The sequence below is a fragment of the Capricornis sumatraensis genome, chromosome 23 (assembly GCF_032405125.1).
Source record: "Capricornis sumatraensis isolate serow.1 chromosome 23, serow.2, whole genome shotgun sequence".
Classification (NCBI taxonomy): Eukaryota; Metazoa; Chordata; class Mammalia; order Artiodactyla; family Bovidae; genus Capricornis; species Capricornis sumatraensis.
In genome coordinates this window covers 18,120,066-18,323,690 of record NC_091091.1, presented here as the reverse complement: position 1 = coordinate 18,323,690, position 203,625 = coordinate 18,120,066, and the positions used below count along the sequence as shown (strand labels likewise).

The following is a 203,625-nucleotide window of genomic DNA, read 5'->3' as shown; positions in this document are numbered from 1 at the left end:
GCTCGCAGTTTAAATGGAAAAAAGATTCTACTGGGTGTGATGCTGACTACACATTGATGTATTTTACTTCTTAATGGGGCAATTTTGCTTTTGTAGAAAGGTCTTTGAAAAGCCTCTTGGTAATAGCATTTTTATGTCTATAAATCAAATTGGCTCAGTTCTAACAATTTTTACATTTAAGGTACAGCATAGGAGGGGGTTTCAAATATCTCTTGATTATTCTCTTACACTATTTGGGCATATGTTTTTAATTAGCAAAAAATTAACCAGACTTCAGAAGTTTGTTGTTTTTATTTTATCAAGTTAATGGTGAATGGCTTATTTAATAAAACATGCCTGTAATTTAACACAAATAGTAGGTATAGCCGTTCGTTTGTCAGTCTTGCCTGTATGAAGCGTCTTGCACTGTTTTCCTAAAGGATAGGGTCACGTAGAGGGGAAATCCGTCATTTTAAATCATTATTTTCTAAGCCACTCAATATCACCAGCCATACGTTAGGTTAGGTGGTTACTGCAGCAAGCGCCGGTCACGGCTGGAAGAGGGAATGTGGAGAAAGCTGAGAGGATCGTAATCGTCGGTTTTTTCCTGCGCCAAAAGCGACCCAAAGAGAAGATTCGCTTCATCCCTGCAAGGAAATGATTCTCCGAAAAGCACAGAGCGATCTGGTGGTAATGGGGATCGCTCGCATTAGGTTTGCCGACCGACGCTCACAGCTCTAGCCACTGCCTCCTGCCTTCCCACGTGTGCACCGGGGAGTTGTGAAGTGAATTTTGAGAATAAAGCAAGGCGGGAAGTCCAGCCTTGATCTTCAGGAGCAGCGTAGAAGGGAGGGTGGGCCAGAGGCGCTGTAACACCCAGAAAAGGGCGCCCTTTGCTCGGTGGGAGCTCGGCAGGCCCCGGGTCCTTGCCTTCAGCTTCTGCACCTCGCTCCCCTTCCTCCGAAGTTGCGGAGGTGCCGGGAAGAGGAGGGGCCTCGCTTCGGGCGCCCGAGTGATTGGCTGCCCGGGGCCCCTGGCGAAGGCTGTGCGGTCCAGCCCGGGTGGAGAGGGGCGGAGCGGCCACTGTTCCAACCACTGCCACAGTCGCAGCCGCCGCAGCCTCGGCCGACGAGCAAGTAGCTCCGAGCAGCGGCTTCCCAGGCGCGCGGACGCGGACCGGGACGCCGCGCTCTGGGGGTTCCGCGCCCGAGCCATGCCCGGCAGGCGCGCGTAATTGCCGTGCCGGGTTGCCGCCGACCCGACTCTACGCGGTCGCTCGCCCAAGAGTCCAGCTTTCGGTGCACTCAACTCCCTCGGTCTTGCCGGCCGCTCGCAACCATGCCCCGTGTGACTGCGCTCGGGGCCCTTGTGCCATTGCTGCTGCCTCTCCTGGTACTGCTGCTGCCGCTGCCCCGCGACGCCGGGGGGCTCGGGGAGCGCTCGGACGCCACCTGGGACTCCTCGGCGCTGGAAGGCGAGGAGAGCGCGGAGCAGCAGCTGGAGCATTACCATGACCCGTGCAAAGCCGGTAGGTGCCGCCGCCGGGGAAGTCCGGCAGAAGTTTGCCTTTGAAATGCAAACGAGGTAGTGGGCAAGCCAGCGCGGCAGTCTGTGGGGGCGGGTCACCCTTCCCCTCCGCTGAGATCCCCCGGACTCCCCGGGAAAACAATGCCCCAGAGGGACTGCCTAAATACCTCTCCGGCTGGGACGTCCTGGCCCCTGGTGTGCGGCGCGCACCGAGTGGCGGCCGCGGGAATGTTCCCAAAGTGTCCGAGGCCGAGAGGGCGCCCAGGGGCTGGGGCGGGCCCCCGGGTCGCCTGACAGCCAGGTGGTCAGCACGGCCCACCGCCGGACGCGCTGAGCTGGAGCAGAGGGGCGGGAACCGGGCTGGGCGCGGCGTTCCCAGGTTTAGACGGAGTCTCTGGTTCCGATTTCATGGCGTTTGTAAGTTTCACGCAAAGTTTCCCAAGATCTTGTGGTTACTCTTGGGAAGAGAGTTTAAAAGGGGAAAGCTTCACTGCGGGCAAAAGGAAAGCGGTAGCCGATGGATGGAGAATGAACATGACTCGAGTTGCTGCAGACTTCCGCGTAGCCTGCTCTGTGGTCGAAGGTGGGGGTCGTGCTGGGCGGGCAGAGATGGAAGCCGTCAGGTGCTCTAATCCGGACAGGAAGCCGCGCCCCGGGACGCGCGGGTGTTTCTGGCGCTAATCGCGGCCCGGGCGCTGCAGCTCCAGTTCCCACTAGGGGCTCGTGTGTCCCAAGGGTAGCAGCTTCAGCCGCTGCAAAACCCGAGCGCATGTTCCAAAGAAAGCCGTGGGTCTGGGGCAGTTCCCAGCTGGAATCGTGCTCACACTCGCCAAGGGGTGCTCACACTCCCGAGAGGATTGGTCTGAAGCCCGCCGAGCAGCTCCTGGCCCGGGGCCGCGGGTAGAGGTGTTTATGTCTGGGCAGGGTCCGGCTGGTTCTGTGGGCGGCCCTCTGAGACGAGCGGACAGAAGGAAGCTCGCATCCTCCATGCGCAGAAGGGCAAGGTGTTTTACTTCTGTTGAATGAGGGCGTGCCGTGGGCCAGTGTGGGCCCCGTTCCTCACTCCCTGGAGAGGCTCCGTCTCCCCTCTAGTAGGCTCAGTTTGCTCTTCTGCACTGGGGAAGTAATTGTCGGAGGTCTCAGATAATTTATGGGGAAATTCTGTGCACATGGAATAGTGATGAAGACACGGCTTGTGGTGGTGTTGCTGCAGCCAGTGTAGTCTAGGCTCTGGTTGGACAGATCAGAAGTCTTGAAATCTAGGGCAGACCAGGTTACTCCGAGGCCAGAGAACCTAGGAGAGCGTCTAAGACTTGAGAATCTTGCGGAGGGTGCCGATCAAACCAGGCTTGAGGGCCTGGTCTTACCCTGAAGGAAGATTTCTCCAGAGTAACAGTCCACTGCTGTACCTTGTGGGGTTTCTGAGTTAGGAAGGAGGACAAAGAGTTGATCCCTGGGTAATTTGAGAGAATATCCACAGGTAGCATGTCCTGACTGAGGTGTCTTGGTTCCTCACTGGACGTAGGTCCCAACCAGGCCTGAAGAGCCTCTGGAGCAATGAATGGTGGCCTTGCCTGAGAAGAAGGACACTGAGGATACCAAACTGGGATGGGGGCTACATGGAGTAGATCTGCCATTGGCCATCACCTGCACCTGTCAGAGCCTGGATTTTACTGGATGTGAACCAGGGGCCTGTGAGAGGCAGAGTGGGCCTGGACGGGGGTAGCAGTCAGTGTACTTGGCACCTCTAGGACGCTGAGTGCTCATCTGGGTCCTGTGAAGAGATATAGGTCTTGTCTGGGAGCTCTCCAGCTGCTGGTCTCAGCTTTGTGCAATAACACTAAGGCAGCTTGGGGCCTCGTTTTTCTCCAGTAATTTTGGAGAAATTGCTAGATAACCAGGGCTTGCATGTTCTGCGACTCTTCCCAGATGGGATGGGATGGGACGGGACAGGACGGGACGGGACGGGATGGGATGGGATGGGCGGGCAGGGCTGGGAAAGTAGGTGTAGGGTTTCAGCCAGCTCTGAGCATCCTCCACAGTCATCCTCCATCCTCCCAACCCCCTGACCTCTCCCTCATCCATGCCAATGCTTAGAGTGTCCAGAAGAGGGCGATGGCAAGAGAGACATCAATAGGCTCAGGCTTCTGGAAATTCCCTGAGCAAGGGAACAGCCTTCTAAGGACAATAAGCAGTTCACCAAGGACTGGCATCTCAGTGAAAGGATGTGCCTCTCGGCTTGAGAAGAGCACTGCCTTTGCTGGTTCTATATTCAAACCAAACCTTAAAGGGTAGCCTGTCCTCCTATCCCAGTCACATGCTAGTCCCTGACTCCTCTTGGCTAGAGCCCCTTGTCTAGGACCTGCCTTGGGTCTTCAAATCTAAAACACCTCCCACTTGCCCTTCTTGAGCCAGGGGTCTCCATTCTGTGGAGAATGCAGAGTGCAGACAGAGAGTCTGGGGTCTGTTCCTAGCCTCTCAGGAGCTGTGTTCCTTGGCATGTTCCTCTCTGAGTCTTAGTTCCTCATCCCTAGAGTGAAACTGTTGGACTAGTTAGGGGGGCAGACCGCCAGGTCCAGGGAGCTGGCTCCCTTAGTCCACATCAGCCCCCTTCACACCTTGCGAGCCCTGAAGTTTGTGCCCCTGGCTCCTTCCTTCTGTGTGGCTCTATGACCTTTGCTTCCAGCTCAGGCTCTCAGAGGCTGACCAAACTGATCAGTGTCCTGTCATTTACGCTTTTACTGTTTGCTTATTTTACTATTTACTCTGTCATCTACAAGCTGTGTGACCCTGGGCAAGTCACTTGACTTCTCGGGGCCTTAGTTTCCTCATTTGTAAATAAGGATGATTCCTAATAGGTTAGTGTGCTTAGGACAGTACCTGACTTACAGTTAGGTACTGTAATAAACATTAATAAGCTGTTAATAAACAGATTTCCTAGAAACTTGTTGAAAGAACATCTTCATGCTGATCTTTGGAGGAAGATTTGACTTGTGAAATTTAAATTTACTAATAGACAGTCTAATTGAGGAACTTCACTGGTGGTCCAGTGGTTAAGAATCCATCTTCCAATGTAGGAAACTCAGGTTCAATCCCTGGTCAGGGAACTAAAATCCCACATACCTTGGGACACCTAAGCCCACGTGTTGCAACAAAGATTCCAGCTGCTGCAACTAAGACCTGATTCAGTCGAACAAATAAATAAATATATATTTTAAAAACCAATCTATTTAATGCTGTAAAAAGGAATGCTTTCGAATCATATGATCTTGAAATGGGAGTGGACCTGAAAAGTGCTCCTGACCTGGGGCTGGTAAGATGCGTGGGGCTTCCTGGGTGTGGTCTCTGTCTGGTGGCCCATGGATCTGCTGTTTGCTTTTCATCTGACACTGCAAATGAGGTCAAGCATTTGACTGAGTAAATTGCAAGACATCCTTTCAACCACCATGTCCTTGAGAACAACTTTTGCAAAGCTTCTGAGAGCTTCTCCAGCCTGCTTGCCCTCACTCGTAATTCCTTAGCTGCACCCAGAGCCAGAGGCTTGGATCCTTATCCTGATCCTGCCTCTTACTCTTCGTATGGCCTGGAGCAAGTCCTTCACCTCTCTGTGCCTCGGTTTTGTCATCTGCAAAATGGGGATGGGGACAAAACTGCTTCTAGGGCAGACATAAGGCTAGTTGTAGCTGTATTTCTGAGAGGGCAGGGTCTTAGACAGGACTTCTGTGTAGATTGTTTAGAAGGTGATCCCAGGCAGCAGGGTGAGGGAGCAGGGCAAGTATGACCTGGAAAGAGGAAATCCCGTGAAGGGAGAGGAATCCAGGTAACTGCCTTAAGTTAATAGGACCGTGTTCCCACCTAGCCCTTCCATAAGTCCTCCCAGAATGATCTGCCCAGGAAACAGGAGGCTGGAACATTTATACAAAAGCTACTGTTCTTCGTTGTTTGCTCCCTTTTCCAGCTTCTATCCCTGTGTAAAAACCACCCGAACTCTGTGGTATTGAACAAGCGCCATTTGACCCCGTAGGTGAGTCTGTAGACACGGAACTTGGACAGGGCACAGCAGAAATGACCTGCCTCTGCTCCGCAGTGTCTGAGCCTCTGCTGGGTAGGCATGCAGGCTGAGGGTGACTGACAGCTGGGAGCTGGCATCATTGGAGGCTCACTGGTTCTCTCACATCTGGCAGCTGAGGCTGGCTATTGCCCAGGGCCTCAGTTGAACTGTTGGCCAGAACCTACAGGTGGCCTCTCTGTGTGGTCTCTCCATGTGGACTGGTTAGGCTTCCTCACAGCATGGCAACTGGATTCTAGGTGCACGCATCCCAAGGGAACCAGATGGCCGCTGTAGTTTCTCATGATCTTGCCTCGGGACCTACATAACATCTCTTCTGCCATGGTTACAAGCTCTCCCCGATTCAAGGGACATGAACACAGCCCACCCATCCAAGGGAGGAGTGTTAAAGTCACATTGTTAAAAGAGCATGTGGAGTGACTTCCCTGGTGGTCCAGTGGCTAAGACCCCGTGCTCCCAAAGCAGGGGGCCCGAGTTCAATCCCTGATTGGTGAGCTAGGATCCCACATACTGCAATTAAGCACATACTCCGCAAATACTGAGCCCAGGTGTGCTCTAGAGCCTGCGTGTAGCAACTAGAGAAGCTGGTGCACTGCAGAGAAGAACCCCACACAGCCTACAGAGATAAATAAATATGTAAAACCCCTTAAAAAAAAAAGAGCATGTGGAATGGGGGATGTTGGTGCCGCCAGTTTGGAAGAATGTGACGCTCCTTGAGGCGTGAACTTCCCTGCCCCTCTCTGTGTGGTTGCCATGGGCTCTAGATTCAGAAAAGGTTCTCAAGTAGAAAAGTGGGAAGCCATGCAGTGGACGCATGGAACTGACGATCTGGGACTCAGGTCACCAGCAGTGTCTACCTAAGGCTGAAACAATATGCGAATACCTTGTAAACTGTAATGTGCTACATAGCCTTTTGGGTTCATAAAAGTAAAGTTGACAGCCAGCTTTACTTTTCAGTTGGTGGGTCAATAAATGCCAGGCCTTCACATATGGTAAGCATATATATTCGTCCATGAATAAATACAGTCAGCAGTCCCTGACGGCTAATGGCAGCAGAGCTGGGGTAAGGAGGCTGGCCTGGGAACTAGTCCATTTCCCGGGACCAAGTTTGCAGGCCTTCCTCACGCTTTGAGACTTGACTTCTGCCTGGAATTTGGGGCCCCACTCCGTCTTGTCATTCTCTCCCAGAGACAGTGACCTTACAATCAGTTCCTCATTTGGGGGTCACCAGAGCCCTCTTTACGATGGCGCTCTCTAGGGCAGCTCCTACCTGCAAGCCCTCACGTTGCTGATGTGAGGCTAGAATGTCAGACTGTGTGAGGCCAGTGATGGTTGTCCACCTCGGTCACTGCTGTAAACCCGGTGCCCCACAGCACATCGCAAAACGTGTCAATGTTCGCTGAATGAAGGAAGGATGATTCTGCCTGGCCCTGTGTGGCCTGGGTCCGTGTCTGAAGGACCCTCCAAGCTTGCTGTCAGCCTGGAAAGGGAAGCAGAGCCAGCCGGATGGGCAGCAGCCCCTCCTGAGAGAGCTCCCGGTGGAGAGTGGGGACGTGGAGTCCTGGGCAGCACTCCCAGGATTTCCTTCCTTCGTGGCACAGATTCTTCAGCACAAATGTGAGGCTCCCGTGGTGCCTCCTAGAAGCCTGTCTCCCTGGCATAGCCTGTCCCTAGCGTGGGAGCCACCATCTCCCTGGCACCTTGTCTTTCCCCAGGTGGCCACACCCAGGTGAGGGCGGCTAGCAGTTTTACAACTTTGTTTTTATCCCTGCTTGTCTTCGTGTCCTTGCCAATTCAGGCAGGTGCTGATTTGATGGAGTCAAAATATTCCAGAGCTGCATGGAAATGAAATGTTGATCTTTCCCTCTTCTCCAGACAGGAGCTGCATCTAGTCCACCTTGGTTTCCAATTTTTCACCCCTGAAGTGCCCCAGGGCAGGGCATGAGGTGGTTAAGAGCCCGGGCTTTGACAGTTGACAGACTGGGGTCCAAAATCTGCTGCTGGTGCAAGGCTTTGTGACCTTTAGAAAGTTACTTAACCTCTCTGAGCCTCAATTTCCTCCCTTGAGCAGACTCCAGATATTCACTTCTCAGGGTTGCCAAGATTGAGTGATGCAATATTTGTCACGTGCTCAGCACTGTTTCCGGACAAGGCGAGAGTTCAGTGATGGGTATGTATGTCCCTAGAGCACAGAGCAGGTGCTCCCAAGTACTCCCGGAACTTGTGGTGAAACACTCCAGAGGAATTTGAATTTTTGTGATACATGAACAAGTGATTTCATGTAGTAGAGTTAGTTAGAGATTCTTAAGTTCAGATCTGATAATTATTGGCAAACAGCGTCTCAAAAGTAAGTGAAGGGTGAACTTTAGGAAAAAGTTGAGGATGGGCCAAGGCAGAGCTAGGGGAGGAAACACATTGTCTTGGCTTCTGCAGAGACACACGGCTGCCCAGGCTGAGGATTCAGCTAACCGAGCCGGTAGAGAACAGGTGGCCTTCAGGTGCCCGACAGAGCCAAGAGGTCCCAGCCAGGCTAGGGCCCAGCATCTGTGGGAGGGGAGGTCAGAAGGGGAAGGCATAAGCCCCTTTTGGGTGAGGATGTTCCGAGAGCTGAAAGATAGCAAGGACACCACCCCGTTGGCCTTCAGTCCAGGCCCCAGAGCAGACAAACAGCTGGAATCATTTCCATTTTGCATCTGGAGACACACCCTCAGGCCCAGACCTTCTGCCCAACATTGGTGCTCCTCTGACTTATGATGCTGGCTCTGTAGGCGGAGCTCAACAGTGGAGGCAGAAAACAGCAAGAGGGTCCCCAACTCTGACGTCAGTGGGACCCGTGTTTCCCTCTTTCTCCTGCCCAGTGATGCTGCAGTCAGCATCTTGCAGCCTCTGCTGGGGGTGGCATGTGTGTGGAGGAGTGTCCTTTATTCCTCTGTCCAGCACAGAGAGAGGAGAGGAGGAGCCATCACAACAGCCTTCCGTCTACAGGGTGCCGGGCAACTGCAGGGCCAGGTCCTGGGTGCTAAGGAGCTGAGTGCCAATCAGACCTCAGCCCTGTCCCGGGAGCTCCTGGGCATGGCCTCCTCAGCGGGAAGATGCTCCTGATGGAAGCCGAGTGCAGATGGGCAGCAGCCCTCCCACCCGGCAGCGCCTCCCGTCAGACCTGGCCCTCCCTTACCACTGCTTCTCCGGCCACTCTCGGGGTTCTCCCTGGCCCGGTTGTGGGTGTTTGAGCACCTGGCTCCTCGCCTGATGTTTGACCACCTAGCCTGTTGCTTTGGAACCCAAGCTTTGGAGTCAGGCTGACTTGTATTTCCCTTTTCAGCTCTGTCACTTACTAGCCGTGAGAGCTTGAGCGAGTCCTGCAGCTGTAAAGCCTCAGTTTCCTCTTCTACATCATGCAGTTAATAGAAACTCCTATTTCACAGCAGTTGTTGAATGAAAGGCAGTTGATACTGTGCTTAGCAAATAGAAGCACTCAATATTTGTGAAATATTGCTATCATTTTGTGGCCTCCGAAACACTTGTCATGCGCATTAAATTGAATTACATGAATGGTATCACTTTCTCTTCCTCTGAGAGCTCTGAGGAGTGAGCCGACTCTGGAGACAAATTGCCCAGATTCAGATCCCAGCTCTTGGACTAAATGACTTTGGGACCATAAGTGAGCTGCTTAAGGTTTCTGGATCTCCATTTCTTCACCCATAAAATGTGGTTACTAATATCTACCACAGAGGGTGATTATAAGGGTTAGATGAGTTAATATAGGTAAAGCACTTAGAATAGTACTTGGAACATGGTAAACTGAATATTTAATATTCAATAAATATTATTTTTATTATTATCATTCCGTAGAAATCCAGCAAGGTTTCAAAGAGCAAGAAACAACTGGAGCAGATGATGATTTCAGAGTTTTATGTTTCCTAGTGATGCTGATGGCAGTGGTTCTGCTATATCCAGACCTTGCCCTATCAACAAACCTTCGATGGCTCTCATTGGCTTCCTTGATGTTTGGCTGGGTTGGGGGGTAGTTCCCTGTGCTGCAAGCCAAACAGATGTCCAGGTCTCACTCTAGAAGCCAGCCCTTGACTTTAGATATGTGATTGGTGTTAATCTGAGCCTCCGTTCAGTCTGTGGTTCTCCCAGACACTCATCTTTCCAAAAGCATTCCTCCAGGGTCCAAATAGCCAAGATGCAAGCAGGATTTGAGCTCACATTGCATTCGATGGCAGTGCACATCCTTCTGGCACACATGGTCGAGCAATCTAAATAGAGGCTGTAACTCCATTGGTCTCCAAACCTTTGCCTTCTCACCCCTCACTATGTTTTTCAAGAGGAAGAATAATGGCATTAAACCCCACAGTGGTTACAGCATTGCCTTAGCATTGTTTATAAAGCTCTTTTCCTTCCATTCTCTCCACTGGTCTTTCAAAGAGCCAGGACATGATCTGGGCACTCATGAGAGGTGTTCCGAGATCTTATGATCTTGTGGGTATTGCAGGATAGGTGTCTACCCAGGGAGTGCTGGGCCAGGACCCACGCAGGACACTGAACTTGTAATCTGTGAGACAAACACCTCAAACACCTGTTCTCCCCTTGAAACCATGGTCTTTCCAACCCTGGAATAGCTTCCCTTCTCCTGTCTCCCCCACCCCAAATCAACAAGCATCTCTCACTGCTCATTCTGATGGTCATATTTTCCACTTGTTCCCCAGAGCACCATAACCCTCCACCTTCTCCCTCCCCTCTTCTCTGTCCTTGGCTAACAACCCAACAAGGATGAGACAGTTCTGGCCTTCAAAGTATTCTTAGTCCCAAAGCAGAGGGAAGAATAAATGAATAATACAGGGTGTTGAAATGCATCTTTCATCCTCTCTGTTGCCCCATCCCTTTCCTACCAGGCCCAGATAAGTGCCTGGGGGTCAGGTCAGTTGAGGACAATGGGTCCAGCCACTCTCCCCTCCCCAGAAGGAGAGGACTTCGATGGCCCATGATTTCCAAAGAGGCTCTGGTTGAGTGGCAGCCTGGGTGGCAGAGCAAAGCAATGAAATATCCCATATAAGAGACTACTTTTGGCATCAGGCAGCCCATGGCCTAAAGCCCACCTATGTCCTCGTTGCTTGTGTGGCTTTGATTAAGTTTCTTAACCTCTCTGAGCTTCGGTTTCCTTATTGGGAAAATGATATGAAAACCCATCAACTAGATTTGTTTGCAGATTGAATGAGGTAGTGAACAAAAAGTTTTTAGCAAGTGGTCATTAATTGTTAGCTCTTCCCCTTGCTATTATGATTACACCTGTTATTGTTCCCAGTTTAAGAATTTCCCTATAAGTGATAATCTCTCTGTGGCCTGTGCAGGCTTATCTCTCCCTCTGCAGAGAGTTCTCTTGGGATCCAGAGTGTGCGGCAAGTGGTAATTTATTGCTCCACAGCTCGCTTGCTCTCATCCATGAAGCAGGGAGAGGATAACAGATAAACCAAATGCATAGAAGCAGGTTTCTCATGGTATCCTCTTAGCCCGCTCATAATACAGTTCTGCCTGGATGCAAACATAGCAACAGGAACTGAGCTTTCCTGCTGATTGGTTACAGACCTATCTGTGATCACGCCACTCTCTAACCACTTCTGTCAATTACCAATAAATATTCTCAAGCTCGCCTGCGCGGGCACTTGAGTGTTGATGTTCAGCCCCGAGTCTTTGCCCGCTCCGCCAGCTGGGCCACTTATCTCGTGGCTCATCCTGCAATTTGCACCGAGCCTCCTTTCCTTCCTCCCACCTGGGTTACTGGCCTTGAGTTGATATGAGTCCTGCCTGAGCCAGTTTCCCACAGGAGCAGGCTACCTTCCTCCCTGACGCTTTATTATCCCATGCCTGGGTCAATTCTCCTTCCCGCTGAGCTGGCACTGGTTCACCGTCCTCTCCCCCTGGGCTCAACCATGGCTTGCTGGGGTCTGGGCCCCATGGTGGCAGATGCCAAGTGGCACCTGGTGGGGATGCCAGGTGCTTCAACTAGGAACGGGGCACTATCCTAGATACAGGTCTCTCCCTCCTTCTCTCAGGCGGTCCAAACCAAGTCCTGCCAATTCTGTTTCCAAATTTCAGCCCATCCACTTCTCTCCCTCTTTACTGCCCCCGTTTGATCTGAACCCCACCGACTCCCACGTGGGCTACTGTGATGGTATCTGCACCCATCTCCCTGCTGCCCCCTGGTCTCCCAATCTGTTTAGGACCCTGAGTTTAGGTGTCCTTTCCCCCTAAGGCCTTCCCAGGCCTGATCTCAATCATGTCCCTTCTCTTAAATCTCTCACCACCTTTTTTTCCTTGTACCACAGGTTTTACAATCAGTAACTAGGTATGGTCATTGGAGTGACTTTATCTGCTCGGTGTCTGTTTCCATATCAGACAATGAACTTCAAGGGGCAGAAAATTAGACTCGTTTGGTTTCCCACTCACCAGTGCAGTGCTTGGCACATGATGAGTGCTCAACCAATAATTGCCAAATGAAAAACTGAGCAAATGAGATTCCATAGAGATTTGGAAAAGGTAGCAGTCACTGTAAGGCAATCAAGGAAGGCTTCCTGGTAAGGGAGGTGATGAGCCCTGAGTTTGGCCTGGAAGGATGGATGAGATTTTTTTTTAAAAAAGGGATTCAGGGGAAAGCATTTCAGGTAAAATAAACATTATGAGTCAAGACAGGGTAGCAGGAATGCTTTGCAGTTTTCTGGAGCTGTGGCATTACCTGGCTTACTCTGCTGAATACTAGTGACAAGATTGAAAGAGGTTTGAAACAGTGAATGTCAAGCTGAGACATTTAAAACATACTCCTTAAGCAAGGGGGAGCTATTGATGTGTTTTGAGCAGACAGCCGTTGTAAGACAAGTGATGTTTAGGATCTGTAGAAGCAGGAAATAGGAGGACCACCAGGAGTTCTAGGCTTGGGAGCATGGAGTCCAGACTTGGGCCTCAGGAATGGAAAGGAAGGGAAGATGGGGGAGAGATCATGGCTCTGTGTGTAGGACAGGTCCCAAACTGAGTTCTGCCTCAAAGACTAGAGAAACATAAATGAGTTCATCCAGAGATGCTCGGCAAGCTTTGGGGTGCCCTTGAGATGGGCAGGAAAGGGAAATTATACATTTTTTAACATAAAACAGTTTTCTTAATTATACAGCAAATACACATCCACTGGAGAACATTTAGAAAATACAGACAGAGCCAGCAAGAGTAAAACCTTCAGGCAATTCCATTGCCTAGGAGTCACTGTTTTTAATATTTGTTGCGTAGTCTCCCAGAGTTTTTCCATGCATGCTACATATATTGTTTTGAACTGCTTGTATTTCACTTCACTTAGTACCATGAACCTTTTTCCATGACAATAAAGATGCTTAGGTAATAAATATACTTGTATAGCATCTATTTTAAGTTGTTTGGTATAGATGCACTTAGCAGCAGCAGCAGCACCATATTTAATTTAATCAATCCCATATTGTTGGACATACAGATTTTTTTTTCCCAGTCTTTTCTTTTGCTTTTGTAAATAATCATGCTGGAGTTATCCTTATTGCCTGATTTATGTGTATGTTTTAAATTATTTTCTCAGAAAAATATTCTACCCATTGAATTGCTGGGTCAAAAGTACAGATCTTTTAGGACTTCTGATTGTTATTTTCAAACTGCCCTTCAAATTATAAATATATATTTTTTACTCTTCGTACTCTCATTAAGATTAACATTAACATTTTTATATTCTAGTTTTTAACGTCTTTGTAGGTTTGATAAGAGAAAAATCATTTACATTTGTTTCAATTTGCATTTATATTATAATTGTACTTTTTCAAATAATTTTAAGATTTTGAAAATATATTTTGGTCATTTGTATTTATTTTGCTGTGTGCATTTCCTATTTATGGGCTTTCCCCCTCCTTATTTATGGACTTTCTTTTTTCTTTCTGTTTATGCTCATTTTTCTAATTAGACGGTCATTTTTTAAACATTTTTCAGGAACCATGAAAGACGAAGACTTCAACCTTTTATCTATCATGTTTGTCACAAATAAGTTTGGGAGAGAAGATTTTCGAAAAGCAGAAAGCTTCTCCCGTCTTTATCACTCACTTGCTCCGTGGCGATGACTGCATGGCTCAGTTAAGATTAGGTTGAACTGCTAGTAATGAACCCATGTTAATTGGCTGTGGCCTTCAGGATCCAGATGGGAGACTGAAACCACATCAGTAATTTCAGAAGTAATTCAAAAATTTAATATAAGGATTATTAACTAGCAAAAAGGGATGACTACTAAAAGAGGCAGAGAGAACTTTAAAGAAAACAGGGATGGTAGATATAGGGAGCAATTATTCGGGAAGGAATATATTTGAAAGAGGTCCCTCCGCCCCCACAACCCTCCCAGGCTGTGACTTAACAGGAAAGGATGTGGCTGTGGCCCCCTGACAGCTGGAGAAGTTTGTTGAGATGCTGCAGGAACAGGCTGAGAAGTGGGGAATTGCCCTTTGGAGTTTGGTCAGAACTCTGAAGGTTGGGTGCCAGTGGGTCTCCTGAGCATTGCTGGTGACCACTCTACAGGAGCAAGAAAGATGAGACCCCCCCCCCCCCCCCCCCCCGAACGAGGAAGTCCCTTCCTCTTGCCATGTCCCTCTAGTGCCCTCTACTGACAAGAAACGTTTTCAGGGTTCGGATCTAGCACAAAACAAAGCGCAAAACATGACAAACAAGGGTGGATCTAGAGCTGATAAGCAATATAGTGATAGCCGGACCACTGCCCTAAACGAGCCAGAACTGCTTTCTCACTTCAAAGTCGGGAGTTCTGCTATCTATGACCAGGATGGTGGTTCTGCTCCAGGAAGCCCCCCAGGGTCCAATCTGCTTCCAGCCTGCTCCTCCGCTCTCCCTAGGCTGACGCCCTTGTCTTCGTGGTCCACGACAGTAGCCCAAGCTCAAACCATCACAAACATAGTCTGGAGATGGAAGGCATGGAAAAGAAAAAGGACAAAGAATGAGAGATAAGGTTCCCAGGAGATACCATCTGTTTTTATCTCGTTGGTTGAAAGTTAGTCACATGACCACAGATAGCTATATGGGATTCTGGGAAATATTTCTTCTGGAAGGCCTGGGACTGAACATCAGAGGTTGTGTTATTTAGGGGAGAAGGGAGAAAATTGGTAGATAATAAACAGCCTCTGCCACAAGAGCCCACACTTGCTGAACCTTTATGAAGAAATTTAGGCAAAATCATGATATGCTTATGACCATTAGTGAACATTAACTAGACACACAAGGTGAGATCTTAGGGTAAAATCTTTTAGAATGTTTGAGTTGGAAGTTACCATTGAAATTATTTATTCTGTCTTATGAGAACCCTTAGGGCCTAGAAGGGCAGTAATGTGTCCACGGTCACATGGATAGCTCCTGGCATGCCTGGAGGTGGACCCCAGGTCTCCTTTACTTTCCACCTAGTGTATCAGTCCACTCTCTGCACTGCTTGGCTCTCCAGTGGGCCTTTGTCTTCAGAATGAGTCCTGCTTAATTGCACTGGTAACTTAGAGCTCGGCAAGAGATCATTCCACAGTGGAGAGATCAGGGCTTAGGAGAGACGCCTGGTCCTGGAATCAGGCACATAAGATGCAAAATTGGAGTCCAGGAACCCTCTGGCTTTTAGAACCTAAACTGCACCCTTTTCTCCATGACTTACTGGAGGCCATGTGAGCTCAGGCTATGGGACCACAGCAGGTGTGAGACAGCAAAGTCCTTTGCTGCTGGAATTAAGCAATGAGAATGTTACCTTAGGCCACAGTGGCCATGCACCTTACCAGTCAGAATGCCGTCTTCCTGTTTAGCTATGGAGATAATGGGAGGACTTTCTTAGGACAGGATATAAGATGGCAGCAGGAGCCAGACTTTACCCCAGATGTCTCAAATGAAGAGATTTTCGGGAAGGGGCTACTGTCAGGCAGGGTCAGGGAACAGAGAAGAGCACAAGGCACCCAGAGACTACCAAGTCTCCCCGGGGGCTGAAGAAACGGGAGCTGAGCTGTGTTACAGGAGCTCCAGCTCCTGTGCAGGAGGGTAGGTGGCTGAGTCACTTGAAGTATAGTTGATTTCACTTATTGTGTTAGCTTCACGTATACAGCATAATGATTCAGGGTTGGTTTTTTTTTTTCTTTTGCAGGTTATATTCCACTATAGGTAGCTATCAGACAATGGGTAAAATTCCTTCTGCTATAAGTGTATCCTCCTTGCCTGTCTATTTTATATATGGTAGTTTGAATCTGGCACCAAAGTAGGGAGAAAGCAGGGAAGAAATGCCTACAGCTCTCTCCTCTCTTCACTCTGATCAACCAGGGTGTCCTCCTGATTGAAGGCAACCAGAAGCCAGACAGCAGGGAGATGGGGAGGAAGCAGTCCCCAGGCTCTGCCTTCCTGTGCACAGAGCAGGGCAGAGAGGGTGGAAAGTAAGTATGAAAAGAAGAGCTTGAGTCAGAGCTCAGGCCTTCCTGCAAGTGTTCTTTTCTGTGGATGGAACTGATTTCAGTATCTTTACAATATACATTTGTAAATGGCCAGGTGTGGCACCTCCAATGCCACTCCTTCTTCTAGGCCAGTGGCAGACATGACTAACTGATCACGGCTCCTTTTCCTGTGGGTCCAAGAAGTTACCTGTGGGCATGTGAGGGGCTTCCCAGGTGGTGCTAGTGGTAAAGAGCCCAGCTGCCAGTGCAGACCTAAGACACTGGGGTTTGATCCCTGTGTTGGGAAGATCCTCTGGAGGAGGAAGTGGCAACCCACTCCAGTTTTCTTGCCTGGAGAATCCCACGGACAGAGGAGCCTGGTACGCTGTAGTCTATACGGTCGCAAAGAGCCAGACACAGCTGAAGTGACAGCATGCACGCACACACACGTGCACAGACATGTGAGATGAAATAGATTTGGAGCTGTAAAACTTGACTAGCCTTGCAGATATGGCCTATCAGCTCATGCCAGACTGGTAGAGAATCTTTTTTTTCTGGAGAATTAGCTGAGCAGGTATTTCTTAAGCCAAGTGAGTCCTGCTTGGAACATGGATCTAAAGTGCATTGGTGCAAACTTACTGTAATATAGATGAAGAGGCAAGACAGAAGGTAATGTCTACCTTGAGCAAGGTAGCCTCTTGGCTCCTCTGGAAAGTAGGATGATGCCAACCAAGGCAGAAAGCAAAACTGGGTGTTCTCTTGAGATGGGATCAGCTTTCAGAGCTGAGTTGCTCTGTGGTACCCGTCTGTTTGTGGTGCTCTCCTAGGTCCTGACTGACGTTAAAAAGATTTTTGTTAAGTATAGTTGATTTATAGTATTGTGTTGGTTTCAGGTTTAGAGCACAATGATTCAGTTTTTTTGCATATTATATTAATTATAGGTTATTACAAGATAATAGGTAAATTTCCATATCCTATACAGTATATCCTTGTTGCCTATTTTATATATAGTAGTTTGTATCTGTTATTCCTCAGAGAAGGCAATGGCATCCCACTCCAGTACTCTTGCCTGGAAAATCCCATGGACGGAGGAGACTCTGGTGGGCTGCAGTCCATGGGGTCGCTAAGAGTCAGACACAACTGAGTGACTTCATTTTCACTTTTCACTTTCATGCATTGGAGAAGGAAATGGCAACCCACTCCAGTGTTCTTGCCTGGAGAATCCCAGGGACAGGGGAGCCTGGTGGGCTGCTGTCTATGGGGTCACACAGAGTCGGACACAACTGAAGCGACTTAGCAGCAGCAGCAGCATCTGTTATTCCTAGACCTGTAATTTGTCTTTCCCTCTCCCCTGTTTGTTTTGTAACAATCTTGTTTGTAACCACAAGTTTGTTTTCTCTGTCTGTGAGTCTGTTTCTGTTTTGTACATACATTCATTTCTACTATTTTTTCGATTCCAAATATAAGTGATACCATGTAGTATCTGTCTTTGACTTATTTCACTAAGCATAATATCGTCTAGGGCTACCTACATGGCTGCAAATGGCAGTATTTTATTCTTTTTATGGCTGAGTAATATTCCATTGTATTTGTATAAAATGAAGTATCTTCTTAACCCACTCATCTGTTGATAGGCACTTGGGTTGCTCCCATATCTTGGCTATTGTAAATCAGCACTGCTACAGACGTTTTTCTGTATCCACCTTTGTGAATCAGGGTTTTCACTTCCACCCAGAAGCGGAATTGTTGGATCATATGGTAGTTCTGAGCTTCCCAGGTTGCGCTAGTGGTAAAGAACCCCCCTGCCAATGCAGGAGACCTAAGAGACGTAGGTTTGATCCCTGGGTCAGGAAGACCCTCTGGAGGAGGGCATGACAACCCACTCCAGTGTTCTTGCCTAGAGAATCCCACGGACAAAGGAGCTTGGCAGGCTGTGAGCCATAGGGTCACACAGAGTCGGACACACTGAAGCAACTTAGCATGCATGGATCCATGATAGTTCTATTTTTGTTTTTATAAGGAACCTGCATACCATTTTCCATAGAGGCTGCACCAATTAACGTTCCCAGCAATGGTCAAGGGTTCCCCTTTCTCGAACATTTCTTATTTGTAGATTTTTTGATGATAGCCATTCTGACAAGTGTGAAGGGATGCCTTATTGTGATTTTTGATGTGCGTTTCTCTGATAATTAGTGATGCTAAGCATTTTTTCATGATTGACCTTTAACACAGGAAGTCCTATGGATTCTCAGGTCCTGCTGCTTTTCTGGTGTGCACGCTCAGACCCCTGAGTTCAGACTGTAAGTGGCTTCGAATAGAAAACTCTTAGCTGGAACAAATGGCCAATGGGTTATGGACGTTGCCAGCATGATTTAGGGCCTAGATGGCAAATAGGTCCCAAATCACCTGGCATCTCCATCCTTTTGTGCTAGCTCTCTGTAGACTGTGTTGAGATAGATATGAAGGCTGTGGCCTCCTGTCCAGGGCAGTAGGGCTGTGATTAGCTAAGGATAATTGCCCTGGGATAGAGGGGCTAAGAGGGATGCATGTTTGTCTCATATTTGCCATCACTGGTTGATAGTCAGCAGATGTGGCTTCTAGATGTGATATTTTAAGCAAGTCAATTAACCTTCCTGGATTTTAGTTTCCTCATATGGAAAACAAGGGCATTGCTTGAGTGACTTTTAAACTCTCTCCATCTTAGAAATGCCATGATTCAAACTTGTTTGTGTGTGTGTGTGTGTTCATGTAGAACCTGCAGCAACTCTGTTTGATCCAATTAAACTATTTCCTTTTCCCCACCCATCTCTGCCATATGCTTGAGTAACTAAGTCCTCCATGCCTGTGAAGGCCATTTCCCCAGGCTAGAGCAGCTGGAGACCCTGGAGACAAGAGGCCTCCCATACTAAACAGATTCTCCTCTTTAATCTCAACCAGAAGATTCAGGAGGCATGATTCACAGGTCCTCCCGTTTCCTCTCCTCTGTCCTCTGCCAGCCTGAACCTCTCCCCTCCTGCTCTGCAAACATGCCTGAATGCAGAGTCCTGAAATTTAGGTTCATGGTTTCAAAGTTCATGGTCCTGAGAATAGACAAGAAAACTATTGTGGTTGCATAGAGCTGCGGACCCCATTAACACCACCCCATGAATATTTATGGCGTGGAACTACAAAAGAACATAGAGGCCATATTGTATTTCCTAGAACTTTCTTTCCATCAGGTCCTTTCTCTGTGGGTCACTTTCATGTAAGCTTTGCTTATTTAGTTGCACACTTTAAGCCGATTAACTTTTTACTAAAAAAAAAAAAACCCTCCCTGTTTGTTTGTACATACACTCCCTTGACAAAGATTCACAGAAAACTGCTTTAAACCTGGTAAATCCCTCTGCTGGAAACTTGACGTGAACTAAATGTGTCTCTGGGTAGGATTTCCCTGTTACCCTCCCCGCCTCTGGCCCCTCCAGCCCACCTCAGCCTGTTCCCTGAGAGGAATTCCAATGGTCTGAAGACTCTTCCAGGAGTCTCTGCTCCCCTCTAGGTGACCGTCTTGTGGAGCATTAGAGAGGTCCTTCCTGAGTGGCTGGTTATTGGGATGGACCTATCTATAAATGGTAGGTCCTAGGTAGATGCCCTATGCTTCTCTAAAAGAAATTGGACTGAAATCAACATGAGAGCCAGAGGGACCTGGAGACATCACCTCCACTGCTCTCCAAACTTCAGTGAGTGAGTGAGTCACCTGTGGGGCTGGGCAGGATATGAACTTGACACGCATATTCCTGCACCCTGTCCCTAGAGATTCTGAATCCGTAAATGTGGGCAGGGCCTGGGAATCATTTGTGATTAGGACCGTGAGTGGATAATTGAAAAATAAACTTCCTGCAAGGCCAGGCCGTAGGTGTAGAAATGAAAATCAAGGACTGGCCTGGTTGATGGAGGTGAAGTGAGATGAGGTCAGGTGAGTACTTGCTGGAGGTCACTCCTATGGGATAAATCCAGGACTCTGTTGATTTTGGAGTGAACCCTGGGAGGGGGCAGGTCTGTGGTCAGGATGGGCAGGAAGGTTGTGGGGAGCCGGGCAGGGAGGGGGTATTGCCCAGCTGTGGCAGCCCTCCCCGGGCCTCCTGCTCTCTGGGTGGTGGGAAGCAGTCCTGGGGAGGGTGTGTTGGGGACAGAAGGCAACAGCAGAGTTGAAGGGGTCTCCCTCTGACTGGCTGGGCTTCTGCCTGGCTCACAGACTCCCCAGCTCTGTAGGCTCCAAGCCAAGGGCCACTTAACATCCCCAGAATCCTCCCTCGAGATTCTCTGGATTTCAGGGGGACCACTGGGGAGAGGGTTGTGAAGGACCCTCTGGCTAGCCTCTTCTGCTCTCTGTCCCCTCCACTCACCCCCACTAGACTGTCCAGTCCAGGCCGGCCAGCAGCTCCTCTGGGAACAGAGCTCTTACTGCTGACCATGAGATCAGCTCCCACCTTGCATCCCAGTTCTAGAAACAAGTCCCATATGAGGCAGTGAACCGGGCTCCAAGTTCAGAGCTGAGAGGTCTGCGTTCCCCCTTTCTCACCGTTGTAAGCTAACAGGCTGGTCGGGAACTCCCCTGATCCTGGCTTTCCCTGTGAAATGGAGCGGATGGTCTGTGCCCTGCCTTCTCCTAGGACTCGGGCGAGGGGCGTTCATTCACTCACTGGTTCCATATTTACGACCGCGGAAGGTCCTAGGACTGAAGGTCCCTGCCCCCAGCAGGGTGCTGGGGTGGGGAAGAATGTGCGGGCGGAGGGCATGCAGACTGTGAGGTGCTGGGAGGCCCAGCGCGGGGCTCCTGGGCCCAGCTCCACGGCGGGGATTCTGTCGCTGGAGCGCCACCGCCTGTGCTGAGCTTCCTTCCCCGCGCCCCGGCCGCAGCTCCTGCAGCCTTATCTCCTGCCTCGCTGTCGTCGACGGTCCACATGCCTGGTCCTCACTTCAGCCAGGCCCTCTTACCGGGATCCTTCTGCTCCTGCCCTGACAGTGCCTCGCTGTTTCTTCCCTCGGGGTCTTTGCACACGCTGACTCTTTGACCAGCGTGCTCTTTTCCCCTTGTTATCCACTTGCCAGACTTCTGCCTACGTGTCAACCTCCTATTCAAGTGTCTGTGAGGCCTGTCACAGACTCAGCCCACCCCCGAGGCTGAATTAGTCCCTGTTCCTGTCCACACTTCCATCCCTGCCTGGGCAGCAGGGGTCACTTCAAGGCAGAGATGGGAGTTGGAACTGAGATGAGGCCTGGAACACGTTGCCTAATCTCTCTCAGCCAACTTTCCTCATCTGGAAAAAGAGCACGGGGATGCTGATGGCAAGGAGTTGCAGTTGTGAGGGTTAGAAGAGTGTGCAGAACTTGGTGTGTTGGCTGGTGCTCAGGGAGTGTCAGTCCTGGGACTCTCTTGGCAGTCAATGGCTCAGACTCCATGCTTTCACTGCCGGGAGTGCAGGCTCAATCCCTGGTCAGGGAATTAAGATCCTACATGCCACACAGCAAGACCAAAAAAAAAAAAAAAAGTTGTCAGCCCCTGTCCTTTCTTTTGGTCCAGAGAGAACAATTAGAACACTAAATTTGGAAGAAACAGACCCTGAGCTCCCTGTCACAGGAGGAGAGGTGTGAGGAGAGGCCACTCAGGCATCACATGGTGGGTTGGACCCAGTAGCCCCTTCTGGTCCTAGGATGATTGCTGAGCAGTGCAGCAGTCTCCTGGAGAAGGCAGTGGCACCCCGCTCCAGTACTCTTGCCTGGAAAACCCCATGGATGGAGGAGCCTGGTGGGCTGCAGTCCATGGGGTCGCTAAGAGTCGGACACGACTGAGTGACTTCACTTTCACTTTTATGCATTGGAGAAGGAAATGGCAACCCACTCCAGTGTTCTTGCCTGGAGAATCCCAGGGACGGGGGGAGCCTGGTGGGCTGCCGTCTATGGGGTTGCACAGAGTTGGACACGACTGAAGCGACTTAGCAGCAGCAGCAGCAGCAGTCTCCACAGGTGTTTGTTCCTTAGGATGGAAGATTCGGTGGGAAGGAATGCCAGGGCAACCGCATTGGCAAATGTTGCATTCTCTTTCTCTTGGAGGGCTGTGATAATTTTGGGGAGCTTGGTCCTTGGAAGAAAAGCTATGACAAACCTAGACCGTGTACTAAAAAGCAGAGAACAAAGGTCTAATATAGTGCTGCAGCCAGTATAGTCAAACAAAGGTATAGTCAAAGCTATGGTTTTCCCAGTAGTCATATATGGATGTGAGAGCTGGACCATAAAGAAGGCTGAGCACTGAAGAACTGATGCTTTCGAACTGTGGTGTTGGAGAAGACTCTTGAGAGTCCCTTGAACAGCAAGGAGATCTAACCAGTTAATCCTAAAGGAAATCAACCTTGAATATTCATTGGAAGAACTGATGCCGAAGCTGAAGCTCCAATACTTTGGCAACCTGATGCGAAGGACTGACTCATTGGAAAAGACCCCGATGCTGGGAAAGACTGAAGGCAAGGGGAGAAGGGGACAACAGAGGACGAGATGGTTGGATGACATCACCAACTCAATGGACATGAGTTTGAGCAAGCTCCAGGAGATGTGAAGGACAGAGAAGCCTGGTGTGCTGCAGTCCACGGGGTAGCAGAGTCAGACATGACTGAGAGGCTGAACAACAACGACAGCTCTGAGAAGTACTGCAGTAAAGAAAGCTATTCATCTTCTTCTGTTTTACTTTTTTCTTTATTGAGGTATAGTTGATTTACAATATTATGTTTCAGGTGCACAGCATAGTGATTGACAATTTTTGAAGCTCATACTCCATTTATATTTATTATAAAATTGGACTGTATTCCCTGTGCTGCACAATATGTCCTTGCAGCTTCTTTATACATTGTAGTTTGTGCCTGTTAATTCCCTACCCCTATCTTGCCTTCCCCCATTCTCTCTCTCCGCTGGTAACCACCAGTCTGTTCTCTCTGTCTATCTGTTTTGTGATATCTACATATTAAGAAAGCAGTTTAAATAGCGTTGCTGAAATTTGACCAGTGCTGGCTTAAATCTCGGGGATGAATTTTGGGTGAAGTCGAAAGAAATAGTTTGAAATTTCAGTGGTGAGGACTTAGTGCTTTCACTGCCAGGGATCTGGGTGTGATTCCTGATCAGAGAACTAAGATGCTGCTAGCCACGCAGTGTGGCCAAAAACCGTAAAAGAACCTAGCGATGAAACAGAACCAGAATCAGGGACGTAGAGAATAGGCTGCTGGTTGTCAAGGAGGAAGCCGGTGGGAGAGGGTTGGATGCACACTGGTGTATATAGAATGGATAAACAATAAGGTCCTACTGTATAGTGCAGGGAACTATATTCAATTTCCTGTGATAAACCATAATGGAAAAGCAGTGATTAATACAAAATTGCAACTTAACGATACTTCAATAAAAATAAATTTTAAAAAGTTTTATTGTTCTGCCAGGCAAAGACGGCCATACCTGGCTAATACCTTCAAGACTGTGCGTCTCACCCTGGAGGGGTCTCACAGTGTTCAAGGAGCGGGGCGTGATCAGCTCATGGACATTCTTCTGATTGGTTGGTGGTGATGTAATTGGGAGTCAGCATCATCAACCTTCTGGTTCTAACTGGTCTGGGATCTATGTGCTTGTGGGCAGCATACAGTGAACGTCTTCCTCCTAGTGGGGGTTTCAGTATCTGCAAAACAGCTCAAAGGACATGGCTCAGAATATTATCTATAGTCCTTGAGGAAGAACTGAAGGTCCTTGACTTTGTTTAATGGCTAAAGTATTATTATTTTGTCTTGCTTGACTGTTTTCCTTTCTTTCTGCCTTTTCTCACGTCTCTGATGAAATTTATACGTTGACTAAAGTTTTTCTACAGACAAAAAGCAGGTGGAGGACATGGGTAGGGGTCTATTCTGAGAAAGCCTCGTAGGCTCTGCTTGTTTACAATAGTGTTTCTTATTAACGTCTTAGAATGTGAAACTTTGGGAGAACTTGACTTGGTGGAGGGGGCTGTGATTTGGGGATCAGGGAGGCATTTTTTACTTAAAACACCCATGAAGCCTCATCCTGCCCACATGACCTTGGCCAATTCCTACCTCCTCTCTGGGCCTTCCTTTGAAGGTAATGTATAAGGGGCATTTATCTTGATCCCTGGGACAGAGTGCTGTGTGCTTCAGTCAAAATGCTGTGCTATGGGGACCCTGAGATGGGACCTTCTGGGATGGGCCTTTCCCTGCAAGGATTAGGTCATGATCATCTTATGCAGCCTTGAGTTCAGGCTCGTGGAATCAGATGGGGAACATGACAACTGTAGAAGTGAGGGACTTTACAGTTATTTATTGTTACTGCAGAAGTGTGCTGAAGCTGGCTGAATGTACGTATGTCCTCTGTCTCCATGTTCTGTGACCTTGAAGTCAGCCTCGGTGGGTGTGTTTATACCAGAGAAATAAGACTGTTCTCCCCCAGCCAGTTGTTAAACATCGGCACATCCTTGATTATATATCATTAGAAAGTATTTCCTTAAAATGTCTCCTTTTTTATTTTCAAACTTATTATATAATAGCTTAAAATTTTTATTTGACTACTTTCAAGGTTTCTATTTTTGATTTCTGAAAAGCAGTTTTCCAGTTGAATTTCATAATCTTTTCCTGATAGTCAGTGTCCAGAGCTTCATAACCAAACTCCACCACCAGGTGACAACTCCCTGAATTGAAGGTTGGAGATCCATTGGGGTCGGCCAGGACTGGAAAAGATGGCATTTTCTTTTTTAAAAAATTAATTAATTTATTTTAATTGGAGGATAATTACTTAACAATATTGTAGTGGTTTCTGCCTTACATTGACATGAATCAGCCATGGGTGTACATGTGTCCCCCATCCTGAACCCCCTTCCCACATCCTTCCCCATCCCATCCTTCAGGGTTGTCCCAGTGCACCAGCCCTCAGTGCCCTGTCTCATGCATAGAACCTGGACTGGCGATCTATTTCACATATGGTAATATACATCTTTCGATGTTATTCTCTCAAATCATCCCACACTCACCTTCTCCCACAAAGTCCAAAATCTGTTTTTTATCTCTGTGTCTCTTTTGCTATCTCACATATAAGGTCATCATTACCATCTTTCTAAATTCCATATATATGTGTTCCAGTTCCAGTTCAGTTGCTCAGTCGTGTCCAACTCTTTGCGACCCCATGAATCGCAGCACGCCAAGCCTCCCTGTCCATCACCAACTCTCGGAGTTCACTCAGACTCACGTCCATCGAGTCGGTGATGCCATCCAGCCATCTCATCCTCTGTCGTCCCCTTCTCCTCCTGCCCCCAGTCCCTCCCAGCATCAGGGTCTTTTCCAATGAGTCAACTCTTCACATGAGGTGGCCAAAGTACTGGAGCTTCAGCTTTAGCATCAGTCCTTCCAATGAACACCCAGGACTGATCTCCTTTAGAATGGACTGGTTGGATCTCCCTGCAGTCCAAGGGACTCTCAAGAGTCTTCTCCAACACCACAGTTCAAAAGCATCAATTCTTCGGCGCTCAGCTTTCTTTATAGTCCAAATCTCATATCCATACATGACCACTGGAAAAACCATAGCCTTGACTAGATGGACCTTTGTTGGCAAAGTAATGTCTCTGCTTTTGAATATGCTATCTAGGTTGGTCATAACTTTCCTTCCAAGGAGTAAGAGTCTTTTAATTTCATGGCTGCAGTCACCATCTGCAGTGATTTTCGAGCCCAGAAAAATAAAGTCTGACACTGTTTCCACTGTTTCCCTATCTATTTGCCATGAAGTGATGGGACCAGATGCCATGATCTTAGTTTTTCTTTCTGACTTACTTCACTCTGTGTAATAGGCTCCAGTTTCATCAACCTCATTAGAACTGATTCAAATGCATTCTTTTTAATATCTGAGTAATATTCCATTGTGTATATGTACCACGGCTTTCTTATCCATTCATCTGCTGATGGACATCTAGGTTGCTTCCAAGTCCTAGTTATTGTAAACAGTGCTGCAATGAACACTGGGGTACACGTGTCTCTTTCAGTTCTGGTTTCCTCAGTGTGTATGCCCAGCAGTGGGATTGCTGGGTCATGTGGCAGTTCTATTTCCAGTTTTTTAGGGACTCTCCACACTGTTCTCCATAGTGGCTTGTACTAGTTTGCATTCCCACCAACAGTGTTAAGAGGGTTCCCTTTTCTCCACACCCTCTCCAGCATTTATTGCTTGTAGACTTTTTGATAGCAGCCATTCTGACCGGCGTGAGATGGTACCTCATTGTGGTTTTGATTTGCATTTCTCTGATAATGAGTGATGTTGAGCATCTTTTCATGTGTTTGTTAGCCAAAAAGATAGCATTTTTGTTGGTGTACATTTTAGATCTTTCCTATGGCCTATACACCCATGTTCTACATTTCTGTGAAGAATTACCCTGCTTGACCTTTTCCTTAGAGCCATGACAGGCACAGAGGGGTAGAGGAGAGTCCGTGACCCCAGGGGCATGGTTGCTGGAGGCAAAGCCTCTGGTGCCTTGAGTCAGTACTTCTCAGACTTCACTGTGTACACGTTCCACCTGGGGATCCTGTTAACACGCAACTTCTGATTCGGCAGCTTTGGGACAGGCCCTGGGAGTGGGTGTTTCTATCACGTTTCAAGATGAGGTCAGTGCTACCCACCTAGCATGTGTGTGCTCAGCTGCTCAGTCATGTCCAACTCTTTGTGACTCCTTGGACTGTAGCCTGCCAGGATCCTCTGACTGTGGGGATCTCCAGGCAAGAATACTGGAGTGGGTTGCCAGTAGCCAGGGGTCGGTGGTGGAGGAAGAAAGTTACCCAAGTGGTAGGAATCCTTCCTTCAAAGAGTCTTCTCTTAGGAGGCTGACAGGTCTTGCCTTTTGGTAACCATTCAATAGCTGTGTGTTTTGAATGTGTAGACTTAGCTCATTAGACTCTAAATACTGAGTTTTGCCAAGAAAATGCACTGGTCATAGCAAACACCCTCTTCCAACAACACAAGAGAAGACTCTACACAGGGACATCACCAGATGGTCAACACTGAAATCAGATTGATTATATTCTTTGCAGCCAAAGATGGAGAAGCTCTATACAGTCAACAAAAACAAGACCAGGAGCTGACTGTGGCTCAAATCATGAACTCCTTATTGCCAAATTCAAACTAAAATTGAAGAAAGTAGGGAAAACTGCTAGACCATTCAGGTATGACCTAAATCAAATCCCTTATGATTATATAGTGGAAGTGAGAAGTAGATTTAAGGGCCTAGATCTGATGGATAGAGTGCCTGATGAACTATGGAATGAGGTTCGTAACATTGTACAGGAGATAGGGATCAAGACCATCCCCATGGAAAAGAAATGCAAAAAAGGAAAATGGCTGTCTGGGGAGGCCTTACAAATAGCTGTGAAAGGAAGAGAGGTGAAAAGCAAAGGAGAAAAGCAAAGATATAAGCATCTGAATGCAGAGTTCCAAAGAATAACAAGAAGAGATAAGAAAGCCTTCTTCAGCAATCAATGCAAAGAAATAGAGGAAAAGAACAGAATGGGAAAAACTAGTGATGCGTTCAAGAAAATTAGAGATACTAAGGGAACATTTCATGCCAAGATGGGCTCGATAAAGGACAGAAATGGTATGGACCTAACAGAAGCAGAAGATATTAAGAAGAGGTGGCAAGAATACACAGAAGAACTGTACAAAAAAGATCCTCATGACCAAGATAATCATGATGATGTGATCGCTAATCTAGAGCAGACATTTTGGAATGTGAAGTCAAGTGGGCCTTAGAAAGCATCACTACGAACAAAGCTAGTGGAGGTGATGGAATTCCAGTTGAGCTGTTTCAAATCCTGAAAGAATGCTGTGAAAGTGCTGCACTCAATATGCCAGCACATTTGGAAAACTCAGCAGTGGCCACAGAACTGGAAAAGGTCAGTTTTCATTCCAATCCCAAAGAAAGGCAGTGCCAAAGAATGCTCAAACTACCGCACAATTGCACTCATCTCACATGCTAGTAAAGTAATGCTCAAAATTCTCCAAGCCAGGCTTCAGCAATACGTGAACCGTGAACTCCCTGATGTTCAAGGTGGTTTTAGAAAAGGCAGAGGAACAAGAGATCAAATTGCCAACATCCGCTGGATCATGGAAAAAGCAAGAGAGTTCCAGAAAAACATCTATTTCTGCTTCATTGACTATGCCAAAGCCTTTGACTGTGGATCACAATAAACTGTGGAAAATTCTGAAAGAGATGGGAATACCAGACCACCTGACCTGCCTCTTGAGAAGCCTATATGCAGGTTAGGAAGCAACAGTTAGAACTGGACATGGAACAACAGACTGGTTCCAAATAGGAAAAGGAGTACGTCAAGGCTGTATATTGTCACCCTGCTTATTTAACTTCTATGCAGAGTACATCATGAGAAATGCTGGGCTGGAAGAAGCACAAGCTGGAATCAAGATTTCCGGGAGAAATATCAATCACCTCAGATATGCAGATGACACCACCCTTATGGCAGAAAGTGAAGAGGAGCTAAAAAGCCTCTTGATGAAAGTGAAAGAGGAGAGTGAAAAAGTTGGCTTAAAGCTCAACATTCAGAAAACGAAGATCATGGCATCCGGTCCCATCACTTCATGGGAAATAGATGGGGAAACAGTGGAAACAGTGTCAGACTTTATTTCTGGGGGGCTCCAAAATCACTGCAGATGGTGACTGCAGCCATGAAATTAAAAGACGCTTACTCCTTGGAAGAAAAATTATGACCAACCTAGATAGTATATTCAAAAGCAGAGACATTACTTTGCCGACTTAGGTCCGTCTAGTCAAGGCTATGGTTTTTCCTGTGGTCATGTATGGATGTGAGAGTTGGACTGTGAAGAAGGCTGAGCGCCGAAGAATTGATGCGTTTGAACTGTGGTGTTGGAGAAGACTCTTGAGAGTCCCTTGAACTGCAAGGAGATCCAACCAGTCCATTCGGAAGGAGATCATCCCTGGGTGTTCTTTGGAAGGAATGATGCTGAAGCTGAAGCTCCAGTACTTTGGCCACCCCATGTGAAGAGTTGACTCATTGGAAAAGACTGTGATGCTGGGAGGGATTCGGGTCAGGAGGAGAAGGGGACGACCGAGAATGAGATGGCTGGATGGCATCACTGACTCGATGGACGTGAGTCTGAGTGAACTCCAGGAGATGGTGATAGACAGGGAGGCCTGGCATGCTGCGATTCATGGGGTCACAAAGGGTCGGACGCGACTGAGCGACTGAACTGAACTGAACTGAACTGTTCAGCTGATATGTTGATTTCAATTATTTATTTGTGATTTATTTTGATGAAAGGTTCAAAACCAACTTGACTTTTCCTCAAAGAGCTAAGCCATTGTCTCCATGGAATTCACTGATTTTGATTAATCCCCCTCTTTCCACAAATTTGTGAGACCTCTTTTGTCATATAGACATTTTTTTATATAGACTAGGGTTTGCTTCCAGACTATTCCATGTTGCAGGTTTGTCTAAGATTTATAACATATTTTCGTGTTTGATGAGGCCAGTCATCCTCTGATACTTTTCTCCTTGACTTTTATCACCTAATTATGCAGATGAACTTTAATATTCTTTTGTAAATAATAGGAAAAAATTTATTGGACTTTTGAGTAAAATATGTTAAACCTACACATTAGTTCAGAAAGAATATTTCAGAAACAGAGTATGTCTTTCCTTTCATATCACTTTTTATAGGTTTTAGTAGAATTTTACAATGTCAGCATGGTACTACTTTTTTTTTTTTGGCTTCACCCTTCAGCCTGTAGGGTCTTAGTTCCCTGACCAAGGATTGAACCTGTGACCCCTGCACTGGAAGTTTGGAGTCCTAACCTCTGAACCATGGAAATCCCAGCACAGGACTACTATTTGTGTCAAGGTTTTTCCTAGATATACGATCCTTTTTTGCTGCTGTTTTAAACAGAATTTATTATTTTATATTACTATATTGTATGTTATACAATATTTTATTTTATATTATTTACATTGTATGCTTGGGCTTCCTCGGTGGCTCAGTGGTGAAGGCGCTTCCTCCAATGCAAGAGACACAGGAGATGTGGGTTCAGTCTCTGGGTCGGGCAGATCCCCTGGAGGAGGGCATGGCAACCCACTGCAGTATTCTTGCCTAGAGAACCCCATGGACAGAGAAACCTGGAGGGCTACAGTCCATAGGGTCGCAAAGAGTCAGACACAACTGGGGCAACTGAACATGCGTGTAGGCATGCACATATTGTATACTTATAGCAATTGGCCACATGTGGCAATTTAAATTAATTAAAACATTATAAAATACCGAGGGGTATCTGCTTAGCTCTAGCATGCCAGCCTGACATGCTGATCTCACTGGTGAAGGCTCTACTCTTGATCCTTTGGCTTTGGCTATCAATCATCCTCAATGGCCTGTCATGTTGGCCTCAGGCCTCTGCTGTTCCGCTGGCCCTCTTGACACCCCTGCATCCTCCCTAGGCGTATGGGAGCACCCAGAGTCCCAGACACCAGTTTCTGGGACCAGATTGGAAGCACCCTTTGCCCACGTCTCTGGACATTGCTCTCCATTCCCACTGTCCCATTGCCCCTGTGTGTGGTGGGTGGGCGGCTTCTTCTAGACTTGCAGCCGCCCTGGGCTATACCTTGGGGAACTTCCTAAGAGCCTTGTGTGCACAGGCTCCCTCACACCACACGGCCCATTCATATCCTCTGACGTGGAAGGCTTCTTCCTACTCACCCTTCAGCTGATGGGGCCTCCCCAGGTCATATCCAACTCCTTCCCTGAAGTAGCCTTCATCTTCTTCCCTCCCAGGGGCCACAACGGCAGAATAGATGCAGGAAACAAGACTCACTACCTATTGAAAATTTAATGTTTTCAGATATGCCTGTCATTTCAAAAGGAAGGAAACCTGGTTACTTCCTAGGCAGGTGGCTGAGGAATAATTTAGCCTGGCTTTGGGCATTGAGCTTACATAAATAGAATTTGGAACACACTTTCCTTTCATTAATTTATCAATAAATATTTTGTGAGCATATTTTCGATATCAGACATTGTTCTGGGCACTAGGGATATTTGTAGCAAAAAAAGTAGACAAAAATCTTTGCCCTCATTAACAGACCTTCTTGTGGTACCTTGGGTCCTGGTTTTATGGTGGGTAGTTATTCAACCTGAGTTTTATGTATAATACCTTTTGCTCATCTTGAGAGTGGCTTGGTGACTATCTCCTATGGGGTTAAGAGCTAATGGCCTGTCCTCATTTTCTGACAAGCCTTAGTCTGTTGGATAGAGACATAGTGACCATCCCTATAGGAGAATGTGCACTTCTTTCTATTTCACACATTAAAAAAACCCTTAAAGGAGGGTCAAGAAGCTCTTTCTGGGTCTTAGATTTCATCTTTGGGTATAGAGACTCAGGCCAGAAGACAGCCTTCTGAAGTTCCTCAAGGCTTTCATTCAACAGATGTTTCCTGCTCTCTGTGCTGAGGATGGACCTACAGGACAGGCAGACAGTCCTCGCCTTCATGAAACTTCGAAGATAGAAGTTAATTAAATTCTGTTGTGATGAGACCCCTGGTGGCTCAGATGGTAAAGAATCTGCCAATGCAGAAAATGAGGGTTCAATCCCTGAGTCAGGAAGATCCCATGGAGAAGGAAATGGCAACCCACTCCAGTATTCTTGCCTGGGAAATCCCATGGACAGAGGAGCCTGGAGAGCTACTCCATGGGGTCACAAAGAGTTGGACATGACTGAGCAACTGAACGTGATGAGACTGTAGAGGAGAAGTTCTTGTAGAATGGCCTGGCCTTAGGACTCAGAGCAGCTCAGGTGTGGTAGAACATCCTGCGACTCTTCTGGAACAAGAGGACTCTCCAGTCCATTCAAGAGAGACCTGCAACTTGTCTTGGGAAAAAACAGGAGACAAAGGCTTTGTCTAGTTGAGAGGAGAGGCTATTTCAGCAATGGACTTCCTCTGAAACTCCATGGATGCAGCCGTCAGAGTCCCTGCAGTCAGATGGAGCCCGCCTCTGAGGATGGGAGCCTGGCAGGAGGCTCCGGTGGCATCCTTCTCTTGCAAGCAGAGCCCGTCCTGTGTGCTTGGCTCAGTAAATGTTTCCATCCTGCCTTCCTCAGGCTGCTCTTTATCATGCCTTTCTGCTGGAGGAGGAGCCATAAAGCCACAGTAGATACTGTATTGACATGAAGGTGTGACCTCTGCGGAATCCCAGAGTGCCAACACCTGCCTCCAAGCTGACTCCCGAGCATTCTTATGTTCTCCTATGGGGCGCTGGTTGAGATCGTTGAAGGAACTAGGTGCAGAAGAGCATGCACGTTGCTGTTGGAGTCTGGGGTGATGGCTCCCCACTGTTGCCTCAGGCTTATTTTGAATATCCAGAGCCCATGCCTTCCCCCTTTGGCACTGGGATTTTCACTCTTGGCTCCCAGATGCATGTGGACAGATTCTGCTGAACTAGTTCAGATGATAGCATGATGAGAAGCGTCCTGGACTGGAGCCTTGGCTCTGCGAAAAGCCTTGCTCAGGGACCTTGAACAAATCACTCAGGCTCTCTCCACAACATGCTCGTGTCTATGGAATGGGATCAGAGTAGGGGAGATGACAACCTGATTCTGGACCTCTGTTCTGGGGTACCAGTTACTCTGGTCTGAAGCCTGATGTTGGGGAGCTTCCAGAGCCCAGTGCAGTGCTGGTGAATCATTCTAGGAGAGGCATCTAGGTGACAGGCAGCAGCCTTCTCAAACTGTGTCTCTGAGGGACAAGTTTCAGTCGCTCAGTCGTGTCTGACTCTTTGCGACCCAATGGGCTGCAGCATGCCAGGCTTCCCTGTCCATCATCAACTCCTGGAGCTTGCTCAAATTCAAGACCGTCGAATTGGTGATGCCATCCAACCATCTCATCCTCTGTTGTCCCCTTCTCCTTCTGCCCTCAATCCTTCTCAGCATCAGGTCTTTTCTAAGGAGTCAGTTCTTCACATCAGGTGGCCAAAGTATTGGAGTTTCAGCTTCAGCATCAGTCCTTCCAGTGAATATTCATGACTGATTTCCTTCAGGATGGACTGGCTTGATCTCCTTGAGGGACAAAGGAGCTGCCTTTAGGATTCCAAGACAGCATCCGTTAGACAGAAGGGCAGTGTGTGAGATCAGACGTGGTGTCTGGGACCCTCCAGGACCACAGGAGAGGAGGCTAGGCTGGTGTGAGAGGGGGCTCTCTGGGTCCTGAGATGGACAGTCCAGTGGCAGACCCTGTGGCCTTCCCAGTGTGTGCTCCCAGGGGCAGGCTGGGCCAGCCCCTTCTGCGGGGCTGTAGGTAAGGGCTGCCCTGGGCTGGGTGCTAGCGGTAAGTCAATGACCCCCTTGCTGGCGTGGGAGAGGTCATACCTGTTACAGCCTCTCTTGATCTCACTGTCCATCACCATTAATGGGAACCATTGCTGAGGATCTCCATGTCTGGGAGGTGCAGCTCAGCTGAGCATCTGATATTTATCCAGTGGTGCCTGGTGCCAGCTTTACTCACAGTATCTCACTTGATGCTCACAACAACCTTGTGGGGAAGCTATTATAATTATTTATTCTCATGTGACAGATGAGAAAACTGAGATTCAAGAGAGGTTATTTGTTCGCCGTTACACAGGCACAGCTTGGACAGTTTGTCTCATTCAGTACTTCCACTCTTAGCCAGAGCATCTGTATGATGACTTCTCTCAGTGTATATAAAATGAGATTTGCTATATGAAATATGTGTACAACTGGAGTCTGTCCTCAAGGCACTTGGAATCTGGTAGAACAGGAAGCTGAGGAAGGAAACGTGGGAACTGAAAAAAGGCCGGGTTTAGGTGTTCTGGCTCTGCCACTCACTGGCTGTGTGACCCCAAACAAGTCATTCTCTTCTGGGAATTTCAGTTTCTTCATCTATAAAATGGGAAGGAGCAAGGTCAAGAATTACTGCGTATGGACAATCCAATATTAATTGTAAAGCATTATAGAACATACTATTCTTCCCCACACCCCCAGCTTCACTTCCTCTACCCCCACCCTTCCATTTGTGCGCTCAGTAAATATTTGTTAGGTAGATGCCCAGACAAAATTTAGCTCCTGTGGTCTGGTTGATGTGGTCTGGTTGGGACTGTTTTTCCTAAAGGAACACAGAGAGAGGCTGGCATGTTTCAGGACTGGGAGGAATACATTCAAGCAGAGATATGGCTGTTGGGAGCTGAGTGAGCTTCACAGGGCAGGGGCTTCTGGATGAAGACAGAGCAGAGTAGGAGAAAGACAGGGAACCGAGTGAAAATTACAGTGACATGACTCTTCACTGAATGCTTCCTCAGGGCCAGGACCTGTCGTACTGAGTGTTTAAATTAACACACTTCATTTAGTTCTTGCCAACTCTGCAAGGTAGGTAATTCTGTTTCAAGATGAGGAAACCGAGGCTCAGCGAGGTCAAATGATTTGTTGAAGGTCACACAGCTATCAGATGGCCATAACAGGATTCGAACCCAGGATTCCTCTGGCTTAAAATTACATGTTTTTAATCAACCTACCTCCCCAGGTGAACAATATAACACATGCAGGCTGAAAGTGCTTTCAGGAAGAATTCCTTATGTGGGAAGCAGCCTGGGACTCCTTCCCTTTGAAGCAGGAGGACTCCTGAGTGCTGGACATTGAAGGGCTGGAAACCAGATGGAGACCAAGGTGGGCTGAGGAAGCCCAGGAGGCGTTTCTCAGCAGCCCTCCGACTTAGGAAGCTCCCTTGCCCTGACCTCTGTTACCCTCTGGTTTGCAAACTGGTGTGTGCAGGGGTACCAGAGACTTAGCAAGGGGTGCACTGTGCAGAGAATTTAAGGGAATGAATATCCAGATTCTAAAGCTTCCACACAAGATTCTGTATTAAAACTGCTGGAGGATGCCCTGGTCATGGTGGTCCCTCCCCAGCTTTACCGAAGAAAGCGTCACTTGTCACTCATCCTGGAATACAAAAGCCTCTGAGCACTAAAGGGAAAATGAGAAATGACTGGTCACAGAGCAGCCTTCTCTGATGATGAGTCAAGGTATCTTGGAAAAGGAAATGGCAGCCCACTCCAGTATTCTAGCCTGGAGAGTCCCACGGACAGAGGAGCCCGACAGGCTACCATCCAGGGGTCGCAAAGAGGTGAACACAACTAAAAACAACAGGCACTTTCGACCTGGCATTCTCCTGTCTTTTCCTATCTGTATGAATTTCTGTTTAGGGGGATGCATGGTGCTTAGTGGAATGTTTTGAATTCAAAACAACTGAAATAGAGTTAAGTTAACTACAGTGATTCTTTTAAGTATAACTGAAATGGTTTCTGGACTTTCACTATTTCAAGATATGTGGATAAAACCCAAGATGAATATTTCCTTGTTTCCTTTCTGATGTAGCTTGTTCTATTCAATAAGATGGCACATTCTGAAACATTTATTATAGTTATAGTCAATCTTCATCATATCAAATGTTCACTATTTTTTTTTACTTCTTGTGAACAAAATTAAAAATGTATTTAAACTCATGGGGGAAAATCTTAAATGTTAGGCTCACAATATACATAAGGATATGTGGCTTTTAAAAATTGTTTTAGGGACTTCCGTCTGGTCCAGCGGCGAAGACTACATGCTCCCAAGGCAAGGGGCCTGGATTTGATACCTGGTCAGGGAATTAGATCCCACATGCCCCAACCAAGACCTAGCACAGTCAAAAAATAATAAATAAATAAAATATTTGAAAAATTATTTGGGGGATATGTGGGCACAAAAGCTTGAACATTGTTGAGCTGCTTCCTTGGGTTGTTGAACTCTTCCCAGGTCCTGTTAATTTCCTCCCTTTGCCTTCTGCCCTCTTGCTTCTCTGTCCGCTCTCAGAATGTGACAAGTGGTCCTGACTACACACTGAATGCATCATTGACAAGGATGTTTTTCCTTTGAGGAAAAGATGGCCCTGTATTGTGGACTTGGGCTAAATCTTCAGAAAGGTGGGGGGGCTCAGGACCCTCAGCTGCAAGCCATCTTTGGCTGAGCCAACTTTGTTACACCTTTCAACAAGATGAAAAGAAGTGTAAATTTCAAAGAGTTAAGCAAATCGGTAGTTGTGCAAACCATCACCACAGTCCAATTTTAGAACATTTCTACTACCTGGAAAAATTCCTTCATGACAGCTTATAGTCTGATCTCATCCACCCCCCCAGCCGTAAGCAATCACTGTTCTTTCTAGCTGTATAAACTTGCCTTTCTAGATGCTTCATATAAATGGAATCGTATAAGATGTAGTCTTCTGCATCTGGTTTCTTTCACTTCGCATGATTTTTTTAGAATCACGTATTGTAGCGTGTGTCAAGACTTCTTTTTTTTTTAAGTTTGTTCTTTTCAATTGCTAGATATTTTTCCATCATATAGATAGAGCACATTTTGTTTATCCATTCAACAGTTGATAGACACTTAGGTTGTGTTCAAGTTTGGGGCAATTATTAATAAGGCTCCTAGTGCCTGGCGGGCTGCAGTCCGTGAGGTTGCAAAGAGTTGGGCGCAGCTGAGCAACTAAGCACAGCACAGCACATGAATAAGCTGCTGTCAGCATTTAAGCACATGTCTTTATGTGGACTATATTTTCATTTCCTTTGTGGGCATCTCTAGGAGTGAAATTGCTAGGTCTTGTGATAAATTTAACTTTGTAGGAAAATGCCAAAAACCTTCCATAGGGAGTATACCATTTTATATCCCTGCTGGCATTGAATGAGGGGTCCCAATTCTCTACACCATGAGCCTGAGTTTTAATCAGTCTTTGTTACTCAAAGGCCTTCTCAGTTTTTCTTTTACTGCTTAGTGATAAGAACAGGTTGGCTCTTCCAACTCCCCAAGTTCCTAATTTTCCAGATTCTCTCCATTCCTTTTCATTCCCACTACGGACTTCTAGATTCTTTTTTTAATTCAACTTATTTACACAACAACAAAATAAAAACAATAAAAATAATTTACCTATTTCTCCCACACCTACCCCACTCCCTGCCTCTGGCAACCATGTTTGTGTATATATACATATAAGCTTTCATGTGGAATATATATATTCTGCATGTAAATGAGATCATGTGATCTCATGTGATGTTTGTCTTTCTCTGACTTATTTCACTTAGCCTAATGCCCTCCACATCCATCCATGTTGTTGCAGCTGGCAAGATTTTGTTCTTTTTTCATGGCTGACACTTATACGTTGTTTCCGTATCTTGCCAATTGTAAATGGTGCTGCAGTGAACATGGAGATACAGATATTGTTTCAAATCAGTGTTTTCATTTTCTTTAGATAAGTGGAACCGTTCCACTTCCACTCAGAAGTGGAACCACTAGGTCACATAGTAGTTCTATTTTTCATTTTTGGGGGAAACCGCCAGATTGTTTTCCATAGTTTTTGTTGTTTAGTCACTAAGTCATGTCTGATTCTTTTGCAACCCCATAGACTGTAGCCTGCCAGGCTCCTTTTTCAGTGGGATTTCCCAGGCAAGCATCCTGGAGTGGGTTGGCATTTCTTTCTCCAGAGAATCTTCCTGACCCAGGGATTGAACCTGTGTCCTCAGCATTGGAAGGTGGGTTCTTTACCACTGAGCCACCAGGAAAGCTTGTTTTCCATAGGAGCTGTACCAATTTACATTCCCACCAACAGTGCACAAATGTTTCTTTTTTTAAAAAATATTTATTTATTTGGCTGTGCTGGGTCTTACTGGTAGCATGTGGGATCTAGCTCCCTTACCAGGGATCAAACCCCTGCACTGGGAGCTCAGAGTCTTAGCCACTGGACCATCAGGGAAGTCCCCACAAATCTTTTCCAACACTTCCTTTTCTAGTGTTTTTGACAACAGCCATTCTACCCGATGTGAGACAATATTTCACTCTGGTTTTGCATTTTCCTGACCTAGGCCTTTAATCTTCAGTGCAGTTGGCCCCAGCCCTGTGGCTTTCGTGCACAGATCTGTTGTTTTCTCTCTACCAGTCCTATCTCTTAGGAGAAATTTGATTGGATGGACTGTCTTTTCTAGAGTTTGCTACTTAGCTTCCAATACCCTCTGGGCCACTAGTAAATTCATTCTTTGATCTCCAGCTTAAATTGATACACTTCTATTTTTCCTTCCCAGCTGTCTTTTGGGGAGACATTGCCTTAGATGAAGAGGACCTGAAGTTATTTCACATTGACAAAGCCCATGACTGGGTCAAGCAGTCAGCAGAGGACATGGGGCACAGCACAGGTAAGTACAGTGTCCCCTCCGCCCCTGCCCTGGAGGGAAGGGCCAGGGGCTCGGACACGGGTAGGTGTCCCCTCCACCCCTGCCTCGGAGAGAAGGGCCAGGGCCTCGGACACAGGTAGGTGTCCCCTCTGCCTCGGACACAGGTAGGTGTCCCCTCCGCCCCGTGCTGGAGGGAAGGGCCGGGGGCTCGGACACGGGTAGGTGTCCCCTCCGCCCCTGCCCCGGAGGGAAAGGCCGGGGGTTCGGACACGGGTAGGTGTCCCCTCCGCCCCTGACCCGGAGGGAAGGGCCGGGGGCTCGGACACGGGTAGGCGTGGACCACAAATCATTGGTATTTGGCCTGTTGGTCCAGGGCCCACCTGTCAATGGAAAACCAGAGGGACCACACCTTCTCCATTGCAGGCTGGGAAGCTGAAGTTTTCCTGTCCCTCTAAGAAAACCTCCATTTGCCTCTCTATCCAAAGGTTCAACCCTGAGCTCAGAGACCTGAACTCAACATAGGTTCTCAGGACTCTGGCCTCAGGGTCTAGCGCTTCACAAATGGACAGAATTCCTGGAGAGGTTCCACTGAAGGCATGTGGTGGTGCTGCTGATGCTGATTAGTAGTGGGAAGATGCTTGTGGGGGGAGATGGCGAGGGAGCAGGGGTCTTGTGTACTTGCTTGGCCTACAAACCAGGTGGAAATCCCCCCCCGGGCCAGGAAACACTGACGAGGCATATAACGCTTCGACAACACCTCTTCCACCCTCCTTCCATGCCTTCACCTTGGGGTAAGCAGTAATGAGACTGGTTTCTGAGTTCTCCTCACCTCCCTGCCCACTGTACTCAGACGCCTCCCCTCTGTGGAATCTCCAGTCTCAGAAAGAAGCCCAGGGGGCTGCGTTGTGAAAGATGATAGCCTGTGTGGCTGACAGTGAGCAAGGCTCCTGTGTGCCAGATGCTACACTTTCTCTCCCACCTGTGACCCCTCTACCCACCCTCCCTTCCTTTCTTTTGAGGCTTTAAAAAATTGTGGTAAGAACACTTAACTTGAGATCTATGGTCTTAACGAAATGTCAAATGTACAACGCAATACTGGAAACTACAAGCACGATGTGATACAGCAGGTCTCCGGAGCGTTCCTCTTGCATAACCGATGATACTCTACTGGGTTATAAGACTGGATGCTTGCCTTTTTAGCACCTCTCCTGGGTCTAATGCAGTGCTGGTAAGAGAAAGAGGAAGGGCATGTGGCCTCCGCCTTCAAGGAGAGCTTTCATGCCAGGCAGACAGAGTTTAGACCTGGCTGAGCCCACTAACATCTCAAAGTTCAGTCTTCCTGTCTCTAAAATGAGGATGAAATCAGCATACCTGTCAGTAGAGGTTGGGAGGATTTACTCTGAAAGGACGGAGAAGGCAATGGCCCCCCACTCCAGTACTCTTGCCTGGAAAATCCCATGGATGGAGGAGCCTGGTAGGCTGCGGTCCGTGGGGTCGCTGAGGGTCGGACACGACTGAGCGACTTCACTTTCACTTTCATGCATTGGAGAAGGAAATGGCACCCCACTCCAGTGTTCTTGCCTGGAGAATCCCAGGGACGGGGGAGCCTAATGGGGCTGCCGTCTAGTGGGTTGCACAGAGTCAGACATGACTGAAGTGCCTTAGCAGCAGCAGCAGTAGCACTCTGAAAGGAATGGGCTAACCTGGTGCCTGGAACGTGGCATGTTCTTAGGCAATGACAGATGTAATCACTAAGACACCCAGTCCAGCGGAATGAAACTGAAGCATAGATAGATAAACTGTCATTCCTCAGGGCAAGGGTTACAACGAATCAAGAGCAGTGGGGCCAAGAAAGTCATCATGGGAATGGTCTTGTGTCTTGAAGGATGCATAGGAGTTCCTTAGGTGAAGAATCAAGAAGAGACATTTCAGCCAGAGGAGAGACTGTGTGCAGAGACAGGGGCTGACTTCAGGAACAGAGGGAGCGGTGGGTCCCTGGAGGGCGGCTCTTTGGGGAACTATTGAGGGTAGAGGCACCGGGAGAAGTTGGGGTAGATGATCAAGGTGCCTGTTGACCGGGTGGGTGGCAATGTGCCCAGAGTGGAGGCAACTCCCTTGGTGCCCAGTGTCTATGACCCCAGAGGGCTGGGGCTTTCCTCTGTGGGCTGCAGGGGCCCTGCCCAATGTTTCTGAATGGAAATGTAACTTGCTCATCTGTGGCTCAGGGAGCTTGATGGAGTCCCCTCTCCCACTGCTCTCAGCATCCCATCTGCAGCCCTGAGGTTGCTGGGTTCCTGACTGGATGCTTGGGCAGCCTTACCGTGCTGCTCGCTGGTGGTGACGGTGGAAGAGGGGTTGTCAGGGCCACCCCTTCCCCTCTGCTGATGAACTTGGTGGCATTCAAGAACACCCCCAAAACCCCCACCCCGGAATGCCTTGCACAGCTCAAAGATTCCACTAGAACTAATTTACCAATTCTCCATTTCAGCATCTCCTGGCACAAAAGGCCCTGGGATCTGTATTCATCTGGGAGGGAAGGAGAATACACTATTCATATTGCTGGGTGTGGTCCCAATTCACTCATTCGCTCACTTACTCAATTATTAACTGAGTGTTCATTTTGTGCCAGGTCTAGTGCCAGATCCTGAGAAGGTATAGGCTGGGGTGTCTCTTAAGGGTTCACCAGCTCGAGGAAATAGATGCAAAACGGATGAAGAGTTAGAGGGAGAGGTCCCAGCAAGCACAGCGGGAGTAGGGGCACCGAGAAGGGCTGGTACCATTGCTAGCGTGGGGGAGTCAGAGAGGCTTCCCAGAGGAGGGGGTCCTGGGGAGGTGGACGGGATTCCCAGACTGGAGAAGGAGTCGAAGCGTAGAGAAGGACATTCCACACTGAGGGAGGGGTGGTTCTTGGGGTGGGAAACGGGATGGCAGCCTCTGCTGAACTGGTGGTGAGCTCCCTTCTTGTCCAAGGTCTGCTCCTTCTTTATGTGGGGGTGGGGTGGGACTGTGCTCAGCAGAGTGGGGGGCAACTGCCATGGCTCATGGGGAACATGAGCAGCTACAAGAACTAGGCTAAGCTCCACATAGGACGTAGGGCTGAGAGGAAGGCAAGAGGGCAAAGGTTGTCAGGTCAGAGGTCCTCATTGCCAGTGGCCAGGAGAAGGGAAGAATGAGCTTCTTTTGGTGTCCGGCTTTATGATTATCACTTCTTTGGATCTGAAGGACCTCTCCTGTATAGTTTGAAAAGTCCATTTGAATTTTAAATGGGATTTCGGAATCCAAATTATTTCTCACACCATTATTTACATGGTATGTAAATTGCATCATAATTGAGCTCCAACCAAAGGAAGAATCTCTTCATAATTCTATCATTCCAGCTCATCATATATGCCCCCATCCCTGCCCCCCACCCCCACCAGATTCTCTCTGGTGTCCTAGAGAAGTTGATCAGGTTGTAAGTTTTGTGTGATTAATTTTTAAAATTTTCTTTTTTGCTATATTGGGCTTCCCTGGTAGCTCAGCTTGTAAAGAATCCACCTGCAATGCAGGAGACCCTGGTTCAATTCCTGGGTCGGGAAGATCTGCTGGAGAAGGGATAGGTTACCCACTCCAGTATTCTTTGGGTTCCCTTGTGGCTCAGCTGGTAAAGAATCCATCTGCAATATGGGAGACCTGGGTTTGATCCCTGGGTTGGGAAGATCCCCTGGAGTAGGGAACGGCTACCTACTCCAGTATTCTGGTCTGGAGAATTCCACGGACTGTATAGTCCATGGGGTTGCAAAGACTTGGACACAACTGAGCGACTTACACTCACTTCACTTTTGTTATATTATTTTAGTACTTAAAACTAGTGAACCTTGCTATGGCCTGGGTTCAGTCCCTGGTCAGGGAGCCATGCAACACAAAAAAAAAATTAGTGAACTTCACATAGCTCAGACATGCAGTATGATGTACTTTTCTGTGTCCAGTCCACATGGCCACCACCCAGACCAAGGGATGGAATATTTCCAGAACCCTGAGACTCCCTCTCACACCCCCTCCCAGCCAGCACCCACCCCACGGCAGCCATTTGTCTGACCTCTCTCCACACAGATGCATTTTACCGACATGAATGGACCCATGCAGTGTGTGTTGCTTATGTCTCCTCCTCCTCAGTTTTGTGACTGTGGAATTTCCCCCATGTTGTGTGTGAAACTCTGGTTTGTCCTCTTTGGTTCTTGTGTTGTGTTCTCCTGCATGAAAATACCCTAGTTTATTCATTATTCCATTGAGAGCCATTTGGACATTTGACAGTTTAGGGATATGATAACTGAAACTACTACTCACAGTCTTATATCTACCTTTCGGTGGACATAAGCACTCATTTCTGTTTATGTACCCAGGAGTGGAATTGCTGGGTCGCAGGGTATTTGTAAGTTATTAGTGGATGCAGTCAGGTTTCCCAAGTGGTTGCACCAATTTACAGCTGTGTGGGTACATGTTGGTTTGGAAAGCAGGTGGAGGTAATCAAGCAGGACCCAGGGAGACCTCTGGGTCTTGGTCTTTCCAGCTTGGGGACCCCACTCATCCCTCCAGACCTGCCCAGCAGCAGCGTCACGAATGCTCAGGGTGGCTCCTATCGGCAGTCCTCCTGCTGTCCTTGGGGCACCTGCCATGGCACAGCATGGGACCCAGGCTTGCAAATGTAAGTAAAAGACCTCAAAGAGAGGCTGGGCCGTGGCCAGCCACCATGCCAGCTGAATGAGCAGCTGCCGAGAGCTGCCTGTCTGGGAGGTTGCCTCAAGGATGTGCAGGGAAGGGCAGCCTAGCAGCCCTGCTGGTGACTCCTTCATGGTGCTCTCCTAAGGCTACCATGGTGTGCCTCATGCTCTAAAACCCTGAGTATCTGTCTTCTCGTTCCTTCTCCCCTGTGAGCTGAGAGGGAACAGAGTCCACATAGATTCAACTTTGGATCCCCCAGAGGTGGCCCAGCACTTTTGTATCTAGAAGGTTGGAGAAAGGAGAAGGAAGAGGTGGTTGGAGACTGGCAGGCCCTGAATGATCTCCCAGCGGCCTTAGGGGTGAAAAGCTCCCACAAGACATTGCTCTCAGGAGTGTAGTCAAAGCACTGGTCACCATCACCAGCTTTGACCTCAGACTGTCTGGGCTTGAATCCATGAGCTGGGCCTCAGTATCTTCATCTGTTAAATGGGTAGAGTAATAATCCTTACCTTGGAGTGATGTTGTGAAGACCAAAGGAAAGAATACAAGTGCTGAGCACAGTGCCTGGCACATAAGAAATGCTCAATAAATATCAACCCTTCCTGTTCTTCCTCATTGTTAGTAGTAGTATTTGTAGAAAGAACACTGACCTAGGTGGGTTCAAGGTCAAAGTAGAGGATGATGGACATTTGTTATGTGCAGGAGGGAACTTTGGGGGCTCGGGCATGAGGCCTTTGAAGCATAAACCTTCCTGATATTTCCTCCTTCCCGAGCTAGAGATATATAGTTTTTTCTGGTGTGTTTTTGTGCAAGGTTATTTTTATCTTGATTACTTTTCTCTGAGGGCCTATAGGACTTTGCATCTATCTAAAACAGTTATTTTATTTTCATAATGGGAATATTTTAAATTGTTTTTGCTGATTAAACTAATACCACTGGTTGTTAAAAAAAAAAAAAAGTCCAATAGCTCAAAACTGTAAAAAGTATAAAGTGAAAATCCCTTTTTATCCCAGCCCCAGGGGTCCCCATCATGATCTGTTTGCTGGATCCCTTCCAGCCTTACTGCACTCAGGTCATGTGTGGATATTTTTTAAACATAAAAGGAATTTCTCTGAACACCCTCTTGTGTAACCTGCATCTTTAACACCATACCATGGACATCTTTTAATGTGGTATTTTGAGGCTGATCACATTTCATGTACAACTCTGCCACCATTTATCGAATTAATCTATACAGAAGGACATGATGGTTGTTTTTCTTCTTTTCTGTAATATTTTGTTGTTGTTGTTTTCTATTAGAGACATTGCTACTGTGAACAACACTGTGCATAGATCTTTAAACGTTTGCTTTGGTTAAAAAAAATTTTTTTAAAGGAACCACACCTTTATCCGCTCTTTGTACTTCCAAATGTGTGAAAGGATGTATTCTTAGATATCGGTTATCTCATTTCCAAGTTTGGGTAATTACCCCTGAGTTTTTGGGAGGGTGTGGTGGGAACAGGGCTAAATCCCTGGAGGGGGATGGGATGCATTGTGGCCCCAGATACCTCCTTTCCCTGCTCTCTCCTTTGATCTTGGAGCTGCTTTCCTGGTTGCTGAATGAAACAGTGTCCTTGTTCTAGAAATTATCTGGTCTGCCTCATTTTCTAGATGTGCTCTGTGTCCCAAATTCAGCCAGTTGCAGTGTCAGAACTAGAACCCAAGGCTTCCACTCTCCCAGGCTGTGTCCTCCGTGGTACCAACCTGTCTGCCGTGTTGCCAGAAGGAAGGAATGGAAACCAACAGGGGCACATGCAGCCATGCCTTTGCTAGCTCTGGGAAAGGAGCTGGAGTCTTTCTGGACCAGGAAGTGAGCCAAGACCTTGTACCTAGGTGGGTTTGAGACTCCACTCAGTGTGCTGGGCTGGCCACAAAAATAGCCGCTGAGGGCTCTGGGTCCCCAGAAGGGAGCCCCCTTGCAGGTCACTTAGGATCCTAGGCTACTGGTAATTATTTCTGATCAGATCCATCTCCCTGCCTCCAGTTTCTGCTTCCCCATCCTGCTTCCAAGAGATCTTCCTGGACCTGACCTTGCAACCAATGTGCTAGATTGAATAGTGTTCCCCTAGATTTGTGTCTGTCCAAACCCCAGAATACAACCTTATTTGAAAAGAGTCTCTGCAGATCTAATTAGTTAAGCATCTTGAGATCATCCTTGATGTGGGGGGCCCTGAGTCCAGTGACTAGAATCTTTATAAGAAGAGGAGAGGACACAGAAGGACACAGAGAGGAAGAACACATGAAGAGGGATGTGGCTACAAGCCAGTGGACACCAAGGACTGCGGAGAGGTAGCTCAACTGGTAAAGAATCCGCCTGCAAGGCAGGAGACCCCGGTTCGATTCCTGGGTTGGGAAAATCTGCTGGAGAAGGGATAGGCTACCCACTTCAGAATTCTTGGGCTTCCCTGGTGGCTCAGCTGGTAAAGAATCCGCCTGCAATGTGGGAGACCTGGGTTTGATCCCTGGGTTGGGAAGATCCCCTGGGGAAGGGAAAGGCTACCCACTCCAGTATTCTGGCCTGGAGAATTCCATGGACTGTGTAGTCCATGGGGTCGCAAAGAGTGGGACACGACTGAGCAACTTTCACTTAATCACTTAACCACGAGCTAGGATGAGGCGAGGAGGGATTCTCCCCTAGAGCCTAGAGCAGAGGGAGCATAGCCCTGCCAACCCTGTGATTTCAGACTGCTGTCCTTTGGAACTGGGAAAGAATAGATACCTGTTCGTAAGCCGCCGACTCTGTGGTAACTTGTCATGGCAGCCCGAGAAAACTGATGCACTGCTTTTTAAAATCCTTCCGTGGCTCCCCATCCCTTATCAGAAACATTCCTTATCTGGTGCCACAGGTCCTCGATGCTTTATCCACAGCCCACACACTCATTCCCTTCCCTCTCTTCATCCTCCAGCGAAACACTACGGCATCGAAACACTACGGCATCGTGTCTGTACAGACCCCCACTGTCCTTCCTTCCGGTCTCCTGTCCCAGCTACGCCCTCTGCTCCAAGTCCCCACGCTACAAAGAACTGAAAGTCCACAGACAACCACCGGCTTACCCAGGGCCCTACGACTGGGGAGATTCATGACACCCTTTACTCAGCACAGATGCTGGCTTCAGAAGCCACCTGGGTTGACAGTGCTGTTAATATCAGCCTGATTTTGTGCCTGAGACGGAGAGAGTACTGTTCTGCCCATTTTCAGACAGTCCCATTCCCCCCGCCATGAGAAGTGGCAGCAGCCTCTCGGATGTGTGTGGGGGTAAGGAGGCGAGAGTGCATTCTTCAGGGAGAGAACGTCCTTCTGTGAGCATTTTATGTGCAGTGAGAAGAATGGGAGTTCTGGGCAGGCATGGGCCAAGCTGTTCTATGAATGGGGCCCTTGAATTAACATTGCAGAGTTTCCTAAAGCTGCTAATCGGATTAGCTGTGTAGTGAAGGAAGTACTTAGCGGGACACACACACAGTCACACACGCAGGCACACACACATTCTCCCATCCTTTTGCATCCTCTCTGATGTGGGGGTGCAGAGCCTGACACCCCATTTCTGAATTCTGGGATACCTCTTCCCCTAACCACACAAGATGTGGAGAGAAGGCCTGTGCTCTTGACTTTTTGGGATTTTGGTTGTTTGTTTCTGTCCTAAAGCGTCCAGGAAGTGAAGCTGAACATTCTCATCTTTGCAAATGTTTAGAAACTTGGCGAGGAAATCTCATCTTGCAGTTCTCTCCATCCGGGTAATGGATCTGATTTCTTGCTCTTTGTAATGAAGACTCTGGAAGGGGAAATGGCTTTAATTACTTACTGGCTCTGATGGAAGCTGACGTTTCCCGCCTTGTCTATTTTTGAGCCCCTGGGCTATGTCCATCTCTTTTGAAGGAACCAACCTTACTCTTAACTCCTGCCATCTGTGTAGGATGTCCACATAAGCCCAACAGTTTGGGCATTTGAGTTCAAAATAATAAATCAGCTGGAGAGAGTCGAAGACGTAAGTTGGGGTAACTTGCCTCCTCTCCTTAGGCCTTATCACTCACAGACGGACCCCGCAGAGCCTTTGACTCCTTGAGTTCCTTCTCCTACTTTGCCTGTGATTCATAGGGGTATGTGCTACTATCACCTGGTCTCAGTCTCCTCCGAATAGGGGGTCTCATGAAACCACATCCTGACTTCTTTCGAGCCATTTTGAACTCTGTATTTGAGCTCTGGTGCTTCAAGCTGGAGAAAAGAGAGGAAGCAGAGGCCATTGAGCATTGAGGGGTTAAATTCAGGCACAAAAGGCTAAAGCATACTCATGAGAGACCCACACATACCACACGGGTTCCTGGGCCCTGCCTTCCAAGGGACCCAACATGTCTCTGTTCCTGGACACATTTTTAGCCATGAGGCCCTTGAGAGAACTTGTGAGTGGGGGTTGCTTTGAGCAGTCCCATCAACAGGCTGTGGTTTTTCTGACTGTCCTCCCATGGAGACATTTCCCATGCTGGATAGACGTGGCTTCAGCTTTTCATTAATCTTTATTGGTGGTGGGCATGCTACTAACTAAACAGCGTCCAGGAAAGAAATAGGGGCAGTGGTGGCTCCCTGTGACATCCTGTAGAAAGGACAGTGTCCTGAGCTTATGGATGAATGGCAGGTTAGGCTTGCTGAGATGGAGACAGCTGGGTTCAAAACTGTCTTCTTTCACATCAGAAAACATCATCTGGGTGAGACCTGGTGATCACTCTTGCCGGGGCCACTGGCTTAGAGGAACAAGAAGCTGTCGGGAGCAATCTTACTCATCCTTTCCACTGTCTCCTCCAGAGCTTGGGAATAAGGTCTTGGGGACTTCTTTTTCTCTCCTTACACTGGACTTGATATTTTGTGCTTCACAAATCCCTCTGAGAGTCTGATGAGTATTTTCAGCACTTCTTACATACACAGTTTTGCTTGCAGTTTTAAGAAGTTTACTCTGTGAATTCCAAGTTAGAAAACTCAGGTCCACGGTCCCCCTTTCCTGTCTGTTTCCACTCTATCAGAGATGTTCTCACGTGGACATACTGGATCCTAGAGCTGCAGGATAGAAAGGCATGGATGCTGGTGTCAAGCAGGCCTCCCTGGCTCTGTACTGATTAACTGGGGGAGTTAGGGGATTCCTTCCTTATTTGGAAAGTGGAAATGTGGGGGGAATGGGAAAGTGTGGGAGGTAAAGCACTCAGCCTGGAGTCTGAGGAATGGTGGGTGCCCAAGGAATAATACCCATATGACTGTATGCTGGCTCCTGCCTTCTCATCTCCCAGCCCACCTCTGTGTCCCAGACTCCACACTCCCTACGTGCCTGGAAGTCGCTTCCTTTGCAGTACCCTGCCTGCATGCAGCTGGGGTTTCTGGAGCTGGGCCTGCACCAGTGTTATCTGATCAGATCCTTAGATTTAGATCCCACCAGTCATGGGGAATCTCTATCAATCCCCAGCATAAACCTTCCCTAGTCCACCTGAGTCAAACTCTAGGTCATGAAGTTGGGCAAACAAAGATCTGAGAATGGATGAGATGTTGGTTCTTCTTTGATGGCGACAGCCAAAAGAATAACTACTGTTTGTGGTGCGCTAATTGTGTCTTGCTGTTTACTCGCTTAGTCACGTCCAACTCTTTGTGACCCCATGGACTGTAACCTGCCAGGCTCCTCTGTCCACAGGATTTTCCAGGCAAGAATACTGGAGTGGGCTGCTATTTCCTTCTCCAAATAGTGTTTTAAATGATCTCATTTAATCTTCATACAACAGCTCTATGTGGCAGGTACTGTTGATACCGACAGATATGTAAGCTAATGTTCAGAGAAGTGTGTAACCTTTCTTTGATCACACAACTAACTATTGGTAGAGCCAAGATTAGGACTTAACTTTGTCTAATGTCAAAAGTGGCTTTTAGCCTCTACACTGCATTGCTTCTAGAAATTGCTGCTGGCTTCACCACTAACCCTGTTGCCGTGAGCTGTGAAGGCTTGGTTTCCCCACCACTACCTTTGAGAGGTGAAGATAGAAGACAAGGGCCAGTTCTAGGCACTTATGGAGGTGCTCTTCATCCTGCCCCCGCCATCTCAGGTTGCTGTGTTCATGTTCAGTGTGTGCCTTGCTTTGCCCACCAAACTGTCAACAGCTGTGACTTCTCTTTGGTTTTGGCGTTCTCTCTTTAGTTGCAGCATCAGCCTGGGCACAGGGACCACAGCAGACAAACCCTTGTGAGTTGAAGATGGAGCCTCAGGATTGTATGGTGGCCCCCTTGCTCCTCTGCTCCCCCAGGCCACTTGGGGTTAGGACTGTAGGTTTGAATGTGGGTGCCTGGCATGGGATCCAGCAATGAAGAAAGGCGCATGCTCAGGGGTGGTGCTCTCGGGCTGGGCAAGCCCAGATCACCTTGCAAGAGTAGCTGAAGAGGGTATCCTTTGGCCACATGGTCAATAGCTAATCTTTACTGATACCTTTGTACGGAGCCCTAGGTGTGGTCCTTGGGTCTTTTCCAAGCCGGAGACAAAGTGCCAGCCTTTCTTCCCACTCCTCCAGAGCTCCTCTCAGCTCTTTTCTTTGCGGATCTGAGCCCACCCCTCGCTGATGGCTCTATTTCACCCCTCCCCTTCCAGAGAGAATTTGCCTTGGCTCCCACAGTCTAGAACTTGATCTTTATAGCGGCACTGTGACTTAGGCATGTCTTACACTCCCCTTGTGTCTGCCCACAGCTCTGCTGAACGCTGTCTTCTTGGTAAGAGTCCCTTTCCCTCTCTCTCCCTCCACTCCCTCTCTTCTTCCTTTAAGGACCAGATGCTAATTGGGAACCTCTTCTGTGCGCAGCACCAAGGGTACAGCTGTATCCACTTTTTATTCTGCCATTAAGGAGATGGAATTTTAATGATGGGCGTGATTAGGGACCTGCTTTGGCAGTACTGCGGGAATGGGGCAGGCTGAGGTGGGGGAGGGTCTAGAACCAGAAGACCCCAGGGTTTGGGGGCCCTACTGACTTCCCAGAGGAGGTAAGGTCCAGTGGGCAGAACTCACACCTGGAGAGAAGGCCCAGGGTGACAGCTGTCATCAGGCAGAAGTCGGTATTGGGCATCCAGCCTGGGACCCAAGACCTGATGGAAGGCAGGAATGTTCATGTGAGGCCAGAGAGCCAGGCAGACAGCATCAGAGAGGCCTGTAATAGAACTCACAGAGGGTTCCAGTGCCATGCTGAGAGCTGGGAAGGAAAGGCAAGGACCCTGGTTCTTCTGCGAAGTGGGTGCTAAGGAGGACAAGAAGTCAGAGCCTTGGCCTGAGAGAATAAGGAGGGGATGAGGGTCAGAGGTTAAGCAGAATTCCTTAGATCAAAATCGGAGCCAAAGGTGATGTGCCGCTGTGACCCTCAAGTGTGGAGCGCAAACTCCCTAAATACCCCCGCCTGAGGACAGGGCTGGCTCCGCGTGCAGTCAGCAACTGGAGAGGAGGACTGGGGTGAGCAACCCGGCGAGGCCTGGCAGTTATTCCGCCCATAAAGTTTTCAATTTAGTGAGATGATTTGAGATAAAAAAGAGGCATCTGATAAAGTGCACATCTGCTCTTTGGGAAGGAAAAAAGAATGTAACATAAGGATTCTATCATCTTTCTCCCTGAGGCCTCGTTCAGAGGCTGACTTATACCTTGGACTGAAGCCAGAGTTCTCTGTGAATTTGAAATGTTGGGAAAAGTTAATTCACCTTTGGATTGATTTTTATTATGACTTGTGTTTGTCAGAATTTGGAGAAACTGGGCTGGAAGGCTACTTGGAGTCACAACAGGGTGCAGAACCAGGTGGGGGAGGGGCAGGGACCACCCTTGGGCATCCATGCAGGGAGCCGCTTTCCCAGCCCGGCCACCCCACCTCCCCGCCCCGCCCCCCCGCCAGCAAAGGACCTTGAATTTGGGAGCCCGAGTCAAAACTCAGAGATATAGCTTGAGAAACCAGGGCGAAGAAGAGTTTACTGCCTGACCTTCTAGGCAAGGTCCTTTCAGTTTAGAGATACAGAATCCTACTCGATACAGCTCGATAGAAGAATCTATTTAGGAATATATTTTCTTGGCCATCTAAGGACAGAAGCAGAAGAGCCGGCCCCCGGGGACTCGACTAGAGACTAGAGAGAAAAGAAGGCTGGCTTCTCTCGGGGCCACAGAGAATCTCCTTCCTGCTTGTTCTCTGCTCCTTGCGCCTGGCCATCATGGCCGCCGTGCCCGCGTCTGCACCGCGCTGCCTCTGCTTGAGCGTCCCCCACTGAATGCCTGCGGTACCCATCTATGTAGGGGTACTGGGGAAGCCCTCAGAGAGGAAGAAATCACCAGGGGAAGGAGTGAGAAGTGAACTGATCAGTGCCCCGGGGAGGCAGGGGGAAGAAACAACGTGATGAAAGAAGCAGGTGGTGGGTGTGTCTCTGTGGCTTCAGAGAGGAGCGAAGGCTGGAGCCGCCTCTGGGCAGTGGAGGGGATGGATGAGCGAGCTGACCCCCAGTGTGTGGGGATGTGGAAGGAGCTCCCTTTGCAGTTAGCTTGGTCTTGGGGTCAAGCCCTATTAACCTCACACCCTCTTTGCCATTTATATTATGTTCATGGGAAAATACGAGTTCCCATCAGTCATCTTAATACCTGGAATTCGGGAACACGACCTCATGAGAGCTGGGGATGGCTAGTCTTGGGTGAGGCTCTAGCCTTTGCCACTCAGTTTTGGCCAACAGAAAGATTGTGCCTCACCTGTCCAAGCATCACTCTTTTCTTCTTCTTAATCTGATTCTATTTTCATGCTCTGGTAACTGTGTATTTTTTTTTTAATTTATTGAATAGAAATCTGTTTTCTGTTAGTTTAAACAGTAGGTGATCCCTAAAGCAACATGAAATGAAACAAATGTACTCTAAGGCTTTTTATTTACGCAGCTCTCCGATTGATTGTTCTAGCATCAGTGGCCTCAGTATAAACAATACTCCCCGCCCTGACCTAAGAGCACACTGTCGTGAATCCTTTTTGACAAAATAAAGGATGCGTTTATCCAATAATTAACCACCCTTAAAATCTTTTAGCGTAGCATTTTTAGTTTCTTGCACTCTTGCTTTTGTTTTTCTTGACCTCTTTTGGATGTGTACATTTTGTTACAGCTGAAACTGACCTTTGTTTCAGATGCATTTACTACTCAAATATTTTCTTGTTGGGCATGATAATGAACTAAATTGTTTTCCAACAAAACCAGTGCCACACCCCTTCAGTTATCCATTGCATGGCAGACCTTGACATGTCAATTCGCCTCATGGGACCTCCTTGTCTGTAGAACTGAGGGTTGGACTTTAAGCTTCCTGAGGGCCAAGAATGATTCTCTCAGTTCTTTTGACAAAATAATCCATGAATGTATGTGGGCTCAGTGATGGTGTCAGCAGCATTCATGGCTGATCAGTATCTGTATGTCTGCAGCTCTTCCGTCGTGGGTTGCCTCGTGGGACTTTAGAACGGTCTGCTCAAATTGCATCTAACATGAGACCTTCTAGAGACCCTCCAGTGGGCTTCCTGGAATCTCATCCTGCATTCAGGTCGACATATTTCTCTTTGGTATCCTTTACTGACCCTGTTTGCCCACAGTGAGAGAAAAGCACCTCCTGACCCGGACACTGAGCCTCTGAACTTTGTTAGTCCCCATCCTGCTCCTTGCCTCTACTTCAGAGATTCTCCATGACTCTCCTGCATCCCTGGACCCTGCTGCCGTGGCCTGAGGAATTCCCGTCTTGCCTGACGCGGGCACCCCCTAGAGGCGTTCCCATTTGCTCCACAGCCCAGAGGTCCTAAGCGGTCAGCCCACCAGCCAAATCTGGTCTGCAGATGTGCTTTGTTTGTTTTGTAGAGCTTACATTTTTTTAAAATTTACTGCCAAAATTTAAAAATCAAATTTCTCATTAAAAACCCAGAACTCTGGCTTCTCATGACAAGCTGGAAGTTCTGGCCCCACTGGTCCAGCAGTCCCACATAGCGACAAGCAACAGGGTTGCGTAACGATGGACCGGACTGTGGAGCAGCAGGTGCTCTGCGGTTTGCCGCAGACCTCACTGCTCCCCAAGCATCTTTCACACCCTGGTGTTTTACTTGCCTTAGCCCCTAACTCTGGGCATTGGAGTTGGCACTTCGGGCCAGTGGGGAAGGGTCAACATCCTAATTCAGGTCCCATGACAACAGCCAGGGCTGCGCCTCTCTGCTCCATCAAGGGAGGAGGTCCTAAGTGTTAACTATTGCCTGGTAGTCTGGAAGACCAACCTTCTCCTGGAGTCTCTTTTCTTCCTTTCTTGGAACTTTCGATCAAAGTCCTCATCCTAGTCCTCATCCCGTCCCCTGTTTACCCCCACAGCACAGCATGCCGTATCCCAGGCTCTGGTTGGCATTAGGGTCCCAACAGGACAGTGTCCCACAGCAGGTGGTTTATGGCCCAGCAAGTGCTGCTTGGCATCAGAACACATTCTTTCTGGCCCAGGAAATCAGAGGAATGGGACCATTAGGTATTAATCTTTCTGAAACAAAGGGCTCGTTCCACATCACTGACATACACCATCACCCAGAAGAAGACTAGTCACCCTAATCTCTATTCACCTAGGTTATCTCTTAAAGATGAAGTCATTGCTCTATGCTTCTTCTTGAACTACGTTGACTTCTGCCCCAAAAGGTCAAAGACAGGCTGTGGAGCTCCATGGTTCTCTTTCTGCTTCTCTCCTCTAGTTTCCTGAAGAGGGCTTGGGCTGGTCTTCCTTTCCATGATTCCTGAGTTCCTTGCCACTCTTCCTGTGACCCATTTTATGGGGTTTGTCCTTTGAGACATCTATAGATTGTAAATCTTTATCAGTCATTTGGTCACCTGTGCAAAGATCACGTGCTAAAATTCTTCTAAGATGTTCAATGAGGACAAATGTGTGTCTCTTCCAAGGAACGTTATACCAGGTAGTGAGAAAGACTTAACCCTTGGGTATCAATTACCTTTTCTTTATTGTCAGGGGTTTTCCCTTCCTTTTCTGTTCCCGTCAGACACCAAGGGACAGAGCAGTGAGGCCAAGAGTAAGGGTGCAGAGTTGGACCCTCCCAGCTCTGCTACATACCAGGTGGTGACCACAGATTGAGGACTTTAACCTCCTTGAGCCTCAGTTTCCTTATCTGTAAAATGGGGGTAGCCATAATAATTTACCCCACTCAGGTGCAGCGAGAATACACACAATTGAGATAATACATGCAAGCATCAGTCAGTCCTCTTCAGTCCAGTTCAAATGGACATACTTGTTAAGCCTCCACTATGAAACCACACAATGGAAATAGACAAGATATTGTCTCGGTCCTCAGGAATTAAGTGTCTCATATTGAACAACAGACTTGGTCTGCAAATTGTTATACTCCGGAGATGGTATGATCAGAGCTGGGAGCTCCTTGAGAGGAGGGACTGTGTCTGACATCTGGTACAGTGCCTGGCACTGAGAGGTGCCCCTTAGAAGCTTGCTGAAAGAATGAATGAATGGGTAAGTGAGTAAAGGGCCACTAGGGGTTGGTAGGTGAAACACAGAGATAAGAGATGGCTTCACAGAGCAGGCTGAGCTGAGCTGTGGAGATTTTGATTAGGGTTGAGGTGGGGAGGGCATTGCAGGTGGAAGGCAGAGCCTGAACACAGTCATGGAGTGGGGAGCTTGGGGTGAGAACTGAGCGGCTCAGGATGGTGGGTGGGTGGGTGAGGAGGTAGGGCTCGGGGGAGAAGGGAAGCTGGAAAGGCTTGTTGGGACCAGACTCCAGTGGAACTTGGGCTGAGAACTTAAACTCCCCTCCCTTTTCTGCCTCAGTGCCCAGAAAGCTGTGTGACTGTGGGTGAATTATTTAAAGTTTTCTATGCCTCAGTTCTTTCATTTGTAAGTAAAGTCAGTAATAGTCCTTACCTCAACTGGACTATGCTGAGAATTAAATGAGAAAATACACGTAAGGCAGCAAGCATAGTCCTTGGAAAACAAGGTCCCCAATAAATAATCTCTCTCAGCAAAGCTCTAACTTGTAATTTGGGACCCACTATTCAGTGAATGAGTAGATGGGGAAAAAAAGGATAGATGGGGAAAAAATAGAAACAGTGGCAGATTTTGTTTTCTTGGGCTCCATAATCACTGCAGATGGTGACTGCAGCCATGAAATTAGAAGACGCTTGCTCCTTGGGAAAAAAAGCTATGACCAACCTAGACAGCATATTAAAAAGCAGAGACATCATTTTGCCCACAAAAGTCTGTGTAGTCAAAGCTATGGTTTTTCCATTAGTCATGTACAGATGTGAGTGCTGGACCATAAAGAAGGCTGAGTGCTGAAGAATTGATGCTTTCAAACTGTGGTGCTGGAGAAGACTCTTGAGAGTCCCTTAGAGAGTAAAGAGATCAAATCAGTCAATCCTAAAGAGAATCAACCATGAATATTCATTAGAAGGACTGATGCTTAAGCTGAAGTTCCAGTATTTTGGCCACCTGCTGTCAAGAGCCAACTCATTGGAAAAGACTCTAGTGCTGGGAAAGATTGAGGGCAGGAGGAGAAGGGGACAACAGAGGATGAGATGGTTGGATGGCATCACTGACTAAATGGATATGAGTTTGAGCAAACTCCAGGGAAGTCTGACATGCTGCAGTCTATGGGATTGCAAAGAGTCGAACACAACTTAGCAACTGCACAACAACAACTCAGTGAATGACACTTACTTATCTTGGCCAATCCATTCTACTCTCCCAGGAATAACAGGATGACAACACACAAGCTAGTCACCTGAGTGTTTTCTTAATATATGTATGCATCCTAAGTTGCCTGAGTCGTATCCGACTCTGCAACCCAATGGACAGCAGCCTGCCAGGCTCCTCTGTCCACGGGATTCTCCACGCAAGAATACTGGAGTGGGTTGCCATGCCAGGGGTCAAACTCAAGTCTCTTCCATCTCCCACATTGTCAGGCAGGTTCTTTACCACCAGCGCTACCTGGGAAGCCCACTCCAGTATTCCCATGGGCAGAGTGGCCGAGTGGACTATAGTCCATGGGGTAACAGGATGTGTATCTTCTTAATGTATTTCTTTAGTTAATGTTTTAGTTATTTGATGTCTCAAGTTGATATGGAGCAATGTCTAAAGAAATACTATGCTTGGGTGTGGAGAAGGTCTGGTTTTCACTGACTCCCATTGACTATCAATGGATCCTCAACCTAAACTTGGTTCTCTTAAGTGCATTTTAAGGAGAACTTGAACTTTTTACTTCATTTGTGGTATTTCTGATATAAAATGTCTTGTCTCCATGGCTTATTGTTTCACCCCATTTCAGACTTCAGAATAGTTTTAGAACCAATAGTAATAATAGCTAACTTTCAGTTCAGTTCAGTTCAGTCGCTCAGTCATGTCCGACTCTTTGCAACCCCATGAATCACAGCACGCCAGACCTCCCTGTCCATCACCAACTCTTGGAGTTCACCCAAACTCGTGTCCATCAAGTCGGTGATGCCATCCAGCCATCTCATCCCTCTGTCGTCCCCTTCTCCTCCTGCTCCCAATCCCTCCCAGCATCAGAATCTTTTCCAATGAGTCAACTCTTCACATGAGGTGGCCAAAGCACTGGAGTTTCAGCTTTAGCATCAGTCCTTCCAAAGAACACCCAGGACTGATCTCCTTTAGAATGGACTGGTTGGATCTCCTTGCAGTCCAAGGGACTCTCAAGAGTCTTCTCCAACACCACAGTTCAAAAGCATCAATTCTTCGGCGCTCAGCCTTCTTCACAGTCCAACTCTCACATCCATACATGACTACTGGGAAAACCATAGCCTTGACTAGATGGACCTTTGTTGGCAAAGTAATGTCTCTGCTTTTGAATATGCTGTCTAGGTTGGTCATAACTTTCCTTCCAAGGAATAAGCGTCTTTTAATTTCATGGCTGCAGTCACCATCTGCAGTGATTTTGGAGCCCCCCAAAATAAAGTCTGACACTGTTTCCAGTGTTTCCCCATCTATTTCCCATGAAGTGATGGGACCAGATGCCATGATCTTCGTTTTCTGAATGTTGAGCTTTGAGCCAACTTTTTCACTCTCCTCTTTCACTTTCATCAAGAGGCTTTTCAGTTCCTCTTCACTTTCTGCCATAAGGGTGGTGTCATCTGCATATCTGAGGTTATTGATATTTTTCCTGGCAATCTTGATTCCAGCTTGTGCTTCTTCCAGCCCAGCGTTTCTCATGATGTACTCTGCATATAAGTTAAATAAGCAGGGTGACAATATACAGCCTTGATGTATTCCTTTTCCTATTTGAAAGCAGTCTGTTGTTCTTAGTGAGTGCTGACTCTGAACCAGGCATTGCTCTATGGCTTACACGCATCATCTCTTTTAATCTGGATGATGCCCCTATGAGGTGAATACTCTCATCCTTATTTTATGGATGAGGAGACTGAAACATAGAGACATTAAATGAGTTAAGATCACATGGCTAGTAAGTGACAGAGTAAAGGTTTATCCTTGGACAGTCTGACTCCAGAGCTAGTCCTCTAGGTCCATCTTGCAAACCACCTGACTTGCTAGAACTTTAAGCAACTAGAGATCAGTCTAGGGGTAAGCTGTTTCATTTGTGGTCCCTGACAAACCTCATCTGGCATAGTCATTCTTCATGACTCTAGGCTTGGTTTTGACTGGCTTTGGCCAGCAGGACATTAGGAAGATTTTTAAGCAGAAGCTGAAAAAACGCTGCACAGTGGGGCTCATCCTTTTGGAATGCTGCCTCCACATAAGCCATCTCCACCATCCCTCAACCTTTTCATTCCAGCTCAGGTCACAGAGCGGAGACCAGTCAGCCCCATTTATTCCTTACCCCAACTCTTGGCCCTCAGAAGCAAGGATAGAATGGTGGTTGTTTTAACCCATTCTGTTTAGAGGAATAGTTTGTTGCGCAGTAATAAATGATGGAAATGGCCAAGAATCCAAGGCCAGGCTTGTGTGAAAGATGTGGGCCAAGTGTACAAGAATACCTAGAGTCCAGGGCTCAGGAGAGCAATGGAGGTTTGAATCCAGGTGAGCAACAAGTACTCCAAGAGCATCTTTAAGCAGAAGGCCTGAGGTAGCTCAACCCACATTCAGGGACTAGGAAAAATGCAGTCACAGGCACTCACAATGGGTGAAGGGCCCAATACCAGGCAAGATGGACATCTGGCTGGAGGCTCTGGGCTAGAGTACTCAAATTTGCATGATAAGAAGGCTCTCTTGAGCTTCTGCCTGTGGTCAGAGCAAATTCCAAGGCCTCTTCAGCCAATGCAAGGACACAGGTGGGAGTCAGTTAACAGAGTGGGGAAGGGCAGACTGGGTCTCCCAGGAGCCAGCCAACACTGTCTGAAAGAAGGTTTCAACAAGCCTTCTCTCATTCTCACCAATGAGCTTTCCTCTCTTCCATCTTGCCAAGGTGTGGGCTCATTATTTTCTCTTTCCATGATCAGAGCAGAAAATCAGAAAAAAAAAAAAAGGCTGGACCACAACTTTTCCATCTGCATAAACACAAATATGTTTCTTTCTCATCAGAAAAGGTTTCCCAGCAACTGTGTGTTTGTATGTGTGTGTGTGTGTGTGTGTGTGTGTGCAGACATACACCACGAAGTGCAGAACACATGTTCTTAGGCAAAATATGTGATGTAATCTAGTTCTTCATTTGAAAATCTTTTTATTTCCTGATTATAAAAGTAATATGTTGAAGAAGATTTAGAAATTACAGAAAGGACATAAAAAAATTAATATTTGTCCAAAAATCACCCATCAGAGATCATCACAATGGACACTGTGGTTATTTCCTTCCAGTATTTTTTCCACATTGTTTTGTATTTCCTTTATATCATAATTCCTTTACTGCCCCCTGTGGGGGGTGTGATTGACACAGTCTGTCTTTAAAATGTTGGGGATGAACATCTGTTGTTTTTCATTGTCATTTCCTTTGTACTGATATCTAGAAGTCATTATTATTGCTTGTTTTAAAAGATGTTGATACATCTTGCTAAATTACCTCAAAACATGTTACTAATTTATATTTCTACTCCAACAGCAGTATCTAAGAATTCCTATTTTATTATACACTGGCCAATAATAAATCATTTCATTAACAAAAACTGGCAGTGATCTTTTAACTTATTCTCCCTTCCCCTTCTGTAGCATTTGAAATTTGGCATAGATATAAAATTACTTGGCACCGAATTACTTGGGATTACACATTGATTACTGTAGTGGTTGCCTAGTGCATTCCTAAATCAACCTGTTAAAGGGACTTTGCCTTGCTTTTTTTTTTTTCCCCTAATAAATAAATAAAAGCTCTGGTGAGTAGGTGTGTCTTGCTTTTCTGACAGAGGTATGTGGATGCTTCATCCATTGGCCTTGCCTGGGATGCTTGCTCGGACCTACCTATGCAGGTGCAGAGCAGGGTTAGAAGCATGGATTCTGGAATCAGAAGGGCCTGCTTTGCAAGGCAAATTCCGTCACTTGCCAGCTGGGTGACCTTGGACAACTTATTCACGAATCTCAGTTGTCTCTTCTGTAGAAGAGGAATGATGTTACTTATTTATGGCATTGCCGTGTGCATTACATATGACCAGAGGGCAAGGCAGATTGACTGTAAGGGTAAGAGTCTAATACCCTGCATGAACTAGCCTTGCATCTCTCAGGTGTTAGCCTCAGTTCCAGCTCCATCAGACACTTATTTTCCTCCCTCTGGACTTTTTTAACTTGCTGGCATTTTTTTTTTCCTTCTAGAATACTCTCCCCAGATAGATGTCTACCTCATCATTTAGGTGTCAGCTCAGATGTCACCAACTCAGATTTTCCCTGGGATCCCATCCCCCATTGTTCTTTGAAAAACTTTTAATTTCTTGAAAGTGCTTAATCCTTCCACAGAATGGTCTTTTTTGCTTTGTTTTGTTATTTGTTTTTTGGCCATGCCATTCAGCTTGCGGGATCTTATTTCCCTGACCAGGGATCAAACCCATGGCACTGAAAATGTCAGTCCTAACCACTGGACCGCCGGGGGAGTCCCATGATCTCATTGTTTACTGTGGATTTTCTTCCCTCCACTGGCACCAGGAAGGCACCATGAAGAGAGACACTGCCTGTCTCTGCCTTAGGAACCCAGCACGGTGCTGCCTAAAGGCGGCACTCAGTCAGTACTTATGGAGTGGACTGGCAATAAAGTGATTTTTAAGATCTTGTGCTAGAGATTTTATTTTTTTTCCTTAGAGTAAGCAAAGTAGTTTTCTGCTAGATTTACTCTAATGGGTCAGAGCTGGAAATACAGGTATTAAAAAGTCAGTAAAAATGTGAGAGCTAAGGTTGTCCTGGCAGGGTTACTTGTGTTGTATCTTAAAAGTTTTGACTTTAGACTGATCTGGGAGACTCTCAGCCTCTTCATCCAGTGGCTGTGTCCACAGTGATGTCTTAACTGCCCTAAACCTCAGTTACCCTGCATGTAAAATGAGAATAACACCCACCTCAGAGGGTTAACTTGAGGATTAAGTACAGGTGACATGTGAGTACTTGAAAATAATCAAGGACTTTTTTTTTTTTTGGCCCCATTGGCGTGTGGCAGCTTAGTTCCCCAACCAGGGATTGAACCCACGCCCCCCTGCACTGGTTGGCAGTCTTAATCACTGGGCCTCCAGCAAAGTCCTGCTGCTTCTAAGTCACTTCAGTTGTGTCCGACTCTGTGCGACCCCATAGACGGCAGTCCACCAGGCTCCCCTGTCCCTGGGATTCTCCAGGCAAGAACGCTGGAGTGGGTCCAGCAAAGTCCTAGTTAACATTTTAAAAATGGTAGTTATTTTTGTGTTTAAGAAAAGCAAGAACCAAGTAACATTGGGCTCTAAGAATGATACAGAAGGAATAATTACTATGAGGTTCTGTTTATTAATTACCATATTCATGAATACTAATTCACAGTCCCAATGAGTGATCATATATTTGAATAAACAATACTGGTCTATGACTCCGTCCTCTTGGTCTTTGGAAAAGCCCATCCCTTTCTACCTAGATGTCTTTGGATGTATATGGTTAATATTTCATTAATTATGGTGGAGGGGCGTTGTGTGTACATCAGTGTCTCATATGATGCATATAATTAAGCCACTTTTTGTTGGGAGCGGAAGAAAATTGGGCTTTCCAAAAGAAAAGCAGCTTGCTCCCGAAGTTGCTAACAGATTGCTTCTTAATTGAATTTGGGAGGTGAATTATATGGTGAATTAGAAAAAAGAACAACTCTGAATTTAGTGAATTGTTCCATAAAGGAAACTGTGGGATTGAATTGCAAATGCTGGATGGAAACATTTCAGCCTGGCCCCATGCATCACGGGCCGCTGACCTCTGCTGTGTTTCAGTGAGAGCAGTGAACAGGCCTGGAGCTCTCTTTTCAAGGCCTGGAGGGCATTCTTTCCCAGAGACCAGCTGTAAGCCTGGGTTTCTTATGCAAAGGAGACGTTTGAATAAACCACTGTGACTAATGAAATCTACAAGGTCTTTGCATAGCCTCTTACTGAAGAGGTAATTAACCAAAGATTAAATATGGGCACATATATGTATTTTTTCAAGTTTTTTTTGTCTTGCAGTCACACGTAAGGAAAATATATCCGCAGTCTCTGAATACTCCCTGTCCCCATCGCCCCCAATCTTTGTCTGCATCAGGCTGTATTTCTCTCTGCCTTGTTCTGTGTGCTTGTGGCTACAGTTATAGCCACAACCACACCTGTCTCACTCATTTGATTGGTTTTACTGAAATAGATGTGAGAAATGACTTTCTAAGTACTCAATGTCTGTCTCCAGCTCCACATTTTCCATTCCTGGTGAGCTTGGGAGGGAAAGAGGTTGGCTATAAGAATGCATCATGAGATGAGGCTACCTTTTACAGGGTTCTCTCAGTAGAGAATCTCAATTTGGGCTGCACCTTAGAATCACCTGGGGAGCTTTTTAAACTCCCAAGGCCTAGGCCATGCCTCAAACCAATCAAATAAGAATCTCTGGAGAGGGATGCATACATTGGTATTTTTCTAAAAGGCTTCCCAAGATGATCCCAAAGTGCAGCTAAGGTTGAAAGCCATTGTTCCAAGAATATCTATTCCCCTCTCTCTGTAAGCTGAAAAAGACAATATTTTTCCATCGGTGATGCTGAGTTAGAAATGATTGGGGTTTTCTTTTTAAGCACTGTCTTCCCGATTCATCCATCTACCTATGCATCCATCCATCAATCCATCCCTCAGTCATATATTTTATTGGGTGTCTGCTATGATGTGCCAAGTGCAGTACTGGGTGTTTATTATTGGGCAAGACAAGGTCCCTCTCTTCAGGATGCTAAAATCTAGACAAGGGGATCAGCCAAATAGACAGGACTTGTGGTAAGGGATGTAACTAAGCCCAGGGCGCTGGAGACAGAGAAGAGGGGGCTTCTATCTCAAGAGGAGCAACAGGGCTTCCCAGAGGAAGTGGTGTTCAAGCTGAGCCTTGAAGATCCAGAAGGATTTGGCCAGGTGAAGAGGTGGGTGTGACAGAGGAAGAAGCATCAGCAAGAAGAGAATGGAAATCCGAGCTACCATGAGTAGCTGAGGTGACTTAGCACAGAGCAGGAAGCCCTGAGGTACCAGGTGGAAGAGGCCAGCAGGGCCACATCACAGGGGCCTCAGGGGTCCCGTCGGGGTCTGGAACTTATCCCAGGGGCAGTGGGAAACCTTGGAAGAGTTTTCCTCAGGGGAGTAGTCAAACCATATTCACTCCAAATTGACCGCCAGGCTTAGCTGTAGTGGAAGCAGGAGTTTGGCTGCCCTTCTGAGAAAAGACTAGACCCGCCAACCTCTTGCTGGTAAGGGTGACAGAGAAAGGATGTGTGTTCTTAACTGCTGTGACCCCCGTCTCAGTGGTGACCTTGGATGTACCCTCAAGGCCTCCTGGAAAATGCCCTAGGTCCCTTGGGAGCCGGCAGCCACCCCCACTAGATAACCCGACTTGTGCTCCTTGTTCTTTCTGGGTCTGAGGCAGAGGGGAAGGAGCTCAAATCTGGGGGCTCCGTCAGGACCCACCTTCAGCTTCTCCATTACTAACCATCTCCGTACCATCAGGGCAGACAAGTCACTTCACCGTTTGGAGCCTTGTTTCCTCATCTGTGAGATGGAGATGTTCGTGGCTTTTTTGCCACTGAGTCTTTGTGAGGCTGGACTTCCCAGGTGGCGCTCGTGGTAAAGAACCCGCCTGCCAATGCAAGAGATGTAAGAGACACAGTTTTGATCCCTAGGTCTGGAAGATCACCTGGCGGAGGGCATGACAACTCATTCTGGTATTCTTGCCTGGAGAATCTCATGTACAGAGGAGCCTGGTGAGGTCGCAAAGAGTCGGACACGACTGAAGCAACTCAGCGTACACACGTGCAAAGAGTGATGCTCCCCCCACCGCCATCTGCTAGGGGCACCTGGTCACCTCCTCCTCAACTCCAGGGCTTTGCTTCTATTGGGACACCAAGGACCGAGGGGCCAAAGGAATCAGAAGTCCTCAACCTCCACCTCCGTGGCCTCCTGCAAAATGGAATAGCAATCTCTCCCAGCCATCGCTTCCTCAGCCACAGCCTCCAGCTAACCTTGAACCAGGCTGTGCCCAGCTATCCTTAAAGGACTATATATATATTGTATACACATATATAGTATGCTATATATATATAGTGTGTGTGTGTATATATATATGTATGTTTGTAGGAGCCAAGCAGGTCTAATTATTCCAACTCTCCATGCTAGACTGGAACTACATGGAAATCTTTCAAATCCCAGCTTCTGTGCCCCCTACTGCCCACTGCCCACTACTAATACCCCTGATTATATTCAGAGCCAGTGCAGTTGCAGAATCCTTTCATGTCCTCTGGCTCCCATTTAGATCTCTCAGAATAAAAGCCCTCATTTTGAAAATGGCCTGCAAGGTCCCCCACAGCTCCAGACCCTCCACTGCTCACTGACCTCAGCACATGCTATTCTTTGCCTAGCTCATTCCATTCCAGTCACACCCACCTCCCTACTGCCAAGCACACTCTCACCCCAGGGCCTTTGCACCTGCTGTTCCTTCAGTTGGAATGCTTTTCCCCAAATATCTGCAGACCCTTTCCTTCACTTTCTTCAGGGTTCTGCTTTTCTACCTGTGTGAAATGGCAACCCCTCATCCCTGTTCGCCTCCACTCTTTTCTTCATAGAGCTCATCAACAACCGACATATACTGAGTCTTCTATTTGTTATCTCCTCTCCTATCCACCAGAATATAATTTCCATGAGGTCAGAGTAGAGATTGTTCAGTCATATCCTGAGCAGCAGAAACAGCATCCGGCATGTAGCAGGTGTCAGACAAATATTTGTTGAATGAGCGAATGCCTAAACAAACCATTACCTCATTCAAAACTTGCAATGACCCATTTGACAGATGAAAAGTCCTAACACCCAAAGTCCCATCCATGCTCACATAGGGAGTAAAGATGAAGTTAGCCTTGGCCTCAGGCTCTCCTTCAGTCTGCTCACCGGCATATTCCTCTGCTGGCCAGAGATTTTCATACCATCAGGATTTCCCCTGACCTTTAGCCCAAGAGGAAATGATATTGCAACTGAAAGAATACCCAGAGGGCTGGGAGCTGGCAGCAAAGTCCCCAGCAGCTGCAGGGAGCGTGTGAGTGGATTCGGAGTTGGCCAGAAAGGCAGTGGACAGCAAGATGAAGGCATGCAAAAATATCCTCGCGCGCCTGGGCCACCGCCCGCATCAGTCACCAGAGGGAAAGAGGTGGTCTGTGAGTCAAGAGTTGGGATTCTGGAACAGCAGAGCAGTCTATCAGGGTTGTCCGGGGCCAGGGCATTAGGTTCCATGTTTAGGACCCTTCTTTGGGCAGCACTGGAAGCCTGTGACCTCTGGGACCCAGGAAACATCATTGAGCTTCTGACCAGGAAACTGTCTTGAGCCCTCAGCTTCCCGTATGGGCTGGCAACGCTGGGCTGATCATTTTGTGTCTATTTTCTCTCTGTAAAAATGGGGTTACACTTCTGCCATAGAGTTTTTTAAGCCAAGTCAACGGGGAGATGGGGAAACTGCTTTGTAAGCTGCGCTTTTCTAAACAAACGCAAGAAGAAATCATTTTGCCCCAGTAGCCTGTTCTGTAGATGTTCTGATGTGGTTTCATAGTCTCCCGGATACAGGATTTATCCTTAAATCTGACCCACCCAACTGCTTAACCACTGAATGCAGGAGACACTGGGGGCCCTTCTCAGTCCCTCTTGTCTAAGCCATCAGCCTCTCCTGTTGCTCTGCCTCCAACTGTTAATGTATTCCTGATATCCCTGCGGATCCAGCCTCCCTGCCTGCCTACTGCGGTCAGCACCTCGACAACACACGCCCATTCCCGAACTAGTTTCTTTTCCAGATCCTCCTGCTGGCATGCACTGGCCCGGATCTCCATGTGGCCGGCTCCTTATCTTCCAAGTCTCAACCCAAATGTCATCTCCCTGCAGGGCCTTCTCTGACAACTTTCTAAGAGGCTGCTCCAGTCCACTTTATTGCATGCTGCATTTGGTCTTCAGAGCATCTTCTGAACCTGCAGTCATATCATTCCTTTATTTTCTTACCTACCATGTATCGTCCAGCCGCCCATTTGGAACTGATGCACCATCTGTCTTGTTCACTGGTGGATCCCTGCTCCCTGTGGCTGTACCTGGTTCACAGTAGGTCTAATAGTGGACAGTGAAAAACCATCTTCCTGGTGGGTCAGGTGGGAACCTGGTTTCTAGATGATACTAGCAAATGAGATTGTGCATCACTGCTCTTGATTGAGGCTGTGTCTGCAGAGTCTGATTTATAAAGTAAACAGGGAAGTCTCTAAAAGGAGACTCATCCCAAAGAGGAAGCCAGGTTACCTAAGTTTAAGCCGAGGCAGCAGCCACTATCATATCACACAATCAGGAGCAGCACTAGTGACGTTTCCCTGCGTCCCACACCAGGCGCTTTAGAACCAGAGAGCATCCTTTGTGTACTGGGCTTTCTCAGGGAGGCGAGGGTGAAGAAGCTGACGATAGTATTCCTCTGTTCACTTTGTATATTTCACTCCAAGTACCCTGAACTGATTGAGGAAAGGCTACTTTATTGATAATTTGTGAACTATGTGCCTGATTACAAGAAAGCAAGTTTTTTTTAGCTTCAGCATTGAGAACAGCCCCCCGCACGTGGTAGGAGCCTGGATATCCTTTGTTAAACAAATCTTTGGGGACGTCCCTGGTGGTCTTGTGGTTAAGAATTTGCCTTGTAATGCGTGAGTCAGGGAACTAAGATCCCCACATGCCACGCGGCAACTAAGCCTAAGCACTCCGGAGCCCTTGCACCACACCTAGAGAGTCCATGCTCCACAATGAAAGATCCCACACGACTCGAAGAAGACCAGAAGCATCTGAATGAATAAATATTTAAAAGAAAAACAAACCAAAAAAAACCCCACAAACCTTTACTGATCCACTGGTGATTCTGCTCATTACCCAGGTGACCAGGTTTGTCCCCTCACTTCATGGTGCTGATGCGAAGAAGGCTAGTATGTCCTCACGTGTCTCTTCTTTGTTCCTTTAGGTGGGCTTGGAGAGCAGCCATCTGGGAGCTGGCCAAATGCTACAGCCACGAATGCCAGCAGCGAGGAAGCCAGAGAGGGTAATGTGAGACCCCACCAGGCCTGGGGGTACTTTTTTCTTTCAGTTGTTGTAAATTTCATATAAGATTTTTAAGCATTTGAGTGTGTCCCATTTCGTGGCATTAGTTACCTATGCAGTGTTGTGCCACCGTCACCACTCTCGAGCTCCTGTCACTCCCTGTATCTCTCCTGCCTCCCTGATGCCAGCTTTGGGAGCCTCATGTGTGTTGGTAGCTCTGCCATGTCTGACCCTTTGTGACCCCATGGACTGTAGCCTGCCAGCCTCCTCTGTCCATGGAATTCTCCAGGCCAGAATACTGGAGTGGGTAGCCATTCCCTTCTCCAGGGGATCTTCCTAACCCAGGGATCGAACCCGGGTCTCCTGCATTGTAAGTGGATTCTTTACCATCTGAGCCACCAGGGAAGCCCTTTGGGAACCTCATCTTGTACCTTTTACTTTCAACCTTAGTGGACTAGAAGCAGCAAAGACTGTGGGTGAGAGAGTGAGTCCTCTGGTTGAGTGAGGTGGGCCAGTTGCCAGAGAAAGGTACAACCATGGGGTTTGGTTGCTCGGGGACTGGATGACCTCCAGTTAAACCCTACAGTCTGGACTTGATTTTTCTCTCTGGTGCTTGGCTGGTGGGCTGAGGGCCCCAAGAATCAAGAGGTGGCATGATGAGGCTATGGGCACTGGGGGTCTTACAGAATGAGTGGGCCGGAGAGGCAAGGAAGGGAAATAAAGCTGGAGTGGGGGCTGGGGGGCAGGTGTAGAGTAGAGACCCCCGTGGGCTTCTCGGGGCGGGGGTGCTGTGGGAGTGGCTGGCTGTGGTCAGGGCCACCATCAGCAGGGGTCTGCCTGGAGGCACCACCTCCGCCTGTCTGCACAGCAGCGCCCAGATGTGTGTGCGCTCTAGGAGATTCTAGCCTGGAGATTACAGGAGGCGCCTCACTGCAAGCATCTCACTTTGGACGAAGGTTTTCCTGTTCAGAAAGTGTGCTGGAGGAGAAAGGCTACTGGGCTTGTGTCTGGCCTGCATCCTGCAGGAATCAGGGCTGTTGTTGAGAGTAGCATGTCTTCTATATAAAATCAACACAGAGCAAAGGGAATCGTTTAAAATGCTAGAATCCTGTGTTTTAGGGATGCCTCTGCAGAGATGAAATACAAATCACTGTTTGCTTTATTTTATGTTTTTTCTTTAATGTCATTTTAGTTTACACATACACATATATATGTATAATTTCACACTAATGTATATTGTGGATTTTTTCTTTTCCCTTCCATTTGACTACCTTCTTCACTTCTTTTTTTCCCACATATTACCACTCTCTCTTCCCCAGGTAATACATGCTAATAACTTTGCATGCACCCTTCCATGTGTTTCTCCATGCACATATATTCACATATACATTGATACAGAGATACACACATATATAAATATACATATAACCCATAAACATATAAACAGATATATTTTATCACTTTGAAAAAATGGGATCATATTTGATACTTTTTTTATGCATTATGTTTTTCTCACTCATCAATACTTCAAGGCAAAGCTGTCTAAGGCCCTTATTACGATTTCAGTTTATTCGTTTTTTAAATGTTATTTATTCGCTTATTTATTTTTGCCACCGCTGGACCTTCATTGCTGCTCTCAGGTCTTCTCGAGTTGCATCAAGCGGGGGCTACTCTCCGGTTGTGCTGCACGGGCTTCTCATTGTGATGGCTTTTCTTGTTGCAGAGCATGGGCTCTAGAGCAAGTGGGCATCAACTGCTGTGGCCCAGGGGCTTAGTGGCCCTGTCACAAGTGAAATTTTCTGGGAGCAGGGCACAAACCCACGCCCCTTGCACCAACAGGTGGATTCCCAACTACTGGACCACCAAGGAAGTCCTCAACTTATTTTTGTTGTTGTTATTGTTCAGTCACTCAGTTGTGTCTGACTCTTTACGACCTCATGGTGTGCAGCACTCCAGGCTTCCCTGTCCTTCACCATCTCCGGAGCTTGCTCAAGCTCATGTCCATTGAGTCGGTGATGCCATCCAACCATCTCATCCTCTGTCATCCCCTTCTCCTCCCATCTTCAAATCTTTCCCCAGCATCAGTGTCTTTTCTAATAAGCTGGCTCTTTGCATCAGGTGGCCAATGTATTAAAGCTTCAGCTTCAACATCATTCCTTCTAATGAATATTCAGGATTGATTTCCTTTAGGGTTGACTGGTTTGATTCCTTGCAGTCCAAGGGACTCTTTATTCTTTAAATAGTTGCAAAATATTCCTGGCATGTATGGACCATGATTTGTTCAATCTTTCCTGTATCAGTTAATACTCACTTCAAGTTTTTGCCATCATATACAGTGCTGCAGTACAGTTCCTGAATACAGATCCTTACAGAGTACGTCTTTAACAGATGTTGCTAGAATGCGTTTCAAAAGGTGTAATCACATTTCCATAGCAGTTCATAAGTGTGTTCCTTTCATCATATCCTCCCTGGCACTAGGTATTATCAGTGTTTTCAATAATACAAACAGTAGTTAGTATTCAGTTCAGTTCAGTCGCTCAGTTGTGTCCAACTCTTTGCAACCCATGAACCACAGCATGCCAGGCCTCCCTGTCCATCACCAACTCCCGGAGTTTACCCAAACTCATGTCCATTGAGTCAGTGATGCCATCCAACCATCTCATCCTCTGTTGTCCCCTTCTCCTCCTGCCTTCAATCTTTTCCAACATCAGGGTCTTTGCAAATGAGTCAGCTCTTTGCCTCAGGTGGCCAAACTATTGGAGTTTCAGCTTCAACATCTGTCCTTCCAATGAACACCCAGGACTGATTTCCTTTAGGATGGACTGGTTGGATCTCCTTGCAGTCCAAGGGACCCTCAAGAGTCTTCTCCAACACCACAGTTCAAAAGCATAGTAGTTATTATTATTTAATTTGTTTTTCTCTTATTCCTGGTGACTTTCAGTGTCTTTTGTCTTCACCAGTGACTGGGATGTGCACTTCTGTGAATCACCTCTTGCTGTCCTTGGGTCATTTCTCTCTTGGCTTGCTGACTCCCTCTTATCCGTCTGACCTCAGTTAGAGAGAGGCAGGTTCTTCTCCCACTGTCCACCACCACCATTTAACAAATGTGCCTCTTATTCTTAGTCACATGGAAAATCTGTAGTTTTCTGCTTTGCTTGCTTGAAGGTATTTTGACTTAGGGATTTTCAGGCTCCTAGACACCTGATAAACTCAGTGTCACTTCATTTTGGCCACAGATGGCCAGCCCTTAATGGTGAAAATGATGCACAGGGTATGAGGCTGAAACCAGAGGGACTCTCCATTACTCTTTGCTGATAGCGTGGATGGTTAAGAATCTGCCTGTAATGTAGGAGACCTAGGTTTGATCTCTGGTTTGGGAAGATCCCCTGGAGAAGGGAATGGCTTACCCGCTCCAGTATTCTTATCTGGAGGATTCTGTGGACCGAGGAGCCTGGCGGGCTATAGTCCTGGGGTCACAAAGGACATGACTGAGCAACTAACACTTTCACTTTTCACTTTCAGTGATGTAGACACCATACCTAATTTAAGTGATTTATTTTCGCATTAAAAACTACCCCTAAACTTAGTGACTTCAAACTGTGATTCATTATCTTGCATGATTCTGTGTGCTGACTAGGCTTTGTGGGGTGGGTCTTCGGCTGACATCATTCAGCCAAAGTCGTTCACTTGACCACATTCATCTAGTAGCTGAGTTGGGTTGAGAGGTCTGGAAAAAGCTTTAGTCACATATTTAGCACCCCAGCATGCCTCCACATGGCTCCTGTCTCTGAGTGGACCTTTGGCACGGAGTTGTATGTGCTGTGCTTAGCCTCTAAATCATGTCCCACTCTTTGGGACCCCATGGACTATAGCCCGTCAGGCTCCTCTGTCCGTGGGCTTCTCCAGGCAAGAATACTGGAATGGTTGCCATGGCCTCCTCCAGAGGATCTTCTCACCCTGGGATTGAACCCAGGCCTGCCGCATTGCAGGCAGATTCTTTACCATCTGAGCCACCAGGGAAGCCCAAGAATATTGGAGTGGGTAGCCTATCCCTTCTCCAAGGGAACTTCCCAATCCAGGGATTGAGCTGGGATCTTCCGCATTGTAGACAGATTCTTTACCAGCTGAGCTACTAGGGAAGCCCTGACTTAGGTGGTCTAACTAAGTTGTTAACTTAGTTGTCTAACTAAGAGTTTTTACAGATGGCAGCTGGCTTCCCAGAGAAAGGAAGCGGAAGCCACCAGTCCACTTAAGGCTGGGACTCAGAACTCTCAGAAAGCTACTTCTGCCACATTGTATTGGTCAAAAAAAGCCGAAGAGCCATCTCAGCCTCAAGAAGAAGAAAATAGGTTCCAGTCCTTAGTGTGAGAAATGGTGTGAGCTTACAGAAATGAGAGCTATGGCCGTATTTAGAGACCATCTACTGTCTTCCCTCACTGTATCTTGTCTGCTCACCAGCAATAGTTATTGTCAGGATATTTAGTATTTGCTAGTTTGTTAGGTATAAAATGACCCAACCAAATAAACTTGAACAGTCAGGCACACTTGGGTTTGCATCCCAGCTCAGCCGCTTTGTAGCTACGACCTTGGATAAGTTATCCAGTTAACCTCATCTAAGGTTTGGCAAGGATTAGAAACAATATTTATGCAAAGCACATAGCCATGTGTCTGGAACATAAGAGGGACTCAATGAGCGTAGCCCTTCCACTTCTTTCTCTCCACCTTCACTTCCAAGAATTATATGATTCAACACTGGAAGTGCGTCGTCCACCTCTGGACTGGGATTTCACAGCTGTTCAGCAGCTGCACAGAAACACAATTAAAGGGGACAGGAAGGAATAAAGCTGCCGCAACCCATTAAAATTCTGCCTCTGGTTGGGTTGTACGCGGTATTCACATTGTGATGAGAGATCTTCTTGGGTGCTTTAAGGAGGATGACAGCACTGCCCCACCCATGCCCCACGCCCCTGCAGCTGGCTACATCCACAGTCTGCAGCCCCTCAGATGACCCTGGTGTGTTTGGAGAGGACAATGTCAAGGTTAGGCCAGTCCTTCCAGTCTGAATCCCTCCAATATTACCACAGCAGACGAGTAAGTCTTTGAGCATCCAGGGCGAGCCGGAGGAGGAAGGAGACCCCCAGGGTGAGGTGAGGATGGTCCCTTCTAGCTTGTTCCTCTAGCCCTCCCATCTGTCCCTCCAGGACACTGTCAGGCGCCAAACTGGGTGGACGACGTACCTCTTGTTTCGTTTGAATTGAAGATAAGATAAGTTGTGTCAATCTCAGATTCCCCTTTAATCACAACCGGCCCCCTCTTCTGCCACCCCCCAGAAAAAGAGACCGCCCAAGCAGGATAAAGGATCTGAAGGGAGCCTCTGGCTGGCCAGCTACAGCAGCAGGTTTATTTCCTGGCATTATGTGGCTCCCCTCAGCCTTGACGGCGGGGATTTGTGCTTCCAGCCTTGGGGAGTGCTGGGGGTCTTGGGGAACTACTCACTCGGCACCCCCCTGGCAGACCCTTTGGTCTGAGAGCCTTCCTTCTCTGGAGATGAGAGCTCAGCATGCATTTGGGGGCTGATAATAGGATTAATGAAATGAAGTGTGTAACTGTTCCTCAAATGAAGCTGTGACTATTTTGATAGAGGCTGATTTCCAGAACCATGTTCATAAAAGAGAAGGGACTTTTCCCTTTCTGTAGCAGTCCCTTAAGGGCTTTGGTCTGAACAACCTGATTCGGTTGTCCCAGAGAATAAGGATCCCTCAAACTTGGGCACAGAGCATCCAGACCCCTGAATGTCACTCGGGTCAGCATATCTGGGTGTAAACTGAACCTGACTTTGGACATTCTTTCTAGCCTATCCCCAGGTGCAAACATGATGGTGATGATTGCAGCTCATGTTGAGCTCTTACTGTAGCAGGCGTTTTTTATTCACCGCCTGGCTCCACGCCCATGACACCAGCACACAGCAGGCAGGAGGGCTCAGGGGACGGTGTGGCTCTTCTAAAGTAACACAGGTAGTGAATGGCAGCATTTATCTTCAGCCTATTGGACCCCAGGCCTCTTGCTCTTAATCTCTGGGCTACCTCATTGATTCTCAAGCTTCTTTTTGTGTCCGAATCACCTGGGGAGCTTGAAAAAGCACAGACATCTTGACAGTCCTCTAGGTTAATTGAGTCCCAGTTTCCCAATCTCAAGGCAGGGGTGCAGACACCAGAATTTTAAAAAAGCTCCTTGATCAAACCATTGTGCAGAATAAGCCACAGTCTCCGCTTTCACCCAGCCTTTCAGAATCACCGCAGGCAAGTTATGAGTTTGCCCATTACCCACGAGGTGAGGGTTATGCAGATGGCTGGACCATCAGGGTGTTTACTTCCAGTGTGGGAGGGACCGGTTGACTAATCGAAAATCTACAGTTCCTCAGTTGAGAAGTCTGGGTCAGGCCTGGTTCTGTTTGTGACGTGACTGTGCCTTCAGCTGGAAATGGAGCATTGAATAGCTAGAGCCGCTCTGCTTTTTCAGAGAGGAGAGGGTACACTCCCAGAGCCAGAGAATTTAAATGGACTTTATCCCCCAGCCCACCCCACCCTCAGCGTGTTAAATCCTTTCAGACACCCCTGTGCTCCTCTTCAAATGCAGGATTCTTGGACCATAATAAATAATTACATTCTTCTATTTGGACTCCGATTCCAGATAGTAGTAATCCAAGAAAATCCAATAATGACAGTTGCATTAAGATCCTTCTTCCAGGCTAAGCAGAACATCTGTTTAGACATATTTTTAATCGGCAAATGCTTCCTGTGTTGAGTCCTCAGCAAATTAAATTTCTCACTGGACCGAGGGGGAAGCTGTCATTCAATAACCCATCTCTGGAAATTACACTCCAGCCTCTTTCCAGGTGCACTTAAGATTTTCCCATGCTGACTCGGCTGCACACAGGCCCTTATAACACCAGGTCACAAGTATGGATAAGCGCAGCTTCTCTTGAGAAACATTGGATTCCTTAGTGTTAGTCCCTCAAACAGAAAAGTATTTTTGCCCATTCTCCAAGGGGGAGTTGGCGGCAGAGGAAAATTTAAGAGACTTGTTGAAAACCATATGGGAAATGAATAACAAACTTCCACTTGCTACAGCACTGCCTGTGATTACTTAAGACAGGATGATTCTCAGGATTTAAACATTAAGGACTTCAGGGCTGCCAACATTTTGGAGAGGTTTCCGCCGCAGAATTGTTTGGCCTGTTGGTTGTTTATTTTTAGAATAACTCATCTATTCTTTAATTAATTAATTGAAAACCTAAAAGCACCCCATGCTTACCACCAGCCAGACACTGTGCTGGGTGTGAATAGAGTGGTAAATGAGCCAGCCACAGTCCCTGCCCCCACAGAGCTTCCAGTCTATGGGGGCAACTCACATTTGAAGCTTTCCCAATGGCTCAGCGGGAAAGAATCAGCCTGAAATGCAGGAGACGTGGGTCTGATCCCTGGGTCTGGAAGATCTCCTAAGGAGGAAAGGGCCATCACTCCAGTATTCTTGCTGGGAAAATCCCATTGACAGAGGAGCCTGGTGGGCTGTAGTCCACAGGGTTGCAAAGAGTCAGACACAGCTGAGCACACAAACATTTGGAATCTGGATGCAATCTGTAGTCCTGGGCTGGGATAGCAAGTTAAAATGTCTGTAGAGGCCTAGCAGGTAATGTCAGTGGGTGAAGTGGCCGGATGGAACCGTGTGAAGTGGGAGATGGATTCTAGCAACCAGGAAAACATGTGCCTTGACTGTGAGGAGCAGATGCTACTTAACTGCTGTGGCTGCAGATGATAGAAGATGAGCCACTGTTGCCACATCTTTTCATTTTTGAAGAAAAACTAGAAAATTGGGATTTTTATGTGAAAGTCCTTGATTTTTAAAAGTTGGCTTCTCAAGTGAGATTTAAGAAAAAACAAAACAAAGTTTGGTCCAAAAGCATCCAGGCCAAACAAAACACATCTGTGGGTTGGGTTTATACCAAGAGCTGCAAGTGTGTGACTCCCGATCTAGAAATTCTAGCAGTAAAACAATTATGTTCAGGCTGAAAAATGTGTTACACGCCAACTTTCTGATCCTAGTGACTGAACTGGCATGGACCTCTTTTACAAACAGAGAACTACTAGGAAAAAAAATAAAATCTTCCTCTTACCCCAAATTAAAAATACAGAGTTACACTCAAAGAAAAGAAAGGGAAATTGTCATGATCAGGAAGTAATAGCTATTTGCTTTTAATGATGGATACCTAAGGCTAACTACACTTAGATACAGAGGGCTGATGGTATATAATTACAGTACTAAGACAGTGTTATATCAGCAGAGGGATAAGCAATGGACCAGAATAGAGAATGCGGCAATAAACCCAACTGCTGTATGACCCAGAAGTTCCGCTCTTCAGTATTTATTACAGAGAAGTAAAAATCTTCGTGCAAATACCTGTACATTAATGTTCATAACAGCTTTCTTTGTAAGAGCTGGAAACAACTCATGCGTCCTTCAGTAAGTGAATGATTAAACAAAGCGTGGTGCATACATACCATGAAGTACTGCTACTCAGCAATAAAAAGGAACTGTTGATACAGGCAACAACTTGAATGAATCTCCAGGGAATGGCGCTGAGTGAGAAAAGCCAATTTGCAAAGGTTATACGCTGTAAGATTCCATTTAAATAATGCTCTTCCAATGAAAACATTTTTTAAATGGAGAACAGATTAGTGCTTGAGAGTTTAGGCATGGGTTGGGAGGGAGGGGGAAGGAAGTTGGATGTGACTGTAAAATGGCAGCATGAGAGATCCTTATGGTGATAGTACTATTTAGTATCATGAATGTGATGGTGGATACACAAACCTGTACCCGTAATAAATTGTGTAGAACTGTACACACACACACATGAGTATGTATAACGCTGGGGAAATCTGAATGAGATCCCCTGAGTAGATGTCCATATCCCAGTTGTGATATTGTACTATAGTTTTATAAAATGTTGGGGGAAACCGTCAGTTCAGTTCAGTTCAGTCACTCAGTCGTGTCCGACTCTTTGCGACCCCATGAATCGCAGCACAGCAGGCCTCCCTGTCCATCACCAACTCCCGGAGTTCACTCAGATTCACATCCATCGAGTCAGTGATGCCATCCAGCCATCTCATCCTCTGCTGTCCCCTTCTCCTCCTGCCCCCAATCCTTCCCAGCATCAAAGTCTTTTCCAATAAGGCAACTCTTCGCATGAGGTGGCCACAGTACTGGAGTTTCAGCTTTAGCATCATTCCTTCCAAAGAAATCCCAAGGCTGAGCTCCTTCAGAATGGACTGGTTGGATCTCCTTGCAGTCCAAGGGAAACCGTCAAAGGTACACAAAATCTGTCTGTATTATTTCTTGCAACTGCATATGGATCTAAAATTATTTCCAAAAAATTTTCAATTTACAAAAACTATTTCATAGACTTCACGGTAAAGAAACTTCTGGCAATGCAGGAGATGTAAGAGATGTGGGTTTGATCCCTAGGTCAGGAAGATTCCCTTCTTGCCTGGAGAATCCCATGGACAGAGGAGCCTGGTGGGCTACAGTCCATAGGGTAACAAAGAATCGGACATGACTGGAGTGGTTTAGCACACATTTCATATGCAACAAAAAGAATATTGAACCTCAATAGTATGACCATTGCAAAGCTTGTTTCATTGTTTGTGGTGGAAAATGTATTGCTCACAGAAAACACCTGTTGAATGACTCATTTAAAGCAAAAAACATAATTACACAAAAAGATTGAAAGCAAGTGATGAAGGAAAACTATATGAGGCAAACACTAATCAAAATAAAACTAACATAGCAATATTAATATCAGTCAAAATAACCTTTATTATGGATGAACATTATTACAGATAAAGAGGATATTTATTGATAAAAGACACAGTTTAGCCGGAACATTTAACAATCCTTACTTTGTATTACTTAACCAACATAGCCTTGAAAAATATAAAGGAAAAATTAAAAATAAAGATGACATTCACAATCTTCGTTCTCAAGGTTGTTTAAAGCACTTTTCTTGATAGCAGATATACCAAGAGGTCAAAAATATTTGTAAGGAGAATATTTGAACAACATATGTAGCACTCTTCAACCATCAGTTTTGGAAACTGACGCACTTTATTTCAAGGATATATGAAACATTTTTAAAAAGCGATCACGTTGTTGTTCAGTCATTCAGTCATGTCCGACTCTTTGCAACCCCAACTGCAGCACGCCAGGCTTCCCTGTCCATTACCAACTCTCGGAGCTTGCTCAAACTCTTGTCCATTGAGTCAGTGATGCCATCCAACTATCTCATCCTCTGTCATCCCTTCCCCTTCTCCTTCTGCCCTCAATCTTTCCCAGCATCTGTCTTTTCCAATGAGTCAGTTCTTTGCATCAGGTGGCCAAAGTATTGGATCTTCAACTTTAGCATCAGTCCTTCAAATGGATATTTAGGATTGATTTCCTTTAGGATTGACTGGTTTGATCTCCTTGCAGTTCAAGGGACCCTCAAGAGTTTTCTCCAGCACCACAGTTCAAAAGCATTTGGTATTCAGCCTTCTTTATGGTTCAACTCTCACATTCATACATGACTACTGGAAAAACCATAGCTTTGACTATGTGGACCTTTGTTGGTGAAGTAATGTCTCTGCTTTTTAATATGCTGTCTAGGTTTATCATAGCTTTTCTTCCAAGAAGCAAGCATATTTTAATTTCATGGCTGCAGTCACCATCTGCAGTGATTTTGGAGCCCAAGAAAATAAAGTCTGTCACTGTTTCCATAAAGCAAGGCTCAAGACACCAAAGAATTGATATGTTGAAGCACAGGCCAGCATCCATGGCCAGAAGGCCAAATCTAGCCTGCCATCTGTTTTTGGAAATTCAGCGTTATTGGAACACAGCCATACCCACTCATTTACATCTATGGCTGATTTCACACTACAGTAGCAGAGTTAGGTAGTTGCAACAGAGAATATATTAACCTCAAAATGTAAAAATATTTATTATATGGCTTTTTACAGAAAAAGTTTACTGACCCCTGCCTTGAAGAATAAGTCGTTGGAACACAAAGCAATGTTGGATATCAATAACACACTCACACACACACAGACAAATATTTTAGATAGTAACAATCACACCTCTAAATAATTCAAGAATCAAAGAAGAAAGTCCAAATGGAACTTACAAAATGTATCAAGGTCTAACATTGAAAGGTACATGTCAGACTTCCCTGGTAGTCCACTGGTTGAGACTTCACCCTCCAATGCAGGGAGTGCAGGTTTGATCCCTGGTCAGGGGGTTAAGATACCACATACCTCTAGGCCAAAAAAACCAAAACATAAAACAGAAGCAATATTGTAACAAATTCAGTGAAAAAGATTTTTTAAAGAATTGTACATGTCAAAAGACAGCATGTAGATAAAAAGGAGCTCAGTGAAATTTCAGTGTTAAAATGGTAATATTAGAATAGAAGAACAATTGAAAATTAATGTGCCAAACATTTAACTCAAGAAGCTGGAAAAGCATAGCCAGTTGATTTTTTACAGGTTGTCAAGACAATCCTGTGGGGGGAAAACTAGTCTTTTCATCAAATGGTGCTAGTACAACCAGATATTGCATCCAGAAGAATGAAATTAGACCCCTACCTCACACTATACACAAAAATCAATTAAAAATGTTTGAAGATCTAAATACAAGGGATAAAACTATAGAACTTTAAACAAAAATATGGATGTGAGTTGTTATGAGGCTGGATTATGCTGCACCTTGGAATATCATGGCCTCAATGTCTCATGGCTCCAGACTACTGCAATAAAGTGAGTTGCACACATTTTTTGGTTTCCTGCTGCATATAAAAGTTATGCCTATACTATAGTCTATTAAGTTTGCAGAAGCATTACCTCTGAAAATAATTTTACATAATTTTAAAATACTGCTAAAAAATGCTAACCATCATCTGACAACTCAGGGCTATCACAAACCTTCCATTTGTAAAACACACTCAATAAAGTGAAGCACAATTAAACAAGGTATGTTTGTAATTGATTATGTATGACATAAAAAGCAACAAAAGAACAAAAATGAATAAATTGTATTGCATCAAAGTTAAAAACTGATGTGCTTCAAAGGATACTATCATAAAAATGAGAAGACAATCTACAAAATAGGAAAAAATATTCGAATTTATCTGATAAGGATATGGTCTCCAGAATATACAAAGAGTAACTGTAATGCCAACAATGACAGAAGACAACCCAGTTGAGAAATGGACAAAAGATTTGAATAGACATTTCTCCAGAGAAGATATGTTGTTGTTGTTTAGTTGGTAAGTCATGTCTGACTTTTTTGACCCCATGGACTGTAGCCTGCCAGGCTCCTCAGTCCATGGGATTTCCCAGGCAAGAATACTAAAGTGGGTTACCGTTTCCTTTTCCAGGGGATCTTCCCAACCTAGGGATTGAACACGAGTCTCCTGCATTAGAAAGTGGATTCTTTACCACTGAGCCACCAGGGAAGACCCCAGAGAGGATATACAAATAACTAATGAGTACACAAAAATATATTCAACATCATTAGTCATCCAGTTCAGTTCAGTTGTTCAGTCGTGTCCGACTCTTTGTGACCCCATGAATCACAGCATGCCAGGCCTCCCTGTCCATCACGAACTCCCGGAATTCACTCAGACTCACGTCCATCGAGTCAGTGGTGCCATCCAGCTATCTCATCCTCTGTTGTCCCCTTTTCCTCCTGCCCCCAATCCCTCCCAGCATCAGAGTCTTTTCCAATGAGTCAACTCTTCGCATGAGGTAGCCAAAGTACTGGAGTTTCAGCTTTAGCATCATTCCTTCCAAAGAAATCCCAGGGAAATGTAAATCAGAACTACACTGAGATGCCACTGCACAGCCTGAGGATAGCTATAATAAAAAAGATTGATGTTGACAAGGATATGGAGATACTGGAACCCTGATACTTTGCTGGTGGAAATATAAATAGTGCAGCTCCTTTGGAAAACAGTCTGGTAGTTCTCTAAAAGGTTAAACATAGAGTTATTATGTGCATTGGGATGCTTCCACTCTTTGGCATATAACAAAAAGAACTGAAAAATATATGTCCACACAAAAATGTGTACATTAATGTTCACACCAGCATTATTCATAATAGCCAAAAAAGTGGAAACAACTCAAATATCCACCAACTAAAGGACAGGTAAATAAAATGTGGTGTACCTACACAGCGGATTATTATTTAGCCATAAAATGTAGTGAAGTACTAACACATGCTACAACACGAATGAACCTTGAAAACATGCTAAGTGAAAAAGGCTAGACACAAAAGGCCACATATTGCATGATTCCATTTATATGAAATGTCTAGAACAAGCAAATCCATAGAAACAGAAAGTAGATTACTGGTTGCCAAGGGCTGGAGGGATTGACTCATAATGGATACAGGGTTTCTTTTGGTGGTGATCAAAATGTGGAAAAGCTAGTGGAGGTGATGGAATTCCAGTTGAGCTCTTTCAAATCCTGAAAGATGATGCTGTGAAAGTGCTGCACTCAATATGCCAGCACATTTGGAAAACTCAGCAGTGGCCACAGGACTGGAAAAGGTCAGTTTTCATTCCAATCCTAAAGAAAGGCAATGGCAAAGAATGCTCAAACTACTGCACAATTGCACTCATCTCACACGCTAGTAAAGTAATGCTCAAAATTCTCCAAGCCAGGCTTCAGCAATACGTGAACTGTGAACTTCCAGATGTTCAAGCTGGTTTTAGAAAAGGCAGAGGAACAAGAGATCAAATTGCCAACATCCGCTGGATCATGGAAAAAGCAAGAGAGTTTCAGAAAAACATCTATTTCTGCTTTATTGACTATGCCAAAGCCTTTGACTGTGTGGATCACAATAAACTGTGGAAAATTCTGAAAGAGATGGGAATACCAGATCTCCTGACCTGCCTCTTGGGAAATCTGTATGCAGGTCAGGAAGCAACAGTTAGAACTGGACATGGAACAACAGACTGGTTCCAAATAGGAAAAGGAGTACGTCAAGGCTGTATATTGTCACCCTGCTTATTTAACTTCTATGCAGAGTACATCATGAGAAATGCTGGGCTGGAAGAAGCACAAGCTGGAATCAAGATTGCCGGGAGAAATATCAATAACCTCAGATATGCAGATGACACCACCCTTATGGCAGAAAGTGAAGAGGAGCTAAAAAGCCTCTTGATGAAAGTGAAAGAGGAGAGTGAAAAAGTTGGCTTAAAGCTCAACATTCAGAAAATGAAGATCATGGCATCTGGTCCCATCACTTCATGGGAAATAGATGGGGAAACAGTGGAAACAGTGTCAGACTTTATTTTTGGGGGGCTCCAAAATCACTGCAGATGGTGAGTGCAGCCATGAAATTAAAAGACGCTTACTCCTTGGAAGAAAAGTTATGACCAACCTAGATAGTATATTCAAAAGCAGAGACATTACTTTGCCGACTAAGGTCCGTCTAGTCAAGGCTATGGTTTTTCCAGTAGTCATGTATGGATGTGAGAGTTGGACTGTGAAGAAAGCTGAGCACTGAAGAATTGATGCTTTTGAGCTGTGGTGTTGGAGAGGACTCTTGATAGTCCCTTGGACTGCAGGGTAATCCAACCAGTCCATTCGGAAGGAGATCAACCCTGGTATTTCTTGGGAAGGACTGATGCTAAAGCTGAAACTCCAGTACTTTGGCCACCTCATGCGAAGAGTTGACTCATTGGAAAAGACTCTGATGCTGGGAGGGATTGGGGGCAGGAGAAGAAGGGGTCGACAGAGGATGAGATGGCTGGATGGCATCACTGACTCGATGGACGTGCGTCTGAGTGAACTCCGGGAGTTGGTGATGGACAGGGAGGCCTGGCGTGCTGTGATTCATGGGGTCGCAAAGAGTCAGACACGACTGAGCAACTGAACTGAGCTGAACTGATAGAGGTGATGGTTGCACAAGTTTGTGAATATACAAAACCAGTAAATTGTACACTTTAAAGTGGTGGTTATTATGATGTATGAACTGTATCTCAATTTTTTAAAAAAAGAGAGAAAAGAAGCTAGAAAGGAAACATCAGAATAAAATAAGTGAAAATAGATGTATGTAAATAAATAAAATTAATGAAATAATGAAAATGAAAAGAATAAACAAAACCAAATCTAATTTTTAGGGGAAAAAATATAAAAACGAAAGAGAAAATGCCCCAAAGTGAGCTTAGTGAGTATAAGCAAGTAGATTGAAAACAAAACCTTAAACTGTCTGAATGATGAATGAGACAAATGTGGATTCAATTATTCAGTTGCCTCAAGGTTAAGCGATTCTACCCACCCATCTGTCTCTACTGTTCCTAGGGATCATAACTTGAACTCAGAGCCTTAAATAGAGTCCCGGTTTCTTTCCCATCATCTTCCCTCAAAGGTCCAGATGTACAGACAGACCCAGAAGAGCTGGAGGATTCTGTGGGGCGCTGCATTTTACAGGGGTTTATCTTGCAAATAATTTATTTTCCCAGCATCACAGACTGGTTCACTTTATTTGTCATGCTGGCCAAATTATTTCCAGTATTTGCAGCATTGACAATATTTGGTCAAGACAGGGGACCGATGCAGCTTGTTCTCCCCAATGTCTGTGGCTCTGAGAAGAGAGTACTTGGCTCCTCTTTAAAGGGCTGTGAGTTGTCCTAGTCGCTTAATTCTGTGGCTCACCGGCTGCCCTTGAGTCCCATGGGGCTTCTTTCAAGACCTCCTACAAGCCAGACCCGCTTCCATCCTAGGCCTGGGACACTCACTACACTTACTGTTGAACAAATGATGATAATTTTCTCCTTCATTTCTGCTGTGCAAGGTCTTCACTGCTGTGCGGGCTTTCCTCGGGCTTGTCTCTAGTTGCAGCAAGTGGGGTCTACTCTGCACTGCAGTGGACGGGCTTCTCATTGCAGTGGCTTCGCTCTCGTGGAGCATGCGCTCTTGGGCACGTGGGCTTCAGGAGTTTGCAGCTCCCCGGCTCTAGAGCACAGGTTCGACAGGCCATGGGTTTCCTTGCTCCAAGGCACGTGGCATCTTCCTGGATCAGGGATCGAACCAGTCAGGGTCTCCGGCACCGGCAGGTGAATTCTTTACCACTGAGCCCCGGGGAAGCCCTGCGCTTTCTCTTGCTCCACTCAGGTTTAAAACCCTGAACAGATCCAATATCCCCTTGAGAATACATGTTCTGAATTTCTCCTTTTGTGGATTCATGGGTGATATAATCTTTACTATATGCCCAGGAGGAATTAAAAGCAAAGTAAATGGCAGCCCAACTCTCTTGCAGATGGAAAGGAGAACGCCCTGCTTCCACAGAGCCCCGGGATCTTGCATGCTGGAGCTGAGACCTTCTCTCCCCGGGTCCGAAGAGCCACAACCTCAAGGACAGAGAGGATATGGCCGGGAGGGGTCATCCCGTACGTCATTGGCGGGAACTTCACTGGTCAGTAGCTCCAGATGAGGCTTGCTTGGGGATGGGGGCTTTGTCTTCCCTGGTGGGCAAAGTCCTCCCTGCAAGGACTCAGTTGGGATGGAACAGATGCTGGGGTCATAGCAGTCGCCGTGCTTCAAGCTTCCTCATGACCACTGGGTCTCATGCAGTCAGCCTGGGGAAACTGCAGTCTCATTTGGGGCTATGTCCTCAGAGGTGGTCACCTGGTCCCTAAGGCATTATCCCAGAGCCTCCAGTAAGATGCCACTCTGCCCCTCAAGGAGTCCCCAGTTCTAATAGGAGAGAGAAAGAGATGTGTTTTCTTAAAGAACTAAAATGTAGGAGTTGTAATCAGCTACTAACTTTTGTTCCTTGGTATCTTTTTTGTTTTTGTTTTCTTTTTTTTTTTTTGGCCTTGCCACGCGGCTCGTGGGGTCTTAGTTCCCTGACCAGGGATCAAACCCATATCCAGTGCTGTGACCGCCCAGAGTCTTAACCATTGGACTGCCAGGGAAGGCCCTGTTTCTTGGCATCTTAACCATGTTCTTTCAGATCCAGTGTGCTTATCTTGCCAAAGCTTTATATAACTTTCATCAGAAATTAACTAATTTTATAGAGAAAACTTTCTTTACAAAGAGATTTTTTATTCTATAATTAGTAGGATTGCTGTTTTGGTGAATCATTGTTGTATAAACAATTTTAACTTAAAGTGTCAAATGGCTCCCCCAAAATGGACAGCTAAGTTACTCTTTATTCTGTATATATGTTTTGGGGGCCAATGAAATGACACTACACCCACGTCTTCTAGATCATCATGGGAACCTTCTAGTGGTTTGTTGGTTTTCTGCAACAAAGTCATTCCAGAATTCAGATCCCATCCGCAACCTTCCTGTGTACTTCCCAAAGAACTCTTTTTTTCTAGATCCTTCTCATTCTTTCTACCAAAATCAAAATACAGTTGTCTTATTTATTGCAGACTGATAGATTTTGAAAAGAATACTTATTGACTGGATGAAACTATCAGCCTAGAGTTTGCAATTACTTTATTCTTGCTCCCAATTTACTTGTTGCTTTATTTTCAATGTCTAATCAAGGAAATATGAAGAAAAGTTCAGAGGAAGTATGAAATTCATCTGTTCTTAGACTCAAGGATCCCCCAGCAAACACTGAACCCTGATGCAAAAACATCATGAGTGTACCTACAAATAGAATTTTTAGAGCATATGGGAATATACTCTCCTATAGGTAGAAAGTAAAACGAAAGGGTGAAATGCAGTGCTGGTTATTTACTTGAAAGGCCAAAACTTTTCAAACTGAATGACCTAAGTAACATTTTTTTAAAGTTTAGGAAAGTACTTTCAATGCAAAGGAAAAGTTGGGAGGCTGGGGACATTTGAAAATCTATTTTTACCCTCTCTTCCAATTCACAAACTCCTACTCTCTAAGTTTTTGGTTATTTGGGAGAGTTATATTGTATTCTTAGCCAGGGAAATCCTTAGTCCTAGTTCATTTTAATTCTGGGCCACTGAAACAAGCTTTTTTTTGATCATTGGAACAAACTTTGTTAATGAACCAGCATGCTCTAGAACATCTAAGGAAGCTATGGACCCACGAGTGAATTGATGAGCACCTGTCCTGTCGTTTCAGGAAGCCAGAGGGCCATTTTTAAGCAGGCCATGAGACACTGGGAGAAGCACACCTGCGTGACCTTCATCGAGAGGACAGATGAAGAAAGCTTCATCGTGTTCAGTTACAGAACGTGTGGGTAAGTGCAAGTGAGTTCACCTCAGTGGAGATTGAGGCAGACAAGTCAGATGGCCCAGGAGCCTTGAATTTTTTCTCTAAAACAATATGTGTTATAATATGCTGTAATTATAGGAGTCCAGAATTTGTCAGAAACTCTTCTTGCCCTCAACAAACTCACAGTCCAGGGACAAAGTAGGTAGGTCAAGAGGAAGACTCCAGAATGGCAAGGTGTCTGTATTTCCTGTCATGGGAGCAAGCTGAAGGAATTGGGAATGTTTCATATGGAGAAGTGATTCTGAACCGACTTGAGGCCGGTGATTCCACTGGGAATCTGATGGAGCTATGGGCTCCCTCTGGACGGATGTACATTTATGCAAAATTCTGCATGTAATTTTGTGAGCTCCATGGGCTTACAGACTTCCTCCAGAAAACATGATAAATAATAAGATGATTGGATTATAACTAAACTTATCTGTTATGCCAATAAATATAAGGGTGGTGTATTTTCCTGAAAGGAAAACGTTCTCATATTAGTTCAAAATCTTAAATCCAACTACATGCTATATATGTGAGAGGACTACTGAAGAAAATGATCCAGAAATGTTTAAAAGTAAAAGGTAAGAAGGCACACAGGCAAATACTAACAAAAAGAAAGCTGAGATCACAATTCTAGTTGTAGACAACACTTTTTCGTTGTTTCTTCAATTCATTTTCAAAGTCAGAAAGTGCTAAAAAAAAAAAGTGAGACACTTCATAAAGAAAAAGAGTACAAGCTACAGTGAGAATATAACAGTCATAAATCTTTATGCACAAAATAGCATAGCATTAAGAGTCATAAAACAGGCCCCGAGGGTTTCAAGGGGAAATCAACAGAAACACCAACGGCAGAAGACTTTATTTCATTGCTGTCAACCCAAGTAGATCAATGTCAAGTTAACCAAAAAATAAGTAGAGATTTGTAGCGGACTGGAAAAATGTAATTAATAGAGTTGAGCCTGCGGGTCTACCAGATTCCATAACCTGTAACACATGTTTAAAATGCCTCTTAAACATTTATAAACATGGTTCATCTATTAACTATTAAAAACACCTCAATGTATTCTAGAAGTTCAAAATAAAATTAAAATTTCTCTGATTGTAAAGCAATGAAACCGGACATAATAACAACAAAAATAGAATAAATACTCCTGCATTACCTGTTAAGTTAAGACCTCCCCTCCCCCCCCGCTTTTTTTACAACTCTTAGATTTTAAAGAAATCAAGATTAAAATCACAAGACATCTAGATAGCAAAAGCCTCACAGTTCAAAACTGAAGAGATCTGGGTAAAGCTATACGCTCAGATATCCACAAATCTGAGAATTAAGAATGACAGTGAAATACTCAATTTGAAGAAGTTAGCAAAACAAATGAATACATAAAAACCCTCCACCGCAACAAAATAAACCTCATGAGAGCAAGAAAATGGACAAGGTAACACATTATAGAAATGATAAATTGGAGAGTGACTTCTTTGAATAAACAAACAAAAAACTGTAGATAAACTAATTACTTGTTCAGTTCAGTCCAGTTCAGTCACTCAGTCGTGTCTGACTCTTTGCAACCCCATGAATCGCAGCACGCCAGGCCTCCCTGTCCATCACCATCTCATCCTCTGTCGTCCCCTTCTCCTCCTGCCCCCAATCCCTCCCAGCATCAGAGTCTTTTCCAATGAGTCAACTCTTCGCATGAGGTGGCCAAAGTACTGGAGTTTCAGCTTTAGCATCATTCCTTCCAAAGAACACCCCAGGGCTGATCTCCTTCAGAATGGACTGGTTGGATCTCCTTGCAGTCCAAGGGACTCCCAAGAGTCTTCTCCAACACCACAGCTCAAAAGCATCAATTCTTCAGTGCTCAGCTTTCTTCACAGTCCAACTCTCACATCCATACATGACCACTGGAAAAACCATAGCCTTGACTAGATGGACCTTAGTCGGCAAAGTAACGTCTCTGCTTTTGAATATGCTGTCTAGGTTGGTCATAACTTTTCTTCCAAGGAGTAAGCGTCTTTTAATTTCATGGCTGCAGTCACCATCTGCAGTGATTTTGGAGCCCCCAAAAATAAAGTCTGACACTATTTCCACTGTTTCCCCATCTATTTCCCATGAAGTGATGGGACCAGATGCCATGATCTTCATTTTCTGAATGCTGAGCTTTAAGCCAACTTTTTCACTCTCCTCTTTCACTTTCATCAAGAGGCTTTTTAGCTCCTCTTCACTTTCTGCCATAAGGGTGGTGTCATCTGCATATCTGAGGTGATTGATATTTCTCCCGGCAATCTTGATTCCAGCTTGTGCTTCTTCCAGCCCAGCGTTTCTCATGATGTACTCTGCATAGAAGTTAAATAAGCAGGGTGACAATATACAGCCTTGACGTACTCCTTTTCCTATTTGGAACCAGTCTGTTGTTCCATGTCCAGTTCTAACTGTTGCTTCCTGACCTGCATACAGATTTCTCAAGAGGCAGGTCAGGAGATCTGGTATTCCCATCTGTTTCAGGATTTTCCACAGTTTATTGTGATCCACACAGTCAAAGGCTTTGGCGTAGTCAATGAAGCAGAAATAGATGTTTTTCTGAACTCTCTTGCTTTTTCCATGATCCAGCGGATGTTGGCAGTTTGATCTCTGGTTCCTCTGCCTTTTCTAAAACCAGTTCGAACCTCTGGAAGTTCACGGTTCACATATTGTTAGTCTAAGACAAAAAAGTGACAGTGCAGAAACATACAAAATCAGACATACAAAAGTGAGAAATAACCACAGATTCAGCAGAATCATAAAAAAGAACTTTATAAACTCTAGGGAAAGAAATGTTGAAACCTGGATGATGTGATTGACTTCAAGGTAGATATAAAGGACTGACTGGCACAGACCAGTAACTTTGAAAGAAATTGGAAAACTGTCAGAAAAACTTTCTCCTCCATACCACCAACTTAGAGTTGCACAGATGAATTCTTTCAAAACTTCAAGAAACAGATTATCCTGGTACTATTTAAGTATTTTAGAGCATAGAAGAACACGTTCTTCCAATTTACTTTTAATAAACTGTCATGGTGTTGCTACCTCAAAATGAAAAAGATGGCACTAAAAAAGAGAAAATTATAAACTCATCTAACTTATGAATAGCCATGCAAAATCCTAAGTAAAATGTTGGCACATAGAACACAGCAGTAAAAGAATAGAAGAGTAGCCTGCCAAAAAGGTTTATCTACGAAATACAGGGCTAGTTCAACATTAAGAAATCTATTTGCATCATTCAACATATTGATAGCTCAAAGGAGAGAAGCCATATTCATGTCTCAATAGATGCTAAAAAGGCATCTGCACATTTCAACATACCTTCATGATAGATCCTTGACTTAACACACACATATACACATTAACATAACACACACAAATCAAATATATATCTATGTCCCAAAAGCCCACATCATGTTTATCAATAATAATTCTAGAAACATTTCTATTAGAATCAGGAACAAAAGATGTTTATGATCACCATAGTTATTTCTTTTTTTTTTCTGGAAATACTAGCTAATATTTAGCTACCCAAGATAAACACAGTGAATATTGGCAAGAACAAATATTGTTTGAAGTTAATGTGACATGTGGTGAAAAAACCCAGAAAATCAATTGGAAAACTATCAGAAACAAAAGGAGACTCTATTAAGGTAACTGACTACAAAATTAATCAACAGTAAATAACTTCTGCCTTAATTAAATAATTTGATAAAGTAATACTTTCATAATGGGGGAAATCACAGCTTTAGTAGAAACAGAGTAGATAATATACCTAAGAATAAATCATAACAAAAATGCAAAAATATGCCAGCCATATAGGAAGAAAACAACAAAATTCTAAGGAAACTTTTAAAAAAGAAGTAAAAATGGAAATACATCCTGTTTCCTCATATGGAAATGCCCTACATAGTAAAGATGTCAGGACTTCCTAAAATAACCTATAAATTCATGCCATTCTGATTTAAACAGCATCTTCATATATGTATTTGTGGGTGTGTATGTACATATATTTTAAGAGCGTGAACAAACGATATTAGAGTTTTTCGTGTAGAAATAACAGAGAGAACAAACAGCAGGGACAGGGACAGAGGTAGGGGAGGAGAGGTCTGATGTTCTATCCCAACATACGTGATATCAAAATGCAAATGAAGGGCTTTCCTGCTGGCTCAGCGGTAAAGCATCTGTCTGCCAATGCAGGAGACATGGGTTCGATCCCTGACAAGATCGCACATGCCACAGAGCGACTAAGCCAGTGTACAACTATTGAGCCTGTGCCCTAGAGCCTGGGAACCACAACAAGAGAAGCGACCACAGTGAGAAGCCCACATACCACAGCTAGAAAGAAGCCTGCGCAGCAACATAGACCCAGCAGAGCCAAAAATAAATAAGATTATTTTTAAAATGCAAATGAAGATAATAATTAAAACCATTTGGAACTCAAGAAAAAAATAGATATATGGAACGAAAGAGCTTAAAATGAATATGTTTATATACTAATTTAGGTAGCATTTTAAATGAAAGATAGATGGATTAGTCAGGGATATGTGAATATTGGAATAATTCAGTAGCTCATTTTTAAGAAAATAAAGCTGGGATACTACCACACTTCATATACCAAAAATGATTTTGGCCAGATCAAAGATGTAGGCATTTAAAAATTTTTATTTACGTATTTATTCTTGGCTGTGCTGGGTCTTCATTGCTGTGCGGCCTTTTCTTGAGTTGCAGCAAGCAGGGGTCACTCTATAGTTGCGGTGCACCGGCTTCTCACTGCACCGGCTCTAGCGCATGTAGGCTCGGTAGTTACAGCTCGCAGTCTCTAAAGCGCAAGCTCAATAGTTGTGGTGCACGGGCTTAGTTGCTCCACGGCATGTGGGATCTTCCCAGACCAGGGATTGAATCCATGTCTCCTGATTCTTCACTACTGAGCCACCAGGGAAGTCCAAAGATGTAAGGATTTTTAAAAGAAAAAAAAAGAAAAATGTGAAACGTACTAGAAGGAAGCAAAATTGCATATTAATTATAATCTTGCAGTGTAGATGGCCTTTCTAAATAGCACATAAGAAAAGAAAGATATTGCATGAAAATTTTAAACCTTTATACAGCTAAAACAAAAAGAAATAAAGGGAGAAAAACATTTGCAATGCATTTAATAGTCAAAGATTTAATCCCCTAATTTTCAAAAGGTTCTTACAAATCAGTAATAAAAAGATGGACAACCCTCCCCCTTCCCCAACTGGGGAAAGATGTGATCTCACAGTTCACAAGAAAAAATATAAATATCACATAAAACATGGAAAACTATCCAACTTTGGTGAAATACCACTTTTCATCTATCAAATTGGCAAAAGTAGTTTGGCAAAACCAGGGCTGGCCCAGTTGTGGGGAAATAGGGCTATTTAACATACTATTAAAGGACATATAAAAAGACCCAACATTTGGGGATTGAAATGTGATAGTATGTATCGAAATATCAAATGCCCATACCCTTTTATCCATTGATTCCATTGCTTGGAATTTACCCTACCAAAAGCAAGTAAGACCTCAATGGTTTCTTTGTTTTGTATTTTGTTGTTTGTTTTTCCTCTCTCTTCCCTGAGGCTTCGGTTAAATAGAAAAAACTGAAGTCAGTCTAAATGTGTGTTGATAAGAGACTGATTAAATAAATTTTAATACTATGTTGCTTTGAAAAAAATTAGGTTAACACTTACTGTTATGAAAATATCTATGTATTAAGGAGGGAAAAAGGCAAGATGAAGGACAATGTACATGATGTATTTTGTAATTAAAAATATTATATGTGTATATACAGATGTATTACATTTTTTGGACTGGAATTCAAGAAGCTGTCAGCAATAGTTATCTTTGGAACCTTAATACTGTACTTAAATCTTTTGTGACATGGGCATGTATTTTTAAAACATTTTATAGAAGTTATCTGCGTGGTGGGATTATGGGCCATTTTAATTTACTTTTTACAGCTTTCTATATTAGGAACAATGAATATATATTTTAAAAAATAATTGTGCCCAGAAGGGAAGTCATCTCTAAGGCTCCTCTGATAATAGCAAAAAGACTCATGCTTTACAGAAAGTCAGGGGCTCCTTCCTTTGTCTCTTCCTTGTCATCAGAGACTCAGGGGTAGAAGGGTGGGGGAAGGTATTTACTTTTTTCCTGGAGGAGAGGCTGTATCTTTCTAAGGTTTCTCCAGGCCACCAAAAAGGTCAAGAGCCATTTTTGGAGGGAATTCCTGCCTTGGGAGGGAAGTTGGACAATGAGATTGTTTTCAAGCTTCATTCCCTGATCTGCTGACCTGGGTATTTCTGCAATTGTCCAGCTGTTGTTCCTATGTTGGGCGCCGAGGTGGAGGCCCACAGGCCATATCCATTGGAAAAAACTGTGACAAGTTTGGCATTGTGGCCCACGAGCTGGGCCATGTGGTTGGGTTCTGGCATGAACACACCCGGCCAGACAGAGACCAGCATGTAACCATCATCAGAGAAAACATCCAGCCAGGTAAGGAGTCTGTATGGAGCCTAGAAGCGAGCGGTCAGGCAGGTAGCACCATGGGGTCAGGAGGGAGGAGAGAGACAGGTAGCTGGGGGCAGACCGACACTCATTGGTAAGTATGGAGGCCTTTGTCACCAGCACTTTATCCTTCCATGTTTTGTCTTTCTGGGGAGGTCATCTGCTAGAGCTTTCAGGTTAGAGCAGAAGCAAAATGATTCCATGTTGTAAAGGACAGTGAAATCTAACTCCATTTAACAGGAACAGAATCGACCAGAACACTGTTGCAGCATCAAAGCTACTCATCCAAAAAAAGAATTCTCCCAGTTGCTTTTCGAAGACTCATTTTTGCTGATGTAGGCAACACATATTTTTGAAACTGAAATCTAATTAGGACACAAGTACATGAAAAGCAGTATTTCTGCCTATCCCAAGGCAGATAAAGTGTCTAGATTTCTTAAAAATACCTCCCCGTATTAAAGTTTTATACAGAAATTCATATTGAACATGAAAGTCACTGATTGAATAATATATTTGCCTTAAAAATGCTTTCAAGAGTGTGAATAGTGAATTTGAGATTGAACTTAAATATTGGATTTCTTTTCTTTGTTCCTTCAATAACAAGACTAGAGATTTAAAGGCAATTTTTTTTTTCATAACTAATCTATTAACTTACTTTAAGTGTTTTGAGAGGCATTTTGGGAGGGGTGTTGGGTGGTGGGGTTGGGACCACATAGAGCTGTTCTAAGTTTCAAATTTCTAATCTGTCAAAAACAACAAGAAGAACCACCACCAAGCCTGTCATTTGACTGACTAACAGAGCTCCCGGAAGTTGCTATGGGCCCTCCTTCTCCCCTCCTCTGCCTCCTTTCAGGTGCCTACCTTGGTTTTCAAAGACGTTAACAGAGTGTTGTGTCACAGGTCAGGAGTATAATTTCTTAAAAATGGAAGCTGGGGAAGTGAGCTCTCTGGGAGAAATGTACGACTTTGACAGCATCATGCACTACGCCCGGAACACCTTCTCAAGGTCGGAATCTATGGTTACGCCTCATCCGTGTTGTACTGTGCCTGCCGCAGGCGGGGGTCGGATTCCAGGAGGTCTGCGGAGAGCAGGTCTCCGCATGTTCCTGGCACAGTTGGCATGTCTGTCCTTGAAATACGGTGGCCTCTGGGCTGCAGTGAAATATAATCTAATCAGGTTCCTGCTAATAAGATTGAATCCCATTGTGAAGCTGGTGTTTCATCATGCCCTCATGTCACAAGCAGCAAACTGGAAAAGGGAAATTATTGAGGGGTTGGCTGGAATCATAACTTAGAGGCTCTGCGTAAAATTTCCAGCGGGTGGGGCCCTCTTCTAAAGTACATCCAACCAGGTCTCCTAGAAGAGGTGTGGTTTATTGGAAGCTAGACCGTGTCAGAGTTGGGAGGGTGGTAAATCAGGGGCTCATTTTAGAAGAAAGTGGGGCTCCAGCCAGTTGGAGGGCTCACAGGTAGCGGAGGTTGGAATGAGAACAAAAATCTGGGTCTCCTGCCTGCTGGCCACACGTGATGGTAGCTGGTATCCTCAAGCCTGGGCAGGCCGGTTCTTTGTGGCTGGCCTCAGCAGGATCGGTTTTGATGAGCTCATGCTGTGCTGGACCCAGTGTTAGGTATTTTGCATATTACCCTTGCTTCTGCATTACTGTATTACCCTACCCTTATCATGTAAGTATTTTGTATAGAGAAGTGTTTCACTGCTTGTCCCAGTTTTGTAGATCTTTCCACTCGAGTTATTTTTCTCTCTTGGCATTTTCCCCCCCCTAGTTTCAGCCTAAAATCAGCTTTTTATTTATTTAATCATTAAATAAGATTTAGGGTGATTCCCAATATATACAAGAAAAAAAAATTAGGTGAGGAGACTTGGAGATGTGAAGAGGGAAAAAATAAGGGTAGATAGCTAAGTTGAAGCTTGGAATCTATTTGGCATTCAGAATATATGCCACAAAGTCATGTACCCTTTGTTAGGGTTGGCAGCAAATCCTCCCCCATGCCTCCTAGCAGGTCATAGCAAAGAGGGAAACAGTCTGTTTCATGAATCTCTATGTCCATCAAGATCAAAGGAAACCATTAGTTCAAGAGACAGACAGCTCTTGGGAGTGGAAAGGACACTGTTTACCCAGGCTGCTTGGCTCTTGGGTACAGCTTCTGAAAGCATCCTGTCAATAAGGTCATACTACCATGGGCGACATCCTGTACATCTCAGCATCCCAAGTTCCAAGGGGGCACTGGTCCTCTGGCCACACAACTGAGTTAGTTTTGATCGCCATCCTGCACCCAGGCAGGAGCTCTCCAGTACTTTAAGGGGTGGAGTTTGGCCCAAAGTCAGCATCTTGGAACACCTGGGGTGGGAGTGACCTACCCAGTTCTCTTTACTCTTCTTCTGGCTCTTTATAAAAAGATACAAAAGGGAATATGATGTAATGAAGAGACCACTGACCTGAGAGTCGAAGGCTGAATTCTAGCCCTCGTTCACCCATGCACCTTGCTGATGAAGGAGGTATAGATAGTAATTAGGGGCAGCTTTGTGTGGGATCGGATCTCCACCTTCCTGGGCCTCAGTTCCCTCATGAGAGAGTTGGAACAGATGTTTTCGGATCCCTTCCAGCTCCAACATTTCATGTTATAATTTATTAACCTGACTGTGAAGGATTGACAGATATGATCTCACACATTGCCATATGGGAATCTGAGGCTTCCTCTTCCACACTGGGAAATGGAGACTTTGAAGGACCTAACCCGGGGGTCTGAGAGGCAGGATGAGTGCCCCCTCTGCAGATGTTGGAGGTGGGATGCTTGGATGTGGGTGTGGGACTGACTCACAGGGTTGGGAAGTGGTGCAGGGAATAGCCAACTTGCACCGCGTTAGCTCTGGGGGTGGCTAAGTGGAGCCAAAGTATTGATTTTTTCCGGGAATCAAGGTCAAGTTGGTCCAAGTGAGAAGCTTGTACCTTGTTGAGTTGCTCAGTCGTGTCCTACTCTTTGCAGCCCCATGGACTGAAGCACGCTAGGCTTCCCTGTCCTTCACCATCTCCTGGAGCTTGCTCAAACTCATGTCCATTGAGTCAGTGATGCCATCCAACCATCTTGTCCCCTGTCATGCCTTTCTCCTCCTGCCTTCAATCTTCCCCAGCATCAGGGTCTTTCCCAATGAGTCAGCTCTTGGCATCAAGTATTGAAGCTTCAGCATCAGTCCTTCCAATGAATATTCAGGGTTGATTTCCTTTAGGATTGACTGGTTTGTTCTTCTTGCAGTCCAAGGGACTCGCAAGAGTCTTCTCCAACACCACAGTTCAAAAGCATCAGTTCTTCGGCATTCAGCTTTCTTTATGGTTCAACTTTCACATCCATACATGACTACTGGAAAAATGATTACTTTGAATAGATGCACCTTTGTTGGCAAAGTAATGTCTCTACCTTTTAATACACTGTCTAGGTTGGGCATAACTTTTCTTCCAAGGAGCAAGCATCTTTTAATTTCATGGCTGCAGTCACCATCTGCAGTGATTTTGGAGCCCCCCCCAAAATAAAGTATCTCACTGTTTCCATTGTTTCCCCATCTATTTGCCATGAAATGATTGGACTGGATGCCATGATCTTCAGTTTTTGAATGTTGAGTTTTAAGCCAGCTTTTTCACTCTCCTCTTTCACCTTCATCAAGAGGTTCTTTAGTTCCTCTTCACTTTCTGCCATAAAGGTGGTGTCATCTGCATGTCTGAGGTTACTGGTATTTCTCCTGGCAATCTTGACTCCAGCTTGTGCTTCATCCAGCCCAGCATTTCACATGATGTACTCTGCATATAAGTTAAACAAGCAGGGTGACAATATACAGCCTTGATTTTCTCCTTTCCCAATTTGGAACCAATTCATTGTTCCATGTCCTTGTACCTTGGATCTTGTTTTTATAGATGCCCAAACTCTTCATATTGCCTTATGACTTACCTATTAATTATTCATATAAATTTGTTTATTATTATTTATCTGTTGGGACTTCCCTGGTGGTCCACTGGTTAAGACTTCACCTTCCAGTTCAGAGGGTGCAGATTTGATCCTCGGTTGGGAAACTAGGATCCCACATGCCTCATGGCTAGAAAACCAAAGCATAAAACAGAAATAGCATCAAAACAAATTCAATAAAGACTTTCAAAATAATCCACATCAAAAAAATATTTATCTGTTGTATTCCTCTCTCCCTCACTGAACTGAGGTCTTTATGGATAGAGACCACCTCGTTCTCTTCTACTCCCCAGCACTCAAGACAGTGCCTGGCACAGAGTTCAGTAAATATTTGTCAAATGAACAAATTAATGAATGAGTCCAAGGAGACAGGAAATCGGTAGTGCTGGGGACTAGGTGAGGGAATAAAGTCCATCATCTCACTACAATTCTTCCCATATGCAGATACCGCGGTCACTTCATTAAGCAGAATCTACACGTTTCTATTATGTAGGAAATTTCAGATAGATTACTACTAATGGGTTGTAGAAGCTTAATTGCCTTCTCCATGCCTGCAATGTACCAGTTACTATGCAAAGTTCTGTAACTAGAGCCCATGGCAAGAATGCAGACAAATCTTCTCTTCTGACACCAACATTTCTTTTCTTGTCTTTTCAGAAAAAAACAATTCTTTTTTTTCTTATTTCTAACCCACCAGGGAAGCCCACCCCCTCCTGCTACCATGATGCTACCTATTGTCACCGTACTTTGCGTGTATGCTAAGTCCCTTCAGTTGTGTCCAACTTCTTGCGAACCTATGCACCATAGCCTGCCAGGCTCCTCTGTCCATGGGATTCTTCAGGCAAGAATATTGGAGTGAGTTGCCATGCCCTCCTCCAGGGACTCTTCCCGACCCAGGGACTGAACCCGTCTCTTTCCTTCTTCTGCATTGGCAGACAGGTTCTTTACCCCTAGTGCCACCTGGGAAACCCTGTCACAGCACCATCTACCCCAAAACTTGGCAGTTTATAATAGCTTTTTTTTTTTTTTATGACACTGTGTAAATCATCCTGATTCATTCCTTGCTGGTCTTGCCTGGGATTGCTGCCACAGCAATAACCATTAAACCTCCCAAGACCCAGGCTTTAAAATGTGCATGCCATTATCTCTGTCACATTTTATTGACCAGAGCAAGGCACAAGTCTAGCCCAGATTCAAGTGATGATGAAAGACATCCTACCTCTTAATGGGAGTACTTGCAACTTCACACTGCCGAGAGATATGGCTGTTAGGAGGCACAATTTGTTATTTTAACAATCCACCGTAGTTACCTTCACACCCTGACTCAGAACTGAGAATGGTCCCAGCAAATCTATTTTGTCTCCGTGTTCTCTCTGCTAATTTTCTTTATGGATTTTCAGAAAACTACTTTGTTCAATGGGGATATTTATCAATGGAGTCTTTAACTAGGGGTCTTTCCTGGTCTACTTTTTGTTAAATTTCCCCCCCTTCTTAACCCTCTGTCATTACTCTTGGTCAGGTGTCCCCTGGATCTAGCCTGCCCATCATCTTTGATTCTGCCAAAGAGCAGAAAATGCCTACAGAGCGTTCAGTCATCTCTGAGGCAAATGCTATTCTTGCTGTTGGGAAACCCAGTCTGTGTGTGTCTTTACAACTGAGCTGTCTGCTTCCAACTTCATTCCCTCTAGTTTGTTGCAGTTCTTGCCTCCTCCCCTTGCTTGGACCCAGGCTGTGGGGAGTGATATCTTTGGAGGTTTCGTGGGCAAGAGTCCAGGAGATGAGGAGACAGTTCTCTGGTATAGGAGCGTCTTTGTTTGGAGAACTCTGAGCTGACAGTTTTATTCCCTAAGGGCATCTGCCAAAGCTGTTCTTAGTTTAGCAGAGTGTCAATGCTAAGGGTTGTCCCATATAAAAGGGGGGATGTGACTGCAGCAGTTTACACAGGGACGTCTCTTGTGGTAAACATCTTCCGGAGCCCACCACAGCGCTGCCCGCCCCAGGATGTGCTTGGGGGGAGGTGGGAAGGGGCCCCCAGCCTGCAGAGCCATCTGACTGTGAGCCGTGGTTGCTCCTGCTGCTTTGGTTTTTGAAGTCTCCACACTTCCTAACTCTATCGGGGATCTAACGCACCTTAAGATCTCTTTCTTGGGTGGTGGGAAACACTGGCTGGAGAGAGGACGATGTCAGGAGGGTGTGTCCAGGCCTGCCTGCGTTCGGGTCCAGGGTTGGCTCCCCATCACTAGCTTTGTACTCAAGTGAGTCTCTGAGGCTCTGCAGGTTGGTATTCTCACCTTAGAGAGGACCCCACATAACAACAGCACCTGCTTCTTCGGGTGTTATGAGGATTAAATGAGATGGTGCATTTAAAGGGTTCAGCCGGGTCCTGGCTCGTAGGCAGTTCCCATGAATGGACAGCGTGTGTGAGCACACACTGCCCTCACAGCAGGCTGCTGGCCGAGTCGCCTCCACCGTGTGAGTTTCCACAGCGTCAGTTAGTCTGAGTTGCCAAGAGATTATACAGGGCCCTGCATTTTGTGCAGCAAAATGTCTTTCTCCAGGGGAATCAAGACAACAATTACAAGTAAAAACGTTTTGTATTGGAGCAGAAGCACCCATGTTTAGATTCATAGGATTTAGACTTTGATGCAGTCATCCTCTGTGGTTTCACTCTTGGTGAAACCGGTGAGGTCAGTGAGGGAGACCAGGGATTCCACAAAAGTGTCTCTAAAGGACCCAGAGACGAGGCAATAGTGAGAGACAGGCCAGGTGGTGAAATGTTGGGGCAAGCGGTCCTGAAACAGACATCGGCAGACAGTCCGGTTAACAATGAAAAGAAAGTGAGCTTGAAATCTGATTTAGAAAAAAAAAAAAAAAGACGTATATACAAAAACAAAAAGGAAGAAACAGGGACTAATATATATTTTCGAAGGTAATGCTGACCTTAGGGAAAAGGAAACATTTGAAAGTGAGAGAGAAGAGAAAGGAGAGAACAGCTAATAACTAGGTAACAAGGATTTTTTGCGTTCCCTTTTGAGTCTAAATAGCTATTTTGCAAAACCTTTTGATGCCAGTGTCCTGTCTTGGCTGTGGGATTTAATTCAAGAAGCCTTTGTTGAGGTCTGCTCTGCTGTAGTTCCCCTGAGGGCAGAGATGAAGGACCTGGTCTCTCTGCTGGAGGAACTTACTGTTTAGTACCGAAGATAATTATCATCAATCCCAAAAGATAATACAGTTTGATAAGAAGAATCATATCGAATTAGACAAGAAAGGCCCAGAGGAGGGAACGACTCACTCAGGATGGGAGGGATAGAACCTCTAAAAGGGATAGCCATCTGATGGAGTTTTGAAGATATGAACAAGAGTTTGGTAGTGGTCAAGAAGATGGGTGGTGGGCAGCCTTGGCAGAGGACAGCTTGCTTAAGGGCATGTTTAGGGCAAGAAGGAGGATGAAGTTGTTTATGGTAAAGGTGGAAGAGTCAGAAGAGGAAGGCTGAAGCCAGCGAGCCCAGGCCTGGAGCTTCAGGTGATGGTTGCAAGTGGGTGAAGGCCTCCAAGCGGAGTGGGCACATGCATGCCCTTATATTCAGGATGATCACATTGCTACATTGGGTGGGGAGAGAAGAGTGCCTGAGCCTACAGTGGGGTGACTACTAAAAAGAGTTCAGGAACGGAATCCTGATAGCTAAGGCAGTGGTCTGGAATGAGGAGAAGGGCATAGATTCAAGAAATGGATAAAGGGTGCTACAGACAGGCCCTGGTTCCTGGTTTCAACAAGGGAGTGAGAGGGAGAAGACAAAGCCAAGGGCACCTTCAAATTCAGTCTCAGGTTCATGGAAAGAGCAGAAAAATGGAGTGCATTAGGTTTTGAATGAATTGGATTTAAGAACTCCATAGGACAGTGCAGTGGAGGGGTCACTAGACATGTCTCTTAGCAGATGGTTCTAGAACTGGAATCAGAGAATTAGCTGTCAGCCTATAGGTGTTCCCTGGTGGCTGAGACAGTAAAGAATCTGCCTGCGTTGTGAGAGACCTGGGTTCGATCCCTGGGTCGGGAAGATCCCCTGGAAAAGGAAATGGCAACCCACTCCGGTATTCTTGCCTGGAAAATTCCATGGACAGAGGAGACTGGTGGGCTACAATCCACGGAGTTGCAAAAAGTCAGACACAACTGAGCGACACTATAGGTATTGGTTAAAACCCAGATAGCAGGTGGAGCAGGAGAGAGGAGAGAAGAGGGAGAGTGCAGGATTCTAGAAACAGCATTTGCAGGAGGCAGGAGAAGAAGATCCTAACTTGAGAGAGCGGTGTCTGGGGAACCAGGGGGAGGAGAGTCTGAGAGGGGAGGGCCCGGCAGAGGGGACCATGCTGCAGGGAGAGCCGCTGAGCGCTGACAAGTGTTCACCCAACTTCTTGGTCACTGGCTGGTGACTGGTGACCATCGCTTGTGTAGTCAGACTGCAGCTGGATTGAGGAGTAAAGGGTCAGTAGGCAGCCAGACGATTCTTTCCAGATTCTTGGTTAAGAAGGGATGGAAAGGAACAGGGTGGTAACTGGAGAAGGCCCTGCCCTCCAGGAGAGGTCCCTGATGGGGTCTGGAAGCAGAGTGGGAGGGTCAAGCAAGGGGTTAACCACGCCCATGACAGGGAGACGTGAAGAGGGCCAGTGTCAGCCAGGCAGCCCAGTGGGCCTTTGTCTGCTTTGCTCCTCTTAGATTTCATTCCCACTGGAGCAGAGCGAGATGGTCAGGCTCAAAGAGGCTGCCATGACCATCTAAACCAATCTCTCACCGACCAAAGGGGCGAACTGAGGCTCAGAGAGGGAAGGGACTTGTCTGAGCTCACCAGGTGGCAGTCAGGCCTTAGACAGAGATCTCTAGGCCAGAACTCTGCTGTTACCTCCTGTCCTCTGTATTCAGCCCATTTTCCATCTGATTATCCCTCCTGCCAGCAAAGACCCCAAACCCTGAACGCCTTCTTTCACCAACCCATCAACCAGCTCTTGCTGACCAGCCCCTCCCTGAGAACCTCTCACTGTACTGGTTCCCAGACTCTCTCTGGAGCCTCTCCAAGACCTGTCCACGTTGGGAGCTGCCCGTTGCACAACTCCAGAGGGCGCCACTCACACGATCATCTCTGAATGGTGCTCCCTGCAACTGTGCAGTAGGGGCGGTGGTGAGGGGGACCCTGAGGCCCGGACCTGTCAGGGAATTTGTGGAGATGCTCGGGACACTTCAGTAAGGAAGCCCTCAGGGCCACTGGGCTAGGGCATATTTTTAAACTTGGCAGAGTCATTTTCCCATTGGAAAGGGAGCTGGCAGCTGAGGAAATGGAATGCTAACATGCCAGTGCCAGGCCAGGCAGCCCCGTGAGTCACACCACCAGGGGTGGGCAGGCCAGGGGGTAGGAATGTGGATGGGGTGTGGACAAGGACAGGAAGACTCTCAACCCCTACATGGATGGCCTGACAGCCTTGACTTTTCATTCTCCTTTCTCCCTCTCTCCTTTCTTCCTGTAGAGGAGTTTTCTTGGACACCATCCTCCCCCGACGAGATGACAATGGTGTCAGGCCAACCATCGGCCAGCGTGTGCGGCTCAGTCAGGGAGACATAGCTCAAGCCAGGAAGCTGTACAAATGCCCAGGTAACTGTAAATCACGGGGTTCCAGGGCCTCCAGAGCACCACAGAGACCTCTCAACCACTGTTTGCAAGCATCCCTGGGGCTGGGAAGATACCTCGGGGAGTGTGCCGCTGTTAGGAGGTGGTAGACAGTGTGGAAAGTCCAACCAGTGGAGTGGTTGCAGGCAATGAAGCCAGTGAGGACTCTTAGAGGCCACAGCTTAACTTGTGGGAAGCTTTGGAATTCTCTGGCAAAGCCCTGATGGTCAGAAGAGGAAGAAGTCATAGTGGAACGACAGTGAACGGGGGTCCAACGCAGTGTGCGTGCCACAGGGGTGAAAGTGCTCTCCTTGCTAAGGGAGTAGGGGAGGTGGGTTTGGTAAAACAATAACCCAGGGTTTTGCAGAAAGGCAGAGTGGGGGAGCATGCTTTTGGAAGGGTGGAAGCCGGCTTTCCAAACACGGGAAGGCAGAGGGTATCTCAGTGCCGTAAATGAAGTCACTTCTGTGATCTCGGGCTCTCCTAACCATCCAAGGTGCTGGACAGTGGCCAATATTCTGCCCTTGGAGGCTGGACAGGACACTGGATCCCAGCAGATGTCTGTTTCTCTTCCAGTTCAGAAGCCCCGGCCCTTGAGTTTGCCCTCTTTGCTTCCATCTCATCGGCTTCAGCATCATCACCTCCCCCTCCCCCCGACCTGCTTGCCACCCTAGGAGAAACTCACTTCAGCCCCTTTAAGTTGCTGAGCTTCAGTGGAAAGCACTACTTTACAGCAGGCACATTTTTACCAGTGATAGGAGAAAAGGCAATTTGGTGGCTTGGAGAGGAAAAAGGAACTTCTACTACCAAAAGATCTGGTTATCTTTTCCAAACTCTTAGACCAGACCTGCATATGATCATAGGACAGAATATTTGAAATAGGGGTAATCTTAGAAAATTGGCCTATCACTTTTTTTTTAAACCACACTGCCGGCAGGATGCACTTACTCATAAAGCCACAACCGTATTTGGTCCCCATAGGATGGCAGTGCTGGCGCTGCTCCCCTCCCAGGCCACCGTTCTGGGAGACTCACTTCCTCCTACAACCCACTTCCCGACCATCTGTGTTCTGGACCTGCCCAGGAAAGCCCTCTGGCTGCCCCAGCTTGTGTGCAGAGGACCGTGTGGGACTGCTCCATCATGAAACTCTAGGAAATGTGTCCATCCAGCTATTAGTCGTCTGGGGGTATGTTAGGGCTGAAATACAGGACACATGTATCATATAACCCTGCTGCATTGAAAGAGAAATCTTATAGCATTCCCTGGGAAATGCCATAGTATTTATTTAGTTATAATGTATATATGTATGCCTCTTGCTTCCCCCCGAAGGATTGGAAGCAGCTGGTAAATACCATGGAGCCATACAGTAATGTGTCTGTCCCTGCAGAATGTTGATGATTATTCTAAAATGATTTCCACAGAACCCTCGGGGGTGTTGACTGCTGGGCGTAATCCTCACGATGCCTGGCAGTTGTTCAGTAACATGATATTGAAGCCCCGATGTACAGGATTTCCTGAGGTCAAGGATGGGCCGTTCTCCAGCCATCCCTTCCTACAGCTCCCCAAACTGCATCTTGAAGCAGTTTCAAGCAGTCACTGAAAGCAAAGGTGGTTGCCACGTGGAGGCCACACTGAATGGAGGAAAAGAAGGAAGTGTGTGTCCCACACTTTGGAGGTGGCCCCATGAGTCGAGGGGCACTCAGCAAATCATCACTCTTGTCTTTGAGTTCTGAATCCCTAGAGGTGAGGGAATACGAAACCCACAGCTTCCAAGCTTATGCCTACAGACATTGTTTCTTTTGAGAACAGATTAGGGGAAATACCGCTCACATACATAGGACTAGGTTCCAGACTCCAGGCAACCCTCAAACATTCAAGGGAAGAATATCCCACTGTAGAATGTGCCAGCTTCCTGTGCTGCTGGTCATTTTCCTTCTTTTTCTTGACTATTCCATGCTCTTTCACAGGTGGGTAGCAGAAAAAGAAGAGACAAGATCTCACTTAGCAGCTGATGTACATTTCAAAGTATTTTGTTTTCTCTTTCTTTTTGCTCCACATGCTTGCCCTTTCATATTCTCTCTGCCACAGATGTTATTAGCAGTAATTATAATGGCTGCTATGTAGGGGGTACTCATGGTGTGTTAAGCACTGTGCTGGGCTGTTTCATGTAAAGCAGATGGTTTCATTAACCCTCTAAGCAGGTCCCACCCATTTCACAGATAAAGAAAACTGAGGCCCAGCAAAGCTGGGACATGTGCCCACCACCCAACCGCCAGCTGGAGAGCTGAATTCAAAGCCAGCTCTAGGCTGTGCTCAATCCTGACAGCCTCAGAGGAAACCCTTAGGGTGTTACTTTTTGGCCCCCAGGCCTAGTTTTTGCTTTTATCGGTCAGATGTCAGTCTGCCTGCCATGCTTTTCAGCAAGGTGTTCCTGGGGCTTTGGCTGGTTAACTGAATTTGCTTGGCAGCCCCGTCCATGGGCGGGAAGCGTGTGCAGATGCCTGAATCACATGTCTTGTTTTGCTTGTGCAGCATGTGGGGAGACCCTGCAGGACACAATGGGGAACTTTTCTGCACCTGGTTTCCCGAACGGCTACCCTTCTTACTCCCACTGTGTCTGGAGGATATCAGTCACTCCAGGAGAAAAGGTAGGTATGAAACCACCTCGGGAAATGACATTGTATTCTTTGAATTGGGTGAGGCATGAGGAATTAGTGTTATTATTCATAGTAGTAATGGTATCTGTTATGTTATGTTATGAGCACCTACTATGTGCCAGTTACAGGGCAAGCTTGCTGAACATTCATGATTTCTGGACTTTCCCACCCGCCTTCCCCATACAAATGGAGGCCTGTGTACTACATGTCCACTGGAGTTCTAAATCAAGCTCACGTCTGGTCAAACAAAGTAGGCGCTATCCTCCTACCTTGATAAAGACACCAGCAGGATGCTCTGGAAGGCAAGGGACCAACTTAGAATTTCCTGACACCTCAGATTCTGTGTATCAAAGTGGTACTATAAGAAGAGTTAGCCCCCAACCATGGCTGTCCCTCTTCCTCTTCCCAGCCCCAGTTCCATCTAGGAGCAACCAGGGCACACCCCAGCCCACAGTCCCAAGCATTCTCTACACCTACCTTGTAAACAGCTGTTGCTGGGCTTCCCTTCTTGTGGAAGTGGACGGGTCATCTGTGTTGTCCACCTTTGGGAGGATGGATCCAAGGCAGAGATCTTTGCACACCCTGGATTCCTGTCCTGGGTGCAGTTTAAGGTGTAGGATCTGGGAAAATCCTGGTAGGCACATTCCTTTGGTTCTGAAGATTCCACAGCCCTCTAAAGTTAAGCCCAGGGCAGGGGTCTCTTTTGCCCTGGTGCAGGGGTGGTATATTCTTAACCTTTCTGCAGGGTTCATCTTCTTGTCTCCATTATATGAACAAAGAATCTGAGTCTCAGACATTTAAAAAATTGCCCCCGTCCACTACAGGATATAGAACTGGGAACTGGGGCTTCTGCACCTCCAAGTTTGTTTTTTTCCCCTACACCTCTCTACAAAACCAAAGGTCCTTCAGGTTCTCTTGTTGCAGGAAGGAGGACCCCTTCCAGGGCCCGAAACTGGGCTCTTGTCTAACACTCGGAAATGAATTGTCCGAGGAGACACATGTGCTGACAAAGCAAGGGATTTTATTGGGAAAGGGCACCCAGATGGAGAGCAGTACGGTAAGGGAACCCAGGAGAACTGCTCTGCCGCGTGCCTTGCAGTCTCAGGTTTTATGGTTATGGGATTAGTTTCCGGGTGGACTTTGGCCAATCACTCTAATTTAGAGTTTTTCCTGGTGGCACACGCATCGCTCAGCCAAGATGGATGCTAGTGAGAGGGATTCTGGGAAGTGGACGGACACACGGTGTCTCCAGGAAAGACTGAGTGATGGCTAGGAGCCACTGTAAGCACTTTCTAGGGGCTAGGCATTGTTCTCCGCATAGCATGTGGAGCCTCTCACGTAGTCCTCACTTCCTGTGACTATTACCACACTCCTTTTGCAGGTGAGGAAATGAACTTGCCTAAGGCCACTTGTTTGTTGTAGAGCTGGGATTCGACCCCAGGCAATTTGATTTGGAGAGCCTGGATAGTTAATCATCCTAAATTATTCCACAAAGCAGACAGGCTAGACGTTTAAACATGCATTCATACACACAGACTCACATGCACACACACACAACAGCCACATGCTCACATCCTTCCTTTGGCTCTAGGCATTTGTAACACTGTGGTTGTCATCTTGAACCTAAGAGACTTCAGAGCAGTCTGCCTTGAGCAGGTTTGCTGTCCTTGTGCCTGCAGGAGGCTCCAGTGGAGGGAGGCAGGAAGGAGGAGGAGGAGGAAGAGGAAGGGATGTGGTAATCCCTAAATTGTTGAATTGCCCTGAATAGCAGAGGCTATGTGATATGTGTGAACAGCAGAAGATTCACCAAGCCCTAATTATAAATGCTGACTGGGGCAGGGAGAATATATCACTGAAATTCCAGCCCCAGTTATTTCGACTTTGGCTTCATCCAGCCTACTCCAGAGGTGTTAGTAATCAGCAGACTTGATTGATTTGAGTTTCGCCTCCTGTGCATCAGCCTCTTCCCCTGTGGTCTTCATGGCTCACTAATATACCTAAATAATTAGCCTGAATAATTATCCATTCATTTACATTGTGAACATGTTACTGAGGAAGTTGTAATAACATTTCCGTTCTGAAAATTTTCAAAGCAAAGGCTAAAGAATTATATTGCAACCAGTTAGCAAGGATTACCGAGCCCTTCCTTCCTGAATTCCAGCATTGTGAGAGAGATGAAAGAAATCTAAGGTATAACCTCTGTCTTCAAGAGACTTAGAGTTGAGAGTCCTTTCTTCACCCCTAGGGAGTCTGATTTAATTGAAGGAGGGGCATTTGCTCAGCACCAGTACTGTTTTTAACTTCTGAAGTGAGTTCAATCCACAGGCAGGTTGAAAGAAGAGTAACATCTCTCACACACACACACACACACGCGTGCGCGTGCACACACACACACACACACACACACACTACAGCACAGGAGGTGAGCTGGCCGGTTATTTTCCGGTACTGACTTCACTTCCTAGGAGATTATAGGGCTCTGTCGAAGATGGTGCTGCCTGTCCTGAGACCTGAACTGTGGAGCTGTGGGCACTCTCAAGATAGGCTATGCAAAGAGCCCTTACTGCTCCATGTCCACGCAGTGTGGCTTGATTTTTTTAAATCGCCCTTTATCGAGTGTCTGTTATGTCCGGGCATGGCACTATACATGCCATATGCAGTTTCTCATGCAGTCCTGTCAAAAACCCAGTGGTGGACATGTTGTTTTACAGGTGAGAAAGCTAAAAGTCCAAGGGGAAGTATTTTCCCAAGATTTCAGAGCTGGAAAGAAATCCAGATCTTCCTGCTTCTAAAAACACCTGCTCTAGAATCACTCTAAGAGAGAGGGAAGAGTTCACCTACTCTAGAATCACTCTAAGAGAGGGGGAAAGTTCCAAAAAGGGAAAGTCAAGTTTATCTGGGTAATCAGGGAAGGCCTCAGGGAGGAGGGAGGGGCCCCCCCGATCTGGGTCTGGGAAGGACCCATTTGTACAGATACATCAGGGTGTACCTGGAAAACAAGGTCAGGTAGGCTGGGTGCTGGAGGCTCTGAAAAGTAAGCCAAATTTAGTTTATGAGACAGGTATATAGGTAGCCACTGAGGTTTTCTGAGCACAGGAGGGATCTGGTAAACATGAGCTGTAAGTGCAGGATTGATCCAGAAGACCTGGTGTGCAGAATGGTCGGGGGTGCAGCAGGCCTGGTGAGGTGGAGCAAGACTGGCTCATAGCAGGGACTCCGACATCTCAAAGGAAGAAAGTCCATCAGCGCTGGCATAAACAATGGAGGCCAGGGAGAACTAACCCCAAGGTAGAGCACCTCAGTGACTGGGGTGAAGGTGTCCCCTACAGACAGGGAAGCTGGGAGGACGGTGTTTTTCTTTTGAGGTGCCCTCCAGTTAATGGCATCACCGATTCAATGGATATGAGTCTGAGCAAACTCTGGGAGATGGTGAGGGACAGGGAAGCCTGTGTGCTGTAGCCCATGGGGTCGCGAAGAGTCAGACACGACTTGGTGACTGAACAACACAGTTGATGGGCCAGCAGAAGAGAGAGAACAGCGGACAGGGCACAGGCTGCCACGGCAAAAACCAGAGAGGAGAGACTCCAAGCAGAGAGGCCAGGGAATGAGGACAAGACCCAAGTCCTTTCCATGTGGCCAGGAGCGCTGCAGAGCCTCCAGCCCAAAGGTTTAGTAGAGATGTAAGACCCGGGGCTATAAGAACAGAAAAGGAAGCGGTCTTTGGAAGCAGGAGAGTGAAGATGCTAAAAAAAGGTGAACTGACTGTGAGCAAACCCCCCACCGCCCCGGGTGGGAAAACGTCAGGGGTGCAGGGGCTGGGGCATTGCCCTTATGCAGGACTCTGGAGAGAAGAAGAGCTGAGAGGTGACAGGTGAGGACACGCCAAGCACAGACAAGGAGCCCACCGGAGAGCTGCAGCCAGACAGTCCTGGGCACCATGCGTGGTGAGCTCCAAGCAGGGGTGAGGGGGGAGGGCAAACTTGACCTCCGTCTGGGCTGGCTGGGCTGGAAGGGGCGCAGGGCCCATGTGCTGAGCCTGCAGGGCCACCCAGCCCCTTCCATCGCTTGTGGACTAAGGCACCGACTGAATGGCCTCCAGGGGGTCTCAAGATTGTCCAAAGGAACTGAAGCGTCCTTCCCAGTCCCTCAAAACCCACCTCCCTCCTCACCTCTCCTGCCCCCTCGCTCCAGACAGGCACACAATGACCTCTACTGATGGCTCAGCACAGTTCCCGAAGCGTCTCCTTGGTCTGCTCGTGTCAAGCCCTCGCACCACAATTCTGTCTGGCCCTCCTCTACCCATGCATCCCGTTCCCCTTAGGTTAAATGCCACCTCCTCCAAGAAACCTTCTTGTCCCCGGGGCAGAATCTGGTTCTCCTTCCTCGAGGCTCCAGAATGCCTTTCTGTCCATCCCTGTCTTTTCAGCATATCTTCCGTAGTGTTCTAATTGATTTGGCACATCTGTCCTCCTCTCCTTCTCTGAGTTTTGGCAGAGAACTTACAGGCAAGAACTCTTTCTTACTGACCTTTCTATCTTGGTTGGCCGACACAGACTGGCACACAGTAGGTGGTCAATGAACAATGGTGGAATGAATGAATGAATGAACAAAATTGCAGGAAGGTTATTAACACACCACACCTCAGAAGAGTGAGGTCACGGACCAGGGAAACATTGATCACAGAGAAGCTCGGATGCACTCAGGCTCACCCCGGGCCCTTTAGAATGATTGATGATGTTTTAAGATCTTTTCGTATCTCTAAACTTCACTGACCCCTTACCTCCTCCCAAATCCCCAGTCTCAACGCATCCTGGCCTGTGTTTTTAATGCGTCTTGCCTTCTGTAAACCACTAAGTGACTTCAAAAGCTCAAGTTATTCCCCAGACAGAACCATAGAACCCATCTCCTCTGTTTACTCCTCATCCTGTTTAAGGTTTATTATTTAATGTCATGAGGTTTCCTGTGAATGCGTTTTTGAGAGGACACTCCTACTGTGGTCTGAGAGCTCTGTATGCTAAAGGGTAACGTGAGAACACCGCTATGCAAGATGTATTTTCAAAACTCCTCAGACTGGGCTGCCAAAACTCACTTTACGGTAACTCTTTACAGATCGTCTTAAACTTCACATCCATGGATTTGTTTAAAAGCCGCCTGTGCTGGTACGACTACGTGGAGGTCCGGGATGGTTACTGGAGGAAAGCCCCCCTGTTGGGTGAGTTGACTTCAGAGAGCCTTAAAAGAGATGTGCTCAGATGCTCTCTGTGATGCTCTTAAATGTTTGGAAGGGGCCATCCACCAGTCACAGGAAGCTCTCACGGGTTGTGTCGTTGTAAAACTCTGAACACTCCATTTGGCCGCACATGTTAAAAGCTTTTAAAACTGCGAATACTCTTTGACCCAGCCGTTCCACTTCTTGGAATTTATCCTAGGGAACTAATTAAGGAACTGTGCAAAGCTCTCGCTACAGGGACATTCACTGAAGCAGGAAACATTGAAAACAATTTAAATATTCAACAGTAGGGGTTAGATGAATAAATTATAATACATCTTTTCCATGGAAAACTATCCAGCCATTAAAAACAAAGTTGGACTATTTATTGATACAGAAAGATGTTTGTTGTACATTGCTATGCAAAAGGTGTTGCAAAATGGATATGCAGTAAGATTCTATTTTAACAAAAGCATATGTATTATGAAGCATTGCAAAATCAGACACCCTCAGGGCTGCTTTCCATAGGGTCGCACAGAGCTGGACACGACTGAAGTGACTTAGCATGCATGCATGCGTTGGAGAAGGAAATGGCAACCCACTCCAGTATTCTTTCCTGGAGAATCCCAGGGACAGAGGAGCTTGGTGGGCTGCTGTCTACGGGGTTGCACAGTTGGACACGACTGAAGCGACTTAGCAGCAGCAGCAGGAATAAGGTATAAATGAGAGAGATGGCGTTGGTATAATAAAGTAAAGAGTGGTGGGGAGTGTGGCAAGCTAAACAGTAAATATCCTGACTCAAATTACCCAAAGCAAAATTACTTAAAACAATCATGCAGGCTGGATTCAACTGGAAGGAACCATTTTATGACCTACAATATAAATATTAAGTAAACTTAGAAATGTAAATAAATAGCTGTGGTTATTTCAGGATGATGGATATAAACATTTATTCTCTTGTTGTTCCTGGTTTAGCTGTATTTTCTAATTCTTCTCTGATAAACCTGTATTCTTTTGGGAAGATGAACAGCACATGAACTCATCGATGAAAAGGCAGGTGGGCCTTTGAGTGAGAGGCAGTGGACAGGTGGCATAAAGAGAAAGGTCAGTTCACTCAGGATTGATCACCAGGAAAGGGGTCTCTAGGGTGACCAGGGAAAGTTAAGGCCACATAGAGGCTTGGTGGCATCGGTGTCAGGACAACGGACACGGGGACTCGTTTGGCCCAGGAATGTCAGCCATGGTGGAGCCAGAAAGAGGAGCCGAGTGTAAGGAGTCAGTTGGGAGGGTCTCCGCTGAGAGTGGGTTGTTTATAGACGGCTGTTCAGGCTGGGCTTCTGAGGTGGACCACTCTAAGTTCTCTGTGCAAACTTTTGTCCCTTTCATCTTCACGTGGGCAAGAAGCCATACTTGTGACGCTTCCAGTGACTGGGCCGAGTATGACAGCTGACTAAAGATGGAAGCAGGAAAGAGTGGACAGCGCTAAGGTGGGCAGTTTCCCTGCCAGACCAAGCCCAGCTGCCTGTCAGATTCCAGAATAGCTCGGGAGAGACAGGGATGGAAGGTCTGGCTGGCCCCAGGGGCCCTGGCAGGTCCTAAGCTTCCATATGGCCAAAGGGTCTCAGCCAGGTCAGCTACTCCTGGGAAGGGCACACAAGTCCTCTCAGTCCAGAGGGCCATGAGCTTAACTTCCTAGAGGTACCAATAGGTAGGTATTTGTGTCCTCTGGGGTGGGAACATAGCCAGAGCTGGCTTCGAGTGGAGGATGCCAGGTTATCACTGGTAGGGGGTTCAGTCAGGTAGCTGGTGGTCCAGGAAAGCAGGGCAAGAAACTGACTCCCAGGCCAGGCACAGACAGACAGGAGTGTGTGCTGTTCGGGACAGATGGGTTATGCCACCCGATGGCAGGGTGGAGGCTGTCTGCCCTGGGTTTCTGCTTCCTGTCCAACATGAGCAGACGCAGTGTGTATGGGGAGGCATGGCTTTGTAGGTAGCACCGACTGGGTGCAACAAAATAAAAACAGAGGGCTGCCCTCCTGGTCGCAGAGGTTCCAAAACCTGGCTGCACCCCAGCATCAGTGGGGAAGATTTCTATGAGGTTCCTGGGAAACTGTTGAATCAGGATCTCCATGTGGTGGATCAGGGAACAATCCCACTTACTGATAAATATTTGTGCGTGTGTACCTGTCTAATACCAAATACACGGAAACAGGGCTGCAAGGGCTCTCAGCAAACTAAAGAAGATGGTTGCCTCGGAGAAGGAAAGCGTGGGGAGGGGGCAACCTCATGGTTTGGTTTGTGTACTTCTGGATTATTTGGCTTTTTTATAAGAATGCATCCAAATATTTCATAATTGAATTTTAAGAAACGCTGTGTGGGAGGAGTTTCTTGAGAACATGGAATCGTGTGGACCTTTGAGTCACTTCATCACACACCTTCATGAGAAACCCACACTCCCCAGAGCAGGCCGACTCACCAGGGCCACACAGCCTGCTAGGGGCTTGAGATCAGTTCAGAACTTAGAAGTCCTGCTGATGGGGTGAAGGGGACTGTGAATCTAGAAGGCACTCCCCATAGGACTGCCAGATAAAAATGCATGATTCGTTGTTTATCTGAAATTCAAATTGAACTGGGCTTCCTGTATTTTTGTTTGCTAAATCTGGCACCCCATACCCCCCTAGGGAACGTGAGAGACTTGAAAAGCTCTGGAGGGGGGACTCTCTCTGTTCCCAAAGTTCCCTGGAGAGGGCCAAGGCACGCTCCTGAAAATGGGCACCAACAGAGGGATTTCCAGCCACCCCTTGAACTTGAAACAAGAATTTTCTCACTACAGATCCTGGGAACTCTGACCACACGTTCATTGATTCGATGGGGCTTTTGCTGTTCGTCATTGTCAGTGAGGGTTTTTGTGTGTGGGTTTTTTGTTTTGCTCAGGTTTTACACTTTTGCTGTGAGTGTGTGTAGGTATTTGTGTGTGTGTGTGCCGAGTGTGTTGCAGCCAATGCCCAGCGCCTGTAACCGTCATTCTTCATTTGCAGTTTTCCTTTGCCAACTATTTGGCCTGCTCTGATGTTTCCAAATGCAGTTGTTAGTGAACTTTTGTGTTTGGAACAAGTGCATTGTGTAGGCCGAGCTGGTCCCTGGGAGGGGTCAGTGCCATGAAATCTGCCGGGAGGAGGCAGGTCAATGCCCCTTTGGCAGGAGGGAGAGCGGATTAGAGCGGATTGTGAAAGTATGCATCTTGCTCTGAAAAACTGTGCATTGCATATTTTCCCAGGGCAGTGTGTGAAACTCCAGGCATAATGGACGCATAACTTTTTATGAATGAACCCTTTATGGCTCCCCATGGAGTCCTCTTGTAGTATCCTCATCTGCATTTCCTCTTCTTGATATCCTTATTAAACTCCTCCTCCAAAGGCGGGAACCAGAGTTCAGTTTAGGAATTTGACACCTTTTCTCTCGTCCAGTTTCTCTCCAGCCTGTTCGTCTCCCTGGGAGGAGGCTGTTTGGGACTCAGGTTTTCACATCCTGATTAAAGGGAAATGTAAGTAGATTGAGAACATTTCACGCCTGCTTAAAGGTAGCAGATTCATTTTTTCAGTTTCAAGGGTCACTGATGAGTTTGCACCTAGAGAGGGGAGAAAGGTGGCTGCACAGAACTCATCCACTAACCTGAAATGCTGGCCTATTAATTGGATTCTCCTCCCTTCTTTCTGCTAGAGGAATTACTCTAACAATGCACTTTTGTATGCAGAACCATCCTTGGGCATTCTGTACCACCACAATGTGCACAAAAGCCTTTTTTCTCCCCTTTCCCTGAAGTGGGGAGGGAAGTTCAGAAAGGCCAGGCCGGCCAATCAGTGTCGCGTGGCCCCACTACTGGGGGCTCCCTGGGCCAGGGCAGCCTCCCAAATGAGCAGAACCCATGGCATGGGGCAAATTGGCATGCCTGGCATTGCCACAGCCTTGCTCTATGGTTTGAGTCTTTGATCATCATTCCAATGTGTCTGTTTCCAAATTGGGAAATGAGAATACTGATTACATTCCCAGAGAACAGATTTGATGTCTATTGATCCAAAAATGTACAGTATTTAGAACCGAGTCCTAAACAGAGACGTTCCTTTGGATGGTGGGTGGGTGGGTGGCAGTAATGGTGAGCATGATGAAGAAGGTTAGACTGGGGATGAAGGTCAAGATCTCAGGCTGCTTAGGTTCAAATCCTGCTGCACTTACAATCTTGAATGTGTGCCAGTGTGCTCAGTTGCTCAGTCGTGCCTGACTCTTTGTGACCCCTTGGACTGCAGCCTGCAAGGTCCTCTGTCCATGTAATTTTCCAGGCAAGAGTACTGGAGTGGGTTGCCACTTCCTACTCCAGGGTTACAGTCTTGAGCATAACTTAAGTTGAGAATGATGGTAGTGGTTTAGTCGCTAAGTCATGTCTGACTCTTGTGACCCCATGGACTGTAGCCTTCCAGGCTCCTCTGTCCATGGGATTCTCCAGGCAAGAATACTGGAGTGGGTTGCCATTTCCTCCTCTATAAATTGAATATCAGTTCAGTTCAGTTGCTCAGTCGTGTCCGACTCTTTGCGACCCCATGAATCGCAGCATGCCAGGCCTCCCTGTCCATCACCAACTCCCGGAGTTCACTCAGACTCACATCTATCGAGTCAGTGATGCCATCCAGCCATCTCATCCTCTGTCGTCCCCTTCTCCTCCTGCCCCCAATCCCTCCCAGCCTCAGAGTCTTTTCCAATGAATCAACTCTTCACATGAGGTGGCCAAAGTACTGGAGTTTCAGCTTTAGCATTTCAAATTCTCTCCAAGGCTCAGTTTTTTCAGAAACGAGATTAATAATAGCACCTACTTCAAAAGGTAGTAAGGAGACAAATAGATAATCTATATAAAGTGCATAGGACAGTGTCTGGTATAGACTGGCTCAGTTTAAAAGGGGGCTTTTATTAGAACCATTACTGTGAAGGTAAGAGTCTGGTGACATCAGTCTAGGGACAGTGCAGGAGGTTCAAGGTGATTTGGGGAGATTTTGCTTAGAAATAATTTGTGATTTATTCTACCAAGTCTAGCTCTGCCAAGGCAGTAAAGGGGCTTCCCTGGTGGCTCAGACAGTAAAGAATCTGCAATGCAGGAGACTTGGGTTCAGTCTCTGGTTTGGGAAGATCCTTTGGAGGAGGGCATGGCAACCCACTCCAGTATTCTTGCCTGGAGAATCCCCATGGACAGAGGAGCCTGGTGGGCTATCGTCCATGGAGTTGCGAAGAGCCGGACGTGACTGTGCGACTAAGCACACAAGCACAGGGCGGTAAAATCCAGCTGAGCCTGTAATTTCTACCTCTTCCCAGATAATGGAGCAGAGGCAGGTTGTCCTGGCCCCAGGGTGGGTGGTTCAATCTCATCTGGTTGGGTTCTTAGGCACAAGGCGGTGGAAGTCTCTCTCTCTTTTGGAAACATCCCCAGCAGCTGTGACAGCTGGGATTTTAAAAGGAGGAATTTGGACTTGGAACTGGGTTTGGCTGAGAAACCGTTCCTTTTGTGAACCAGCATTCAGCAGCTCTGTCTCCTCACTAGTGAGAAATACCTCCCCAGGTTTACATATTGTTTTCCAAAAACTAACTGATACTAATCGGTGATGCTGAAGGAGCCGTTACTGGAAGCGTAGCAGCGTCTGATGGATTTTTCCCTGCTCAATTCTCAGTAACAGTTTCAGCTCATCTTATTAAGCTCCCCAGATCCAAAAGGCTACAGACGGCCAGAATTGGAAGGTTAGGAGCCTTCCAAGACACTTGCTCCTTGGAAGAAAAGCTATGACCAACCTAGACAGCATATTAAAAAGCAGAGACATTACTTTGCCAACAAAGGTCCGTCTAGTCAAAGCTATGATTTTCCCAGTAGTCATGTATGGATGTGAGAGTTGGACTATAAAGAAAGCTGAGCACTGAAGAATTGATGCTTTTGAACTGTGGTGTTGGAGAAGACTCTTAAAAGTCCCTTAGACTGCAAGGAGATCCAACCAGTCCATCCTAAAGGAAATCAATCCTGAATATTTATTGGAAGGACTGATGCTGAAACTCCAATACTTTGGCCACCCGTTGTGAAGAACTGACTCATTGGAAAAGACCCCAATGCTGGGAAAGATTGAAAGCAGGAGGAGAAGGTGGACGGAGGATGAGATGGTTGGATGGCATCACTGACTCGATGGACATGAGTTTGAGCAAGCTCCAGGAGTTGGTGATGGACAGGGAAGCCTGGCGTGCTGCAGTCCATGGGTTCACAAAGAGTTGGACATGACTGAGCGACTGAACTGAACTGAACTAGGAGCCTTTACCCTCTGTGTTACCCTTAAGGAATGTTGACCCCCGTTGGCCAATAGCAAGTATCTTTTATTATATAGTGGCTTTTATTCCTCCCCGTCTCACTCCTGCATTTCTCAGAAGGGCAATAAAAGGATACCCATTAAATACCTGTCAAATGAACCTTAAAATGGATTTTGGATATGAAATTCACGCAGCATACAACTCTGCATTTAAAGCATCCATGTCAGCAGTGTTAGCATGCTCACAGATTTGTATAGCCATCACCACAGATTTAGAACTTCATCAGCCCTCAAAGAAGACCCATACCCATTCACAGTCATTCCCCACTCCCCCACAATGTTAAATGGGTTTTTGAGTGACTCAGACTGTTAGCACTTGGCAGAACCATGGACTTTCCATCCAAATAGACCTTGGCTAGTCTGTGTTGTGAGCTGATCAGTGTGACTCAGCCCACTCCCACCCCACCCCCAACTCTGTTCTTGCTGTGCTGCTACCCTTATGTGGCGCTGGAAGTGACAGGATGACCGTGCTCTGGGAAGGCCTGACCTTCCCCCTTTTCCTCTGTAAAAGGTCCAGATTTCATCGAATGCATTCATAAGCTTAAGAAATACACATTTATTTGTATTTTCAATAATGCAAGTTCAATAGCAATTATAAGCCCCTTTGCATCAGATAGTGGGAACTTAATTGAGGTCAATTTGTGTGCCCCCCCCCCCCCCAGAGAGCCAGTAGGGGGCACACATTGTGCCAGAGCTTGGTGTCCCAGGGGCATCTGCATTGCCATCCCAACTGGCATTCCTGGTTCGGCCTCCTCCCCCTCTGGTCTCCAGTCCTCTGGCATCTAAGTGGCTATTGTGCCTTATCCTCAACTTCCCCAGGCCCATGTAGATCAGTGCCGAGTCCATATCTCCCTAGAAGATGTTCTATGGGAGACATTCAGTGACTGTCCAGGCCCTCTGGGCCATGGGAAAGTTCCTTCTATCCCCTTCCCAGGAGTCCTGTTGCTGCCATCCTGTCCTGCTTTTCCTGAAGAACTCTGCCCGCCTGTCTCCTGCCCTAATGTCTTAAGAAACTATATAGACACTCCTGTTCTGAGCCCAGGTGGGGACATGGGGAATCCAGGGTCTTGCTGCCCCTCAAGCCTCTGCCAGGAACTGCTCCCGGGGGCACAGCTCTCTGCTTCTCCCAACTCCTTAAGCCTCCCTGGGACATCTATCATCCTCATCCACCTGGGGCACCAAGTCCTTTCAGAGGTCCCATGGTGCCCTCTCCAATTCTCTGCCCCCTAGCCCCTTGCTTCTCCATCCCAGGAATCTTTCGAAGACAACAAGGGGAAGGGAATGTGCTCTTATTCACGGTGTACATTCCTAAATTTTTGGTGTTGTGACCAGACTTGTGGAATTCAAAAGCCAAGATCTGATCACGTCATCTTGTGTCCTCTGGCAACCCTTCCTGGGGCAAGGAAGGTATAAGGCATGTCCCTCAAACAGAAGGCTATGTATGTAGTAGAAATACCATGGGGGACCCTCATCACTCGCTCAGACCACCACCCCACCCCTGGCCTTGTTAAGATGTTCTCCTAACCCCTCAGCACTCATCATGACCCCCTGGCCGGGGAGGGACCACATTCTGGGTATTCGGTTGATTGGCGTCTGAGACTCTCCAGAAGGAGGCACACCAGCAGTCACTGTTTCCATTCCAGCTTTTCATCCTTCAGTGCTACAGGATGAGCCCCCGGTGAGGACTGCTCGCCTTGAACCTCATCTGAAGCAGCACGGCCCTCTCTCTCTCTGCTTGTGCTGAGCCCCTCCTTGCCGTCTGCCAGCAGCCTGACAGTTCTTTTCCCTTTCCCAGGTAGGTTTTGTGGCGACAAAGTCCCAGAGGCCCTCGTCTCCACGGACAGCCGGCTCTGGGTGGAATTCCGAAGCAGCAGCAACATCCTGGGCAAGGGCTTCTTCGCAGTATATGAAGGTTTGTTCAGGAGGGGAGAGGCCGCCGGTATGGCTCCTGACGTACCTCTGTTCTTCCCATGCAGCATGTGCCCCTTCCCACCCTGGCCCGGGCAGCAGCTGCCAGCGCCAGGAGGGTGGGGTAGCCGCCGTCCCCTTCCCCCATGTCTGGAAGCAGAGAGGCCAGCTGGGCTCCCTTCAGCACAGGCAGTCTACCTGTCACGACCCTGCTCAACCCCCATTAGAGTCCAGCGGGGACGGTGTTGGGGGCTTAGAGAACCCTGTGGAAATGCAAGCCACCTCTGAGTAGCTGTGTGAGCCTGGGCAAGGAATCCAGCCTCTCTGAGTTTCATTTGTGAAACAAGGACTTTGGACAACGTCCAGGAATTTCCAACTAATTTCTTGGAAGGGCCTGTGAGGCCACCATGGTGACTGAGGAAACCAAGAGGTCTGGGCTCTAGGCGGCTGCCACCAGGGCAATTCTGCTTCTGTCTATTCTACATATTGGGTCTCTCTGGCTACATAACCCTGTGCCCTCCCTCCCCCAGAGGAAAAGTCCCTTGGGGACTTAGATTGTAATTTTGGAGAGGCCCGAGTTTTTGGTTTTTGATATTTACTTATTTGGATGCACCGGGTCTTAGTTACAGCATGTGGGACATTTTTAGTTGGGGCGTGTAGGATCTACTTCTCCGACTAGGGTATCAAACCTGAGCCCCTTGCATTAGGAGCTCAGAGTCTTAGCCACTGGGCCACCAAGGAAGTCCCAAGTTTTGTTTTTATAAAGGAAATAGTATGGGTGTGCGTATGTACACATCAGTCTCTACCGGTGGCCCTCCTTCCTCTGCATCAGGGTCACGGCGCGTGGGGGGCGGGGCGCGGAGAGTCAGGTGTCACTGCTGCTGGGACCCCTCCCTCAACACCCCCCAACCCCATACCTGCATACTTGATCGGAACTTCTGGAGGTGTGACTCCTGTTCCCAGAGCTTGAAAAAATCTCCCAGGTGATTGTGATGCCCAGCAAAGGCAGAGAGCCACTGCTCTCCATGGTTATTTTCTTTATAGGAGAAAAATTCAGAGTTGCAAACGCAGGGAACTCTTGGCTTTCCAGAGGCTTCAGGCCACTGGAAATGAAAACGTTGGCACGTGGAGCCACCTAGCGGTGTACTTGCTTAGTAAGCTCTGACGGGGGACCCCTTTCCTCCTGGCTCTTTTTTCTAAAGCAACCTGTGGGGGAGACATTAACAAAGACGCCGGTCAGATTCAATCTCCTAACTACCCGGATGATTACAGACCTTCCAAGGAATGTGTTTGGAGGATTACCGTTTCGGAGGGGTATCACGTGGGGCTTACCTTCCAAGCTTTTGAGGTGAGTACTGCTGGTCTTAGGCACTGCTCTATAAAGACGAGTTTCCAGTTCGGGGTTGAAAACAGGAACCCAAGAGGCTATTTCAAGTCCAAGGCGCATTTTGCCAGGACATCTGGTATCAAATCCTCTGCAGGTTTTGAAATTGCATCTGCCTCCGTTCTGAAGGCTGCTGGGGAGGGTGGGGGAATCACTGAAGCAAAAGTCTAGAATGTGATCCCAGGGCGTTTTACTGACTCTTTCTTCCCAGTTTATCATGACTTAATGTTTTTGCAGCTTGATTCATCCTTGCCTTATGCAAGTAGGAGACAGCTTGGAAAAGTTCCAGGACACACTTGGGCCCTTTGGCCTCCTGGTTAGGTTTTTGAGAGTGATATTTAGTTTCTTTTCTTAGATTGAAAACCTTGCGGCCGAGCTGCTATCTTCCACGTTGCCTCTGCTTCTCCATTTAGATCGAAAGGCATGACAGCTGTGCATATGACTACCTGGAAATCCGTGATGGCTTCACGGAAGACAGCGCCCTGATCGGCCACTTCTGTGGCTACGAGAAGCCCGACGATGTGAAGTCCAGCTCCAATAGAATGTGGATGAAGTTCGTGTCTGACGGCTCTATCAATAAAGCTGGCTTTGCAGCCAATTTTTTCAAGGGTATGAATTAGCAGTTGTTTCCATTTTAGACACAGGAAGAGGTATTGCCCCCCGGCCTAAGAATCACTAAACCCACAAACCTTAGCACCAAACAAGGCTCCCTGCAGTGGGGAGGCAGCGAGCCGTTTATTCAAAGAGCTGTGCAGAGATTCCCCAGTAGAGAGAGTTCTCCAGTGACTCAGGAACAGGCTTAGCCTTGGCTTCTGTCTTTGTGGCAGAAAGTTTTGCTGCTGTGCTTGGAAATTAGGTTTATCACTTTACAAGGTCAGCTTCATGAACCTTAGTGAAACTGAGCATTGATAACAATTTTTGCTTGTGTAGTCACTATCGTTGATTGAGCACCTATTGCGTCAGGAACTGTGCAAGGTGCTTGATTTACACTATGTCATTTAATGCCCTCGATCAAGGTTAAAAAAGGCAGGCTCAGGGTTGCTCAGATACTTAAGCGGCAGACCAAGAATCCAGTCACAGTCTGACTCCTAAACCAACTCTCTCCAGAACACTGCCTTGCATTCCCTGATATGGGGTAGAGAGGCAGCCCAGGTCTTTAGCTCCTGAAGCATCAGCTCCCAGCCTGCAAGTCTATGCTCAAGTGGGCAGGGCTTGTGGGGGAGACTGAGAAGGTCTGGTGCTCAGGAAATGAATATCTGGGCTGCATTAGGGACTGACTGCTCTGCAAGCTCTTGATAAAATCAGACCCAGAGTGGTATGGGAAGACCATCATTCCTGGTCCCAGTAGAACAGCTTCCAAAGACTCTTTTGAATGGACAGGTCTGCCTTCTCCATTCTCAGCACCCTGGAATTCCTCAGACCATTTGCTAAGAAGGAATATAGGCTATTCTGCAATGCATTTGGGTTGGGCGCCCACCAGCACAACAGCAGCCACTGAACAGATATATCCAGTCTGTAACTGGAGTGACTGGTCAGTAACTCCTTCCCTCTTCCCTCCTTTCCCGGGCTCCTGGCTATGCTGACCCAGAAATCCTGGCCCCTTCCTTACTCCATCTCCCCATCTGCCCCCTTTATATCCCATTCTCTCAGGTTTTAGGTGAGCAGATGGTGTCAGAAGAGCCCATTTCCAGCTGTGGGACCTGAGCCAGCATCCCTTTGTCCTTGCTGAAGCCCCAGTGTTCCTCTCCATAAAGCAAGGAGAAGGAAGTCTGCCCATTTTCCCCAACCAGCTGTGAAGCCCCAGTGAACTGGCTGTGGAGACACTTAAGCTGAGAAGTGCCACACGAGTGTGTGGGAATGTTATTTTTTCCTGCTTTGAGGCGTCTGACGACAGCAAACCGAAACAGAGCAAAAGCATAGCATTCTGAGTAACTGAAGACAAAGTCTAATACTTTGCCAAGCAAAAACAAAGCAAAAAACACAGGAAAACAAGCCACAGCACATGTATCGCAAATGCAGTTAGGTTAGTGATCATAGTGGAAAGAAGAATGTGGGGGTCTTAGTAGAGATCCCAGGAAAGTCACAGCCCCCGCCCCACCCTAGCCCAGACTGCACGTGCGGTCTCCCAGCCTGGGGACACACCCATCTGACTTAGCAGCCACAGTGGTCTTCAGCAAGTTACAAATCCTCTGTGAGTCCCAGTCTCTCCACCTGTAGAAATGACACTACTAGTTTATCTCAGAGTTGTTGTCAGGAAGAAATGAGATAGCATTACACGAGTAGACATGGTATCCTGTCTAGTCCTGTTAATTTCTTTGCTAAGGAAGGGATCTCTGAAGTAGTTGTTTTCTTCTCTGGAAAAAATGCTGTGACAGTTTCTGCTTGCTGTCACCATGTATCAGCTTTTTATCGATGCTGTAACAAATCACCACAAATGTGATCGCCTTCCAGCTCTCCAGGTCATACTTCCTTGCCTTTTCCAGCTTTTGGGAGGAGGCGCCTGCACTTCTTGACGGGTGGTGTTTTTGGTCTTCAAGCCAGCAAGGGTGGCGGAGACCTTCTCAGGCTGCATCACAGACCTCGGTCTCCATCATTATGCTTCCTTTTCTGACCCTGATTCTCCTCCTGCTGCTCTCAGTTGGAAGGATCCTTGTAGTACTGTGGGCCCACCAAGCTGATCCAGCATAATCTCCCATTTCAAGAACCTGAATCGAATCACATCTGCAAAGTCCTTTTTGCCATGTAAGGATAAGGTGACAGATTCTAGGTTCCAGGACTGTGATATAAATGACTTTGGGAAACCTCATTTTAGTTAACCTGTCACTCATAACCATGAGGTTTTATTCCAATTCTCTCTGTCCTAATTCTCCTGTCCTTCTTCTTCCCGGATTTCCACCCCCAGGTCTTAGGTGTTGGGACTTCTTTGCAGTAAGATAACTGGTAACCCACCCACATCTCATTCCTGGTTCTACTCATGATCAGCATTATAATTTTTGAGAGGACCAGCTAAAATTGAAGGGTTTCCAAATTGAACAAGTTAAAATAGTTTGCCCAGTTAAATTCAAAATTCCGATAAGAATGAACTTTTTAGTATGTGTCCCAAATATTGCATACTGTACTAAGAAATGAGTGTTCATCTGAAATTCAACTTTAACTGAACCTTCTGCTTTTTGTGTGGCAGCCCTAGTGGAGATAACAGGCATTGCAGTGGGGTGGGGGGAGTTTCTCTCTGTGATGCTAAACTGGTTTATAAAGGACTGAGTCGAGAGCCTTGACCTGCTCTGACCAGCCGTGATAACTGACTCTGTTTTGCTTGTTAGAAAATGCCATCTTCTCCCCACTCCACACTTAACGTTTATTCAGCAGTCATCAAACTGTGTGTCAGGGGCTGTGGGACAGAGGAGAACATGGTCATTGTCTTCAAGAGCTCAAGCTGACCAAGGGGACCTGTAAGCCAATGGGCAGTGATGTTGTGTGAAGTGTGGACATCGGAGGAGGGTCTCACTCAGTGTCGGGGTGGGGTGAGTGAGTACCCAGACGAGGTACTTCAAAGACATTTCAGTTGGCAGACACCCTTTAGATGCCCGTTAAGGTGTTGAGGCCCATGTATACTAACTTAGTGCACAGTTAAGACATCTTTTTTGAGCTCGTCTTTATGTCAAGAAGGGCTGCACAGAACCACGTTTAGAAAAGGAGAACTATATAGCATTGACCTTGACCCTGAGTCTTTAAAGAGGAGCCAGGTCTGGTGGAAGCCTCTTTGGGACCTATCTATTAAAGGAGGAAGAAAAGACATTTATGGAGTGCCAGAAGCTGCATTAGTTACCTCCCTTTGTCTTCAGGAAAAATCCTTGCTTGGTGTTATTACCCCCATTTTAAAACAGAAGAAACGGAAGCTCTCAGGAGGCTGAGCTAGAACTAGACCCCAGACATGTAGGATTTCCCAGCTCACTGTCTTTCCTCTACAGAGGCCTGAAAGCCACGGGAAAGTACAGTGAAGGGATTCGAATTTTTCATTTGATTCTGACGTTCATCACCTTTCTGCCTTCTCTACACATGAGAGTATAGGGGAGAGGGCCCTGGCTTCGGCCTCTGCAGTGTGGAGTCTAGCCCTGCCCACACCCCTTTACCAGCTCCCTGCTCTCAGGCAGGTCAGTTTTCCTTTCTGAGACTCAATCCTGCCTGCTTTGTCCTCCACCGTATTCCCAGTGCCAGACAGTGAGTTCAGTAAACACTTATGGGGCAAAGGATGAATGAATAAGGCTCAGATTCTCATCTGTGGATTGGGCTCCTTGCTCCCTGCTCTGCCTACCTTGCAGGGTTCCCACGAGGATGAATGAAGCCAGAGAACACAGTGCTGTCCAACAGAAATAGGAGGCGAGTCACAAACGCAAGCCGTGCGCGTAACTTTAAACTTTCTGGCAGCTACCGTACAAAACAGAAGAGGAAGGAAAGAGGCAAAATTAGTTTTAATACCATGTTTTATTTAACCCAACGTGTCAAAACTACTGTCGTGTTAATATGTGATCAATACACACAGTATTATTTAAATTTGTTTAATGGTTTTACTCATTTGTTTCTGGCTGCACTGGGTCTTTGTTGCTGAGCACAGGCTCTGATGAGTGAGAGCTGCTCTCTAGTTGCGCTGCACAAGCTCCTCGTTGCAGCGGCTCCTCCGGTTTCGGAGCACAGGCTCTGGGTGCACGGGCTCAGCAGTGGTGGTTACACAGGCGTAGTTGCCCCGTGGCATGTGGAGTCATCCCAGACCAGGGATCAAACCCTTGTCCACTGCATTGGCAGCCAGTTCCTAACCACTGGACCGGACCACCGGGTAGGATCCAATATACAAATATTGGGAGAGATTTTATGGCTTTATTCCCCACACTAAGTGGACATCCAGTGTGTCTTACCCTCACAGCAGGTCTGAACTCAGACTAGCTGTGTTTCAAGGGCTCTGCAGGTATGTGGGGTCTAGCACAGGTTAGCAGAGGTCTGGACACAGCCAGCTCCTTTGCCAGCCTTCTTCCTACAAGGCCATCAGTAGGATGTCCTGTGAGCACACAGGGGCCAGTGTGTGTGTCAGGAATTCTCCAGTAAAAGAAATAAGAAGAGCAACTACAAAGGCCGTGCGGAGGAGTTGGACCAACCACTGAAGCTCTGGCCTTGGTGCCAGTTGGCAGGAATCTCTGCCCAGGGCCCAGCTGGCACATGGCTCTGTCCAGAGTGCCAGTTGGCCTCTGCATCCCTCCTCTGGTGCCAAATGGCTTTCCCGCTCAAGCCTGCTGGCTGGGCAGCAGGCAGAGCACCTCACGTCCCTGCTTACTTGGGGAGATAGTGAGTGCATTTGTAGGTGGGCAGGGTCAGTTTGGTGATACATTCCCCACATCAAAGGTAGGAGGATCTCCCACCTTGATCCCCACATCCCCAGGCCCAGTGTTGTGGGCCCACCGCAGAGTGTTTGATGTGGTGGGGGGTGACTGGCCTTCTTCAAGGTGCCTTAGAAGCTTAGGGATGTGCCCTGCCTTCCCTTTCCTTAACTCTGAAATAGCTTTGGGATCCTGCCTGAGTCATCTCATTATCTAACCTTCTGTCTACTGGTACCACTTGGAGAAGGCAAAGAAGAGTGAGAACCCCACTCTGCGAAGCTGGCCCCTATCTCAGCCTCTTCTCCCACCACCCTTCCCTAGCCCCCCAAATGTTCCTGGGGTACCTGGTCTTGACCACCATAGCCTAGAGCAAGCACGAGCCTGTTGACTTCAAGTAGGTGCTACTTCAGTACAGTGGGAGGTGGGGCCGAGTACACCCAGGCCCACCCCTTCAAGGGCAGGGCCCTCGTACACCTCCATGCCACCCACCCGAGTTGGAGGAGGGAGGGAAATGGCCAAACGTCCCGTCACCTTTCTAGTCTTCAGGGGAACCATACTCCCTCCACTTAAGGACAAACCCAGCCCACCAGCCTCTTGCCCTCCGCATGGCTGAGGATGCCAGGGGACTTACCAGTGGTCCTCCTTTCTTGCCTGTGACATTTGTGTCCATGGCCACAGCATATTCTGGCATAGGTCTCCCCCAACCCTGGCCACCCCTCTGGGCCCTTCAACTTGTTCTAGGTTGATGGGCTCTTTCCAGGGTTCCTTTCTTCCCTCCTCCTATGCCCTCCAGCCAGTTTCTTGACTCTGCTCTGCTGCCTTCTTGCCCATCTAGTCTTCCTTCACTGGCCCATCCTTGCTGCCTTTTTCTTCTTTCTGTTCCTATCTCCCTCCCTTCCCCAGGCCCACACTGCTCCACTCGGCCCTGACTCACGGATGTCTGGTGACCTTATCCTTTTCACTACTCCCATCATTGTGTCTCCACCCACTGAGATTTCGAAAGCAACCCTGCTCTTGTCTAGAGCAATAACTACTGTGTACTTAGAGTCTATATGCTGGGTGATTTACAGGCCTCATTTTCAATTACCACAACCCTGAAAGCAGGTATTATCCTCATGTTAAAGCTGGAGGAAGGCTCAGAGAGGTCAAATCACCCAGTTTATTGAAGGATGATTCACCTGGTGAATCCAACCCGGGTCTGTTTGGCTCATGCTAAAGACTGGACTTTTTCTATTTCTCATTATCAATGCTTCTCCTCATTTTATACTTTTTAGCAAATGTCTAGGAAAGTGCTTTGCCTATTATAAAGTAGTAAATAATTGTAGGATTGTTACTACTTTAGCATACTTAGTACTTATATTTGTTTGTGGCTATGGGGCTTCCCTGATAGCTCAGTTAGTAAACAATCCGCCTGCCAGGCAGGAGACCCTGGTTGGATTCCTGGGTCGGGAGGATCCGCTAAAGGAGGGATAGGCTCCTCCAGCCCATCCTGGGGGAGGGGTAGGCTACCCACTCCAGTATTCTTGGGTTTCCCTTGTGGCTCAGCTGGTAAAGAATCCGCCTGCAATGCGGGAGACCTGGGTTTGATCCCTGGGTTGGGAAGATCCCCTGGAGAAGGGAAAGGCTACCCACTTGTGTTCTCTCCTGGAGAATTCCGTGGACTGTATAGTCCGTGGGGTTGCAAAGAGTCAAACACAACTGAGCCACTCTCACTTCACAAGGACAACTTCCACCCCTTGCCTACAGGGTGTTCCCTAAACCCAGTCCTCCCTACTAACTTATTTGAGCTTTTGTTGAACCCAAGGACACATCACTCTTAGAGCCACCACCTAAATCTGCTTCCCACTATAGGAAATGATAGGGGGTTTACAATCTGTCCTTTACCCAGTGATGAGCCACCAGGTTGATGAGTGTTTTGTGCATCGTGGATCAGGGAGATTGGATGGAAGTGAGTTTATTTGAGTTGGAATTTTTGAATGGAAAAAAGGAGAATTGACGGTGGAAAGTTTTGCATTTTCTGCAGGACCACTGTGTTAGAAGTTGCCAGGAGTCAGAGTTTCTAACAATTCAAATTTCAAAGAACAAGAAATACTTTTAAAAACAGTGAGAGTTCTATCTCTGGGTGTTTTCCAGCAGGGTCTGAAAAGCTCTTAACCAGAAATCTTATTAAGTGGATCCGTGCTGAGGTGGCAGGACTGGGAATCTTTTCAAGTTTTTATCAACTTGAAAATGTCCTCATTCCTTTTATTTTATGTAAGATGTGAGGTCTTGTGAGATTTTGTGAACTCCGTCCTTGCTCTGTTCTTACCTTCCCTGGTATTAGGAAACCAACACTTCTACCCACCCCCAACCCTTTCTCTCCTAGAGTGAGCTCTTGTTGTTTGAAGATCTCTCTGTGTCTCATCATCCTTTCACTAGACTGTAGCTCTGTTAGGCCACAATCTGCATGCCTTTTTTTTTTTTTTAATCTGCATGCTCTTTAGGGATAAATGTACCACAAATTGATTACAGAAAATAATGGCTTTTTCCTTTTATGTCTGACACTCTTTTTGGAGACATCCAGTGCCTGAGTTTTTTCTTTCCTCAGAGGTGCAGGGCTGACAGTGTGGGGTGATTCTCCAATGAGTTGTGTTCTCTCTCTGCACAGCATCCTGCTTGCTGCTCTTTAATCGCCCCAGACACATCAATGGACCCTTGACAGTGCTGAACCCCATCTAACTCCCCTGCTAACTCAGTCTCACTGCGGCCTCTTCCTGCAGTTTCTCCTGGGAGCATCGGCTCACCTAAGAGCCAGTGTTTTCTGTAAACTTAACGATCACCCAGGACACATCTTCAAATTAGTAATAAAAATTTAACTCATAGCTTCCAGCTCTCTCCCTAGAGAATAATTATATCTTAATCTAGGAGTGTGTCTCTTTGCGTGTGTGTGTGTATGTATGTGTGTATGTGTGCATGCTCATGCCCACATTCGTGTATGGTCAGTTGTGTCTAACTATTTGTGACCCCATGAACTGTAGTCCTCTGTCCACGGAATTCTCCAGGCAAGAATACCGGAGTGGTTTGCCATTTCCTTCTCCAGGGGATCTTCCCAACCCAAGGTTTGAACTCGTGTCTCTTGCATTGGCAGGTGGGTTCTTTACCACTGCCCCGCCTTGCTCTTGGTCCTTACCCTTTGCTTAATGTCCTGAGACGTTCCACGTTTATGGAGGGAGCCCCAGTTTTATGGCATTGAAGTCGATCATCTTTGGTATGGAAGCTTTGAGATTCTTTAAGGTCACAAACGAACGCTGCTGATTAAACTCTTCCAAGAGCACAGTTACCCAAGTTATCCAGGCCCGATCATCTCTCAGAGGAGTCCTGTTTCCTGCCAGCAGGGTACTCGCATGTGCTCTCAAGACTCACTCGCTGCTCTGGCAGCTGCCAGTTTCTGTGGAAGGGGGCTCCTTGGAAGGCGGGCACCAGGAGTTGTTCTTGTTCTTAGAGGGAATCCTGGGATGTGGACCACAATGGGGAACGGCCCCCACAGCTGTTTGATGACTTAACCAGGGTCACCTTCCTCCCCAACAGAGGTGGATGAGTGTTCCTGGCCAGATCACGGCGGGTGTGAGCAGCGCTGCCTGAACACTCTGGGCAGCTACAAGTGCATGTGTGATCCTGGCTATGAGCTGGCTGCTGACAAGAAGGCCTGTGAAGGTTAGTACTGGGCCTGCTGAGCTGGAATGAGAGGGGATGGGGGACAAGTCTTAGGAGAAGGGGAACAGATGGAGATGGGGCAGCTGGTCGGCTGTGAAGAAACAATTGTGAGGGATGATTCACCTCCTTCCTAGAGGGAAAAACAACTCAATAAGGCCACAAACACGAGATGACTTTATCGGACTCCACCCCAGCAACTGAGCAAATGGAATCATGGAATTTCATTTTCTTCTGTGACCATGTGAAATTCACATGATTATAAAGATGGAAAATGGAAACAAAGAATCAATGTGAGCACTTCGGTGTGACACGATAAGTAGCGCATTTCATTCATTTCATGCCAACCTGGCTGGCGGTGTTTCCCTGCCCACCTGCGTGACTCTGCCTGTTCATGGAAGCCAGGGACATCACATAGCTCGGTGCAAACATTTCTTGGCCTAAAGTCACGTGAAGTCCCCAGCTATGCCCATGAGTGAGAGGTAAGCACAAACACCTCGTCTTCTTTTTAAAAAAGCAGTGAAGACTTGTCCTCAACTCCATCCCTCCAAAGCCTCAGTTGAAACAGACCAGAAGAAAGGACGTGAATTAATCAGTTCAGATTGTCTATTTTTTGTTGTTGTTGATGTTATTAAAGAACAGCAGGGCTTATTGCTGCTTGGGGGAAATCGCAGTCACTTGGAACTAAAACCAAATGAATCTTGCTTCTTTTCCTCCCGTGCAGTGGCCTGTGGCGGTTTCATTACCAAGCTGAATGGAACCATCACCAGTCCCGGGTGGCCGAAGGAGTACCCTACGAACAAAAACTGTGTCTGGCAAGTGGTGGCCCCCGCCCAGTACCGGATCTCCCTTCAGTTTGAAGTGTTTGAACTGGAAGGCAATGATGTATGTGTCCAGGCTCTGATTGACTGGGATGCTATTGGGATGTGACCCAGGGCTGGGAACTGGGGAGGGGATCAGTAGGCATGGAGGTGGCCTCCAACGGTCACAGGGTTGTAGCTGGGTGGAATCTGGGGTGTTTGTCAAGGTGATTTCAACTGCACACCCTTGGCGGATCCAAGGAGAAGCAGGACAAGAGAGGAGGAGGCGGGTCTTGGGAGTGGGAGGTGGTCAGGACAGGTACGTCCCCTGGGGTTAGAATCTGGGGCTTAGTGTCCAGATGGGAAGAATGGAGGGGGTGAGATAAATCTGGGGACCAGGGTGGCATAAACAGCCCATTCCCTCCCATGGGGAGTGGTCATGGGATGACTGTATCAGCCAGCCAAGGCCCAGGCAGAGCCCACTGCTGGACAGCAGGTCCAACGTGCCCCCTGTCTGCACCTTGGGCTGGAGGGATCCCAGTGAGAGTCGAAAGGACCCTCCTGCCAGACCCAGTCAAACCCATCTGCTCACCTGCAGGGTGCAGCTCTTAGGAAGGGGGTCCTGCAGGGTGCCGGGATCTGGGGGAGGGAAGTGGGAGTGCCCGACGGCTCCCCACGGTGCTCCCTTGCAGGTGTGTAAGTATGACTTCGTGGAGGTGCGCAGCGGCCTGTCCCCTGATGCCAGGCTGCACGGCAAGTTCTGCGGCTCTGAGACGCCCGAGGTCATTACCTCGCAGAGCAACAACATGCGCGTGGAGTTCAAGTCCGACAACACGGTCTCCAAACGCGGCTTCAGGGCGCACTTCTTCTCAGGTGTGCGGGTTTGGGGACAAGACCACAGACTGAGGGAGACAGGGTTTTGCAGGCTCCCAGCCTCAGGGCAGCCACCTACCCATCTCTGTCCACGGCCCCGCTCTCACAGTGTCTCTGCCTCGGTCCGGGTTTTATATAGTGGTAGCTATGTTATTATAGGACTGCCGAAACAAATGACCACACACTGGGTGGCTTAAAACAACAGAAATGTTGTCTCACAGCTCTGGGGACCAGCGGTCTGAAATTGAGGTGTGGGAAAGGCTGGACTCCCCCAAAGGACTTGAAGAAGAGCCTGGCTTGTCTCTTTGGGGCCCCTGGTTCCAGTAGTGAAGTGCTGGGTGGTCTTCAGTTCTTTATTTGTTAAGGATCCTTGAAGGATTCTTAGTTGTCCTCATGGAATCAGAGTTTAAAACTGAGTGTTTGGTGACCCATTACAGGCAGTAGGCAGAGGGTACAGGGCGAAGGGAGACATCTGAGCCCCGAGGTTATCCTTGTCGGGGGTGGGGGTGCTGGGAGTGGAGGCCGACCCTCGGTTAGTAGGGGAGGAAGCTGGCTTAGGCAAGGGCTGCACACTGCTGGCTTGAGGCACAGGAAACGCAGTGATGACAGCGGCTAACGCTTGAGTCCATCCGTGATAACAAACAGAAACTAACAGTGACATGGGGGCTGGACACTGTTCCAAGTGTTTGTTTCTTATACTAATTCATTTTCTCCTCTCAACAACCCTATGACGTAAGGACATCATGACTGACTCCATTTTACAGGTGAGGTAACTGAGGCACAGAGGTCAAGGACTCCCCAAGGTCACAATAGCTGGAAGCAGAGGAGCAGGGCTGGCACTGGGCTGTCTGGTTCACGGCTCACATGCTTATCTGCTCTGCAGGCAAGAGGAGGCATGGAGTCGTGGAGTAAGAGCCCAGGCCTCCAGGTCACACCGGCTGCTTGCTCACTGAGTAACCCTGGGCACGTTAGCGGTCTCAACCTCAGTTTCCCTACCTGTAAAATGGGGACACAGGCACCTCCTTCCTACGGTTGTCTGATAATTAAGTTAGGTAATATAGAGAGTATGTGCTAAGTTGCTTTAGTTGTGTCCAGCTGTTTGCAATCCTATGGACTGTAGTCCACCAGGCTCCTCTGTCCAAGGGGTTCTCCAGGCAAGAATACTGGAGTGGGTTGCCACGCCCTTCTCCAGGGGATCTTTCCTACCCAGGGATCGAACCCACATCTCATGTCTCCTGCACTGGATGCAGATTCTTTACCACTAGCGCCACCTCAAAAGCCCAGAGAGTACAGTATAGAGTGATTAGTGTCCACCACCTAGTAAACAATTCATGGTAGCTGCTTTTTTATTGTTGATATTATTACTAATATTAGCCTCTCCTGTAGGGAGCTCCTTGGTTTGGTGGAGAGCAGGGGTGGAGACGCATGTGTACATAAAGCGCTTTAGGAGCATGGGGAATTCAGAATACATAGGCCAGGTCATGCCCAAGGAATCCTGCCCCCCCCCCCCCACCCCACCTCGGAGAGGAAGAATCAGCATTGGCGATGATCGCAAGGCCCCCTGGCAGAGGCTCCTTTTGAGCGGGGTCCTGGGCTGTGAGGAGCCCTCCCATGTTGGTGGTTCCCCTTAGCATAGTCCGTTGATCTCCACAGACAAGGACGAGTGCGCCAAGGACAACGGCGGCTGCCAGCACGAGTGTGTCAACACCTTTGGGAGCTACCTGTGCAGATGCAGGAATGGCTACCGGCTCCATGAGAACGGGCAGGACTGCAAAGAGGGTGAGGCTGGACCGTGGCCGGGGTCAAGGGTAGGGGGTCACCTTGGCTGCCCGAGTATACCCATGCTCAAGAGCCAGGGGCGCTTCTTCCCCGGTTGGCCAAGCCCGGAAATGAGGCTCAGCCTGCCTTCCCTTCTCCCAGCCTCCTGCTCATGAGTGATTTCCCCCAGGGTCGTCACTCCTTCAGGGGGCTTGTAGGGGCCCTCAAGTGCTCTTCTACACTTATTATTGCAAAGAAGTTAAACCCCAGGTTCCAGAATCAGACCCCCAAAGTTTAAATCTTGGCTCCGCCACCTACTAGCTGTGTGACCTTGGGCGAATGACTTAACCTCTCTGAGCCTCAGTTTCCTCTTCTGTTTAAAAAAGACTAAACATACCTCCTTCTTAAAGTTTTTGTGAGGGTTAAATGAGAGCATGCTTAGCAAGTATTTCATATAGGCTGACACATAGCAAGCGCTTGAAATGTCAATAGATATCAGCTATCTCTGTTGTAATCTTATCTACCATGCATGAGTCTAGTGAAACGGATTGGGGAAGACTTTGTTCCCTACTCCATTTGCTCCTGAGAGTCCTTCAGAGCCAGATGACTTTTGATGTCCAGTCACTCTGTGAAAGGCCTTCCCTGTGTTCCCACTCCACCCTGAAAAGGGTGTTTGAGCATCTAGATAAACACACAAGCCTGCTGGCCTTGGCCCCACCACAAAGCCCTGCACACACAGAAGGGAAGGGAAGAGGTGAAGACTTCACGCCCCACCTGGGACAAGCCCTTCAGACTTAGGGGATTCGGGCTGGCCAGGGCCTCCCTGGAAAATGAGCTAAATAAAGAATTAAAGAATGAGCTCAGACGTCTTCCGAAGCCCACCCTCAAGGCCAGCGTTCTGACCTGGACACAGCCAGTCACAGGTTGGGTTGAAAGGTGGGCTGGAAGAACTTGGAAGGAACTGTCATTCTGAAGCTTAAAAAAACTAAAAAACAACAACAACAACCTTCGTCTAGCTCCTGTGGTGCAGGGGAGGCCAGGAAGATTATAAAGTCAGCTAAGGTTCCATCTGGTGAACGGGATGGGTCCCCATTGGGGGGTGGGTGTCCAGGAGCAGACACCCCATGTCTGAACTGTTGCCCTGTTGGCACCTGTTCTCTTCATGCCAGAGCAGAGGCAGCGAGGAGGTGGAAGCTCCACACAGCTGCCCCCAACCCTGACCTGCCCTCAACTGCCCCCCTCCAGCTGCCTCAGCCTGAAGCACCACCCCCAGAAACACACCTCCCCACAACCTGCAGCCTAGGAGCAGCAGCGGTACCTCCTCGGGGTCCTCTCCTTCCTAATCAGCAATAGCAAAGGCAATCCTGGCTCCACCCCTGACCAACAGGTTGCTTGCCTTCTCTCAGCTTATCTTTTCAATTAGAAGGTGGACAGGATTAAATGAGAGGATGCAATCAAAGTGCTTACCGCAGCGCTCAACTCAGAGGGAGACACATTCTAGCTATTGGCCAAAACGCCACTTACTGAGCAAGTCGTGGCACCACTCTTTGCAAATAGCACGGTAACCAGGGCAACATCTGTAGCCTCCAATTGAAACTACTTTGGAAACTAAAAGAAGGCATGGTGATGGAGACCTTTGTTAGCACTCGCTGCGCCTTTCACATGCATTATCTCATTTAATCCATGCACTCACCCCCCTCCAAAGATTGGCACTCCTTTTACAAACAAGGACACCAAGGCTTACAGAAGCTCCCAAAGTCCCCCAGCGCGTACGCAGTGGAACCAGGACTTGAGATGAGGCCCATCTGACCCCAGGGCCTGTGGTCTTAACCAACTGTACCATATTTCCAAGGACAACTGCAAAGCAAATAGCAATAGTTGGAAAGATGACCTGACTCCAGGAAGGCAGCAAAGAAAAACCCATCAGCAGATTTCTGAGCCGGGGAACCCTTGATTCAGGCCAGCCTCTGCCCCCATGTTCAATGACCATGTGACAAGAGCTCAGGGAGGGGACTCTTCCAGAACACCTCTTCTGCTGCCCACCAGTGAGCTACCTCTCTCTCTCACTCTGTCTCTCTCTGCCTGTCCCCAGCCGGCTGTGTACACAAGATCAGCAGTGCAGAGGGGTCCCTGGTGAGCCCCAACTGGCCTGACAAATACCCGAGCCGGAGGGAGTGCACCTGGAACATCTCTTCAACCGCGGGTCACAGGGTGAAACTCGTGAGTTATTTTCAAAGTCTATGAACAACACAGATTTCAGTATCAGACTGACATGGGTCTGGGTCTCTGCTCTGCCTCTTCCCAGCTCCGAAACCTGGTGATGTTAATCAACATTTCCAGGACTCAGTTTTGTGTTCCGGAAAATGGGGCTGCTAGTAAAACCTACCTCAAGTAGCCTTTGTGCAGATTCAAAAAGAGGATGTACCTGAAGCCATCAGCACAGGGTGGTGGGTGAGCAACACTGTGTAAACAGCACCTGTTCATGGTGGTGTCACTCTGAACTGGCACCCTTTACACAGACTTGAAGTGTTGCTTGTGATTCCATTGTTTGCAGTTATAACATTTTACCAAATGATACATTCTCAAGATATAAAAAAAATATAGTCAGTCAGAGGGTTGGAAAGTGAAAACCAAATTATGCTCACTCTAGAAATTACTTTTCTGAACATTTTTTGGTGAACTCTTCCAGAAATTTATGTTTGTATGCAAAAGTACTCTATTATTCATATTCCTCTACAACTTACATTTTTCCCATTAACTAAGAGTTGGACATGGCTGAGCAACTAAGCACTTAGCACCTCACTGTTGTTAGCTAATTAACAATAGGAGATTAAGTTATGTATGCTAATTCTCTCTTGCATTAAACGTATATATCTTCCAAGCCTTTCTTTGAGCTTCCCTGGTGGCTCAGATGGTAAAGAGTCTGCCTGCAATGCAGGAGACTGGGTTTGATCCTTGGGTTGGGAAGATCCCTTGGAGAAGAGAATGGCAACCCACTCCAGTATTCTCGCCTAGAGAATTCCATGAATAGAGCAGCCTGGTAGGCTACAGTCCATGGGGTTGGCAAGAATCAGACACAGCTGAGCGACTAATACGCTAGTCCTATCCGTGCATATGATTGTGGTAGTCTGTATACTATGCTCGGTTATTGCAAAAGAGAAATGAGTTTTTCCTACAAGTCTTGCTTCTCAGCCACCAGGGACTCCCAGATCCTGGAGTGTAAGACAAACCTTCTTGCTTTCTGGAGAAACTGTATTCCAGCAGACAAACAGTTTTTAAACGGGTCATTCTAACTCTGGAGATTGCTAAACTCTTCAGAATATACATGGATGTCCCCTTGAATTATGCTAAACTCTTCAAATATATATGGATGTCCCCTTGAAACATATGTGGATGTCCCCTTGAATTATGGACCGCTTGGATTAACATATATGAGTGTCCCCTTGAATTATGGACCTTATCTCCAGGGAGAAGGAGAGATAACATAGGAGAAGGTGATGATAGACAATCACCTGTTTACTTACGTGGGTGTTTATTGGCAAGAGCAGTGAGGAGGACAGGTGGGTGAATGTGCTCCCAAGTTGGGCGGCAGGTCCTGGTGTCTCCCTGTGCCAGGCCTGCAGCACCGGGGGTAAAGGCAGGCTCCCTGACCAAGGGTGCTCATGTGGGCACCTCCTATGCGTGGCTGTCTCTGTAGTAAGCACTTTCATTTGCTCTCCGGGGTCAGTCAGAAGCCTTGAATCTGGGCGAGGGCGAATTAAAGCGAGGGCATTGGAGAAAGGCTGCCATCTGCTGGAGGATGTTCGTCATGGCAACAGGAATCTCTGAAGCGGCGGGGGAATGGCGGCCCCCGGGGTTGGGAACGCGCAATATGCCCTCTTGGAACCGGTGCTTCGGTGGAAGGGTCACAAGATTTCAGTAACTGCCCGCAAAGTCTTTTCCTGTTCTGTGCAGTGCTGAAGAACTAAAGCAACCGACCACAGTGGCCAGAGTGAGCCCCGACCTCCAGTTTATCTGAGGCTCATACATACGCGCTAGTTCTTAAATATTTCCTTGGGAAGTGGATCGTGGGTATTAATCACGCTCTATCACGTTTTGCTGCCACAGAGTGTGAGCTGAATGCTTACCAGGAAGCTAGTGTCTGACTGCATGGGGACAGCCACAGGGCATCCCATGAACTTTGGGGAGCTCGGTGGCCCGCCATCCACCTCCCATTGCCCTGCCTGCCCTGTTACCACCGGCCTCCCTTTCTTTCTCCTGCCCACATCCCTATGCCCACTCTCTGGCCCCACCTCCCTGTCTGTAAGTGTGAAGAATCTTTCCCATTTCAAGTGTGTTTAACATCCTTACAAAAGCCAGTGGCCCTCTGTTTCTCCCTCTCTACCTCCATCCCTGACCTGTTGCCCCAGCTCCCTTCATGCGAACTGAGACTCCTTCCCAACCCCTCCTGGTAAGGTTCTCTCTCCCTCTCTGTCATTTGGTCCAGGTCTTCATTTAAAGTGTCCCCTCTCACCTTGTCCCATGCCCCTGATAGCCATGGGCAGGCCATCAGCCAGTCCTCTGCCCAGAGCCTGAGAAGTCCTACGTGTGGAGCTGCAGAGCCTGGCGTACAGCCTGAAGTTATGAGGTTGCCCTGGCCTGCTTTGGGGGACAGACTGGGGGGGACAAGAAGAAGAGAGGCAGTACAGGCTAGTGATGGTTCGAGTGTGGTCTGGAGTCAGGCTGCCTGGGAATCAAGTTCAGCCCCATCCTCTAGCTGTGTGAGCGTGGGCAGATCCCTTAACTTCCCTAAGCCTCATTTTTCCCTCTGCACACTGGGGATAATCATAGCCCTTCCCTGACAGCATCATCAGAATTAAGTAACAAAATGCAGGGGTCTGCATGGAAAGAAAACACTCAACTCAGGCCAGCCTCTCTAGTCATGAGCACGTGGAGCAGCGTGCACTTCATAAAGCGCCGTTCACGTCATCTGCGCTCAGGGGGCTGCACGGTGCAGTGCAGAAGTTGAGGGCTGGGGCTCCTGACCTCCTGGTCCTGGCCCAGCTCTGCCAGTGGGTGACCCCTGGGCAAGTTATGCGACAGCTCTGTGCCTCAGTTTCCTCATCTGTAAAGTGGTGGTTATCACGGCAGATGCCTCACAAGGGCGTGAGGACTACTGCTCACAAAACACTGAGAACAGTGCCTGGCTCAGAGGAAGCACCTTGGTCTCATGTTAAGCAACAGAGACGCCGTGAGACCCGACAGAAGCACAGACACCAACACGCGCCGACAGTCTCTGACCCCGGCTGTCTTATCCGCCCAGGGGTCATGGTGGCAGTAGCTCACAGGGTTGCTCTGGAGACCAAAAGAGGCCAGGTGGTGGCCCTCACCACAAGCGTGACCATCATCGCGATGGGTGCCACGCCCCCCGCACAGCTGGCTGGGCAGACGCGTGTCCTTGTGTCCCCAGAGAGGGGGCCTGCACCCACCCCGGCTGAAAGGACCTGGCCTCACTCGCTGCTCTTTCACCCCCAGACGTTTAATGAATTCGAGATCGAGCAGCACCAGGAATGTGCCTACGACCATCTGGAACTGTACGACGGGCCTGACAGCCAGGCCCCCATCCTCGGCCGTTTCTGCGGCAGCAAGAAGCCGGACCCCGTGGTGGCCTCGGGCAGCAGCCTGTTTCTCCGGTTTTATTCGGACGCCTCGGTGCAGAGGAGAGGATTCCAGGCTGTGCACAGCACAGGTGCGTGGGCTGGGGCCCTGGCCTTCAGCTAATCCCCATGTGGACCTGAGATAGATGAGTGATGAAGGCAGGGAAAGGACCACCTTTAATTCTGATTATTGTGGGGACGGGAGTTGTGCAATGATGTGTCCCTTTTAAAATGAAACATGAACAGCCATGGGGGAGGGTTGTTTTACTGTTTTGACAACCTATTAAGTGAGCAACCCTTTTTTGGTGCCAAACTTCTTACATCTCTTCCTTTCTTCCTCCTGCCCTCCTTTTAAACTTTTATTTGTAATTTTGCTGTTTTGTGAAGCCCTGGGTCTGGGTGCTGAATGGTGGAAAGAAGTCCTCTGTACCCCTCCAAGAAGCAGTTCCAAAAAAACGAGAAGTGTTTCTGTCTCCCGTTATTTTTCTCACTTGAAATAAACAGCCTTAATCAGACCTTTGGAGGAAAATGTTTATGCTTATAACTTACATTATTTACCGTGCTAAACAGAAGAAAGTCAGTAAGAACATTGGCGCTGCTCTTTAGCCACTTAAAGGATACAGCCTGGGACTTGTTGTTCAGTCGCTAAGTTGTGTCCGACTCTTGGCGACTCCTCTTTGCAGCACGACAGGCTTCCCTGTCCTTCACCATCTCTGGGAGCTTGCTCAAACTCATGTCCATGGAGTCGGTGATGCCATCCAACCATCTCATCCTCTGTCACCCCCTTCTCCTGCCCTCATACCGCCTGGGACTAGAATCCATGAAGCAACCTTGACTTTCTGATCCTCGCCCTCTGACAAAGCAGCATCAGTGAGGCTCACTCAGAGCCTGCGATCATGATCATGATCTCTGTGAGGTTTTCTGATCCCTTTAACAGCCCCTCCTCCCAGTTTTCTCCTCGAGCCAGAAAATATGAATCAGATGAGACAAAGCAACAGCCAGCATCTTCGAAGCCTGGCTGACCCTGGCCGCGAACTCCCCAATGTTCACGGCTGCATCACCACTTCCCTGGTGACGTTCAAAAGCCACTGACTAGTGACTTCACCCTCTTGTCCCTGCAGACTGAGTGTGGGTGCTCAGGGTGGGTCAGGGTCCTGCAGGAAACAGGGGCACACTCAGGTGGAGTCATTATTTGAGAAGCTACTGAGGGACTGTTTACAGAGGGGTGGACAGGACGTGGGGACTCCACAGGGGCTGTGCAGCAACCATGGCTGAGATGCAAGGCTGTCACTCCCATCGGTCTCAATGACAGAGGCAGGGGATCCGTTCCTGAAGCCTAGAGACAAAAGCAGGCGAGCAGAGGGCCCCCAAACAGGAGCTGTGACTTGCAGTCAAAGGACACAGCCTGTGGTGACCAGGCAAGGAGGGGCCTGGGACTAGTGCCCTGACCTCTTCTTCCCTGATCTGCTAGCGCTGGCTGTGGCCGGATCAGGGAGCCATGGGGCTCGTCCATGTAGACCCAGAGGTCTGCCCCCAGGGGCCAGGGCAGGTGGGAAGAGGAGAGGAGATCTGGCAGGATGGGTGGGAGGCATCCTACCTGGCTCAGCCCTCATTTCATTGCCAGCCACATCTCAAGAATTTGAAATTTTCCAAAGACAGCTCAGACCTGGAAGAAAATCTAAGCCAGAGCACACTCGGGGCTGAGGGTTGGCAGTCGGACAGGACTGGGGCCAGGCTGGATGTGGAGCTCCAGCTGGGTGAGGGACAGCAGGGGGGCGGGGAAGGGGGGCAGGGGACCTCAGGGCAAGGTGAACGTTACCGCACAGTGTGGAAGCCACGCCATGGGGAGGAGGCATGGAGCACACTGAGAGCTGCAGTGGGGGGATTTACCTGCAAAATTCCATTGCTGTCTAATGGCCCATCACTCTCAGGTACATATTTTTATCATGGGTTATGTAGGATGGGCTCAGGCCAACCAGAGTTACCATCCTAGTAAAAAAACAGCTAAAGCTACAGAATACAAGTCCAAAGTTTGAGGCATAGCTCACCTGTAACACCCACAGAGGGTTTTTGAAAGCTAGCCTGTGGTCAGGCTCTCAAATGCTGGTGCTGCTGCTGCTGCTTAGCCGCATCCAACTCTTCGGGACCCCATGGGCTGTAGCGCACCAGGTTCCTCTGTCCATGGTGATTCTCCAGGCAGGAACACTGGAGAAGGTTGCCCTCCTCCACCGTCTGGACCATCAGGGAAGCCCAGCGGTACTGGAGTGGGTAGACTACCCCTTCTCCAGGGGATGGGGATCTTCCAGGAATTGACCCAGGAATCCAACCGGGGTCTCCTGCTTTGGGGGCAGGTACTTCACCAGCGAAACTATCAGGGAAGCCCAGATGCAGGTGCAATCCAGATCTATTCTGAGGTTTCAGGTTTGAGCCCTCCCCAGCAGTTTTGAACCCACTCCAGTGTTCTTGCCTGGAGAATCCCAGGGACAGCGCGCGGAGCTTGGTGGGCTGCCGTCTATGGGGTCGCACAGAGTCGGACACGACTGAAGTGATTTAGCAGCAGCAGCAGCACTTTTGATGCGCTTTTGGCGCCCTCTGCTGGCAAAAATAACAGATTACGGTGAGTCTGTCGGCAGGAGTGAGCCCTTTTCAGATGCTTCCAGACAACAAAGTGGTAAAGATCCAAGCACATCCTGGCGACCAGTAGGGCAAACCATCCCTTGGCCCCATATATCCATAACTGGAGAGAAGGAAAGGCTTTTATCATGGCATCTCTGGTGTTCCCCGAGGCTCCCTGTAGCCCAATCTGGGAACATCGGTCCTGGTGTGTATGTAAGGGCTAATTTGGATTCCCCAGCGAACCCTGGAAACTCCTGGATCTCTTTTAGTTCTCTGTAAAATGGGGTTTTTTGGAGGAGGAAATGGCAACCCACTCCAGTATTCTTGCCTGGAAAATTCCATGGACAGAGGAACCTGACAGGCTACAGTCCATGGGTTGCAAAGTCGGACTGACTAACAAAATGGGGCGATGAAACTTGCCTGGCCTTTCGCACAGAGCAAACACTAGGCTTTGTAGAGAAAACGGGCCTGTACAGAGGGTGTGAAGAGAGAAGGGGTTGCTGGGGGAGCGGTGCGCGGCGCGGAGCGTGTTCTCTCTGTGCCGAGGGGGCATCGCGCTTCTCTCTCTGCTCCAGAGTGTGGGGGCAGACTGAACGCCGAAGTGCAGAGCAAAGAGCTCTATTCCCATGCCCAGTTTGGGGACAACAACTACCCGAGCCAGGCCCGCTGCGACTGGGTGATCGTGGCGGAGGACGGCTACGGCGTGGAGCTGATCTTCCGCACGTTTGAGGTCGAGGAGGAAGCTGACTGCGGCTACGACTACATGGAGGCGTTCGACGGCTACGACAGCACGGCGCCCAGGCTCGGCCGCTTCTGCGGCTCCGGGGTGAGTCCTGGGGATGCTGGGATGGTGGTGGGCGGTCACCGCGAGGACCCAGAGCATGAACTGAGCGGTCAGACACACGCGGGTCACAGCCCTGGCGGCCAGCTGCTTAGGGGACCAGCCAGGAGGCCCGTCCTGCTGGAGCAAAGAGGGAAACCCGGAGGGTAGCTGGAGAGGAGGTTGGGAGGTAACGGGGACCAGGTCAGGAAAGCCTGATGCAGAGGCCAGCTGGGGAAGAGAGTCTTCCTTTTAGGGCTGCCTTTTTGCAGACTGGGCTTCCCTGGTAGCTCAGCTGGTAAAGAATCCGCGTGTAGTGCAGGAGACCCCGGTTTGATTCCTGGGCGGGAAGGATCCCCTGGAGAAGAGATAGGTTACCCATTCCAGTATTCTGGTGGCTCAGCTACCCACTCCAGTATTCTGGCCTGGAGAATTTCATGGATTGTATAGTCCATGGGGTCACAAAGAGTCCGATGCAACTTTCACTTTTGCAGAGGGTTTGTCCCCCCACACCCCCATTTTTATTTAGCCTTCAGGCCTCTTTTTAAAAAATATATATTTTAATTATCCTCTCGTGTATTCCATGTATTCCCAGTTCTCTCTCCCAGTAGAAACCAAATGCTTATACAAATTACAAATCACTTTTAACTATAAACATTAGTTATGTTCAAGGTCATTATGATTGTTTTCATTATCATCTTCTTCCTGGGCCACCTTCTCAGGACAGGGCAGGCCTGTTTTCATCACTGTTTCCCCAGCACCTGCCATAGGGCTGGCACTGAGCTCACTCTCAGTGAGGGCGTAGACCAGTTCAGGGTCCTGGTCCTCCATCTGCGTCACGCTGCCCACATGGGGCTCCCAGCTCTGTCTTCTCCTTCACCTGCAGAGCTGATCACGCAAGCCTCTTTGCAACTGGCCGAACTTACAGTAAATCATTTTGGAGTCACTAGTGCATGTGGTAAACAGAACCTCAAACTGGTCTTTGTATGGATCTTTGAATAATTTCCCTTCATCTTCTCTCACCCTCCAAAAAAGAAAGGACGACACAGTGTGGCTTAGCTGATGCAGTGCCTTTGAGAGGTAAAGGCTTTCAAACTGTGGGGTCCACATGCGGAGGAGAACTTTGAAGGGTCCTGAGCAGTGAAATATACAGGAAGCCCAGTTTGGTTCCATTAGAATCTGGCAGATGGCAGCCTGGGATCCTGGCTCCCTTTCACCTACCACCTGGTGAAACCTTTCTGTCAAACGTAGCAACTCCATCCCATGTTTTGTCCTTGGACGAGGCAGAGGCCTCAACAATGGTCTTTGTCTTAGATCTCCTGGGAGAACATCACAGCGGTGGCCCTAGTGCTGGGTGATTCATGATATACACTTTATAGTCAGAAGACCTGAGGTTGGGGACTATTGAGCTGTGAACTAGATTTTCAACTAGATTTTCAAGCATAGAATGGAGATAGTGCCTGCCTTATAAAGCAGCTGTAACTTTACATGAGATGAAATCAGTCTGTGTGTGTGTTAGTCACTCAGTCATGTCCAACTCTTTGCTACCCATGGACTGTAGCCCGCCAGGCTCCTCTGTCCATGGGATTCTCCAGGCAAGAATACAGTAGTGGGTTGCCATTCCCTTCTCCAGGGGATCTTGGAGGGATCAAACCCAGGTCTCCTGCATTGCAGGAGATTCCTTACCATCTGAGCCACCACGGAAGCCCTGGAATTAAGTGCTTAGGTGCACTTAATCAACCGATGCACTTAACATTAATAGATTCTATAAGAGCTGTGCGCTTAGAATTGTCTTTAGAAAAGGAGAGCTGGGGCGGGGGGTGGGGGTGCTCTTGGGAGCAGAATTTGAAAAGCTTTTCTTTGAAAACACAGCTTGTTTTGATGCCCTACAGCGTCTCTCCTGTGTCTTTGTTTCATCCTCCTTATTTTAATACTCCAACCACAGCCAACTGCCTTAAAGTCCCCCTGGTTTTCCTTTCTCCCCACCTCAGCCATTGGAAGAAATCTACTCTGCAGGGGATTCTCTGATGATTCGATTCCACACTGATGACACCATTAACAAGAAAGGCTTTCATGCCCGGTATACCAGTACCAAGTTCCAGGATGCCCTACACATGAAGAAATAATGTTGTTCTTGAAAAACAGGAACTGAGAATGTTTTTATAACAATAGCACCTTGTGAATCTGCCCTAAAGCAGTGTACAGTATTATTCTCAAACAAAAACTCAAAATCTAGCCTTGGAAGTGTGTGTATCTGATGAATTTGCCCAGAACAAGGAGGGGAGAAGGTATTTCTTTGATTCCGGCCTTGGTGTTACCAATCATGCAGTTTTAAAGATTAATATTTGATGTCACTGGCTATTTAAGCTTTGCCTGTTTGTCTCCTTGCCCTTTGCTCCTATGAGGCAGAAGCCTACCCTTAGGTGGCTCTGTTTCTGGATGTGCTTCCATAGGTGCAAGGCAGGCTGACCGTGTCTTGGAGACTCGGGGCATCTTCTATCAGCGCTAGGCAATGAGGATAAAAGACTGGCCATGGCTCACGTGTTCCTCACAGCTTTGGCTGGAGACATTAACTCTCTGCCAGGGACACGTCACCCAAGAAGCCCAAGAATATGGGCGTTGGGACTAAAACAGTCATCGCAGTAAGCATCAAAGAGAGGAAGCTGGTGTCTGAGGATCACTGTCACATAGCAAGGAGACCCCCAACTTGTCCTCTGTGTCTTCAGCTCTCCTTGCCCGTGCTGGGTTTTCCCCATCCTTAATTGCATTAAGGGTCCAAGGCATCTGCTGTGACTTCAGCAGAACAGTTGCTGGTGAGAGTCCCTAGTCTTCCAAAAAGAAGACATCCTGACTTGTCCTCCTGCCCTTGCTGACTTGGAGAAGACTCCACGTGGCCTTGGGATTTCATGGGCCAATAATCTCTTTCTCCAGCTTTGGAGGCCCTTGCTGTGGTTGACTTTCACTCTTGACAACCAATTCAAACTGTATTTGCAAAACGTGCAAAGACATCTTATGGGGGACCATTCAGGTCCCTCATGAACATCACTGAAAACTGGTTAATTATAAGTTATGTAAGAATCAACACTTTGTGGAACAAGTCTACCTGTGACTAACTTCCTGAAACTGGTTGGGTTAAAGAGTGCATTGGTGACTTACTCAGACTAACTAGCTTTCAGTCACCAACTTTCAATTAGAATTCATCATATTTGGCATTCGCTTTGGAGAAGTGGAGAGGATGTTGTTTACATAATTTTAGAACCTCCAGGTGTACTTTAAACAGTGAGGTAGTTTTGAATGGCATTTCATTAAGGCATCTATGGGCATTATGAGCTAAAAGCTGTGGTATGTTAGCTTTAAAAAAGAGTATTTATGTTGGAATAATTTTAAAATAATGTTTACATAGCCGTAAGTCCTGTGTGGTTGGTATTGAACACAGGATCGCACACAAGAAGGTTTTTGGTGAGAGTTGAAATTGCTCCCAAGCACCAGAATTCTTTGGGGATGAATCAACATCATTTGAAACAAAATATTTGCAAAACATTTAAAGGTGATATTTTTGAAAATCAGAATATGGCCCCAGAGGACTATGTCTAGTTAAACAGATTGCTGGGAGTTAAAATAAAAAGACATTAAAAAATAAGAATACAAAGAAAGGTAGAAAAAAATGCATGGGAATATTTTTTCCTTAAAACAGAAAAAAATCAAAGTATTATTATTAATAATAATATATGTCTGTATATATGTATGTATGTAAAGGATTAACTGTCAGAGCCTTAATCAGTGCCGTGTGATAAACGCTGACCCACAGGCTTGACTAATAGGCCCTCCTGGACCAGCCTCGTGTTCTTGGGTTTACTTTCACCAAGCCTCTCTTGGCCTTTCTTGGCCCTGGAGGGAAGTTCAACCTACATTCTTATATTGTGATCTTTCACAGCCCCTGTCCCGGAATTTCTTTGATTCAGCACATGGAACAGCTTGTTGTGTGGTTCAGGTCTTACCCGCCTCATAGGGTGGATTCCATTTCTCTGATGTTTTGTTTGGGGGCTTTTATTTTGTCCCATCTGATCTTCAAAGTTGACACCGAAATCAGGATTAAGAAGGTGGCTGTGAAGGGCCTCTTCCCGAGGACTTGAAAATTCTGTAGTTTCAGCCTTTAGAAGTCTGAATACGATTGATGAATTCCCTGGAAAAGTGAGAGGGAGTCAGAAACAGAGCCAGCTCTGCCTCTGTCTTTGCTGCTCTCGTGAAACAATGGTACTTGTTTTTCTCTCTCTAGTATGATTTTCAAAAACACACAGCTTCAACCATTATCAACCTGTGGCCAACTGGAAACAATGAGACGCTTATGAAAACCTTTCTTTAGGCCTTCTGTGAGTGATGTATTCTCAGAAAAGACAAGCTCTGATTCAGCTGGGGCTGGCCAGACAGCTCCCCTGGAAGCTCAGACTCACGGGACATATACACAGCGCAGGTTCTGCAAAGAACTGAACAGATGGCTTCACGAGAGAAAGTCCACTCAGCAGAAAGACCCAGGCCCCTGCCTTGGCTCTTCCAAATGCTCCGTGACCTTTCTGTACACATCCCACGGGACGTTACCCCTGCCTGCTTTGTCCTTGGGGCTGTTGCAAAGCTCCAAGCAGGCTGACTTCAGCTCAGAGAATTCTCTTGATGACCTGGTGAAACTTTTGGGGTCCAGGTCTTCAGCCTGGTCCAATTCTACTGTCATCTGGTCTAGCAAATGCTAGAACCTGGATCCCAGGGCAGGGTGAGGATCTGAAATTAACTTCAGCCTGTGGAACTTCTCCAACCAGAGAAGGAGGCTGTGCATTGATTCACCATTAGACGGCTTTCCTCTAAAGTTAAGTTTTATGTTATTCATGAAATGCTCAACCTGGTTACATCGTTTGTAAAATCTTGTTAACTAGCAAGTCACCCTGGGGTTTGCCGTCAATCTGGTCCATTTGATAAATCTCAGATAATTCGTGGTGTTGTCATTGTTCAACGTGTGAACAAGTGTTCCCTAGGCTCTGGCAGATGGTTTTCAAGTTTCCTTTGTAGACTGAACTTCTGAAAAATAATCTCAAATGCCTAGAAGATTTCTTTAAAAAAAAAAAGAAAGAAAAACCGTTTAGAGCATTATCTATAAATATACTGTATTTTTTATTGTGTGTAATTGTACGTTTCATGAAATGTCAGTTTCAAAAAGAAAGTGGAAAGGAGCTAACACATGTCTAGAAAGAATTGTTTCATTAAAGAATGTGGATTTATCGACATGTTCTGGGTTTGTATGACAAGTTCAGGCCTCTTGGTGATCTTTTTCTCCAATATCACAGGAACTTGGGAAGCATGTACAAAAGGGGGGCCTTCTCTTTGGCCTTCTATGATCTGGTGAATACCCAGAACCTGGCTCCAGAACAGGGCTCCTATTGGACCCAGAAAGTCACGAGCAAAGCTGAAGAGAGCTTCAAAGTTGCCCCCCTTCTTGGACACAGACAGGCTGGAAATCTAACAACATGAACATTGAGGAGATGGTTGCTACTATAACAGCTTAGGCCTGGTAGCCATCTTCCCTTTGTCCCCCAGCAATCCTCTCCATCTGGTTTTGAGCCTGAGGACCGCATGTGGCCTCTAAAACTGAAGGTCACAGTTCTTATGAGGGGGCTCTCTTACAAGTGGCAATTGAGTTTCTGGTCCTTTGGGATCTTGTTGCTCATGATTTGCCCCAGCTGCCCGTGCACACAGTCATTTTTAGTTCCTTATGGTTTCTTTGTGTTTGGTTGCTCAAGGAGACATTTGTCCAGGTGCAAGCAAGCACTGGAACAAGAGGCCCCAGGTCCCAGACCCCAGCCTGTCTCAAGACGCATCAGATTCTCCTCCTGAAACTAGAGTCTTGCTCAAGGGGCGAGAGGGCTGAGCTGCTTCAGGGCTGGTTTTCCCTGGGAGGATGTCCTGAGAGCGCCATCTAGGAGTTCTTGCTGCTGAAGCCTCAGGAGCAACCCAGAGCCGGGGTCCCCGACCGCTCTTCATTCTGTTGGCATCCCTACAGCCACCCAACCAATTTCATTTCTTCTTAAAGATTAGGCATCTGAAAAAATTAGACTTCTCTTTTGATGCTATGACTGGAAAACCATGACTGACCCAGACTCTTAGGCCAGAGCACCCGTTTACTGACTTTCTTAGCAATTCTTCGAAAGGAGTAACATGTCCATTGGAGGACGAGTTGGTGATCAGTGGATGCAAAGCAAAGACAGAGTTAAAAAGGCCCTCGCTGGCTTTGTCCATCTGCAGACAGCTTAGCCAGAGGGGGCAGGGCCGACAACGCCAGTTCCTTGGTCCAGATCTCTGGTGCAGGTATGATTTCATGCCTACCAAGCAAAGACAGAAGCACAGTGTGTAGCAGCTGCGCTGATTTAAATAGTCTAGTAACCTGTATTGTAAACATGTTGTCTCTACTTTATAGACTGAGACAGAGGTTGGAAGAAGTTACTTCACTTGCCTAAGACCACACAGGGTCCAGAGTGTGGTCAAGGCATTCCCAACAGGTGTCTCTGAGCTGTGTTGTCTCCCTGACTTCTGGGCACCAGTGGATTCAGCTTAAGCCTCACTGAGTCTTGGGGACCTGAAGCCCCATGAGGCAAAGGCCACGCTGGTCTTGTTAAGCAAGGCATCCAGTGCCTGGATCCTCACACCCCATTTTCCAGGATCATCTGCCTGAACAGATGGTGTCTCCACCCCTGTTAGTTATATCCCAAGCCCAGGCATTGGCTTTTTTCCCATCTCCCCCTCCCTCTCTTCGCTCCCCACCTCATGTTTCTGCCTCTGCTTCCTCAGTAAGCCACAACCCCCTTCACTGCTCTCCATTGCCACTGCTCTCATCCCAGGGCAGCCAGTGTCACTGCTCGCGTGGACTCTGCTAACCAGAGTCTGGGTTAACCCTTGTGCCCCTTGGAATCCAGGCAGTGCAGGTAGTCATTGTCAGCCCCACTTAGATCATCCTCTCCTCAAAGCCCCGAAAGTCTTCCCTTTGCTGCACTGTAGAAATCTCACCATGCCCTGCTGCTCAGATCACAGGCCCCAGACTCACTCTGCTTCTAACCTCCAGGTTTTCCAGGTCCCTCCCACCAGGTTCACTGGCCTCCCTCCTATCCCAGCACGCCAAGCCTGCTTTAGAACCGGGCCTTTGAATTTCCTGTTTCCTCTGCCTGGAACCCTCTTCTTATTTTTCATGTGCATCTTAAATGTCATGTCTCAGAGACAGCTGCCTCCCCATCACTCCAAGCCCTTTTCTCTTATACACCCCACTTGCTCCTCCATAATGATTTTCCCTGTCCTGTTCTGACTGGTGTCCATCTGCCTCACTGGAACATACATTCCCTTAGAGTTGGAGTCTCATTTGTCTTTATCACCAAGGCCAGAACAGAGCCCAGAATAATGCTTGACACAGAGAAGTTAAAGATTTGTTGAGTGAATGAATGAATGCACCCATTGCAATGAGCAAATTATTGGTTTTAATTTTGCTGTTTTGTTGACATGAGAGTCCAACCCCTTCATTGTTTTAAAGAAGCAAACTTCTAACAGAGAACTCACAAGAAATCGAAGGCAGTCCATGTCAACGGCTTGGACTCCAGCTCTGTGAGGCTCTGCATCAAACTGTGAGAAGAGAATGAGGGTGAGGCTCAACTCATGCTCACCACCTAAAGCAGGTACAGCCCTGCCCCCAGCACAGCAGGCACCAGCCCCCAGCGCCCAGGCACCCCCTCCGTCGATGCTGGTGATGGGCTGACTGCCTCATTGCTGGCACGGTGATCAGTGCCACTGCCTGGCCCCTGGGGGTGGAGTGGCCAGCCTCACTCAGCCTGTGTGTAACCCATTGTTTCTAAAGAGCTGCTGGCTGCAGGAGCCACCGAGGTCTCGGGCCAGCTCTGAGTTCTTGGCTGAGATGAAGATGTAACCAAGGAAGGAGCTTGAAAGTAAAAAGGACAGAAAACGAAAGCAGAGAGAGCATAGGTCACCCGGGCCATACACGGTGGCCACAGAGCGGGAGAGCATCTCCCCTGAGGGATGGGCCAGCGACTCGGCTACTCCCCTGACCATAAATGGCTTGGCCAGAGCTCTGGTGGAGCCACCTCTTCTCTTGGCACCCTTGCTCTCCCAGTTGGATGTTCCTACAAATGCAAGACACAAGCCAATAACACCAGCAAAAAGTTGAGATTGCCGAGGGCAGCGTTTGGAGAAGGCTCTTGGGAAGCTGTTGGAAATGGTGAGTGAGACTGAGCATCCTTCCTCTGCCTAGCCTTCATTTCTTTCTATAAACAACAATACCCAGGCTTTTAAAGCTCACATCTAATTCAAATATAACTACCTTCAGTGAAAGGAAGTTAAGGAGCTTGGCTTTTAATTATTTTCCTATTAGTATGAAATTATTTTCCTGTTAGTCTGAAATACTAATCATTAAAATATGAAATTATTTTCCTACTAGTACAAAATACTAATCATTAAAAATTCTCATCTGATATTTGCTGATGCCTCTTATATTTTAAGATTAAGGTTTTGTTTTTAAAACCCCACCTACAAGGGTGCAAAATAACTGTTTCAGCTAAACTCATTTCCCAGTTGGAGCCATGAGTCCTTTATGCTTATTTGTTTAGTCTGCCTTTTGCTGTGTGATCCACAACAGAGAGATTCATAAGTTGCATCAGAAACTGTCCACCTTTCTTACTGACTTGTGGTACATGTTTGGTTGTGACTCAATCAAATGAAGTTTGCTGAGTTAGAAGGGGCTTCTGTGATTCCTTTATTAAAGAGATTAGTAAAAGGGGCTGTTCAGGTTTGGAGTTAGGAAGATCTGTGAAATAAGAGTTTTTATGTAAACGATCCAGCCTCTTCTTATCCAGCCTCTCCCACTGACCAGCTGGGGACCTTGAGAAGCCTGCCTTGGTCTCTTAGTTCCCTCACCCATGATGTAGGGGTGAGAGTGTGCCCCTTGTGGGGACGAGTACAGTGTGTGACACATGAGGTATCCTCAGTCACCGTGAGTAGTTAGCCCATCTCCCCTCATTCCCATCACACACAGCAGACTCATAACGACACTTAACTACTGAGATCCTGGTGTCCCTTTGGAACCACTATGTAGATATCAACACAGTGCTTAGACTGGCAATGAGTGTCTTGTACCAAATTCCTGTACTTTGAATATTGTAAATTCATGCAGACAATTCCATCCAACAAGATTGTTCTAGTGGCTTCCCTGTACCTTGCTCCATGCTGGTCAGGCTATGAAGAATATGACACCATGGGATCCCCCACCTGGAGTAATTCATAGTTTTGAAGGAGCTGCCATAGACATTAGTTCCTTTGAGTTTATCCCATGAGACAGGCAGGGCAAGACAATAGTATCCCAGTTTTGTGGATGGAATAACTGTGCCTGGGAGAATAGATTTGTTATGAAGAAATGGAGACCAGAGAGCCTGAGTCACTTTCCCCAGGCCACACAGCTACTAAGTGGCTAAGTGGACTAGAATCCAGATCAGGGGACTCCAAGGCCAGAGTTGCCTCGCCCCACTCAGCTTTCTCTCTAAAGGACACTGAGTCAGATTCTTCTCCACCCACATTTACGTGATGTTGTTTTTGCCATGAGAGTACTATAGTGTGTTTCTACAAAATATAAATGTCTTTCTGAAGTTGGCCAAAATCTTCGTCATCCAAATGTTGATAAACAGCACGTGCAGTGGCCCACTTGTTGCTGCTCCTCCCTTCTGTCGTCCCCCAAAGAAAGCTTTGTCCTGGGCCTGCTGACATCAGTAGCTAGTGTTTGCTGATGAGATAAGGCTCTGGGCAGCTGCATTTGATGCTGTGACCAGCCAGCATCCTCTGTGGGCTTGGTTGATATTAGCATGAAGGTAGGTCCCTTGAGCAAAAAGACCTAAGTAGCTCAGATGTCTTTCTGATACTGTCTTAGAAGAGGAGGTGCAAAGTGCTGCGAGCCTGGGGGCTCCAATTATTCTGAAGAAACTCCAGGAGTCCTGGGAGAAAGAGGCTACTGGGACTTCCCTGGTGGTCCATTGGCTAAGACTCTGCACTCCCAAAGCAGGGGTCCTGGGTTCTATCCCTGGTCAGGAAATTAGATCCCACATACCGCAACCAAGAGTTTGAATGCCCCAACTAAAGATCCTACATGATATAACTAAGACCCAGCACAGCCAAATAAGTAAATAATTTTTTTTTCTAAAAAAAGAAAGAAATAGGCTGTCACTAAAAGACCCAAGTCCCAGTGACAGCCAACTAATCATGTGAACTTGGGCAATCCATTCAAATTCTCGCCTCAATTTTCTTTTCTATAAAGTAAGGGTTTCCTCTTGCTAAGAGACAGGGAAATGAACAGTTGCCACTGAAGGGTGCTGGCCTGCTGGGGCCATCCTAATTGAAAGACAATCTCTGGGGCAGGCAGCAGTGGGAACTATACCTTGTAGGTGCTTGAAACATTTTTAGTTCACAAAAGATTTTCTCATTCATTGACCTCTCTGAATTCCAACCTACCTGAAAGCTAGCTAGAATAGGTGTTTCATCAGTTTTGCATATATTGGTACTATGGCCTCTAGACCCATCTTCCAGGTTGGATTTGAGTCACATGGACCAATCTCATTTGTCTGTTTTAAGAGATAAGCCCTAACTGTTCTCATTTATCCATGAGGGAATTTCTGAGAAGTCCCTGGGCCTCAGCTGCCTCTTCTATAAAATGAGGGTCTGAGGTAGACAATTTTGGAGGCACTTCAGCTCTGAAATCTTAGGATTCTCTAATCCATCCCAGTCTCCTCATTATTGGCTAACATTTCATTTTAAATCTTAGTACGCACATTGCTTCTAGAATGACAAAACCAGGTTTCAGAGGCTTCAGGAAGATCAGGAGCTGGAGTTTAAGCCTAGTTGTCAGGCACTGGGGAGGCTGGGGCTGAATGAGAGAGAGCCCGGCCAGGGGGCATGATTCAAGGGTGACTGGACACGGCGGGGGGCCAAGCAGGTAGAAAGAAGACCACTCCAGCCCCTTGAGCCAGGGGCAGAAACTGTCACCATCTGAGCTGGAGCAGAGCCCTCCTGTTTTTCACATCCAGGCAGGAAAGGCCCCGGGTAAAGAGCAGCTGGAAGAAATTGACATGAAAGAGCCCAAACTGGAAGGATGGAAGATGGGAACAGGGAGGAGAAAAGAGCCACCAGAGGCCCTGGGCAGGACCTGATCCTGGAGAGTGGACACCTGGGTAGGCTAACAAGTTGGTGGCCCATTGAGTCCATGATTTTTTTTTTAATTTTTATTGGAGTATAGTTGCTTTACAATGTTGGTTAGTTTCTGGAAAAGTGAGTCAATTATATATATATCCCCTCTTTTTGTATTTCCTTCCCGTTTAGGTCACCACAGAGCATTGAGTAGAGTTCTCTGTGCCGTACAGCAGGTTCTTATTAATTACCCATTTTATACATGCACTCAGTCGCTGAGTCATGTCCAGCTCTTTGCAAGCCCATGGACTGTAGCCTGCCAGGCTCCTCAGTTGCCATTTCCTACTTCTGGGGATCTTCCCAATCCAGGGATCGAACCCATGTCTCTTGCATCTCCTGCATTGGCAGGTGGATTCTTTACCACTAGCACCACCTGCAAAGGTCATTTTATACTTGGTAGTGTGTATAAAGCCCATGATCTTTAAATATTGACCCCATATTTGAGGGAGACGTGAGGCTGGGCTCTACATGAGGGGAGGTCCCAGAGCATTGGCCTCTTTCCTCTGTCATCCCAACCAGCTCAGCTCCAGCCTGAAACCCCTGCCTTGGACTCAGTAAAAAGGGAAACTTGTCTTTCTCAGATTCTCCTCCTGTGAGGGAGTTGAAGTGGGGGCCCTGGGGTCTTACTTCCCACCCCAAGAAGAAAGTGCCATCAGTCTACACAGTTTGCTTCCTGAGAGGAGTTCCAGGGAGGGAAAGAAAAAAACAAAACAACCTTCTGCACTCTGCTGAATGTTTCTATTAATGTTTTTGCTGCCCTTTTGAGTCAGGACCTCTCAGCAAGTAGCCTAAACTGGCCCTGGTGAGGGCCTGCGAGGGGAGGAAGGGGAGGACTGCGTTGCTGCTGAGGGGGGATCTCATGACCCCTGACTCACCTGCTCCCCTGCCTCTTCGGCGGCCAGGATTGGGAGGGCAGGCTGGAGCTGACTGAGCCTGTGGGGTCAGCAAATTCTCCTGGAGTCCGCCAGGGTCTACGACACTTGATGGAGGGGTCAGACAATGGCCTGGCTGACCATTACTGGAACCTTTAAGGTTTCCTTCTCTCTTGCAGAGTTTTTCACTGAACTTCACACTGCCGGCCAACACGGTGAGTACAGCGGCCCCCGCTTACCAGGTAGGTGAGCAGAGAACAATGCAGAGTTGACACTGGGCCTCCAGGACACCATCACACAAACCTCATGTAAAGCTGTAATGTTACGCAGGTTTCAAAGCACTATGAAGAGCTGGGGGTGCTGAGAGACATGTTCTCAATGATAAGAATTATAAATACACATTTTGAAAAGGAAAATAGCAAGAAACCAAAAACCACTTAAATTGCCATCAGCAGAAAACCCTGGGGTCACTCCTCCCAGTCCTGTTTGGCCCTACGTGAATTTTGACTTCTGTTGTCTTCATACCATGGTCTTCTCACCTGTAATTGTGTGTAACAAATGTTTTCCCTCAGCCTTTATAAAAGTAACTGAGGGTGGTCTCATGACATTTCTTCAAGCGAATTATTTAGCTAAATGACCAATCACAATTAGGAATTCTTTTGTGATAAGCATAGGTATAAATAAACCCTTGTTGGCGCTTAACCTGATTTCCTTAGAATGAAGTCTAGAAGGGAAATCACTGGGTCAAGATGAATGAACATCTTATGGCTCTGGATTATGACAATTGCTAGTCCACATGGAGATTTTCAATTGATGATGGCAGACAGTTTCAATCCAGAATTGACCCTCCGTCTTTTGTTCTCCTGTTGTCTAGAAGATAACACACCAGGATTGTTTTCTGACCAGGGTTGCTGCTCTGATGGAGCTAGGCATTTTCCTGGCCCAGGTTTTTAGTGGTTTGGGCTATGCCAAGTTTTTCTAATAAGTCATATGGTTATTCAAAGAAAATAGACTGAGACTGCCAGGGAAGAAGACGCCTAAGCTGGTGCTCACGTTTACTGTAACATGAGGGCAGCGTCCTGGAGAGCAGTGGAAGTGCAGACCCTAGTGACCCACTGCCACCTTTGTGGCCCACCTAGTGACCCACCAGTGGGGCCTAGGGACCCAGGCCCCACTGTTGACCCTGGCCCTGTCCCTGACTTCCCGGCACCTGCCCCACCCTCCTGGTGAGGGCCCTGTCTTCTGAACCTCCCTGACTCACTCAGCTCCCTGCTTCAGCCTCTGCCTATTGCCTGCAGAGGCTGACAATAGCCTATTGTCAATAGTGTCAATAGCCTATTCCCCTATCCTTCTCCTTCCCTGTCCAAATCTCTCAATATGTGACTGGCGGCACTTCCTACCTGGCTACTCGAAGCCAGCTGGTCTGTAGAGATCCCAGGTTCTGTCCTATCCTGGCTTGGCTCAGCCTGGGAAGGTAACTCCGAGAAGCAAGGAGCCGTTGCTTAGGGCCGTGAGGGTGAGGGGGTTGGAGGGAGGCACTAATGCTGCCAGTCATCACCTTTTGGAGCGTCTTCTTGGTTAACAGCCTATTTCTCTGAGAACTGTCCCTCCTCCCTTTGAATCTATATAGGACAACAGCCACCCCAGTCTGCCTGGGGCTGTCTGGTTTTAGCACTGAATGTGTTGCAACCTAGGCAACTTTTTGGAATAACCAGGCCATCTGGCCACCCTATCTGTGATTATATTTCTGCCACATAATCCTTCCCTTTTGGTGTAGCTGGATGCCCTGGAAAGTGGGGGGGAGGTGGATGCCAGGTGCATCAGAGCCTCTCTGCAGGGAGTGGGGAACAGGACCACGTATGCAAGTCAGCCCCTGCTGAGCCACACTGTCAAGTATGAAAATTAGGGATGGGGTGCTGCATTTGTCATGGAAGGCAGAGCAGCACCACGGCTAAGAGCCTGGACCCTGAAGTCAGACCGCTTGGCATCTACCACTGAGGGCTGCGTGACCTCACACAAGCTGCTTCACTTCTTCGTGCCTCACTCTTCTCTACTGTAAAATGGGGATCATTTTAGTCCTGCTTCACTGGCTGCTGTGAAGAATCAATGAGCTGATAGAGGGAAAGTATTTGAACAGCCTGGCACATAATTAGTGTTTCATACGCATTAGCTGGTACAGGTAGCAGGTGTTCATGAGGGCAGAAAAATCCATCCAGAGAGAGAAAGAAGGAGGCAAACAGGCGGAGAAGAGCACAAGTGAAAGGCCATGCTATCCAGGAGTGATGGAGCAATCCCAGGAGGAAGGGATCTTTGGTCATGACAGAGTCTCAGGCCCCAGCTCCAGTGCCTGGAGAAGCCAGACTCCCCCCACCTGTGGGATCCACAAGGAACCCCTGAATCTTTAGAGTTAACTCCTCCTGGGGGTGGGGGGCCAAAGCCAGCTCAAATGAATTTCTGTAACCTGAAGGCAGAACATCTTACCTGAAACAATATCTAACTCTCCCCATCACCCTGAGAAACAGAACACTTTAGGCAAACAGCATTAAGGTCATATTGTGGGGTGGTGGTGAGATTGTGTTTCAGTAAAACTAAAACCATTTAAGTACCAAGTGTAAATACCAAGTTAAGCAAATATTTCTTTGATCGGAGCTCTCTGGGAAAGAGGTCTAGGCTTGGAATGCAAACATCCAAGTTCAGGTTAAATTTATCTGTGAAATTTGGGAGAAGACCCATAACTTCTCTTGAGATCTGGATCTTTTTTTTTTTTTTCTTTTTTTGTAAAATAGAGGAAACTATCAAAAAGACAAAGCCACTGGGATTCTAATGTACTCACTGAGGTTGATGAGTGAGAGTGAAAGTGAAGTCCGTCTGTCGTGTCCTACTCTTTGTGACCCCACGGACTGTAGCCAGCCAGGCTCCTCTGTCTATGGGATTTTCCAGGCAAGAGTACTAGACTAGTTTGCCATTTCTTTCTGCAGGAGATCTTCCCAACCCAGGGGTCGAACTTGGGCCTACTGCAGAGCAGGCAGACTTTTCACTGTCTGAGCCACCAGGGAAGCCCATGGTTGATGAGAATATTCAATAAATAACAGGTCTGGCCAGAGCTTTGCCAAGTTTAAAGGAATGATCAAAGCTTCTACTCCTGGTCCACATTTGATCCTCCAAACAACCCTAGAGGTAGGTGCTCACAGCCCTATTTTATGAATGAAGAAATGAGGCCCATGAGCTTGTGAGTGGAGAAATCAACACCCCATTCCAGAAGGAGACTAGGACCCATGCTCTTAACCCCACACTACGCCACCTAGCATAGCTTGCATGAGTTGCTCACGTGGAACTTTGTGCCCTGAGATTTATGCATCCAGGTAAGACTCTCATCTGAAATATCTCATAAATGGGTGAAATTCAGTGCCCCTCTTTGAGTGGAGCTGTGAACTAGAAGCATGTATTCATTCAACATGGAATTGTGCCGGGAATATGGATAATTCACAGCTTCAGAGACCTGCCCAAGCCATCTGCTTCACTGCGGTAAGGGAACAAGTAAGGCCTTCTTAGAAACAAGTAGTCTTCCCTTGTGGCTCAGATGGTAAAGAATCTGCCTGCAATGCAGGAGACCTGGGTTTAGTTCCTGGGTTGGGAAGATACTCTGGAGGAGGAAGTGGCAACCCACTCCACTATTCTTGCCTGGACAGAGGAGCCTAGTGAGCTACAGTCCATGGGATCACAAAGAGTTGGACACGACGGAGCGACTCACACTTCCTTCCTCCAAGGTCTTCTTAAAGAGCCTGGCTCCACTGGTATTTATATTTTTTCCTTTCTAGCAATGGGGACAAGTGGGCCCAAAGTGTGCTGGGAAGGGTGTGGGAACTTGGGACAGGATAAAGCCTTTTTGAGTTGTAAAATGTATTATGGCAAATCCGCAGGGTGAATAACGAAGCTCTCACCTGAATTTTTGATTTCTTGTGCCTTGTAACCAGTCTTATTCCTTCTCACCTGGGAAGGATTGAGGAAGGTTCTATTCCACCGTTGTTGTCATCTGTTGTTTTTAATAGAAAGTTTAGCAAAGGGATATACTTTAGGCATTTACAGCTTAACCCTGGGCAGGCCATCTTATATAATGTGCATTCTATAGATTTTGTTATCTTAAGATGTGTGTTCTTTTTCTATGCAGACTTCCTCTCCAGTTGTGACTGATGGAAAAGGAACCGTAAGTATACCACTTAAATTACGGAGCCTTGGTTCAGCCACTGAGAAACGGGATAATGCTGTACCCATCTTGTGCATTCATTTTGAAGATTAGATGACGTTTGCTATGTGACCTGTCACCAAGCACATAATCTGCTCAACTGTTTTTCTTACAACCAACTCAGTTCAAAAGGGAAGGAGAACATGAACAATCACAGGTGATTCCACAAAGTCTGGAACAAAAGAAGCTAGATGTGAGAGAGTACATACTTTGTACTTTCATCAAGATAACACTGAAAAATAGACAAAGCTGAACTACAGTGATGGATTGCAGGATACACATGCAGTGGCTGGATGGGAGCCCAAGGGGGCTTTTCAGGGGTTGGCAAGGTCCTGTTCCTCATCCAGGGGCAGGTTACCTGGATGGGTTCATCACATGAAGTCGTCAGGCCACATATTTGTAATTTATATATTTTTATGTGTTTTGTCATTCTTTAACAAAATCACCCCCTCAAAAGTGACGAAGACTCCAGTGTTATATGATAGTTGCACAGTTACAGGGCTTCTCAATACTCTCTGCAAGTAATTACAAATATGAAAACTTATGGGGCTACGAGCATGGCTACTTCCACTCAGATCAAAGCAAATGTGAATTTGGAAATTAATCGGTTCATGCATTTATTGTACATACATTTTAAAAATTCATATCAAAATGGTGTGGTATACAGTAAAACTTTTGGGTATATATTTTACTTTTTGCTGAACTAACAGATAAGAATGCTAATTGTTGCTTTGAACTGTTTTTCAGCTTTTCCTATATTAATATGACACAAACTTCTGTTTCTAGGCATGGCCTGTTCATATGTTTGTCCAGTTTTCTACTGAATTATTGTCTTTTTCCAGTCAATTTAAGCAACGTGCATTAAGTATGATGAAAATGAGCAATTTGTCATGTACATTGGAAAGAATTTTTCACTGTATTTCATTACCCCTTTGATTTTGTGTAGGACACTGAGGATCCGTGCAGAGTTTTGTTTTAATTTTAATCTTTTGAACTCTTCCCCTTTTTCCGGGAGAACCTGACTGTTTTCTCTGTGCAGGACTGTGGGCCTTCTCTTGGGTTAGCAGCAGGCATCCCGTCCCTGGTGGCCACGGCCCTGCTGGTAGCCTTACTGTTTACTCTGATTCACCGAAGAAGAAGCAGCAGTGAGTCCACTGAGGTGACTGGCAGTTTCTTTGGGTCGCGACATGTTGGCAGGAATCAGTATTCAATGAACTGGCTTTGGGCTGGGGGTGTCAGGACTGGTGTCTGTTTTCTGAGGACAAAAGGGTGGGTTTTTCTGTGAGTCGTTTTCTGTCTCAGACTCATGACCCTACCCTCCAGGCAGAGCTGATATATCATCCGATCCTCGGGTCACTTGAGGACAGTACTGGGGGTGGCCCAAGTAGGAGCAGAGAGGGATGTCTGTTGCCATGGCAAACACATCTGTGCAGTGAGTGTGTTTTCTAACCTTGAGAAACAAGGACTCAAGCTTCTCAAAGAAGATGGAGGTGAACTTACGAAAGATGGGAGACAGTTGCGGAGATGTCCATCCCAAGGATATGTCCAGGAGCATGTGACTCTATTTATCTTTGTACTTTTCCTACATCCTAACACACATCGGTCACAAGGGGATCTTCTTACCCCACCCGTTACAAATACCAGAGTTCTCTGGAGACCAGACTCAGAATTCAAGGGCCACCCTGACCCATATCCAACCAGAGGCCATAGGTGTGATGCGGCCGTATTGTGTGGTCTCTATGTTCTAATTCCATCCTTATTCATGAGCATTTCTGATTGTTCTCACACTGGTAAGTGTTAACAGGGAGTGAAAAACCTAAGTCCTATCCCTGGGTCTGCCACTTTACAATTTATATATGAACCTGGGCAAGTGATAGAACATTTTTGTTGCTTGGTTAGTTCAACTCCAAAACAACTCCAGTTAAATCAGAATCTCTGGATGATAGAGCTGTGGCATTGGTACCAAAAAAACCTTCAACATTTTATCGTGGATCATTTTAAATAGATACTAAAGTAGAGGGGATAGTATACAGAATCTAGTTATCCACAGCAGCCAATCTTGTTTCATTTCTACTCCCACCCACTTCTCCACAGTGTCAATCTATATTATTTCTTAAGGAACTCACAGTGGTATCTCTTGTTTGTGGTTTTTTAGGGGGCCAGTTATTATCCTTTTGTTTATTTTGTTTTGTTTTTAAAGCACTCTGCTGATCCTAATGTGTGGCTAGGTTTAAGAAGCACTGATTTTAATCATGGTCATGGGCAAATGTTGTAACCTTTCATTTCTTCTTTTTTATTTTATTCTTAACCAACTTAGGGAAGTGAGAGGCCTTGTGAAATTACAGAAATCTATGACAGTCCCAGGATAGCTGAGGTAGGAACTCTTGATTATAATCACTATACATCATTCACACAACAAACAAGCTAAAAGTCTTCAAGCCTGTTGTGTACAGGAGCACATTGTGAGCACAAAGGAGCTTCTCATTATACTTTTATTGGCTAGGCAGGAATTTAAGGTTGAATTCATAGTAGAAAATTGATTTACTATTATTTGTTCCACTGACAAAAGAGAAAACCATGTGATCATTTCCAAAGGAGACGAGAGTTCAAAAACATTAAACAGCCATTTGTGATATGAATTCCGAGCAAACTAAAAACTTCAAAAGAATTTTTTTAACTTGAAACAAGACATCTTTTTAAAAAAAAAAATCACAGCAAATATCATACCTAAAGGTGAAATGTTAATGATTCTCTTTCAGATCAGAAACAAAACAAGGGTGCTCATTGTTACCATTTCTACTGAGATATTATACTTAGGTCCTAGCCAGTGCAGCATGTTGAGAAAAATAAGTAGAAATTAACTCAGTGTAGGGGAATTCTTTCATAATGTATACATATATCAAATAATCACACTGTACTCTTTAAATATACTTTATTTTTCAATTATACCTCAACAAAGAGGAAAAGAAAAAAGAAGCAGAAAGCATAAAACTGTAAAAGAAGAAAGAAAAGTGTCATTATTTGCAGATAATATGATTATTTACATAAAAAGCCAAATAATCTACAGATATATCGCTAGAATTAGTAAGATATTTTAACAAGTTTATTGGAGGTAAAAGTCAATATTAAAGAGTAATTTTGATTTCTAAAAATCAGTAACAATTTTAAAAAGTAATTTTTTAAAAATACAATTTTATAGGGGTAATAAAAATATATAAAATAATAAGGAATCAATCTAACAAAAACATATAATCCTTTCATGGAGAATAATAAAATTTCAGTAAAAGATATTTAAATAAGACCTAAATAATGGGAGTTTATATACAATGCTCCTGGATTGACGAACTCAATAGTATATAGATATCAAACAACTTCAAATTGATCTGTATAATAAATGTAATTACAATATAAATTTCAACAGGTATTTTTCACAGAACTCAATAGGGTGCTTCTAAAATACATATAGAAAAAAAGACAGGAAAAAATTTAAGTACCAACAAGAACAGATAGAACAAATAGCAAACAAATAGGAAGATGATAGATTAAAACCCATCCAGTGATCACATGGATGACGTTCAATGTCTTGAAAACTGTTTCAAGTGTTTTGTCTGATGGTTGGTTGTTTCAGGTGGGAGGGTAAATCTGGTTGCTGTTACTCCAACTTGGCCAGAAGCAAAAGTCTTTGATGTATTTTTTTTTTTTAAACCTGTTTGTATTCTCAAGAATCCTATGAGGTTACCTACCCAGGAGAAGAATATGATGGGAGGAGAAGCAGCCCACATATATGTGAAGACGGTATCGGGAGGCGAGGAGTCCGCGCGTGACACTTATCGCCCTGCTGTCGAAGCGGAGAGAAGGCGGGGCCTGTGGTGGCTTATTCCCAGACTGAGCCTGGAGTGATGCCGCGAGCCAAGGAGCAGAGCTGGAGCTGGAAGCGAGCTGAGCACACAGGGACCGATCGTGCCTGGAGCGAGGAGAGAAGCCAAGCTGCTTCTTAACCACTCCCAACTCCATTTGCAGATCTGGAAAACTTCGGGGTTGATTTTACTCTTTAAGGGACTGATCTGTTAAAGTGCATTCTGACTCTCAGAACTTGTGGTTTAATAATCAGTGAAGTCGTTGTGCATTCAAAAGGAGCCTTGAACCCTGCTCCTGACCCCCCAGTGGGGATTTGCTTTTCTTTATGATTTGGGGAAGAGAATTTGATTTCTCAGTGGCTCACCTTTTCATCTTTTTTTCACATCCATTTTCTCAAAAAAGCCATTAGACCTGGCTTCCATGGACAGGTTGGCCAAGGCTAACGTGTGAGAAGGGGCAGTTCTTTATCCCTGAACACCTCGGGGTAGAAATCAGGGGGAGCCACACGTTCCCTGACCACAGGGGCAGCCCGTGGCTGGGTCATTCATCACTCTCTCTTGTGATCAGAGGGTATTCAAAGTGTGTGTGTGGGGGGGTGGGGGGCAGTGAGCACATGTGTGTGCTGAGGGTAAAGACGGTGGAAGGAAGCAGAGATTATTTCAAAAGATTATTAGAAATAGGGGCTGTACCTATTTTGTGGGAATAGAGAGAAAGGTCCAAGTCCTTGGACCATCAATGGGGAAAAACTCGTGAGCAGGAAGAGAGGCCAAGAGTACTCTCGGTGGGGACCAAAGGGATGATCCAGGCGCCAGCGTGACTGTCATCTGAGGGGAGCTCATGAACAGCGGCAGCTGGATCAGGTGAGGTGCTCACCATTGCTCCTGGGAGGAGGCTTCTGGGAACCCTGGTTCCCTAGCACAGGTCCATTGTTCCCCTGATGGGAGAACCTGGGTCCAGGAGATCCCGGGTCTCCTGGTCACCAGCTTCACGGGCCCCCTTAAAGAGTTGTGGAGATATTCCTTTCTCACACGGGGCCCCTAAATGCTCAAACACGGCTCCTCTGATTCAAACAACCCAGGACAGGTTCCGCACACCCCATCACTGCCATGCTGACAAGTGCTCTTCAAAGTTCCTTGTGAAATTCATTTTGTGCTAAGTCCCTTGAGTCTAGCCCTGTTAACAAGCAGATCTGGCCGTGTTTAAGCAGACATGCCCAGTGATCCAGGTGCTCCTACTTCTCTTACCTGTTGAGAAGGACCTTGAATTTGCTGAGAACATGATTGTGGCCTTGGCCTTGACACGCATAGGTGTTTTATCTGGGGCAGATCATGGACCTTAGCTCTGTAGGTACAAAATGGAGACTGTCATTTTCTTCTTTCTACCCTTAGGAGTGTTGCAAGGGTGAACAGAAACATGACTTATAGTCTATAAAGTAAGGTGTGACTTATATTTTGGACCACTTATTTTATGTAATTCTGCTTACAATCCATTGCTTATTACCTTATTTTAAATGGTTTCTACTAAACTATCAAGGTTCAATGTTTCTGTCACCTTTTTTCTGCTCTGATGCACAAGAGCTTATTTTGGAATAAAGTGAAAAGCAAAAATGAGCATTCTTGTGGCCCTCCAACATATCTGTGGTTTTTCTTTTGCCTATATTAAAGCATATGACATTGGCCCTAGAGTTGGAATCAAGGTCATCTCCAGGATATAGCTGGTGCTAGCACTTTGCCGGCTGGGCTGATGATGGAGATGTTCAAGTTGTTCCCAGGTTGTGAGCAAAACAACCTGACTTCCAGCTGAGACTGGAAGTCAGAAGCTCTGGATCCCCAACCTAGGGCCTATGCTAGCGTTGGGATGGCCTTGTCCACTCACATTCTAGAAAATGCAAACAAATTAATAGTGACAGAAAGCATATCAACCATTGCCTGGGGATGGTGGGGTGAGGAAGGGTGGATGGAGAGATTCCATAGGCCCACAGAGAAACTCTAGGGGGTAATGGATGTCTTCTCCATCTTGATTGTGGAGATAACTTCATGGGTGTGTCACATGTCAACACTTTTTAATGGTACACTTTAAACATAACAATTATTGTATCTCATTTTTACCTCAATTAAGCTGTTAAAAAAAAAATAGCATCCAAAGCCACAGAACAATAATCTCTGCCCACTGGGTTTTGCTTTTTTTTTTTTTTAATTTGACTAGATGGGGTCACAGAGAAGGCAATGGCAACCCACTCCAGTACTCTTGCCTGGAAAATCTCATGGACGGAGGAGCCTGGTGGGCTGCAGTCCATGGGGTCGTGAAGAGTCAGACACGACTGAGCGACTTCACTTTCACTTTTCATTTTCATGCATTGGAGAAGGAAATGGCAACCCATGTTGGGGTCCTTTAATGGACTGGAACCTGGCGGTCAAGAGTCAACGATAAGAAAGTGAAAGAAGGAAAGAGGCTGATGTTCCCTGGGTTACACAGCCAGCCTTTGCACTCCAGGGAATCAGCCAATAGAGAGATAGAGAGAGAGAAGGAAGGATACGGGAACCCAAGTCTCTGAAGGAACAAGCGTGCTTTATTGAATTCTGTGTGAGTATATATACCGTTTTACAAGGTAGCTTCTTCAGATAAAGATCAAAAGACCAGACTTTACAAGTTACCAAGGAAACAAGGAGCAATAGAGGCCATAAGGCCAAAAGGCAATCCATATCAAAAGAGGGTCATAGATAATCCCTTTCACCATATGGAAAGGCTAATGAAGGAAATCCTATGCAAGCATCCCATCTCTATGATCTCAGTCCTGGGACTGGCTTGCCACTCCTCTCGCTCCTGACAGGAACTGGTAAGGAGCAGAGGGCTCAAGAGAGATAAGAAACAGCACACAGGAATCCTACTGTTAAACATTCCCTGACAAACCCACTCCAGTGTTCTTGCCTGAAGAATCCCAGGGTTGGCGGAGCCTGGTGGGCTGCTGTCTATAGGGTCGCAGAGTTGGACACAACTGAAGAGACTTAGCAGCAGATGGGGTCAGGATCTTCATTGCTTGGGGCAAGCTCTTAGTTATGGCATGCGGGATCTAAGTTCCCTGATCAGGGATCGAACCCAAACCTCTTGGGTTGGGAGCTCAGAGTCTTAACCTCTAGACCACCAAGGAAATCCCAACCTCTGTTTCTTTAGTCTGCATTTTGCCAGGAGAACAAGAGGATATGGGAATGTGGTTGGTGTCCTTTCTAGGAAAAACACAGTCTTTTTTCTCTGGAGAAGTTGGAATTAGACAAAAATAGATTCACATACTTGGTGCCTAAAAGGTAGAATGAAATCCAATCTCAAGAGCTTTCAGTGTCATCCTGAACTGAGGACCCAAAAACCTCCCCAAACCACACACAGTGTAGAAGCATTTTACCTGAAGGAATGATTGGTGAATTATCCAAACTGGAAGCAAAATTAGAATTCCTTTAAACCTAGGTTTAAGAAGATATGAATTCCTTGAAGTTGCATGCAAATTTTATATGAATAATCATTACTCATGGGATGAGATTCCATTAATCTCTTCCGATTCTCAAAGAAATCTGCAATACCTCTACCAACAGTTAAATATAAACAGTGATAATTACAGCTGAAGGGTAGTGACAAAGATATCAAATTCAACCTTTCTTAAGTGACTTGTTGCCACACTTTTAATACAAACTGACTTGAAATTAGTAATGGTTGTGCCTTTTTAGTTTCATAGAAAAAGGAAAATGGAGTGAAAAAAATTAAACTTTCCTATATAAATGGCTGTTTACATGAAAGTCATGGAGATTATTTGTTAAATACCTCATAAGAATTATAGACAAGAAGGCTGAGTGTGGTTTCAGTGTACTTCACACTAGAAGCATCATGTTGGAAAGCCAGTCAGCCTCCAAAGGGGATCCTGTCCATTATCACTATCATCTTCACCATTAATTTTGCAGCAAGAAGGTAGAGATGGTAAAACTAGCCTCACCTCATTCTGCTTCCTGCTTCTGGGTTAGGGAAGGCTAAACACATTCTTGGACTTGTTTCTTGTGAGAATGTTATACCCTATATACCAGCGACAATGTAGGATGCAAAATGCATTGCCGTTCTGATCAAATCTAAGTGGATCACAGTGAGGGCCATGAAGAGTCTTCTTTGCTTCCAGCTGCACTAAAGGAGCTGGATTTCTCTAAAGAACAGAATATTCCTGTCCTTGGATTTACAACACCAGTCCATGAGAGACTGATTTGGGTTCTTAAATCACATGCCTGCTTTTCTGGAAAGTAGTCCTCAGGTTCCTGAACTATGCCCAGATTATATGAAAAAGACTAATCCCTATTACAGTTATAGCACTTTTTAGTTTTCAAAGCACTTCTCATTCATTATTTTGTTTGATGTTTTACACCAAATCCAGGAGGTAATGTAGTGCGGGTGTTACTCATGCCTGTTTTGCAGATGAGAAAACTGAAACTCTACAAAGATAATTTTATTGGTCCTCGAGATTGTAAAGCAAGTTGCTTTCAGAGATGATTTAACTTTGCAAAAAGAGTTGAGAATAATGAATTTAATTGATAATAGAGGCAGGTTTCTGTACTGTTCTGGGTCCTTTGATATACACATTGCAGGGAAGGGTTTAAAACATGATAGTGTGAATTCATTGATAAAAAGTACATTCAGAACAAATAAAACTGACTCCCACTATGGCTCCCATGTGGTTTCCCATATGGGGAAATGGTGGAAACAGTGGCAGAGTTTATTTTTGGGGGGCTCCAAAATCACTGCAGATGGTGACTGCAGCCATGAAATTCAAAGACTCTTACTCCTTGGAAGAAAAGTTATGACCAACCTAGACAGCATATTCAAAAGCAGAGACATTACTTTGCTGACTAAGGTCCGTCTAGTCAAGGCTATGGTTTTTCCAGTAGTCATGTATGGATGTGAGAGTTGGACTGTGAAGAAAGCTGAGGGCCGAAGAATTGATGCTTTTGAACTGTGGTGTTGGAGAAGACTCTTGAGAGTCCCTTGGACTGCAAGGAGATCCAACCAGTCCATTCTGAAGGAGATCAACCCTGGGATATCTTTGGAAGGAATGATGCTAAAGCTGAAGCTCCAGTACTTTGGCCACCTCATGCGAAGAGTTGACTCATTGGAAAAGACTCTGATGCTGGGAGGGATTGGGGGCAGGAGGAGAAGGGGACGACCGAGGATGAGATGGCAGGATGGCATCACTGACTTGATGGACATGAGTCTGAGTGAACTCCGGGAGTTGGTGATGGACAGGGAGGCCTGGTGTGCTGTGATTCATGGGGTCGCAAAGAGTTGGACACGACGGAGCGACTGAACTGAACTGATGGCCTCCCATCTGTCCCTAAGAGATGAAGGTCAGGGAGTACCCAAAAGTCCCTGTAAAGTAACCTTTGACTTCCAAGAAACTACTGAAGTCATGGGACAGGGCCTTTGCCCCTATCACCGTCAGGCTCGTGTGTAGAGAGTTTCAGCTGGTGTAGCTGGTCCCAGCCAGATCCAGAGAGTCTCAGGTCTGGGAGTCCAAGAACCAGCACACCGGTCCTCATCTTTCCTACCTCCCATTCTGGCTTCGGGGAATTGGTACTTACTGGTACAAAGCACTTCATGTGAATACTGGCAGTGGACAGATGGGTCCCTTTCCTAAGGGAAGTAACTTGCTCTTTGTTGTTGCTGTTGTTATCTAGCAGCTTGGTCGTGTCCAACTCTGTCTCGTTTGCAATCCCGTGGACTGTAGCCCGCCAGCCTCCTCTGTCCATGGGATTTCCCAGGCAAGAATACTGGAGTGGGTTGCCATTTCCTTCTCCTGGGATTGAACCTGCGTCTCCCCGCTGAGCCACTAGGTGTCCTTCCTAGTCCAAGGGATCACAGATGAAGCACTTTACAGTGTTGGCTCATCTATCCTCCAGCAGAGGCAAAGGGAGGAGCCATTACCATCTTGATTTCACAAAAGTGGAAATCGAGGATCAGAGAGGTTAGGTAACTTGTTCAAGGTCACATAGCTAGTCATTAGGAAGCCTGGCCTATGTGCATATTTTCTGCTGAATCAACAGAAACTCTGGCATTAACTGTGTGACGTTGGGCAGGCCAAGTCTCCTGACCAGACCTTTGTTCGTCACCTGCACTGCAAGAAGGGTAGACTAGGATCTTTTCGAGTTCCTGCTCAATATTCTCGGGCTTCTGACTTGATGTGTTTTTATTGTAGTAATACTTGCTGTTGAAGGTTCTTTTTTCTGCCACCAGAGGGTGCTCTTCTCCCAAAGCAGGAGGCACTGGGGAAGGCTGAGTTCCAATTAATAGTTGACACCCTGATTGATAAAATTCTGATCAAAAACAAAAATTCCTGTGCAGCTTTAAGAATTTGTGGAATTCTTAAAAAGCCTTTCCAACTAAGAAAATTAGCTCAAGAAACCCCTTAGAATTTTTGGTGTTCTCACAGGGTAACTCCTCCTGGGGCTTCTGTATGATGAGGACCTTGAGAGCCTCAGCACTGGGCAGTTGGTGTGTTAAGCACCTGCACGTTTCCCAGGCATCAGCTCCTCCTCCCTGTGTTCCTCTATCCTCTCTCCCAGTTCTTGCCATGTCCCCATCCCACTGGTAATATTTATTACATGTTTTCCCTTACATTGATTTTCTTTTCTTACTTACGTGTACTCAAAAGGGAAGCTTTCTGCCACTACCATAAATGGAAAAGCATTACTTTTGTAACACATATGAAAATAAACAGCTTTCTAGAATATAAGTCCCATACTTATAATCAGAGAGGTTCTTAAGTTCTATCCCATGTCCTATGTCTAGAAAAATGAGTTACCTAGTAGGCACTCAATGAATATATATTATATAGGTCATATTCATCTACATGCTACCTAAATGATCTCAAATATCATATGTGGGCAATACTGGGGCAGTGGAAGAGACTACAGGAAAACCTGGTAGATTTGGGGAGTTGAGACTGGTGAATATGACCTGCCATGTGATCAGACCACGAGGCTTTTCTCAGTGGGAGTGGCTGTGTCCACTCCCCACCCCACCCCCGTTTCCCCAGCTCACCTTTGCCAGAAACCCCAGGTGCATATACCTGAAGCCTGGTCCAGTGTACAACTGCGTTCAACCTGAACCATCAGGAGAGGCAAAAAGTCTCATCTGCCAGTTCACATCCTCTAGAATCACTCTCATTAAAAACAAACAAATCAAAAAACAACAGAAAACCAAAAGAGAAAAAAAATCTTGGCAAGGATGTGGAGAAACTAGAAACCTTGTATACCACTGGTAGAAAGGTAAAATGGTGCAGCCACTACAGAAAAGATTAAGCGGTTTCTCCATAAAGCATAGAATTACCCTGTGATCCAGCAACTCCCCTTCTAGGTTTACATTTAAAAGCAAGCAGGGTCTTAAAGAGATACTTAAAGCAGTATTCACAGAGCACTATTCACAATAGCCAAAAGTTAGAAAGAATCCAAATGCCCATCAACTGATGAGTGAATAAATAAAATGTGGCATGTTAGACATACAATGGACTAATACTCGGCCTTCTAAAGGGATGACGGGCTTCCGTGGTAGCTCACTCAGTAAAGAATCTGCCTTCTGTGCAGGAGACCCAGGTTCCATCCCTGGGCCAGGAAGATCCCCTGGAGAAGGAAATGGCAGCCCACTCCAGTATTCTTGCCTGGAAAAATCCTATGGAGAGAGGAGCCTGGGGAGGTACAGTCAATGGGGTCACATAGAGTAGGACACAACTTAGTGACTAAACCAGCACCAAAGGGATGATGGCTACACCTAGATGAACCTTGAGAACATGATGCTAAGCAAAATAAGCCAGAAACAAAACAAGCACTGTAGGATTCCACTTACATGAGGTACCCAGAAGAGGCAAATTCATACAGAAAGAAAGTGGAACTGAGGTTACTGGGGGCCCAGGGGAAGAGGAATTGGGCAGTTACTGTTTAATGAACACAGCGCTTCTGTTTCGGGTGGTGAGGCGTTTCTGGAAATGAATAGTGACAACAGTTGCACAACTTGAAAAGCACTTGCCCACCGGGGTTTGCTTGCTCCCGTGTCTCGGCTGGCACGGTGAGAAGGAGAGGGCTGGGTTACCCCGAGGGCCCCAGGGGCAGGAGGAGGATGAATCAGAGGAGCAGAAGCCCGCCTAGCACAGCCAAACACCCAGCTCGTGTGCAGAGCTGTGCTGTGTTAAGCAACTGAGTTTGGGGATAGTTTGCTTTTGGGGCAATACTAGCTGATACACACCCCACCCCCAGGCTCCAGCACCAGGAAGGGAAGGAGGCTCTTCGCCTGTGCCCAGGGCAGGGCATCCTGCTTCTCTAGGGGGTCCCGGATCTCGCCATCCTCTCTTCTGGGGGAGCTAGAATGAAAAGGGCTGGGACCACAGGGAGGCCTCCCAGTCCTCCAGCAGGCTGGGGACACAGAAGCAGCTGGAACAGATGGCCTTTAGGGTCCCTTCCAGTCACAGAGTCGATGCCCTCCTAGAGGAGGCTGTCATTCCAAATGGGTCTGCAATCTTGCAGTTCCAAAGGCTGCCTCCCTTTCCATGGGTACCATAAGGTGAAGAGGGCAAGAGATGAGCTCCTTGGAGAGACTCAGAGATGGCCATTTGGGAGATTGTGCTTCCTTCTCTGTGAAAGCAGTGAGAATACATTCCAAACGTGGCCTCCTGCCGGGACACCTAGGGGCACAGCTGCAGGTGACAGAGGAGAAGCAGGCTTTGACCTGAGCTGAGAGTCAGTTCCTCTCCTCCAAAAACCCCCCTCAGAATCTCTGACCTTCTGATTAAGCCTGTTCCTCCTTTCAAGGTAAACCTTACAATCGTTATTCTTTCATTTTGTTACATTTTTGCTTAAGAATATTTTAAAATATGTGAGAGAATGAAAAAGACTCAACCATCTTGTTTTTTCCTATTTTTATGGGAAACATACAGTATTTCAGCTACACTGTGGGCAAAGTGGGCTTTGATGAACTTCCCTGGAAATGAGCCACCAATTACAACACCGTTTCTATGGAAAATGCATGGCGAATTCTACACAACAGTTCTACAAATGGCTTGCGAGTTCTACGCAACAGTCCTACAAATGGTGGTGCCTGATCACGTTTCCAAAACTACTTATTTCTAGAAGCAATCTACATTTTGGTAAAATGTAAAGAATCCCAAACTTGACTAAGGCATCTTTCATTATAATATGAAGCATAATTTGTCTAACCTGAAAAAAAGAACAGAAAAAAAAAGTTGACAACTTTCTCCTAAGCATTTCTTTCCCATGGTTCAATGTAGTCCAGTCCCAGATGTGCAAAGATTTCTTCTTCGCTTTCCGCTTTGAGAAACATCCTCTGAAAGCATAAGAAGACATATGTGCACCATGATATTTTTGTTAAGTATCTCCGAGCTGACATAGTAAAAATGTTACTTGTAAAATTGTCTTGTCAGAATGAATCACTGCCAAAACACAATTCCCTGCTTCTGAGGATAAAAATTCATTTTACCTGACTTCTGTAATTTTTATATTTTCACCCCCAAAAAACTTGATAAATTAAGGTAAAATTATGACAGCCTTATATATTCAACTAGAGGCATTTGATACTTTTCCTATTGGTCTGTAGTGTTCATTAGAACTACCTGAAGGAGCCTTTTAAAAGAATGTTGAAAATGGAGCTGTAATCCAGCCCAATGAAATCAGAAGATCCAGAGAGTTCTTGTCATTCATCTATTTAAGAGGTCTGGGAAATTCTCACGTGCAGCCAGAATTACATACTGCTGCCATTGGTAAGGAGGAGTGGCGATTATGGGATGCTTGTACATGCCGGATTCTCCTCCTGGCCTTCCACCCTGCCCTACTCCCACCAGGCTCCCAGCCCCACGGTCTGCTACTTCAAGAAGCACTTCCCCTCCAGTCCTTCTTGTCTATAGCACAACGCTGGGCACATAGGAGGCGCTCACTTACTTTGAACTATTTGTTTTGTGTCAGTTTGTAAGTTTCCTAGATCATGTTAGGTGAAGCTGCCTCCACTCACATGCTACATAACTGAGGCTTTCTTGCCAGCATCCACAGCCCTCCCTTATGACAGCAGCACCCTGATTACTCTTTGGAAAACCACACCTCCCTATTCTCAGTCTCTGAAGGTCACCTCCAAGGAGGGGCACAGGACACAAGCCTGATCAATCAGAGCCATGGAAAGGGGTTCAAGGACGGCTACATGGCCCAGGTCTGGCCTGTGAGCATTAGCTAGGGCTTGCTGGAACTATTAAGAAAGTTCTTTTCTGTTGGCATAGCTAAGCTAGAAGGATAGGATTCATGGGATAACCCTGCCTGAGAGTGACACCAACACTGAGGGCAAATTGCATGAGCACCTGGATCCAGCCACACCTGAAGTCCGTGTTACCCCAGATGCCACAGTGCATCAGCCAAATTTTTTCTTTTTCTGCCACTGCCATTTTGTATTGGGTTTCTGATTTTTTGTGAGACAGGATCTAATGAAATACACTTCATTTAGACTAAACTTGTAGAAGATAAAAACCATTACTTCTGCTTATTGTGTATCTTCTTCCTACTCGGAGCTTCCTATAGTGTCCTTGATCACTGCAAGGACAGTTCAATATTTATAATAACTCCTCCTAACTCGTGCAGCAGTCATTCCGCCGCAGCAGCGTTTGGATCACCACCACTGAAGGAATAGCAGGCCAAGCGAGTCGCTATGGTGTGTGAGTCTAGCCGACCGCTCATCTACCTCTCAGGACAGCTCTGTTGCTCTCCTTCTTGCAGTTGACTCTCATTAATGACCCACGTGGCCACTCGGAATTCTACTTCCCACTGCATTTGAGGGATACTTGAGTGACATTTGTGATTTGGGGAGATCTTTGGTTTTCTTTGGAGTTACACAATGCAAACACCAAGGATATACCAAGCTCAATTCAAATTCATTGCTGGCCTGGTTCTGGAGACCCAGCTAGCTCAGCATCGTTGAGCTCAAAGCCTCCGAGGTACATTCTGGGCCCTGTGGGAGTCGTGTTCCTGTCAGGCTCTTTCCAGCTGCCCTCAGTTGTGATCTGTGGGAACGGGGCACCTGGGGCAAAGGGAGCTGAACGTGGACACTAGAATGAGTTCAGGAAAAGCGTTCAGGGAGCCAGACTTGGGGATGAGGATTAAAGTGGCCCATCTCAGGGAGACAGCGCTCCCTACCTTGGTCTTGTCATATAAAGCGTGGTTATCCAGCATCATCTTCCGCTCATGTGTGGCATAGCGCCGGATGTCTCTCTCAAACTGCTGGATAAGAAAGAGATCATTAAAATAAATCACTGTCAAGTCTAGAATGTCTTCAGTATTATTTGTCTAAAGATATTTAAATCTCTATAATGAAACATCTAGCTTATTTGTCTAAAGATATTTAAATCTCTATAATGAAACATCTAGCTTATTTGTCTAAAGATATTTAAATCTCTATAATGAAACTTCTAGCTTTCCTGCTGGCTCAGTGGTAAAGAATCCACCTGCCAGTGCAGGAAACGTGGGTTTGATCCCTGGGTTGGGAAGATCCCCTGGAGAAGGAAATGGCAACCCACTCCAGTATTCTTGCCTGGGAAACCCCATGGAGACAGGAGCCTGGCAGACAGTCCATGGGGTCGTAAAAGAGTCAGACACAACTTAACAACTAAGCAACAACAACAATGAAATATCTATCTCCACTAAACATTCTCCAAGTGAATTTTCTCCCCCAGAGCAACAGTCCGCCATGACAAAGCTCCACGCACACACGTAAGCATTGGATTGTAAGCTCCATGAAAACAGGAGCCTGATCTGTTCTGTTCATAACCATATTCCCTCCTAATGATGCCTGGCACACAGATGATGTACAGTAAACGTTTGCTCAGTGAATAAACAGGTATTATGAGGATTGTGTCCAGAATAATTCCTGGTCCAGAGTAAATGCTAGATAAATAATAGTTTGGTGTTGTTTTCTATTTGGAATGCAACTACTGTAAAAGAGGATGAGGAGTCAGGAGACCAGGTTCCAACCTGCATTTTGCCTCTATCTGGCTCTGTATCACTCGGCAAGTCACCCAACCTCTCTGAATCTTGGTTGGTCAAATAGGAGGGTGGAGGAAGTGTGTGAGTAAGGTCCTACAGCAAGGTCCTCTGGCTGTAACATCCTCTCATGTGAACTTCTATAAAACTGATGGTCTGGGCCAGCTGCTTCAGAGTAGCATCTCCTATGATCAGCATGGGCTCTGAGGCTCCAGGGAGAAAAACTTGAAGCCTTAGATGGATGACAAGAAAACCTTGGGAAAAGAACGACAATGAATGAAGTTGTTGAGATTAATTTTCCTAAGAGAAGCACAGATCTAGAAATGTCCTTCCCATGTAGGATTAGGGAGGAAGCTTGGAATCATTGAACATGAACTTGGGCAAACTTTGGGAGATGGTGAGGGACATGGAGGACTGGCGTGCTACAATCCATTGGGTCGCAAAGAATCAGACATGACTGGGCAACTGAACAACAACAACATGGAATAACTGCACAAAAGTGAAAAGAGGGAGAGTGAAAAATTTGGCTTAAAACTCAACATGCAGAAAACTAAGATCGTGGCATCTGGTCCCTTTCACTGCATGGCAAATAGACGGGGAAACAGTGGAAACAGTGACAGACTTTATTTTTTTGGGCTCCAAAATCACTGCAGATGGTGACTGTAGCCATGAAATTAAAAGACGCTTACTCCTTGGAAGCAAAGTTATGATCAACCTAGACAGCATATTAAAAAGCAGAGACATTACTTTGCCAACAAAGGTCCATCTAGTCAAGGCTATGGTTTGTCCAGTGGTCATGTATGGATGTGAGAGCTGGACTATAAAGAGAGCTGAGCGCCAAAGAACTGATGCTTTTGAACTGTGGTGTTGGAGAAGACTCTTGAGAGTCCCTTAGACAGCAAGGAGATCCAACCAGTCCATCCTAAAGGAAATCAGTCCTGAATGTTCATTGGAAGGACTGATGCTAAAGCTGAAGCTCCGATACTTTGTTTACCTGATGCAAAGAACTGACTCATTGGAAAAGACCCTGATGCTGGGAAAGATTGAGGGCAGGAGGAGAAGGGGACGACAGAGGATGAGATGGTTGGATGGCAACACCGACTTGATGGACATGGGTTTGAGTTAATTCCAGGAGTTGGTGATGAACAGGGAGGCCTGGCGTGCCGCAGTCCTTGGGGTCTCAAAGAGTCAGACAGACTGGGCGACTGAACTGAACTAAAGTGGTGAGTATGGGAAAGCTGGTGAAGACTGGGACCTGCCCTTCCTGACTTGGATGTGTGAAGACAGACTTTCCAACCCGAAGTCCTTTATAAGGCAGTGGAGGGGGAGCTGGGGCTGTGGAAGAGTCAGGGTGAAGCAGATTCTGGGTGTAGTAGCTGCTGGTCTATGAAAGTATGGGTGTGTTGCTTAGCACATGGCCTCCAAGCCCAGGGCTTCAAGTCCCCCCAGCACTTAGAGCAATGGCTGCTCACACTGGGCATGGGAAGGCTGGAGAGGATTGGGTAACTGGAGCAATGAAAGGCTGACCCTGGCTCCTCAGTTGTGTGTGCTGAGAGATCTATTCCTGGACTCCTCTGCCAAACACCCTGAAGCATTTTTGCATGGATTATTAGGAATTATCCTGATGTCTTCCATTTGGAGAGTAATAATATTGATTAAATCAACATTTATTGAGCACCTACCACATGCCAGGTGTGTTCTGGGTGCTTGGAATATAACAGTGAAGAAAACAATGATGTCTGCCCTGGTGGGGCTTGGATTCAAGCAGGGGACACAGATAAGACATGGTAGCAGCATAAGTGAAATACATGATGGACATGAGCTTGAGTAAGCTCTGGGAGCTGGTGATGGAAAGGGAAGCCTGGTATGCTGCAGTTCATGGAGTCACAAAGAGTCGGGCATGACTAAGTGACTGAACTGACCAAAAGTACATGATGTGTTAACAGGTGATGCTGGGTACCGGGCAGGACTCATGAAGGAGACAGGATGCGAGGAGGGACTTGCCCAAGGGAAGGAGTTAGCCAGGTGGACTCAGGAAGGAGCACTCCACGCAGAGGGATCAGCGAGAACATAGGCCGAACAGAGGCCTTAGGGAGGGGTGAGCCTGGCCCGGGTAGGGAGAGAGCAGTGGGAGGAGTCCAGAGAGATGAGGGGGTGAGAAGACCACGCAGGGCCTTGTGACCACCGGAAGGCTTTTACTGTGAGTTGAATGGGAAACCCCTGCCAGGTTTTGAGCAGGGGAGTGATGATCTGACTTATGATGACAGGATCACTCAGGGGGCAAGCGACCAGTTAAAATGGCCATAGCTATAATCCAGGCAATGATATCCTAGTTAATGTTTACAGAGTGCTTACCCTGTGCTGGGCGCTGGGCTGACTTCTTGCTTTATATTAATTTCTGATTTGCTCTATTATCACTAGTACTTAACAACTTTTAAAAGAATCTAACATTATCTCTAAAAGGACAGTACTACATATACAATTAGCCTCAGAACTGTATTAAGATGAAGGCACTGTCTCATTCAGTTCTCATGAAAATCCCACGAGGTTGGTACTGTTATTAGCCCCATTTTTCAAATGAAGAAAGGAAGCCCAGAGAGCCTCAGCAATTTACCCAAGGCCACACAGCCAATGATAGAGCTAGGGTTCAGACTCCTGAATCCCAGACTCTTTACCCTGGATGTTTCTGCCTTCTGCTTTACAAGCTCTTTGGTTTCTCTCCATAACCTGTGAAATAGGCAGGGTAAGGAAGTTGTCTTTTGTTTCAGATAAAGAAGGGCAGTGGCACTAAGTCTGGCTGTATCATTCGCTGGTCACAACAGACTTCAGAGATTCGCCTACTGCTGCTGCACGCAGCTGTGCAAGCTGTGCACCGCAAAACTCTAGAGGGCGCCGGTCACATGTAGCCTTCGTAAATATGCATGCTGCTTCTGACAGTTTCCTGGGAAATGGCAATAAGCTGTTTTCAGGAGGAGATGCTTTTTAAAGTTGGTGGAAGGGAGCCATCTGGGCTAGTAAAGAGGCTGGGTTAGCCTGGGCACTTGGGCACCATCGTTCGTGTGTTTCCAAAGCAGAGTATGCCTCCTCTCAGCATCTGACACAAACATGGACAAGACTCTTGAAGGAACCTCAGCCAATTAAAGCCATGCTGACAAACAGTTCGAGTTTGAAGAAATAAGATTCAGAGGAAAACAGAAGCTTCTTTAAAAAAAAAAAAAAAACAGCAACAAACTAATAACCTCTGGACCCAGTCTAGAAATTGTACCATACTTGGATGGCTCTAGAAAAATCTCTGCTTAATGTATCCCTGCGGATATATTCTGCTCTGGAAATCTTTAGCGCACAAAGGTGTGAAGGAAGCTTTGTCAGCTTAGTAGATGAGACTGGGGGTGAGATTAACAGATTAATTGGTTTGAGGACATTTCCCAGGCTCTGAAATCTTTGGGTAAAAAGGTGGAATTAAATTTCCCAAGCTGCATATATGATGTATTGTTTCATCAGCTTTCCTACTTTTTATGAATGAAAGATGCCAGCCAACATTTTTGATTAGGGTAAGAAGTTCCAGTGCTGAGATTGTGCGCTGAAATAATTCCAGCCCAAGGCAAACACACTTGACATTTAATTCAAGGTTAAGGACAATTAATTTCTATGTCGTTTATTATACAAAATCCTCCAATGATGTGTACCACTCAAAGCAACAGCTAGCTACATGGGAAAATAGAGCGGGGTGTTGGTAGGAGGGTGGAGCACAAGCTGATGGCACAGACCACAGGCACTATGTCTGATATCACTCGTGGGACCTGGGGACTGCTGGTGCCCAGCACTGGTCCCGTGCTTGGCACGGTGCTAGGGGCTTTGCCAGCTTCATCTCACTGGATCCCTGCAACCCAGGGGGGTAGCGCTGTCTTTGCCCTAACTTTCTTGATGGAAAACTGAGTCTTAAAGGCCATGGGGAACTTGACGAAGATCACCTAGCTGGTCAGAGGCAGAGCAAGGGCTTGTGACCAGGTCTGGGGTGAGCCAAACCTGTGCCCTTAGCCACCAGGCTGCTTTCTCTGCTTCAGTGGTTCTCATACCTGCAGGGTTCTTTCAAGCACAAACTGTTGGGCTCCAACCCCAGAGTTCCTGATTCAGTAGGTCTGGGGTGGGGTGGTGTTCACAGGTCTAACCTGGTAAGCAGGTAAGGCTGATGCTGCTGGTCAGGATATATCACATTTTGAAAATACCTCTTCTAAAGGCATCTGTCTCAGTTGACCGTGTGCAAATGGAATGCCCTGATTCAGAGATTTCTGGGCACTCTCTTCTCTCCTGTCCATCATCTCCTCCTTCCCTGTCCATCCTCCTGCCGCCACCACCCCCGCCATTGTCTCTCCCCTGGCCCCAGGTAGACCTCGTCTACCTCTTACGGAAAGCTAAGCCTACCTCTTATGGAAAGCTAAGTCTACCTCTTACGGAAAGCTAAGCCTACCTCTTACGGAAAGCTAAGCCTACCTCTTACGGAAAGCTAAGTCTACCTCTTACGGAAAGCTAAGGCCATCCCAGGGATGAAGGCAGCACTTACCCGGGAGCCAGTCCAGCCTAGCAGGGCAAAGGCATGGTTTTCGTAGGGGCACATAACCAGGTCCACACGGATGGCCTTCCAGGTCTTTCCTTCCTGCTGGTTGGACTTACCACTGTCTACTCTCTGATGGTGCAATTTTAAAATCAGAAAGCATTTTTGAAAATGATCTAAAGTATCCACCTGCCTGCTTGGCAACTTGAACTTTTCAAATGTCGACTCCACAAGGTCATAATATAAAAGTAATCCCTGAAAATAAACAAAAAGACATCAGGAAGAGTCCCTGATGAAGAGTCCCTGATGCAGAGGGCCAGAGACTTTATATTGGGCTCTTAACAAATGCTTCTAAAGAAAGCTTTGCACATTTGAGAATATGGGTATGTCTGTCCTCGCATTGTGAGCCCACCTGTGACTCTAGCAGAGAAAGGCAAGGAGTGGGTGCATTACCCTCCTTCTGCAGCAGAGGAATTTAATGATTAGAGGGGCCACACTAAGGCCACTTCATGGCAAACCTGCCAGAGGATCCACTCCCTGAACATCCTATTGCAGACAGCGCTCAGAAACTTGCCTCCCTCCCTTAAGTACAAACCAACATTGAACAAAAAGCCGAGCCCTTATATGAAGTTGTTTTGACTTAGTGTCCCTCCATATTATCCTAGTCAACCATAGTAGGTCAACTCGGGCCCAAAGGATTGTGGCTGGAGGCTCAGCCTGCTTTGGGGCCTGATGATTCACTCTTTCTAGCAAGCACTTTGGGATTGCTACTCTGCCTCCCTTGGAGACAGGGACAAAATTAGTGGTACATCACCAAACGTTGCCTAGTCAGAAGGTCACACCCAGCAATCTGCCATCCTCCAGTTTATCTGCTCCGTGGGAATTCCTTACCACACGGCAGATATGGGGTAGGGAGAAGCAGAAATATGCAATTAACTGCTAAATCTGAGTTGCAACTAAAAGAATAAATAGCCTTAAAACAATCTAATCACAGCTATTAGGATGTAGGATTTGTTCTTGGATTCTTTAGGTCTGATGTTCTCAAATATTATCATCAGGAACATTTCAAAGGTTTGTTTCAACGTAGTTTTGGAGGCCCTGTCCCCAGAGTGATTCATGGGCAGTGGGGGTGGGGGAACTTCCCAGGTGGTGCTTGGTAAAGAACCCACCCACCAGTGCAGGACACATGAAGAAAGCAAGTTTGATCCCTCGGTCGAGTTTGATCCCTCGGTCGGGAAGATCCCCTGGAAAAGGGCATGGCAACCCACTCCAGTATCCTTGCCTGGAGAATCCCCATGGACTGAGGAACCTGGTGGGTTACAGTCCACGGGGTCACAAAGAGTCAGAGAGACTAAAGCGACTTAGCACACACGGGGGTGGGGTGGGGTGGGGTGGGGTCGGGGTGGTGCATTTCTAGTAAGTTCCCAGGTGTTGCTGATGCTTCTGATCCAGGGACCACACTTGGAGCAGGCCTGGTTCCCTTTACCGTTATTATTAGACCCACCCGCATTTCTTCTGCATCCACCCCCACCCCCAAGAGACTTTGTTTCAGCTGGACTCAACACTTGGAGAAGGGGGTACTTTTCCTCTTGTGGATCTCAGAAGAGGGAGTACTCTGCCTCAGGGCCTATCCCAGAAAAGGTGAGAGGAAGAATGGACCCCATCTGCAGGGCGGAACACTAACGTCAGGAAGAGCCTCTGGTGCAGAAGGTAACTGTAAACAGGGAAGAAGGTAGCCCTAAACAGATCCGATAACCAGCTGGGGGAAGACACAATTCTGCTTTCTAATGAAACTTACTAAGATTAGTCAGTATAGCAGCCTTTCGTGGCTATTTAAATTATGCAAATTTGAAAAGGAAGCTATTAAAATATCAGCCAGTCTCACCTTGAAGCCATATTTATAAAATAACACTTCCCCGTTATAAAAATTCACAAAGCTGCCTTCCTAAAAGTTGTAAACTGTGTGTGCACGGTGGCCACACAGTAGTCACACTTTGGCTGGTCATAGACGGAAGGGCCACCCACCAGGCATGAACCTGGACCACACTCAGTCAACCCTCCCCTCTTTGGGTTGAATGGCTGGCAGCCAGTGGAGCTTTCCAGATGGTGCCCTCCCCCCAGGATCAGTATCTCCAAGCTCTTTTCCTCCCATAAGAGGTCTTTCAACTGGTGGAAGACTCAAACCCATACCCATCCTTGGCTGTTCAATAGTTCTTCAGGTGTTTTAAAACACTGGTTGTGTATATGTGTGTTGTGTGAGTATGTGCTCGAGTGTGCCTGTGAGATAGGCTCCGACCTGGGACATACCTGGACATACCTCTCTTGAGCAACAAAATACAGAGAAACTATATCTCACTAAAAATAACTGCGTGCAAGCACAGTTGGGCAAATTCTGGATCCAAAAGATACAAAGAGACCAAAATCCCAACTGCCACTTTTGAGGAACCTGGGGCTAAAGAGCCAAAGTAGGATACTGCTCAAGCCCCCTGCACATACCACCACCTAAGAGGTGAGCAAGCCCCCTAAACCACCCCTTTCGCTCGACCTGGACACACCCCTACCCTCACACCACAGAAGGAACAAGCTCATGCCCCACCTCAGGGAGTGAGCAAGTAAGGGAATCTGTTGTTTGCTCCTGATCCCCTGTGCTGCTGCAGGGCCCCCAGTAAAGCCTGGCCTAGATTTCTTGTTTGGCCTTAATCAATTTCTATGTTTTGGGGAAGGCCAGGAACAATTTCTATGTGCTGGGGAAGGTCGGTAACACCTGCATGAGATAGAATCATTTAATCTGGAAAGTACAGATATTTGTAAGAAAGGCAGGAGTGGGAGGTACTGGGAACGTGGGGCCACAGGGGGCCAGGCAGGTAGTGCTGAGACACACACTGCCCCAGCCCATTTCCTCCCTGAAATCCTGTTTGTCAGAGAGCAAAGGGGAGCAGCTGCCTGTGCTCTCGCCTGGGCCCCCTCACCCGACACAGGCCTGGCCCTCTGCAGAATTCAATACGCGACTAGGCAGGAGAGATCACTGAGTTGCTGTTCAGTTGTGTTTGCCTCTGAGATCCTATGGACTGTAGCACACCAGGCTTCCCTGTCCTTTACCATCTCCTGGAGCTTGCTCAAACTCCGGCCACTGTTTAAGCCACTGTTCAATAGGCATTTATCAGGCGCTGAGCCAAGGGCCTTATCTAATGCTCTCAGTTAATCCTCTAATGAAAGAAGCTTGCTTTACCCGTTTCACAGATAAGGAAAGAGAAACTTGGAAAGATTAAAAGCATAGTCCCAGGTCATATAGCCAGTCAGTGGCAGGGCTGTGCTGGGACAATCCCAAATCTACAACCCCCCATGCTTAATGCCCATCTCCACCCTCACCTGCCCATCCTTTGCTTGGTGACCAGCAGGATGGCTGCCTGGTGACTAAAGAAAGACCAATGAAAAGGAGGCTCCTTGTCCCCCTCTCCCAACCCCACCCCAACTTGGGTGGGGACAGTCTCAGAGCATGGGGATGGTGGGGCCTCTATACCTAGGTCAAATTGGTCCACCCTTGCCGGCTGAGAAGCCAGGCAGCCCCCTCTCCGCCCAGGCCATGGCTGACAGGGCGCATCAGAGTGATGTCTGTCCATGAGAGTTTCTCAGCTTTCCTGCCTGAGCGGAGCAGTGGGGCCAGCCTCGGTGGAGCTGATGCTTCCCCATTCAGGCTTTCCCTGGCTCAGCCTATGATGTTCATTTTCAGGGCTCCTGGCCACCTGGATCCACTCTCCCAACAGATGGGGGATGGCTGAATTTGGATCTGGTTCCAAAGCTGGGTCTTTATTAGTAATTCTATTGTTCCTGGCACCAGGGTTGTGTGTTTCTTATTCTCACTGTATCTGAGGTCTTCTCTCTCTGGTATATCAGGGAGCTTTGTCCACACCCAGAAGATGCTAGATCACTCAGGAAAAATAAAGCTATGCCAGGAAAAATAAAGCTATGCCAGAAAAACACCAGCCTCAGCCTCCTCAACCCACCTAGGCCTGTAAGTTCTTGGATAAGGGCCCTCTGGTCTCCTTGGGAAGCAGAGCTCTCACTGGAGTGGGGCAGGAGTCAGGACCCTGCAGGCGGCCGTGGCCGCAGGGTCATCCTTAGCTTCCTCCATGGGCACTATGTGGCCCGTGGCAAGTCTGATCTCAGTGGGTGGGGGACCCTGAGCCATGACCTCTGCTGGACTCAGCCTACCGTCATTAGCTTCCTTCTTCCCATCTCAGCACAAAGTCAAGGTGGTTATCAACCAACATACTGTTCAAGGCAGCAGGGGTACCTCTTAGACTGGCTTTATCCGAGTCTGATCCCCACCCCTTAGCTTGCTCTGCCCCGGCTCACCCCTCGCAGGTCTTCGCAGCACATGCTCTTCACACTGTTTAGGGCTCTGAGCTGTCTGCATGGCCTGCACAGAGAGTTGCCCTCGGCCCTTTTGATAACAGGACACGTGTGTACACACAAGTTCATAACCTGGATTCTAGGACCCAAAGCAGGTAAGGCTCCCTGCATGTCACTGGCACTGTGCCAACTATTGTAAACCATTGAGACTGGGTTAGATACTCATGACACAATTACAAGGTCGATAAGTGTGTCAAATTCAGCATTACTCCTATAATGCCTGAGTGTCCAAACATCTTTCTTCTTACCTTTTTTTCCCATAAGTTTATCACTTTAGGCAAAAGTTGCTCTTCATCCTCTGCTGATCCTGGGCTGGTAATTAAAAAATCTACATCATGCCCAATCTTCTTACCCCTGATTTTAAAAAATAGCACAAGATGGAAATAAATTAGATTTTTAGCTCTCAATTTTTAAAACTCACCTGTGTTTCTATGCCCCATACTTAAGGTTTGTGACACAAAATGCTCATGACATGCTTTTGAAACAAAAGATCCTTGTTTACACAAGTCTACTCCTTGCAAAATAAATTTATGACACAGGAAAATTTAAAATCATACGTGGTATGTATGTGATTATACTGTTGTTTAGTGCTGAGTCCTGTCTGTCTCTTTGAGACTCTAAGGACTATAGCCTGCCAGTGGGATTTCCCAGGCAAGAATACTGGAGTGGGTTGCCATTTCCTCCTCCAGGAGCTCTTTCCGACCCAGGGATTGAACCCACATCTCTTGTGTCTCCTCATTGGCAGGTGCATTCTTTACCACTGAGCCACCAGGGGAACCCATATGATTATATGATTATATATGGGTGGGTAAAAACTGACAAAGATTATTTCTTCTCCATGCCCACATGTGCACACACACTCCCACAGACACAAGTGTGACAACAAGCAAACCAAGAACTGTACTCGCATAATACAAGATAGGACTCTTGAAATTATGGCCTAAACTAAAGGCATTCTTGGATTCTGTGTTCTCTTCTCACTTTCTCTGTCACCTCCCACAGCCAACAGCCCCCATGTAAGAGGACCACAAGCAGAGATGGAAGAGGGTGTGGGAGGGAAAGAGGCTCTGAAATGGAGGCTTCAGTATCCAACAATTGCATACATCTCTGTGAAGAGTTCGTTCATTCATTCACTGACTTCACCAATATTTCTCACATGCCTATTTTGTGCCAGGCACCACGCACTGGCTCTCATCAAGCACTAAGTTCTGAAAACTTAGTGGGAAAAACATGCGTGGAAGCAATACAAATTACTTGACAGCTGTCCAAGGAGTGCTGAGGAGCGGTATCTCACCTAGCATGGGGAGAAGGAAGTCAAGGAAGGCTTTCTGGAGGAGGTGGCATCTGAATTGAAGCTTAAAGGATGAGGAGAAATGAGCCAGGTGACAAACTGAGGAAAACAGTCCAAGCAGAAAGGTAGGACTGAGCAAAGTCACAGAGGAAAGAAAGCTCTGTGTGTGCAGAGAATGACAAGCCACTTGGGGTTGCTGGAGTGAAACATGAGCTGCAGGAGATGAGGCTGCAGAGAGAGACCTCCGAAGGCCTTTTGTGCCACAACTCCTGAGCATGGGAAGGCCCTGAAGGGGAGGTAAAAGCAGCTTTTATCATCATTTACCTGCGGAATCCTCCCGTCATAGTGACGAAGGCATCCGGCAGAAATGCCCACACCGCCTCTTTAACCAGCACGCCAACTGCCTCTGCTTCAGCCCTGGTCACGCAGCTGACAAGGTCTTCATAATAGAGAAATCCTGAGAGGCCACAGACAGGTGAGTGGGGAAAGAACTTGTCCCATGTGAAATGACCAGCCCTCAGGGAAGGGATTTGGCCCTCACACATAGCTAACGGGGCCACAGACATCAACCCCAAACTGCTCCACAGAGACTGGGTGACCTGTGTTCTCTTGGCTGTGAATTTTTCATGGTAACAATGGCTCCTATTTTCCTACAAATTCCTGACTGTGAAAGAGGCAATATTATATCCCAGAACCATGCTGTTCCAATCTGGCTTCCTACTGAAGAACCAGCCCTCTTGATCAATAAGCTGCAAAGATTTGGGATAGGAAGTTTTGGGGTTGGAAGGTGATAGATGAATTAAGAACTGAAGTCAAGAATGGGAAGAGAGTAGATCTGCATCTGAGGAGAGTTAGGAAATGTCACCAGTGGTCTGGTTTATTGCTTCTTTGCCTGACCATCACAGATTAATGAGATCTCCAACAGAGTGGTTACAATGAAGAGTTGTTTTAATGACTTGTTTATTCCCACAGATCCACAGAGGAAGGCATAGAGTGGAAGAGTAATGGAGATGAAAGCTGTATGTCCAAGAACTGGGATGAAGCGTAGGAGGGCTGGGGAGCAGGGAGCAGGGGAGATCCATAGAGCCTGAGGGCCAGCTAATGGTCCTTCCCTACAAGGCTCTGACCTCTTCTCTAGGATCCCCAGAGGGAGTGTTCCAACTCTGCCGGAATCTAATAATGAGAGGCTTTGAATACCTACAGAGGCTGCCCATTTCCTAATTGTAAGGTCTCTGGGGGGCAGTTCTTTATCTTTTTTCCAGCTTTATTGAGGTATAGTTGACAAAAATTGTACAAATTTAAGGTGTACAACCTGAAGTTTTGATATATGTGAAATGGCTAACTGTCGACTATTAGCCTACAATGGAATGTTTTTCAACCTTAAAAAAAAGAAGACAATCTTGTCATTTGCAACAACAGGATGAACCCCAGTTATTTGCTAAGTGAAATGAACCAGACTGAAAGACAAGCAGGCTACAGTCCATAGGGTCGCAAACAGTCAGACATGACTGAAGCGACTTAGTGCGCGCACACACACACACACACACACACACACACACACACACAATATCTCTTAGAAGCAGAGAGTAGAATTGTGACTACTAGGGGCTGGAAGGTGGAGAAAATGGATAGATGTGTGTCAAAGGGCATAGGATGAATAAGTTTGCAAATCTAACATACAGCATAGTCACTACAGTTAATAACACTGTACAGTATACATCAACACAGTCATAGAGTTCCCTAGTCATTTTTCATAAAGTTGCTAACCTCTGAAAGATTGCTAATAAGTTTTATGAGATGCCACATAAGAACTAGAAGAAATCTAAAGGAAAAAAGACTCATATTCTTATTCTGGACTCCTAAAGGTCCATGCTTCATAAGCATTGATGTGAACCACCAAGAAATGCTTTCTTTGTCTCCTCCTGCTGTTTCTTTCTATCACTTAAACAGAAGATAGCAGGTTTTCTTTTCATTGTTGTTGTTGTTTTCTGGCCTTCTCTTGTAGAAGATCCCCTTTTTTTCATATTATTAAAAATGTTGGTGACTTCCTCATTCTTTATAACTCAGAAGCCACAGTGCTCAGAACTGTGGCCATGACTTCCTTTCAAATCCCAATAATATTATGTTCTGCTACATATTAAAAATAAATGTTTAAAAGATGTACATTTTTTGACCTTGGTTCCAGAAATTTTGTCATTTAAAAAAATGACAAGTACCCTGTATAAATGGAAGTAAGCAAGCCATCTTCAACCTACTGGAAGCCTTGTCAGTCTTTCAGAAGTCTGTCTCTACTCTCTTCTAGGTTAACAAGTCCTGATTGGGTAGACAAACCCCATGTCTAGGTTTCCACATTTTCCCCTATATGTCTTGATATTTTACAGTTTCTAAAGCTGATCCCTATTTGTGCCAAGCAACAACTCCAGTTTGTTCAAATATTATTTACTCCAAAGTTCTCTATGTCAACTTTCTGACCTGGATTCCTTACCCATGCCTTTTACCCAGCTGGGACCCAAATATCTGGAAGGGTCAGTCCAGTAAGAACAGATCAACAGTGCAGTCAGTTTTGACATCTGGATAAAGGAATGACAACAGCCATCAGGCAGGGCCTATTTGCTCTGTGCCAAGTTAATGGTTTTGCCTCCAAGATCTGATCTATTCCCTACTTATGTACTGATGTATAGATGAGGTAAAGAAGGCTCAAAGATTTTAAGTAACTGTCTCAAGATCACACAGCTGGAGAGTGTGAGAGCCAGGATTTGGATCCAGGTCTATCTGATTCCAAAAGCTTGGGCTTTTAGCCATAGCATGAAGAGAGGCCAAGCAAGTGACCAGATCACCAAGACTGGAAGTGACATATGAAGTATAGCTGACAGATCCTGACCCAAACCTGACCAGCCCATGGCAATTGTGGGAGATCTTTAGGAGAGACAATTCACCTGCTTTCTGCATTTTTGTGAATTTCAGGGTTTTGTCTGACATTATTTTATTCAAAGATCTGAACCCCATCCTGAACCATTTCTCAGATGTCTTCAGTCCCACTCCAAAAACAGAAGTAAAGAGCTGAAACAAAGGGAAAGACATGTCTTTAGTTTCTAAAACAGCCACTATGACAACAAAGTGATACTTTTCAAGGTCAAGCAATTAAGAAAAAGCATAAGCAAATCTCTGACCTAGTGTCTCCTGAATATGACAAGCAGGGGGCAATGGTAATTTTTCAGAGGCGTTTCTGTTTCAGGACATATGGTATAATTAAATGAAGCAGAAGTCAGGAGGCAGCTTCTGGAACTGCCCAGGGATTCTGTATAACCAATAAGGATTGCCTGCACTGTCAGTGCATGACAACAGGTATCCATACCCACACCCCTCCTCTGCCAAAGGTCTGTTACACACACTTATGCATATGCACCCTCACGATTTAACGAGGGATGCACATGTAGGTTGCATAAATTCCCCACCATCACACAACTGGTAAGCGGCAGAGCCCAGACTCAACTCAGTCTGTCTGTACTCTGAGCCTGGGCTTCTGCCCTCAACTACCTTTGAGGCCTGAGCATCACTTCTGAACCAAAGGGAATGGTAGAAGTCTCTGCCTATTGCAACTCAGAGATAGGGAACACTGGGAGGTAATAAATCCTGCCTCAGAGTAGACAAGATGCAGTGAGGAGCTTTCCAGCACAGGTTGATTCTCTGAGAGCGGGTTTGTTTTGTCTCATAGTCCTAGTGTACCCAGGAGTGACAACCTCTGGGAGGTAAGGTCATTTATATCTCACCGTAGCATGGCAATAAGCTCAAGCACCCGTATTTATTCAGGCATTTGCTTCCTAGATCACTGCTATATAGACTCAGTTGTGACCCTTCCTCCCAAATTCATATGTTGAAACCCTAACCTCCAATATGATGCTATCTGGAGATGGGGTTTGGGGAAGGTAATTAGGTTAAATGAGGTCATGAGGATGGGGTCCTCGTGGTGGCATTAGTGCCTTTATAAGAAGAGACCAGAGAATTTGCTTTCTCCTTGTGTGTGTCATATGAGGGGATGTTGAGAAGGAGGCTGCCTGCAAACCAAGAAGAGAGCCCTAACCAGAGCCCAGTCATGCCAGCACCTTGATCTCAGAATTCCAGCCTTTAAAACTGGGAAAAAAACAATCATGTGTTAAGTCACTCAGATTGTGGCTTTGTGTTATGGCACCCCAAGATGATCAGTACAACTACTTAGAATAATAGGATCAACTGAAAACCTAGTTTTGATAAATACATGTACAAATCACTTACTTTGAAGGACTGATATCGTTCATCATTTAACACAGCTTTAACTTCAGAACTTTCTCCATCTTCAATAATTTCCTGCATGGACATTTGAAAAGCATTTTACACTAGTGATGTTAATCACAATCTGAGATTTTCAAATCCCCAGATATGAAGATGGCAACCTGCTCCAATATTCTTGCCATTTCCTTCGCCAAGGGATCTTCCCAACCCAGGGATCAAATCTGCATTTCCTGCGTCTTCTACCTTGGCAGGTGGGTTCTTCACTACTGTGCCACCTGGGAAGCCCCAGAGCCATCCAACCTCCTCTAAATAGAGTTAGATTAATAATACAGGAGAGTTATTTTCTCACTAGCTGGCCCCACACAGCTCCAAGTGAGATAATGTTGGGGTATGAATGACACAATATACATGTGTAGCTATCTATGTAATATATATATGTGATATACTATATATCCATATAATATAAATCAGAGAGAAATGAAAATAAGTAATGAATACCACATCTATAGTTAACAGGAAAATTTATTAACTGCATCTCTCTCCTTCCCTCAGTAGCTACCTATTAGGAGCTGGAACGAATCATCTTTCACCCTTACCTCTATGATACACTTCACCTTGTCCCCCAGGCAGGGAACTCCTTCTGTGTCCCTCATACTGATGATTGTGAATGGCAGAGATTTAAGTACAGAAGCTGCTCTCATAAATGTCACATAAGAGACTTCATTTTCTTTAAACTCAGAATTTTCAGCCAGTATCTCAAAGGCATCCTAAAGAATAAAACTAGATGAGCAAAATACAGTCTGTTTCCTAGCCACTAGCCCCCAAGCCAGCAGTCCCTTGCAAATGCCTCTTGTTCTCTGTTAAATATTAGAATGCCTGTTCCCTCAAAGGTCAGGATTGGATGTCCTATACTTTTGCACTTCTCCCTGGTTGGATGAGCCGAGTTAAGTTGAAAAGACAGGCTGCAGCATGCTTTGTAAGGAAACTTGGAATTCTCTGCCATTAGATATTCAGGAATGATTTAACTGAAAAATGACTTCTTGCTCACTGCATCTTCCTAGTCATTACTTGGCAAGATCCTTCCCTGTTTGCTGACTTTCCCACCACCCTGTGGCCAGGATTCTGCCTTGATCACTGGAAAATCCTATCTCTTAGCTTGTTGGTGAAACAGAGTCAGCACTTAGTATAGACTTGTTGAATGAATGGGTATGATCAGAAGTGGCACAAACCCGCAGGCAGGGTTATTTAAGGTAGGGGGTTATTTAAGATACGGCATGTTTGTATTTCTGGCCGAGGAGGAAGTAGCTACAGCTGTGTGGCATGATCCTCAGGGTGCTCAGTAGCTGCAATTTCCTGGTCTTCCTTGCACACCTGGGGCTAGAATTTTAGAAAGGAGAAGTTCTGTATTCAATCTACTAATGCATGTTTTATCCATTTGACTACTGATTGTAAGCTGGAGGATAAGCAGTTATGGTTTTGTTCAGGTCATTTTGAAGCATAATGATGAAACTTCAGGGCTGAATGGGGCTTTAGAGATGATCTACCTTATTAAGCAGATGAGGAAACAGGCTCAGAGAGAGAAACTGGCTTGCCCAAAATAGTTAATATCAGGCTGAACCCAGGTCTGCTGACTCTCAGTCTTATGTCTTCCCAACAAAGCTGTTTATGCACAATTGCTATTTCTATGCAATTTGCTCTTATTATGTAGTGGACTAATTACAGTCTGTATTTAGTTATTCAGAATTTTGGCTTTGAAAAGTGTTGCATCCATTAGTAATAACTCCCAATAAATCGTAAGTTACTTTCTCTAAAGAATATGCTCTAAATATATTGTCTATTTCTGTAATAGAAGGAGACCCATTCTTGACAGAAAGAGGAACCAGAGCTCATGTTAGGGGAGTGGGTAAGAATGGGGAAAACCTTCCTAGATTTTCAAGAAAATTCATAATTTAATTGGAGAGCCACAGAAAGAAGCAGCAAGCCTTACATTTGCTATAGTTGTTGTTGTAAAGCTCCATTACCGTGAATATGTGGTTATAGTTGTTTAAAGTGGTTTTTCTCTGACACGCGTACTGGGAGATCTTCTGGAAGCCTGGGTTTGGGGTAGCTGAATAGTCTGTTCTCACCTAAACAAATGTATAAGCATCTATTTAAAAAAAATAGTAATAGATGTGTATGAAGAAAAATAAGAGGCAGTTCAATGGTAATTGTCTCTGGAAAGAGAATAATACTATAGGAGGCTCAAGTTTTATGTTATATGCATTTCTAATATTTGAAATTGCTATTATTTACATGTATTATTTTTGTGATCTGAAAAAGTAACATGAAAAAGAACTACCGATTAAACATCATTTTCCTTTTCTGTGAACTTACATAGTTAGGGTCCATTGGTGAAGAGTTTGGAACTAAGAGTTTAATTTTTTTTCTTTATAAATGATCAAGGTAAGAAAAAAATAAGAACCTTCTACTTTTCTGCCTGCTAGAACATCAAGACTTCAATATTTTGAGATATTTGTGTATAGACTTGTTTGTAAAAATAGCTACCATTTATTACACGCATATATAGATCAGGCTCAGTCTTAAGCACTTTCCATTTGTGTTATTCTAATCCTCATAAGCCATCTTACAAGATAGGCAGACACTACTGTTCTCATAATGTAAAGGAAGAAACCAAAGCTCAAAAAAGCTAAGTGATTTGCCACAGTTCACACAGGGAGCAAGCAGAGAACCTGGGGTTTAACTCAAGTCTGTTGAGTCTATCACCCACATGCAAGCACTTTCAGGACACTTACAACAAGCTGGTGTTTCCCCGTAATCTCCACTGGTTTTCCTGCTCCCATACTTTCGATCAGCCAGGAGACATCAAGGAGTTCTAGCTGTGAGCTGGCTCTTATGTTCTGTACCTGAAGCCACTCAAGAACCTCTGAACCAGAGTTGTTTTCTGCTACAATGTGGGTGACAGAATCACTGCAGAATAAGACAGAGACGTTCAGAATGAGAACCTCTTCTCTTTTCCCTGAGGTGTTCAGAGCATTCCATCTGATGCAGAAAGATGCACAGTAGACCTGACCATAGGCATGGAGAACCTAGGCGTCCATGCCAGGGAATTCAACTTCAGTTAGCATAGCAACGTGGTCTATGTTACATATCAGATGCAAGAAAACTTAAGAAAACATTAGTAAGATTGTGATGTTAGTGGAAAACAAAGGTCCAGAGTGGATAGAGGATGAAATCATTCTTAAATTAGCACCTTGCACTCTGCCTGTGGCTTTGGCGTGCCATTTCATTTTTATTTTGCAGAGGGTTTTAACCTGGTGCCTTTCAAACTTGTATGTGATCCACAGTTAGAAACACATTTTATATCATGACCCAAAATAGATACAGACGTAGATGTTGATATGGATATAACATCCCAATAAATTGATCTCACAAGCCATTGATAGGTGGTGACCAGCCTTTGGGAAATAGTGCTTTGCATGTTTTTCAAAGCACAACTCTGTGTCGTAAGACCCTGTATCTTTTCCCTAAAAAAGTACTGAGCACTTAGCATGCTTCAGCACTGTCCAAGTACTTCACATACATCATCATCTCTTTTAATACGCACATAGCTTCTTAAGTAAATATTATACTAGTCACACTTCAAAAACGAGGAACAGAGAGGTTAAGGACATCCTGAAGGTCACACAGTTGGTAAATGATATTTATCTTTTTTGATGGCCTTTTCTGGTCAATATGTTATTTCTATTTTTAAACAAATCTTTGAAATCAGCATTATATCACTGGAACTAATCATTTTTAGGGCTCTTTCAGTTCAAATTGTCTACAAATCTGGGAAATAGCAAAAGCAAATAGCATATATAGGCATTGAAGAGAAAAAAAAATAGAATTGCTTTTTCTTCTTTTTCCCATTTTTCTTGCTCGACTTCTTCTTCCTCTTTCTCCTTTTCTTGATTGACTCTTAGATTCACTAAGTATTTCTTGGTTCACTGTTCTACTCACAGCCCTAGGTTCCCTGTGGTGGTGATGGGAAGGGGTTGGGTACCAAACAAGAAAAGGAAAGTTTCTGGGCATCAGCATCTTCTGTGAAGCAGCTGGTTAATACGTTATGACATAGGCAGGACCTGCAAGTGGTATACAAAGAGGGAAAATAATTTAGTGTGGGCTGGGATGGTTTTTCCTGTGGTCATGTATGGATGTGAGAGTTGGACTGTGAAGAAGGCTGAGCGCCGAAGAATTGATGCTTTTGAACTGTGGTGTTGGAGAAGACTCTTGAGAGTCCTTCTCAAGGAGATCCAACCAGTCCATTCTGAAGGAGATCAACCCTGGGATTTCTTTGGAAGAAATGATGCTAAAGCTGAAACTCCAGTACTTTGGCCACCTCATGAGAAGAGTTGACTCATTGGAAAAGACTCTGATGCTAGGAGGGATTGGGGGCAGGAGGAGAAGGGGACGACAGAGGATGAGATGGCTGGATGGCATCACCGACTCGATGGACATGAGTCTGAGTGAAATCCGGGAGATGGTGATGGACAGGGAGCCCTGGCGTGCTGCGATTCATGGGGTCGCGAAGAGTCGGACATGACTGAGCGACTGAACTGAACTGAACTGAACTGGGAGAGGTGGATGGCTTTGTAGAAAAGCAGGATTTGTTTGTGCCTAGTTTGGATGCATGGGAAGGATAAGGTACCAAGAGTGTAGCACTTTAGATCTTCCTGAAAGAAAAGGCTCAAAAGTCAGAGGAAAGGAAGGAGAATGGCCTGGATTGGAATGAAGAATTTCTGTTGGGAAGTAGTTGTAGATGTGGCTGAGTGGGGTAATCACATTACAGAGGGTCTTGGAAGCCTGATTGAGAAAGCTGGATCTTATGTTCTGGGATTATGGAGGCACTGCAGTTTTTTGTGAGCAGGACATGGATAGCATTGCAGTGTTATTTTAAAAGACTGATCTGGTATACACAATGATTTGGAGGGGGGAGTCATGGGTTGGGGAGCTTTGGGGAGCTACTTAAAAAGATGAATCACTGGACCAGATATAAGACGATTTAAACCTCAGTCTGGTTGCTACAGTGCTAGAAAGGAAGGCAAAGGAGACATATGATGGACAGCTGGCATCACCTATAAAAGTGAAGTGGGGAATAGACTCAACTATTACTCCAGCTTATCTATCACACTCAAGTGTTATCACTTTTGGTAGAAATAGGGATTTAGGAAGTTCCATCTCTTTGGAGGAAGGGGTGGGGGAACAAAATTGAAGTTTATTTCAGGCAGGCTGCCTTGAAAGGATGGCTGGAGATCCAAATAAAAATATTTGGCTGGGTCATAAGGCAGTTCTATTTCTAGTTTTTTAAGGAATCTCCACACTGTTCTCCATAGTGGCTGTACTAGTTTGCATTCCCACCAAGAGTGTAAGAGGGTTCCGTTTTCTCCACACCCTCTTGTATGGCAAAACCAATACAATATTGTAAAGTTAAAAAAAAAAAAAAACAACCTTGAACTAATCAAAAATAATAAGAAAAAGTATATTTGGCTGACAGTTGGGTTCTGGGGCTGGCGCTGGGAGGGCAGTGGGACTGGAGACCAGAGCTGAGACCATCTAGATGGCAGGATGTGCAGCGGGCCCCAGCAGAAAATAGTCGAGATAAAACCACCTTTAAAAGGGCCAAGGGAAGACGGCTAGCTGCTTCCCTATTCCAGGTGCATATGATTCCAAAGACTACTTATAGTAAACTTCTTGGAAGATTGTCTATCTTAAGACTTGAAGAAAACCACAGAAGAATCAATAGGGTTAGACAGTATTATTCTTTCTATGTTTCTGCCCTTTGAAGAGAAACATTATTATTATATTATTTATTATGCTTATTAGCACTATTATTCTTCTAAATAGGGTTTTGTCTAAACTTCAGAGGGAGATGGGTGTGCTGAGGAAGAGCTCTGGGGCTCAACTTCTAAATTTAGGCCCCTCATCATCCAATCATGGACCACCACCCTCAGTACCTCTTCACCTGGGATTCCCCAGGACAGTGTGGGGATGTCTGAGCTCACCCTATTGGATGAGGACCATGTGCATCTCCTACTAAATTCATATAAGCTTATTTGGGAATATAAGCTATGTAGCGTATGAAAGAAGATTCCGATTTGCATTTCCAACCCCTGCTCATTAAGCAACTAGCAAACAAAACGACAACAACAATTATCAAGTACATACAAAAACAAAAAAAAATATCAAACATTCACATTGTGCTATTCAGAGTTCATTACTGTTTGTCACTGGTTCCCACAAAGTGAGAGATTGACAGTCAGTCTTAGAAACTTTGACATCATAGTACAGGCGCATCTCAGAGATATTGTGGGTTCCGTTGCAGACCACCACAATAAAGCATTTGTTCACTGTCTGTGCTGAGCCATTAGCAGACAGGATTACCAAGGAGGGTCACCTGCTCTGGTGTGTTCTGCACACAATGTCTTACTGCTGTGTTGTGACAGCTGTTTGCTGGTATAATGGTTTTCTCTCTGCCCTGAGCACTCTGGTATTGAAGATACTAATAGAACATCACCATGTGCCAGAATCATTGTAGATTAATTTCATACACTACTTCATTTAATTGTAAATAATTCTATGAGATAGGTAGGTATGATTATCTCCAATAATAAGAAAAGAGAGCTTGGGAGACATTAAAAATTCACCCAGCTAATAACTGGTGGAGCAAGGATTTAATCTGAGGTCCATTGTAATCTAGAACCTGTGTTCTGGGGGCTTCCCTCATGGGCCAGTGGTTATGACTAGTAGGGGGCATGGGTTCAGTCCCTGGTCAGGAACCAAGGTCCCATATCCCGCATGGCATGGCCAAAAAATAAAATAAAACCTGTGTGCTGGGCCACACTTAGATACCCCTCTGTGACTCTGTGCATTTTCCAATGAGAATATTTCCTTTTCTCAAAAGGAATAACATCAGAATGAATATCGTCATCAACATCACCATCATCATCACAATGAAGATGAGAAAACCAAGGCCTGCAGAGGTCACATGAAGGCAAGATTCAAACCCAGGTGTGCATGACTTGAGCAATCTCTTAACGTTCTGCTAGACTGTGGTTAGACTCCTGTGTGAGGTTTTGTTTGTTTGCTGTTAAGTATTTTGCTATATTTTTTCACTTTCTGTCATGAGTTGTTTATTGTTAGTTTTCTGTGTAAGGGAACAAATATGCATGAATGTCATTTTCAAAGACAAATAAACCTGGGATTGGGGCAGAGACAGTCTCTGCCTTGCCCCCGAAGGCCTGGGCTTTCTTCTTAAGATAAAAGGTGGCAGCAAGCTTCAGGCAGCCATCCTCAACGTCTTCTAAAGATCCCAAGGTCCTGCTGAGATGGCCGTTTCTGAAATATCAGTGGATTCCCTTCTCTAAGTTACCTAGTTTCTTAGTCATGACCAATTAACAGTGCCTTGGACTAGGTTTGGGAAGTTGTGAACCAATTACAAAAATTCTGAACTAGGCTTTGGCCTTCAGCTTCCCCCAGGGAAAACCATGCAGAGCCCTCTTCTTTAAGTGGTGCTGAATTGAAATGTACTTGGCTTGGTCCTTGGCATCCCTGAGGCCAGGGACAGTGTTATAACCTGCCTGGTGATAATCATGTCTGGTGCCCAGCTCATGGCAATATTCATAGAAATTGTCAACAGAGAGACCACTGGTACAATGAATTGATCATACATGGATATGAAAGTTGGACTAGAAAGAAAGCTGAGTGCCGAAGAATTGATGCTTTTGAACTGTGGTGTTGGAGAAGACTCTTAAGAGTCCCTTGGACTGCAAGGAGATCCAACCAGTCAATCCTAAAGGAGATCAGTCCTGAATATTCATTGGAAGGACTGATGCTGAAATTGAAGCTCCAATACTTTGGCCACCTGATGTGAAGAACTGACTCATTGGAAAAGACCCTGATGCTGGGAAAGATTGAGGGCAGGAGGAGAAAGGGACAACAGAGGATAAGATGGTTGGATGCCATCACCAACTCAATGGACATGAGTTTAAGCAAGCTCTGGGAGTTCGTGATAGACAGGGAACCCTGGTGTGCTGCAGTCCATGGGGTTGCAAAAAGTTGGACATAGCTGAGTGACTGAACTGAACTGAACTGAATAGCTCTGAAGGAATGTTTCTAAAATTGTAGTGTCTCCTAGAGGCACCAAGGATGCTGGCCTAACATTCGGATGCCTGGGTCCTATTACCAGAGATTCAGATTCAGTAAATTTCATCTAGGGCCCAGAAATACACATTTTGACACATTCCTTTGGTGATTCTGACATATGGTAGTCAGTTACTTCTAGTTATCTACTGGTGCAACACCAACTATCCCAAAATGTAGTAGCTTTTAAAAGGCAACAATTTTGTTATGTCTCACAATTTGTGGGTCAGGAATTCAGGCAGCTCAGCTGGGCCATCCTTCTGTTCCATACGCAGCTGATGGAGGCACTGATGTTCCATGCAGCCCGAGAGTCTGGCACCTTGGTGAGGGTGGCTGGGAGCCTGGGCTCAGCAGCATCTGCCACCTGAGCACATTTAAGTGGCCTCTTTCAGGGGCAACTCAGACTTCTTACCTGAGGCTCTGGGTCCAAGGAATAGCAGAACCCTCGAGGCCTTTTATGACCCAGCCCCTAAAAGTCAGATGGTGCCATTTCTGCTGGGTCCACCAGCCCTCCCAAGGCAAGGGAAGGGAAAGTAGTCCTTGTCGCTCCATGGGGTCTGCCATATTTCAAAACCATCTCACAGCCCAATAACTCTACCTTGTGAAATAGTGCTGGAGAGGAAGATCACTCTTTACCTGCCCCAGCTCAGGTGGGATCCCCATGCTGGACTCAGGGCTCAGTTATAGCAATGTTTTCCCATCCAGTACTCATTTCTCTGCAGGTACATGAGACAGTTTTAGGGAGTACACAACAGAACATCTTCGAAGTTTATGTGTTAATTAAATTGATATTTTTAATTTATGTATATCAGACCCATGATTTTTATGGCTATTATTCCTTAAGCTAGAGATAGATTATAATGACTCAGACTCAGTTCAGTTCAGTTCATTTCAGTCGCTCAGTCATGTCTGACTCTTTGCGACCCCATGAATTGCAGCACGTCAGGCCTCCCTGTCCATCACCATCTCCCAGAGTTCACTCAAATTCACGTCCATCGAGTCGGTGATGCCATCCAGCCATCTCATCCTCTGTTGTCCCCTCTACCTCCTGCCCCCAATCCCTCTCAGAATCAGAGTCTTTTCCAATGAATCAACTCTTCGCATGAGGTGGCCAGAGTACTGAAGTTTCAGCTTTAGCATCATTCCTTCCAAAGAACACCCAGGGCTGATCTCCTTTAGAATGGACTGGTTGGATCTCCTTGCAGACTCAGACTAGGGGTGGTTAAAAGAAACATAGTAGTTATATAATAATGATATTATAAGAATCATGAGTATGACCCTCAGATGTTCAGAAAGCTCTAAGTTTGACAGATTAACTCACAAATCTCAGTTTTGACTTTTTTTTTCTGAGATACCAGTATCCCTGATTTTTCTTTTTTCTTCCCCTAGTTTCTCTTGCCTCTTGCCGCAATTAGAAAACATCTTCAGGAAGAAATAGGCAGCCATCTTTTTTTTTTTTTTGGATGAGAAGGCAGACTGATATCTCTATCTGATTCCCCCCAGTTCTCATGGATGGTCACCTGCTTTTTTGTCTTTAAAACTGTTTTCTTTCCCTGGAGAAGTCATTCTGAAATTTTCCCATCTTACACAGGACTTATTTTGTCAACAATAACTTTAAAAATAGTTATTTACAATTGAACTGGGATGTTGACAGTTTTTTTTAAAAAAAATCCTCTTGCCAATTTCCCTAGCAACTGATCTGTTTCAGAATTCCTGACACTGAAAAATCGAGGTAGTTTTATTTGGTTTTATCCCACACTCTTATGGGGCTTCCCTGGTGGCTCAGATGATTAAAAAAATATATATATCTGCCTGCAACACAGGAGACCTGGATTCTATACCTGGGTCAGGAAGATTCCTGGAGAAGAGAATGGCAACCCACTCCAGTCTCCCAGTATCATGCCTGGAGAATTCCATGGACAGAGGAGTCTGGCGGCTACAGTCCATGGAGTTGCAAAGAGTCGCACATGACTGAGTGACCACCAACTAGCACCAGTAAAGACACGCTTTTATTTCCAGTCCTTGATATACTGAAGACAGAGGGTCTTGCCTTGATTTTTTGGCCCACATTAAATGAGACCGTGAACATTTACATTAATTTAAAGTTCACAAATTTTGAAATAAGTAATCTGAACCAAAGCAGGACAAACTCCAGGAGACAGTGAAAGACAGGGAAGCCTGGCATGCTGCAGTTCATGGGGTCACAAAGAGTCAGACACAACTTAGTGATGGAAGATCAACAGGACTAGAGTCTACACTGCATGCTCTTGAACTTATAAAAATAAAATCTTCATATTTCATTGATTACAAAGGTAATACTGTAACCAAAAGGTAACCAAACATTGTAAAAAACAATTCAGTGACAAAAATCACTCTTGGTAGTCATAAGTTCCGTTGGTTGGTTTTATATTCTCCAGATAAAGTATTCTTTGAGCTAATATTTCCTGAAGCCTACTCTGTGTAAGAAAACTGTCAAAAGTATGAAGATGAGGTATACACAATGGCTGAGATGACACCCTTTCCCTTGTGGAGTTGGGGAGGAATAAGGAGAAAAACCAAGTGGAAGGAAGAGTCAGGGGCCAACCCTAAGCCATGGCTCACCCTGTGTCCAGGAAGGAAGTTCCCTCCTCTAGAAAGGCTTCCAGGGGTCTTAGATCTTACATGCAGAGAAGTGTAGGGAGAACACATTCAAAGTTGGAAGAGAAAAAGTGAGGAAAAACAACATAACGAGAAACCAGTGAAGATGTGTTTGGACACTGAACTTAGAAGAAGCCTAGAGAAGGACTAGTTCAATATCATGTTTTCTGGAGCAGATAATAGCTCTTTCATCTGGTGTTCAGTTTATTTTCCAAACAATGACTTTTAACATTTTTATTTCAAACACCAAAGATCTGAAGTGATAGGGCATTGTCAGAGATAAAAAAAAAAAAGCTGGACACTCATTAAAGCAGTAAGAATAGTTTATTCAGTAATGACTATTGCAAAAGGGAAGCGGGTTCAGCATGAAAGACACAAGGAGGCTCGAAGTAAAGCATTGGGTAGGAAAATTCTAATTTTTTTTAAAAGATGAAAATGAGTACATGCCAGGAAAATACATTATGCTATATTTTCATGCTAAGTGACAAAAAAAAAACTGTACAAAGGTACAGTTCCTGGCTCTCTTGTCTGATTTTAAACTCTTTGCTCACAAGGCTCAAGCCCTCTACTTGGGTACTAACAGAACCCTTAACTTGTGATAGCATGGTGGTATATTTTGCTTTCCTTCAAACAATGCCTTTCAAAGATAGCCTTGTAGACAAACTATGGAGGTGCAAGCAGGGGAAATGTATCCTCTGGTGGGTTTCTACTGCTTGAACAGTGGAACTCAGAAAAAGTGATCATCTGCTGGGTGATATAACCATGGAAAGCCAGCCTTCCTATCTGGCTCTTTCTTTTTCAGCGTCAAAGATTTAGGTCAAGACACAGATGGTAAGCTTAGCGAGTATGTAAAAAGAGGAGAGTTGATGCTGATAAAGTTTTAAAACAGCCCAAAGTACTGGAATCAAGGATAAAAGAAGAACGTGACAGACACTAGATTCCGACCCTTCTCTAGCTTGTCCCAGAGAACTGGAAGATTATGAAGTTGCTCTAAAATTTAGGGTGTTGGCCATGGAATAAAGTTCAGTAACCTTTTTACTGAATGTGCAAAAATGCCTCAAAGAACTTGACACCTCCCTTTAAAAGAACCAGCTTCCTATGGTACTTGGAATAGCATCTTTTGCAATATAACATAAATATTAATGAAGTCCAATCCAACTATAAAGATACAGTATACATATGCTGGAAAATTAAATAGCTCCAGATAGCTCAATACATTCAGGCATACCAATTCTAAGCTGTGTATTCAGGTTCAGGTAAAGTGGGGATCAGATTTTCCCTCAGATTTAACCCTCCTGGCAGCCAAAGAATGCACTAGAAATTATGGAGATTACTGTCTACTTTCAGAACTTTTTTTAGCTCCTCTTTCTCTGAATCCTTTATATCAAAAGGTGAGGTCTAGCTGTTCCTCTTAAGAAGTATCCTTTCTTTTAAAATAACAATTTCCTTTATTTTCATTTAAAAAATATGTTCATTGTAAAAAAATTTGGAAAACAAGGAGCATAAAAGCAGCCATAATCTCTCACTACTACCCTCATGCCCACAAATAACCAGTTTGATGGGTTTCCTTCCTGTCTTTGTTCTATTGGTTTATGTCACTTGACCTAGTTCATATTGTGGAGAGAAAGCCCTCTCCTTAGGATGTTACTAGAAAGGTCAATGGATTCAGCTAGGTAACGAGAAAACAGCCCCCCTACAGTTACATAGCTGCTGTAATTTACCCAAGTACACTGGTATCTGTCATGCATCTGGTGTCACATCAGGCAGACCAGACCATTGATCGAGAATCTGAGGTCAGAGAGGATAGAGGGGGGTCTTCCCCACATCACAGGGCTGGGAAGGGTCAGAGTCCAACTCCGAGGTCTAGAGACTTTTTTTATCTAGAGATTTTCCCCTGTAATAATCTTCATTGTCCTTTCCAATTAAAATCTATATAGCTAACTATGGAAATTCCGTTTGAGAGCTAGAACTTCTGCTTCCTGTGGTTTACATTTGTGTCATAAAACACATTTGTATTTAATGTGTCTTCTGAGCAGCCAGCCTGGGAACTTTGCCGCAGTCACATCACAGCAGCAGTTGGCTCGCTGTGCACGTTTCCTCTGTCACCCGAGCAGCTGGGTTCAGTCCCTGGCAGCAGAGCTGCCTCTTGGGTTTTCTTGTCAAAAGAAGAAATTTGCCTCCAGTCGTCTCTCCAGCTACCTGCTCAGCCACCGTGTGCATTACTCACAGCTGTGCCTGTAACTAAACCAGTCAGCTCTTGCTGGAAGTGTAGAAAAACCGGGTGAGGAAGTCCATGGGAGACCCAGGAATTTCTGAATGGGGCATTTTAGTAAAAAAATTGAATGTTTCTATGAGATTTGACTCATATTTGATGATTGACTTTTGACATATTTCAAATTTTTGTCAAACTTTGGACATATTTACAAATTTCTTTAGCAATGTGTAACTGATACTTCATCAGGATATGCTTGTCAGTTTTACTTATTTTTTTCAAGACAGAAATTTATTTTCACATGGAATTCTTATACATTTTCCTGAAAAGAAAATGATCAACCTATTCCTTGGACAATCAAGGCCAGCCAATTGCATCAATTATTCATTGTTTATTCACTACAAGCCCTCTGGGAATTCTGTTTGGAATTATTTATGCCAAGGTTCTAATACCATTTGTGTCTGGATTTTGTTTGATTTTCTCTTCCATCTATTTGAGACCTGTGAAGAGCTTACATAACTGTTAGAAAAAGAGCAAGGCCAGCCTGGGATGTGACTGGGTGAACAATCGAGGCACCCTGCCTGGTTGCTTCAGTTGCCTTCTTATTTGGGCTCTGAGCTCATCACTCTCAGCAAGGTGTCTTTTACCCTTGGACAGAGCCACCCCTGAATCTTTAACCAGCATCCCTCTCTCTATGAATCCCACTCAGACTGCAGTTCAGAAAAGCATGATCAAAGCCATACTTGGGTGCCTGTGGTGAGCCAACTACAGTCCTAGCCCATCACAGACACTTCCCACCTCAGCCCAGCCGGATGTGCAGCTTACTGGCCAACCAACCAAACTATTCTTTCTGCCTCCAAGCAGCTGACAGTTTTTGTTTGGACTCAGTGATGCTTTTGTTCAGCTCAGTCAAGAGTAAACCTCGGTGGTTTCAGCATTCAACTTTCCAACTAGGTTTCTGTTTATCATTCCTTGATACTTCATCTCATAATAATGAAAGGCAAAAAAAATTACTTTATCTTTTGGTGCCAACTGGTTTCAATATAATTGTATCAAATCCCCACTGATCTTATTTCCCTTAAGTAATTGCCTCAGATTTGTTCTTTGATCTCATACCTGTTCTCCCAGTGGGAACATCACCTCTTCTGTTTGCAGAGGAAAACACAGATTCCTTGGGTTCCAAAGATGTTCACAAAAACCCTGCTTATTCACAAGCTGAAATTCGTGATGTCTTACCTGAGCTCATTTTCAACCCTGAATCCTTTCCTTCGAGCCAGTTCCATGAGGAAGTTTCTGCGGGTGGTTCCCATTTTCTTCTCCAAAATGAAGAGGACCAAATTTTGAAACTTGATGTCATGAGAAGGGGAGGCCATCAAGGCACCCACCTGCCTGGGTCTCTTCTTCCGAGGGCCTGAGGAGGCTGTGCACAGCGGATCCATGGGAGAAGCTGATGCTGCCTCTGGCTGAGCCATCAAGTGGTATCTCCAGAAGAGAGGGAGAGCCTGCCCCTCCTTCACGAGGAGCCCTGATGTCATCTCACCATCCCACCCAGCCCTGCCCTGCTCATAGCTTCCTGCCCAAGATCCAGGGTGAACTGCTATCTCTGTTCATCTGTCCAGTCTGGGCATCATAATGGGAATAGTAAATTAACTTTGCCTTTCCTATGCATAATCTCATCAGATCCTCAGAATAACTTTGTGAGGAAGGTAGGGAAGCATCATCCCTCCCATGTTATTAATTAATTAATCAATTTACTGGTTACAAATTTCTTTAGACCCCTCTTGTCTTTATTTTTGATGCTTTTTAAATCTCCTGAATAGTTAGCATTCTCTGCTAACTGGGTTTCTATCGCTTGTATGGGTGTTATTCGTTGTGTGTGGTGGTTTTGATTTTACATAAATGGCAGTGTTATATTTCCCATTCTGCTGATTACTTTTTTTTTTTTACTCGGAACTCTGCTTTCAGATCCATTCACTCTGCTCTGTGTTCTAATCTGTTGCCTCTGATTGTTCCATTGTATTTCATGGTGGGCATTTTAGCTATGCTGGTGCATTCATGTGTGATAAAACAAAGGCTCAGTGTACTAAATATCATAGAACAAGAAGCAGAACCAGATCTTGACTTAAGTCTTCAGGTTCCAGATGATACATATCTCAGCTTTTTCAGTAGACTGAGGTTGTCTCTTTAGGAGATTGAGTAATCTGTTATATAAGCCTAAAATCAACGGGATGAAATGGGATGATCTTTAGGTGAGAATTGCTGCCATAAATAGACATTTTCAAAACTTTATGTGCAAAATAAAAGTAGTGTCTTTCATTAATACTCTTCATGGATCTCATTTCCCGAGCATCTACTCTGTGGCCATAGCAAGCACCTACAAGCTTAGCTGACTGAATCCCACAACAACACTGTCTAGCATCCCCACTGGGTTTAACAACTTGCTAAGGGTCACAGAACTAGTCAACAGGAAATTATTGAATTTAATCTCATTATAAAACCTGTGCTTTAATTACCGAGAAGCCATCCTCTGCACATGTCTCCCCCACTGGCAAATCTAAACTCTGCTCACACTTGTTCCTTGGAAGAAAAGCTATGACAAACCTAGACGGTGTGTTAAAAAACAGAGACATTACTTTGCCGAAAAAGGTCCGTATAGTCAAAGCTATGGTTTTTCCGGTAGTCATGTATGGATGTGAGAGCTGGACCATAAAGAAGGCTGAGTGCTGAACAATTGATGTTTTCAAATTGTGGTGTTGGAAAAGAGTCCCTTGGACAGCAAAGAGATCATACCAGTCTATCTTAAAGGAAACCAATCCTAAATATTCATTGAAGGACTGATGCTGAAGCTGAAGCTCCAATACTTTGGCCAGAGATGCAAAGAGCAGACTCACTGGAAAAGACCCTGATGCTGGGAAAGATTGAATGCAGGAGGAGAAGGGGATGACAGAGACCAGATGGTTGGATGATATCACTGACTCAATGAACATGAGTCTGAGCAAGCTCCGGGAAATGGTAAAGGACAGAGAAGCCTGGCGTGCTGCAGTCCATGAGGTCCCAAAGAGTCGTACATGACTGAGTGACTGAACAAGATTCACTCTGCCATATTTGAGACTGTTGCTACCTTCAAGTACATGAGCTCCTCACCATAATACCAGGGAAAAGGGATGTGACAGCTTCCTTCAAACATTTGCAAAACTGTCTGTGTTGCTTAAGAGAGAAAGATCAAAAGTCTTCAGGTTGAATTTGCGGAGTAATAGCTTTTAACTCTCTGAAAGTAAGAACTTCTTATTTACTAGGGCTGGTAAAAATAGAGAGGCCACATTGCACAGTGAAATATTACTAGTCATGAAATTTGTTTCGGTAGAGTCTAGACAACTGCTTGTTGAAATGTTACAGAAGGGATCGTACATCTGGTAAGAACTTCACTGCAGTTCTGCTGTTCCTGCTGTGTGCTGTGACCGCTCACTTGAGGATGAGAGTCCACTGTGGTCTTCGCTGGTGGGTG

At 46.3% G+C, this 203,625-nt stretch overlaps 3 protein-coding genes across 3 annotated transcripts; 2 read left to right on the top strand and 1 right to left on the bottom strand.

Moving 5' to 3' along the window:
* The first annotated feature begins 1,317 nt into the window (after positions 1-1,317).
* On the top strand, positions 1,318-142,406 carry TLL2 (tolloid like 2). The gene is made up of 21 exons (XM_068961545.1): positions 1,318-1,507; positions 38,209-38,319; positions 66,646-66,723; positions 83,076-83,231; positions 84,867-84,984; positions 91,358-91,536; positions 92,449-92,554; positions 101,035-101,159; positions 103,707-103,822; positions 108,941-109,043; positions 117,225-117,341; positions 118,540-118,685; positions 119,135-119,330; positions 127,655-127,780; positions 128,502-128,662; positions 129,270-129,450; positions 131,104-131,229; positions 133,301-133,428; positions 136,723-136,936; positions 140,036-140,286; positions 142,272-142,406. Exons 1-21 carry the CDS (start codon positions 1,318-1,320, stop codon positions 142,404-142,406), a joined length of 3,063 nt encoding a protein of 1,020 aa, XP_068817646.1.
* Positions 142,407-156,582: 14,176 nt separating this feature from the next.
* On the top strand, positions 156,583-160,563 carry OPALIN (oligodendrocytic myelin paranodal and inner loop protein). The gene is made up of 4 exons (XM_068961726.1): positions 156,583-156,624; positions 157,703-157,822; positions 158,981-159,037; positions 160,387-160,563. Exons 1-4 carry the CDS (start codon positions 156,583-156,585, stop codon positions 160,561-160,563), a joined length of 396 nt encoding a protein of 131 aa, XP_068817827.1.
* A 9,228-nt stretch (positions 160,564-169,791) lies between these two features.
* On the bottom strand, positions 169,792-201,559 carry DNTT (DNA nucleotidylexotransferase). Its single transcript, XM_068961738.1, has 11 exons — positions 201,357-201,559; positions 189,886-190,060; positions 189,115-189,219; positions 187,690-187,860; positions 187,097-187,168; positions 185,761-185,884; positions 183,149-183,281; positions 181,782-181,887; positions 177,130-177,375; positions 171,726-171,809; positions 169,792-169,878 (listed from the first exon to the last, which is right to left on the bottom strand). Exons 1-11 carry the CDS (start codon positions 201,557-201,559, stop codon positions 169,792-169,794), a joined length of 1,506 nt encoding a protein of 501 aa, XP_068817839.1.
* Between the last annotated feature and the right edge of the window lie 2,066 nt (positions 201,560-203,625).

Excerpts from the sequence above, each read along its gene's own strand:
- OPALIN (XM_068961726.1), top strand. The coding sequence starts at position 156,583 with ATGCAGACTTCCTCTCCAGTTGTGACTGATGGAAAAGGAACC. Across the intron at positions 157,823-158,980 it reads GCAGCAGTGAGTCCACTGAG|GGAAGTGAGAGGCCTTGTGA; the intron begins GTGACTGGCAGT and ends TAACCAACTTAG. Across the intron at positions 159,038-160,386 it reads ACAGTCCCAGGATAGCTGAG|AATCCTATGAGGTTACCTAC; the intron begins GTAGGAACTCTT and ends TGTATTCTCAAG.
- TLL2 (XM_068961545.1), top strand. The coding sequence starts at position 1,318 with ATGCCCCGTGTGACTGCGCTCGGGGCCCTTGTGCCATTGCTGCTGCCT. Across the intron at positions 91,537-92,448 it reads CAGAGAAAACATCCAGCCAG|GTCAGGAGTATAATTTCTTA; the intron begins GTAAGGAGTCTG and ends GTTGTGTCACAG. Across the intron at positions 119,331-127,654 it reads TGCAGCCAATTTTTTCAAGG|AGGTGGATGAGTGTTCCTGG; the intron begins GTATGAATTAGC and ends CCTCCCCAACAG.
- DNTT (XM_068961738.1), bottom strand. The coding sequence starts at position 201,559 with ATGGATCCGCTGTGCACAGCCTCCTCAGGCCCTCGGAAGAAGAGACCC. Across the intron at positions 171,810-177,129 it reads TAGGCTGGACTGGCTCCCGG|CAGTTTGAGAGAGACATCCG; the intron begins GTAAGTGCTGCC and ends TTTCTTATCCAG. Across the intron at positions 169,879-171,725 it reads CTTTATATGACAAGACCAAG|AGGATGTTTCTCAAAGCGGA; the intron begins GTAGGGAGCGCT and ends TTATGCTTTCAG.